Source organism: Equus asinus, chromosome 27 (assembly GCF_041296235.1).
Source record: "Equus asinus isolate D_3611 breed Donkey chromosome 27, EquAss-T2T_v2, whole genome shotgun sequence".
In the NCBI taxonomy this organism is placed as follows: domain Eukaryota; kingdom Metazoa; phylum Chordata; class Mammalia; order Perissodactyla; family Equidae; genus Equus; species Equus asinus.
In genome coordinates, this window is record NC_091816.1 from 20,048,536 (window position 1) to 20,336,893 (window position 288,358).

The following is a 288,358-nucleotide window of genomic DNA, read 5'->3' on the forward strand; positions in this document are numbered from 1 at the left end:
TACAAATTCCACATCCCTAGTAGAGAATCTAATTAGCCCAGTCACCTATGTTTCAATGCACACCTGGACATATGGCACCCACACATCTGGGCTACTCTTTCCCACAGATGATGGATTCCGGGATAGATATTTTTGCCAAACGTGACTACTGGGAGACATTTTGTAAGCAAGGAAGACTCCCAGTATGTACCATTCTCCTACTACCCAATCAGGGAATTCAAAGAATAAAGAAAGGGGGATCCATCCAGTTTAATAGAAAATTGTCTGGTTCAATAAATATGCCTGGCAAGCCTAGTATCTCATCTCCCATGACTACTTTCACCGATGAATCGACCACATTATATGTGCCCTTGTGTTATTATTGTGAGTATATACATATCTATGCATATGTATATTCCAGTCATCTTCTCCTTTATTCGCCTGTTTCAACAATTTCTATGTACCCCCTTGAGTGAAATAAGACTTCCCCGGCCGCCAGCCCCTCCCCTAACCCATCCATCTAGACTTGATGTTCTCCTACACGTCCCTTCTCTTACATCACACATCGTTGTAGTGTGTACTGGAGTGTCTCTCCTCACTACAGGGAGATCAGGGACTTGTTTTCTTATTTCTACGTCCATAGTACCCAGCACATACAGACCATACAATAGGAGCTTAGGAATATTTATTGTTCATGGAACAACAAAATTCCCTATCTGTAATCACATGTAATACAAAGATCAAACTTGATAACTTGATGGGTAACTTACATGAAGTGCTTCCTATAGGTCCTAATACACAGAAGACATGTAATAAATTTTAGTTTCCTTCCATCTTGAAACAAGGTGAGGACTGTTTAATCTGTAGAAAGTGAGGCAACGATATGTATACACAAGTAATGAACAGTTCTATAAAGATATTATTAATTTAGATGGGGAAGGAAGAAAGTGATTTTTATTTTTTTTACACGCGATTTTTTTTTTTTTTTTTTTTAGGAAGATTAGCCCTGAGCTAACATCGGTGCCCAACTTCCTCTACTTTATATGTGGGACACCTGCCACAGCATGGCTTGATAAGCAGTGCATAGGTCTTCACCCAGGATCCAAACCTGCAAACCCTGGGCCACGGAAGTGGAATGTGAGAACTTAATGGCTGTGCCACAAGGCTGGTCCCAGAAAGTGATTTTTAATAATCTGGAATTATTTATGAGATAGGGAAGCAGTGAATATGGGTGGAGACAATACTCTGCTCCTAAAATCATTTTCTAAAGTTTCAAATTCATTCCCACTTTTAGCAGAACAAGAATTTTACATTCCAATAACAAAAAGTAACAGAAACTTCTGCTTTAATCTATAAGGGAAGATTTTGTAGCAGAACAAAATTGCTACCAAGAAAAACTTGAAAAGTTAGACAAAATAAAAAAGACCACCTGTGTGAAAGCATTAGGGAGTTACTAAGGCAGCCAGGGGCCAAGGGGCCAGATTGTGAAGAGAAGAAAGCTACCCACACTCATAATATGGCCAACGCAAACCACTCCTCCTGCCGTTTTTTTTTTTTTTTAGCATAACTGTTCATGAAAGCAAAAAAATACACATAGAAAAGTGCACAAATCATTAGCATATAGTTCAATCAATTTTCTCAAACTGACTTTTTTCTGTAGTGTGAACATGCTGGTGATTGATTTTTTCAGTTTTTGTGTATCTGAAAATATTTTTGCCTTAGTTTCTGAAAGGCGTTTTGCTGCCATATAGCATTCTGGTTACTTCACTGTCTTTTCCTTTTGTTTCTTCTCCCCAAAGCCCCCCAGTATATAGTTGCACATTTTAGTTGTGGGTCCTTCTATTGTGGCACGTGGGCTGCTGCCTCAACATGGCCTGACGAGCGGTGCCATGTCGGCGCCCAAGATCCGAACCGGTGAAACCCTGGGCCACTGAAGCAGAGTGTATGAACTTAACCACTCAGCCACGGGGCCAGCCCTCCACTGTGTTCTTGCTTGCATTGTTTCCAACAAGAAATCTGCTATCATCCTTATCCTTGTTCCTCGGTAGGTAACATATTATTTTTCTCACTTGCTCTTTTTAAAGGAACTAAGTCTGTCCCTTCAAGTTATGTTCTCCAGGAAGCTGACTCTGAGACAGGGTTTTGTGCACAGGAAGTTATGAGGGGGCGGCGTGTGATCAACCCCTGTGGAGTTGGAAGGAAGCAGGATTGGGAAAAGGGAAACCCTTATGTGGAGTTCTGAGCTAAAATGGCCCATCAGAGGTATCCTGCTTTGGGCCAAAATGGCAGGGCCTTACTCCCAGCTTGATTGGTCATGATATGTGGGTTGCCCCAAGAAAGAGAAAGAACTTGGTGGGAGGCAGCTCTCCACAGCTGAGGGGATCCCTAAAAGGGCCGACTAAACATAGCCCACCAAGCAATGGGGCAGCAAACTCTCACTTGAGCGGGAGATCTGGAGATGGTGCACCACCATTTCGACTACATCGGTGGATACAACCACAGGAATTATTCATTCATTTCGTGGAGGAGAGCAGAGACCAGACACCCAAATAGTGTCTATTGCCATAACTTTTTGGTGACACAGTTGAGAAAAACTATTCGTTTCCTTTTAAAATAATTGTGATAAAATATACACAGCACAAAATATACCACTTCAACCATTTTTAGGTGGATAGTTCAGTGGCATTAAGCACAATGACATCATTGTGCAGCCGTCACCACCATCGACCTCTGGGATTTCTTCATCTTCCCAAACCGAAACTCTGTCCCCATTAAACACTAACTCCCATTCTCCCCTCCCCTAGACGTTCGCAGCCACATTCTACTCTCAGTCTTTATGAACTTGACTACTCTAGGTAACTCACATAAGAGGAATCATTCAGTATTCGTCCTTTTGCGTCTGGCTTATTTTACTTAGAACAATGTCTTCAAGGTTCATCCATGTTGTACCATGTATGAGAATTTCCCTCCTTTTGAAGGATGAATAATATTCTATTGTATGTATATACTACATTTTGTTTATCTATTCATCCACTGATGGACATTTGGGTTGTTTCCAACTTTTAGCTATTGTAACACTGCTATGAACGTTGGCGTACAAATACGTCAGTTGCCTTTAAATTGTTTTCAGTGACTAGTAAAGGATAAAAGAGAACAAGAGACCAAAATGTGAGCTATGATCTTCAACAGGTGAGATTCAGAGTCAGACTGAGTGAGAACATGCAAACTAAGTGAGAATTAAAAACCGGTTTGCAAATCAGGTTAATGTCTTAAAACGAATTGTTCGGCTTTCAAAAGAATAAAAGCCCACAAAAAAATCTAAACAATCTCATGTTCTCTCCACCCCAGCCAAACTGGATATATGCCATTTCCCAAACACAGGTTGTGCTTTCTGTTTCTCTGCCTTTGCCCATGTTGTTCCTTCAGCCTGCAGAAAGCTTTTCTCAGAGCATCTGTGATAGTCAACTCTGACCTGCAGGTCAGAACAGAGCAAAATGCCAATAATTATTTTCCTAATCTGAGGCGATTTCATTTAGCATCTTTTTACTCCACTGCTAAAGTCTATTTCGATTTACTCCCATGTTTCTCACTTTTTTCTTTAAATATTACATTATCCATATTACAGCCAAGGATTCTTGCACATTCTAGATTGTAAGGCCCTTATGGTTATTCACTTATCGATGACCAGTCCTGTGTCATCTGCAGTCAATAGGCAGCCCCAGCCAACACCACTGTCTGGCTACCTGATGAGATTTGCAGTTGACATTTGTTATTCTTTGGCCTCCCAGCGTCTACTCCTCCTCTTACGGCATCTCCTTTTATGGCATCTCTATTTGGAGAAGGCGGGGGCTTCTCCAAAACTTTTGGGGAAAATAATTCTGCACCTCCACTGGAGCCAAGGGGGCTAGATGTTTCCTCACTCCACCAGGGACCCCAGTGGACAATGGGCTGAGGAAGTTGGTGCTTTCTCCGGAGAATTTGCACCTGTAAGGGGAGATGCAAGGAAGGTCATTCACCCTAGAAAGAGCAGAGGCAGCAGCGTACTGGACAGATGGTGCAGGCTATGCCACAGATGCGCTGGTCTCCATAGCTCCCTTAATTCCTGTCCATTCTGAAGCCTGATGTCCCAGATGACTTTTGATTCTCTTAGTCCCACATTCTCCAGTAAATTCCAATAAATTCACTTTTACCTAAGTTAGCCAGTCAGAAACCAACCAAGAACTCTGACACATTACTACCTTCTTGCTCCTATTCATCTCTCAAAGTCCTATCCCACCCTGGACTATATCTATTTTTTAAATGTAGATATATACATATATATATAGAGAGAGAGAGAGAGAGAGAGAGAGGAGAGAGAGAGAGATTTTGATATAGACCTATATGTAGATGAAAATGTAGACATAGACATAATCTAACTATTTATCGAATCTTAGAAAATGAAGGATCACATTCAGAAACAATGGAAGTGAAGGACAACAGTACAAGTTAGCAGTTAGCTTCTGCTGCTTTTGCACATCTCTCTTCAGAAGACCCTTATCCTAGACTGCTCACCTGAGGATATAGTACCACGGAGATGGACAAACACACAGAAGCAAAAGCACAACTAGTGTTTCGACAATGGCATGTACCCAGTTTGGCAAAAGGCTGATAAAAGTGGTAAAGTGTGATTTGGCTGAAAAAGCCCAAGAACAGGAATCAGAAAGCCTGGGATAATGTCGTTACTCAAAATCTATTTAAGTTGGGTTCCCCAAGAGCAGAGCCTGAGACAGAGATTTGGATGCCAGTAGTCTGTTCGGGATGTGATGCCAGGAAGCCTAAGCGAGCAAGTAAGAGAGAGAACAGGGAGGAAAGCCAGTAAAGGAGCCCAGTGAGTGGGTTACAGCCCCAGGCAATGGGAGCTCAAACCTGCCAGACCCTCTGAGAGACTCACACCAGAATCTTCTCCTCATGTGGTAAGAGATCTGGGGTGTCTACTTACCAGCTCCAGCTCCCCATTGCTTAAGGTTGCTTCTGCAAGGATTGACTCCTCTTGTTTTAGCCTATTCCTTCCACCAGTGCTCTGAATCCCATCCCCTCCTTTCTTCTCTAGAGTCATGTTTCTTTAATTACTGTCCTCTTTCTCACCTTTTTTTGGAGGAGGGAGAAGATTGGCCCAGAGCTAACATTGGTTGCCAATCTTCCTCTTTTTGCTTGAGGAAGATTAGCCCTGAGCTAACATCTGTGCCAATCTTCTTCTATTTTGTATGTGGGACACCCGCACAGCATGGCTTGACGGGCAGTGTGTAGGTCTGCGCATAGGATCTGAACCTATGAACCCCTGGCCACCAAAGTGGAGGGCACAAACGTAACCACTATACCACCAGGACAGAGCCCTTTCTCACTTTTAATGTCACCCTCTCCTTCCATAATCTTGTCTCCCTTTCATCCTATAAACAAATTCAATTCTTTTAAACCTGAGAAAATGAAAACCTCCTTTATTCCTGCCTCTAGCTATCCTCCGATTTCTCTCTTTCCCTTTCAACCAAGCTTTGTATAAAGGGCAATCTACACTCACTGACTCCACGGGCTCACTTCCTATGAACCCCTCAACCAAAGCCAGGAACTTCTGACCACTTCACTTCACTGCAACTGCTCACAATGAGGTTGCAAGTCTCCCCATAGCAGTTTCTTAGTGATTTCTCAGACTGCTCCTCAAAACTTACTCTTCCATAGGCTTTCATAAAACCCCTTCCTCTTAGGGGCTGGCCCCGTGGCTGAGTGGTTAAATTCGCGCGCTCTGCTGCAGGCAGCCCCCTGTTTCGTTGGTTCGAATCCTGGGCGCGGACATGGCACTGCTCATCAAGCCACACTGAGGCAGCGTTCCACATGCCACAAGTAGAAGGACCCACAACAAAGAATATACAACTATGTACCAGGGGGCTTTGGGGAGAAAAAGGAAAAAATAAAATCTTTTTTTTGAAAAAAACCCCTTCCTCTTAGCTCTCCAGGTGTCCTCCGAGTTTTCCATCTTTCCTTTATGGAGGATCCGTCCTCTGCCGGTTCATTGAATGTTAGTGTGGACCAACTTGCAAATATTTAACTCTAGCTTTCACTTTTCTCTGTAGCTCCAGAAATATTTGTTCAACAGCCTACTAGCCTCAAACTAAACTCATTATAGCCTCTTCTCTTCCTCTTCCCTCCTCCTGGAGGAAAAAGCTTGCCTTGGAGAGAACATAATGAGTTACCAAAACCACTATTTATTCACTTGTCCAGTTCAAAATCTTAGCATGTCAGAGATCATTTCTCTCTCTCATCTTTCATTTCCTTAGTCAATAAGTCATATTGATTCTACCTTCTAAATGCCTAACTCTCTTTATCAGCCCCATTGCCACAACCTCATTGCCACCGTCACCTTAATTTATGTCTTCACTACCTTAGCATAAGTTATTGGTACCTCCTAGTGGATCACTCTACTCCCAGTGTCTTTCCCCTGCAGACCATCTCCTACCTGGTAAAAAAAAAAATGGTTATCTTCATAAAAACAAAGATGACCACATCACTTCTCTACTTAAAAAGGCTTGGTGGCCCTCCATAATCAATAAGATAAAATTCAATTTCTTTCACATGGTGATCTAGCTTCAGTGTCAGTATCCAGAGGTAGTCATGTAGTTCCTACAGCCATCACGACCCAGGGAATCTGGCATGGTGCGAAGGCTTTGAAATCTATGCTAAAATATGAGTGTGGGAATGGATCCCGAAAACTTGGAGGCCCAAGTCAGTATTGGCACAGAGCCTTCTTTGTAAGCTTAATAAGTGTGAACATTTATATATCACTTACTGTGAGCCAGGTACTATCTGAACACTTTCCATGCATTAATTCATTTAATCCTTATAACAGCCCTTTGAGATCTGTATTATTATTTTTATCCCTATTTTGCCAATGAAGGAACTGAAACATAAAGAGGGCAAGCAACTTGCTCAAGATCACATATGCTGGGATTTGACTTGAAGTAGTCTGATTCCAGAAACACGCTCTTATCCCCCTGCTGCAGAGTTTCACTGGCTGTACGTGGACACAGTGGGGTTGCCCAACCTTAGAATGTGATTACAGCCTGTGTAGGGGTTTATGCTAATCAGAGGCAAAGAGTGCAAGCCTGAGCCAGTGGTGGCTGAGGGCAGCCAAAACCTGGAGCATAACATTATGAGGAGAATCCTTGTCGCCACATCTTCCCAGTGCCCTGTAACTCCCCAACCCCATGAAACACACACACACACCCCCACTCCATGAGATGCTCCTGAGAGCCCAGAAGTGGAATCATTGTTTCAGAGGATAATGATGGCCCCAGATCACGTTGGAATGTTTTCAAAAATGACAAGATGAGGACAGCGTAACAAAGCACAACAAAAAAAAATGGGACCTATATAGAAAACTAGACGTAGTCTCCATTGCTCTCTCCACCGTGGGTTTGGACTAAAGACTGGCCCCTAAGAACTAAGCTCACTATCCCCTACTCCATTCTTGAATAGCCTGGGAGGGGATGTCAGGGAAACAGAGATGTTTCTTCTTACAATATCTGCTAAACAGGATAGTTGAGTCTTATGCAATTGATTTTAGCACTCAAATAAGATGGAACTTTCTTAGAGCTCCACGCTGAGGAAATGAGTCATACTAATTAGTGTAGCAGAGAAAGAACATTGTTTATTTTTATAGTGGGTCTGGCTGGGATAGGCTAGAAGTGAGACCAAGGGAACAAAATTGTTCTGTTAGTGAAGAATTAATGAAGAATTTGGAGATTCCATGGGTAACCCAAGAGGAAGAGGGTGGAAAGGGAGGAGTGAATGAGAACGAATGAGGAGGAGAATGTGAAGAAAGCATCCACCAAGACGACAGGGAGTGGGGCAAGAGGCAGCCAGTGACAAGTTCCAGGCTACGGCCAAAGATCTTAAAGAACAGGGTGTTGAATATTCAGTTTTAAGATATTTGCTGCAGCATAAATTCCTCTTTCTTTTCCCCTATCTTCCACTGTTAATGCAGAATTATCAGTTAAAAGCTACTATACAGAGGTGCCTTGTGTCCATGGTATTTTGAGAAAATAAAGGGAAAGAGGTTGTGTTCTGCCTTGGGAATGATGTGGGATGGAGAAAAAGAACAGCCAAAGAGGCTAGACTTGAAAGAAATCAAGAATTCAGCAGAAGTGGAAATAATAGGAAAACATTAGCTGCAAGGATTCCAGAAGATGTCGGCAAGTGAGACTAGGTTTCCTGCTGGACATGTGATGGAGATATGGTTACCCCAACAGCTTTGAGGGCTGGGAACACTCAGGTAGCTGATATTTGAACCACGTAAGTAAAGTGGGTATGTTTCTTTTGTCACAAACTTATATGTGAAAGATAAATGCAACCCTTGTTTCTCTAATTGGATTTCAAGGCTATATTCTATGGGCTTGGTAAACCTTCTCTCACTCGATTCAGTATCACATCACACAATTTAGTGTCTCTCTCCATCCTGGGATTGCATATGACTTCCGGGGCATGCGGTAGGCGAGGTTTGGAAAGTGCTGCTATAACCATCTATTTCTCCTACAGTCCCTGAGCCCTCTAAATTCTCAGTCATCAGTTCACATGGATTGCTGCTGACCCTCCCTCCTCGTCCTTTTCAGAGAGGCAAGGGAAAGCATCAAATTCTTTTGATTTCCCATCAATTCTTCCTCTTTCCGCACAGACAGTTGTGAGGGGGTGGAAACTGCTCTGATTTTAATCTTTTTCTTATGTCTGAAATTTTTAACTTTTGTTTTTGTATTACTAGCTGTGACAATCCTGTATGGAGGCAATGCATGCCTACAGCTAGTCTGAATGGGGGAAAACAAAATATATAAGAAAATGGTACAAATGAATACTTAAAAATATTGTTCTGTTACATTTGCTTTATATTCTCCGTTTCTTATTAGTTCAAAATAAACTTTATAAAATAACCATCCTGCAAAGTAATGAAACTGCATTGTCTTCCATTGCTGATTTCTCCTTTGCTCTCTCATTAATTATCTAAACATGTAAAATCTTCAGTGCTCTTCATCAGAGGTCAGCAAACTACGGCCCATGGGTTAAACTGGGCCCACTGCCTGTTTTAACATTTTTAAATGGTTGAAAAAGGTCAGATGATTAATGTTTTGTGACGTGAAAATTATATAAACTTTAAATTTCAGCATCCAAAAATAATGTATTATTGGAACACAGCCATGATCATTCATTACATATTGTCTGGCTGCTTTCCCTCTACAATCACATAGCCAAGTCGTTGGGACAGAGACCGTATGCCACAATACCTAAGATAGTTAATATCCGGCCTTTGACAGAAAAAGTTTATCAACTCCTGCCTTACAACATTCTGTTGCACCTATTGTCAAGGTTTTACTTTTTTCCTTATCCAGATTTGGATTTTCCATCCTGCCATCATTCCTCCAGGTTTTAACTCTGGAAATTATTTAGTACTCTTCTGGTAAAGAAAGACCATTCTAACCCTTGTTACCTGGTTAATCTGAATTCACACATATTTTGCCAGTTCACCCCGACCATAGAATCTTTCCTATGGAAGGAGAAATGCAGTGTAGGGAGCCTTTTTTACAGTGAAAGAGCAAAAATTACAGCATATACAGCTGTAGTAGCTTCCCTATAGAATGCAGTGAGTTTAATATGGATCAGTGTAGCCCCAGTCACGTGGATACGCCTTCACTAGCCCAGGCTTATTTGCATGCACATACCAAATCTAATCGTCACCTGCAGATCTCCTTATTTATGTGAGAAAAGACACTTCTGTGACTCAGAGTTCATCTTTTGTAAAGTCACTCCAGATTACTCCCTTATAACCATGGCAATCGTTAAGTCCTTATTTCATATAATTTTATTTTCAATAACAGAGTTGGTTTTTTTTTGAGGAAGATTAGTCCTGAGCTAACTGCTGCCAATCCTCCTCTTTTTTTTTGCTGAGGAAGACTGGCCCTGAGCTAACATACGTGCACATCTTCCTCTACTTTATATGTGGGACACCTACCACAGCATGGCTTGACAAGTGGTGCCATGTCTTCACCCAGGATCCCAACCAGTGAACCCCGGGCCGCCAAAGCAGAACGTGCACACTTAACACTGGGCCGGCCCCAATAACAAAGTTTTTAAAGTAAATACTGAGGATTAATTTTCATACTTTTCTAATATTTTTCATATGAATTAGGAAACAAAATAACTATCAGCCCATATTTCTTTATTTTTGCAACTCTCCCACCTAATTACCTGATTTCTCTATGTAATCAACAACCTACATCTAGTTATATTTAATACTTTTCTGCTCTGGGGTGGTGGGAGGCTAGGAAAAAAGATATAGATTATTTTCTTTGTAGTTTTTTTATTGTTATTCACATTCCTTTGTTTAAAGCCCTCCAATTTGCTATGTCCTGGGAAGCAAGCATTCCACACAGGACTCTGCTATTGCAGCTCTGATCAGGTTTACAATGAATAGAGAAGGTGGAGTAAAAACATACAGAACCCCTAAGTATATATCTAAGGGAAATATAGGAAAAAGTGTATAGTAATTACAACTCTATAGAAGTAAAGCCATGTAAAGACTGACGAAATGCAAATATGGATGGAATTGTCAGAATCACAACAGGGTTACATTTATTGAATGAGTGATTTTTGAAAGAAAAGGACATAAATTGGATATGAAGGAAAGGGCACTTCAGACTGGTATAAACATTAACGTTGCATGCTGAGAGCAGCTCTTATGTATTTTGGAATCTAGTAATAAAAAGTCTGAACCAGGCAGTAATGAGAGATGTTATGGTAATTAGATATGGGGAAAATGGAGAAGGTAAGAAGAGCCTTGAAACATTACTTATGCATGTGGATTTGATATAATTAGTTGATACAATTATATAGCAATTAATTGATTTCACTATTTATAATTGATTTATTATTGTTTATAATAATAATTTATTTAAAAGAGGTACATAAGAAAAGTCATAATTAATATGGTTTTCTCAATGCAAAGACTACATCAGAGTCTCTTAATTGGGGGTGATTTTGCCCTCACAGCCTCACCTTACCCCCACTCAGGGGATTTTTGGCAATGTCGGGAGACAGTTTTGGTTGTCACACCTGGGGACGCAGGATGCCACAAGCATCTAATGGGAAGAGGCCAGGGATGCTGCTAAACATCCCGCAACCCACAGGACAGCCCCTCACAACAAAGAATCATCCAGCCCCAAATGTCAACCGTGCCAAGACTGAAACTCTGGTCTGGGTGAAGGCAGGAAAGTGAAGGGCTTAAAGTCAACCAAAAGGTGTAAGGACGAGGTCAGAGGCCCCAGTGAGTCTCTCGTTTGACATGAGCAATCTCTTCTTTCATCAGCTGACCCACAAAGCTAACATGAAGAATGAACATAAAATCAGTTATGTTCGATTGTGGGACTATCCCAAAATTAATTTTACATTCTGCTCTTAATAGACTTCGTGTTTCTACCCATCAGCATGGATGGATTTCAGAAACAATGTTGAGTGAAAAAGCAAGTCAAGCAAGAATATATTCAGTATGATACTATTTATATAAAGTTTGTAAACAACCCAAACGAAACAATACATTATTTATGAATATCTATAGTTATATAATGGAAATGAAGAAATGATAACATCGATATCATTCAGGATAGAGTTTATGTCTGCAAAGAAGTGGAATGAGTTTAAAGAAAAGCATGGGGGTCCTTAAATATATTGATTATACTTTATGTTTTATGTTAGGTAGTGGGTTCTTGAATGTTTCCTTTATTATTGTACTTATAATTTACATAAATGACATATATTCTCTTGGTTGTATCAAAAATCACATAAAAACAATCATAAAATTCAGTTATAATAGTAGTACAGTGGTCACTGAAGATTTTTCCTTTAGGGTCTATCACCACCTGCAGGTTAAAAGTAGGTACTGCAAAAAACTGTTTTTTTCAAAGACCGATTTAATGAACGTCCAAATGAAAGAACTCTACAAGGCATTCAGTATATAAAGAAGCACAAAAAGCAGAGTTTCTGCTCTAGCCAGGCTTAAAGTCCATCTGTGGATAAGGAACACACAGAACACATTAAAGAGATAAACAATATAGCGCAAAACGTTATATTCTAAGTGCCCCCGATCAGTCACACTAAATATCAAATAACAGAAATAAATATTTTACACAGAGTGACAACTGATTTACTTTACCATCAGAATCCAACTCCTTGACTTGATTCTTTCTGCTCCTGCCTTAGGCCAGGCTCAATTACTTCCCGCCGGTCACCACCTGTTCTCCTTCTCTCCCCTCTACTCTCCCTAGTCTGTTCTAAACATTGCCACTAAATCTTAAGAGAACAACCTCATTATTTCATTGCCTCTTCCCAAACCTCAATTGGTTTCACACCAACTACAGAACAAAGCCCAAACTCTTCAGATCAACATTTAAGATTTTGTAGTTTGGCCTCAACTTTCTTCACCATTGCTTTCTTCTCCTGCCTCTCCATCCTCCACCCCATGTGAATCCTATACTTCACCCAGTCTAGTTTCTGTTTTGCCCATTGCTTATTCTGGATGTGTGGTCCTTTTCCCTGAACATCATTCTTCCGTCTACTTAGGCCTCCTCTCTCATCTTTAATACATGCACTAAGTTGTTCTTTAATGTGGAAAACTGAGATGTAGTTTCAATGTGTATCTCTTAGAAGCCATTCCTGTGCCCCAACTACATTCTCACCAGACTATGGTCCCTAAGTTCATCCTACAAAGAAATCCTGGAGTTATTATCTCTGAGGCAATACATCAATACCTTTTCACCAAATTCCTAAAGCACTGTCTGTACCATTTATTTGCATATTCATACACTACTAGTACTAAACTGATTCATTTGCATAAGGTTTGTTTTCCTAACTAGATGTTAAGTTTTTGGAAGTCTGGGATAATTTTATATTTTTTCTGTCCTGTCCTCTGCTAAGATCAGTAATGCATATATTTGAGTTTGAGGACACCCCCCATTTTTTTTTTTTTTTGCTGAGGAAGATTATCCCTGAGCTAACATCTGTTCCAATCTTCCTCCATTTTGTATGTGGGATGCTGCCACAGCATGGCTTGGTGAGTAGTGTGTAGGTCTGTGCTGGTGATCCAAACCCTCAAACCCCAGGCTGCTGAAGCCAAGGGCGTGAACTTAACCACTAAGCCACTGAAGACCCCCTTTTAAGGCAAAAATTTCTCAGACTCCTCCCACCACCAAACAGACATAATAGAATTGACATTTTTGGGGGGGTCTATAAATTCAAAAACCATAATGACGATATTGATTTCAGTAATGCCTTTGAATTCATTTGAATTGTTTTAATGACAATAGTCCTACAAATTTAAAAATAATAACATATATGTATAAAACAAAATGATGATGATGATGCTAATATTTTGGGGCCTTACCATATACTAGCACTTTTTCCCATGCATTTTCTAATTCAATCAAAAAATCCCTCCAAGAAATCAGCAGACTTTAGTTTAAACTTGGAGCTCTCAGAACCTTAGTGATTTATTTAACCTTTCATTTGTAAGATAGAATGGATGCAGGATCACTCTCTTCTGGATAGTTGTGAGAATTAGGAAAATCACAATGGATGAAATGCTTAACCCTGTGCCTTCTACAAAATAAACATTACTTTAAAAAAAAACTCTCCAAGGTAGGCAATATTATTCCCGCTCCCTACGTTTATAGATGGGGCAATTGAGGCTCAAAAAGGTTAAGTAACTTAGCCAAGATCTTAGAGACAGTGAGCGGCGGAATCAGAATGGGGCCTCGGGCGCTCTGCACCACAATAGACACCTAATCGTTGAGTCGCTCTTTGCTCTGAGTTCCCACAGCCCTTTGTTTTCTTACAAAACAGACCTTATTTACATCATAGCCTATTTCTCCATCATTGGCTAAAATATGAGCTCTTCGAGGAAAGGGAGTATGTTTTTGCTACTTTCGTAATTAGCAATGCTAGACACACAGCAAGTCCTAAAAAATGTAAGACGAATAAATAGTGTCAAAGATCGTTGCCCTGGGACTGAACCTGGATACAGTTGCAAATTACAGGAGCAGCAAGAGCTTTATTTATCCGAATTATGTATTGAGATGCAGTTCTATTAATTGGTTTTGTGAACAATTTCTGTTGGTCGTTGAGAGTAACTTGTTGTTGGAACCCAGATGCCCATTCGTCATTCCTCACATCTTTATTTTGGTTAAAATAAACTAACTTATCCCAAAATAAACTGTCTAAAAATAGAATGCCCTTGGACTCAAGTAAAATTGACCTGTTTTAACTTTTCAAAGTAGGTACACTGAAGGCCTTAATTGTCACTTTGCAGCATTTTTTTTGTTTTGTTTTACGAGACAACCTATCAATTTACTAACCTTAAAAAGAGCTGCTACTGAGAAGAGTGTAATCAAAAGGGAATTCACAAACTGCGCTTTTAGAGAAACCTTCTTGGTATTACATTCTGATGAAAATCATCTGGTTTTTTTAAGGCAAAAGTAGGGCATTAATGCAAGGTGGCGTTAATTATTAACATTTATGATTCTCCCACTGACCAGATATACGACGATTAGACAATTAACTCCCGTGGATTTATCCCCTCACGTGTAAAACTAGGACTACATTGTAAAGGCCCTTGTCTTTCCATCTCTGCGTGACCGGGATGTGGGTGGACAGGGACTAGAAGGGTGATCCGGGTCTTTGGTCTTCCCTCCTCCTTCCGGCAGCGTCCGGAGCTGACACTCCCACGGAACACCAGAAAGCACCACCGCTCTTTCCCCGGCTGCCGAGGTGGGGGTCAACCCACTTCCGCGCAGGCCTCGAGCCGGTCCTTCGACAAGCAGCGCCGCAAGCGCACAGCCTGCTGGGATTTGTAGTCATTCCCCCCTTGGTGAACACACAGGCACTTATAACCGGGGGGGGGTCGAGTTTGGCATTCTGGGATATGTAGTCTGTGGTAGTTCGTTTGTGTAATCGGCGCCCGGCTAAAGAGGCAGAAGTGACACCACAGACTCCGGCGGGTCACATGACTCCAGTCTAGCGCGTTGATCGCATTGCGGCTCCCGCCCCAGCGAGTTCTCGCCCCCGCGCGGCCGTTGCCGAGGAGACGGCGCATGTCTCCCCGCGCGGTGCCCCCTCTGCAGTCCCCCCGCCCCGCTTCTCCCACCACAATGAGATCCTAAGATGGCGGTGGCTGCGGCGGTTGGCGCCGAGGAGCTGAGGTAGAAAAGGCGGCCATTGCGCCCTAGGCAGCCAGGGGACTTGTGGACTTTCCCCGCCGCGGGTGGAGGGTCGTGGGGGCCGACCGCTACTCCGCCCTTGGCAGGAGCGGCTGCTTCGTTTACAGGTAATGTCTGCGCGTCCCCAGCCCTTGGCAACAGGGCACCGCGGGCAGGGCGGGAGAGCAACGGCTCTGGGACGCTGGACCTGTAGGGCCTGGCCTCCGGCCCGCGCCTCCCCGTGGCCCCTGGTCCTCTGGCTGCTGCTTCACGTCCCCCAGGCAGTCGGTCCGCCCCCTCCCCCGGGCCGAGCGACGCGACCTCCGGGTGAGCATCTAGGGACGGACGCGTCAGCGACGGGAGACCCCCTTCCTGCCTCCCCGCCCCTCTTTTTCTGGTCCCGGGTGCTCCAGGGATGTCCCCTGGAGGGAGCGGAGCGGGCGCTGTGGTTTGGTTGTCAGGGGCACAGGGTCTGGTTCTCCGTAGCAAGGGGCCTTGTGGCCATGGTCTCCGTCACTGCGCCCCATCCGTCCCTCCCATCCCCTAAATTCCGTTCTGCGAGGCTCTCGAGGTCCGGAATTTTGCGTTGAGAAGGGCGGGCGAGGAGCGACGCGACCCTGGGCTTGGGCTGTGAGCGGCGCGCTGTCTGCGTCTCGGGCGTTCCGGGAGCCGAAGGGCCGGGAGACGTTCCTGACTCGGGCTCAGAGGTGGATTAGACTTGCGGGGGGGATGTTAATTTCACAGCGCTCCCCGCTCCCCGAGTCCCATCCCGTCGCTCCCCTCCTCCATCCCTCGCAGCAGGTCCAGTTCCAGTGGGCCTGGGATGGGGAAAACGAAATGCCAAGTGGGATTCGGGAAACGTTGCTTGCTTTGCAGAAACGGGTGTCTGGGGATTAGGCAGTAGGCCTCGCGAGGGAGGCGGGTCGGCCAAACTTTTCATCCCGCGGCCCACTCCTCGCCAGCTCGCCTGGCCTGAGTTTTGTGTGTGTGTATGAGTGGTCTGAGGTCTGTGCGGGGTGCGCCACGGGTGACGGCTCGTGTTTTGGCGCTGGAAGGAGCGGGCTTTCTGGGCGCCCCTACCGCCCCCGCCCCATAACTGCCTTCCAGACTCCGCCTTCTGCTGTTCTCTGGTTACTGGAGTGGGTGGTGGAGCCTGGTGCACCTGCTCCTTTCTTTCCCTATCACCTTCCTGGGGGGAGCCCCTGGGAACCATCCTAATACTGAGTTTTCGAACTGAGGGTAAATAAACCTTGTGTTTATGCGGTGACGAGGTTATTTTCTTGTGAAGGCGCTACCTTTTAAATAAAGAAACCTTTTTTCATCGTCGGATATACCATGTTCTTGAGTAGTTTGGGTGACAGAAAGTTAATGCCTTGATCAACCTGAAGAGTAAACTTCGGCGTGGATCTTTACCTGATAATTAGGGTTAACCGTTTTCCTTATATTTCAGAGTAGATGTTAAGGTATCACTTTGCTGTTCCGTAGGATCCTACAAGTTTGGAGGATGTGAAACATTTATCTGTATCACACTGTTTTTCAAAAGAATTAAAGTAACTTGAGTTTAAAATATTGATAAATTGGATTTTTGCTCTCCTGTTGACTTTCTAAACATTTTTGGTTATAAATAGAATTTTGTTATTTGTGCTTGATAGCGTAAGGAATTTACTGACGTGATTTTTTTTTTAATCACAAGCAGGCAACCGCTTTGAAGTGTGAAGCAGGAAAGGAGCCTTTTCTAAGTTGCAAAAACTAGTTTCTAAACAGGTAATTTGACATCATTATATATGTTATTGTCCTTCTTATTATAGTTGAAGGCGACTTTCTGATGGAGACTGCTGTCACAATCCCAGAGCACGGTTGAGGGCCCTCTCTGTTTAGTAAATAAATAGTCTTGTATTGCTGCCCTGTCTGCCCTGCTCTTTGGCATATCACTTTGGTCTGCCTTCATGCTTTTGTTGGAAAAGAGCTATGTCATCCCTAATTATTAAATACTGGAATAGTTTATGCATTACCCTTTGAAATGCCTTTGTCTTCACAGAGTTTCTTCAGCCCGTTTGAATCTGAATTTGTTCTGGAACAACTGTTTGGATACCCTCTCTTTCCAAATCCATTTAATCTGAAGTCATCTTCTTCTACAACTTTTCTGTTCATTGGCTGTTTTGATTGGCTGTTATACAATACTATTACTATTTCGTTTTTTTCTTTCAGCTATCTGAAATTACTTTAAACTTTAGTTTCTATGCACAGTGCATTATCAAATGCTGGTGATTTAAAGATAGTTTCTGACCAGCAGAAAAAAGTCAGTGTGAGTTCATTAAGGGAAAGATAAGTAATTGTTTGCCAAGGACAATTTAGAAATTAAATGACTAAAAGATGAGGATTAGAAGAAATTTTTGTTACATGTGTTTTAGAAATAATTGCTCTTTTAAGAAAATCTCAATGAGTCTGAATTTATATTGTTGAGATTTTAAGACAGTTCATTTTCAAAATTTGTTTAGTATATCCTTGCTTTATAGTAAAGCAGACTCATCTTCCACTCCTTTGTGAAATAAGCTGACTCATGAGAAAATACAGATTGGCATTGATTTATATCTTAATTATAATTCTCAGTAGTGTTTTCTTTTTTAATTGGAAGACTATAGCAGAATAGGACAAGAAAAATGAAACTCAAGGGAAAGGTCAAATGTGAATATGTGCATTTGAGTTCTTAACGTTAGAGTGTATAGGAGGCACTTAGTAAAATAAAAAGAATTATAAAATCAGTTATAAAATAAATAATTTTCCTTTTAATACATTAGGGAAGTTGGATAAGATGTAATAAAAATGTAGGGCAATTGAATTAACTCCCATTAGAAGATCTTGGTTTTCTCAATAAGAGATTTGGCCATTTGTGAAAGAGGCAAGTGTATTTGAGATGTAGGAAAAGTAGAAAGGTTTGGAATAATCACACCAGGGAATTCAGTAAGAAGTCAACAGGAGGTACATAGCAATACGTTCATCTTACAAATTTTATTGAGTGTCTATAATGTGCTGCTTAATGACTGTAAAGTACTGGAGATATGGCAGTGAGCAAAACAAATAAAGTGCCTTACCTCATGGAGTAAACCTCCCCTTTAGAAGTTTGTGTGTGTGTGTGTGTACCGTATAGTGTAGTATACCTCAGTAGTGGATGCAGTCAGTGCCATTTTATAACTATTTCCCCACAGTTTGACAGTTTGAGAGTAGAAACAGAGAAAGCAAGTAGTGGGATTTATCCATAATTGATTTGATAGAATGGGCAAATAGGTGAGGAAGTCAAGGCATTTTTGGAATGGCTTATGTGGGTTTGTGTTTGAGGTTAAGTAAGGAAGCAAGGGATTAATGGATTCCTGGAGACAGAAATGATCAAGGGATTGGAAGTATTCAGCAGGGCCAAGAGCAGGAAAGAGCAAGTGAGAGTAGAATGCAAGGACTTAACGATCAGAAAGAGGAATTTCAGAAGTTCAGAATCTTGAACAAATTACCAGTTCAGAGTGAAAACAGTATTGGAATAGAGAAGATGAGGAGGATGTTGGAATTGAGGCCAGAGTCTTAGAAAAATCATGGCAAATGTTCAAGTCATGAAAGCAGGAAAGAAGGTGGAGAATGAAACCACAAGCCAGTTGTTATCAAGAAAAGTACAAGACTGTCTTGGGAAGGACAGTAGCAAATGGTGCCCAAAATAGGGAGAGTGACATTTTTGATGGCGAATTTGTTCAAAAGAGGAAGGTTAAGCATTAGTTAAATAAGAATGGTCTGCAAATAGTATCCTTTCCCCATGAATCTGGGAGACTAGGAAGTGTAGCGTCTTATTTAGAAGGAATTTCCAAGGAAATAATGCTTTTAGAGGGATTTGGGATTTTATTGGAGCTAAAGATAGAGGAAGAATGTTTGGGAACAGGTGGAGGATGTATAGGGAGTTTGTAATGGTGCAGTGGAAGGGGATGATAGGAAGAGCTGTTGTTGCTGAGTATGGGATGAAGTGGTACTAATGATAGGGTTTCCAGGTGGATGGTGGTAGCAGGACCTGCAGATTTGTCTAAGAAGGTATATGTGATCAATGACAAGGAAGTGATAGATTTGAATATAAATTGTAGGGAGGGAGAGGTCTTGGCAAGTAGAATTTAATGGACCTCAGGGTTCTTCCTGCTTTTGTAGAAAGCAAGGATATATTAAATTTTGTTGGTGTGAAAATGGTAAGATAGACCTTATGCAATACTTGGTATGTAGTTAGGTCTAATCAAATTTTTGTTGATTCAAATTGAATGTTAAATTTTGTTGCAGTCTGTTTATCTCCCTCCTTCCGATATCTTAAGAGTTTTCAGTTGTTTAATTTGAAGAAGGTAATTGTAGAAATATCTCAAGTTCTAGAAAATTACTGAAATTTTTAGAAAGTCTCAAAGAGCGAGCCTGAAAGAGCTGTGGAAAGGATCCTGTGTGGTTTTTTTGGTACTTGACCATCTTAAGTACAGAGAAGAAATTGAGAACTTCCTCAAATGAAGCGGACTAAACAACACACATTACCAAATACAAATTTTCTTCTCAGTTACCTTTAAAAATGCTTAGTACAGTTATATACTGTATTAAGACTTTCAAAACAGTGTACTGAGTATTTCCTTTTTATAATTAGTAAAAGAAATACCCCAAATAATGCAACCTTTAGAAAACTTGCACAGATATATAAAATACCAGCTTTGGTTATTTTGTGACTCTAAGTAGAATTTAGGGGGAAAAAATGTACTTTCTACGTTGTTTTATTTGGATGAGTAGTTCTAAAACTTTGATCTATAGCTGTCAGTTAAGAAGTAAGATATTTGCAGAAATGGTTTTGAGTAATTTAATGCCATTTGAGAAATAATATCTGAATTTTAAAGATTTTAGGAAAATAATCTTTTTTGTTTACTTGATTACTTAATTTCTTCTTTACTTTGTATCCTTATTTCAAAGGTAAACCTTAGTATTTCCATGGTAAATACTGTGATATCCTGCTAAGATATATATATAATACTGCTCTATAGAGGGAATCCTGCAACAGGATTTTCTTCAAAAAGATCAGTCACTGAAAGTAGCTTATAAATTACCATAGTATTTTTGCATTTCGTGTCTTTGCAAGATAAGGCAGCCAAATAAAGCTGTCAAAAATAGCTAAATTAAACTTATAAATAAATAATATTTTCAACTTAGTTTGTAGGTTGTAGGGTGGATAGAAGTGCTTGTTTAAAGTAGAAGAATTTTACTTTTATCCCCATTTAGCTTCCTATACTATCCTCCATCACTTACACCAATTGTTTTCCTCTGGCTTAACTTTTCTATCGTATTGTCCTTCTATTAAACCTCCCTGGCAAAGTGCCAGCTTTGGATGGCTTCAGTGGAGTGTTTATACCAAGACTGATGAGCACTGCTGGGGAAAAAAAATTCACACTGCAGATTAGTTATATCCGTGAATGATCTCTGCTCTCACCTGAGTCGTGAGTTTTGCCCACAGTGATTCTCCCTTACTCTTCTCAAATCTCTCACTCACCTCACTCTCATGACAAATTTAACGAACAGTCCTTTCTACTTCACATCACTTATGAACTCCCTCAACTTCCTACCACGAACTCTGCTAACCAGCCTCTATCCAGTTTTATCCTTTGCTTGTTTCCTTTTGTTTCAGTGAAAGAGGTTTCCCTCTGCCTGTCTAAAGCTAATCATTTTCCTTATGTCCTGGAACCCAGTCGCTCCCACTTTTCCAGAGAACCCATGCTATTTGCTTACCTCCTTTCTCTTCTGTGTCTTCGGTATCTCCCTCTACTAGCTCTTTCTCCACAAATTTTAGACGTACTCAAGATACTTCCATTTTAACAAAACTTTCTTCATGACCTTCTCTGCCTGCTTCACTTCATAGACTGGTTCCTTGAAAAAATTGCTTAATGACTCCCTTTATTTTTTTTCCCTTCCTGTTAATAAATGCATTCTAATTGTGGAATTGACCCTCATCACCCTGCTGAAATTGCTCTTATCAAGGTCATTGGTAACCTCCTTGTTGCTAAATCCAAGTGGACACTTCCTAGTACTCTTTTATATGACTAAGTAACATCTCACATTCTGATCGTATCTTCCTCCTTTACACACTTTATTCCTCTTTCTAGCACATTCTTGATTTCCCTCCTGCCTTTCTGTACCTTCTCAGTGTTCTTTTCCTCTGTCTTTCTCCTAAATATCAATGTTCCAGGTCCAGTCTTCTTCTCTTACTCTTTATCTTCTTCCTGAACCTTCCCTTCCACTTCAGGTACTTTTATGAGTGGCAGACTTGCACTTCTCTCTTTAGCCTAGATTTCACTTCCGAGAGATCAGTATTTGTCCACTAGACAAATTTAATTGGGTGTACAATAGGCATCTCAAACCCAACATTTCCAAAACTGAACTCGTCAGTGTCTCTCAACAACAAAAACTCATATCACTTTGAATGCATCATATACCCAGTTGTTCAAGCTGGAAACCTGCAGTTCATCCTTTAACTCCTTCCTCACTGCCTTATCTCCCCCATCATTATAGTCACCAAGCCCTGTTTATTTGCTGTAGAAGTCTTGGTCCTCTTCTTTACATGCCTAGTGTTTTGATTATGGTAAATTTTTCTATGTAAATAATAGTTTATAATAATAAAACAGTATAAATAACAGTTTATAGTAATGTGTCTACAGAATAAAATTTAGAAGGCAGAGATCCTGTATTCTTAATGGTAACTTTGAGGTAGTAAGAGAGGTTGGCATATTTATTGTCTTAGAGAAATCAGCTGGATTTTAACATACTGAGAATCGACATGCAGTTATTTTTTAGTTTTATACTAATATTTTTACTTCTGTAGGGATGTGCCTTTTAACACATTTGGTATCCTAATTATTAAGTTATTAAATATTCCATCTCATCACATATCAATTACAATATAACAGTAGATGAAGTTGTTTATTTTATAAACTTAATAGACTTTATGTAGTAAATGGTCTTTTAAAAAAGATTTAAAAGAATATTTAATCTAGTTTTCCCGAACTAATTTTAATACATAGTTTTTAAATTGTTTTAGAAACTTATTTTGATAGTGCTCAGAGTAATTAGCCTACAAATAGATCCTTAGAAGAAACTTCTCATTTAGGGGGAATTTATCATAATATAAAAATAGAATATAAAACATCTCTCCAAGTATAGTCTAATAAGTTTATCTTAAAGTAAACTTACTTTACTGTTCTACTGATAGAAAGTATTACATACTCTATTTTAAGAAAAAACATTATGTCAGGGTTTTTACTGAAATACTTCAACAATTTTTCATTCTAATTTACATATTAAGACATTTTGCTTATAGTGCTTTTAAATATGGTATCGAGTCTACTGCATATGTATTTTTCTGAGCTCCTATTCTTTAATATTACAAATTATGTTTGTACATCTAGAAAATAGTAGTTGCAAAATGTTTTGTTTAAGTGAGTCATTTCAGTTCACTGGACATACTCTTTATGTGTGTCAATTATTTTGTAAAATTCTTAAATATATTTTTAGTATGAAAAATAAAGTATTTCTGAAAATATATAAGACAGAGAGAAGAGGAATAATTATCACATTCCCACTCCTGTAGCCAACAGTTGTTCTCATTCAAGCAATTTAGTATATTTTCTTAGTTTTTTAAAAATCTATATCCAATTTTGCATATTGCCTTTTTCTTGTTTTGTACTATATGGTAATGTTATAAACACAAGCAGTATTGTTCAGTCTTCATAATTATATGTTTTGAAGGATACCCTTGCCTAATAGCATTCAGCCTATTGTTTGACGTTTAGTTTGTTTTCAGTTTTTTCACAATTATAGCATAATAAACAACTTCCTTCATTATAGTCTCTGCCCCCCATATTTGAGGTTATTTTCTTAGGTTACCTATAGAGGGGTAGGATTACTGGGTCAAAATTCAGTTTTAGTTCTTGATACAGTGTTGTCAAAATGGTCTCCAGAAAGGTTATACCAATTTATGTTCTCACCATAGTGACTGAGAGTTCCAGTTTCCCTTTGCTGTCGTTAGGATTGGGTCATATATATAATTTAGGAAGTTTAATAGTCTTTTATTTTAGTTTGCACCTGGACTTTATTATTAATATTTTTATCATGTTATGTTTACCGATTTCTTTGTAAATTGCGTGTTCATACTTTTATTTTTTTAGTGTTTTTTTTTTTTTTACAAATTCTTTATATAGTAAAGACGTTAACTATATGTCATATTTCTTTCAGATTTTTTTCCCATTTTGTTGTTTACTTTTTATTCTCAGCATACTTAGGATTCACTTTTATGTGAATACAATCTGTTGAACTTTTTCCTTTTTATTTCTGCATTCCAAATTAGTAAGATTTCTATTTTTAAGGTCTGTTCTATTTTCTTGTTTATCTCTTACTTGTTTTTTTTGGTTTTTTTTTTTGGTGAGGAAGATCAACCCTAAGCTAAGATCTTCCTCTTTTTGCTTGAGGAACATTGTCCCTGAGCTAACATCTGTGCCAATCTTCCTCTGTTTTTTGTATGTGGGATGCCACCACAGCATGGCTCGATGAGCAGTGTGTAGATTTGCACCTGGGGTCTGAACCTGTGAACCCTGGGCCGCCAAAGTGGAACTAGTGAACTTAACCACTACACCATGTGGCTGGCCCCTGTTGTTTGATTTTTTAATCTTATTTATCTGTTTTAATCTACTTAGTCTCTTGGTGTTATGGTATAAGACAGTCTTTTTCAATTGGGAGAGAATTAAGCTCTCTTACTGTAAGACATCCATTGTTTACTGTAAATTAATTTCTCTTCTGGGTATGTACCAGCCTTGGGAGAACTGAGAAAATAGTCACTCAAATCATTTTCTGTCTTCTGTGTTTGAGGTGAAGAATCTAGTTTAAAAAGCCTGTTAAAACTCTAAATAAATCTTTTTCAAAGTTGTTAACAAATTGTCCCATCAGTTGACTAATCCTACATTATAGAATTGTTGTGAGGATTAAATGATACAGGGCACATAAAATATTTAGCATGGTGCTTGACATATAGTAAACAAGTGCCAAGGTACACATGTTAGCTATAATTAATTTTTCTCATTATATTTTTCTAATTTGATGTATTCGTGGATTTTCTTTTTGGAGGCTAGTACTTATTTAACTGTATAGGCACTCAATGTGCTTGAGTATCTTGGGACTAATTTTCTACTTTATTGCTACTCTTGCTTTTATTTTTCAGGTATTCGATTTTTTTTTCACTTGTTTATTCTGACTTGTTTTATTCTATTCCAAGAAGAATCCCAGTGGGATTTTTATTGGAATTTTATTAAGCCTATACATTTAGAAAAAATAGCATATTTATAGTATTTGTCTTCCCATTGGGGAAGATAGTTTGTTTTCCTGCTTATTAAAATTTTCTCTTATTTATTGAGTTTAATAGTGCTTTTTCACATAGGGCAAAATTATATTATTCCTAGATATTTTATTTGTTTTTGTCACTTTCATATTTCCTAAATGGTTTTTGGTGATATTTTGAAGTTCTCTAGGTTTTTTAATGCATATTTTTTAAGAATACCACCTTTTCTCTTTTTGATATTAATACGTGTTTCATATTTTTCTGTTTTGTAAAACTTTTAAAACAGTGCTAAATAACTGATGTGACATTCTTGTTTTGGTTTTTATTTTAATAGGGATGTCTTTTATGTCTTATTTTAAGATTGTTGGCTCTTGGTTTAAAATATATATCTTTCAACTCTTTAGAAAATTGTTAAAGTAAAATATACTCATTGAAAAAAACAGAAACAGTATAAAAATACATATAACTGTGAAGAAGTGTATTTCTACTTTTAAAGATATTTTGAAATTGTGTTGAATTTTATAACGTTACTTTTTATTCTGAGATGACAAAATTTAACCTACTATGTAATCTGTTAATATAATATATCATTCTAGTAGATATCCTAGCATTAAAACATCTGTGGGATTAATCCTACTTTGTCATGGATGATAATCCTTTTATTTTTTTATTTTTTTTTTTTTCCTTCTTTTTCTCCCCAAATCCCCCCAGTACAAAGTTGTATGTATTTTAGTTGTGGGTCCTTCTAATTGTGGCAGTAATCCTTTTAATATTATGCTCTAGTGAATGAGATAAGTTAGGATCCTAGAATCAAAGCAATTTGAGTTCATATTCTTTTTTGACATTTTTAGCTGAATGACCTTGGCAAAATTCAACTCCTTTGAATGTTAGTGTTATTGTTTGTAAAATAAGAGACCTATTATAACCCTGATGTCTAATGGCTTTCCCTGCCCCTTGAATTATAGATAGTGTTATCTCACCATCACCTCTTCACTCAGTCCCCCTCCAGCCTGCGCAGTTCCATGCCCAGTGGACATCCACAGTCCTCCAAAGATGAGGGAGAACTCTTATTTTCTCATCATCATCTCTGCTTCTGAACCTTTGCTTCTACCATTGCTCCTTCTGTTTCTCATCTCTTTGACCCAGGTATGAAATTCACTACTTTCCTTGATTTTCAAAAAACCCCCACTTTTTTTTTAGTGGGGAGAATTTGTGACTTTGGTAGACTGTGTCAAGATTTAGGAAAAACCATGAGGTAGCAGCAATACAATTTAAAATAGGGCATAGGCACCAATATTTTAAAAATGTTGTTAGCCACTGTATTCTTGGCTTTTACTGGCCGTTAACCTACCTAGTCCTGCTTCTCTTTCCCTGCTTTCTCCTCATGTTGCTTACCATTAACCTTCCTTCCTATTAAAACCGTACTTTCTGTATGTTTCATGCACAGCAGTTCTACTCTCTTTGACTCTTTGGCACAAAACAAATGCCCAGGTCTCAGGGAGTATTATTTTCTTCTCTGAGAGCCATTTTGGTTCTAGCTATTAATAACTTTTTCCTGTCTTATTTCTGCCTTTTAGGACTCTTGAATAAATTAAGTAAAATAACTCTAAAGCATGCAGGCCAGTACACATTGTGGATGTTCTGAGGTTTTCCTTCCTCTCCCCATCACTCTAGCTACTGAACTCATGTGAATCATAATATGCCTCCTGCAGCTAAATCAATTTGTCTGTGTGTGGTTGACAGTGCCTCATTTTATTTCATGAAATCAACTTTTCCAAGATTCCTTTATATTGCTAAGCTTCATGGAATGATTTAAAAATTAAAGTTTGTTTTTATGTGTTAAAAAAGTTAGTTTTCACTTGCTTTCTAGAAAATTAATTGTTAAAGCCGGTATGGCCACAGGAGGAGGTCCTTTTGAAGAAGGCATGAACGATCAGGATTTACCAAACTGGAGCAATGAAGGCGTTGATGACCGACTCAACAATATGGTATGGTACTTTATTATTGATGGTGTGTTGTTGACTACTACTATTAAAATGCAGCTTTCCCCTGACTTAGCCAAATTGAACTCACTGAAACTCTTTGTAAACACAGTTTTTCTTGCTGGGCAAGGTATTAAAGGACCCTGGGCTGTTACATTAGTTGAAGACATTTTTGTTTGCGGGTAACTTATCAACTTGAGTTAGCTTAAGCCAAAAAGGAGATTTATTATACGGATATAAAGATGTTTTATGGAAAATAAGCTAAGGGAATATAGCCGAGTTTTAGGAAGGGACTAGAAAAAGGAACTAGAATGTTGCTTCTACCATGGGTTTTTCGCTACCCTGACTCTTTCCTTCTGAGTGCCTCTGCATAACACAACTTTCTCTTCACAGACCAGCTTTCTCTCTTCTCTGGTCCATGTGGTGTACTATGGCTGCCCCTTTATTCTAGAGTTTTCAGTATGGCTGGTATTATATACTGATGAGTTATCTCTTAGTTGCAGTTTGAAATTTTAAAAGTATGATTATCTCAATTTGAATTAGATAAACATCTCTTTTCCAGTCACTTGTGGCCAGGATGGGGTGGGGTAAGTAGTACAAGAGGTTGGCAGGAACACCCACACATGGATTGGGGTGGAGGGACAGTTTGTAGAGAAGAGAGTTTCATTATAAGTGAGGAAAATATCCCAAAAGAGTTTACTATAATGAAACTAAAAGATTCTTCCAATATGGATAAGGTGGGAAGTTACAGAACTTTTTGATGAATGAGTTAGGTTATGTGTGTATACCTAAGTAAATAAAAATTTTTTCTAGGTAAAACATTAAGCATTTTTTATCACATCCTATCAGATCTTACCATGTTGCCCATAAAAAATAATAGTTGTATTCATTGCTTATTATGTAGTAGGCACTGTTATATGCTAGACACATGCTTATTATATGCTAGATGTTTTATGTGTGTTATTTTTAATCGTGTTTTAAAGGTGGCACTATTTTAGAGATTAGGAAACTGAGACTATGGGAAGTTAAATAAATTCCCTAGGGTCACACACTGGAGCGTTTCTTCAGAATACAATAATTACTTTAGAACCCAGGTTGATTCCAGATCTGTCTTCTTCTTATCATACATACTGACTTTAAAGGAGGCCAGTAAAGGTATCTTTAATTTATTTTACTATTCAACTTATAAATAATAGAGAACCATGTTTAAAAGTGCCTTTGAAAATACTCAGATTTGACTATAGGGTTGGAATTTGGAGACTTATATTTATTAATGATCTATGATAGGGAAGTAATCTGTTTTCTGAAGGACAGTCTTTGAAATTTAGACTAGATGTAATGGGAGGAAAATGGGTGAGCAGAAGTAAATAATTGTCTCTACAACTATATGTGTATGTGAAAATGTTTTGTCATTTTTAATTTTAAGACTGACCAAAATTTTTTAAGCATACCAAATTATTTTCCCGGTTTGATTGAGGCCAGATTAACTTTTGCCTTTACTTTTTTAAAGGATTGGGGTGGCCAACAGAAGAAGGCAAATAGATCATCAGAAAAGAATAAGAAAAAGTTTGGTGTAGAAAGTGATAAAAGGGTAACTAATGATATTTCTCCGGAGTCATCACCAGGAGTTGGAAGGCGAAGAACAAAGACTCCACATACGTTTCCACACAGTAGATATATGACTCAGATGTCTGTTCCAGAGCAGGCAGAATTAGAGAAACTTAAACAGAGGATAAACTTCAGTGATTTAGATCAGGTTTGTGAATTATTTTGAAAATCACGTTATGACTATGGGAAATATTTGAAATAGATTAAATAATTTGTCTTAAAAATTGAGCTGTTTATTTCCTTTTTCTTAGTTTCTGTGCATATGGAAAGAATTTTAATCAGTGGTGATGGTCTGTATTCTTTGGAGGGCAGCAAAGTCTATTTCTACACTTGCTAAGGACAAGTGTTTTGGGACTTTATTACTATACTCTATGACTAACTTAAATGATTTCATTATGCAGCTGTTTTGCATGTTAGTGACTGAAAAAGGTTGTTATTAAGCAAAAGAAAAGATGCAGTTTAGAATATTTATCATTGGCTAAGTGTGGGATGTGCTGGATTACCTCAGGTTTAGAATAAAACCATGGTTTGTATTTGTAATCATTGAAATAAAGTTTAGAACTAAAAGCAAGTAGAAAAAATAATGAATGCGTAACAGATATTTTACTTTCACATCTGTACTTTACAGAGATAAACAAGTTTCCAGATATGCATAAGGTAGATTCAAGTCTGGTGTGATGATGGTGATGATCATATATCATTTAGTCATCTCTTTACTAATTATTGAACACTCACTGTATGCCAGGCACTGAGCTGAGTACTTTTTCAGGTAGTGCTTCATATGGACACAATGTTCATATTAATTAACATTGATTCATTGGGTCCAAAGCCTATACAAAATTCTGTTAATAAGTATGACTAGTTATATGAGTTATAAATATGGTCTATAGTCCTAGTACTTCAGTTAGACTAATTTTGCTCATATTCATTGGTTGAATTGTCTGACAAAGTGAGGAATAGGATGCGTTAATCAAATTTTGATATTTTAGTAAAACAATTAGATAGATCCGAAGCTGTTTTGAATCTTACTTAGAAAGCTGTTTATACATACCTCCTGAATCAATATCTGATGGTGAAACTGACATTGGAATTTTTTTTTAAATGGAAAGATTAATGTTTGTGGGATTTGGTTTCTTTTTCATATATAGAGAAGCATTGGAAGTGATTCTCAAGGTAGAGCAACAGCTGCCAACAACAAACGTCAGCTTAGTGAAAATCGAAAGCCCTTCAACTTTTTGCCTATGCAGATTAATACTAACAGGAGCAAAGATGCTACTCTAAGTCCTCAAAAGAGAGAAATGATTGGATCAGCACAATGTAAAGAATTATTCGCTTCTGCTTTAAGTAATGACCTTTTGCAAAACTGTCAAGTCTCTGAAGAAAATGGGAGAGGAGAGCCTGCTATGGAGAGCAGCCAGGTGATAAAATTTGTTTCTTTTGCTCTTTGCTTTCATAAGCTTCTAAGTAGAAAAGTTAAGATTAAAAAAAAATTATATTGCATTATGCACATAGGAATTTTTGTTAGGTAGCAGTAAAGTACTTCTGTGACTCTCCTCATTAATCTGTCAGATTTATTCAAAATAGTGTAAGTTTCTTTCTACCCAAAATGATTGTAGAAATGGCATATTCAGGTAAATTAAGGCTTCTGCTTATCTGCCAAATGCCGTATTGCCAATTTTCAGTAAAGACGTTTTGGGAACAATATGACTAATAGATTGTCGTAAGAATTTTTTTAAATGGTGACATAATCCTTTTGAAAAGTACTTTCAAAAGTAGGGGCCGGCCCCATGGCTGAGTGGTTAAGTTTGTGTGCTCCAATTCGGCAGCCCAGGGTTTCATTGGTTCAGATCCTGGGCACGGACCTAGCACCGCTCATGAAGCCATGCTGAGGTGGCGTCCCACCTAGCGGAAGTAGGAGGACCTACAACTAGAATATACAACTATGTACTGGGGGGGATTTGGGGAGAAGAAGAAAAGAAAGAGGAAGATTGGAAACAGATGTTAGGTCAGAGCCAATCTTTAAAAAGAAAAAAAATTCATAATACTTTTAATTTATAAAGAAATATAAACAAAAAATTTATGTAAATAATAGTTTGATAAGCAGTTCTATAAATAAAATTTTTCAGGTAATGTAAATTAAAACTAGTTTTGAAATTTTTAAGTTAACAGTAATTAGAGTTGTGAATATTGTCAATTATGTTTTGATTAAGTTCTAAATTTGATTCAGATCTTTTACATGTATGAATTCACACAGTAAACCTGGAAGTATCTTTGGTTATTGTATTTGAAATAAAAAGTCTGTAAAATTGTTGCTGTTGAGTGAATTATGCTCAGTTTTACATACTATTTACTTTGCTTTCCTTTTTTAAAAAAATATTTTTCCTGTAGATTGTAAGCAGACTTGTTCAGATTCGTGACTATATTACTAAAGCTAGTTCCATGCGGGAAGATCTTGTAGAGAAAAATGAAAGATCTGCTAATGTTGAGCGCCTTACTCATCTAATAGATCACCTTAAAGAACAAGAAAAGTCATACATGAAATTTCTTCAAAAAATCCTGGTAAGTTTTGAACCTTTTAAATAATGTATTGAGTTATTTTTGTAGTGTGTTGGTGTACATATACTGATGACATTCTGATCCTACCCCAGGGGAGTTAATATATTTTCAAAAAATCGTGCCATCCATTATAACATTTTATTGCCATTTTTAATAGTTGTATGATTTATACCACTAAAATATTTCAGGCTAGAGAAAATGAGGAGGAGGATGTTCGGACTATAGATTCAGCTGTGGGATCTGGTTCTGTAGCTGAGAGCACATCGCTAAACATAGATGTGCAGTCTGAGGCTTCAGATACCACGGTAAGCGGCTTTTTGGTAATTAAAGTGCTGGAAATGAAGATTTAAATTTCCCTCCGTTTTTCAAGATGATATTTTTATAGGCATTCCTTAATGAAAAATGTGTTTCAGGGAAGAAACCCTCAAATTGTTAATGCTGTATATATTCTTCTTAAACACGAAAGTTTAAAAGTTTTATTTATTGACATTGAAAATAGTTTTAATGGTTGATTTGAAGATCTAGTAATTTCTGATCTTCAGCTGCAGAAACATGGTTTTTCTAGTTTGTTTTGTTAAGCATAGCTTTAGTAATTTTAAGAATCATTGGGAAAGTTAAAATTCATTGTGGTTATAGAGGCTATAGGTACAGGATATCATTAGTGATTGTTTAGCATATTGTCTGTTGGAAAAGACTCAACTTCATTTGCCACTGAGGACTTATTTTAAGGCTATTAGGATTTTTCATTTCTCAGGCTGGCCTAGAACTATAGCAAAACCAGATCACTGAAAAATTGAGATGAAGACTAGAAAATGACACAGGGTAGCATTTACCTTGTGATTTAGCCACAGTCAGAAAAATTCTATAACTTCTGACTGGGCAAAGTGAAATTTACCAAAATACCATCTTTTGGAAAAATAATCAAGAAGTTACAAAACTTTGAGAAAAGATTTATAAAATAAACTTAGTTCGTAGAAGTTACTGTGCTTCAAAACCAGTATGCTTTTAAAGCATTTTTATTTTAACAGATGCACCTATAACCATGCATTAGTAAACTTGAAAACCTGTTACCAGTAAAGCTTTTCATGTGAAAGGATAACCATGTATGTCTATCTTTTGTATCTGAGATATGTTTCAAAATACCAGTCAGCGTAAGGAATTTGAGGGTTTGTTTCCTTTTAATATTGCCCTGCATAGTTTCTTATCTGCCTCCTTTTCTTCCCTGCCCTTCCTAATTTGAAGAGGAAATCTGAATTTTTTTCTCTACATTATTTTCACCAGGAGATACTCAGAGTGCTTGATCCAAACAGTTATGAAGAATGGATTCTACTGTGGGGAAATTGTTTTTCTGTTTACAGTGGTGCTGGGAATAGTTTCTTCCTCATATTTCATTCCAGCAGAACTGGAAGGGTTGGGGCATATGGGTAAAGGAATTCTGTTGAGGAGGGGTGGAAGATAGTATAGTCGATTATTATAATTTATATGCTAGCATATATAGAGTTCACCATGATGGGCATTTTATTCATAACTTTAAAATCATGACATTATGAAAGTTGATTAATAACATAGCAGGATAAATGTTAAAATATGCTTCAGCAGTTTTATAGCTTGGGAATTTCCTAGGATATGATACTCAGTTACAATAAACAATAGTCTAGTCTACAGAAATTTAAAGTCTTAAGTTTATTATTTATTATTGCCACTTGGGGGAGGGTGGATTGACTTAAAAAGATGGATGGGTAAATTTTTTGTATTTATTTACAAGGCTGGCTTATATGTTAAACAGGAGTTTGTGTTAAGAAATTAATATGCTACACTATTTAATAAAGGAGGCATCTTTTAGTCTGAGAATTCGGCCGTGCATTGAGGACAAACTAGGGAATTCAGCTTCACAAGAACAGGTTTCAGACATTGCCGTTACTACAAGTCCCAAAGGGAAAGGTGACAGACCTCCTCAGAATGACAGGGAACTGAGGCCTAATAGGAAATATAGCCGAAAACGTGGATTTCCTTCAAAGGTATACTTCACAATATTAACTTGGGAAGTCTCTAAATGAGCACCTCTTTTGTTCATATTTCCTCTTCCTTATTTGTTTTTCTGTTGTTGCTATTACTTTTAAATATATGTTATTAACATGGTTGTTATACTGTAATTTGCTTTTGTAAAATTCTGTCCTTTAGTTTTTTATTCTTTTCTACTTTCTTACACTCTTCTCCATGGACTATATGTGGCAGCTGTTTTTAATTTGCATTAACAAAGGATTTGAAAATCCATTTTCATTTTTTTGCTAATGAAAACTCAAAATATAATACATTCTTAAACCTTGACCATTAGTTGCCTTTTGTTTCTGATATCTGTGTTCATGGATTAAGATGGTACTTTTAAGTTTTGTCTTACTTCCTATAGTTATTTATTAAAGAAAAAGAAAACAGAGCAAGTTGTTAGCTGTCTTGTCTTTTTAGAATGAAATATTTTCAGTATTTTTTGGTTTGTATTTTTGTTCCTGTTGGAAATCTCTTCCATTCTTTTTTTTTTCTTTTAGAAAAGTACTTAGTTATCCAGTTGACTTGTTTGCTAATGTTTTTGGTATTTTTTCCCCAATGTTTGCTCTAAATCTTTGTTTTAATTTTTCATGATTTGCATAAAGGCATTCAGGAAAGGTTTAAAGACAACTATTTGTGTAGTTCCACTTAAAACAGCATTTATAAAAGGTCTCACGTCCATTTGGCAAGAGTAAAGTACTTTTTCAGTAATTGAGTACAGATAAGACTAATTCTGTATGTTTTATTAGTAGCTTATTACCTAGGATTAGTCTTTCTTTTCTGTTATGTAGAGTTTTTTGTTTTGTTTTTGTGGCTGTTTAAAAATGACAGAATTTAACCTCTAGGTATTTTGGCAGTTTTTTTTTCTGGCTCCCGCAAGAGTTTGAGGATACAGTTTGAAATCAGCTGTGGTGATCTCACTATAAAGTGTTAAGCAAAAGATGCCCCCATTCAACAGAAGAGTAAATAAAGTAGCTGATTATTTTTAAAACTGGTAGCATTGGAGAAGAGAAAGCACAGTAGATAGCCTTCGGACTTACTGCTCTCTTTAAGTCTTCTGAAGAGTGACAAACAGAACTTGAGTTGACAGTTACTACCACATAGTGTCTGCCTTTTTTACTTTTTTCCTAAAGCATTATATTTACTTTTAAAAACCACTTTTCTGTTTTTAAATTTCTTTGGATAATGTCCTTATGAATGAATATTATTCTTTCTTGATCTTGCTTTTTGGACATTATTCCAATTTGATTCTCTTTAATGTCTTGATTTTTAGTGCCGTCTTTGGGTAGTTCTATCAGTACTTTGTTCATAAAATGATTTTAATTTCTTAGAAAAAATTCCGAACTGCCACCACCTGGCTTTATTCTTTCTCCGCTATGCAGAATCTGTTGTTCTCCCCACCCCGCCTTCATTCCCTTCTTAACATCCTTTCAGAATGTAGCATTCTGTTAGAAGAGAAAACAAAGTCGAGGTCTTAACTGAAATTCAGAGCTTAAAGCAACCTTGTGAGTTGCAGATTGTTATGAAATGATTGATATTCTCAAGCTGCCTATAAGGGCAGAGTCCATTTTATGGAATATTTTATAGACTGGAGTCCATTTTACATAATTTTTAAAAGAAGCCTTCCACAAATACCCGTGCCTTCATTGTTTTCCACTACTCATCTTTCCCCCCACACTTAATCTCAGCTCTTAGAGAATTTATAAGTGTTTTTATACCATCTACCTTTTTATTGCTGTTATTTGCATCATTTCTGATTACTTCATGTGGACCAGCTTTGTCTCCCAAACCAAACTATGCGTCTTCAGAGATTGTGTCTTAGACTTCTGTATTTAGAACTATCTAAGCACATAATTTTGGGGCAGACAGTATGGCATGAAAAATGGTAAACTAGAACCCAGGAATCTGACTGTGATATTGGGTAAATCACAGCTTTATCTTCTCTGGGGTTATAGTTCCTCACCTTTCATGTGAAAAAATTGGAGTATATATTATCTGAAGTATTTTTTAGCTATAAAAATATATTTGGATCCGTGAATAAGTATTGGCGGAACCTCAGTTGAGTAGAAGAAAGGAAGACTTAGGGTTTTCTGAAATTGGACCGTTACCTGTATGCAACTCAGGATTTCGTGCCTAAGTTATTTTTTTAATCTGTAGATTATAAATGTACTTGTTGAAGGTGACTCAAAAAGCTTAAATAAATATATGTGTTTGAAGGGTGGATATAGTCCTGGCTTCCTTTTTTGGATTTCTATTCCGTGCACCACCCTCTTGGCATGTTTTTATCCCTAGGTATTTTTATTTTCATTTTCTCATCTTCCCTTTCTTCATTTTTGATGGTAGTCCCCACTCGCCTCCTTCAGCTTAGCGTTTCTCAGTGTTAGTCTGAAATGTTAGTTATAGGGATGCAGAAGTTATTAATCAGTGATAAAACTCCACTCATTTTGAAAATTCTTGGGAATAATTGTTTGGATTAGTGAAAAATCTGAAAGGAATTGTGTTTAGTTCAGAATTCTTTATAATTAGAGTATCAGAGTTTTGCAAACGTGACTAAAAGATTTTAAAAGGTTTGCTTTTTAAAGGGTAAAAATCCATAATATTAAAATGTTTAGTAAACTCTTTAAAATTAGATAGCTTTAAGGTTACCTTGAGGTCTAAACTATTTTTGAGAGACGGGAGGATTATAAATTAGGTGGAGATAAGCATTCTCAAAGGTTTTCTTTTTTTCTGGATGACTTTTTGCCTCATTTGCATAATGTTTCTTCTCGTAATTACTTACTATTGATACTTTGCTGGAGTATTTGGTTGATATCAACCTGGAGAGATTTCTTTGAGTCATTCCAGTGAGATCTGTTACCTATTTGGGTCTGGTTTTACATTTTACCAATGACTTTGATGAAATTATTTTGAGTCATTCTGAGACGGCTAGCTATTGATAGTTATCCCTTCCCCTTCAAATTGTTTTTCTAAGATGTAAACAGTCTTGAAATAAGCCAGGACTAAGAAGAACTTTGACAGGAATGAAGGTAAATATTTGCAAGGTAATGCCACTTGTATAAGATGGGAGAGAACTGAGTTAACAATATTAATTTAAAATGGGCTTTAGTTTATTGAAAGTTCAAGACAACAGAGAATCTCCAATAAATAGTGGCTTGACCAAGATAGATTATTTCTCTTCCATGTTCATGAAGTCTAGTCAGGTGGTCCAGGAGAGACAGAGCACTGACTGGGCTTCTCTGATATCCACATCACAGGTTCTAACCGTAGTCTTCTACTTCCTATTTGATCTTAATTTCTTCGAGTACTTAATTTTGAGCCATGTAGTTAATGTTCACTTGTTAATCTTATTGACTGCCAAATCAGAGTGTAAAATGCCATCACAGTTATTCATTCTCATTCACGGTACTGGTGAGTTCTACGCGGGGGTGGGTAAAGAGAAGAGGTTTTTGCATTGTATTGGTAAAGGGTGTCACCCAGGAGGGAAATTCTCCATCTGTATAATTTCTCTAGGAGTCTAATGTACATAGGGAAAGTAAATCAGTGCATTTTTACTTTCAAAAGAAATCCTTGAACTTCTTTATTCTCCTTAGTAACTTTGGTGGGTTGGGGAGGAGATCATTCATTTAAAATCTGCATAACCCCAACAAAAATTTGATAGCAAAGCAAATTTAAAATTGACTAAATATTTCTAAGTTAATAGACATATTTTATACAAATATTAAACTTTTGAAGTATAAGATTTCTGAAAAGGCAAATGGATGAAGAATACCATTATGGTGTATATTTTATGCATAATTTGGCTTATAATTTGTTTTTGAATAGTATTTAAATTTGTCTCTTTGCTTAATTGGCTTGTATTTTTTCTTACTGGATTACTTTTGAATAGTCTTAAGATTAACATTTAAAATTTTATAATTTCTTGTAAGTGGCATCTATTTAATCTGTTCCCCTACTTTTAGACAAAATACTAGCTTTTGGGGGGAATTTCAGAGTATTCTATTTTATGTCCTTAGACTCAGCTAAATGAGTATATTTTAAAAGAAAAAATAGTAATGATATCTTTGATGCAAAATCTTGTGCTTTGTTGTATGCTTATATAATATGATGCAAGTAAATTAAAGCCTTTCATGTCAGATTATTAAATAAAAAATGTATTTCTAAAATTTCTGTCCCTGGTTAGGAAATAGTCGGTTTGTTTTTGTTTGGTTTGGTTGTTTTTTTAACGTCATTTCTAGGAGTGGGGCAGAACGTTTTTTCAGTCTGGTCTTGTTCAAGGATACTTTTAGGGCATTAACCTGGTATAATGTCCTCTTTTTCTGTAAGGCCTAGATCCCTCATTTGTGTTTGTGTTTGTGTGTGTGTGTGTGCAAGTGTATGCGTGTTTGTGTATGTATGTATGTGTAGGTCCTTTGGCCTGGATCCCTCATTTTTGTGTGTGTGTGTGTGTACATGTATGTCCTTTTGCTCTCTTGGCCTTCGTATCTTCCTTTTTGTATGCCTTTTTCTTTACTTTCCACTTGTTAATTTCTCTTCATGCTAACGATTGCTTATGGTCTTTTACTGTGAAATTACCTAACTACCTAACTCTTAACACGGCAGGCTTATCTCTGTGTCATCATGTTATTCTTTTTTTTCTTTAAGTCTACTAAAACTGTATCTCGGGTTGTATATTTAATACTAATTTATTATTTAGTATGTATTTTGCCATTGATAGTTGAAACAGGAACATGGATTTTAATAGTCAGATATAAGTGTTGTTCGTTTTATTTTCCAGGCCAGAGATCCTCAGCAGGAGCCTATGGAAGAGATCGAAAATTTGAAGAAGCAGCATGATTTATTGAAAAGGATGTTACAGCAGCAGGAGCAACTGCGAGCTCTACAGGGACGACAGGCTGCTCTTCTTGCTCTGCAACATAAAGCAGAGCAAGCTATTGCTGTGATGGATGATTCTGGTATGCCAAAGTCTTAGAATGTTGTTTTTGTAAGCAGGGCTCAATAAGTAAAGGTGTTGCAGGGTGGATGCTGGTTACTATATAATCAGATCTTGATTGTCAACTAGTTGAGAAACCTGCATATGAAGCTCACCCTGTCCTGTGCTTTTCTCTGGTTATGCAGACAAGGTTGCAGGGGCAGCTCCTGGCCATCCTACTGTACCGTGCAGACAGCCAGCTCACTCTCCTTTTCATCAGAGAGAACCCTTAAGAGGTAAAAGGACAGGCTGTAGTTTGTTTTTGTACCCCTAGCCGATAGGGCTCTTGATGCTTTCATTTCCACCTTTTGTACTTTATTCACCTAGGATTGTCAGACTTTGCTTGCCTACCAAGAGAGGTTTAGAACTGAGTCCGTGAACAAATTTATAGAGCTTCTTTAGCTTCTGAAGTTAGTGGCAGCTCTGTTATTTCAGTTAGGTATCCAGTTGTAGATACTCGTTCCTTTGAACTATATTTATATCCTGTACAGTCTTCCCGAGACTCAGAAATGTTCTTTTCTTTCTTCCTCCTTCCCTCATAGCCATGTATCATTTAGGTGGAAATTGTATTGAATTCTTTAGTATTGAGTCTGATTTTATAGTTTGCCTCATTCAAACCTAAGTGTTTAATTTCTCATTAAGTTGAAAACAAATTGTTACTTACTAAAACTCAGTAAAACTAAGGTATATTTTCTAGTAGTCTGTCGTCCCAATCTAATAATAGTTTATCTCCTGTGGGCTCTCCATTTTAGGTCCTCACTGAGGATAATTGAAGTTACTCAGTTTATCCTGCTGTCTACACCTGGCCCACTGGCTCAGCCCTTTTATCACTGTTATATGTAATTTAATTTTGCGTTTTCATAAGGAACCTTATAATTTGCAAGTAACTTACTCTTTTGTAATAATTTTATAATAATTTTATAATATGTATAGTATATAGTAATAATTATAGATTTCATCCCCATTTTTCCCTTGTAAAATCCAAAGCATCATAGCTTTTACATTTATATTTAAAAAATAGATAATTTAGGTACAAACAAAATATTTTAACAGTGACCAATACTAGTTTGATTAATGACTGACCTTTTAAATATTTTTCAAGCTTGGAGTATCAGAGACTTTCTTGTGATAGAACAGTTAGATTTACATCAGCTTATTTGAACATCACAAAATTGTAGGTTAGTCATCAGACCTTTTTTTCTTATTCTCATTTTATAGAAAATAAACACAGAGTTTGTGAGTTGCCTAGGCTTATGCAGTTTTAGTAGAATCAGATCTCTTGGGTTCCAGGTCAGGGATCTCCTATTTCTGAATATGAACTTCTATTTTTAAGTAAGTAGATGATCTCTTTTTTTTTTTAAAGTGTACTATCAGTGAGGCAGGGACCAAGAGTAGAGTGAACATGAGTTTAAATTTGAATTTATTTTATATACTATTTCAAAAACAATTTTAAGTTAGTAATTTTAAAACAGATTGCCTCTTTTATTTATGAGATTTTGCAGAGGCATACTGATGGAAAACCAGAATTCACATTTTTAATATTCTGGTATATGAGAGAGACTACATAATTGTCATAGGAAAGAATGCTCCTTACCTCATATAACTAGCAAGTTGTGTGTTAGTTTTCTAGACTGTAATTTCTTTCTTTTCAAAACAGATTGGACTAGATATTTCAGATTCCAACCAGCCCTGAAGTTCTAATTTCTCAGTGGAAAAAGCTAGTATTTTCCTTTAAAACAGAGCGATTTATATTCAGTGTCTCTTTTAGAGTTGGAAAGGATAAACATGGAGTGGTTGGGTAGTAGTAACTATTATCAAAATTATCATCAGAATACTACCTTAGAAAGAGAAAAGCTGCGGTCTTTTGGTATGACTTGTATCACAAGCAACTCCTTCAATAAATTATCTGTTTTATTGCAGGGGTCAGCAAACTGGCCAGCTGGATTTGGCCCACTGCCTGAAATAAAGTTTTATGGAACACAGCCATGCCCGTTTGTTTATGTATTGCTTTCACCCTACAATGGCAGAGTTAGGTAGTTAAGACAAAAGCTGTGTTTCCACAAAGCCTAGCATATTTACTACTTGAATCTAAGAAAAGTTTGCCAGCCCCTATACTAGAGCATTGATTCTGTTGGGGGTGATGGGAATTGAGACCTGTCAGAATCATCAGTGCTTTTTGGGGCTAACCACTTTCCCTGCCCCCCCCCCCCGCCCCCCCCATCCCAACCTGATCGACCTGCCACACCCTCACTCCATCAAGTCACTAGTCGTAATTGGGATGTAACATATCTCTCCTTTGAGGCTGGGACAGAAAAAGATGAACCACTATACTAGAGTTTTGTGAGTGTCCCTTTATTTTCAGTTCAGATGGAAACTTCTAATAAAATGATTGGTTGGCAGATAAATCTAAGAGGTTAACTAGTTTCAAATGATGTTGAGATTTTTCCCCCCAAAATTGATTTTTAGCTTCTCAGAAATTGAAAAGGTATTGTACTTATTTATTTGCTTTAATGAATAGTTGTTAATTTTCTTTCCAGTTGTAGCAGAAACTACAGGTAGCCTGTCTGGCGTCAGTATCACGTCTGAACTAAATGAAGAATTGAATGATTTAATTCAGCGTTTTCATAATCAGCTTCGTGATTCTCAGGTAACTTAATTTTTTTAGTATAGTTGAGTTTAGAATCACATCAATAAAAATAGTGTTCTCAAACTTTCTTGAGCACAAATGTCACCTGGCATGGTTGTTTAAAAAGTGTGGATTCCTGGTCAGTGGGATTCCTCCACCTCCAAAATTATAAATCACACATTTGGGGTGGGCTTCTCCCCAATGTGAGTCCAGTTCTGGAAGTTTGGGGACTATAATTTGGGAAACTATTAGACTACAATCTACTTTGAATGAAGTGATTGATGAAATTTTCCCTTTGTATGCTACTAGATGACATTATTTTTTTCTCTAAAACATTGTTAATGATCACAACCTTTAAACTTATGTTTGAGTCTGTGTCCTTGCACTATTTTACTAATAATTTTAAGAAAGTTCTTAAGTTGAATTTAGAGTTAATTGTTATAATTTGATGACCTTTGTAAGTAATGATATAAATGCAAAATTTCAATTCCTGGGCCTTAAGTAAGAAAGATTAAAATTAAGTAAAAATATTAAAAATTAAGTAAGAATTAATACCTCTCCTCTGGAAATGAGTATGATTGAAGACGCAGTGTCTCCTGCCTACTGACCAAGTGAAAATAAAAGAATATGGTCCAACCACTTTGGAGAGTTATTTAGCAATATCCTGTACATTTTTTCTAATGACTCTGCAGTATCCCACCTTAGAGAAATGCTCACATGTTCACAAGGAGATATGTACAAGAACATTCATGGCAGCATTGTGTTAATAGCAAAAAATGAGAAAACCTAAATGTCCATGAATAGGAAAACAGATTAATAAATTATGATATATACATAGAGTGAAATTCTGTGATCAGTTACAGTAAATGAACCAGAACTAATGAATGGAAAATGAGAGTTTAAGAAGGATGCCACTTAGCTTATGTTTAAAAATGTGTAAAGAATGCGTATTTTTAATTGACATGTACATAACTATTACAAAATAAAAACGTATATAAGAATGGTGGATATCTAATTCTAGACTGTGGTTATCTCTGGAGAGGGTAATGGGATTGGGGATTGATATGTATAGAGCTTTAGCTGTATCTGTAATGTTGTGTTTCCCTTAAAAAAGAAAATAATTCATGAAAATGTGGCAAAATGTTGAAATTTGACTAAGCTCAGTGATGGTTATTCATTATGATTCCCTAAGCCTTAAGGTTTTTGAAATGTTTCATAGTTTTTCTTTTTAAGCAGAGGAACATAGGAAAGAAGTGGTAGTAAAAACTGATAGATTAAGAAGTTAAAATTTGGGGCCAGCCCAGTGGCATAGTGGTTAAGTTTGCATGTTCTGCTCCGTAAGCCTTGGATTTGCAGGTTTGGATCCCAGGTGTGGACCTGTGCATGGCTCATCAAACCATTCTGTGGCGGTGTCCCACATACAAAACAGAGGAAGATTGGCACAGATGTTAGCTCAGTGACAATCTTCCTCAAGCAAAAAGAGGAAGATTGGCAATAGATGTTAGCTCAGGGCCAATCTTCCTCACCAAAAAAAAAAAAAAAAAGTTAAAATTTATGGTGATGGTGCTCAAAAGATGGCAAGAGAGAAAATGAGATTTTTAAAGATTTATTCTATATAAAATTTAGCATTTCTAGCACTTAATTTAGATCTAGGTCATAATGTTCAGTGAATCCAAGACCACTGTAGTTATATGTATCTGTAAAACTATATATATATATGTGTTACAATGGCACATCAGGAAACAGTATGCAATTTGGGAATAGGAAAGGCACGTGCTTACCCACCAGCACAACCTAGGCCAATATTTATCTCTTTTTATAAAGAATAGTTATGCATTCTTAATACGAGAATACAACCTTTAATTGCCTCAGTCTTTATTTTTCTTCGTCTTTTTTTTATAAGCCTCCAGCTGTTCCAGATAATAGAAGACAGGCAGAAAGTCTTTCATTAAGTAGGGAGGTTTCCCAGAGCAGGAATCCATCAGTTTCAGAACATTTGCCTGATGAGAAAGTCCAACTTTTTAGCAAAATGCGAGTATTACAGGAAAAGAAACAAAAAATGGACAAACTGCTTGGGGAACTTCATACACTTCGAGATCAGCATCTGAACAATTCATCATGTAAGTAAATCTGGCTCAGTAGTATTAGGTACAGGACACATAGGTATATATGATGGTGCATAATAGTTACTTAATAAATATTTGGTGAATGAATGAACACATAGTTCCCAATGAAAATTATACGTTTTGTGGGGAGGTAGGATTTGCATGGGAAAAGTTTTTAAGTCACAAGGCAATGTGTGATAAAAGACAAGTAGATGATAGATCTGTTCTGTAATTCAGAAATTGGAAAGAATAAACTTGGGCCTTGAAAAACTGGTAGGATTGTAATTAAGGGAAAAGTGGAAGAGAAGGTAACTTTGGTACTTGGACATAATACTGCATTTTTTACCATATTCAAAATATGCCTTTTAAAAAAAAAACTAATCCACATTAGTACTTTGATTTACAAACTATGAAACAGATTTAGAAAGTAATTGTATAAAAAACACAAGGTATGAAAAACATAGTACCTATGGTTTAGTATGAAATGTCCATAACTTACATCCTTTTTGAAAATATGTAAATAGTTATCTAAGGTGGGAATAAGAAAGGCATAGTCATCCTACTTATACTAGTTATATAGGAAAGGCAATAATCATCCTAGTTATACTATAGGAACTGTCTTTTCTACGGATGTTTTACTTGTCTCTGTCTAATTCAGATTTACTTACTAGTCCTCATTTGCTATCCTCATACCTTCTCAAGCCTGGTCCCTGCCTCTTACACAAACAGTTAGTAATAGGAGCTCTGGCATTGGAAACTGGAGTCCGTGGGGTCAACTGCAACTGGTCATTCTTCTTCAGCATTCCAGCTCCTCTCTTATTAAAGAAACGCCAAAGGATACAAACATCATCTCTGGAGTCCCTGTTCTTTGTTCTTCACCCATCTCCTATTTCTCTGTCAACCCAAAAGAACCTTACTGTTTCTCCCCTGAAAGATAGTCCTTTCTTTTCCCTGATCCCTGCTGGTCTCCTCCTCCTCTAGAGCATAAACTAACCCCAATTCTTATCCTTCCTAAACAGGTAAACTCAACTAAGAAAAACTTAAAATTTGCACTCAAGGCTTTAAAGACAGTAGCACTCTGCCTACTGATGACTCTAAAAAATCATTTTCTTTCCAGTTAGGAAACAGTGTGAAAGCAGCAGCAAAAGGTAGAACAGTCAAGGAATAGGATAGAAGGACTACTGGCAATCAGCTATAGCAACTGATAATGTGAGCAACGAATAATGGTGGTCGTGAGAAAGAGATAAAAGACAATAGTTTTAAAGTGGTGGGAGAAAGAGAAGTGCAAAGAAAGTTTCTTAATCTTCATTCATTGCCCTTGAAGGCATAGCATATCTTTGTCTGATCTGTGTGGACAGAAAAGTGATTAAAATATAATTCAAGGACTGTATAGGATTAGCCATCATCTAATTAGAAAATTTTATTGCTGAGTAGTATTTCTTGGATGGATGTACCACAGTCACTTTAGCAATTTTGCTTTAACCTTTGGAACAAGAAAAGTTCCATCTTGGAGACCAGATATCATTCCTTTGAGCTGTGGATTTAGAACACTCTTAGGGAGCTAACCTGCTATGGCTGCCCTGTGAAAGTTTGTAGATGGTATACTGAACATCATACATAGTGGCCCTGCTGAACCTAACCTAGAACCAAGTTTATCAGAGGAGTGCTCTAGTTACTTTTTCAAGATAGAGTTCTTGTCAATTTCCATCTTGTCTTTCCTTATTCTTTCCTGTCTGTTTTAACTCTGTTTGGTTGAAGGACATGTTAATAAACAGGTGGCCTGGATGTTATATCCTTAAGTTTCTAAAATTTAAATCTGCAGAATTTAAGATGTTAATGGTTTTTACTTTTTGTTTTTCTATATCCAAGCAAACTTTGGATAAGTGTTGTTTGATGCCATATTTATTTGTTTATGGTAACTGGTCTTTTTTGTTTGTAGTTGTGCCTTCTTCAGTCTCTCCACAAAGGAGTGTGGATCAGAGAATTACATCTTCAGCTCCGTCTGCTCCTGTAGGCTTAGCACCAGTTGTCAACGGAGAATCCAATAGTCTCACATCATCTGTTCCTTATCCGGCTGCTTCTCTAGTTTCTCAGAATGAGAGTGAAAGTGAAGGCCATCTAAATCCAACTGAAAAACTCCAGTAAAACATTTTTACAAACGTTGTTTACATAGATTAGAATTGAGTAATGGGGATAAATCCTGGGTTTTTTACTTTGATTGTTGAATTTCTGGAAAAGTTGAATTTATTTGATATTCTTAAGTGATAACAGTGGTAGAAGTGTGTCTGTGTAATATGTGCATTCTTTGAGTTGTCCGGGAGAAATGTGACATAACACAGGTCAATTTCTGTAAGCTGATGTTTTCCTGTTTTCCAGATAAAGGATTAGCAGTAGCTGGGGCTACAGTTAAAAGATATCTATATTCAAATGGTTTAGAACCCAGACTCTAGAGTCAGACAGCCCTGCAGTTGTGTCTCACGAGGCTGTGTGACGGTGGTCAAACACCTTACCCTTACTGAGCCTCATTTTCTTCATTTGCAAAATAGGGATGATAATATACCTGTTCACTAACATGTTTTATAGAAGTAAAAAACATTGGCATAGTTCTTGACGTTTAGTAAAAACTGAACAATTATTATTTTTCGTAAATATATTATATACTTTATAGATCTCTATATGTTGTAGACAAATTGGGAACTTCTGTAAATGCTCAGTAAAGCCTGCATACCTGATTTGTCTGAGAGGTAGTGTTTAAATTGAATATTTAGTACTGCACATTTTTGAGAAACCTAGGAATATTTTCAACATTGAGTTTTAAGCTGTTAACATTTATACCTTAATTTTAATACTTGAAACTGGTTTGCTTAAGCTTTTGTCCCTAGCGTAACATAAGAAAATAAAGGAATGAGATTTTGAGTAAGCTGTACGTGCAATTAAATTCATTACTTTACAGTCATATCCCCTGGATATTTGATTAGATCTAAATTTTGTTACTGCTGGCTGCTATTATATGAAAATAATACGTGCTTTGTTTTGCCAAAATTAGTATGAATGTTATATATATGTACCTTTTGTTGTTTATCAGGAAGTTAAATGAAGTTCGAAAGAGATTGAATGAACTAAGAGAGTTAGTTCATTATTATGAACAGACATCAGATATGATGACAGATGCTGTAAATGAAAACACAAAAGATGAAGAGACTGAAGAGTCAGAATATGATTCTGAGCATGAAAATTCTGAACCTGTTACTAACATTCGGTAAAAACTTATTTCTAAGTTTGTTTTTCTAACGTATTCATCTTAACTTAATAGTTTTAATATGGAACAAAAAAGAACCTCATTAGAGTGCTATTTGCCTTTTATTTAACTTTGCTTCTGTAAGTACAATATTTTTGTTGGTATAATCTTACTCGCCCTCTAAAGAAATGCATATAGGGAGGTATTGAATACAGTAGTTTAGTAAATTGGCTGTTTGTTAGATCAAATGCAAGTAAATCATAAGAAGTATCTAACTTAACATTTTCCTACCTCTTTTAGGTGTAATTTTGACTTTTCATATGTTTTTATTCTTAAATTTCCAAATAGCAGAGGTTAATGAAAAGCAAGAGCCAGTTATTCCGAGTTGGGCTCTAAGTGGGGAAATAGCCAGTGATGTTCATAGTTTGGAATTATTTTATCAGCAATCCTAAGACTTTTGATGTAAATTTATTTTTTTTTACCTTAAATAACTTCAGGCTCTTTTCTTTCTTTTAGAAATCCACAAGTAGCTGCCACCTGGAACGAAGTAAATAGTAATTCTAATGCACAGTGTGTTTCTAATAATAGAGATGGGAGATCAGTTAATTCTAATTGTGAAATTAACAACAGATCTGCTGCCAACATAAGGGCTCTAAACATGCCTCCTTCTTTAGGTATGATTGACTATTCACAGATAATTTTGCTGTATTTTACTTGGGAAGTAGATTTTCATTAGTACTTTTCTTAAGTTTATTAAACTAATAATTAATTTAATAAACTTAAGTTTAATAAATTATTGATTTCAATAATATATGTTTTCAGCAGATTGTCGATATAATAGAGAAGGAGAACAGGGGATTCATGTTGCACAAGGTGAAGATGATGAGGAAGAGGAGGAAGAAGCGGAAGATGAGGGAGTCAGTGGAGCTTCATTATCTAGTCATAGGAGCAGTCTGGTTGATGAGGCTCCAGAAGATGCCGAATTTGAACAGAAGATCAGTAGACTTATGGCTGCGAAACAGAAACTTAGACAGTTACAAGATCTTGTTGCTATGGTACAGGTAAATACTGCTAGGTTTTTAAAAAACATTTTGTCAAATAGTCCAGTCTTATTTAGAAGGTAAGATTTATGTATGTGTTTGATAATTCTGTTGGTATAATCATACTAATACACATTTATTGAGTTCTTACTGAGTGCCAGGTTTAAATCTTAGCACTTTACATGCCATGTATCAGAGATCAGCAGACTTTCTCTATTAAGGGTGAGTTAGTAAATATTTTAGGCTCTGTGGGCCATATATTCTCTGTCACAACTACTCAATGCAAAAGCAGCCAAATAGACAATACATAAATATGTGAGCATTGCTATGTTCTAATATAACTTTATTACAAAAACATGTTTGTTTGTTGTTTTGCTGGACACCCCAGTCTTATATCATGTAGAACTCGTGATATCTCAGTGAGGCAGAATTCAGCATGTTAAAGAGATGTTAGCTGACCCAGGTTATAGTGTTGTCAGAGCCAGAATTGAGACTCTCTTATACCAGAGCCTGAGATCTTAAATCACTTGATGTGAAAGGAAAACCGTATGATGTTTTATTCAGCAAGGCCAGATAAGTAAAGTTCAAACTATTAGTCATAAATTTTAAAAAGCCATTTGCACATATGAACATGATATTATGTAACTTAACACTTCTTTATACACACGTACATTTTTGCTTATACATTCAAAGTATATCTGTAGAAGGCTACATAAACTGGTAACATTCGTTACCTGTGGAGAGAGGAATCAGTTGGGGGACAGGGATGAAAAGGAGACTTTCTACATGTCTTTTTTACTTTTTGAACTTTGATCATGTGACTGTACTACCATTTGAAAAAATTAAAACAGCTTCCAAAGCAAATAGTAGTAGGTTGTGCCATCTCAAACATCATTGTACTTGTTTATTACTTTCCCACTTTTTCTTTGATTCCTTTCTTCAGATGTATTGCCAAAAGTGGGAATAATAGATCAGAAATGATGAATGACTTGGTGGCTTACACATGACTCAGCTTATGTTCAGGCCTATAGTGAAGCTCTTTTGCTTCAAGGACTGTTCTAAGATCTGAAATATTTATATGAGAAATGATAAAACTGTAATGCAGAGGGATTAAGGGGCCTCCTACTGAAAGAGAACTGTTAAAAGAAGGACCCAAATCCCCAAGTTTTTTACATCAGTTTAAGGTCGATGAGTTTTATTTATTTTACTAAGGGTAGTTGTCTTTTTTCTTATTTTAACTTTTACTTGTATCCTATTTCCCAAGAGACCTGGGAGAAGGTCTAAACAGTTAGACAGTTACCATGATTATATAAAACTATTACTACTCTTCCTAATTAGATTATTCTGGACGACTTTTTTTTTTTTTTAAAGATTGGCACCTGAGCTAACAACTGTTGCCAATCTTTTTTTTTCCTCCCCAAATCCCCCCAGCACATAGTTGTGTATTTTTAGTTTGTGGCACGTGGGACACCGCCTCAACATGGCCTGGTGAGTGGTGCCGTGTCCGTGCCCAGGATCCGAACCGGTGAAACCCTAGGCCTCAGGAAGTGGAGCGTGCAAACTTAACCACTTGGCCACGGGGCTGGCCCCTCTGGACGACTTTTATGGCCCTTATGAAACCTCTGTATCTTATAAGTCTCCAGATGTCTCTCTCTTAGTTCCTTAGTCTCTGATGCAGTGTGTGTTAAAACAATAATTGTTTAGTCAGTTACTTTCTTAACTTTCTTTTAGTGTTGGAGTTTGTATCATTTCAGTTGTTTAGTCTCTTCCATACTACCATCTGAAACTTGAGGCAGTTTTGTTTTGCATTTTTTTCTCATACGTTAATTTTTCTACTTATTATGTGAAAATGCCTCATGATTTAGCTTTTATATTCTTCATTTCCAACTTGAGTCAGTTTCTTTCTGATCTTCCTATTCATACTAGTAATGAATTAGATTATTTTTCACATTGATGCAAAGACCAAATACTACCATTTCTACAAACTTAAAATTGATTAGACAATTTTATAATTACAGTTTTATTAGAGTGATATGTCCAAAGGTTAAAGTTTCAGTTGAGATCTTCAGAGAACCAAGGGTAAATATAAAATATGTAGAGTTAAATGTTTTTAAGAAAAGGCAGTAGTTCACCCACAACCCCCCATTTTAATAAATACATTGATTTCAACAGAAGATATAGATCTGCTGTTAGGAAGATATGAACTTTAGTTGTTTTTCCAGTAGTCATGACAGATTTGAGATGCTATATTCTCACTATTTTTTGTATTGTGAACATTGGTACTTGTTTGGCAAACTAAAGGCCAAAGTAAGGAAATGGAAAATTTTAATCAGAGCAAGTGACACTGGATATTAATCATTTGAAGTTGTTAATTTAAAATTATACCTTAAGAAAAATTAACTAATATCAAGAGTCCCAGCTCCAATGGTATATTTTTTATCTTCTTCATATCCACTAGATAGTTATTGTTTGGTAGCTTGGTCTCTGGTCAAGATAAGAAAAAGCAACTTAATATTTCTCATGACTGGGTAATTGGCAGCTTAAATTTTAAATATACTGTTTTCAGTTTTAGCACTTCATTTCCTGCCATCGATAAAGGATGAACTTCAGTGTTCTCTAAAAATCTACTGCTTTAATTTTTATGTTATGTGAATTTTATAGACTAGTGGTATTTACTAATTATATGAATTGGATAATCCTTTAGATATGAAGATAATTTTAATATAATGATGGTGTTTTAGGATGATGATGCAGCAGACCAAGGAGTTATGTCTGCCCATACTTCAAATTTGGATGATTTCTACCCAGCAGAAGAAGACACCAAACAAAATGCAAATAACACTAGAGGAAATGCCAGTAAAACACAGAAAGATGCTGGAGTAAATGAAAAGGCAAGGTATGTTAAGCTTATGGCTTTCGTTTAATGAAAATTTAGCACCTGTTACAGAGAAGGTACTCAGATAGGTGTGCTGTATTATTCGTGCTTAATGCTATCATCAGATTTACTGGGGTCCACAAATATGTCAATTTAATTATAGAGAGAAATTTTATGAGGCTAAACTACAGCAGCAACAGAGAGAGCTCAAACAATTGCAGGAGGAAAGAAAGAAACTGATTGAGATTCAAGAGAAAATTCAAGCATTGCAAAAGGCATGTCCTGACCTACAGGTAATTAGGAAATGTTTTTCTTTCCATTTTGTCTGAAAAAAGATGTTTAAAACCTAATGTCAATTGACAGTACTCTTTGTCTTTTTCTAGTACTGATGTGACATTTATATTTATTAATTTTATGATTAATGAAATGGATGAACTAATAAAATGGGTTAGGGTTGTACATTTATACTATGAAAGATAGCACTTAGGAATTGACTCTGTTTCCATTTTTTCACTCATTGGGCTAGCTAGTTATAGGTTCAGAATATGAATATTTATAGCTATTTATTATATTAAAATATTCTCGTTTGAACTTTGCAATTAAGGGACTATCATTTCCATCTTTTACTGGCCCAAAATTACATAATAAAGCTCTTAAGCCATTGTGAGTTACCTAAGGGAATTAAGATATTTTATTTGTAGTTTGAATATTAAATGTATATACCTTTGCTTATTAAATAGCCCCTTGAATATTAAATGTATATACCTTTGCTTATTAAATAGCCCCCTGTGTATGGGTCTTTGAGATTGAACAGAGAATGAGCAATCCTTGACCATGTCAGGTAACCAGGAGTAGGGTTAACATGGGAAGGGAATATCAATTCTTTTTGAGATTTTTCTTAAAATTTATTGGTTAGCTTTATTCTTCAGTTAGGTTTTGTTTTCAAAGAAAGGGAAACACATCAAATGATGTTTCTAATATAAGTTTATTTTCTAGACTCTTAACCTTTTTCAGTTTAATCCTTTTCCCTTGTCTCCAATTTAAATAACATCCAGAGGAATATATGCCAGAGTGGGTTGAGTATATGAAATTTTCCGCAATAACATTTTATCCCTTTTGTCTCTATTGTTGCTGAGGGTTGGTTACTACTCGTTGACTTTAGCCTGTGTTTTCATGTGTCAGGTTTTCTTTGGATCATGATGGCAGTTAAGGTCTGGTAATGACAAATTAGGTATGGTACTAGAGCCCTAGAGAAGTAGTAAAATAACTGCTTTTATGAAATTAACATAACTGCTTTAATTCATAATAGTTTTTACCAACCCTTTTTTAGCTGTCAGCCACTAGTGCCGGTAATTGTCCCACAAAAAAATATATTCCAGCTGTTACTTCAACCCCAACTGTTAATGAAAATGAAACCAGTACAAGCAAATCTGTTTTTGAGCCTGAAGATTCTTCAGTAGTAGATAATGAGGTATTGTACATTGTACCCTGTTGTTCCTGAGTCAAGTCATATCTTAACAAGGAGTATTGATTATCTGCAAAATGTGTTTTTAAATGTAGCCTGTTTTATGTCTTTTAGTTGGGAGAAGAAATAACTTTTTCCAAAAGTAATTAAATTGGGATCTTTTCAGAATAGTCTTGCTCTTTATTAGCAAATATTTGGCAGAATTATAGGTAAAGGATAGCTGCAGCAAATAGTAATCATCTCAATTAGAAAGAATTATCTTTTAGCATTTTGTTTACATGTGATCTGTAGAAAACATTATTCTTCTTTTTCTAGATAGTTGAAATATTTTTGTTTTCATTAAGAATTAATGATTGCCTGATTTTTTTCTTATTTATGGATATTTTAACCTTCATGTAAAAAGGATAGAGTGAGAATAGAAATGTTTGTTGGTATTGACAGGATTAACCTGTTATTCTTTAAGGCTAAAACAAATCCAGATATTTACAGTAACTTGACTTTGATTTTTAAAATAATAGCTATGGTCAGAAATGCGAAGACATGAAATGTTAAGGGAAGAGCTGCGACAGAGAAGAAAGCAACTTGAAGCTCTGATGGCTGAACATCAGAGGAGGCAAGGTCTAGGTGAAACTGCATCTCCAGTGGCTGTTTCTCTGAGAAGTGATGCATCTGAGAACCTGTGTACTCCTCAGCAAAGTAGAACAGAAAAGTAAGAGAATTGTTTGAGTCATTTTTTTTTAACATCACCTACCTAAGGCCTGTGGGATAGGTAGCGTCATTTCCCCTCTACTTCACAGCACAAATCTGTTTCAGTGAGGCTAGTTTAAGCATGACCTTTATGAGTCAGTTTAACTAAATCCAGGTGCTTTCTATTCTAACTTCGCATAGCATCAACCGTCTGTCTTTTTTTAATTACTAACACACTTGATTAAACGGTGATACAGATTTTCCTGAGTATATAAACCTTATTTTCTTAGTTTTCAGCTTATAAAAAGAAAATGCTTGATACTTTGTAGTGCTTTTCTATCAGGCAGAAATAAGCACTTTTTAATTTAAATTGAGCATCTGCTGCTTGTTAAGTTTCCTAAGGATCTTAAAACATTATGTAAAACATTTAGTTTTTAGGATTTAAGTTTGAGATTTCTGCATTTAGAGTATTTCTGGGGGCTGGCCCTGTGACTGAGTGGTTAAGTTTGTGCACTCTGCTTTAGTGGCCTGGGGTTTGCTGGTTTGGATCCTGGACATGGACCTACACACCACTCATCAAGCCGTGCTGTGGCAGCATCCCACGTAGAACAACTAGAATGACTTACAAGTAGGATATACAACTATGTACTGGGGCTTTGAGGAGGAAAAAAAAAAGAGGAAGATTGGCAACAGATGTTAGTTCAGGGCCAATTTTCCTCACCAAAAAAAAAGCATATCTTAAAAAAAAAAGAAGATTTCTAAAAGAGTTGGTTATCTGTAAGATCAGTTAATTACTTATCTATATAGTAGTATTCACATCTAAAATTTTGAAACCCAAATTTGTTGTGACCTCACCTTTTAATATCCTCAGATGGCATTTCTGGAACATTGCACCAAGCCCCTTCTCTTTCTTCCTCTTAGAAGAACTTTTTCTGTTCTGGGAGTCTCAGTATGCTTTTTATTGATCACACTATATCTATAATATTTTATTCTATTTTGAGTACCACAACTATCTGTACTTTAAAAAAGTTTTTAAAAAGTTTTGATAAGCATCTAGGTTTTAGAACCATAGATCTAGAATTCTGCTTTCCAGTATGGCAGCCACTAGATATAGGTGGCTATTTAAATTAAAATTAAATAGAATTAAAAATTCATTTTCTCTGTCACACCAGGCATATTTTAAGTGCTCATTAGTCATGTGTACCTAGTGGTCACTGTATGGACAGCACAGATATAGATCATTACTACCATTGCAGAAAGTTATCTGTTGGACAGCTCTGATCTAGAAAACTGTCACTCAAGGAAAAGTTGAAAGTTGAGGGGGATTTAGTTTAGGAAAAGGGTTCCAGGGGATGTGATTACTATTTTAAGTTATTTGAAGAATTATTTTCTGAAAGGCAGAGTAAATATATTTTGTATAACAGCAGTAGGGAGAGTACCACCCATCTTGTAGTTACTGTGATTAAATGAAATTTTATATATACACATATGTGCATATACATACATGCGTACATGTATATATTTGGTACAATGTCTGGTACATAGTAGATGGTAAAGTATTTAGCTCATCTCCAGAATGATCTCTTGGTTTTTGTCTCTTAATCTCTAGAACAATGGCAACTTGGGGAGGTTCTACCCAGTGTGCACTAGATGAAGAAGGAGATGAAGATGGTTACCTTTCTGAAGGAATTGTTCGGACAGATGAAGAGGAGGAAGAAGAAGAGCAAGATGCTAGTTCCAATGATAACTCTTCCATGTATCCTCCTAACAGTGTGAATCATAACTCTTATAATGTAAAGGAAACTAAAAATAGGTTAGTTTCACTGTTTCAATTTTTTGCTTGATTTGAAGAGTCTTGGGTCTTTCTGACACCAAGCAATTCTCTGATTCTCTGGACCAACTGAGTATCTTACAATTTAATTCAGTTCTGACACTAACTACTTGGAGCTAGGGCAGACCCCACAAGTTAAGGGACTCAGTCACATAAGCCTGCCCCCACTTCAGATGCCAGTTGCAAGTCCCACGTCCCCAGGGTACCCACACTTATGTCTGACTTGGCTACAAATTTTGGGGTTCCACAACCCCTCTTCAGGTTCCATAATTTGCTAAAACAATTCACAGAACTTAGGAAAACACTTGTGTTTACTGGTTTCTTATAAAGGATACAACTCAGCAACAGCCAAATTGAGGAGGTGCATAGGCCAAGGTATGAGTTGGGGAGTGGCACAGAGCTTCTTCCATGCGCCCTCTGGCGGCTGACCACCTTCCCAGAACTTCAGTTGTTCACCAACCCAGAAGGTCTCCTAACTGCCTTGTTTAGGGGTTTTTATGGAGGTTTCATTTCATAGGCACAATTGATTAAATTTACTGGCCACTGGTGATTAAACTCAATCTCTGGCCCCTCCCCTCCCTGGAGGTTAGGACATGGGGCTAAAAGTTCCCACCCTCTAATCACCTGCTTGGTTTTTCTGGCAACCAGCCCCCATCATGAAACTATCTAGGTCTTGCCAAGAGTTGTTAGCATAAACTCAGGTATGGTTGAAAGGGGCTCATTATAAATAACAAAGACACTCCTGTACTTAGGAGATAGAGTTTTAGGAGCTGTGTGCCAGGAACCTAGGACAAAGACCAAATATATTTTTTATTATACCACAAGAGTGTTGCCAAGATACATTCCACCTAGACTGGATCAAGATTCGTAAGCTTTGATCTTCTCCCCTGTTTTGGGGAATTAAGCAAAAATTAAAAATCATAGGATACAAAATTATGTGGACACTTCTGTGTAAAACATAAAGGAAAAAAGACTGGAAGAGAATAAAAAATGATACAAGGCTAGAAATCTGGAACGTTTCCCATCTCTATTTCCATACTTTTTTTTTTAGTGAGGAAGATGTGCCCTGAACTAACATCCATTGCCAATCTGCCTCTTTTTGTTTTGAGGCAGATTAGCCCTGAGCTAAGGTCCATGCCAGTCTTCCTCTATTTTGTGTTTGGGATACCTCTTCAGCATGGCTGATGAGTGGAGTAGGTCCACACCCAGGATCTGAACCCACAAACCCAGGCCGCTGAAGCAGAACGCATGGAACTTTAACCACTCAGCCATGGGGCTGGCCCCAATTTTCCATGCTTTTAAAGTCCTTTGAACTTAAAAAGAGAGGGGCTGACCCCATGGCCAAGTGGTTAAGTTTGTGCACTCTGCTTTGGCGGCCCAGGGTTCGCTGGTTCAAATTCTGGGCATGGACCTGCACACCGTTCATCAAGCCATGCTGTGGTGGCACCCCACACAGAAGAACTAGAAGGACTTACAACTAGGATATACAACCATGTACAGGGACTTTAGGGAGGCCAAAAAAAGGAAGATCGGCAGCAGATGTTAGCTCAGGGCCAATCTTCCTCACGAAAAAGCATTAAAAAAAAAGAATACTGGCCTGTGGGCCAGGGTATCAGGGTTTATTGCTGGATTTTAAAAATCAAATAATTACATATGATGACCTAATGCTTTAAATCTTGTGTTAGGTGGAAGAACAATCGCCCTTTTTCAGCAGATGGAAATTATCGTCCTTTAGCCAAAACAAGACAACAGAATATCAGCATGCAACGGCAGGAAAACCTTCGTTGGGTGTCAGAACTCTCTTACGTAGAAGAGAAAGAACAATGGCAAGAACAAATCAATCAGCTAAAGAAACAGCTTGATTTCAGTGTCAATATTTGTCAGACCTTGATGCAAGACCAGCAGGTAGAGTTTACTATGAAAGTAAAATTTTTTTATCTTGTTTTTGAAGCAATACACATTTTTCTCAAGTCATCAGTAACTATAACAAAATTTTTCTTTCCATAGACTCTGTCTTGTCTGCTACAAACTCTTCTCACGGGTCCTTACAGTGTTATGCCCAGCAATGTTGCGTGTCCTCAAGTCCACCTTATCATGCACCAGTTGAACCAGTGCTATACTCAGCTAACGTGGCAACAGAATAACGTGCAGAGGTAATCTATGTCTTAGAAGCAGTGTGACTGTGTAGTCAGAGCTCACACTGAGCAGGGGTTTCACAGTTACCTCTGGGAGAAAAGGGCAGGAGCCAAATTGCCTATTCAGATATTCTGTGTCACTCAAGAATTTTATAAACAGTGGTTTGCCCAGTGTTCACTTTTAATACTGTGGACTTGACTTTTGTTCTTAAAATTTTATAGTATTCAGCTTTACACTTACCTTTGGTGAATTGTATGGTGTGTATATTATACCTCAGTAAAGCTGTAAACAACAACAAAAATGAGCTTCTTGTGGTTATGCTTACTGTCTGATAGAAGTGCTAAGGGCAGTTAGTTCTTGTTCCAAAGGCTGAGTGTACAGGACAAGCAGATATCTGTTGTAGTAAATATCAGAGCAGTCAGTGTGTTCTGCATACTGTTGAATCATTTGGTATATATATTCTTTCTCAATGTACTTTAAATAGATGCTAATAGAATTGATTTTTAAATTACTGACTTACCAAAATTTTATAGGTTGAAACAAATGCTAAATGAACTTATGCGCCAACAAAATCAGCATCCAGAAAAACCTGGAAGCAAGGAGAGAGGCAGCAGTGCATCACACCCTCCTTCTCCCAGTTTATTTTGTCCTTTCAGCTTTCCAACACAGCCTGTAAATTTGTTTAACCTACCTGGGTTTACGAATTTTTCATCATTTGCACCAGGTAAGTGATTAAAAATGTAAAGGGAAGATAAGTAAATGCAGAGTGTTTGAGAATATCATTAGTCTGCTGCATGGATTTTTATTATTCTCTTTTGGATTGATAGGAAACGTTTAATCATAATATGGTTGCTAATGAAATTAAATGAACTGTGTATTTATGAATGATTACTTAGTCTTATACCTTTGAATTATGCAACAACTATTTAGTAAGGAGAAAAGGAATTAACCTATCCAGTGACTGCTGTATGCCAGGCACTGTGTGAAACATTAGGAGAGTGAGGAGGAATAAGACAAGATAACAGAGTAGCTTCATGTCTTGGTAGGGAGATATACTACTACACTAAAGGTGAGTGCTTAGTTTAGGCTTATCTTTAATTTTACTTAGCTTAGCCTTTTATTTAGCCTTTTTTTCTGCACCCATTACATGCCAGACACTATTTAAATGACTGGGAGTCAGATGAGTAAGACTAATGCTTTAAGGAATTCAGAGTCTAGTGAGGAAGCCAAGAATGTCAGTAAATCCTTAGTGCAGCACCATGAGTGCCATAGCAGTGATGCAAATGAGGTGAGTGACTGACTCTTCCTTGGGGCAAAAGATTGTCAGCAAATATGTTTTTTTCAGAAAAAGTGTTATTTAAGCTAAAGAACAAATAGAATTTATTTCCAGGGGGGTTAGGAGGGAAAGGGCTTTCTAATCAATGAAACTATCTAGATTTACAAAGCAATGAAACAGTGTATCACTTAGGGAATTGGGAGGTCATTAAGTGTGGCTAGGATGTAGGGCCATGGCTGGGGAAGAGTAACTGATGTGGCTGGAGAGCAGTGGAGGCTCTTTGTGCTGTGCACAGAAGCTTAGAATTTCCATTGCAGACTAGAGGGGCCGTTGAAGAATTTTGAGCAGGTGATAGCATGAGATTTATATTTTAGAGAGGTTATACTGGTGATAGTGTTGAGGAGAGATTGGAGAGAAGGAGCTAAGAGTATAGCTGCTGAGTAGAAAATAGAAGGCTGTTGCATACTCTCAGGGACAGAATGATAGCTTGACCTAAGGCATCAGAGGCAGGGGTGAAGAAGAAGGTGGAATTCAAAAGACATTCTGGAGGTAGAAGTTAAGTGACCAGTTAGGTGAGATGAATCATGAAGGAGGAGGAGTTGAAGATGTTTGCCAGGGAATATAGGAGGAGAAAAAGGGTTGGGAGGGCTTTGTGAATATAAATATAAATAAATTAAAATATCACACTGTATTTCCTTAACAGGATTATAAAAACAATGGAATTAAAAAATTTAACAAGCTTGTTAGTTCTTGGTTGTCAATTAATATTGGCAGCAAACGTTTTTTGAGCAGGCTTTTTGTTTTTGCTGAGGAAGATTGGCCCTGAGCTAACATCTTTTGCCAATTTTCCTCTGTTTTCTATGTGAGATGCTACCACAGCATGGCTTGATGAGCGGTGTGTAGGTCTGTGCCCAGGATTCCAACTGGAGAACCCTGGGCCACAGAAGTGGAACACACGAACTTAACTACTACACCATTGGGCAGCCCCATCGAGTAGGGTTTTAAGTAACAAATAATATAAGAAATTGTACGTGCAGTTCCTTGTCACTGTGATATGCTTCATATCAGTGCCAACCCTGTTCAAACTCTTCATTTTTCACAAATGAGGTAAATTTTGTGGAGCCTTCTCTGATACCTTTCTTTCCCAAGTTGTTGGTAGCCCCTTGCAGATTCCTCTGTTACAGCACTATATGGTAAGTATTTAATTGTATTCTGCTTCCTGATTGGAGTGGAAAGAACATAAATAAGCTTAGGAGTCATGCAGACCCAAGATCTAACCTGCTCTTCCATTTACTAGACATTTGATCTCTGAGCCTATTTTCTCACTGGTAAAATGAATACAATGCCTATGTTATAGCCCTGTTTTGAGCATTAAATGAGATAACATGTAAAGTGCCTACAGTAGAGTCTAGCAGCCAGTAATAATTTGATAAATGTCAGGTACTATTACTGTTCCTAACTTTATGCCCATAAGGAAATAGGGATCATTGTTTGTCTTTGTATTACCAATGCCGGAAACAGTGGGCTGAGCTGTAAACCGTGATTAATTAAATGAGTGTTAGTTTATTTTAATAATTTTTTGTTTTGGTGGATTTGAATTGCTGATTTTATTAAAACTGTCTTGTAATTTATATTACAGTTAAAGGCACTTCTTTATTGTTGTCTTACCCATATCTTTTATTTATTAGGTATGAATTTCAGCCCTTTATTTCCTTCTAATTTTGGAGATTTTTCTCAGAATATTTCTGCACCCACTGAACAGCAGCAACCATTAGCCCAGAATTCTTCAGGGAAAACAGAATATATGGCTTTTCCAAAACCTTTTGAAAGCAGTTCTTCTATTGGAGCAGAAAAACAAAGGTATTTGGTTATGAACATAACCCATCATTTGCTTAAATATCACTTTTGTGATTACATCTAATTATATGTACTTTGAAAATGCTGTTAGGGAGCACGTTTGTGATTGTTTGGCTCGATGGTGCTGAGAATATGAAACTCTCACGTCTTAGCAGCCGTCTCAGGCATACACCTGCTGCTAACCCTGGTACAGGAGCCGTTAAGGGTTTGATCAGGGTGTCCTGTGAGATTCCTTTTGGAGGGATAAGACCCAACCCATAGAATGTCTTTTGCCCTTGATTTGATATCTGTCTTTAAGATCACTAATTTAGGACTAGAAACTAATATTAACTACTAGAGGATAGTTGTTGTAAAGTGATGGCTCCTTTATTTGATTCATAGCTCCTCATTAGAATAAGTCCCTAAGGCCTCTCCAAATGTAATTTTGAATACTGTTAGATTATGAAAACAAGTTTAGCCAAGAAGTTTTAGCGAAACAGCACCAGTCATAGTCAGGATTTTTTTCTGTTTCTCAACATTTATTATTTTTTAATATGATAATCTTCCCAAGTAAACTTTTTGACTCAAATTGTTTGGAAGACTAGTTGGATTCAGTCAGGTTAATCATTGTGTAAGCATTTTTATAGGTAGATAAATAATGTTTGTAATGATTGTGTTAATCCAGAAAATGATTTCATGTCCAGCTGGTGAAAATATTAGAGCCTTTTTATTGTTATTGTTATTTACTTCAGAAAAAACTTTTTAGAAGGATTAAAAATTAGAAGTCAGTTGAGCCTAATATTTGTTCTGTCAAAAGTATCTCTATGATTTTTGTCTTTCCTAGCCATTTACAAATATATAATTCACATTGCTTTTCCCTTCAGTTATGTGATTGGGCATGTCTTGGGCTCTTAAATTAGCATTTTGACACTGTTTAATTGTTAAATCATGATTTTTTTTTTTTACATGATTAACCAAAAACTCTTAGAATTCAACTTTGTATTTGCCTCTAGGAAGGCTGTGATTGACCTTCCTGACTTTGTTTTTCTTAGCTGGATGAACCATATTTTCCTGTTAAATCTCATGTTGCTCTATAAAAGTATTCTGTGGTCAGAGCCTAACAGTGTTAGTGCACAGCTGCCATCCAGAAATGATGGTTGATTGAATCTCCATCACAAGCAGTAAACATTTATTCAAAGTGTTAATGAATAACCTTCCTACAGGAACGTCCCTACTTCATTTTTATCTATATTTTTTATAACTGATAACAAAAACATGGATCTGGATACCTAATGTTATTTGAGATATTTGACCTACTTCAGATTAGACCTCATCTCCTCCCAAAAGTCTCAGCTATTATAGATGTCCTTAATTAAATGGCTGGAGATAATAAGAGGTCAGATGAAACATTGTGGTCTTGAGTCAGGGTCTTTCCTATAAAGGGCTAGATAGTTAAGTATTGCAAGCCATACAGTATCTGTCATAACCATTTATCTCTGCCATTCTTGCATGAAAGCAGCCATAAACAGTATATAAACAAATGAGTGCATTCCAATAACACTTTATTTATGGGCACTGAAATTTGAATTTTATATAATTTATGTCACAAACTATTTTTCTTCCTTTGATTTTTTTTTTCCCAACCATGTAAGAATATAAAAATAATTTTAGCTCTCAGGCCATACAGAAACAGTCAGCAGGCTGAATTTGGCCTGCCAACTGTAGGTTTGCTATCCTTTGTCTTAGGGTAAATCCTGTTGATCAGTGTCTCCCAAATTACATTCTTAGGAACACTGTTGTCCATGTCAGGTTCTGTGATAAAAAGCTTTGGACATCTTCCTCACTGTGTTCCCTTCTAAGACATTTGTAAAGCACGCTGGCATATTAAAAGTTCTGAGAAATCCCACAGATCTGTTTAACTTTGTTTTGCCTATTTTTTCCCAAACTTAGATGACCAGTGAATACCTATTAACGTATTAAGGGATGCCAGTGTTTAGCAGATAACATTTGGAAAATGACATTAGACCAATGGAATTAAACTAGACTTAATGTGTGGAGAAAGAAACAACTATGGCCAGTTGTTTTCAGCAAATTCGGGTTCTCTTTGAACTGCTTTAGGTGACACAGATCCGTGAATATTCCCAAACCCTCTACTACAGTTCTTTCTCAACTGTTCTTCCAAGTTTTAGGGGGGTTTTTTTTATATCTGTCTCATCCTCCCTTTATTTTTCTTTCCCTCTCTTTTCCATCATGAATGCTAGATCTTTGGAACTTTTGCCAGTGAAAATGGTTTAGTGAAAGGCTCCAAGATCAAAGTTTAAAGTAATTTAGTACATTTGCCTATGTAATATTTTCATATTTAATGCATATTTTTGTGAAAATATTTTTATAGCCTGTTGACAATTTTATTTTCTTAAATCTAGTATAAATTAAGTTTATCTGGAGTTTTCAGTAAACATAGAAATCTATCAATGTAATCTATGAAAACTTATTTTCATTGGTAAGGAATCAAAAACAGCCCGAAGAAGAAGTGGAAAACAGTAGGACACCATGGTTGCATGACCAAGAAGGTGAAGTAGAAAAACCATTTATCAAGACTGGATTTGCAGTGTCTGTAGAGAAAACTACAAATAGTAATCGCAAAAATCAATTAGATACCAGCAGGAGAAGACGCCAGTTTGATGAAGAGTCATTAGAAAGCTTTAGCAGTATGCCTGATCCAGTAGATCCGGCAACAGTAACTAAAACATTCAAGACAAGAAAAGCATCTGCACAGGCCAGCCTGGCATCTAAAGATAAAACTCCCAAGTCAAAGAGTAAGAAAAGACATTCTACTCAGCTGAAAAGCAGAGTTAAAAATATTGGTAAGTACAGAAATTTGTTGAATATCAATCATTGTGAATGTTGGTAACCTTACTGTGGCATGTTGCATATTTAATTTCAGTATGGCTAGATGGGTAGGCATTGTTCTAGACCTACTTGAACAAAGTCACTTTTAGCTACCTTTATAATTTTTTTGCAAAACTTGTCAAATACATTAAGCAAATACATTGTTTAATGTAGATATTTTAAAACATGGCATTTATTCTTTTTTTGTGATTCTTAAAGCTTCTTATATTTCCTATATATGTGCTTACTATGAGCTCAGAAGATGTTTTCCAAATCTTATAGGTTACTTTAAAATTGCCAAAATGCCCAGTTTTATTATTCACTCTCTTTTAATATTACATCTTGTACTACATCCAGCACTTTAGTCGTGACTAAAGTGTCCTATGTCTAACACTTCAGTCAAAGTTAGATCCTTGATTGATTCATTTAAAGCAATGTGGGCCTTTACATTTCAATTTTTGATTATCATATAGATGAAACTACTTTTAAAACAAGTTTGCTCTTAGCCTTTCAGGAACTGAATCTTAATGAGGTAAAACATTAACCCATATTTTATTGAATCTGCCATTGAGTATCATATCAAAGATCTCTTTATAGTGTTAAGGACAAGCCACTTTTTTAAAAAATAGATTTTCTATGATTTTTGAAGAATTTACTGATGGCTAGCACTAGGTTAAAAATAGTTTTACTAGCTATAATTTGGAATGTTAGCTAAAAGACACTCCTTCAGGTTTGCAAGGGATACTTTTTGGCTACGGCTTTGGGTGGTTCTGGGCTTATGGAGATAGTATTTGGTGCTTAAGAACAAAGTATTCTAGGCTTATAATCAGAAAAGTTTGAAAAATCACTACACACTGCTAACTCCCTCTCTTGGAAGCTCACAATACATATAAGTATAGTAAAGGTTCTGGAAAAATCCTAGTTAAAAAATCTACTTGTAAACTTTGGCAGCAAAAATCTTAACCGTTTTTGGGTAATGGAATTCTTGAAAAATCTAATGAAAACTATGGATTTAAAAAAGAATACATGCACCTTTTTTTTCATTTCATTACTTCATGTATGCTTCAAGTCCTTGGCTCCTATCCGTATCCCCATGTGAAGAATCTGAGTTGATGGGTAAATAAGCAAATTTGAACAGGGATAACATTTTTCTCAGCATATCTATTATCCTTGAAATAGTTTTCCAGTTATATAGTTTGGGAGGAGCTGATTTATTTAATAAATTAGTTAGTGATCTGAAACCATTCAAATGAATGAAAATACAGCTGCTAAGCTTTCTGCAAGATTACTTTTGGTGCCACTAGAAAACGTTCAATGGCATTTTGAGAGAAGCCCTTTGAGTAACTCATTGAACTTTTTATTCCCTGGTATCTTGCCCACACAAAAATGCTTTTTGTCAAACGAATAACTGTAGAAAAACTAACATTTATTATACCAGCATTCTCATTCAGCTAGTTAGTTTGAGTGTACTAGGGCAATACTTCTTAAACTTGAATATTTCATACAAATCTTGAGAATTTTGTTCAAGGGCAGATTGTGATTCAGTCTGTCTGGAGAGGGACCTGAGAGTCTGTGTTTCTGACAGCCTCCTGTGTATTACCATTATTGGTCTGTGGACTACTCTCTGAGTAGCAGGCTTTTAGAGGACCCTTAGTCAACTTATGGCTGTGTCTGCCTAAGCCTAGAAATATCAGTGTATTCATATTTTTGAAACCCCCTTTATTCTGAGGAGTTATGCTTCCATATAGGCAATTCAGCTTTTTTACTTCAGGGCAAACATTGACATTCTGTTTTATGTGCTCTCTTCTCTCATATTTAAATATAAAGCTACCTGCCAAAAACATGCTTTCACATTTGATCAATAGGCATTCAAGACCATCTATCAGTGAGAGCCCCACTTTAAGGCACACACACAAAAATAAAAGACTTGATAGCAGAATCGAATATATGCAGAGTCAAACTAGTGTACCGCAAAGTCAAATTAGTCTGCTAAATCTTTGCAGTTCAAAATGTGAACCATGGACAATCAGCATTGGCATCATCTGGGTGCTTTTTAGAAATGTACACTGTTGGGCCCCATCTTATACCAACTGAATGACTATGCATTGTTCTTCAGTATGCATTTTAGCAAGATTTCAGATGTTTTAATATGAATATATGCACATTAAAATCTGAGAAGCACTGAGTTAGACCACTAATTTATGTTGCTTTTATTCTCTTTATGGGATAGGGGTAGCCAAGATTACTTTGAAAAAAGAATGCTGAGCCAGCCCTGATGGCCTAGTGGTTAAAGTTTGGTGCTCACCACTTTGGCAGTGTGGGTTCACTTCTTGGTTGTGGAACCACGCTACCCGTCTGTCAGCTGCCATGCTGTGGCGGCAGCTCACATAGAACTAGAACACCATATAACTAGGATATACAACCATGCACTGGGGCTTTGGGGAGGGGAAAAAAAGAGGCCAAAAAAAGCATGTTTGCTCTGTCTTAAAGGAAGTGGTAATGAAGGTGAATGGAGAGATTGGAAGGCATTCCAAATTATAGTTACAGTAAGAAAAAATACAGAATCAGGATGAAGCAGGTAGAAAAAACGAGAGGAACTAGGGAAGGAAATAGGATATGACAAATCCTAGTGGTTTTCAAATCTACAGCATGGTGGTTGCTGTCTTGAGGGATACAGTACAGCCAGTTATACTGTCCCCAAATTACTAGACTGAACTGTTTATATCTGTTTTTCGTACTTGTTGATAGTCTTTCAGAAGTGCTATGCTAAATCTTCATTTAACTTTGTTTCCCATGATGGTAATGTATTTAATCTTCAGAAAGTCTTTTTATGTAAAGACACATATTATTGCATGTGAGGTAAGATTTTACAAATTATGTGATAATCTTTTAAACTTTAGTTCAAATTGAGATTTGATGAGCATGATTTCTTGCCTTGCTGCATGTTTCAGTTATGCAAATTATGGAATTTGGCTACACTCTACTGGGCCTGTTCTCTCTCTTGATGTTATTAGAGGGGAGTAGGAGAATATAGTCTAGGTCTTCCTCATTCTTTACTTGGAAAATTGTGTAGAACTGTTAATGTACTGACTTCTGGGGTTCTATCCTGCCCCGAATCTTTTCATTTCTTCTCTCCCTACTTCCTGTTGGCTCACTAATGAAGATTGAGATTAAGTGGATGTCAAGCATTAAGCAAGGCAAGAAGACCTGACATATGTGGCCAGTAAAGATTCAGAGAGCATCAGAGAGTTTGTTATTTACATAGGCAGAGAAAGGAAAAATTTCCAAAGGTGCCAGCTCCCCATGTCCCTTGTTCCATATTCCACAAGGGTGAGCCTGAAACAAAAGAGGACAGATGACAATTGTAACATGAGTGGTGGGACACCTGTTGCTGAGGCACCAGTGCTATGCTGCAGCTAAGCTACTTTATAGAATGGAGGTGTGCCCTCAGAGAGTGAGGCAGAAAGGTCTCATGTTTCATCAGAACCCGGAAGAGACGTGACAGCCTTCTAGGGCAGAGAGGGAAGCGAGTGAAGAGTGGCCACATAGCAGCTTCTCACAAGCCTCCCGTGTTCTCATGTTCTGGGTTCCAGGAGGATCACAAGGCCCTTTGCCAAGACTTAGATTCAGCTGTGGTTCAGTCCGTACCAATGTGGCCTATGTGGATATGTCCAAGGTCTCCAGGGTGCCATGGCTGACCTGTTTCTCTACAATGTAGAGACAACTAGAAGTACTGTTTCTTCTAGATATGTCAGTCACCCATGCTGAGAAAAACAGAATGGGGGTAAGGGAAGGAGTGGTGAAGTGGGATATAGGAGATAAACCCCTCAAAATAATGAACATTATGTATTGTTATTCTTGTTATACTAGCTGGCCTAGCATTGTTATTCCAAAGTGTTATTACCTTCGTTAATTCTCCTACTCTCCCTGGAGAATTAATATTAAAGTGCCCAGGAGAGAGACAGTTCAATCACACAATTATACCTTAACTTTGGAAATCTAGCCCTTGATGTTTTAAATTTGGATTCATATAAAACTATAGCTTTTTCTCTTTTTATAGCATCTTAATAGTTATAGGTTCTCTTCACAGTTTCAGCTGTTTCGGAGGGTGACTATGTCTTTTTGAAGTGCCTACTGGGGCTCCCCAAAGAGAGTTTTGTGTATGCCACATAATGTATATTTTAATTTTGATTAGCATTCATTCAGCACTTTTCACATGATTCAGTAACAGTAGTCAAAATCTTAATTTCATTTATATGTGTTTTTGTTAAAATAACATACTTAAATTATTTTCATTAAGGGTTTGTTTGCTGTTAATTAAATGAGCAACAGTACTACCAGTCATATCATTTTACATATTACTTTTGGCAATCATATCCTATATTGCTGAACCTGTTTTATGTGAAGATCAGAAGTAACCAAGAAGGATCTTTTTCCAGTAAGTTTTGTGCAGAGTGGATGCGGGTGGCCAGACTTTAGTCTGAGAGATCAGTGAAGAAACCAGGAACCTACATATGAGAGGATGAAGTCCTATCTTGAATGGTGGCCTTAGAAATAGGAAGGGAAGGTTGAATCCAGATAGAATATCACAGAGAATAAATTGACAGGATATTGGGAACTGATTTGTTATTAGCAGAGCAGCTGCTGTGATGTGAAGGATATAAGCAACAAGGTTTTAGGTTCTGGCTCTTTCAGAGATTGCCTGGGGTAAAGATCAGAGCTCTGCAGTTCTTGGAGAAAACTTGGTTGGAGGGGCTCCATGCAACCCCTCCTATTATTGGCACCTCCCTCCCTTCCAAGAATAGCAGACTTTTGCCCCTTCAAGATATTGATAGGCAGGGGTGTCATTGAACAGATAGGTGGCATCCTCCCTACCCTGAACCTGGGAGAGCGTTTGCCTTTGCAGCTGAGGAAACTGAGGAATAGAGAGGTTTCTTCTTATAGTATCAATGAGAGACTGACAACCTTCTAGCCAGAACAGTGCTTCCCTCTTGGAGTGAGACTTCCAAATACTGTCAGCATGCTGCCATTAAAGCTACCTAGCAGTTGGGTCACAGCTGTAAGGGTGAGTGAGAATTGTGACTAGGCCAGTGAATTGAACAGTGCATGTAAAAGGGATCCAGCAGCCAGAGAGAGGACATAGAAGCAGAGCATTAGAACATGTGAAATCTAGTAAAAACGGATGTATTGACAAAAATACACGCTACAACAAAATAATAAGAGCACTTCAGCAAAATGAATTATAAATTATTTAAAACTAGAAAAAATGACTTTCACATTTAATAGTTAGATTATTTGAAAAAGAGGATGAATGCTGTTAAGTCTGGAATTATTGGCCTAGAAAATTGAGGGGAAGAATTATGTCATTAACACAGCAAAAAGTACTAAGATATAAAATCAACAGGAAAATGATTAGAGGCTTAAGGACAAATCTTGGACATCTGATATAAAGGAGTTCTAAAGGAGAAACAAAAACATGGTGGAGAGGCAGTAATTAAATACATAATAAAGGAGAATCTTTAATGAAGAAAGACTTGAGACTGTAGATCAAAACAGCTAACTCTTGTCTAGTCAGGAGGGGGAAGTGCACACACACCCACCCCTATGTATATTCTGATAACATTGCTGAATTCAAAGGAAAAAGTAAAAATCTAAGCTTCCAGCCTGAAGGAACAAGTTATGTACAATGAGAAAGAGCCAGACTAACATTAGACAATCCTACTTACAACACAAGAAGTAGATGAAAGTGAAATAACATCCTATACATGGACAAAAAAGGACTGCAACTCAAGAATCCTACACTCACGCAAGAGACCCTTCACCTGTCAGGGGGAAAACAAGATATTGGTGTATCCTGTCTGAGGAGAACTACAGAAACAACAAGAATCAGAATAGAGACCTTTATGGGGGACTGTGAAAGGAGAGGTGACAGTTCAGTGAAAACAGTAGATCATTCTCAGATATTAATAGAAATTCAAAAGTAAGCAAATTTAATCCACCGATATAAAAGTTATTAGGGGGCTGGCCCCGTGGCTGAGTGGTTAAAGTTCTCTGCGCTCTGCTCCTGGGGCCCAGATTGGGATCCCAGGCACAGACCTGCTCTACTCATCAGCCACACTGTGGAGGCGTCCCACGTACAAAACAGAGGAAGACTGGCACTGAGGTTAGCTCAGGGCTAATCTTCCTCACCAAAAAAATAGTTATTAGACAGTCGTCAGTAGGGTTTGTTACAGAAATATAATCATGATTCATTATCAGGAAGTCTGTCAACATAACTTATTATATCAACAAGGACAGAAGGACGTATAATCTGTCCTGAAAGGACTGAAGTCATATAATCAACAGCAGTAGATAAAGTTTGAAGTCATTCCTAATGAAAATTAAGTAAAATACACCTAAGAAGGCAGTGATTTAAAGTGAAGGTTGTTACCTAATGCCAATCTCAAACACCACTGTAGATAAAAATACTCCAAAGAGATCTCCATCAAAATTAGGAATTAAACAGGGATTCCCCTCTGTACCATCATCATTGTTTGGAAAGAATTATGACAAGAAATTAATTAATTTGAATAAATATTAGAAAAGGAGGGAAACAAATTTTATATTTTTTTCTAAGAGAACCCACAGAGACACTGAAGAATAGGTACTAAAGTGAACAAAGTAAACTGGTAAAGTAGCTGGTTATGAAATAAGTGTGCACATATTTTTTTTTATCATAGCAATAATACCCAGTAGAAATGGAAGTGGGGGGAAATCTCTTCTGATAAAGGTATCCAAAGCTATTGGGGAAAAAAAGTCCTTAGGAATAAATTTAACAAGGAAAGTACTAGATCTGTAAAAAACTACAGAATATTTTTGAAGGACATAAAACAAGATTGAATAAATATGAAAACATAACCGTGTTGGTCTTAGATGAGAATGCACAAAATTATTAAATATCAGTTCTCCTCAAATTAATAAATACTTTTAATGTGATTCCATTTTGAATCCTCATGGATTATTTTCAAAATTGGGGAAAAAATTCTCCAAGCATATTTGGAAGGACAGATGTCCAAGAGCAGCCAAGAAAAGAAGCTAGGTAGGACTTGCCTTACCAAATGTTTAAACATATTGTAAAACTTATGTGGCTAAAAGAATGAAAATGGCATTGGAATAGATAAGATAAACAAATAGAATGCCCAGAAATAAAACCTCTAAAATATGGAGATTTAATATATTGACCAAAGTTGCATTTTTAATTCAATGGGAAAAGAGTAGGTATAGCCAACTCTTGTGGAACAAAATAAAGTTGAATTCCTACCTTGTGCCGTATACCAACATAAATGTAAAAAATAAATAAATAACGGAACTTAGAAGGAAAATTTCGTAGACTATGTGTATAACCTGTGGGTAGGTAAGACCTTTTAAACCAAATTATATTACACAATAGGTATAACAAGAAGGCAGATGTATTTGATTATTGAATACCCATTACTCTTCTCTCTATTATGGACATTTTATATAGATAGGATGTAATTCGTTCTAGTATTGCCTAATATTGAAAAATTGTTAACTTAGAGTCTAGTGGTGAATTTGGGTCATATAAGGTCTGCCATATAGTTTGAGTTGGGATGTACTCATTAAGATGAATATCAAAAGGACAATTAAGTGTTCGAATTTGTTACTGTTACCTCATGCTTCCAGAAGTTATTGCAAAGATATCTCCAAGACATATTACATCCTGATTTGTATTCTATTTATACCTAGCCTGCACAGCATTCTAAATTGAGTTACCTGTACTATTTCACTATGGAAATCAATTTCCCTTTCAGTTTAAGTTAGTTGCAACTGATAACAGTTGTCACTTTTTTTACTCAAGGGTATGAAAGTGCCAGTATGTCTAGCACATGTGAACCTTGCAAAAGTAGGAACAGACATTCAGCCCAGACTGAAGAGCCTGTTCAAGCAAAAGTATTCAGCAGAAAGAATCATGAGCAGCTGGATAAAATAATAAAATATAGTAGGTCTACAGAAATATCTTCAGGTATGTTCTTTTTTGGTTTGCTTTAATTTAAGGACTTCTTCATTTTAGATTTGAAAAGCTGTATTAAAAGAAGTATTATAATTGGTCTATCACACTTTTCTATTGTGTCCAAGGTTTTATGGTAGAGATTACAGTACACACTGCTTGATATCAAGAAATGTAAATGAAATATTTTTTATTGTGACACATTTTGATAAAATTCTAAACAAACAAAAAAGTATAGCTGACTTTAATGTGGAACTCCTAATTTGAAATTCTGAAAGTTTTATCTGAATAAGAATTCAATGTAAAATCCTATCGTTCCCCTGCTTAAAACTTTGGCCTTCACCCTGCCGACAGGACAAAGTCCAAATGCCTGTATCTGGCCAGGAGAGATTTGATTCCTTCCAGCCTCTCCAGACTCATTTCTCACCATCCTCTGCCTTGAACTTTACTCTTTCAGTGGCACTGAACTGAAGTTTTCCCATAGCTGTCACACCGTTTCTTTCCTCAGCACTTGTCTTTTCTGCCTCAAGTCCTTTTTGCTCTTTGTAAGCCCATTTCTCTGTTGGACTCTTAAATAAAATCGTAATTCTGCAACTCTGAAATTGCATCCAGATCCAAGCTGAGATAGGTTTCCCTTTCTCCTTTTTGCTTCTGTTGTAGCCTGTGTAAACCTCTTTTGTTGCCATATCACATTATATAGTATTTACCTGTTTAAGTGTCTGTATCGCCTTTTTGAGTCCCTTGGCAGCAGATAATACCTTTGCATATTAGTATCTTAAACGTTAGCATGATACCTGACACATGGTAGGTACTCAGTAAGAGTTTATTGAATGAATGGAGTCCTATGTATTTGCCACCATTTTAGTTTAACTAAGTACTAGTACTTTCCTAATTTATAAGTACATCTCGAAGAAATATGGAGAAGGAGACAGTACATATGTGCTCTCAATTTTCAGTTATCACTAAGTCCCTTGGTGAAAGTGATACTAGCAGCTACTATTTGTATTATACTTTATTGTTTACAAAATAAACAAATTAAATTACTCATCTCATTTGACCCTCATAATCCTGTGAATTGGTTTTATTTCTGTTTTGCAAATGAGCAAACATGGTCGCAGGGGGTACCTGTTTTTTCCCAACACTTTTAAAGGGCCAGAAATATAACTGGTACAATTTTTCTGGAAAGCTTAATAAGTCACGCCCTTAACCCAGTGATTGTACTTGTAGGCATCTATCCTAAGGAAACTCAAGTGAAAAAAAAATATTGGGTTTAGTGTTGTCTAAACAGTATGTCTCCAACTATGTTTAAACAAAAATCTGAATGAAAAAACTGAAACAAAATGCATCAAAATATTAATAGTGGTTTTATCATCTCTAAACTCTTCTATATTTTCTAAACTTTCATGAGTATTTATTACTTTTGTGATCAGAAAAGAAACATCACATTTATTTGTATTTTGACCTTGACTTTCTCAAGGTCATATTTCAAGGAAATGGTACAGCTGAAGTTTTAATCCTGGTCTCCTGTTAAGTCAAGGATCCTTTTGGCAAAAATATCAATTCTATTGTTTCGACCCCAGCGTTTTACCAAAATTTTATAATTTTCATCTTCTTTCACTAACTTTATCAAATAGTGATATCTTCAAAGAGTCCACACTTGGATGGAGCTTGGGGAAGGGCACTAAATTGAAAGACTTAATAAATAATTGATAGTTGGTCATAGTACTTCAGACCTTACTACCATCACTTAGAAAAATACAATGATTGAATTTCAGTGAATTAAAAAAGGTTTGAATAGTATAAATATACCTTTGTGTGTATTTACATAGTCACTTTTTCAAAAGACTTATTTTTAGTTTGAACCATTACTCTGAAATTCTTCATAGCATGTAATAGTAGTTTTTGTCATATGATGGAGTGTGGCGTATCTGACTGCTAGTGGATTATACAGTCTTCTCCCTCAGGAATTGTGGGAGGTTCACCTTGATATGTATGCTTCTAGGAGTGAATGGCAGAAGTTTATTATGGTAGTTGTCATCCCATTAATATAAGTTTATAGCAAATCTTGATATTTTCCCTAATGAGAATATTTTTAAATAGAGCATAAGCCATACCTTGTGGTGACATTTTAGTTGAGGCAAACAATTTTAAGGAAATTTGCTTATTTCTTTTTTTCATTCACTGATTCATATTATGGACCCTGTCTTTACTATTCATACACATTTTATGTTCATCCTTATGTCTGCCCTTTCCTACAGCACATGCTAGGAGAATACTACAGCAGTCTAACAGAAATGCATGCAATGAAGCGCCAGGTAACAATCTGCTTAGTTTTGGTGTCCACTTTTTGTTAATTTTTCCCATTGGTCCTAAAAATCCTTAGTTTTATTGCTCTTATTATTTTTTTAGATTTAGCTTAGTGTATATATGTTATTTGGCTTGTATAAGTGAAAGAATTCATACTGATAAAATTCATACTCATAAGATAATTCTTTATTTGATTGGTAAAATTGGCTGCTTTTCCTGTTTTCATTTTCTGTTAGTGTATATAACATAACCAACACATTCATATGGGTAATAGAAAACCTTTTTATAGTTTAGTGTTTTGTTTGAAGTTATTTATTTTGTATTTCTTAAATGCTTAAGAGCGTTAATATTTTTTTGGAAACAAAAATATAGTTATTTTTATTCCTAGCTCTGATTTATAGTGTTAAGTGTTGTACATGGCTTCTATTGTAGTTGCTTATTTTTCATTACTGGTCAACATCTATTTTAAAAAAACCAAACACACCATTAAACAAAAACAACTATGACATGCAAAGACCTTGATAAATAAAGATCAAGGAGAATTACAAAGATTCCAAGATGCTATTTTTGTCTTTAAACTATGCATTTTCATTAAATATGGTTCTGTGTGATTTAGAATTGTAAATATTCTTTAATGCCTCCTGCACTATACAGAAGTGAAAAATAAAAGCCTGTTTTGAACCAGTAGGAGAATCTAAAGAAGAAAAACAAGGACCTAGCACAAAGTTGAATATATCAGTGGTACTTCCTAAAGAAAAGAACTCTGAAAATGACAGGATGAAAACAAGATAGAATCAGAGAAACCAAATGAGAGCAGGATTTTTCTACCCTAAACTAATGCGTTTTAGTCCAGGAGGAGAAACTGGCAAAAACTTTCCACCTTTATTGCAGGCAGGAGGGTTGAAACATGTGTTTGGCATAATTCATTATTTGGGAATAATTTAATCTTTAATGGGATATAATTTAGAGAGAGAATTCTGTCACATACAGAAGTATGAAAGATGTCATTGAATTTACTTTGTTCTTATATCTTCGAAGTAATAAACATTTTCTAAATTAAACAGCGATGTTCAAACTACAATATAGTGTATAAATTGAAAGTTTGCGTATCAAATCATATCGTATCGGGATTTTTCCTATAGTTAGAGATTTCCTACAGAGATAACTTTGGCTCCTGCTTATAATAAATATCATTTTTGTGGTAATATATATCACATTTGAATGTTTTAAAACTACTAAGAGAACTTTAGTCTATCACTTTATTTTATACTCATACATGTCTGAGGCAAGATAGGAAAGTCGCATAGTTATTATTATTATTATTTTATGTTTGTGGAAATTGAGACCTGAAGATGTTAACTTACTTATTAGCAAATTCGTGGAAAGTTTTTCACTAGACCCCATTGGTTTTGCATTTTCTTATCCCTCTCTTGCAAAAAGTGAATTAAATCTTTATGATCTTGGCATATTTATTTGAAAGCACAATATATTAAAACACTCAACATTTTGAATTCCCTTTCTTAGAAAGTTATCACCAATTTTCACGGAACTTGAATATTCAACTTCTTGTGGTTCTACTATTGCTGCAGAAAGTTTACAGAATTTGATAGTTAGAAGAGCCACTTGGAGATTTTGTTTCCTAGAGAACTCAAAATGGGAATACTTCCTAATTCCTACTCTTAAAAATAAGAATATGACTATATACCATTAAGGTTGATAATTCCGTGTTATCAACAAATACATATAGCAGAGTTGTTGGTAAATAGTAGTGGTGTCTAGATTCTATGAAACGCAAAACTTCAGCTGAGTCACTGCCTGCACCAACTTACCTTGAGTTCATCAGTAAGAAACTATAGTAAAATTGTCCTATTATATCATAGTTACAAATTCAGTTTTTCATCAATAAAGCATGATAGCTGATATTTGAGAATTAGTAGACCTAACTGGATAGACCTAAAACTAGTAGCTTTCATTGGCTGCATTCATTTTATTCTCAATGTTAAGAAAATAAATTTTGTTTTCTGTAACAAAGTTCATATTAGCAAAAAAAAATTATTTACACTTAGCTTATTTCATTCAAGTGCTGAAAAAATTCCACTGATTATTCTCGTGAAACGTATACAGTTTTTTGTTGAGAAATAAGTATGCTGTAAGTAATGCTAAGTAATGCTGTTCATGCATTTAAATATTTCTCTAATGTACAATATGTATCTTGATATTTTCAAGATTATTTTTATCTTGGTAATTTTAAAATTCTTTTTCTACCTTAAAAGCCCTAAAATAGAATTAAGTATGTTCTGATTTTTAAGTAATTTAAAGGTGAGAGTATAATAATACAGGTTAATCAGAAATTATCAGGAACATAGTTCATCAGTATTAACTTCCTGATCTTTTATATCTTCCAGAAACTGGGAGTGATTTTTCCATGTTCGAAGCTTTGCGGGATACAATTTATTCTGAAGTAGCTACATTAATTTCTCAAAACGAATCTCGTCCACATTTTCTTATTGAACTCTTCCATGAGCTTCAGCTACTTAACACAGACTACTTGAGACAGAGAGCTTTATATGCGTTGCAGGTATCTGGTACCTAACATTCTTTTTCCTGCCCTAGCTGTTCGCAATTATATCTCGTTGCTTTCTCAGACTGAAGTATGTTCTTGTTACGTATGTATTTTGATCTATTTTCTATGTGCTTTCTTGCCATTTTATTTAAAACTTCTTGTATAGCTTACGTAGCTTTTAGATAGTCTTTTTCTGAGAAAATTTCAGTGTTTTATCTTTAATGTTATTTTTTCCTCGCATTTAACCTGAGATGAGGAATATTGTATTTGTTCTTCTGTCTGCTTCTGCTTTTAAATTTGTGATTAAATGTATATGTTTTACATAAATAATTATCTTATTTCCTTGTTTAGGACATAGTATCCAGACATATTTCTGAGAACCATGAAAAAGAAGGGGAAAATGTAAAGTCAGTGAACTCTGGTACTTGGATAGCATCAAACTCAGAACTTACTCCCAGTGAAAGCCTTGCTACTACTGATGATGTAAGCTGATAATTTTTAGTGAAATGTAGACATAATTTCAGTATGCAGTAAACAAAAGTTAAATAGGTTGTTATAAATTGTGAGTATACCTAATATGTTTGGGTTTTAGCTTTTTTAAAAAGCTGGGTGTAATGCATTGCTTTATTTTCAGATGAGGTATAAAACTCACTCAAAATATGGCAGCAGTCAAACACCAAAAATTATGTATAAATGGTAGATTATAAGATCTAAAATAGCTGTATTTATATCTCCATTGCCCAGCATAGGAGTTGGCTAATAACAGACATTCAGTAAAATTTGTTGTGTTCATTCAAGACATTCAGTAAACCAGACAGCAATCAGATCACAGTAAGAACCCTTAAATAAATAAGTACAAGACAGAATCAGGTCTTTGGGTTAGAAGAGAAGCCTAGACAAAAGAAAGTCATCCAGGAAAAAAATATAATTTAATGTATTCAAATGGATGAAGAAAATTTTGAATAAAGTAAAAAAGACTTGGAAATAGCAAAGAGTGGTGAAGAAAATGTTATGTTTTCAGTAAACTGTGTCCTCCAGATAGCACCTCCCTAGCACATAGGTGATTGAGTGACTGAACGGCAAACTCCTGGGATACTGAGGAGTGCTAGGTGTTTGGAAATCACCCATTTAAAGGTCCAGACCCTGATTCTGTTGTAGAAAATTATATGTGGTCCTGGGATAGCTAATGCATTCTTCTTTATGCCAACTCGAGCACCTGGATGTTCATGGATAAGAGTGCCATAATGGATTAGCAAATATCTGCTGTAGGTAGAGAGTTGGAAGCATATTACTGTTTTTGCCCATTGTTGATATGTTGAACATTATAATTTTTCTGAAAAGATAGTATTTTCTCAAAGATTATTTTGTGTCTGCTTCACATATATAGTCGTGCACCACATAACAATGTTTGGGTCAGCAATGGACCGCGTATACAATGGTGGTCCCATAAGATTAATACCATATAGCCTAGTGTGTAGTAGCCTATACATTCTAGGTTTGTGTTAAGTATGCTCTATGATGTTCACTCACTGACGGAATTGACTAATGACACATTTCTTAGAACATATCCCCGATGTTAAGTGATACATGACTAGTAATTTCCTTAAAACTATTTAGGACTTTTTCTGAATTTTTGCTTTTTAACTTACACTCATGTTTAAAACAGTACTTCTGCAAGTCGTCTTTTACCCTTAAAACCTTTCTCCACCAGGCCTCAACTCTTATAGTACTGTGAATAGAAACCTGTGTCTAAAAACTACATGGTCTTAACTGACTTTACAATGTCAAATATCAATTGAGTAATTGCTGCTTGAGATTGTTAGAACTAATTGAAAATTGTGTACTCCTTTCTGTGCGAAATGAAAAGTAGTCCAGCTGTATACGTGAAAAATAGGAGGTATTAGGTTATATTAAAGTTTATTAGGCATTGAAATAACTTACTGAGAGAGCATGAAGCATGTCTGTTCTTAGAAATCTTTTTTACCTAATTTTGTATCCTTAATCCCAGTGATTCCCTTTTTATCCAAATTTCATATAAGGCAGCATTACTTCCAATTATTTTAAAAGATTTGAGCACATTGGTTTGCACCATCAATAGCAAATTTTGAAAATTTAGCTACAATTTATGATAAAGTTAACCTGACAAGGTTTTCAAGTTAAATAAAATTTAAAATATACTACTTAATAAGTAAGTGTCTTAGTCAGCTCAAGCTGATAGAACAAAATACTGTAGATGGATGGCTTAAACAACAGCCGTTTATTTCTCACAGTTCTGAAGGCTGGGAAGTCCAAGATCATGGTGCCAGCAGATTCAGTTCTTGGTGAGGGCCCTCTTCCTGGCTTGCAGACAGCAGCTTTCTTCCTGTATCCTCACATTGCAGTCAGAGGAGGCTCTGGTATCTCTTCCTATTCTAAAAAGACACTAATGCTATCATGGGGGCTCCACTCTCATGACCTCGTCTAAACTTCCCAAAGGCCCCAACCTCCTATTATCACATTAGGAATTAAGGCTTGCAGATAGGAATTGGGGGGGAACACAAACATTCAGTCCATAACTATAGGGACTTGACATCAATAACTGTACTTAGTATTACTTTTAAATAACTAAATCAGATCTTTAATTTTTCATCCAAAACATAAATTCAGCATTAATGTCACCATCTTCCCTTTATTAGTGCCATTTAATCAGCAAGAAGAGCACAATGTCCAGTGTTCATACCCATGGATCTAGAGTAATGCTGTCCAGTAGAACTTTCTACAGTGATGGAAGTGTTTTATGTCTGCATTGTCTATTACAGTAGCCATTAGCCACGTCTGGCTGTGGAGCACTTGAAATGTGGCTAGTGGGATTGAGGAACTAAATTTTAAATTTTATTTAGTTTAAATAGCCACATGGCTGCTGGTTACTATATTGGACAGATAGAGTCTCATTCTCCATGCTTCTAGGTCAACGACCTTTGAGCTCCTTTTATGGATATTTTACACACACATTTCAGAGTGTAAAAGAGTCCTTATGCCCAGGAAAGAGAGTCGTAAAAGTAGGCCTCTGGAAATTATAAGTCAAGGACGATGAGGAATTGAGGTTTAGGGAGAGGAAGAAACACTTTTCGTCGTCTTCTCCAGGTGTTATAAAATGGCAAAAGCACATCTATCTTCAAGTCTTACTTGAAGGAGCAACAAAATGGTTTCATTTCCTAAAACGTGTTCCTTAATGCCTGAATCTCCTTTAATCAGGGACAAACCTTTCATTTCATAATCTAAGAGAAAACTTTAAAAGATCAATAGCTAGGAGAAAGAACACTATTGTGAAAATGAGTTTCAGTCAAAATATAAGTGAGACTCCTCCCCCGTCACACTATACAACACAAAAATTAATTTGAAACTACCGTGAGGTCCTGAAAAAGCTAAAACTACAAAACTTCTAAAAGAAAACAAGAAAATCTTCATGATTTTGACATAAGCAAAGATTTCTTAGGACATGGAAAGCATTAACTATAAAAGAAAAAATTGATAAGACTTCATAAAAATAAAATCATCTTGCTTTTCAAAAGATACATTAGGAGAAAATAATCTCAGTACATATATCTGACAAATGACTATATAAAAGACAAATCTAGACTATTTTAAGACCTTTTACAACTCCATGGTAAGACTAACAACTCAGTAAAAAATGGGCAGGAGATTTGAACCATGTGCTTCATGAAAGAAGATAACTATATAATGGCCAGTGTGTAAATTAAAACCACATAAGATACTACCTCACACCCACTAGAAAGGCTGAAATTAAAAAGATTGACAGTAGGAAGCGTTCGTGTGAACATGGAGCAATTGGAACTCTCACACTGCTTGTGGGATTGTAAAATTGTACAACCACTTTGGAAAGCAGTTTGGCAGTTTCTTATAAACAAACTTGGCATGTGACCCAGCAATTTTTCTTTTAGGTATTCATCCAAGAGAGATGAAAACATATGTCCACAAAAGTACTTGTACACTAATGTTCATAGCATCTTTTGTCATGATAGCCTCAAACTGGAACATCAACAGATAAATGGATAAACAAACTGTGCTATTTCCGTACAATGGAATACTATTCAGCCATTAAAAAATAATGAACTTCTGAAATACAACAACATGGATTAATTTCACAAAGATACTGAGTGAAAGAAGCCAGACACCAAAGAATATATACTGAATGGTTCCGTTTATATGAAGTTCTAGAGCCAGCAAAACCAGTCTGCAGTGATAAAAATCATATGAGTGGGCTGTAGTGAAGATTGGCTGCACAGGGGTACGGAGGACCTTTCTGTGCTGATGGAAATAGTCTTTGTCTTTAGGGAAGGTGGTTATGTGGGTGGAGATAGTTTTGGAAACTCATCAAACTGTACACTTAATGGGTGAATTGTTGTATGTAAATTGTATTTCAATAAAATAGATTTAAAAAAATATGGATGATGCTGTCATGTTTTTCTTCTGATTTGAAACAACCAGATATCTTAGTAAGGTACTAGATGCTGTTAGGGTTTGGAGATAGGAGAATTTCCCTGAGGGTGTAGAAATAATTTAAAATGTTAACTTTACCTAGTTAGAATTTAATCCATAGCTGGCTTTGTGTATTTTCATCTATATAATAAGTGTTCTGCAAAGTTACTTAATATTTTAATGTTTTCTGTGACTCTGTATTCAACCTTTTATAACTTAAGGTATATTGCAATTTTAAGTGTATAGTTTTATGCAGATACTGAGTTTCTATGTTATATTTTTAATATTAATCATGAGATTTTTAAAAGAAATATTAGTGATTTTTTATTTGTTTTTTTAAAACTGTAACTTAGGAAACTTTTGAGAAGAACTTTGAGAGAGAGGCACATAAAATAAGTGAGCAAAATGATGCTGATAATGCTAGCGTCATGTCTGTATCTTCAAATTTTGAGCCTTTTGCAACAGATGATCTAGGTAAGCAGAATTTTTTGTAATCTTAGAGCATGACTTTAATACAGTCTTTGAATTGCATTGATGAGGAAACAAAAGTCTAGAAAATCAACGTGGTTGAAAAAACATGGGCTTAAAAGTCTATCCATCAGTCTAAATTCAAGAATATGCTGTTTCACTCTTTGACCTTGGGCAAATTATCTGACCTTTCTGACTCTGTATATACTATGGAAATGGGGATCTTAGTTACTTTGCTATGTTCGTGTGAAAAATATACGGAACTTCTAGCATGTGTAATAGAAGTTCAAAAAATGGTAATTTCCTTTCCCTTAAGGGAAGAGTCATCCTTCAGTGTCTTTCAGTAACTCAATGGGAAGAATTCAGAGGTAACCATGCCTCATCCAATCGTACTTTCAATTAGCAATGTTAACTTCATAATTTGAGGGAAGAGCTAAAATTTCTTAGCATAAATAATCTTTAGTGAGAAACCCAGGTAACTCTCTCAGGCATAGCACACTGCATTTTTTTCATCAGTAGTAAAACAAAAGAAGCTTTACAGGGTTGCATAACTCAAAAAGAAAAAAAAACCCAAGTCCTAAATTTGGAAAGGAGATTAGGGAAAAGAAAAAAGTGTAGGTAGCTGATTTCATTTTCCAGGCTGTAACCTATCAAAATACACCCGAGTATTCAGTCATTCAGACCTCCGGGGCACTTGGTTGATAGAGTAATCTAATGTCTCCGTATTCTCGTGTTCATAGGATGAGAACAAGATTTAGATGATTTCAAAGACATTTTTTCCAGTACAAAGAAAAGGGCCAAGGTTTGTCCTGTCCTTAGGTATCACCTTTTACCAAACCAATAAGTTTTCCTTTTGCCTTATCCTGATTATCAAGGCCTCTAAGCCCTAGCTCCCTTCTGGGTAAATACCTACCAAGTCTGTACTGAGCTCATCCCATTATATAGAAAAATCACTCTGTGGCCCCCCCTTTTCCCCTCAGTTCTCTCCCTTTCTGAGTTACCAAGTGACTTTGAGTCCTACCTGTTTTGTTTAATTTACTGATTTTTTTCTCACAATCCTTCGCCACTAGCTTTGTCTGAAGTGGACAAAGGATAATTGGGAAAGCTCATTCTTAGGCCTTTTCCTTACCTTAAGTGCTTCTGTTAGGTTGGATTATTTGCATCAGCATTTGCAGATTTGGAATTTATTTTTGTTGTCCTGTTTAAGTGAAGCAACATGATGTAGTGAAATAAATACGGACTTCAGAGTCTAAGAGACCTGAGTTCAAATCCCTGCTCCTACATTTAACTGGCTGTGAAACCTTGGGCAGGTTACTTAAGTTTCCTGAAAATGAAGGTACTTTCATCTACTGTATAGGGTTATTTTAAGGATTAAATAAATCACTGTGATAATGTATGCCAAGTACCCAGCTAGTATGGTATCTGGAACTTGTTAAAGCTAGTTTTTCTTCCCTACATTCAGATAGTATTTTTTTGTTAATAACTTTGGAGGAATACATGAAACAATTTGCTTTTGTAACTTCTAGAAATATTTCTGTTCCATATGCAGGTAACACTGTGATTCACCTAGATCAAGCATTAGCCAGAATGAGGGAATATGAGCGTATGAAGACTGAGGCTGAGAGTAACACGAATGTAAGATGCACCTGGATTATTGAAGATGAAGATGGTGCTGCTGCCACAACTACGACTAATAATTTAGAAGGTGTGTTCTTGAATTGATTAAAAGTAAAAATCATATTTCCGTATATAAAAAAAGCCCCACCTAAGGTATAAGAGTGGTTTTTTACTCACTTTCTTTTCATTATTAGGGGTGCTAAAACTACAGACAATTTCTTTATATTATTTTAGCATAAAATCATCAGAATTTAATATTCTTTAGAATTTTGCATAAATGCATTTGCATAATGTCATAGACTTCATTTTGCCAATGTATCATTTTCTTTTTAAAACAGAAACTCCTGTTATTGAAAATCATAGTTCACAACAACCTCTCAGTGAAGCTTCTACTGTCCCATGTCCTAGAATTGACACTCAGCAGCTTGACCGGCAAATTAAAGCAATTATGAAAGAAGTCATTCCTTTTTTGAAGGTAGGCAGAAATGTTTAAAAATAAATAAGCTTTATGTGTTTTGTTTTTTTAATTTGTACAGAAGACTCAATTTTATTAAATTCAGAAAATACAGGTAAACCAAAGAAAAAAGCACCATAATTTTGTTACCTAGAAATAGCCCCGTCAACATTTTGTGAGCCTTTCTGTAATATTCTATACATGTATATGCGCATTCTGCTTTTTTCATATATTATGTCATAAACATCTTTTGCCGTCACTATTTTTCTACTGCATATGTTTAAATGTTTACACAATATTCATTCATTATTCATTCAGAAATATTTGTAGAATGCCTACTTTATGCCAAGTTTTGTGGACATAGCAGTGAACACATCAGGGCCTTTGCTCTCGTGGAGCTTACATGCTGGAATGAGAATATGAGCCCCAAAATAAATATAAAACATATAAGTAAATGTGTTATCAGGTAGTGATGTGTGCCATGTGGAGAGTTAAGATATGCTGATATGATGGTATCTGTTTTAGACTAGATGGTCAGGGAAGGCTTCTGAAGAGGGAACATTTAAACACAGATGTGAATAAGGGACCAGCTTAAACCAAGATCATTCCAGACAGAGTGAAAGGTCTTCATGTGGGAACTAGCTTGGCATGTTGACGGAACTGGAGGAAGGACCTGTGTGCTTGTAGGAAATTTGTGTGAGATGAAGTTGGAGAGGGAAGCAGGGGCTAGTTATGTAGAACATTATAGGCCATGATTAGGAGTTAGGACTGTTTGAAGTTCAAAGGGAAACTCCTAGAAGGTTTTATGCAAAGTCTTGTTTGTGGAGAATTTATTCAGTAGTGCAATGGGTCAGTAGTGCAATGAGATCAGATGAGAAATGACAGTGGTTTAGACAAAGGTGTGGAAAAGTAGACAACTGGAATATATTTTGGAAATCAAGAGGTTCTATTAATGGTAGATAGGGTCACCTCGAGCATGGCACTAGGTAAAAGAAAGGGGCCTAGGACTCGTTCCCAGGACCAGGTGATCCAACATTTAGAGGCTGTGTGAAAGAGGAAGAGCCAGAGTTGACCAAGTAGACTGCTAGTAGTCAGCTATGTTGATTGTTACTGTGAAGGTTGAGTATCCATAGAATAGAATTTTCTATTAGTTATTTTGTCAGTTCCTATTGTTAAACATTTGTATTTATTCTGATTTCTTTTTCACTATTATAGACATACTTATATGATTTAGCTAAATTTAAATATGTATCCCGTTTTTATTTCCTTAGAAATAATTCTTAGACATAGAATTTCTAGCTCTAAGGATATGAGTATTTTAAGGCTTTTGAGACATGCTAAATTGTCCCTCAGGAAAGTTAATCATTTATATTCCTACCAATAGTAAGAGTATGAGACTAATAAGCAGTACTTGAACAGGGCAGAGAAAGAAGTATGCACGCAAATAGAATATAAAGACAGAACCTTTTTCTGAGATGGCACTGTTTCACATTCTAATTTAAAGTGGAAATTCTAAAAATTAGAAATGAAGACTGTTTTCATTCAGATATGGGGAACTACAGAATATGTTATCGTTGGGCTCATTTCTTAAAACCTACTTGAACTTGTCTGTGAAAGACATTGACAACACAAAGTTGTTTCCATACACTTGTATTTCTTCCCTCAGTGGAAGTAATTGCTGTCTTTGGAATATTTTGAGAGAAGAGAGATCTTTGAGAATGTAACTATAGAAACGCTTTCTATGAAGAGGCTTCATAGCCAAGAGGAGAGAGAGGTTCACCTGTCTATGCCCAAATTATTCCATGTAAAAACTGAAAAACTTAGCCTTTTCCTGTGCAACTTGAACAGCTCCTAACTGGTCTTTCTGTCTCTGTTTGCTTCCTTTTCTAATCTTTCAACTCTCTTGCTAGCCTTGCTAGTACTTTTAAGGCCTTGGCACTTGCAGATACTTCTGCCTGGAATGCTCTTCCCTCACATACCTGCGTGTTTAATAAGGTTCCCTTGAACGTTTCAGGTCTTTATTCAAATGTTACCTTTTTTGTGAGCAGATCTCCTACTCCTTACCTGCTTTTCTTTATCTCTATAGTGCTTGTCACCTTCTAATTCAGTTAATATTTGCCTATTTGTTTTATCTGTCTCCCAGTTAAAATGTAAGCTCCATGAAGTCAGAGATGTGAATCTGTGTGGTCACTGTCTTATAGTACCTACATATAGTAGGCCCTCAGTAGACATGTATTGATTGAATTAATAAATGTATGGATCCTTCAAACCTCAGCTGTGGTTTTTCAAACTAATTAAATTTTTTGGCCTCTAAGAAGTATAGTTTGAAAACAACTGGCCCATAGGATCCAGATCACATTCAACATCGCTCATAAAACGTTTTACAGCCTGGTCCCAGCCTCTTGACTATTCCTTCCCACATACCTTTTTTCTTTCTTAAAGTTGATCAAAAAGATAGATTGCCCATGTTATTTCCTTTGCCTAGAATGCCCTTCCACCCTTTCTGTGTCAGTCTTATCCTTCAGGACCCAGCCCAAATATTTTTGCATGTCTCAACAGGCAGAATTCCTCCTTCTCTCCACTGCTCCTGGGATACTTGGTACATGCCTTTATTATAACACTTATGAAAAAGTGTCATAATTATTGGCATGTGCCTCCTTACTTAGAATAATATGTTTTTAAATCTCTTAGTAGTTTCACCCAAGCAGGACTTCAGATAAAGGGAATTTGAGGAGAGAAGACAAATACTTCAGTTTCACCAGTTATTCAATGAATTTATCTCCTGTTATTTGTGAAATATCTATTTGCCTCCCAAAAAAGAATACTTATATTCCTATAAATTATAAGAATATGTATATATTCTTTTTTTTTAAGATTTTATTTTTCCTTTTTCTGCCCAAAGCCCCCTGGTACCATAGTTGTGTATTTTTAGTTGTGGGTCCTACCAGTTGTGGCATGTGGATGCTGCCTCACCATGGCCTGATGAGCAGTGCCATGTTCACGCCCAGGATTTGAACCGGCGAAACCCTGGGCCGCCAAAGCAGAGCATGCAAACCCAACCACTCGGCCATGGGGCTGGCCCCTATGTATGTATTCTTATAGATAGGTAGATATTTATTTAAGAGTTTGAAACCATTCCCTCAAGGGAGTTGATTTAAGCTATATAAGTTATTGCTTGCTTCCATCTTAGGCATAGATAATTACAAAATTTAGCTTTTTTCCTTTGCATTTTTTTTATCATGAGTAATGCAGTAATTACTTTTAAACATGTCTTTTTTGGTTAAATTAGGTATATTGGTAGTAATATCTATTTGATATGTAAGTTATTTTTTAAGGTTTGAAAAATCTAAATGATTTAGCTTTCTGCTTAGGGAAAGCAATTAGGAAATTTTGTTGCATTTACCATTTTGTGTCTGATTTAAGTGATATTCTTTCATAAGGATTCCCTTACTAAATTTAGCATTTCAAAAAGTTTCTGGAGCCAACAAAATGAGAACTAATGATCTGATTTTAACTATTTTATTATGTCTCATTTCACTTAAATCTTGACTTTTGGTAGGATTATAGAACTTCTTTGTTCATGTTGGCATTATACACAGTCATCTAAGCCAGACTTCTTGACCCTGTCTTACTCTCTGTCACCAGTGAGTCAAAATGAATTTTTCCTCTAAGAGCAGTCAGTTTTGCTCCCTTCTCTCCAATAGCATAACCTTACTTCGTGTCCTTATCTTTTGCCTAGACTTCCTGTCACAATAGGCAGGAAGTGAATGTTTATTAAGCCAACTCCTTAGCCTTCAAGAGACTCCACCACTGGATCTGGTGTACTTTCCAACTTCATTTCTCACCACTCTCCATCCAGGTACACTCATTTCAGATACTCAGCATTTCCCGTACCTGCCATTACTTTTTCACATATCAGCCCTTTGTACAAGTTGTCAGTATCGAAAATATAAAATACCTTCACTCTTTTCTGCCTGGCTGAATATCCTTTCTTCAGAGATACATGGTGTTGTCTCTAATATGCTTCCACAGCTTCTTATGTAGCACCAAGTGTGTGCTGCTTTAATGATATTTATTTATTCAGGAAGTAATGAACGTCTCCTGTGAGCTAGCCACTGTGCTAGGTGATGAATAAGAGGCAGTACCTGTAGTTAAAAAGCATCATCTGCTGGCCGGTGCATAGCTTGTAGTGACTGACTATTTCTGTATCTGACTCCTCTACTGGATTGAGATCCCTTGAAGACAGGGGACTATTGTCTTTTTTTTTTTTTAAGTGCCTGCCTTGACACCTGACTTTATAAAAAATGAGCTTAAATCCTTGGATTTAAGGGAACTTAGACATCATCTAGTTTGGCCATCTCATTTTACACATTTGTATAGAGGAAAAAAAAAGCAAAATGCAAACTTACCCTGAGTAAAGGTTAGAGGATCTGCCCAAATGAATTTAGTGGCAGGAGAAGGGATTAGAATCTTGAGGTTACTTGATAGGGATGTTTTATGGGCTCATCTCAGAAAGTTGACCATGAATTGGATTATTGTGTAGTTTCTACATCCTTGCTTGTTAAGAACATTAGGACACCCGTTCTCACTGGGGGTGATTTTCACCCTAAAAACATTTTTTAATGTCTAGATATATTTTTAGTTGTCAGGACTTGGGAGTGGGGAGGGTGCTACTGGCATCTGGTGAGTAGAGGCCAGAGTGCTGCTAACCAACCTGCAATGCACAGGGTGTCAAGAGTGCTGAGAGAGAAAGCCTGAGTCAGAAGATTATAGAGAGGAAATTGTAGAAGGTGAATATGGTTTAAGAGTAGTTAAAATGAACTGAACTGCAAATCAGAAGTTAGGCAATACAGAGACTATGGCATGAGTAGATCTCCTGAAGGGACAGAAAGGAAGTGATGAAAAGTATTTAATCAGCCAGTTTCCTCCACTGGCTATTAGCTGCTATGGTGAGTCAAAATTTGCAAACCTCTTAACGTGTGTTGAGTGGGAGTTTAGCAGTTATTCTTTTGAACGAATATTTCCAAACATACATCTGAAAGTTGAGAAGGAAGAAAAATCAAATCTCATATTATGTGGAGTAATATTTTTTAAGCAATAGATAAGTTTATATCCTAACCAACTAGGGTTTTTCTCAGGAGCACATGGATGAAGTATGCTCTTCTCAACTTCTAACTTCAGTAAGACGCATGGTTTTGACCCTTACCCAGCAAAATGATGAGAGCAAAGAGTTTGTAAAGTTCTTTCATAAACAGCTTGGAAGTATTTTACAGGTAAGAGTGTACTTGGTTGACTTATCAATGTGTACCAGCTGGTTAGGATCTGTTTTTTTCAATTTTCTGGTATCACACAACTTATTCAAGTAGATATTCATTCTAACATCCATTTGAGATGAAATTTTAATACTTTTTTAGGTTATTTCTTTACTTAGTTAAAAAGAACATTGTATTAGGGCCTGTGTCTTCATTTAACTTGATCATCTCCAGAGTCTGTCCCAACTCTGGTAAAATTTTGTTTTTATTTTTCTCCTACCCAGTAAGAACATTTTAAGTTTGAAATATTTAGAAAGTATTCTATGATATTTTCTAAAATAATTTTTTACCAATCTGGGAAATTTTACAAGCCAGAAACCAGCTTTTGATTTTAGAGACTTTTTAGGCTGTAACAGTAACTTTAAATTATGTTAAGGGATGATTTTGCCTCCCAGGAGACATTCCAAACTAGAGAATATATTTTTCTTTTCATCTTAATTAGAAAATTCTCCTATAGAACTTTTCCTTTCTTCCTATTCCTGTGTTTAAATTGGTTTTAGAGACAGTACTATCACTTTGTCTCTTAATGTTTTTAAAACCTTAGGCTAAAGTATAAATTCAGTAATGGGTTCTAAATTGTCCTGGCTGTATTTAATCTAATTCTTAACACATAAGTTGTAAGGAATATAAGACGTGTGTTGTTATGCATTATTTAAAAATGTTAACTTTTAGATAAATGTGTTTTTATACATTTAATTGGCTAGCTTATTCCTACAGAAAGAAAGAACTACATTTTAGAATCAGGCTGAAAGAGAAATTGTTTATAATTTAAATCATTTTGTTTATCAAGATCATGCAGTCCAGGTCTTCCTCAGTTTTGCCTGTTATATAATTGTGGGCAGATTCCAAAATATTAACATGGAAATAATATTTTTTTTCCTAAGTCTAAGAAAATCTGACTGCTTTTTTCCCAAGGGGGCACCTACAGGAAAAATAAAACTTAGTTTACATTAAATCTTGCTCACAGTATTGAAGATTTTCATGAGGTAGAGCTTAAATTACTGTCTTCTACTTTTTTTCTTATGAAACTTTATGAAATGAAATTTTTTCACAAGACACCAGCATTCATACTTCTTTCCATGGTCGTGCTAGATAAGGTAGTTTTTTGGGGGAGAGGAACATCAAACGTCATGGTTGTTGGCCTGTTTTCTAAATAGCATAGTCCAAGTTTTTAGGAAGAAAGAAAAATAAAAGCAGTTTTTATAAAAAATGTGTAGAATATAGCAGACTTGTTCACTTGATGATGCTATATGTCAACTTGAATAGAACTAGAGTTTAGTTTTAGACTGATTCTGAAGAAACAGTTTAAATTAGAAGGACTGGCCGGCTTATATAGTGGGGGAAACTTGACAAATGCTCTAATGGTATCACTTAGACATGGAAGATTGTATTTTCCTCTCTCAGGGCACTTCGACTTCTAGTATATATGTATCCCCAGTACTGTGTGGGAACTCTTTTGGGATTAGGACTCCCCTGTCTTATTCATTTGTGCCCAGAAGTTATGTTAAGTAGGGACTAAATCTATGGACGGCCACATGTTCTTTTCTTCTCCTTCTGTTTACTCTTTAAGCAGGACTAGCAAGATTCCTAGTTAGTAATATTCTTGAGTAATATTAACATTATTAAGAATCTTAGCCAGTAGTTTTAAGTTTTTCACTACTAAAAAGTAAAAAAAAAAGGTTTTTCCTTAGGTGAATATTATAATTTAAACCTGTTAATCGTCTGTATTCTTCTACTCACAGCTGAAGTTTAATATAATCTTGAAGTTATTTGGTTTATCTTTGAATAGGATTCACTGGCAAAATTTGCTGGCAGAAAACTGAAAGACTGTGGAGAAGATCTTCTTGTAGAAATATCTGAAGTGTTGTTTAATGAATTGGCCTTCTTTAAGCTCATGCAAGATTTGGATAATAATAGTATAACTGTTAAACAGAGATGCAAAAGGAAAATAGAAGCAGCTGGAGTGATACAGTCTTATGCCAAAGAGGTAAATAACATTCATTTTGATTTTAGGAGTAATAATTAGCATATAAATATAGTTCCTTGATCATTATTAATAACTAAAATCATACTTGACCTCAGCCAAAGTATTTCTTTTGAGTAATATCAGTTAATCAGTTTATAAATCAGTGTGTGTATTAGCCACATACTGAATCTCAGGAGTAATAGCAGTGGCTAAAAATCAGGAACGCAGACAGGAATTGTCAGATATCCAATTCACATTATTGTCACTTACTCAGGTCTCCTTTAACAGAGGAGGACTGGAATCCAGTCCTTGAGCTGCCTGCCGTGGCTATTGCCAACCTCAGTAGATTCTCCAGGAATATTTATCACCCCAGCCAACACACATGCTTATATGTTAGTTAGGACTTTGATTGCACATCCATGTAGCTTCTTATATCCTGTTAAATTAGTCTTGATCGCATATGAAATTGGGTAGGGTGTTTGCCCCCCAAATTGGGGCACACCAGGAGGCTTTTTCCTAGACATTCTCTAATCATGAGAAGGAAGGCAGGTCAAGATCCAAAACAGAAAAAGATAACCCTTCTTCCTGAAATCTAAAGTAGATAATGTCGAGGCATCTATTTCACACTTTTCACAATGTTTTTATTCTAGACATAAATAAGTTTCATATCATTCCAGCCATTGCTAAGAGCTTAAAGAAAATAGAATACCATAATAAATGATCAGAAGGGCTACTTTAGAGCAGTCTCACGAGGCTGTTTGAGGGGGTGAAATACAAGCTAAAGACTGAAAGACAAGAAGTTGTTTACAGTGAAAGTGAAAGGGAACAGCATTCCAGGCAGAATGGTTAATGTAAAGACTCTAAGGCCGGACTGAGCAGTTTGGAGAATAGAGAGGGCCAGGGAGGCAGGAACCCATTACATGAACTAAGTGAGAGTGTAGGAGATATGGTCACAGAGGTAGATAAGGCCAAATTATGGGGCCTTAGAAACCGTGATAAGGACCTTATATTTTCTTTTGTTCTAAGCGTGATGGAAACCCATGGGAAAGTTTGAAATAGAGGAGCGACATGCTCTCACGCACACTTTAAAAGATTTGTCTACTGAACAGGAGTTGTAGGAGAGTAGAGAGAGAAAACAGAGAGCCCAGTTGTAAGGCTATTGCAAGAGTCCAGGTAGGAAATGATGTGTCTTAGCTTTGAGTGTGCAACCACAGGTACATTTTGATGACTGAGTCAGTAAGGCATTCTAATGGTTTAGATGTGGATAATAAAAGCAAAGCACAGGTTGGTTCCTAGTTTTCTGACTTGTGCATTTGGGTGAATACAAAGGACTGTTTACTGAGATTGAGAAGACTGAAGGAAGACGGGTTTTGGAAGGAAGGGAATCAAGAATTTTGTTTTGAATTTAGTAAGTTTGAGATCCCTCATATATATCCAAGAAGATAACAGGTAGGCAGTGTGGCTTTTTGTTTTGTTAATTTAAAAGATTTAAATAAAAGAGTTGAATTTACATTTCTAAGAAAGCATTTAACTCTTTGGATAATGGTCAAAAAATGTAGCATTTGTCAAAGTTAACTGAATGCCTAAATGTAATGCTGAGAGGTTACCCCTAAATTCTGGTTAATTGATTTGCTTATAGGCCAAAAGGATTCTTGAAGGAGATCATGGCTCACCTGCTGGAGAAATTGATGATGAAGACAAAGTATGTGCTAATTAATTTGTGCCTACAAATAATGCTTTTGAAACAAAAGGTTAAATAATTTTAACAGCTTTAATCTTTGAGAGCAAACTATATCATCAAATGTCCTTCTTCTGACAAACCTTTATTTTCTTTTAAAAGCAAAACTATGGGGCTGGCCCTGTGTGGCGGCATCTCACATAGAAAATGGAGGAAGATGGGTACAGATGTTAGCTCAGTGACAATCTTCCTCAAGCAAAAAGAGGAAGATGGGCAACAGATACTAGTTCAGGGCCAATCCTCCTCGCCAAAAAAATCCCCAAAAAACTAAACTGTCAAAAATGCTTCTTTGTATTTTTTATTAGGTGATGACTATTATTAATTTCTATGATAGACTTACTATATACCTTTTAAAAATGTACTCCAAGGAATTAATTACTCAAATTTATTTGTGGCTAGGACAAGGATGAGACTGAGACAGTTAAGCAGACTCAGACTTCTGAGGTATATGATGGTGATGGTCCCAAAAATGTGAGATCTGATGTTTCTGATCAAGAGGAAGATGAAGAAAGTGAAGAATGTCCAGTGTCTATTAGTAAGTTTAAAGGCTCTCTGCTAGGTTTATACATTAGATCTTTCTATATCACTTATTGAAACAGGTTGGCGGAGTGTAATGCATATAGAATTAGGTGTCACACAACTCTGAATTTACATTCCAGTATGACCCTGACTAAATTACCTGTCTTTTCTGCACCACGGTTTTCTAGTACTTACTGTTTTGAAGATTTCAGATATTGTATGTAAAGCACTTGCACAATGCAGGAATGCAACAAATGGCAACTATTAAGTGCTGAAAATTTATTGAAAATTGTATATTAATCAACTTAGATTTGTCCAAAGCTGAAACTCAGGCTTTGACTAATTATGGAAGTGGAGAAGATGAGAATGAAGATGAAGAAATAGAAGAATTTGAAGAGGGACCTGTAGATGTCCAGACTTCGCTTCAGGCTAACACTGAAACTACAGAAGAAAATGAACATGATGATCAGGTATTCCGGTGTGGACTAACACATCTTCCACCAGTCTTATTTTAACTACTAAAAGTGGATCCTTTTTAAAGATGTCCAAATTTACAGCTTCCCCATTCTCCTTTTCATGAATACAAACCTTTTTAATATCCTTATTGAAATGTGAAACAATAGTTTATTTTTGTGTTGATCAGTGCTTAAATTTAAAGCACTGTAATCTTTTTTTTTTCCTACCAAGTCCTAAAAATTATGCGATTACTTCAGAAGATCTTTAAATTTAATTTATCTTTATATTTTTCCTAGTCATGTATGGAAATAGTATGTAACAAAATAAAATAATTCCCTTTCCTACCTCTATCTCATCCTATCCCAGAGGCAACACTTTGTATGATTTCTTATGCTATTTACTGCCATATTTCTAAATAATATGTAAGTGTGTATTTATTTACTCACTTATGTATTAGACGTTATCTGTGGACTTCCTATTACAGTAGGCTGAAGATTTTTAGGTCACTTAGAACTCCTTCTCATTTAATTATATGTTTTGGTTAAATCTATAATAAATATTACTGACTGCTGAGCTAAGCAAATATTGTTGATTGCTTAGTCTTATACATTTTTTCATCTGAATTTAACAGTCATCTCAATTTTTTATTTACTTAATTTTCTTTGAACATATACCCAGGTCTTTGCTGTGCCCTCCAAGAGCTGTAGAAACCTCCCAGTAAAATTTTGTACATCAACTGGTTTTTTTCATTGTTGTCCTTCCTGAAGCACTCCCCTCTCCTGCTCCATTCTAGGTTTGGCTCTTTGGACCGAGCCTGGGAATCCTCTTTGTCATTCTTAATTAGATCTCTGTGTCTGGAATCCAATCTTTGTCTTCTTGGCTTATTACCTCATTTTTGTGGAGTACATCTTCCAGTAACTTTAAGATTTTGAGACTTTATATGTCTAAGAAAATCTTAATTCTTCCACGTTGAAAATCATTTTCCCTCAGATCTTTGAAAGCACTGTTTCTTTGTCTTGTAGTTTTCAACGTTGCTGTTGAGAAGCTCAATGCCTTTCTTAGTTCTGATCCTTTGTATATATCTTTTTTCTTTCCCACTCCAGAACCTTTCCCCTTGGAGTTCTGAGATTTTACAATGATGCACATTGTTGCGAGTCTTTTTTCATTCACACGTACAGTCATGCACCATATAACTATGTTTTGGTCAATGGCAGACCAGCAGATATGACAGTGGTCTCATAAGATTAGTACCATATAGCCTAGGTATGTAGTAGGCTATACCATCTAGGTTTATGTAAGTACACTCTGTGATGTTTACACAATGACGAAATTGCCTAACGATCCATTTCTCAGAACTAACTTCATCGTGAAGCGACTCCTGACTGTCCTGGGTACTTGAGGTCTTTTCAATCTATATCATGTCCTTCTGTTTGGTAAATTTTCTTTTATTTTCTTTATTTCTTTCCCACCATTTTCTCTTTCCTTTCCTTCTAGAATTAATATTATCAGACATTATTAACCTTCCTGGGTTGATCTTCTAATTTTCTCCTCTGTTTCTCTTATTGTCCCATTGCTCTTTTTGTTTTACTTTCTGGGAGATTTCTTTGACCTTAACACTTAGATGAAATTATTTTTATTTCAGCTGTCATATTTTTAATTTCTAAAGACTTTGTTTTCCTGATCATTACTTTTTTACAGTACCCTATACTTCATGGAAGCATTATCATTTTCTTTTATCCATCTGAAGGCTTTCTTCAAATGTTTGCTCTACCGTCAATGTTTATATTGAACCATATACCAAAAAACGGGTCAGGGTTCTTTTGGGCTTCACTGTAGGGCAATTGGGTAGACAGTTAGCTTTTTGATAGAAATCCCCAAAAATCAGTACCTATTAACTCTTTTCTCTGGAGTGTTTTAGTTTCTCCAAAGAAGGGTCCTTGAGTCTCCTCCTGCCTGAGAGTATGCTTCATTGGTTGCTAGTATTCTGGAATTAAATGTAGGGATGGGGCTGAGGGTCCCATCATTATTACAGTCTTGCACTAAATCCTTCTGTTTTCACTATGACACCTTACCCTGTTCTCTTTTGTGCTTTCCACACCACACCCCTACCCCTAGTGGCCCCTAAACCTGAGACTTACTAATTCACTTTCTCCAAAATATAATCTCCCATTTTTTGTTGAAGTTGGGGGAGGGAATGTAGGTGTCCACATTATATTTAAACAGCTTCAGCCACCACCACCACCACCACCCTCTTTTTCATCACCAGCTCCTACCCCACCACCGTACTCCTTCCATCCTAGAATCTAGCACTTCATAATTCTGAGTGAATCTCAGTTTTTGTTCTTTTCTTCTGCTGAAGGCACTTAGCTTTGTTTATCTTTCTCCCTTCCTGGTCAGTTCCTCTTCCATTCACTTAGTGTCTACATATAAACAGATGTAAGTTTCATTTACGATAGAGTCTGATCTGAAAGAAATAATAAAAAAGAGTGGAATGCATAATATTCCAATTCTCCATATTATTTTGAGGTTATTTAAGAAGAAAAGGAAGGGCCAGCCCCCACAGCTTAGTGGTTAAGTTCCATGCACTCTGCTTTGGCAGCCCAGGTCCTGTTCCTGGACACAGATCTGCACAACTTGTCTGTCAGTGGCCATGCTGTGATGGTGGCTCCATACAAAAAGAGGAAGATTGGGAGTGGATGTTAGCTCAGAGTGAATCTTCCTCAGCAAAAAAAAACAAGAAAAGAAAGAAAAGAAAAAAAGGAAACCTTTTTACTTAGCCATCTTGAAATTGCACACACAGTGTCCTTCTTGAAATACTTTTACAAGATATTTTTAAATTCGCTTGTATGAAGATCTCAGGTTGGACAACAGCCACACACCTAGCAACCATCTCCTATATAGTGACCATATATTTTAGGCCCTGCTGTTAAGACATCTCTTTTTCCTTCTAGGTTCTACAACATGACTTTGAAAAATCAGCAGAAAGCAAAAATGTCCCATCAGAACAAGAACCCTCTACTAGTAAAGGTAAGAAATAGAATAAGTGTTCAACTTGAAGATTATCTAAAGTGCTTTGTATGTGCTTAAAAACTTAAAAAGTCTGAATTCTTAACTAATGTAAGTTTGAAGGTATTTTGGACCTAGTGTATCTCTTTATTCTCCCCCTAAAAACTGTAGAAAACAAGAGGGCGTTGTTTCTGCAAACAGACATTAAAGAAAAGTTGACAAATATTTAAACAGAAAAATTCCACAAGGAAGACATCTTTATAAATGTGGCTTTTTTAAAAAAAAATTTCCATTCCTGGGCCTTATCCTGAAAATGGTGGATTTTAGAAATGTCATTTTTAAAACATCCCCAGATGAATCTGATCAACTAAATTTGGGAACCATTGTAGTTGCCTTTTCCTTTGAGTCTTAAATGTCTTGATTACTTATTTATACACGTTGTCTTCATTTGGTGTAATAGTAAAATTTAACAACTGTTGCATTACACTACTGTTGAAACTTTCTTTTGATGACAGATGACCAAGACAGCACTCCTGTGAAACCCTGTTACCTCAATATCTTGGAAAATGAGCAACCTCCAAATAGCACTGTCCAAAAGGACTTGCTTAATACCACTGACTCATCTAAACAGCCCAATCCTTTGCCATTACCTTTAACTGAAATTGAAACCCTGGTGCCTAGAGTCAAAGAAGTTAAATCTGCTCAGGAAACTCCTGAAAGCTCTCTGGCTGGAAGTCCTGATACTGAATCTCCAGTGTTAGTCAATGACTATGTATGTATCATTTACATTATTAAATATTTTTGCATTTCATCTCTGTGCATATTTCTTCATTTTCAGGTTAACATTTTCAGCACATAAACACAACTCTGCTTTGTGTTTATCTTTAGAAACTGTTGGAACATTTTTATTTCTTATTCAAACTTGAACAGAAAGATGATAGTGAATTAAGACTACCGTCTCAAAGCCTAAAAGCTGTTCTACTTTTTATAATTTTGACAGCCAAGGTGATGAGTTTTAGGTGGCAACCTTGAGACAGTTGATTTCAGTTTCAGATCTGAAGGGATAATGATGCGTGCATCATCATTAATCTCTCACACTACCCACGCTCCACACTCAGCTACGTAGAGCAGTGCATAAATCTTTAATAAACCTGAAGCTTTATACTTGCGATGGGAAATAAAATAATTTGACAGCAGTAGTGTCCTTATCTATACAGTGAATGATCAAAACATATGCTAGCATATCTGAGCTTATGTAAGAAGGTAAGTTTAGTTTTACTCTGGACCTTTTTTTCAATTTAATTTTATAGCGAGTAGGTTATTTTTTGGATCTTTGGGTTGTGTATGTTTTATATACTTTACTTGTAACAATGTACTTAGGCCTAAGGAAAATGTTTCACATATTTTTTTAATTAACATCAATTTTCTTCCTAAAGATATATTTACAATTGTGATTTCATAATTTCTCAGAAAGGGGGCTTATAATGTTTCAAAAACAGTATAAAGAGTAACTTTTTAAATTGTGTTTTGTTTACTTCACTATCTGTAAAATTATGCATTTAAAACTCTGAAAGTTACCTGTTAGATTTATTCTTATTATCATTTGGTGAGTGCTTAGAGTTGTTATGGAGGCATTCAATTGAAATTAACTTGAAGTTAGGTTATAGAGGGTCTTGAATTTTAATTTTAGGCAGGGGACGATACTGAAGGTTTTTGCCCAAGAAAGTGGAATGGTCAAAGTCATGGTTTTTGAAGATGAATCTGATGACTATATAAGATATGTTCTCAAGGAAGCTATGTTAGGAAGCTCCATTATCACATAAATACACAATTTGAGCTGAATGAGAGAGAGATGAGTGGGAAATGTTGCGAGAACATCCACAAAGTTGATGTTGAAAGTCTGTAAATGTTTACTTATATTGTGCTGGATACAGCTTGATGCATTCTGTAAACATATCAAGAAATGAGTTCTAATTATTTTAGCCCTCAGTATAATTACTATTTCTTCCTTTAATCTGTATAAACTGGCTCTTTGTTTTATAAAATGGGAGCAGAAAAGCTCAACAGTATGCCCACAGCTGCAAGTATGTAGCCCTTCCTATGAACTCTAGATTTCTGTTTTATTCATAGAGCCGAATATAGAAGAAAACCAAATTTGGTAGAACTACTGTTGTATACTTATATGTAAGAAACCACTTTCTCTCTTAGTGTGGATGCCTTTGGTTTAAATTAGTGCAGGGGTTTGATTTGGGCAATTGGTTTGGTTTAGGCAATCTAAAGATAGAGTGGATTGCTTTCATTAAATATAATTTGTTTATCTTACAGGAAGCAGAATCTGGTAACATAAGTCAGAAATCTGATGAAGAAGACTTTGTGAAAGTTGAAGATTTACCACTTAAACTGACAATATATTCGGAGGTATTTGGTTCTCCTTAATTAAGCTTGTCTTTATATAACAAATATTAAGATGAAGACTGATTTTGTATTATTTTCATTCCAAAGGCAGATCTAAGGAAGAAAATGGTGGAAGAAGAACAGAGAAACCATTTATCTGGTGAAATATGTGAAATGCAGACTGAAGAGTTAGCTGGGAATTCTCAGACACTAAAAGAACCTGGTAAGAGTTATCAATTTTAATCATATCATACTGAAAAATTGCTGAATCTTGATACTACCATTTTGTTTTTTAAATGCACTACTAGTACTTGGAAGATTTAAGCCAGACATTGGGAAGGAAGCAATTCTGTACAAATTTTAGTTTAGTCGCCTAATTTATAAAATGGTATTATCAGATTTTTTTTTCCATTTTTAAAATCTTCAGTTTTAGCGAAGTACTATATGTACATGGTTTAAGAAAGTTTACAAAAGGTGAGAAAGGTACAAAAGAGTTAATGATAATTAGCAAGAGCCCGTTTCTTTTAATCATTGGTTTTTAGTTCTTTTGGAGGAGACCTTCTCTATCTCTAAATAATGTTCTTATAATTTTCCTTAATTTTAAAAATTCAGATAATATCTCTTATCTCCCCTATGAAAAGTGAGGATTTAGACCTGCCTCTCCTTTTAGCATTCATATTATTTTTGTTTTTTCTGTTTATTACCTTATTTTAAATATATATATTTTCTAGTTCCATCAACTTTGGTCATTACCCAGCTAACTACCACACTCCCCTTTTCCATCTGCCTCTGTGCAGTTTTACTCATATTCTTACATTAAGGTTTTTAAAGTAAACACACATTTTGTTTTTGTAACTATAATAATTAATCTTCTGTACTTTTTCTGAAGATGATCCTCTATAAATATGATTCATCGCAGAGCCAAGTGATAGTCCCAGATTTCTTTCTTTATGGGTCTAATAGCACCCCTGGGCCACTCAGAGGAAAACATTTCTTGTGTCAAGGTCATAGGATTTTCTTTTTGTTCTCTATCAATTCATCAATTGATTAAAATCATTTAAAATTTTTTGTTTATTTTTTTTTTCCTAGAAATGGGGTGAAGAGAAGGGCAGACCAAGTATCAAACCTTCAATTAATTTCCCAGTCTTCATCCCAGTTCTGCTTGTTAGAAACTCAACTGATACCCATCTCCACTGCTGCCTTTCGTAGTGTGTGTAGGCTGCATCTTCCTCCACTCTTTCACTATGCCTCCATCTGCTTTGAGCAGTCTGGGAATTTGTTGATCTCTCTTATGCTCTGTTCTCTTACAACCACTTTTCTTTTGTTGTTCTGGATTTATTCATTTTTGTAGTTCTTATCATTTAGTTCTAGTGGGGTTTTGTGAGAGACAAGAAATATCTGTTTAGTCTGCCATCTTAAATTGAAACCCTCACCTATTCTTTGTAAACTCTTACTGTGTGTTATCAGGGAATTACTGTAGCAAACTGAATTAGTATTTCCTTTGTATTAACTTTATATTAAAAGTAAAACTTTTAATGGAAGAGAACAATATTAAAGTAAATTCTAGTAAGTAATGTCTTAATTCAATAATTAAGTACTTTATAAGGCATTAATTATTATTCTGTTTTTCAGAAACAGTGGGAGCCCAAAGTGTATGAGATGTCTTTCAGAGGCTCATCTGACTCTCTCTTTACGTAGTCAATGCATATATGAAAATGGCACTAGATAAACATCTGTTTTGATCTGTATAAAATGTAAATTAGTTTGACACTGCATTTTTGATAGGTGTGCTAATTTCTGCCCATGGCAGTTTAAAAACATCAGAAACTGAATTCTGGACAGATTCAAGCCTTGATACACTGTGAGGTTTTTTCTTTTCTTTCTTTTGTTTTTTGGTCTTAATATTTTCCCCCATTGTGATGTTTGGTAACGTTAAATTTAAAATGTAGTTTTAAATAAAGTTTGGACTTATCTGTAAAGTATCTCTTTTGGAAATTATGTTGAATTCTATACAGCAAGTCACTGTTCTGTATAATTAGGCTATTGAGAAGAGTCAAGTCTTGAATGGTCAAGAGAGAAATATGCTATTTATTATAACGTCCAGCCATTAGGCCAGGCTTCCAAATAATGCCAGTGTTGCTGCTATTGGGTCTAAAGTCTTTTAGATACCTGCATATCTTACTCCTGTGCAAGAATAGGGCAGGTTATAAAGGTATCCAGGATATCTGTGAAGTTATTATAGAATATATATTAATATTCTATTCAAATTGGATAAGTTTAGAACACATGTCCTTAGTACCTAGAACTTACATAATTATCTATTAGATAAATATTTTCCAGAAGTCAATTCCTGTCTATGTTGCTGCAGTCCAAAAATAAAATAGTAAGTTTTATATAATTAGGGAGTATCCCTGCACAGACAAGTAACATTGTGACTAATTTTAAATGAAAAACCAAACTCTTTCAAGTAGGGATTAATAGAACTAAATTTTATGTACCAGAATGTTAAGGTTCTGTATGTCTCTGGAGAAACTTGCCTTTTGAGCTGATAGTTTAAGACCAAAACATAGCAGTTGCTTCTGTGTGTAGTGAGAGAGGGTATTAAAGAAAATGTATGCAATTTCTTCATCACTAAGTAAATCAGCTCTTAAAGGTGATTTACCTTTAGACCCCAAACTTCTCATATACCCAGTAAGGCTTCACAGAGCTAGTTAACAATTAAGACAACCTTACAGATTTTTTCCTTGAATAAAATATGAAGAATTAGTTTCAAGTAGTTTTTCAAGTTTGTTAACAATTGGCTGAAATACCCCTTAAGAAAAGAATTTGGTTGGTATTCCTTTAAAATCCTTTCTTGCCTGATACTTCAGTGTAAAACTATAATGGCCAATCAGAACATTAATAATTATTAAATGAAGATTTCCCTATGAGGACATTTACTGTATTCCTACTTAATTTAAATTATGTGAAACATATATCTCCAACTTCAATAAAACCTATTCAGAAAACTGTCATTCCAGAATCAGGAATTCTTATCCAGTTGGCCTGACTTCAGAGAAACTGAAATAATAAGTTACATTATATGTATACTCAAGCTCTGTATTTGTTTTCTAGACTCTGAACAGGAAGAGGGGAAAACTTCATTTTGGTATTCAAGCCAAGCCTTACATATTACAACTGTCTCTCTCTCTCTCCCCCCTCCGCATGCTTATTAAAGATCTATACAGTGGAAGAATTGTACTTACGTCTTAGTTATCACTGTAGTACCTATGAACCTTATCAACTTGCTTATTTGACTTGTGTTATAGCTGCTGTAATCTAGTCTGTTGTTTTCTATTTGAGTAGATAATTTAGTTTTAAAATACCTAAAGCTTGAGAGCAGATAACTTTAATATATTTTTCCTTAACTGTTGCTAAAGGGAATTAAATATTCCTGTTTGTCTTAATTTTTAAGTTAAAAATCTGGTTAGAAATAAAAGAGGGAGGAAAGGTCAAAATGAGTGAGAGAGAACCCTACGTAGGTTGAAATAATGCCTAAAATAGTGAGCTCGCCAGACTGTGCAGGTACTCTGTGTTTTGTAACATTCACTTTGGGTAAATGCTTTTTCACTGTTAATAAATGTATATCCTACATTCAACCCTGAATTGCATTTTCATTTAAGTTGACATGCTCATTAAAGCTTTAGAATTTATTCCAGAATTATGGCCTATTTGACCATTTTAAATGTAAAAAAAAAAAATCAAGACATAAAAAATAATGACATGTTGGCTAGCCAGAGAGAAGATTTATTAAACTTGAGACCTTTTTTTTTTTTTTTGCAGTGCAGCTATACTTTTTCTTAGTTACATCTATTTTATATACTATGTGGAGAACATTCTCACATTCACTCAACATTAGACTGGCATGTTTGTTGTTTATTGCCCAACTTTCTTTAACATAAACAGCTCAGTGTGCATCTGTCAAAGAAATAATTCGCTCTGGATTTTACTTATTTCACTGTACAAATATGGTTGCCCAGTGGTCTTGCCTGGATGAGTCAGCATATTGTGTTCTTGCCACACAGCTCTAGTTGTTACCTTAATGTTCACTGTCTTTTTTTTTTTTTTAAAGATTGGCACCTGAGCTAACATCTATTGCCAATTTTTTTGTTGTTGTTTTTTCTTCTTCTTCTCCCCAAAGCCCCCCAGTATATAGTTGTATATTCTAGTTGTGAGTGCCTCTGGTTGTGCTATGTGGGATGCCACCTCAGCACGGCTTGATGAATGGTGCCATGTCTGTGCCCAGGATCCGAACCAGCGAAGCCCTAGGCCGCCGAAGTGCAGCGTGCGAACTTAACCACTCGGCCGTGGGGTCGGCCCCAGTGTTCACTGTCTTTACATGCTGGATTTCTTTCTCAGATCCACTGGTGTTTCTGGCTGGCTCATTTTCCATTAAGGAAGAGAAGGAAATCCTATGCCTATGAAGGCTTTGATTCATATATAAAAAGAGTTTTAATTATCTTATTGGTCTATTTCATCTGCCCAAACTCAGAAATATCCACAACAGAACCACCTTTGGGCTAGCAATTTACAGAAAGTTATTGATTTGGTTATTTTGAAAACTAATCACAGCATAAAGTTTGAGTGCAACAGAGTTCTGTTCTCTCTTGGATATATTTCTTGCATTAAGACTTTTCCTACCTGTAGTTGTCCCCAGTACGTAGGTCTAGCAAATCACGTGATTAATTTAAGACAAATAATATAGTTGTAAATGTTAGGTTATTTTACTAGAAATCCTCACCTTTAATGAACTATATCTCCCACAGTTTAGTTGCTTGCTTAAGACCATTCCAAATGACGTCACGAAAAGGCTTTGAAAAACATAAAGTGCTATACCAATTCTCAGTAGTAATATTCAACATGTGTGTTAAACCTTGGTTTTAGTGAGACTGTGGACACTTACATTTAGGTTTCTCTCTGATCCCCCTCACTCCTTCACCTGTTGCCTAAGAGCTGATACTCAGTATCTTCCCAGAAGAGGAATAGGCATTTGGGTACTCTGTCAGATGAAGCAGCGTTCACGGAAATGCTTTGATGACAAGTGCTATCCAAGTGTAAGGTATCATGTATGTATCCATGTTGGAGTAAAGAAGGACTAAGGTAAGGTTCTCAAACTTCCATGACTCAGTAGGGAGGTTTTTGCTTACTTTTCAGTGCTCCAGCCAACATATCTCTAAATCTGTTTCTTTTAAACACTGACTGTCTACCAGAACCCACAATCACTTCCATGGTTTCTTTGCCTAACGTTCTTTTCTAATGTGTCCTGGGTATATACTCTTTCTCTAATTTTCCCCCTTTAGGTAAGGATGCCAAGTCTAAAGAGGCTTCACTATAATGGAGGTTAGAGGTGGAGTTTTCCCAGTGTCACTCTGACCATTCTAGATATCTTCCTTCTATTTCATTCCTCTCTCTTCTTTCCATTCCCTCATTCTTACTATCCCCACACCCCACCCAAAATTTTTAAGACATGGGTAGAGTAATGGATTTTAAGCTACAAAATGAGTATTCAGATAGCTTTTTGGATTATAATTCTTCTGTTTTATCTTTGATTATATCACATATGATTGCCCCTTTTTCATTTCCCTATCTTTTAATATTCCAACAATTGTCAGATTTAGATTATACAAATATTCAATAGATTAATTTCTACTAACCCTTTTTTTCTGTTAATTATTAAATTCTATTGTATTTGAGTGTAATTTCTGGAATAGCTAGAAAAATAAGGCATATTTCAAGATGTAAATGTTTTCTAACCCAAGAAATATATACATTTTCCATTTCTTACTTAATGGGGGTTCTGAAACTTATTCTCTGGTAGTCTCAGTGGTTAGTTTTAGATTTTCATGTAGAAAATTTCTGTACCCTCCAAGGGATTATCAAGATTCAAAAGCTCAGTTTATATAACATTGTATAGTTCCGCTTTTCTTCTATCAATATTAGCAGTCATTTTAACACATTAGAGCCCTTTTGTTCTTTAGCTTAAAATTCTTTCACAGATAATATTTGCACAGTATTATTATAAAACAATGGATATTATTACTATGACATTTGGAAATATGATGCACGGAAACATACTGATGTATTTAACCTCTTCTGTTCCTCATTTTCCTATCTGCAAAATGAAAGAATTGTCTTGGATCAAAGGATGCTTTTAGTATTGATGTTTTATCAAATGGTAACTGTTCACATCGTTCAAAGGAAGATTTATGAAAAGAATTAAAAATGAAAGTCAATGGATAAGCAATTGTACAAATAATTATCCATTTTTATTAAAGTCACACTGAACAAGAAAGTGTTGAGAACCTATAGTATCTCTTAATTTCATAACAAAATTGGAATTAAATTACAAGGATCCATGTGACCCCAACTTTTGTCAATCATTTCATAATTTGGTAGGCTCTGGCTCATCCCTTGGCATAGTGGCACAACCTGAAAAAAATACGGACTTTCTTATTGTTACTCAACAGAGGTCTGTCTTCCTGTGGCATGTTTCCGAAACCATGCTCCACAGCTCAGGAGAAGGGTGCTACTATAGAGTAACAATTTTTCTTCCTACACCTTCTAGGCTTTGTAGAACCAAAGTCAAACATTATATAGCCCCTTCCCAATTTTAAATGTAAACAGCTAAATAATGTTTTAAATTAGTCTTCTAACCTTGACATTCTAGGATTTCTATATGGTAAGATTTAAGAAATTCATATGGAGGTATGTTGAGATTCTGATAATAGTTAAACGCTGGCATTCCCCAGGACTTAATCTTTAGATCTCTCAATGAAGTACTTCTGTCACCTTGGTGATCTCATCTAACCTCATAACTTGAACTGTCATCTGTAGTCTGCCTAATTCCAAGTTTATATGTCAAGACAACCTCCCATACCCCTCAAACTCCAGGTTCTCCTTTTGCATGTCTAGTAGGTTTCTCGAACTTAATGTGTCCAAAACTGAGATTTGGATTGTCCCAAATCTGATTTTTCTACAGTCTTCTAAAAATTTAATAAATGCTACTTCCATCTTACTTTCTCAAGACAAAAACCTTGTAATTATCTGTAGCTTACCTCTTTCATCCAACCAGTCAGCTCTACCTTTAAAATATAACTAGAATCTAACCAATTCTCACTACCTCTTCTGCCATCTTTATTCAAGCTGCCCTTATCTCTTTCCTGGATTATTATGGTAGCCTCCTAATGGCCCTAACCTCTTCCTTCCTTGGCTTTCTCATCGTATCACAACAGCCAGAGTGATTCTGTTCAGATGACATCATTAGCTTTTCTATTTTACTCCAGGTAAAAGCAAAAAAGTCTTTACAAGGCCCAACAGGTACAGTTCCCTACCTTTCTCTCATTTCTCATTTTCCCCATTGTTCACCCAACTCCAGTCTACTCACAAGAAAACCTGCCTCTCTTGATCCTTTGTTGCTATGAGGATCTTCTCTAAGAATTCATAACCACAGCCTGGCTCTGAAAACATGGTATCTTGGGTCTATAAAACCCTCAAGACAAGAATTTAATTTAGAGTGGCAGTCCCCTCAGGCCCTGGCAGAAGTAAATCAAACCCTCTCTGAAAGAACCCACCTTCAACCCAGTCCTCAAAGGATTTCCGCAGATAAGGTTCCATGACATATATGCTCACTGTCACAAATGAGAAAGAAACATGAAACAAGGCATCACAAACATGAACTAGCAGAAACAGCAGAATCAGATCTGCAAAGGTTTCAGACACTTCACTGATCAAACCCAGAATATAAATATGCTTAATAAGGTAAAAGAAAAAAAGATTTAAAATGTGACTAAAACCAATAGTCTATAAACAAAGTACCAAGATTTGTAAAAGAGTCAAATACTCAATATATTAAAACTGTAATAATTGAAATTAGAAACTGAAAGGCTTTAACAGCAGATTTGCCACAGCAGAATTAAAGTTACTGAACTGGGAGGTAGAGCTAAAGAAATTAGACAGAATGAAAGACACAGATACGTAAAGTATGAAAGATAGGTTATGACTTAGAAGAAGGTGGTTTAACAGGCATCTAATTAGAGTTCCAGAAGGAAAGGAAAAGAGATTGGGTAGAGGCAATATTTGAAGGGAATGGCTGAGAATTCCCAGAATAATGAAAACTAACCATTCAAAGCTCTACACAGCCAACAAATTCTAAATAAGAAAAATAGAAAAAAAATCCAGAAACATATGGAAACTTTAGAACCACAAAGAAAAACCAAAGATCCTAAAAGCAGCCAGAATGAAAAGACACTACCTTCAATGAATCATAATGGGACCAACAGCTTACTTCTCAAGGTGACATTCAAAGATAATAGGTTTAGTCCAGAAACACATGCCCAGCAAAAGTTTCCTTCAGAGAAAAGCCATGGTCAAAAAGAGTCTGAAAATTGTTTTCATCAATGGACTGTCCAAAAATTTTCATTTGGCAGAAGGAAAATGATCCCAGGTGCAAGACTGAGTTGTGAAAAGGAATAATGAGCTAATAATGTAGTAAATATAAGTCTAAATGAACATTCACTATGTGAAACAATATTAATAATGTCTTTTGCAGTTAAGAGAAAACAAAATACAAATAGCATACAATATGACAATAAGTTGGGAGGTAAGTAAATTGAGTTAAAGTATTCTAAGGCCTTTATCTTATGAAATAATAGAGATATTAATTAACTTTGTGCTTTGATAAGGTAAATAGCCATCTTGCAATTTATAGGATAACCACTGTAAATATAAAAATAGTGTGTTTTCCAAACTTATGGAGGGAAACAAACAGAATTTAAAATATATGTTTAAAAGAAAATGAGAATTCACAAAATGGCAGGATAATTAGAAGGCAGTAGAAACAGATCTAAGATAGTAGAAATAGGTGCTGACATATCAGTAATCCTGTAAATGTAAATAAACTAAGTGCTCTAGTAAAAAGGCATAGGTTGTTTGATTTGATATTTTAAAAATACTGCTATGTGCACTTTTAAGAGACATCTAAATTTTAAGGATTCTGTAATGTTAATACTAAAAGGATGTGAAAGGCACACTAGGGAATACTAACTCCCATCCTACTTCCAAAAGCTGGACAGTTAATAATATAAACATATATTTAAATAAATCATAGTGAATAGATATTCACTTCACTATGATGATGTAACAATTATATGTACCTAAAATAAAACCTAAAAAAGAACATAAAGCAAAAATTGACAGTACAACAAGAAGACAGTCACATTCAGGGTGAAAGCTTTATCTAAAAATCACTAAAGATACAGAATATTTGAGCAGTATAATTAACAAATTTATGAAATGGACAAAGACATATAGATTACTAAATCCAACTGCTGTAGCAGGAAACATTTTCATTGGACCAGAAAAATCTCAACCAATTTCAAAGGATTGGTACCGTACAGATCACCTTCCCTAGCTCTCTGCAGATAAGGTAAAACTTAATAACAAAACCGATAAAGCCCCTTGCATTTTGAAATTAAGAAACACTTCTATATCACTGTTAAGCCAAAGGCAAAACACAGCGGATCTGACACGTCCAGCTGCACCCGGGTGTTGGCTGCTACTGAATTACCTGGTACCCTGAGCTACAGTTTAAATCTAGATTCATAAAACTAGAGGAGACCTTAGGGAAGATTAGGGTTAAACTCTCATTTTACAAGAGCAGATATGAAGGTGCCAGGAGGCTAAGTGACTTGTCCCCGGCCACCCAGCGAGGTGGTGAAGGACTCAGAACTAGAACCTCGTCTCCCGGTTCACATTCTACCAGGGCCCTGTGACAGTGCTGTCCAAACCTGACTCATGCCATGGCACACGTAGAAAATGGCGGCGTTTAAGACACGCTGAGGTTAAAAAAAACAAAACTAGAATATACAACTATGTACTGGGGGGATTTGGGGATATGTACTGGGGGGATTTGGGGAGAAAAAAGCAGAAAGAAAGAAAAAAAAGACGTGCTGAGGTAAGCTGGAGGGAACATGCAGACTTCGTGAAAAAGTCATGACATTTTCTTCTATTAAATAATTATGAAATTTGTAAATTATGAACAAAAAATCAGGGAAGATATTAGAGTATTTAAAACTACAAACTACTCCAAACATTTTATATTTGAGATTGTTACACACAATTCTTGATCAAGATCAAATTTTTGAAAATTATTGAGGATGCACTGTATGTATAACTGGGTGATAAATTTAAAGCAACATTTTACAGCCATTCAAGAATTTAAAGCAGTTGAAATTACATTTAAAGGTGAATTGCTGTTTTTCTTTCACTGATTAATACTAAAATATCTTGAGAAATGGATTTTGAATCCCATCAAAATTTTCTTATCAAGTCTTTCAAAATGATGATGCCCTACTTTGCAGAAAGCACAGGCATTGTTAACGCAGTCATGGGCCGCTAACTTGGCTGGATGCCTCCACACTGACCTGTCACCTGCAAATGGACAGAGGAATCAGATGTATGTGAAGTGCAGGTTCTGGCCGCTGCCTGGAGCTGAACCACCAGGGACACTCCCTGCCTCTTGGCCTCCCACCCACCTCTGTAGTGGGGCTGTGTGCTGGGCTCCGTGGTACCTGGAACATAAACTACTCCAGCTGCACTGCAGGCCTCTTGTTGGTCTGGGCACCGGTGACATCAGCACCAGGCCAGGTGCTACGGCACCAGATTGGTCTTGCTCCAACCTACCTAGGGGAGCAACAAGTTCCAAATGTTTTTGCTGTCAGCGTGGACCAGTGCCAATAACACAGGTTTGGGTCCTGGGGGAAAAAAGTGGGAGGGTGCCCCAGTGAGGGCTGAATGGCTATATATCTTTACATGCATTTTAGATTTTATAGGCAAAACCTAATTGGCCCAGGCCCCGTTCTGGTCTGCAGCGCCAGTGATCTTTGCCAACTTGCCCTGGGCTTTGCACACCCACCTCCATCCCGAGCCTGGTGAGTCCAGGGAACAATGCAGTCAAGGTCACTTTGCTCAAGCCTGCCCTGCATGGAGCCCCAGAGGAGGCTGGTGCTGTGAGAGGCAGCTGCCCCACGGGCTGAGGCACACCTGTAAGCCAGGTGCAGCACACTGTCAACAACCGGGGAGGGCCTGAGATTATACCCTGCAAGCTAATGAGTTAGCCTGCCACAGGTGTGTGGATACTAGCCGATGCCTGGGTCACAGGCAAAGGGCTTTATTACTCCTGGCACACCAGGCAGCACGAACTTCAGGTTTACACTGATTCCCCCTGCACCCCGAGTCCCACGGTGGTAACGCAGAACGGCCCAAGCAGGTAGTGCACACACAATGCCTCTGAATCACAGCTGAGAAAGCTAAGCTTAGGAGACCCCGCTGAAGTCAGGGGGCTGCTCTGCTAGGCAGCTAGTCCAGCCTTTGCCCTGCAGGGAGACAGTGGTCTTTATTATCCTAGTCGGGAAACAAATCTGTCTTCTGTCCCAGAGGGAGACCCTGTATCTTCCAAGGCTGTTTGCTAGACAAGCATCCTTGGAAGGACAGTCTGGAACAAAAGCTGTCACCAGATGCCATGGAGATTGCCCAACACATACAAGTTTCTCTGTGGCACCTGGTTGGGAAACACTGATGGGAGAGGGAAGGAGTCCCCTGGAGAGAAAGAAAGGGCTGCTCCCATGGGAGCTGACAGTCCTCCACAAGCTGCCACCACCAGTCTGTGCATGGCTCAGGAGCCCAACCACCCCTCCCCAGGCTTCATGGGGCCAGGGCACAGCAGTGTAGTCTGGGGCTGCTCGGCCACATTTGTCATACACAACGCTAGGCTGGTGAATATTGTGTAAATTTGCATCAGTTAACAAAAACTGTCCCTCATAGTCTGTGGCACCAACTTAAGTAACAACGCTCAAGCCTTTTCATTTCAGATCTGCTTATAGTTCTCATGTAGTGCAGGGTCATAGCCACCAGTAGACTGAAGTTCTTTGACTCCCCACAAGCTGAGCTTAGACTCAGGCTATGAGAAACAGGTGACCTGTTAGATGAATATGTTGTCATCAAGGTGCTAACTCCAAAGGGTTCCCAATCCCTAGGGTGACATAAATGATTTGCAGGGAACTAGTAGAAGGCAGTGTCGAAGTCCAGGCACAGCATGATGGCTGGGGACACTCCAGCTCAAGTGAAGTTCTCCTAGGACAAAACCGTTTCCAGTCCTATCTGCAATGTTAAGAATTAGAGTGTCCTGGTTAAAAGCACAAGATTTGGACAGACTTGGTTCAAATCCTGGCTCAAATGCCTTCTGTTAAAATGACTTGGAGCAAGTTGCTTAACCTTACTTTCACTGTCGGAAAGCAGGATCACCAGTATAACTGGGTTTGTTGAGAAGATGAAGTAAGATGATAATGTAAACACGCATCAAAGCCCTGGTACATAGCAAGTTCTGTATGAGTAGTAGCTATTACTACGCTAAGTTACCGTAGAGCTGCACATGTAGAAATACAGGTCTGACTCAGCCCTCCGCATGAAATCAGACTCCCTAAAACTAGGTGCCGAAACTATAGCCGACGGTTTGGATCTAACCTGTCCCTCAATTTTATCCAATATTTCTAAGAATATAGTCTCATTAATGTCCTCTTCAAATTAAAACAGCACTTAACACCAGGGATAACCATTGTCAACATTTTGGTGAACATCCTCCTACTCATCTTTCTATGCTCCAGATGTACACTAGTTATGCATATGTATAGAGTATTACATAAATACGCTTATACTGTATATCCGATTTTATAAACTGCTTTTTCACCACTAAATAATACTACCTAAAATTTCAACACCAGTTATTTCTTTGAAATTCTTTGGTTTAGTCCAAACTGAGGAATCAGTCTGAAACAATTAGCATCTTACCTCTTTATTATCATGTATATCAAAGGCTACTACTTTAGAAAAAAATACAAGTTTACCTCACTTCATTTTTATAAGATGGACAAAATCTGAAGTAAAGATTTTTTTAATTAATCAAATTGTATTTTAACATAAATCATCTTGTAATTCCTCTTGCTCCACTAAGCTAATACTGGCATCACTATCGTTTTGTGGAAGCACCTCCTGTCTGGGGCCGGGAAGAGGAGGCTTTGGACGCCTATGCACTGGGTTGATGCCACTGGGTTAAGAGGTGGTAAGGATTAGTCATGTAAGATTGTGACCATTTAGTCATAAGTTGAATAACCCACTTACATATCGCTTGCATTTTAATTCAGATGTTATATTCAGCTTGCATCTTTCCATAATAACCCCCACCCTCAAACCAATATAGTTATATATTCAGTCAGCATCCATGACTCTGACACTACTGCCAGTGACTGTTTATTGAATGTCAGGAATACAACCAACATAATACACAAAGGAAGTGGATACGGTCTTGCCCAACTGGCATCCACTTCACAGTTAACTGAAAGTCTGAAAGGTTAACAAGTTCTATTAGCACTTCTCATAAACAGATATCTGAAAAAATCTTTTAGTAACTATACTTAGTTTTAAAAAAATACACATTGATCAGAAGGACAAATCAAGAAATTTATTAAGAGTTTAAAGTAACAGGTTCACCTCTCATTTTCCACAAGTCTTTGACCTGTTTATTTTCTATTAATTCACAGAATCTGGGACTGTTTTTGAAGCTAACTACGTCCTGGGATTACTGGGAGGTAGGGTAGTTATGAAAAGGAGAACACTTCAATTCTATGTATAAAAGACCACCTGGCATACTGATTACTTCATGAACCCCAAAAAGTATTTCAATTCAGAGTCAAAGCCCCATGGATTGCCCATTAAAAGAAATATACAGTGGAATGTCTGTCTCACATCCCCCTCCAATCAAAATTAGTGAAATTTCATTGCTGTCCCAAACAACAAAGACAATGGTGTATCAGTTTATTAAAACTACTATTAAGCAGTTAGAACTAAGAGCAAAAGACTGCTATACAGAAAAAACATACAAATATGTAGAAAAAAGTGAAAAACTGAACACTGTGGACTATTTTAACTATTACTCACACAGACGGACCAGATTCAATGCCCACAGAGAATCCTGCTTTGCCCGCGGAGGTGGGTCCCACAATAGTTGAATCACCCGTCCCCATCCCGAAATGTCAAAGAGAAATGAAACTCGGCAAATTTCAGACGATTGGTGTACTTCACTTAAAGAAGTCTTCTGTAAATAAGATCAACCAACCGTCACGCCAAAAACAGCCTGTGAACTGCAAACCTACCCAGAAGGACAAAACAGCCGCCAAAGAGAACCCGCCCCGAGTGTCAGGGTTCGGAAGGAAGTCACCAGGCAGCACTACTCGGCCGCGTGCGAGTCCCATCTCCAGGTCACAGCGCCTTCTGTAGGCCAGGTGTGCTCACCAACCTATGCAAGGGTCTGGGCAGTCCCGCAGGTAACTTTCAAATCGACCTTTGGTGACATCCATCAAGGTCGTGTATACCGTCAGCTGAAACAGAGGTTATTTTCACTTTAGGGATGTTTTCAATTCTAAGATGTCCTGACTCATATCAGCACTTCTGTACTCGTGGAATTGCTTTCTGAGTTTACTTAATATTAAATAGTTAGTATATAATACTACATATAAAGATATAAAAATAGTTCATAATATAAAGATCCAAATAATTAATAATTAAATAATAAGTTAATAATAATTAAAACAACTGACTTCAATAGAACCATTATTCTAGGTCATGAATAGAAATAGGCTCAGGAGAGAATCTCTTCAGTTCCTTACAAGGTCTTTTTCCTGAGCAGGACACTGCTTCACCACCAATGCATTAAGACTCATTTAACCCTCCTCAATGGAAAACTTGCAGTCATGCAAAGCCCAACAGTGTGCTGTGGAGCATGGACAGTTGAGCTCTGGCTATCCTCATCCTAAAGCATCACTAGTACCGTGGGGGGGCCGTGCAGGAGATCACACAGAGGGAGTGGGCAAAGTGAGAAGCCTCGCGGGGCAGTGGGCTGTAGGAAGGCTTCCTGCAGGAGCCACGTTCCCATCCAAATGCTAACGGGCAGGAAGAATTCCTTCTGGTCAAGGGAGTGGAGGCACAATGATTTTAGGGAGGATTAGGGAAAAGGACCAAGGAAAAGAAGAGAAGAAACAAATGGGAAAGCTGGTGAGTATTTCCAGAATATACAAGAGGGAACTATTAGCAAATTGAATGATGAGGAAGCTTTTTGCATTTTTTAGCTCTAGTGTGGGGAAAAGCTGAAAGGATGCAATAAAGTTTAAAGGAAACTCTAATCTATGAAGACACAAAGCTCTGTCTGAAAATGGACCTCAGACTTTGTTCTCCGGAGTGTAGGTGTTCACTGTAGGGTACAGCATGCGATTTCCAGACAGGGAGAAGTCAAGAGCCAAACGCTAGACTTATTTGCCATGTAAGTAAAACTGGAAACAATACTCTGACCAATTTGGACATCAAACCATAGTGACCAGCTTCTTTGTGACAGCTCAAGAGTTATGGTTTTAGTCACACAAAAAGATTTTAAAAAATCAGCCTTAAGCTGAACATGACCTGGGATTCCAGCTCCAACTGATCCAAGATAACAGGGAAAGACACAACACAGGACCAAATTCTCTCCCTAAAAGCAAATATATATATATATATATTTTAAAAATACCTTGTTGAGGACAGGTTTTGTTGACAGCACATCATATATGGTTGCAAGTGAGATATTCTAAAACACAAAAATAATTTTGTTCAGTAAGTTAAATACAGATGTCAGCAGCCTTACCCACACAGATGGGTCATTAGAAACCAAGACATTCTTCAGCCTCCTCCATCCCCCCTAAAAGAATTTCCCTGGACGTCACTGTTAGAAACAGAGGTAATGGTTCTACTGTATTGCTTTTTCTCTCTCTCTTCCTCCTTTCTTTAATTCTGGCCTGTCTGTCATTGAACTTCACAGAGTGATGTCTGGCATTAGAATAAGAAAGAGAAAGTACAGCAAAATTTTATTCCTTAAGTTAAAAACAAAACAAAACAAAAACTCAGGGGGGATTGTCCAGAGATACCGAATAATAGGAGGTTTATAAATTCTTCAAAGGCCAAAGAAAAATGCCAGAACTAAGCTACTCTTTAGTGGTCACCATTCCTTGTTATGTATGATATTGTCACTGTACCTCTTGGGTTGTCCGGTTTAGACACATCTTAGTGGGCGTCCTGCGATCATCAAGGAAGAAGGGATTTTTCCAACGGTCATAATTTGTTTGTACCACATACCATCTACCCTGCTTGGGGTCGAGTCTAGATGTAAAAAGAGAGATTCCTCTTAGGCCTCATACCTTAAACCTGTACATGTATCAGTCTACACTTCAGTTCCTACTTATTTTGCTTTAACAAATGTACTTACTCATATACATCCAAAGATCGTTTTCTGTCTCGTGTAATCACACAACCCTCCCCAGTCTTGTTGCCTCCCAGGATAAAGTACGCTGGGGCCAATATCTTGGTTTTGGTCAATATATTCTTGGCTTCTTCATAACTACATAGAAACATCAAAAAAAAAAAAAGGAAACATTTTTAGTTGACTTGGAAAGAAAATTTTGTAGCTGTGGAAACTAAGGAAGACAAGTATCTGAGGAACACGTGTTTTAAAAGGATGGTAAGCATGGCTCAGGCAGGAAGAGTCCCTGACTCCTGTGCAGTGAAACAGTGAGATCTGAAATGTTCCCTCTGATCTGAAAGACAGACAAAACGGCCTCAAGTAATTATCTTCCACCCTTATTGTTTATGCCTTTCACTCAACAATAAAACAGAGGGAAATATTAATTACCGTATACAGGGTTTAAGGACTAAAAAGTAAACCTTCCTGAAAATTAGGGCTATAAAAAATTGAAGTAGATTTTCAAAGAAGACTACCAAATCTTATTCCCTGGAAAGCATTAAAAATAAGACTGATGCCCATTTATTCCAGGTTATTTGGATGTAGTGCTGGCTAAGGGCAGTTTTGCTATTATAAGATTTTTGCACCAGTGCAGAATATAACTTCTAGGTTAACAGGTATTAGGATTTAAATGAAGAATTTATTTACCATTTTTTTGTGTATGGGTGATTTTTTTTGGTACACCAAGAAAAATTCATAGGTGCTTTTCACAGTGGCACTATCCTTACCACTTTTTAAATAAGTCAGTTCATTTCCTTGCTATAAACACACAGAGAAAATAGGAAGAATTCCATATGAGTGTTAAAGGTTCACCTAAGAAATTCTAAAATACTTCCTCAATGGAAGATAAGCTGGGAAATATTTTTATATTTAACTATGAGTAATTTAAAATAAACTACAATACATTAAAAGGATCATACACCATGATCAAGTGGGATTTATTCCAGGGATGCAAGGATGGTTCAACATCCACAAATCAGTCAATGTGATACACCATATTGACAAAATGAAGGGTCAAAATCATACGATCATCTCAACAGATGCAGAAAAAGCATTTGACAAAAGTCAACATCCATTTATGATAAAAACTCTCAACAAGGTGGGTATAGACGGAATGTACCTCAGCACAATGAAGGCCATACAGGACAAGCCCACAGTTAAAATCATACTCAATGGTGAAAAGGTGAAAGCTTTTCCTCTAAGATTAGGAACAAGACAAGGATGCCTGCTGTCTGATTTTTATTCAATATAGTATTTGGCAGCACTCGCCAGAGCAGTGTAGGCAAGAAAAAGAAAGAAAAGGGATCCAAATCAGAAAGGAAGAAGTAAAACTGTCACTCTTTGCAGATGACATGATATATATGGAAAACCCTAAGGACTCCACCAAAAAACTGTCAGAAGTAATAAATTCAGTAAAGTTGCAGGATACAAAATCAATATACAAAAATCTGTTGCATTTCTATGCACTAATAATGAACCATCAGAGAAAGCAGGAAAACAATCCCATTTACAATGCAACAAAAACAATAAAATACCTAGGAGTAAATTTAACCAAGGAGGTGAAAAATCTATACACTGAAAACTAAGACACTGATGAAAGAAATGGGAGAAGGCACAAATAAATGGAAAGATACTCTATGTTCATGGATTGGAAGAAGTAATATCGTTAAAATATCCCTACTACCCAAAGCAATCTACAGATTCAATGCAATCTCTATCAAAATTTCAATGGCATTTTTCACAGAAATAGAACAAAAAATCCTAAGATTTGTATGGAACCACAAAAGACCCCAAACAGCCAAAGCAATCTTGAGAAAGAAGAACAAAGCTAGAATTGTCACACTTCCTGATTTACAACTATATTACAAAGCTATAGAAATCAAAACAGCATGGTACTGGCATAAAAACAGACACATAGATCAATGGAACAGAATAGAGAGCTCAGAAACAAACCCACACATATATGGTCAATTAATTTATGACAAAGGAGCCAAGAATACACAATGGGGAAAGGCGAGTCTCTTCAATAAATCGTGCTGGGAAAACCGGACAGTCACATGCAAAAGAATGAAACTGGACCACTATCTTACACCATATACAAAAATCAAAGTGGATTAAGACTGGAATGTAAGAGCCAAAACCATAAACCTCCCTAGAATAAAACATAGGTGATAAACTCCTTAACACTGGTCTTGGTGATGATTTTGTGGATTTGACACCAAAAGCAAAGGCAACAAAAACAAAAATAAACAAATGGAACTACATCAAACTAAAAAGCTTCTGCACAGCAAAGAAAATCATCAACAAAATGAAAAGACAACCTACTGAATGGGAGACACTATTTGCAAATCATAAAACTGATAAGGGGTTAATAGCCAAAATATATAAAGAACTCATACAACTCAATAGCAAAAAAAATCTTATTTTAAAAAGGGCAGAGGATCTAACTGGACATTTTTCCAAAGAAGACATACACATGGAAAACAGGTACATGAAAAGGTGCTCAAAATCACTAATCATTGGGCAAATGCAAACCAAAACCCCCAAAAGAGAGAAGACATCACACCTGTTAGAATGACTGTTAATCAAAAAGAAACGAGACAATAAGCTTCGGTGAGGATGTGAAGAAAAGGGCACCCTGTGCACTGCTGGGGGGAATGTGAATTGGTGCAGCCACTATGGAAAACAGTATGGAGATTTCCTCAAAAATTAAAAATAGAACTACCATACGATCCAGTAATTCCACTTCTGGGTATTTATCTGAAGGAAGCAAAAACACTAACTCGAGGGCCAGCCCCAGCAGCCCAGTGGTTAAGTTCGGCACACTCCGCTTCAGGGGCCTGGGTTTGGTTTCCAGGCACAGACCTACACCACTCCTCTGTCAGAGGCCATGCAAAACACTAAATTGAAAAGATATCTGCACTCCCATAGCAGCATCATTTACAACAGCCAAGACATGGAAGAAACCTAAGTGTCCACTGAAGGATGAATGGACAAAGAAAATGTGCTATATGTCCAACAGAATATTACTTGGCCATAAAAATGGAAATCTTGCCATTTGTGACAACATCCACCTTGAGGGCATTATGCTCAGTGAAATAAGTCAGAGAAAGAGAAATACCATATGATCTCACTTATACGTAGAATCTGAAAAAAAAAAACTCAGAGATAGAGATGGTCCTGAACTGCAATGGTTTGATTTACAATTTTTCAACTTTACAATGGTGGAAAAGCAACAGACATTCAGTAGAAACTATACTTTGAATTCTGAGTTTTGATCTTTTCCCAGGCTAGCCATACACAGTCCCATATTCTCTTGCAATGCTGGGCATTGGCAGCAAACCACAGCCCCCAGTCAGCCCCGCGATCACGAGGGTAAACAACTGATACACTTACAACCCTTCTGTTTTTTGCTTTCAGTATTCAGTAAATTACCTGAGATATTCAACACTTTATTATAAAATAGGCTTTGTGTTACAGGATGTTGCCCAACTGTAGGCTAATGTAAATGCTCTGATCACATTTAAAGTAGGGTAGGCTTAGCTATGATGTTCGGTAGGTTAGTCTATTAAATGCATTTTAGACTTACGATATTTTCAGCTTATGATGGGGTTACATCCCAATAAACCCATTTAAACCCGTTTTTGGGGATGTAACCCCACTGTAAGTCCAGGAAGATCTGTACAGAAAACAGACTGGTGTTGCCAGAGGCAGAGGGTAGGGGTTGGACAAAATGGGTGGAAGAGGTCAAAGGGGACAAACTTCCAGTTATAAAACAAATAAGTTCTGGGGAAGTAATATGCAGCATGGTGACTATAGGTAATAATACTGTATTGTATATTTGAAAGTTGCTAAGAGAACAGATCTTAAAAGTTCTCATCACAAGGAAAAGAAATCTTGTAACTCTGTATGGTGACCCATGTTGACTAGACTTATTGTGGTGATCATCTCAGAATGTATACAAATATCAAAGCGTTTTGTTGTGTACCTTAAACTAACATGTCAATTATATCTCAGCAAAAAAAGTTTAAATAATTTAAAAAATAAAATAATTAAATCTGACAATGAAGCAATCGAACAGATTACCTTGTGCTATTTTCCAGAACTGATCTAAGGATAAATCCTATCCACATGGCATCTTTCTTTCCCAAGATCCATTCTAGGACACCTGGAAGAGATCAAACACAGTGTCAGAGGACCTGGAAGAGGTTAGACTATGAACCAGAAGGCATCATCCAGACCTCCTCTTAAAACATCTATGAAACTCCCATTTCATTTAAGAACCCTCTACTCACCCATATAACCGCCATTTGTACTGAAACGTTCATTTAGCGTAAGACTAAACAGTCCCTGAGAAAAAGACAAAGCAGCGGAATCAGAGACCTCCATCATCCTGTGAGGCCCTCTCACTGTGCTTGATATTGTACCTCAAGGCCTGGATTGGGTGATGGGGAACCAAAAGATCAATCAAAACCATGGTAACATCACCTTCTGTGCACAGAGCTTTAAAGTTCAGAGCCTTTTCACATCTAACGTGTGAGGTAAGTAGGTGGGATGTTACCAGCCACACTTTTCTGACAAGGAAGTGAAGTGCACAGCATTAACGCCTAACTTGCTGCAGTGGCAGACCCAGGACCAGATTCCAGATTTATGTTCCCAGCCCTACACACTCAGCCGCATGCTTTTTCCTCAGAAGAGGCTCAGAAACCTTCACTTCCTTTCTAGTCTTCTCTACTCTGGGAGCTCAGACCTCTGAAGGTGACAAGAAGGACAAAGGGATAATCTGGGGCTTCGTATTCTTTTTAAGTCCTCATTTCCTTAGACTCCACCCTTCACAGGGAGTAACAGCAGGACACACAACCATCTGTAAAATTATGTAACGGGAGACGCCTTACTGGTTTGAATCCTGTTAACATGCCCACATAGCCAGCAAAGCTTGTCGCCTTGAAGACAGTTTTGTTGTTCCTCTGGAAGTCCAGATTCACCGTTAAAGGTTTCAGCTGCTCAGTGATGACCCAGGAATGATTATTTATATTCCACCTACACAAAACAGATTTCAGTGCTATTTAAGGACAAGGATGATGATAATGCTGAATATGACGCTGATGGCCAAGCATTACACTAGGCGCTTTATCTACCTGATCTCTAATGATCAACCCTAACAAGAACTTTGCAATATGGGTGGTTCATCCTCCATCTTCCACAAGATAAAAGTGAGGCTCAGAGAAGTTAACTCCGCCACTGTGAAGCCTGTAAACACCAAACCCCAGATTCAAATGTAAGTCTTTCATTACAAAGCCCTGTTGTAGATAAAGAAAGGTCAGGACGACACATAGAATGCTGTTCTCCCTTCTAAGCAACAAACTAGACATGCATCTAGGGCCTTGAGGCATGCTCCAGATTTTGTTCACTAGGTGCAACCCAGTTACAAACTCTCAAATAAGTGAGTGAGGGTGTGCCCATCTTGTCTCAAAACACAGGACTCCAGTGTCTTCACTTCTGGTCATATTTTGGGCAAGACTTGAGACTTACTGTTCATCAGTGTAATACAATCTACTCTTCTTAAGGACTGATACACACCATCTTCTTTACTTACCCAAGAAATATTCCAAAATCCATGTTTCGCCCATGTAGTACATGACCTAATTCAAAGTAGGCAAAAGAGACCTGTAGTAGCAGTTATGATAGTACCACCGATTCTGAATCAAAGCTGGACACTTAATTTTGGTTGGCTGATATTCACAACTGTTCAAGCCAACAGTAAGAATTAAGCAGCATTCTGATAGCATAAGCCTTAAGATGAAATTGTTGTCCCTGTCACATCAGCCAGATCCCCTCACGATACCTGAGAGCACAGGGTTCCTGGTAAGTTCTGAATATGGGAAAAGGATCAAAGGTCATTCTTTGTCCACTATGACACTCTTCTACGTAGACAGAGCTCTCTCAGCCTCACCTAATGTGACTTACCAACATGCTTCCCTTCAGGGATGGGCACCGAGAGCTGGGCGTCTCAAGGGTTCTGCACAGGCTGGCTTTCTACCCAGGATACAGGTCAAAAATAAGAGGGAATCAGGGAAAATCATCCTGTGCCTTGTACTCTGGGGACTGCCAGGAAAAACATGGGAAAGTGAGGCTGGTCTCCAGAGGGTCCCTTGGCTGGGAAGTGACGGGCAAATGTTTGTCCTGGGCTTAGAGTAAAGGCTGGGTCATTACATATATGAAGATAAGGAATTACCCCTGTGGGTGCTTACATCCAATCATGAGGATGGGCACAAGTAGACTGACGAAGGGTACGAATGTTGATAGTCCTGACACACTTCTTCCAAGTTTTTTGCATGCCTGAATTAAACTTTAATAGGTATTACAGTGGTCTTAAAATAAGGATAGTATTTAATTCACCTATAAGAATTTACCAAGATCTATAAAACTTCATGCAATGTACACAGAATTAGCATGGCAAGCCTGGATTGTACAAGTTCTCATTCCATTTACTTAGAAGATTTTCTTCTACTTCATACTTGGCTCTGCCCGCCCCTGCTCAGCACACATTTACCTTGTTTGTCTTCTGTTATTACTGAAGTACAGATGGTAAAAAACTCATAGAAAACATTGAATGAAATGATCTCTCCTATGAGAAAAGATACGAAATTTTTTGATCAATATACAGAATCATGACATTGTTAGAAAATTCTTTTTTAAGAAAAGGTTTAACTGCCATTGCTGTGTGAAGTTTTTTTTTTGTCAGACCTAAGTGTCTGCAGACCAACCTGAGTGTGCCTGAATAGCTGGCCGGTGGTGGTGGCTCAGCCTGTACTCTGCAGACTCAAGATAAAATAGGTCCTCAAAGGGGCAGCTATGGGGCAAGTTCAACAACTGGACACGCTGGAATTGTACTACAACATACTGTCCAAATTTTTCATCAATATGCTCCATTTTAGTTTTCTTTGGGGGCTCAAATAATGATGATTTAATACATCTGGTTCTTGATTGAATGCTGAAAATGTATTTTGCCCGACTTTTAGAATGTGACTAATTACTTCTAAGGTGAGAAAAGAGATACCGGAATTATTAATAAAATCAGTGCGGAGCTTACAGAAGAAAACTCATTATGAAACATTTTAATTTTTGAATATTTTTCCAAAACTGTATAGTGGTACCACTTAGCCCTTAATTTGAAGGTATACAACATACTTTTTCTGTCTCATTTTATGTTAACATGTTAAGCTTAACATGTTTTTTTCATCCTAATCTAATGTTTATTTTATTTCCATTTGATTTCTATTTTGGTGAAATTCCACTCTTATTTTCTTTTATTACGAATCATCTGTTAATCCTCTTAATCCACCTTTATCTTGAGATATTTATATGTGGCATTCATTTGCTAGAGTTCTTTACATAATAATCAAAGATTTATTTATCATATAGCCTGCAAGTGTATATTTCCAGTATGTTGACTACCTTTTTAAATCATTTTTTTAAAGAAGCAAAGACAAAAAAATCTAGCTACTTTCCTTGATAAATATTATTGATTTTCAGAAATTCTCAATCATCACTCTTAAAAAAACAAAGGTATTACTGGCTACTTAATGACTCTATTGCTTTGGTAGCTCAAAAATAAAACTTTCAGGATGGTGGAAAAAGTCTTTTTCATTAAAGTAAATGCTATAAATTAGAAACTGAAATTTTAAAAATAGCTCCCAAAAATATCAATTCCTAAGGATATGACAAACTGGATATGACAAATATGATAAAGGATGTGATGAGTGAAGTCAGCCCTGGTGGTCTAGTGGTTAAGATTTGGCGTTTTCATGCTTGGGTTCATTTCCCAGTCAGGGAACCACCCCACCCGTCTGTCAGTTGTCATACTGTGGTGGCTGCATGTTACTGTGATGCTGTAAGCTATGTCACCGAATTTCATATACCAGCAGGGGCTCCCATGGTGTACAGCTTTCAATGGAGCTTCCACACTAAGGCAGACTAGCAAGAAGGCCACCAATTTCTGAAAAATTGGCCATGAAAACCCTATGAACAGCAGCAGAGCATCGTCTAATACAGCACCGGAAGGGGAGAGGATGGAGCAAAAGGACTGGGCAGGGTTCCGCTCTGCTGTGCACGGGGCGCTAGGAGTCAGAACCGTCTCAATGCCAGAAATGACGAATGAAAGATATGCAAGACCTCCTCCCTGAAAATAAAAAAATCCTGCTCAGAGAAAGCAATAACCTAAATAAATGTTGAAATGGCATATACCATGGTCATGAATTGAAAAACTCAGTATTACAATTCTATTCAAAATATCAGCACGCTCTTTTGTCAAAGTTGACAGGCTGATTCTAAAATTTATATGGAAATGCAAAGGGTCTAGAATAGCTAAGAGGATTTTGGAAGCTGCAAAGTTGGAAAACTTAACACTACCCTAATTTCAGGCTTTAATTACTGTAAAGCTTTAGTAATTGCGGTAGCAATAGTATTGACATAAGGAAAGACAAATAGATAAACGAAACTTAACAGAAAGTCCCCAAACAGAACCAGATTTATACAATCATCTGATTTATATCAAAGGCACCACTGCAATTTACTGAGGGATGCCTGGTCTTTTTAATAAATGGTGTTTAATCAATTGGATATTCCGTATGAAAAAAAAACTGAACAGTGACCCCTAACTCGTACCACAAACAAAAATTAATTCAAAATAGATCACAGGCCTAAATGTAAAAAGTAAACATAAAATATCTAGAAGAAAACATAAAAGAATGTTTTCATGACCTCGGGGTAGACAAAGATTTCTTAAATGGACACAAAAAGCACTAACCATAAAAAAGACTAAGGAATTAGACTTCATTAAAACTAAGAATTTATCTTCATCAAGAGACACCAATAAGAGAATAAAAATGTAAGCCACAGACTGGGAGAAGATATTTAGAATAATATATCTGACAATGGACTTGTATCCAGAATATATCAGAATTCCTTCAAACCAGCAAAAAATGGGCCTAAGACTTTCACAACGACAAGGAAGGACGGAAAAGGTCAATAAACCGTTCGATCTCATCAGTCATCAGGGAAACGCAAATTAAATAATAATGGGATCCTATCACACACTCAACAAAATGGCTCAACTTAAAAAAGACCGACAATATCAAGTGGAGAAAACTAAAACTCTTGTACTATGTTGACTGTCAACGGATACAATCACTTTGGAAAACTGGCTGGCGGAATCTACAAGGCAAAACATACAGCCACCCTATAACCCAGCACATATCCAAGAGAACGAGTGCTGTGCCCATCCAAAGACATGTAGGAGAATGTTCATAACCACTTTATTCTTAATATCCAAAATCTGGAAACAACCCAAATATGTTCTCTTCATCCAAAAGCATTCTACCTATCACAGTAAGTACAAGAAGCCAGACACAACAGTTCATGCTGTTCGGTTCTGTTCATAAGAAACTCAAGAAGAGGTAAAACTAATCTGTGGTGAAGTCAGAACAGCGGTTACCTGGGGACACAGTATTGTCTGTGAAGGGCAATGATGGAGCATTTTGGATGGCAGGGATTTTCTGTACCTTGCTCAGAGTTGTGATTACAAGCATGTATGCATTTTTAAAACTATTGAGTAGTATACTTAAGATTTGCGCGGTTTACTGCAGGTAGACCATACCTCAAGAGAAAAATTTTCAAGTGCTTTATTAAATTTTTTAACAGCTACAAAGTGAACTTTACCTAAAGGTATGTCAGTAACAGCTGCAATCCCCTTCATTTCCTCCTCAAAAGGACCAGGAAAGTTGCCGAGGAGACCAGGCTGAAAAACAAATAAATTAACCCTCACTGGACCTAAAGGGCTGCTTTGAGGTTTGGTTCTGTTACATAACATTTGTTCTAGATACTGCTGCCCAATAGGTGACAAAAGGTATTTTTTAAAGCACTTTAACATCAGGTATTTCTAAAATATTCTATGTACTCCTCAATACTGAGCCCCAAATTCTTTACCTTTAGCTTTGGTTCCCTTAAGCTCATCTGTTCTCAGGTATTATGCAGAGACCTATGATTGTTTTTTCCTGCCGTAAATTTCACTTTATTATCCAGAGAGAGGGGGAACTGGGAAAATTCCAAGTGGATGACCTAACGTGACCCACAACACAGCAACATCACAACAAGTAGCCCCTTTCTCTCCAAACTCACCCGCTAGCCAAGGGCCTTACACCCCCATTACTATCTCCTTCCCACACTCATCGCAACAAATCTGTACTCTAGTTCTTCACAAAAACCTTCCATCATGGTTAATGGCTGATCTTGGGCTAAGAGGCATTCACTGCATCCTGTTGGCAAACAGTGGACACATGAGCAACTTCAATGGTGGACATCATGCTTTTATTCTCAACTGCAACTGTTCACCAACGATGAGATCACTATTTAAGCTCACAGCCTCTTGCTAAGATGATGTGCTTAAAATTCACAATTTTTCACCAAGTTGGTATTTATATGTAATATGACCTAATTATGCATATTATTTTCTCCCCTAGGAATTCAAGGCATTGCAAAGGGGAATATTCCTGCCAATTTAACAAAGAGAAGTGACTCAGTGAACATTTATTAACCATTTATTACATCCAGGCACTGTGCTTTACGTATAGTCCGTCATTTGGTCCTCACAACCACCATAGGGAACATGTAGCATGGGTAAATCCTCCCTGATGAGAAAACTGAAGTTTCAGAGCTTAAGAAACTTGTCGAAGGACACACAGCTAGGATCTGCCTGATCCAGCCTTAAGTCTAATGTTTAAAGAACAAACGAAAACCCCAGTGCTGTCTGATTGCAAAGCCTGGGCACCTGAACCCTTTCCACACTGCTCTCCCTGCTGCCCCGGTTGCGTGGGCGTGGGGGCCTCCTCTGCAGCGGCTCCCATCAGCATTTTTACTCGGAGGAAGTCTGGTTAGTATAAACATAAAGGATGGCCTTAATCAAAGGCTCTGAGAGCATAAACACGAGGGCTAACAGTTTTCGAGGTTGGCAGATACAAGCGCCATCAGCATGCTATGTCCAGAGCAGCCAGCCTTTGGGGAAATGTTCTCAGCCAGGGGAGTATTGTCCCCCAGAGGAGATGTGACAGTATCAAGAGATATTACTGGTTGTCACAACTGAAAGGGTGCTACTGGCATCCAACGGATAGAGGCCAGGGACTCTGCTAAACACCCTACAATGCATGGACAGTCCCCCACAACAAAATATTATCCAATCCCAAATGTCGTTAGTGCCAAGGTTGAATAATCTGCCCTAGGGCCTCGGTGTCTGCCCCAATTCTTTGCAGCCTGCAGGCCAGTGAGGGCCCTGGAGCAAAGACTGAAAGAGGGTGATGAGGATTTCTCAGGAGGTTCGAGGAGCCGGGCCCTAGACTTTCCACTGGTTCCAACTAAATTCAAAAGAAAACGGTTGAGACACGGAGTCTTCCTGAAGGACCAGGAGGAAAATGAACTGGTTTGGTGAATGCACAGCAATAAGAAATACGCAACCCAAGTGAGTTTCAACGGTCACAGCTGCTGAAGGACTCCCCAAAATAGAGGCCTGGGCTGAGTGTGTCATATCTAGAAAACTCTCTGGGTGTCCTGAGATACTCAGGCAAAATACTTAAGAAAAAACCCAAATTTTCAACAGCGAACTTGCAAACCTAAGGACACATAAGGGGCAGGAAATGCCTTACTCCCAGATGAAATATGCACATTTGTCCATTGCTCTGTAAAAAAGTCCACACTTTTAAAAAAACATTGAAAGAGTAGTTAATTGGCAAAATTTGCTATTTTGCATCTTATTACTCTAATATTACCAAGGCCCAGAATTTCTAGTCCCTCTGAAGTTTTGACAGTGGTTTAGAATAAATATAAATTTGTTCAAGCTCCTCAGAAAAGGCTGTCAAATTATGCCTTTCAATAAATATCAGAGCCTTTTCTGAACTCTGTGTATATGTATATGTGCTTAAAACTTACTGTGGAAAATATTTCTTACCAACTTTTGATCCACTATCTGCATAACTTTTCCACTGGGCACAAACGCATTTACCATATTCTTCAGTGAATTCATTATAAGCTTTAGCTGAAAAATAAGTAATAAAACAATAAGAGACATAAAGAAGTGCTGATATTTAAGATTAATATTGGTATAATGAAAATGGATATAGACCTTTTGACTTATCCATATGTAGCTCAATCAAATAGTACAATTTGAAAACATTTTCAATTAGTATTATAAACACAATACAGACTAATTTTATCTTTAACAGCACACTTGATTCTCAGCTATTTACATGGAGGTAGATGATACAAACAAAGGGAAAGACAACCAAAAAAGTCAAGAAGCTATGGAGGAAGGACACCTTTTCCTCTACTATCATTTATTGTAAAGGGCAGAAAAGTATCAAAAGCCCATTCTTAAAATACTTGGTACATAATTTCATGAAATGTTCCTTTAAAAATACAATTATATTCAGTAAAGTCAGAAGTAGAAAAATTGAAGAATCCTAGCATACCGCTGGTGCCTTGTCAGTCATCAATTCATGCCATCTTTTGTAGGGTGGTAAATCAAGATTTATGGTGTACCACGGAACCGGACCCCTATAGCTGTAATGAGAGGAGTGTCTATCATCTTGAAATGCTGAAAGCAGTTTTTGGATGGGAATTAGACAGTTACATCTACATGGCTATGTTAAAGACACATTCTTCATAGCAATATGAAAGTTGGTATTCAAACCAAAAATAGCAAAAGAGCCCATTTTCCACCCAGGGTTTTTGTTCTACCCTGTATATACAATTATAAATAGTTTCAGAAATCTTGGAATAGAATTATACATTAGGTTAACATGAATCGGTGAAATGTGAAGAACCAATTTTGGCTCAAGAGCTTTATAGAAAAAACCTGAATATCACTGCTAAAAATTATCTTTTTTTTTTTTCCTCCTAAATCTCTGCAAGGATTTAGTCTAGGGTCTGGGCACTTCTCTTTGGTTTCCCAGTCTCAGAATTTCCTCTCAATCTAATGCTACTGCCAAATCAATGTCTCCAATGTTGGCTTCAGTAACGTCACCTTTGAAGCTCCCACAAGAGTGGGCAACATGTGTTAGCTTCCCATGATTGGCCTCAGGAACCTGCACTAGTCACTCAGCCATCCTACCCTTCCCACCACATCTCCTCTCTTCTCATTCCTCTGTAAGTCCAAGCCCCAAGCACTGTTCTATCATGCCCATTCCCCAACTTCCTCCTCCTCAATTTATACACAGCAATTCCTACTATGAGGTTACAGCACCGTCCCCTCCCTTATCGACGGAGCTGGGCCCTATTTCTGGTGGATGAACTCTACAACTATTCTCGGTCGCTACGGAAACTTTATCTTCTGGCACTTGTTACTAAACTAAAATAGCCTCTCAGTGTGTGCCATTCAGTGATTTATCAGCTTAAAACTACGCCGAAAGGTAGCCAGCATTTGCTCCATTATTGCTCTGCTCCAGAGAAGCACAAGGTGCACTCCGGTGTGTGCGACAACGTGACCAGGCTCTTAAATTAAAATGTTATGCAGAGGGACGTCTACAGCAGAGATGGGTTAGTTCCTCAAAGTCATAAATTGCGGTCCTATTTATATTTCTGTTGTCATGAATAATTATCTGATTCTCTAAATAATGCTACTGAGCTTGGGGCCTGGGTGTATGTAGAAGGTTTCATGAAACTGTCAACCAGCAGCCACTCGTGTCTTGATTCAACTAGAAAAGGAAAACACACACAATTTTGGAAGCATATTTAAACAAAATCACAATGAATAAATTTTGTTCTTCTCAAAGCACTTTCAAACCTCCATTTCCTTGGTAGCTGATATCTGTATTAAATACTATAATACTTAAATCCTGGAAAAAAAGCTTCACATAAAAACAAATTAATTCAGGGGGCCAGCCCCATGGCCGAGTGGTTGGGTTCACATGCTCAACTTCAGCGGCCCAGGGTTTCACCAGTTCAGATGCTGGGTGTGGACCTAGCACCGCTCATCAGGCCATGCTGAGGCGGCGTCCCACAGAGCAGAGTCAGAAGGACCTACAACTAGAATATACAACTATGTACTGGGTGGGCTTTGGGGGGAAGAAGAAGGAAAAAAATAAAGATAAAAAAGGAAGATTGGCAACAGATGTTAGCTCAGGTGCCAATCTAAAAAAACACAAATTAATTCAGTTTCTGACTGGTCATAATTTCACATGTAAAATTCTGTTCCACAATTCAATAAGGTATGTCTTGTTCCTCCTATTATGGGCAGGCGCTTCTAACCTCCTCCCTTCCCCGCCAGCATGCATTCAGATTTCCGGGTATAGCAGCAACAATAAATCAGTGGCGCCTGGAGCTGTGCACATCGGCGGCACGGTCATAAGATACTTGTTCCACCTGTGAACACCAATCAGCTGCTCCTCCCCTCATAACATCCGATAAAACCCAAACCATGCCCCTCTATCTACCCTACACTCCTGATTCTTTTTCAGTCCTGGATTCCAAAGAAGAAATGGAGAGGAAATGGAGCTCATTACAGCAGAGGATTATAATTAAGTGGGGATAAGGAGATCCCAGAAACCTCTTTACAATAAAATGCCCACTAATCAGAATTCTTTGAGAGAACGGTTAATCTGATTAACAAAATTATTTTAATAATGAAAGCTTAGCCATAATCCTACATTTCACTTCTCATTTAAAATTTTTATAAAATATCTCAGTATTTAACATGTGCACCTCAATTTCCTAGAGAAATTAACTACCTTATGAGGGCAGTGAGGATTACCTGAAATATGCAAAAAAGACTTAGCAAAATTGGTATTCAACAATAGTAATTACTATGGAATACTTTCCTACTTTACTACAAACAATAAACATCACTAAATTGTCTTTGAGACTCAGCATTCGCTGTGCCCAGGTCATCATAATCAGTATTAAGCATCAGCTGAATCCACCTGGCTACCCAGGTGGCTCAGAAACTAGTCCAAGAGACACAACACACAGACACAAATAAGACAGCAGATGCTAAGCACCAGTGAGCAGTAGAAAAGAAATGCTAATAGATTCAGATGGAGAGAGGGGTGAACTGGCTATCAGTCCCTTATCTCCAGCATTTTGATTTGACTGGTCAGGCTGGATAAACAGGTGTTTCTTTCCTCCCTCACAGTTGCCCATGCATACCTCCAGAATCTATGCACTTGATTGAAAAGGATGACCTTAAAGATACAGGAGGATGTGTTGTCATTCAAAGGTACATGAACACCACACTCCTCTCCCAGATCTCAAGCTCATTTATAGTTCAGAGAAGAAAAGGATCAGAGGAGAGCTGAGGATTTTTATGTAGGGAACAGGCTAGCAATGCAAGAAGGAATCCAGCAGAAATACCAGGGCAAAAATTAGGTAGATGTATAAATATGAGAAAAATGTGTTTACGTGTGTGGGTGTATACATGTGTACACACACACAACAACGTGGAACCAGTTAAATGCCTAAGCAGGAAAGGTCTGCAAGGCAATCAATTCATAGACACACATCTGGTGCAAATAAAAGGGAGTAGGAAAAAAAGCCTTAAACGTGGACGGTACTCATTAAATGTTCAATGAATTGGGACAGCGAGAATAGCCAAGACACACATGCAGTCAATAAGACACTGAAGACCAATATGGTGCCAGTGGGGATAGAAAGGAAGACCTCAAGAGAGCAAGTCATCAGAGACGTGGCTGGAATGAGCCCTGGCTTTAGAATAATAGAAACCGGTTACCTTTCGGCCAAATATTTGCCTCTTTTTACAGAAAGGCGAGTAAATCAAAAGAATTTAGTTTATTATAATCTCACTGTGTCTGAAACAGAGGCTATTTAGAAAACAATTTAGACGAGCACAGTACAATATATATTAATTATACATTAATATATATTAATTAATTTAATTAGTGCTAGGAAAACTGAAAAATGTCATGTTGATGTTAGGGTTAAACTTGTCCTCGGGCTTCCCCAGCCCCAGCAGGCTACTTTCAGTGAGAGGGAAGAGCAGGGCAAAAAAGATCACTTTCCCTAAACCTTTTCCCTCTTTTCCACCCTCTGCATGGGCCGGTGGGCTATTTCTTATGTCATTCTCACAGACCCATGTATCTACAAAGGATCTGAAAAGGCCAAAACCCTGCACTGAACATATTAACGTTAAACACACTAAAACATGCTATTGCCCCTTCCCTTACGTTTTCCAACCCTGTTTTGTCCTCGATAGCTTAGATTATCATGCCAGGGTTTATTTCTTGATTGTTTCACGTAGGAGGCCCTACACTTTAATCTGGTAGTTTATACTCAGGCATCACAGAAAATCACAGATCAGCTCTGCTTAGCGGGTGAGAAAAATGCTTCGCGGTAGATAGAAGAATTTGGTGGAGAATGGAAATCCTTTATTTGATAGACCATGAATGGGCATTTTTGTCATGGGGTATTTTCATATTTGTCCAAGATCTTAGCCAAATGCACAATATACGAACCTGAGAAAAAGAAATTTTGTCTCCGGATAGAAGATGTGACTTAAGTTTTTATTCACTATTGTTATTTTATGAGATTATTACATAGGGAAAACCTCCACAAAGGTCAAAGTGAGTTTTGACCATCTACGTTTACTCACGTCGGTCCAGAAGGAGGATAGGTGGATTTTCTGCAGTCTTCTGTCCACTAAAAAACAAACAAAATTAAAAGTTTCAGGAAACAAATTGAATAGGCCATTTGCAGAAACAGTTAAATCTTGTAAAGGTAAAACCAACTACGATTTGCCCTTTTAGACCATTTCCATGCCTCTTCAAAGGCTTTTCCTCCCAGAGAAACTTCTAAAATCTCAAACTCAAGCGCATTTCCAGTCCTAATTCAGTTTGAACTACTGCTAAGTGTTGGAATTTGGCTTTTATTGTAAACATACTGCAAATATATTGAGAAAAGAAGAAATGTAAGAAAGTAGATGGAGAATGTTTATGTTGGAGAGGCTGATTTGTCAGTAGAAGTAAATTACTTGATAGGATGTGATACGACTTGAATTTATGAGCCAACTCTGTAGCAATAGTGATTTGCATCCCAAACCAGATTTTCAGGGCGCACTGCACAGTGCCCTTCATGATCTGGCCATAACTTACCATCCCAGCCTCTTCTCCGGCCACTCCCCCTGTATGTATAGCCACAGGCAACCATGTCCTGTGACCTCGCCTTCCATGCCTGTGCATGTGCTGTTCCTTCTGTTTAGAATGCCTGTCCTCTACCCGGTGAACTCCTGGCTTTAATTTCTAAGATCTACTTCAAATACTGTCTTTGTTGTGAAGTCTCCATCGACTTCCCGTATGAAAATAGTCATCCCCTCTTCTACACTCCCACTGCATTTGTACACATCTCCATTCCATATTTATGACATTGCATTATAATTATCTGCTTGTCTTTCTCTTCACCACTAGACTCTGAGCTCCTTGAGGTGAGGATGGCCCCTAACACGGAGGCCACGGCAGAGTCAATCAATGAATGAGATGGTTTTAGGGAGAGGTGTTCGAGCTCAGCAGCAGAATAGAATTAGCTCTTCACATAAAAAGAAGAAAAGTCCACATGGACTTATGATTCTTTTATTACAAGTTCAAGACAACAAGGATGTTTATCTCCTTTCCTCTGGAGCCCCTATACTGTAAAAGGAGAATAATTTTTAAAAAGAAGTATAAATAGAGGCTGGGCCAGTGGCGTAGCAGTGGGGTTCATGTGCTCTGCTTTGGTGGCCCGGGGTTCAGCGCCTTGGATCCCAGGAACAGACCAATGCACTGCTTGGCAAGCCATGCTGTAGCAGGTGTCCTACATATAAAGTAGGGGAAGGTGGCACAGATGTTAGCTCAGGGCCAATCTTCCTCAGCAAAAAGAAGAGGATTGGCAGCAGATGTTAGCTCAGGGCCAATCTTCCTCAAAAAAAAAAAGGAAGTAAAGATCCACAATAAGTGGATTCATACTCCACCATAGTAAGTGGTGAGTAGAACCAGAACTGTAGTTTGAGCTCAGAAAATATATCTGAAGCAAATTTGGGTGGGAACGGAGATCTCACATCTTTTTTAAACTTTTGATAGTATGGGAAGTATATAAATTACCTTGACATTACCTACAATTCAAACACTGTTGTCAAAATAACTCTACTACAGTATCAGTTTCTCAGATAAATGCTGTTTTGCCTTGTAATTTTAGGTTGAATTCATTAAAAACAGCATCAAGTAGCAAATTATCAAAAGCTAATTCAATCGTCAGAATTCAAATTCTCTTTCTAAATTAGAATATAAAATATTAGGTATTAAATAATATCAATTTGATAATTCCATTATCAAATCAGCAAAAGCTCATTTCCAAAGCCATTCAGTGTTCAATAACAGTGGTTGAGGGGGACTCTTGTTGTTCAGAAAAATTTCAGCCTCAGCCCTGAGCTCAAAGATCACAGTAGGGGCTGGCCCAGTGGCACAGCGGTTAAGTTCGCACATTCTGCTTCAGTGGCCTGAGGTTCCCCCGGTTCGGATCCCGGGTGCGGACATGGCACCGCTTGGCACGCCATGCTGTGGTAGATGTCCCACATATAAAGTCGAGAAAGATGGGCATGGATGTTAGCTCAGGGCCAGTCTTCCTCAGCAAAAAGAGGAGGATTGGTGGCAGATGTTAGCTCAGGGCTAATCTTCCTCAAAAAAAAAAAAAGAAACAAAAACAGTAAAACTTTATTGCTGCTAACCTAACTGCCGTGTGGTAGGGCAAGTCAGGAGATTCAGCATCTGTTTCTTGCGAAAATTCACAGAAACGATGACAGTTAAGACCAGAAGAGCAAAAGAAGTTCATGGTTGACATTACTGGTTTAACAACACAGGAATAGATTCCATTATTTCCCACAAAGTGCCTGCCAATCAATAATATAATAAGCACAGCTTTAAACACTTTGCATTTTCACAAGTTTTGTACATGTGTCCAACTCAGCCTTTTTCTTTCCACACACAATTTTATCACTGTCAGTTGTTACACAATGTCTTACTCAATTACGAAATTCTCAGCTTCTCTGAAAACATCCTTGCCTGCAACTGTTTCATACAGACTCTTGATAGAGACTAAGTCCTCCGTCCCAAACTTGGCATTGACACTGTAATAAACATCAGTAACTGATCAGTATCAGTAACTTCAAGAGCCAGGGAACACCACTGGGAATTATGTGCCTTGTTCTTTAATTGATACTGATGTTGCTCCCAAAGTCCCAGGCGACTGTTCTCATCTAAAGGCTAATAATGTGAAACAAATTTTCTCAGGACGCGCTTCCACGGCTGCAGTCAGGTGCGATTCCATTACCTCACCACCGGGAAATGGCTTTTCCTGCTTTGCTAACAAATGAGCTACGCGGAGACCTACTCTGGTTGCAGCCTCATGTTACTTTTTTTTTTTTTTTTTAAAGATTGGCACCTGAGCTAACATCTGTTGCCAATATTTTTTTTGCTTCTTCTTCTTCTCCCCAAAGCCCCCCAGGACATAGTTGTATATTCCAGCTGTAGGTCCTTCTGGCTCTTCTAGGTGGGACACTGCCTCATCATGGCTTGATGAGTAGTGCCATGTCTGTCCCCAGGATCCGAACTGGCGAAACCCTGGACCACCGAAGTGGAGCGTGTGAACCTAACCACTCCGCCACGGGCCCAGCCCCTAGGTTACTTTTTTTTTTTTTTTTTAAAGATTTTATTTTTTCCTTTTTCTCCCCAAAGCCCCCCGGTACATAGTTGTGTATTCTTCGTTGTGGGTTCTTCTAGTTGTGGCATGTGGGACGCTGCCTCAGCGTGGTCTGATGAGCAGTGTCATGTCCGCGCCCAGGATTCGAACCAACGAAACACTGGGCCGCCTGCAGCGGAGCGCGGGAACTTAACCACTCGGCCACGGGGCCAGCCCCCCCTAGGTTACTTTTTAAAATTTGTAAATAAATTCTGTTGTGAAGAGATACTCTGCTTTAAATTTTATTTTTCTGATGATTTTTTTCCTGTGAGTTGGGAATACTGTGATGACTGCTTAATCTTGATTTGTTGACATATATCCTATTCTTTTAGCAGAACTCTAGTGTCATCGCATAATAAACAATGCTTTGCCATCTAATTCATTAACAAGATAATCCATACTCCACTTTCCTCAAGAGCACAACATTTGAAGTCCACTTTTCTCTTCTTGTTTTGACATGATAGGTTCACTCCGGGAATTTTTTTAAACATTAAAATAACACAGTACATTGATACATGGGGCATTGAAAATGCTGCTGAGTTATAATGTCTTCACTGGCATTGGAAGTGTGCCAAGGGGCAGTGAAAAGCCACAAGGGAAGCAAGCGCATTGGGGCTGTGCTGTAGAGCCAAAGCAGCCCCAGATTATAAACACACGAGCAGGGGCCGCAGTTCTGACACAACTCTCTTTACGGACATCGACATGTGAATTTCACATCATTTTTACCAAATTTCATATAATGTCACAAAATATGAATCTTCTTTTGATTTCTACCCCAACTGTTTAAAAAGGTACAAGCCCTTCTTAGCTCGCGGGCCTTAAGGAAACAGGTGGCACGCCAGATTTGGTCCATTGGCTGCAGTTTGCCAACCACAGCTCTAGGGCACCAACACCCACACAAGCTGCCTTTGCTCCTGCTACCTTATTTATTCAGCATCTGTAGAGAAAAACACTTTGAGGTGATGTGTATGCGTGGGAAAAAAAGAGAGTAGGCGAGAGAGAGAGCGGTGTGTTTAGTTTTTCTGCCTGGCAACAATGCCGCAGGCAGCTGTGATTGGGTTATTTGGTTTAGCAGCCCCTCAATTAACTCTCCTTTCATCCTCATTCATTATTCTTTGAATCTCCTTTCCTCCCAACAGCTTCTTCCACGTTGCTTCATCAGTCAACACTCCTCCATCTACTACTTAAATGCCAAAAAGTAATCAAGTCTCTCCAGCAGAGAGACTCAAGTAAAATCACTGTTCATGGACTGACATCAGGATTTGGCAGCACTTAGCTGTATTAGTTTCCCACTGCTGCTGTTACAATGTATACAAACTTAGTGGCTTAGAACAACAGAAATTTACTATGTTATGACTCTGAAGGTCCCACGTCTAAACTGGGTCTGCAGGGCTGAGTTCCCTCTGGGGCTCAAAGGTAGAATGTGTTTCTCTGACTCTTCCAGCTTCTGTTTGGGCTCGTGGTCCCTTCCTCCATCTTCAACGTCAGCAGCACAGCATCTTCTCTGGCCTCCTGCCTCCCTCTTAGAAAGACCTCTGTGATAATATCAGGTTCCCCTGGATAATCCAGCATAATGTCCCCATCTCAAGATCCTTTACTAAATCACATCTGTAAAGTCTACTCTGCCATATAAAGTAACATATTCACAGGTTCCTGGGGTTAGAACATGGGTATCTTTGGGAAGCATTATTCATCCTACCATACTATATATACGAAAAGACATTTTTAAAGACGAAACATACAAAATCATTACAGATCAGAAATAACATATAATAAACATTTGCAATCAATTTGGAACACTAACCCTGAATCCCAATAAGCAAAATGCCCATCCTATAAGAATTCAATTCTTCTCATTTGTAAACCTGTATTACAAAAAACATACTCATTTGTTATTAATATCTTTTATTTTTATTTATTTTTGGTGAGGAAGACTGGCCCTGAGCTAACATCTACTGCCAGTCTTCCTCTTTTTGCTTGAGGAAGATTGTCCCTGAGCTAGTATCTGTGCCAATCTTCCTCTATTTTGTATGTGGGTCACCACCACAGCATGGCTTGATGAGTGGTGTGTAGGTCTGCACCTGGGATCAGAACCTGCAAACCCTGGGTTGCCAAAGCGGAGCACGTGAACTTAACCATTACGCCACATGTAATCATAGCACAATGAGTGATAACCAATATTTACAAGTCATGCTTCTTTAAATACTGTTTATTGTTTTCATTTTTTTAAAGGAGACATACAGACAAAAAATGGATGATTCAATTACAGTTACAATTATGTTATCAATGTTGACTAAGCAAGAGTAAAAGAGTATATAACTGAGAAGAAAAGGGAGAAAGGAAGTAGAGGGCTCAAGGATGTCCACTTATACCACCTCACCCGTGCTGGAGCATCTGGCCAGGGCAATTAGGCAAGAAAATGAAATAAAAAGCATCCAAATTGGAAAAGAAGTAAAATTGTCTCATTTTCAGATGACATAATCTTTTTTTTTTTTTTTTTTTTTTTTAAAGATTTTATTTTTCCCTTTTTCTCCCCAAAGCCCCCCGGTACATAGTTGTGTATTCTTCGTTGTGGGTTCTTCTAGTTGTGGCATGTGGGACGGTGCCTCAGCGTGGTCTGATGAGCAGTGCCATGTCCGCACCCAGGATTCGAACTAACGAAACACTGGGCCGCCTGCTGCGGAGTGCGCGAACTTAACCACTCAGCCACGGGGCCAGCCCCCAGATGACATAATCTTATAGAGAAAATCCTAAGGAATCCACTAAAAACTTTAAAAAAAAAAATAAGTGAGTTCAGCAAGGTTTCAGGATACAAGATCAATGTACAAAGATCAATTGTATTTCTATACACTAGCAACGGGCAAGCTGAAAATGAAATTAAGAAGACAATTCCACATATAATAGCATCACAAAAGATTAACACACTAGGAATAAATTTAAGCAAACAAGTACAAGACTTGTATATCAAAAACTGCAAAATATTGTAGAAAGAAATTAAAACCTAAATAAACAGACAGACAGTTTCATGGACTGGAAGAGTTAATACTGTTAAGATGGCAATACTCCATAAATTGATCTACATATTCGACGCAATACCTATTTAAATCCGAGGTGGGGGGCAGGCCCTATGGCCGAGTGGTTAAGTTCATGCGTTCTGCTTCTGCAGCCCAGGGTTTCGCCAGTTTGGATCCTGGGCGCGGACCCAGCACCACTCATCAAGCCATGCTGAGGTGGTGTCCCACACAGCACAAGCAGAAGGACCTACAACTAGAATATACAACTATGTACTGGGGGGCTTTGGGGAGAAGAAGAAAAAATGAAAATAAATCCGAGCTGGCTATCTTTGCAGAAATAGATAAGTAATCCCAAAATTCATATGGAAATTCAAGGGACCTAGAACTGCCAAAACAATCTTGAAAAAGAAAAGGTTGGAGGACTGACACTTTCTGATTTTAAAACTTACTATCAAAGCTACAGTAATCAAGACAGCTCAGTACCAGCATAAAGACAGACAGAAATCAACAGAATAGAACTGAGAGTCCAGAAACAAACCCTCACATTTATGCCAACTGCAAATCATATATCTGATAAGAAATCTGTATCTAGAATATATAAAAATCTTAAAACTCGGTAATAAAAAGACAACTCAATTAAAAATAGGCAAAGGGTCTGAACAGACATTTCTCCAAAGAAGATATAAGTAAATAAGCACATGAAAAGATGCTCAACATCATTTGCCAACAGGGAAATGCAAACTAAAAACACAATGAGATACCACTTCACACCCATTAGGAAGGCAGCAATAATAAATAATAATAAAAAACAAGTGTTCGCGTGGATGTGGAGAAACTGGAACCCTCCTACACTGCTGGTGGGAACGTAAGATAGTGCCGCTGCTTTGGAAAACAGCCTGGCGGTTCCTCCAACAGTTAAACATAGAGTTACCCTGCGACCCAGCAATCTATGCCCAGGTATAAATCTAAGAGAGATGAAAACATGTGTCCCCACAAAAAATCATAGGCAAAGGTTCACAGCAGCATTACTCACAATAACCAAAAGTGGAAACAACCCAAATTAATTAATTAATTAACTGATGAATGGCTGAACAAAATGTAGTGTATCCACACGATGGAATATTATTGTCATAAAAAGGAATAAGGTACTAGTATATGCTACGGTGTAGATGAACCTTAAAATCATTACGCTAAGTGAAAGAAGCCAGTCACAAAGGACCATGTATTGTATGATCCCCTTTATATAAAACGTCCAGAGCAGGCAAATCTATATTAGTGGTTGCTCCGGCTGAAGGGTAGGTTCCAGGGTAAGGGTTGAGGGGTTTCTTTTCCAGGTGATGAAAATGTTCTAAAATTGACTCCAGTGATGGTTCACAACTCTGTAAATATACTGAAGCCATTAATTTGTATACTTTTAGTGGGAGAATTGTATGGTATGTGAATTATATCTTAACAAAACTGTTAAAAAAGAAAAAAGAAAGATGTAGGAAAGACTGTTAAAAGTAAGCTTTTATCCATCACAGTGCAAGAGCAGACAATGCTTAAAGTTGATTCAGACAAACTCAGCATAAACATATTAACAACAGCAATATTCATAAAGATAACCAGCAGAGATTTTGAAAACTTTTAGCGCACATTATGGCCTAGGCACCAATTAATCAAAACAGACTGAGCTGAAACAACTAGTATGACAGCAGAGGTGGGTTCTGGCTGACTATCGCCGGAATACGGTTAAACCTGTCTGCTTCTAGAGGAGGCAGACGGCGGAGAAGGAAGGAGGCAGGAGTCTGTTGCTTTTCATCACAAGCCTGTCTCTATTGCTGGATTTTCTATAACTATGTAACACTTTGATACAAATTTTAAAATAGCAAATTTAAAAACTGCATGATTTCATTTACATTGTGTGGTGGATTTTCAGAGAGTGTTTTTCTCACATTATTTTTAAGTGTTTTTAACTGTCATCATCTAAAATTATTTAAAAATAACATCTAACTGCCATGGAGGGCATGGTACTGTAAAGTCACTAGTCCTTGTTTAGAAAAGTTGGAAATGCACACCAAAAAGTAGCACTCCACTTAAGAAAGTCTAAATTTACAATCATGAATTTTCCAAACACAGCATTTAATAGGAAGGGCAATTATTAACTTTAGAAAGGCGACTCTTACTTCATTCTAACTTATTCACTATAAGGTTCTTCTAAATGGCAGACCTTTTGGTTAGTTTAAAATGTGATTTGATTCACAATACTCCAATTTATGCCGTGTTACTGAATTTCAAATTATCAGGAGCTTCAGGGCCATGCTTTGGATGCAAGGCCCTGCTCCATCAGGGATCAGAGGGTCTCACAGCTGGTGCCAGACCCAGCCTCCAGGGCGCCCGTCCTGGCTCGCCCGCTCTCTCCCATAGCTTCCCACAGAGATAGCAACAAAATCAATGCTTCAATTCTTTTTTTTTTTGAGGAAGATTAGCCATGAGCTAACATCTGCTGCCAATCCTCCTCTTTTTGCTGAGGAAGACTGGCCCTGAGCTAACATCCGTGCCCATCTTCCTCTACTTTCTATGTGGGACGCCTACCACAGCATGGCATGCCAAGCGGTGCCATGTCCACACCCGGGATCTGAACCAGTGAACCCTGGGCCGCCGAGAAGAGGAACGTGCACACTTAACCGCTGCACCACCGGGCCAGGCCCCCTCAATTTAATTCTTAATAGGGGACACTCTGCGCTCCCTTCGGAGCTTTTGACGATCACTAGAATCAACTCAGCTAGTAAGTGAAGTGTAATGACGCTTCTCCGTCCCTACCAATTCTATCTGCATGACCTGGGTTCCAAAGACAATATAAAAATCAAACTACAGGCATATGTCTCTAGAGACAGCTGTGAGAGAAGTTAAAAGTGCTCCGGCAAGTCTTAGGAGAGAACTGAACCCGCCCCAGAGGCGAGAGAGCAACCTTGCCATCATACATGTAGGAGTCTGAGGTTGATAAGACATCTACCATGATAACCCCAGCTGCAGTAAAGAAACAAACATGAAATCAGAGCCATGAAATCTGCAGAGAAGCTGGCTGCAAGAGTAAAGGGTATATATGTCAGAAATTTTTAAAGGCAGCAGCTATAAGAACAGGGTATTTCAGGCTCTCAGAAGGCATTAACACCAAAGACATTTTAAACAAAAAGGTCAGATTTAGGGGGAGAGTGGAGACAGTACATCCTCCCTTTCGAGGGAGACTTCAAGGAAAGAGCGCTTCAAAATTGATGTATAGACTTGAAATAGAATTACAGCGAGCTCATGTGTTATTTAGGTTTCTTACTATCTCCAAATTTAAGTATACATGGTTTTAATTATAGACAACCTTATCAAGGGAGGTAAAAATTTAAATAGATGATAGGGAGAGAGATTATGCACTCTGCTTGGTATCCTGTGCTACTCCATCACAGGGGGAAAAATACAACCGACTTAGAATCTCAATCCATCTCTCTCGAACATACTCTCTCTCTCATCGTTGCTTCCTAAGGCCAGAGGAAGTGGTGAAAATCTGTAAAATGTTTTGTAAACCCTTTCTGGGTCTGCAAATTCTCTAATTATTCTGATTATTTGATAGGAACTTGAACCTCTTTGAAATTAATTAGTCTTATGTACTTCCCACTCATTAAGAAAAACTAATTACAGAGCTACTGGACAGACTGTTTTCAGGAAAGTAACATACAAAGTGAGAATTCTTCACTGAGTGACTCGAATGCTCCATGCCTGAAGGAAGTGATGTGACCCATCCGGCTCCTTAGAATATTTGAGTCCCATAGAAATAGTGAGACCCTCAATGAGATGCGTGCTTCTAAGACCACAGAAAAGTTCAGCGAGTCCTCATCTGCCATTCACCTACTCAGAAAAAGGCAAGGAAAGGGAACTTAAAGAAATTATATAACTTACACCAACGTTCATACCATTCTAGGAAGACAATTTTAATTCGATTCCTTAATTCACCAACAACTATTTTCTAAATAAGATACATTTCTGAAAATGTTCTCCATGTACAACAGAGCAGGCACACACCTATTGAATAAGATCAGTAACCCATGTTTCTTGCATATATAACAAGTCAAACGGGCATGCAAAGCTTTTCATTTGTTTTCTGAACTTCGGTGGGATGGCACCCTATTAAACTAGGGATATTTAGGTAAAAGAAACGTGAATAAACCCTCCATAAGGGGGACCTTTCCATCTTGTTCACCGAGCCCGTCCCAGCTTCTGGAACAGAGTCTGGCACACAGTAGGCATGCAGTATTTGTTGACTAAGTAAACAGATTATACTGTGTGCTCCTTCCTATGGAGCACTGGGGAAAAGCAGATACAGGATAATAAAAGTGGTGAGGCCAGACGGGATTTATTTTTGGAAACTCTGTGAAAATCCTTCCTAAAAGCTGGTTCAGTAGCTAATATCAACAATGTTATTACTCAGCTGAGAAGCTGACGCATAAAAAGCAGTTGGACTCAGCAATTAATTCCTGAGCCACAAGGTTTCATTTTCACACATTTTAGGGATCCGCTCAGATTTATTACTGAGAACACTCTTCTCTCCCCCTCCGATTCCTTTCCTTCCCATCACTCCTCAGCCTACCGCAATCTGTTTTCTGATCCCCACAGGGCTCTTGCAAAGGTGACCAATGACCTCCTGTTGCCAAGCACAATGGACACTTGACATCTCAATGGCATCCAACAGAGGTAACCTGTCGCACTCTCTCCTCGGAGCTTCCTTAACACTCACTCTCCAGAATACTCATTCTGGCTGCTGCTTGAACTTTGCCAGGTCTTCTCTACCTGACACACACACGTGTGGGGCCCTCGGCCTTTGCCTGGGCCTCTTGTTTTCTTCTCTTTCTATATCTTCTATCTGCTCCATGTTCACCTGCTCCCATGGCTTCAAATAATATACCTACAACTCCCAGTCTCTCTCTTCTGAGCTCCAGTCCCAAAGGCCCGTCGGGTATCTCAGCGCCACCTGAAATTCACCATAACCAGAATGAAAATGGTTCATTCTTCCACACCCAAACTTTTCCCTCGCTGTGTTCTTTTGTAGTGATGCCACCATTTACCCAGCTGGGAACTTCAGAAAGGTGCCTGTCCCTGGTCCTCATCCAATCTTCCATTCTGCTCATTCTACCTCCTAACTTTCTCCAGAACCATCCACCTCTTTCCTGCTCCGCAGGCACCACCCTCCTGTAAGTCACCCTGTTTTCTCCTCACATCCACCCATGCTCCCTTCCAATCCAAAATCATCTTTTAAAGTGAAACATTGATCTTGTCATATCATGTTGAAAACTATCTAGTGGCTTCCCATTGTTTTTAGCATAAATTTCAACGTCCTTAACGAGATCTCCATCTCTCTCTCTGGACTCTTCTTGGACCACTCCTGTCACCAGCATCTCTGAATAGACCTCTCAATAGAATCAATAATAAAGAATGACTCTTGGGGCCAGCCCCATGGCCCAGTGGTTAAGTTTGCGTGCTCTGCTTCCGTGGCCCAGGGTTTGCCAGTTCAGATCCTGGGCACGGCCCTACACACCACTCATCAGGCCATTCTGTGGCAGCGTCCTACACAGAAGAACTAAAAGGACTCATAACTAGGATATACAACTATGTACTGGGGCTTTGGGGAGAAAAAAAAAAAAAAGAGGAAGATTGGTAATAGACGTTAGCTCAGGGCCAATCTTCCAAAAAAAAAAAAAGAATGACTCAGACCTTAAAATACGCCATATTCTGAAAAGCTTCAAAAACAAAACAAAACCCACACACAATCCAAATCAAATGATTTTTGTGTAATTTAAAGCCAGTCTTCACTATTCATATTTATCAAAAGTAGTTTCAAAATATCTTTTGTTACTATGTGGCTACAAACAGTTTATCACATAATGATTCAGAGCGAAAAGCTGCTTTTTCTTGTCAGAGAATCAGGTCACTAGACTTCTGTGAAGTTCCAAAGGACCTTTTGGACACTGTGGCTCCCAGAATTTTCCAGATCAGTAAAAAAATTAACAGGGGCCCAGCACAGGGGAGTCCAAATTTTTACTCTCCTCAAGTGGAGATGTTAAAACAAACAAAACAACACCCACACACATCAAGAAAAGAGTATTTTAAAGAACAACAAAAATTGGAAGGCCATAAAATCAGAATAAAAGCTAACATTCTAAATTAATAATTTTAGTTTTATGCCCTCATTTTTCTCATTTCATTAAAGACTCCTGAAAGCAACTTCCCAAACTGACACCAGTGGCTGGACCAGATTTTGACAACCAATGTTCTAGGCAAGAACTATTAAATTCATGGAGGGGCCATTGACTCTTCTTGTTTTAAAAATAGCTTTTAAAATACTTTCGCTTGAAAAAATAAAGTATTGAGAAAGAAAATTAAAAAGGAGCCCTTGACATCCCAAACTGCTCTGAGGTTCTCAATTAGACTTTGTAATATTATCCTAAGCTGCTCTGACACTCACACCAGGCCATTTCTGTTCTCCTGTTGGACATAAGCAATCTCACAGAATACCTACCTCAATTAAGGTTACCCTGAGACATGATAAAGCAAGGCCATTTCATGATTCTGTCTAAGCACAAACAAAAACAAGGGGACTGTGCAACCCACAAAATACCAAACCGCCCCTTCTCTTACCAAATGAATGACTTTTTTCTTTACCCAATCATAGAATTGCCCCACTTTCTAAAAGCATTCAATCTAGAGCCACCCCTGATTTCTTAGACCTACCCCTCAAAGTCCACATTATGAAATAGGTTTTTCTAATGCCCTTTTACTGAGAGCCCCACAGTTGCCCATGGTATGCATTCTCCCTCACTGCAGGGAGTAATAAACCCAATTTGTTTAACTACAGGTGTGTTTCCTGGTGGTCTTTGGCTGAAGGGCATTGACAGTATCAAAATATTAAATTCTTTAAAAATTCCCATAATCCCAACCACTTTAAAGTGAATTAATTCCCTACCCACATTACAGCAAACTTTTATTTTTCCTTATGCCCTTCCAATTCTTGTCCACATGTATATACTGTGTATTTTTCTATTACTGAAACTACTGTACATACCATTTTGTATTCTGCTTTTATTTGCTTAACATTATATCGACTTTTAATGCCTGAATAGTACCGCACCATGATTTCCTTCTTAAAGCATTTGTCGTTAGAGAAATAAAAGAATAAGAAAGGAGAATGCACATCTTGCTCCCACTGTCAAAATCCTACCTAAGCTATTCAAGATCATCCTCATCTAGCCTCAGGTCAGATGCACCCAAGTTCCTATTTATCTCATCTATTGGCAAGAAAAATGCAGTCTCATCGCTTTTAAAGAGGAGAATTACGAAAGAGCACCCGACCGGGCGGTAAGAGACTTGAGTGTAGACACGCTAAACATCAGTGTGACCTCTGGCTAGACATTTTCTCAGTCCGAGTCTACTTCCTCCGCGGTAAATTAAGAGAGTCAGGATCGTCCCTTACTGTCTGTTGCAGTTATCAAGTCTGTGACCCTGTGACTTCCTTGCGAGGAAAGAGCCACGGGACAGGGGTTCACATGACCGGGGGGGTAAAGGCCACAGCAGCCACACCGGGGCCCGCCCAGGCTGCTCCCATCGCTCTCAGGGGGAACGCCTCGGCCTTTGCCAAGGCCCTCAGGATCCTCAGCTCCAACTTTTCTTCCAGCACCTCGTCACCTGGCAGAGAATGCCGGTTATCAGCAGTCTGTCGCTTAACCGAGTTAGAGACATAAGTCGACCGGAACTTTTTCTCTTAGTAGGTCAGGACGCGCGAGGCTGGAACTGGCAGAACAAGTGCAATCATTCAAATTGGGGTTATGCAAATCACAACCATCATTCTGCAGAGAGCAGATTTCACTAGAAGGTTTTCTCGTTCCAGCTTGTACCGAATCAATCCGGGGAGAGGTTCCCCAGCCGGCTCTGCACCACACTGCTGCGCAAGAAACCACAGACCCGGGTGCAGATGCTGCCCGGGACCAGGTGTTCCTCGCGCCCCTCCCTGCCACACCTGCACCTGCACAGCCTTCTCCGCGCCCGCAATCGAGCTCACCCACCGGCGGCGCGTGCTGCGCCACAGCGCAGGTGACGGCCACGGCCAGGACGACGAAGGGAAGGCGACTCCGGCCCAGCATCTTTCCAGCCACCAGCGCCACTCAAAGAGAAACCAGAGGTCGCTGCAGAGGATCCACCTGGGCTTAGAGCAGGCCGCGCCCCTGCCGCTGCGTGCCCGGGCCCGGGATCGTACCACTCGAGGAGGGGGGGAGCGCGGAGGAGGCGGGGCAAGAAGGAGGGGCCGGGGCTTTTCGGTGTCGTGGAGAGGGCGTCAGGAAGAAGGAGCCTTCCCAGATGGAGGAGGGACCCGGGGGCTGGGAGTCAGCCCTCGCCTTAGGACTGTGGCGTGGGTCGGACCCCCTCTCTGAGGGCAGTGGTTGGGCCGAGCCAGAGCCCCGCCCCGGAGGGTGGGGCTGAGGAGTCCTTTCCCCGGCCTGGCCCACCGAGGTCCGCGCCCACCTCCACGCCGGGGGAAGGGCGGGGAGGGGGCCTTCCGGTCACGGCCGCGGGCGGCGTGGAGGCTGGACGTCCTGCTTCCCCTCAGGGCCTGGTGGCACCTGTGCACCGTCCCCAAACCGCCCAGGGCAAGGTCGGCACTCTGGCCACCTGATGCCAAGTGCCCAAGAAATGGACCCGACTCTCGAGATTCTGAAAACGCGGCGTGACACGCGACCCCGACCCATCTTTGCCCCCAGAGGAGAGCAGGCCCGAAGTGAGTGAGGTTCTTATCCTGACCGTGGGGACGCTGGGCAAGCCCAGGTGTCAGGGCCCGGGAGGGAGGATGATCTGACCCCCTGGATACCCCAGGCTGGTAATTACCCACTTAGCCTCTCGCCGCAGAGCTGACAAGTCCCAGAACTTAGGTTTCAGTCACCTGCACTGAGACACAGGTGGAAGGACCAGGTAGAACTGCGAACCTGCCCTCACTGATGGGTCAGCCGTCCAGCAGCTGTGCGTTTTCCCCTAACTCGTGAAAGGCATTAGGTTACAGAGCTGAGCGAAACCTGGGAGGAGGGTAGTATTCCGTGTCTACTTAGCCTGCACCTGAAAAAATAGATTTACAGATGTCTTTCCCTTGGCATTCGTGTCTTCAGTGGACGCAGGCACCCTGGAAGGATGAGTTACTTAAAACTCCAGCAGGAAATCCTACCCTCTGGGTTCCGCTTTCTGGTTGAGTCTCTTTGACATCCCAACGAGCATTTTTTTAATGCTGCAGTAAAATTCAGAATGCTATCACTAAAATCTTCATACATTTCTTTTTTCTTGTGTGTGTGTCTGTGAAATTGCAATTTTACCCATGTATATTTCTTAGGAAAATCGAACATTCTTTTTGTTGGAGGTTGGGAAATAAGAATTTGATGTTTTGGGGATTTTCTAGTTTCCTTTTTTTTTTTTTTTTTTGGTAAAGGACCATGTTCCTCTCTTTGAGGAGGAAGTTTGACTTTTGAAACATATCACATGATTAAATTGATTGCTGATTCAACAGTGAGCAAGCAGGTCATAGAAATGTTCAGTAATTCTGGGGCCGGCCTGGTGGCGCAGCGATTAAGTACGCCCGTTCTGCTTCTCAGTGGCCGGGGGTTCGCTGGCCCGGATGCCGGGTGCGGACATGGCAGTGCTTGGCAAAAGCCATGCTGTGGTAGGCATCCCACATATAAAGTAGAGGAAGATGGGCGTGGATGTTAGTTCGGGGCCAGTCTTCCTCAGCAAAAAGAGGAAGATTGGCAGTAGTTAGCTCAGGGCTAATCTTCCTCAAAAAAATAAATAAAAATAAATAAAACATTTGGTTGAATATATTTCTCATCAATAAATTGAATTAAAAAAATAATAATAATTCAAAAAATATTTACTGTCGACCCTCAAAGTGCCAACCATTTCTCCAGACACTGGGGATAGGCGGGGAACAAAAATGACAGGAAGTTCCTCCCTCGTGAGGTTTACATTCTAGATGAGAAATGGACAATAGACATCACACATAGGAAAATTTATATAGGCGGTGAGAAGGTGAAAAATATAGAGAAAAAGTAGAGTGAGGGGGATCAAGAGTAGGGAGAGTCACGGTGTTAAATAAGATGGCAAGATAGGCGTTATTGAGAAAGTGAAGTTTGAGTGGCGATTTGAAGGAAGTGAGGGAGTTAGCTCTGTGGATGCCTGGGGAAGAGTTTTCTAGGCAGAGGGAGCAGCTGGCACAAAGACTTAAAGGTGAGAATGTGCCTGTCATGTTTGGCTACAGTGAAAAAGTCATTGTGGGTAGAGCAGTAGGAAGAGGGAGTAAAAATAGATGGATTCCGAGAGGTGGGGGGTAGGGCAGATCTTATGGAGCTTTACCAGCCGTTGTAAACGCCTCGGCTTCACTCTGGGCAACTGAGTAATCTGTAAATATGTTGAATTCACTTGCCCCTCAGAATGAGTCTGTCAGAAGTAGAGGATTCCTATCTTTTAGTATATAAATAGCTATTTGGTTTGAAGATCATTCACCTTAAATACTATTGAGGGCACTTTAAGCATATCACCAAACACATTTTTTCCCTGTGAGGGGATATTCATTGGTGGCTAGGTGGTCTGGCCAAATCAGAGCCTTTAAGCATAAAACTTCCGTCAATTGGCATAATATTCTTAGGCACAATTTTCATGTAATTTTGTGTTTAACTTTCAAATATCTATTATATATATATTATTGATTCTATTTTCAGACAAATTAGAAATTTAAATCGACTTCCCTAAAGTTGTACCATTTTATGCCTGTTTTTTCCTTATACACAGAAAATGGTATTGAAATGTACAAATGAATTACTGTCTGTGGGAAGGGTGGTGCACATAGTATCTTCACAGCCAGCATCAAGTTTAAGACCTGGGTAACCTGTTTAGTACAGTGTGCAAGAGTCAGCATCAGTAATCAAATTGTTTATCAGAACAGCTGAAGTTCTTGGCAAGCTATGGGCCTTTTCTAATCTCTTACCTAACATTGCTGGATTCCTGAGATGGAGCCCATGATTTAAAATCATTGCAACCTAACCACCCCACCCTAAATGTAATCTACCGCACATCAAACCACATCACAGGTGTGAACAAGTGTGATTTGATTTAATAAAGCTAGATATTCAAAAATTTGTATTAGAAGATCAAGAAACATGGAGATAATGTCTGTTTGAAAAATAAACATTTTACTAGAAGGATTTACCAATGAGTTGTTTAATTAAAAAAAGTTTAAGTATATTTAAAATGTGATCTGAGTTTCAAAATTTAGATTTTTGTCCTTCTTTTCAGGAAGGAATGTAGAAAATAAAAGTTGAAACAAATGGAAAATCAGAAGTCATGCAAAATTATGTGCTTCTTTTTCTCCAGTAGCTTTATCACACTAAGAATGATGACTTGCTTTCTATTTTACTTTTACATAGAAAAATATGTTAAATCCTTACCTTTGGCTCAACGTATTCCATTAGGCAACAATAAGTTTAGTGCTCTCATTTAACCTAATTGCCCCCCCATATAATGGCAAAATAAAATAGTTATCTTAATTATCCTTCACTTTTCATGTATCTTACTGTTTCTTTGTGAAGCATTTTTTATGTCTTATTGAATCTGTGACACCTCAGCCATGTTAGAGTTTGAAGAGCTACTTAAAAGGAAAACCATTTTGTCTTGTTTCCACTTTCTTTGGTAAGACATGGTCTGACCTGAAAATTGTCAGTTCAGCTCGAATCCAATAATCTCTGTCTTTTTTTTTTTGTCTGCTTTTTCTCCCCACATCTCCCCAGTACGTAGTTGTATATTTTAGTTGCAGGTCCATCTAGTTGTGGCATGTGGGACGCCACCTCAATATGGCCTGACCAGCGGTGCCATGTCCGCACCCAGGATCCGAACCAGCGAAACCCTGGGCTGCGGAAGCAGAGCGCGCGAACTTAACCACTTGGCCATGGGGCCAGCCCAGTCTAAGTCTTTTTGTTGTTCTGACTTCATATTCCTGCATAGTTCCATTTTACATCAGCCATTGCAGTTACCTATTTAATGCTCCAACCAGTTGTTTCTCATAGGTTTCTAGTAAATTCATGCATTCTCTGTTTTTGTTTTTTTTTTTGAGGAAGATTAGCCCTGAGCTCACATCTGCTGCCAATCCTCTTTTTGCTGAGGAAGACTGGCCCTGAGCTAACATCCGTGCCCATCTTCCTCTACTTTATATGTGGGACACCTCCCACAGCATGGCTTGCCAAACGGTGCTGTGTCCGTACCCGGGACTTGAACAGGTGAACCCTGGGCCGCAGAAGCAGAACGTGAGCACTCAACTGCTGCGCCACCCGGCCGGCCCCTCTCAGTCAGTTTTGAGCACTTCCTCTAGGTGCTGGGCAACTAGTGAACACATGATACCTGCCCACCTGGGGCTTTCAGCCTATGGTAGAGAAAAATGAAGATGGAGGGGAAAATGTAAATTGAATGAACATCTTGAAAACTTTCAATATATTCGGCTCATTATTTTATTCTCTAACGACCTCTGGTTTAATGTTGTGGGTGATTGACCAACCTCAATTCCACTCCTCCATTATGGACCCGCCACGTGATCTGGATGAGCCATATCCTTGTCCTTAGCCTTATCTCTGGAGGTGGGCCCTGGTCGACCTGACATTCAAGGTTACCCTACGCCTCATGCCACAGTGCTTGGCTCCTGAAAGCCTTAGTCACTCAGACTCTTGAGTCCACCGGGCCATGGTTTGAAGCTCAAGGCAATGGTCCTTTCTCTTCTAACAGGGAAGAGTAAGCTAGTAGTTCCCGTTGCTGCTGGCATTCATGCTTTAACCTTGAAGGGAGCTGCCTGAGGATGAATAGATACTGTGGACAGCACAGAGGAGAGATTAAAGGAAACCAGGTTGTTAGGGCCTTGTTAAGCTAGGTGAACTAACCGTGGAGCCTGTCCAAGAACTGGACTCTTCATTAATGTGAGCCGCTGCTCTTTATTATTTAAGCCAATTCAGGTTGGTTTGCCTGCAAAGTGAATTATTGCATCTGAGAGTATCCTAACTGATGTACCCATTAAAATAGGTATTTCTGCCTTCTCAAGAGTGGAGGAGGTTGTATTGCAAAGCTGGAGCGCTTAAGTCTCAGGACCTTCGCTTGCTCAGGCCTCTTCCAAGCCTTCTACCTCATTTTATACTTGTAATTTTGTATTCTTTTCATTAAAGAGGACCATCCAAACTGTAGAACCTTCAGGCCTCACAAAAACTGGATCTACCCTCAGACGTTTTTGGGAGAAAACGTCCAGCTTTCTCTCCGATCCCCTCAATTCATGTCTCCCTAGGGGAGGAGTGCCTTACCTAATTGGTAAATGGCTGGAAGGGTCACTGCGCATGTGTGGCCTGGCCTCTCTGGCGCTCTCATTCAGACCTGCCTGCCCGCGGTGGTAAGCTCACTGCAGCAAGCCCTGGACAACAAGCGTGGAAGGGGTCGTAGTTGCTGCCTTCGACCACATCTTCCAGAGTTGGCACCTCTCCAACAAGTCTTTCGAACACTGTGTTAACCTGGTGGCTGTGAAGACCTGAAGAAAGCATCTTGAAAGGCTGGCTCTGGGAGATGGGGAGAGAAGGTAAACAAGGAATGGAGCCTTTTGTAAATACTTGCATCGGCTGCCCCCCAGCCCAGCCTCACCCTGCCCTCAGTTTACTCCCCCTCACCTTAGAGACTGGCTGTGTACCAGGGAAGCAGTGTGCATTTGTGAGGTGACTGAGTGCATCAATTCTTTCCAGAGGAGGTGTTGGGATCCCACCTTGGCCTCAGGTCCAAGCTGTCTTCTCTGTTGCAGCTTATTCAGCAATAAAGCTGATACTGATCTCCAGCTGATGCCTGTATGTATTTCTCAATTGTTTCCCAACTCAGAAAGGTGAGAACGATTATCGCCCTGAAATGATGACAGAAGTCAGCGACAGCAATTATAGTAATATATGTCTAAAAAGCCCTAAATGACCAATTAGTTGGTACTTCCAAGCAGATCACTAGGTGCTATGAAAGGCACACACAGTAAAATACGAATTGCTGATCTCTGGGACTTTACAACTGAAAAGAAAACAGCACTAACATAAATATATATCAACTTATGAAGCCAGCTACAAGTGAAACATGTTTTATATATGTTCAGTTATAATAGGTACAACCATATGAAATTTTCATTTTTGTAGGTGAAAAAAGCAGTTGAATATCAACACTTTCATAGAGCCAAACTAATGTTACCAACACCCAAAACATTCACAGTTATTTGACTTGGAAGCTGGTGCCATCACACTGTAGGTGTCTTTAGACCCCTGGTGGCTCCTGCTTCCCCTCCTCCTTGAAGATTTTTCATATCTGGCTCACTGTCACTCTTCCTAACATGATTCCTGTCAACATTCTTGGTGATTGCAATAGCCGCGAAGACAAATCCTTCCAATATTCTGTTTTCTTGACCTCTTGCAATGCTCTTGGCCTCTATTTTACAGCAAATACCCAATTCCAGGGTCGTATCTTAGACATTGAAACATTTCCTTCATTTTGCCTGTGGATGCCACTCTCTTTTGATTCTTCTCTTCCTTGCTGCCCACATCTTGAATATCCTCTGTTGGTTTCTCCTCACCAACTGACCTCTATATGTAGGGGTGACCCAGAGCTCAGTCTTCAGATGACTTTTTCTTCTATCTGTGTCTCAGCCCTTATGTGATCTCACCCAATCTCATGACATTAATGCCTTCTCTATAGATGACTCAAACATGTCACTAGCTCAAACCTGTCCCCCAAACTCAGACATTTATAACTGTCTTCTCAACATCCTCTACTTTGGAGATCTAATAGGCGTCTTAAACTTATCATGTTGAAAAATGAACTCTTTATTTTCTCTGTCCCAATATACACTGTCCCTTCCTCAATCTTACCCATCTCAGAAAATGGCAATTCCATTTTCTAGTTTATTTAGGCCAAAGATCTTATAGTTACCTTTGACTTTTCTCTTTCTTACCATACACTCAGTGTACCAGCAAATCCTATTGGCTCTGTCTTCAAAATATATGCAGAATCTAATCACTTCTTACCACTTCTACTTACCACGTACAGCTTCCTCTCATCTGGATTATTGCAATAGCCTTGTAATTCTTATCCTTGCGTTTTCCCATCACCTGTCTAATCTCCACATAAATTGAATCACGTCTCACTCCTCTCCCCAAACCCTCCAGTGACTTCCCACCTCACTCAGAATGAAACCAACGTTCTTATCATGGCCTACAAGGCCACTCATGATCTGGCTGGCCTCCTGCTACTTCTCTGATCTCATATGCTACCAGCTTCGCCTTTTCTCAGGATGCTTCGGCCACATTGGTCTGCTTTATGGACTTCAAACATGCCAAGGATGCCCTACCTGAGGAACTTCGTACTGACTGCTTCCTCTGTCTGGAATCTTCTTTCTCAGATATCTCTGTGGCTCACTCAAATGCTCAAATAGCTCCTTATTAGAGAGGCTTTCCTACAGCATTGTATATAATGTAGGACTCCACAGGTACTCCTTATCTGCCTTTCCCCACTTGACCTGATTCGGAACATCATCACCACCTGACATAATATGTATTTTCTTTTTTAATTGTTTAACATCTGTCTCCTGATCAGAATGCAAGCTCCATAAGGACAGGGATTTTGTTTTGTTTACTGCTTATTCGCAACACCTAGATCAGTGTCTGGTATGTAATAGTGCTCAATAACAAATATTTATTGAATAAATTAAATAAAGGAACTGTATTACCATCATATACCAAATAGTGTCTAAAATAATATAAAGAATCACCAAGTTACAAATGGATTGTTTTCAAGAAGTTTTTAAGTTGGATGTTTGGAAATCAACATGCATTTTCCATACAAATATGAAGTAAGTGCTATTGTTGTCCCTGTCTTTTGGGTGAGAAATATGAGACTTAGATGATGTAACTATGCTTAGGTTTTCTGATTCCAAGCCATGTCCTTAATCACCATGCTAAATTCCCAGGCCAGATCACAAGACCTTATGTAAGTCATATAATTCTGATGTAAAGTATTCTATTAAAAGCGAGGCCTACAGTGGAAGACACCTATCTTATACACAAACAGCTTTTCTAGTCTAGATAGACCTCCTAGCTTTCTAGATTGTTCGCTCAATTACACCTGTTCCTTGTTGGGTCTTTCTGCTTGCATGAGCCTATCTGCCTTCTACCTCTCCATCAGCCTCCCTGTTTTCTTGCTATCCTCTTCTCTCCATCTAGATTCCATGGACCATCATTTCAACAATTCACTTGCCAATATGTTGAACATTCTCGATTTTTGTCATTTCATTGCTCATCCTGTAAAACTCCAACCCTGGATGAATACAACTACCTATATCTTCTACATACTTGCACCTGGGCTGCTGAGTTCTGCTCAGTAGATTAGATATTATTATAAATTCACAACCAAAAAATCTACTGGGCCCTCAATACTATGTAGCAAATCTGTGATTCTCATGCTTTTTCTCTCTCCCTTAACAATTCTTTCAAATCCTCTTCTCGAAACTTTGATCATTTACTATTTCTTCAATTACTCTTAGATTATCTTGTCTACATCTTCATGGAGAAAATATAAATTTCAGAAGGGAATTGCCTCAGTTCTCTGCCGCCAAATCTACATACGGATCCACACCCATCCCCATCCATCCTACTCCTCTCCTGTTACAATGGTGATGTTGTCCCTCCTGTTTAAATCCAGTCTTTCCATGTGTCTTCTGGGCTCTCGCCTCTACTCCCTTTCAGGAATACTATGCCATAAATTATGCCTTCTCTCTGCTGCATCTTCAACCTCTTCTTCTCTATTGGCTTCTTCTTGACATTAGCATACTCAAGTCTCTTCCATGTAAAGAAAAAAAAGTCTCCCTTGGTTCCTCTTGCTAACTTCCCTCTCCTCTGTTGGGAGCCAAAGTCCTCAAAAGAGTCCTACTCTTGAAGTTCCCCAACACTCATCCACGGACCAGTTTCCGATCATCAGGAGATTTTGATGCATCTGTGGTAAAAGAAGAAACAGTTAATGTTGTCCGTGTCTGCCCATTTAGCAAGTTAGAGATGTATACGTCAGATGGAGGGTGCCAAGGGTCTTCTCCTGAGGACTGTACTTTATTTTGATATTATATCCTTCCTACTTTTTTTTGGAAATTTAATGCTCTTTTATAAAATTATGGTACTAGTTGGTAGAATTTTAAAAATATTTTTGTTTGGCAAAACAAAAACTTGCTGATGCTGTCTACATAATATAAAAATCTTTTGCATTTATCAGTTCCTTTAAATTAAAAAGTGTGGAACCCAGTTTGTTATATCTATCTCCTCACTGCTCACTCACCCACCAACACTTCCTAGTCTGGATATCGACCCAACCAGTCTACCAAGAATGCTCTTACTGAGGTGCTCAATGAACTCTGGAATGCAAAAGAATTTCATTTCACTACATCTTTCAGTATATTAGATAACACTGACCACTCCCTCTTCCTTAAAAAGTTCCCGTTTTACGGCTTCCGTTATACTACATTCTACTGGCTTTCCGAATCCTTCCTTGATTTCCTCTCCTGTCTTTTGTTGGCTCCTTCTGTACTAACCTACTCTTGTGTTGGAAATCCTAGGTCCATTCTGTCTACTTGTCTTACTCTACACCATCTCCCAAGGTGATCTCATTCCCTCCCATCCGATATCTGATATCTCCCCATGGTGTTTCATCAACACCTCATGACAAGTCAGAACTGGAGCTCGTTAGTTCTTCCTCCAAATCTGCCCTTTCCCCCCATCTCAGTAATTAGTTCTTCCTCCAAATCTGCCCTTTCCCCCCCATCTCAGTAATTGGCTTCCCCACCCACACTCGCGCTCAAGCCGAAAACTTAGGAGTTGCTCTTGACTCCTCTTTTTCCCTATCTCCTGCACGTACTCTTAATTAAGATAGTTAATTATGTTTTAAACAATTCTCAAATCTCAAAAAAATGCAAATTTAATAATCTCACTTCCCTGCTTAATATCTTTCAATGACTTCCCATCACCCTCACAGTCAAGTCCAGAATTCTTAACATGGTCAGAATGCTCTGCTCTGAGGCTGGATTGCTACTAACTGCCTCTCTGGCTTTGTTGCTCATCACTCTCCCTCAGTCATCCCCTTTCAGCCAAAGCAATTCTTCCATCCTCTCTCCTGCCTCAATGTTTCTGCTCACTGGGTTCCTGTGCGTGAAATATTCTCTTCCAGGCACGCTTTCACACATAAAACTCTTACTCATCCTTCAGAGGTCAGCTTAACTTATGTACTCCTTAGAGAAGCCCTCCGTGACCTACGTCCTTCCAAACAGAGTTTGGTCACCCTATTAATCAGTTCTCACATATCCTAGACTTTTCCTTATCAGTACTTTGCACTTAAAATTATTTGATTAAGGGGCTGGCCCCGTGGCCAAGTGGTTAAGTTCACGCACTCCGCTGCAGGCGGCCCAGTGTTTCGTTGGTTCGAATCCTGGGCGCGGACATGGCACTGCTCATCAAACCACGCTGAGGCAGCGTCCCACATGCCACAACTAGAAGGACCCACAACGAAGAATATACAACTATGTACTGGGGGGCTTTGGGGAGAAAAAGGAAAAAAATAAAATCTTTAAAAAAAAATTATTTGATTAATTACTTATTATTTGTTTAAAGTCTGCCTTCCTTAATAATTTGCAAACTTTATCAAGACAGGGGTCTATATTGTTTATCACTATTATCTGCAATATCTAGCACGATGCCTAACATAGTGTTGGTCTGTAATAAGTATATGATTAGTTGATTGATTACTTGTAGAGTCCAGGACCCTAACCTAAGTAACAATGCTCTGAGGGAAAATGCATCGAGTTCTAGCAGGGGTTCTACAAGCCCATCCTTCTTTTCTCCTCTTTTCTCAACCACACTTCTTTCATTTTTCTCTCTCTCTTGCTCCCTTCATACACACAGAAATATTATCCACAGTCTCCAGCCTTCTGTAGAAAGTCTCCAATTTGTGATTGGTGTTGGAAGGAGTGTGAACTTGAAGGAGGACTGGGTCAAGGACCTAGGGTGAGACATCTTGGGGTCAGGCTTTTATCTGAGTATCTCTCAGATAAGAATAGAGATTCTCCAGACTCTGAAGTTTTAGGGGTTTTTTTTTGGTTCTAGCAAAGATACAGGAAGCACAATCAAACCAACCACAATCTTTTTTTTTTTCTTTTGATGAAGATCAGCCCTGAGCTAACATCTGCTGCCAAGCCTCCTCTTTTTGCTGAGGAAGACTGGCCCTGAGCTAACATCCATGCCCATCTTCCTCTACTTTATATGTGGGACGCCTACCACAGCATGGCTTGCCAAGCAGTGCCATGTCCGCACCCAGGATCCAAACTGGCAAACCGGGGGCTGCCGAAACGGAGCATGCAAACTTAACCGCTGCACCACCGGGCCAACCCCCAACCACAATCTTATACTTTATTTTATCAGGATTATGTAGAAAAAGACCAAATCTACTCTCTGCCACTAGTATTGAGTCTGTGTCTTAAATACAAAGGTCTGAAGGAGTGGAATCTGTGAGTTGTAGGATTTGCATAATTTCAGCCAAGGTGATTATTCTGATTTACTGCCACCAGCAGTACATGAGAATTCCTACTGTTTTGTATTCTTGCCAACTCTGGTATTACCTGACTGACATGTTTACCAGTCTGGCGGCTGAGAACGCTGTCTCACGGTAGATTTATCTTGCAGCTCCCTGATTGCTAATGCAGTGGTGTGCTAGAGTTGGTGCCCACAAGCCAGTGACATCACACTGTGACTGCATTCAGTGACATCACATTGGTAGTTTGAATCACCGTGTCATGTTTGCCCCATGGAAATCAGAAAACACTACACATCTGGGCTTTCCCTGCTGGAGAGCACGTTCTCAAAGATTACCAGTACCCCACTGCTGATACGGCTATTTTCTCATGTATTTAGGAGCTTTTGTGTTTCCTTATCTTAGTTGCCTTGGGCTAATGTAACAAACTCCCATAGATAGAAATGTATTTCCCACAGTTCTCGAGGCTGGGAAGTCTAAGCTCAAAGTGCCCGCACATCTGCCGTCTGCTCCGAGCCTGCTTCCTGGTTCATAGACCGCTGTCTTTTCGCTGTAATCTCTCATGGGGGAAAGGGTGAGGGTTCTCTCTGGGGTCCCCCTTACCCAGACGCTAATCCTCATAGTGGAGCCCTCATGACCTAAGCGCCTCCCCAAAGCCTCACCTCCTAATACTGGGAATTAGGTTTCGATGTATGAATTTTGGGGGGACACGAACATTCAGGCTATGTCATACCTGTGTTAACTGACATGAGCAGCTTTACAAGGCAAAAATAAAGTTTTAAGGAAAATGGAGGATGAAAAAAAGAAGAAAAGAAGAAAAAGAAAAAAAAAGAGAGGGGGCCGCCCCGTGGCCGAGTGGTTAAGTTCGCGCACTCCGCTTCGGGGCCCAGGGTTTCCCTGGTTTGGATCCTGGGCACGGACCTAGCGCCACTCATCAGGCCATGCTGAGGCGGCATCCCACATGCCACAACTAGAAGGACCTACAACTAAAATATACAACTATGTACTGGGGGGATTTGGGGAGAAAAAGCAGGAAAAAAAAAAAAAGATTGGCAACAGTTGTAGCTCAGGTGCCAATCTTAAAAAAAAAAAAAAAAAGAGAGAGAAAAGCGAGGCTTTATAAACAGGTTGGCAAACTGCGGAAGTACACCTCAACCTGCTAGTTGATAGATGAGCCCCGCTCCTGGGCTTTCTAGATGTCCTAACTACCGGGAAAAACTACTGCATTGTTCTCTGGCCATCTGGTGACAGTCAAGGTTAAAATGTAATTTACTTCTGTCCATAGCTCAGCCTTCAGGTAGTCATGGTAACTGTCACATCGACTCTGGCCTCGTTCTTTTCTCTTTCTTTTATCACCTGTTTGTGTCTTTTGCCTATTTTTTAAAAATTGGGCTTTTTTTTTTTTAATTCATTCACAGTTGTTCTTTATATATCATAAATACTAACCCTTAATCAGGATTAGTTAAACAAATATCTTCTTCCAGAATGCAGCTTATGTTTTAATTCTCTCATTGTGTGTTTTGATGACTAGATATTCTTCATTTTAATACAGGTGAATTTAGCACTTATTTTGTCTTCTTAAATTAATCCAAGTAATATTTTTTTTTCTATTTTGACTACTAAAATTGTTGTAGTTTTGTCTTTAAGTTTTTGATCTGCTCAGAATTAATGTTTTTTCTGTAAAAATAGTCAGTTGCTCCAGTACCGTTTTTTAATAATCCTTCCTCTCTCCCTCACCCCCTCCTCTGATCTGCAGTGTGCGCTCCACCAAAAATCAAGTTCCGGGCCGGCTGGGTGGCACAGCAGTTAAGTTCGCACCGCGGTTAAGTTTGCACATTCTGCTTCCGCAGCCTGGGGTTCGCCAGTTCAGATCCTGGGTGGGGACATGGCATCAGTCGGCAAGCCATGCTGTGGCAGGCGTCCCACATATAAAGTAGAGGAAGATGACATGGATGTTAGCTCAGGGCCAGTCTTCCTCAGCAAAAAGAGGAGGATTGGCAGCAGATGTTAGCTCAGGGCTGATCTTCCTTGAAAAAAAAAAAAATCAAGTTCCTATGTATAGGTGGGTCTATTTCTGGATGTTTTTTCTGTTGCACTGGTCTATTTCTGTGTCAATACCACATTATCTTAATTACTCTGGCTTATTATGTCATAATATCTAGTAGAGAAGAAAGAACCTCCCTTGTTCTTCATCAGGAATGTATAGGTTACTCTTGGGTATTTGCTCTTCCATATAAATTTAGGTAATGCTTATAGATCTAAGAATTGATATCTTTAACAATGTTGAGTCTTCCTATCTAAGAACACAGTGTATCTCTCCAGTTATTAAGGTCTTCTATAAAGTCTTTCAAAAAAGTTTTATAATTTTCTACATAAAGAGTTTGCATATCTTTGCTACCAAATATTTATTTTGAAATCCTTCATATTTTTGATGCTATTGTAAATTATATCTTTTGAAACATAAAAATGTTAAAAAAATAAAAATATTTTTAAAAATGTTAAAATTTTGCTGGTATACATAGCAATGCAGTTAATGTTTGTATATTTATTTTGTATCTAGTAGCCTTGGTAAATTTTCTGATTAATTTTTAAAAAATTATCTGTAGATTCTTTCATGGTTTCTACATAGACAGTCATGTTATCTGTAAACAATATCTTTGCTTCTTCCTTTTCAAATCTTATACTTTATATTTCATATTACCTTTTTGTATTTTTCAGAATCCGCAGTAAAATGATGAATAGAAGGATGTTAGGGCATCCATGTTTTGTTCTTGCTGTTAAAAGGACTTTCAGTTTCTCATAATTAATTACACTGTTAGTTCTAGGTTTTGTTTTGTTTTTTAAAAAAATCATTAGTGGAGGGGCAGGCCCTGTGGCAAGGTGCTTAAGTTCGCACACTCTGCTTCGGCAGCCCAGGGTTTGGCCTGTTCAGATCCTGGGCACGGACATGGCACCGCTCATCAGCCATGCTGAGGCGGCATCCCACATGCCACAACTAGAAGGACCCACAACTAAAAATACACAACTGTGTTCCTGGGGGGCTTTGGGGAGAAAAAGGAAAAATAAAATCTTAAAAGAAAAAAAATCGTTAGTGGATGTTGAATTTAATTAAGGAATTTTTTCTTTTCTATGGAGGTGATCATATGGTTTGGTTCTTTTAAAGTGTTAATATGATGATATAAATCAATTAATATTAAAATAATATAAATGAAACTTGTACTGTTGGTGTAACCTGAATAGGTCAGGGCTTATTATATTTTTTATACTTTGTGGGATTTGGTTTGCTAATATTTTGTTTAGGAATTTTTTTTTTTTATTAAAGATTGGCACCTGAGCTGACAACTGTTCCCAATCTTTCTTTTTCTTTTCTGCTTTTTCTCCCAAATGCCCCCAGTACGTAGTTGTATATTTTAGTTGTGGGTCCTTCTAGTTGTGGCATGTGGGATGCCGCCTCAGCATGTCCTGATGAGGGGTGCCATGTCTGAGCCCAGGATCTGAACTGGCAAAACCCTGGGCCGCCGAAGCGGAACACATGAGCTTAACCATTCGGCCACGGGGCGGGCCCCTGTTTAGGAATTTTGTGTTTATGTTCATGAGTGAGACTGGCCTGTGATTCTCCTGTCTAGACATTTTATATTTTATCTCTTACTTTGGTTTCAGGGTTATGCCAACATACAATGAATTGAGGAGTGTTTCTTTTTTGTTCTGTTCTTCGAAAGAGTTTGTGTAAGTTTGGGTTTATCTATTCCTTGAATACTGGTAGAACTCGCTTCTCTTGTGGTTTTTTTCTGGAAATGTTTAATTTATTGGTTTAATTTACTGGAATGGTTACAAGACCATCCAGGATTTTAATTTCTTCTTGATTGAGTTTTGATAAAATGTATTTTTTTTTAGAAATTATAGTTTCATCTCCGTTTTCGAAGATCACATCGTTTTTCAGGAAATTCATTGTTATTAATCTCCACGGCATTTGCAGTTATGGCCAACTTTTCATCCCCCCAAAATTGTTTATGCCCTCTCTTTATTTCTTGATTGTTCTCCCCAGAGATTTGTCTACTTTACAGGTCTCCTCAAAGAACCAAATTTTGGCTTTGTTTATCCTGTAAAAAATTTGTTTCTTATTTAAATATTTTCTACTATTTTTTTTTTCTTCTTTTACTTCCTTTGGATTTATTTCGATTTTTCCCCAAGTTTGTAAGTTGGATGTTTAGCTCATTAATTTGGAAGATTTTTTTTTCTACTCTAAGCATAAGGGCTCTGCACTTAATTAGCTTAACTAAGTTAAGCAGAGCATGTGAACGTAACTAAGTCAATTAAATTTATAACTACTGTTTTTGCTACTTCCCTAATGTTTTATATGTAGAATTTTCATTACAATAATTTGTATTATAGATTTCATTTTATTTTTTCTTTGACTTATACTTTTAAAAATGTATGTTTAAACAATTTTCCAAATGTGTAGAACTTAAAATTTTTCTCTTAAAAACACTTCATGTATGCTTGAACTTTCTATCTTCCTTCGCTCTGTATTAATTTCTCTAATATAAATTCCAAGTTTTTGCATTTTTGATGATTTTCTCTACATGCTTTATAGTTCTTCTATGGTAAGTATATCGGAGCATGGTAAGGAAATTAGATCTCTTTCATAAACTTCAAAGGAGGCAACTCTATGTGGATAAGAGGCATTACTCACAAAGTATCAGTTAACTTTTTAAGTTATCTTTTGTCATGGTTTGTAAATAACTCATTGCATTTTGCAGAATATATGGTCTTTGTTGTTCCTTTTTTATTTTTGGAGGCTAACTTTATCACTAAGCATAGAGCCAAGTTTTGTATATGTTCCATGTGCCTGAAAAGAATGTGAATCCTCTTATGTGAAATGTTCTTTACATATCCTTGAGGTCACACTTTATGATTATGCTATTCAGTTCTCTGAGTTTTGTCCGATTTATTAATTGTTGATAGAGGTATGTTACAAATATCCCATGATGGTAGATTTGCCAGTTTCTCCTTGTTGTTCTCAATTTTTGCTTATATATTTTGAGGTGGTTATTAGATGCATAGAAGTTTAGCATTGTTTTATCTTCATAGTGAAATGACTCTTTTATCATTATATGGTAACTTGATTTATTTCCAATAATTCCTTTTGTTTTGAATTTGTAACTAACGTAGCTATAACACTTTTTTAAAAAATATCTTTTTTCCATTCATTGATTTTCTTAATTCTTATGTCTCTTTAAACACTTTTTGCTCAATACTTAAAAATCCAATTAAAAAATTTGGGGGCACTTGGCTTATTTACATTCATTATGATGACTAATATTTTACATTTATTTCTGTCATTATATTATGTGATTCCCCCCTATTTTTTCTTCTTCTGTTTTGCTGTCTTTGGGTTAATATTTTTCCTTCTCCTCGTTGGATGATGTATGCTCTTTGTCTCTTCTTTAAGTGGTTACCCTAAATATTTTAATTTGCCTACTTAACAGAGTCTAAAGTTAACCAACATTTTTTCTCTCCTTGAACAAATTGAAGACCTTGTAATGGTTTAAGTTCAACACCCACCCCCCCCCCAACACCTACCAATTATGTTATTTTTGTTTTAACATCCCTTGTACAAATTAAGCATTATTATTATTCTTTTGTATACAGTCAGTTTTGCCTAGCTTTGCCTATTATTTTCAATATCTTTGCTTAACATTTCTTCTTGCATCTCTGACCTTCCCTCTGGGATCATTTTTCCTCTGCTGAGACTTTATCTTTTATAATTTCTTTTAATGATGATCTATTGGTGATAAACTCTGTCAATTTTTATCTGTCAACAATGTGTTTATTTTGCCTTAGTGCTGTCTTTTTTTTTTTTTTTGGTGAGGAAGATTGGCCCTGGGCTAACACCTGTTGCCAATCTTCCTCTTTTTGCTTGAGGAAGATTGTCACTGGGCTAACATCTGTAGCAATCTTCCTCTATTTTATACGTGGGGTGCTGCCACAGCATGGCTTGATGAGTGGTGTGCAGGTCCACGCCCAGGATCTGAACCTGCAAACCCCGGGCCACCGAAGTGGAGCGTGTGAACTTAAGCACTACGCCACTGGGCTGGCCCCCTTTTATCTTACTCTTGAAAGATAGTTTCACAGAGTACAGTCATGAGTCACTTAACAGTGGGGATACATTATGAGAAATGTGTCATCAGGCAATTTTGTAATTGTGCAAACATCATAGAGTATACTTAACACACTTGGATGGTATAGCCTACTACACACCTAGGCTATATGGTACTAATTTTATGGGACCACCATCATATAGGTGGTCTGTTGTTGACTGAAATGTCATTACGCAGCACATGACTATGTAGCATTCTAGGTTGACAATTGTTTTCTCTCAGCTCATGGAAGATACTCTTTTGGCTTCATAGCTGCTGGTGAGAAGCCAGCAATCAGCTGAATTGCTGTATTTTTGCGTGTAATCACTCTTTCTGGATGCTTTTAAGATGAAACTTTTTCTATGTAGCTCTGCAGTTTCACCATAAGGTGTTTGTGTATATTTTTGCTTATCATACTTGGGATTCGCTGGGATTCCAAGATCTGATGTCTGAACAACTCTCGGTTGTTACCACTATTACCTCTTTCCCACTGTTTTATTATCTCCTTTTTCTACTTCAGTTGGGCATATATTAGACATTCTCATCATGTTCTCTGTGTCTCTTGACCTTTATTTCATCGTATATTCCATCTCCTTGTCTCTGTGAGCTGTGTTTGGGATCATTAATTCAGATATCTTCTAGGTCATTAATTCTTTCTTTGGCTGTGTTTAATCTTATGTTTAATCCATCCATTGAATTTTTAATTGTTATTTTTTGAAGTTCTTATTTTTTCATTAAAATCTGCCTAGTCTTTTTATAATCTCATATTTCCTGTCTATATCCCAGCTTAAGTTTTATTTCTTTAAACATATGAAGTAATTTTAATATTCCACATTTAACATGTTTTATTTTTTATTTCTCCTGGTTCTCACTAGTGGTGCCTTGTTTCTGTGTGTATTTTTAGTTTTGATTATGAGCTGCTTATTACCTTTAAAATTTTTTTGGTAGGATTTATTTTAAGGTCAGAAAAGCAGAACCAATTGAGGCAATTTTAAATTGAATTCTCTCCTTGAGTTTTTTTTATCTTTTTAAATCAGAGGTAATGTGATTTTGGGTCACAAACCCCCTTGAAGGTAGCTTGTGGTTACATCCCAGGGAAGACTTTTTTCCCTTCCCCTCCACTCAGTGCCAAGAAGAAGACAAAACATTTCTTCATTATCCCCTTCTGTGCAATAAGATTTATTTCTCCTTCACTGTTCCCCTGAAGGTATAGCCCTTTGTGGTCATAGTTTCCCCCCTGGCTGAGTCCAGGCTCTTCCCTCCCACACTGGGAACTTGTCAAAACAAAAGCTCAAAGTCTGCAGGATTCAGCAGAAACTTTCAGCCAGCTTTGCTACTCATTTGCCCCTGAGGAGTCCTGCTTTCCCTTTGTTTGGTATCTATAGGTTCCTTTCTTTTGTGTGTAGATGAGTGGTATTTAAAGTTATTTAACCATATTTGATCCAGTGTATTAATTGTTTTAATAAGGCATGCCATTCATGGTATCTAATCTGCCATACCTGGAAGCCCTGGGTTTGTACAATCAAGGTAAAACTGCCCCACTTCTCCTGGGTTTGATATGAGTGAGATGAGAAATCCCGGGAAAGAAGAAAGACAGAAGTCCGTGCATTTAGTACTTACTAGTTTGTGACTCTCTGTAGTTAAATGGTAGGTTTATCAACACCGCCAAGTCCTGCATGTGAGTTGCAAGAAAGGGGGAGGAGCAGAAGGAAGAATAGGAAATGTCTTCTCAGATGTGTAAGATGACTTTTCATCCCTCTTTTCTTATTTACACCATATGGCAAATTGATCAGTAGTTTTGTAATATTAAAGAGAAAACTGAGGATCCTGATTACAGTTGGAACAGGGCAAGATGTGGAATTTCTTAGAGGTAATATATTTGTGATATAAGAAAATATTAGTATTGGATTAAAAAATGACACTGTATTCTATGAACTCGATAACTATAACATAATGTATTAAAAATAAAATAATTTATTAGGCTTAGAAATAACACACTAACTGCAAGAAAATGAAATGTAATAGTAATTGAGAGGGCTCGGAACCGAGGAAGTATGTTTCAAAGCTTTTTAAAAGGAAAGCACACCAGGTAAAGGGAGGAAGTCATGCTCCAAGGGGGTCTTTCGGAGTTCGAGATGAGGGTTTCCAAGCTAGGAAGAAGGTGGAGCAAAGGCGAAATGTCTAAGCTAGCTGGTCTGCAGTTTATTTAAACTGGACTGAACGATGAGCTGAGCTGAGGTGACAGAATTTTTAAGGCAGTTGAATGTAAGACCACAATAGTGTGGATGCTGAAGTCAGTGAAACCAAGGACGGCAGACTCAGTGAAGAGAAAGACGGATGAGCCAGGTTTTGGGCGGGTCAAGGACACTGCAGTGGAGAGCAATGCAGAACTGCAATGGCAATGGGTGTGGATGGTATGTACTTCAAGGCCTGACTGAGTGGATGGGTGGGGAGAATGGGGAGTTTCAAAACTGGTTCTTGGGGCCATGGTATAGGATTCTCTAACTCTGAGTGCATGGAACGAGAGCTGAATTCAGCTTGAAAAAAACAGAAGGTGCATTTTCATGGGAGAGTTGAGAGGAAATTTTTAGCATTCTGCTAAATGCTTAAGTCTTTGCCTGTTTTTCTGCATTGTGGAGGGAGCACACGGGTGTGGAAGGAGGCTATGGAAGTAAAAGGGACATGGATAAAGAAAAGTTGGTGATGATGGGTGGAGAGGTGGAAGAGACTGAAGAGGCAGTGATGGGATACATAGAAAGCCTTCTAGGGAGGACTTTTGGGCTAAAAATGAAGAACAAGGGAACATGCAAGAGAGTTGTTTCTGTAGGCAATTGGGGAAATTATTTGCCTAAACAATAGGAAGGGATACATTCAAACAATTGGGGCTACTGTGCTTTAAGCTGATGTCAGCTAGGATCTACGGGCCACTGGTCATTTCCAAACAAGTCACCACACTTTAGAAAGCCTTTTGCATACGCAGGTGGCATCAGACTGAAGGAGTGCTGGTGGTTGGCTAAACTAGTATCTTAACTTTAAGTTTTCCTGAACCTGGGTATATTCCTGAGTTTTTCCTGGTATCAGGAAAAAAAAAATGCCTTGGGGGAATATATTTAGCAGGAGAATAAGAAAATAGGGAACACTGCTTAGTAATACAAACTTAAGAGATAATAAAAAGAATGAATGAGACATTCGACACTGAAAGTGTTGTCTCCTTTCATTCTTTCTGTGTGGATGACTGCAGCCATCCATGTTCTATGTGTCTGTCAGGTGGCAGTCAGGGAACCAAGCTTGGAAGTCATGACTTGATTCTTACCTTAGAGTTTACTTATATTTAAGTTTCCACCTTTCTAAAGGAATAGGTGCTTTGTTTTCTTGGCTCTCTTCCTTGCAATTCCACTTTGTATCTAAGGACCGGAATTAGGAAACTGCTTGATGAAAAAATAAGTACTCAGGAGTAGTGCTACACCCTTTTTTCTCTACTAGCAGCACTCGGAACAGGATTGCCAAACCTCATTAGATCTGCAAAACACTAAGAAAAATAAACACCCACAGATTTTAATTTAAAAGTCCTCGCTATGCACCCTGAAAAGGAAATCTATTCTTTATGAAATACAAAGGCAGTGTTGAAACACAAGGCTAAATGGAAAGAACGCACGTTGTTTCTCCATCATAGAAAATAAGCTTCAATCATATTAAGAGGAGTCTCCTAGTGGCATAAAATTAACCAGAAATACACCAAATAGTGCCAGGGATTTTCCTGGGGTATAATACACAAGAAATGTCCAAAAGCAAAACCTGCCTTAACACCATCAAGTTCCCTTAATGAAACGTGCACTTATTAAAAAATTGGTAAATAGGTCAGTGAGGAAACGGGAAATAAAGGTATGAAATTATTCTTTTTCTCATTTTGTTTCTACTCTTTTCATGAAATGAAATGGATTTCAACATGTGTGAGCCTGAAAATACTAAGGAGCTTACCTGCAGTAAGGCCCTCAGGCTAATATTATCATGATAATACTGTAAAAGAACAGTATGATGAAGAGGACATTTTCCATGTTTTCCCGTTCCACTCATGAAAGCTATCATCATAATAACTTGGTTAATAAAATATGCTATTTAGCCAGCATATTATAAGATGTTCTTCTGTGTCCTAAGAGTTTAGAATAACTGAGTAAATATAATCCCTGCAATAGTGAGTTGATGCCATGGACGGATCAGCGTCTACACTAGGGCTGACCCAGGAACTCCATACTATTCAGGTGGGTGCTAGGTCATCTGATTCGATGAGCCCATTTTAGGAATTCAGTCCTATTTTGAGATGTATGAATGTACTTATTTTAACGATTTCTTTATTAACTTCTTCCCGTAGGATGTGCAGAGTTTTGTGTCTGTATCTAAGAAAGCCTAGGCAGGTTCTTAATTTGAGGGGGAAAGGGCAAGGGACCAATCAGAGTTTGAACAGGTCATGGTGGAGTAGCTGTACTCGACTAATCCTCTCACACACTGAAAACTAAACTTTGAACAAAATATTAAGAGTTATCTAAAGGCAATGGAGTGTGACCAAAAGCACAGACACCAGAAGGGAGTTAACTCCAGAAAGAAGGGAATTGTATTTCTAACATCTTCTCGATTTAGGGCAGGCCCAGGCAGCACCACTAAGAGTAATTAAAATTCATAAAAAATCCTTAAGTCTCACTAATTGAGGAAGCAGAGTTCAGAGTGACCAAAGAATCTAGAAAGCGAGGGGGAAATCCTGAAAGGAGAGAGCCACAGAGGGCAGCCGCAGGGCCCACATCTCTCACTGATCTCTGAATGGCAGCCCCTTAGGCAGACTTCAAGCAGCCAGCTAAAACAGATTTCAGCTGTGGGGGCCCAGTGCCAGGGAGCCAGAATTTGGAGCTTGAGATCAACCAAGTAAACTGCCTGCTAAACAAAAAATTAAAAATTCTTCAGAGGACCAAAATAAAATCCAGTTTCTATAATGTGTTATTTACAATGGTTAGGATACAATCTAGTATCAGACATATGAAGAAACATACTCAAAAGCAATCAGTGGAGAGCCACCCCAAGGTGACCCAGAGATTGGAATTAGTAGACAAGGATTCTTAAAGTAGCTGTTATAACTCTGCCCCAAAACAAAAACAATGCCCACCCCCCCCAAAAAAAAAACTTGTAATGAATGGATAGGAAATTTCAGCAGAGAAAAAGAAGCTATGACAACAATAATAGGATCAAATGGATTCTGGAAAGTGAAAGTGTCTGAAATTAAAAAATCACCAGATGAGTTTAGCAGCTGGTCAGAGATGGTAAAAGTCAGTGAACTTGAAGATAGAAAAATGGAAATTATCTAATCTGAAAAATGAGTTGTGTGGGGGAAGTTTTTCTTTGGTTAGTGCTTTTACTGTATATAACCTTTTTGATAAGATTACTAGACTCGGAAAATCAGGGGAATCGTTGTCCTCCTTGACTAGCATATATACTCTATGAGGGCAGGCAACGTGTATTTTTAGTCTGTAGGTTCCTAATTGCCAGGACCTGTGATTAGTTCTGCTCTTTGGAATGGGGGCACGAACTGGGGGAACAGGAGGGTGAGCATGGTGACAAGAAATCCAGGAACACTCCATGTTCAGAAATTCAGGCAGGCAGAATGTTTGCTCCACGGCAATCAGTTATCTGGCAGATGGTCTCAGGTACCAAGCAGTGTTGGAGGCAAGAGATCAATCTCTTGAGGGTAGTGTTTCTCAACATGGTTCAGGTCACTTGTGTCAGAATTACCTGGAGTGCTTGTTAAAATGTCAGTTCGGGGGTCCAATTCTAGACTTGCTAAGCCTGCATCTCTGAGGACTGGTCTTGGAAACCTACAGGTATCCTAGGTGATTCTTATGTATATAAATTTGAACTACTGTTTATTTTTAAGGCGTGGGGAGCTGGTAGAAGGAACAGACGAAGTCATAGGGCAGGTTTCCCAACCTTGGCACTATTGGCATTCAGGGCTGGATAATTCTTTGTTGTGGGGGGGGGGGGCTGCTGTCCTGTGCATTGTAGGGTGTCTAGCAGCATCCCTAGTCTCTAACCTTCTAGGTGCCAGTAGCACCCCCTCTCCCAGTTGTGACAACCAAAACTGTCTTGACATTGCGAAATGTCCCCTGGGAGGCAAAATAGCCCCTGGTTGAGAACCACAGCTTTGGAGGCTCACAGTAGGAAGCGTGTTCCTAATCGAAGGATCAGAAGGAGGAGAACTCGAGATGGGGGAATGCCCAGCTATTGGAACTGGGGTGCTAAGTCAGGGCAAGATCTACAGCAGGAGCTCCTTTATTTTTTTTGGTGAGGAAGCTTGGCCCTGAGCTAACATCTGTTGCCAATCTTCCTCTTTTTGCTTGAGGAAGATTGTCCCTGAGCTAACATCCATGCCAATCTTCCTCCACCTTGTATGTGGGATGCTGCCACAGCGTGGCTTGATGAGCAGTGTGTAGGTCCACAGTTGGGATCCAAACCTGCAAAATCTGGGCCACCGAAGTGGATTACGTGAACCTAACTGCTATGCCACTGAGCCGGCCCCCAGGAGCTCCTTTATAAGGTTGATATTGGTAGCTTAGCTGCCTTGCTACAGAGGGGCCATATAACTCTAGAGTGGTGACAGATGGAATAAAGGCTAAGATCTAACAAGCCCTGGCAGCTTAGGCCAGGTTTCAATCCAGGGTCTGCATCAGAATCAATGTGGAACTGTAAAAACATCCAGATGCCTCAGCCAATCTCAGTCCTTCTGAAGTTTGGTGAAGTCCAGGCATCTGATACACAACTTGGATCTGGAACACTCATGGGGTTCGATGACATCTGGAATACTGTGTTCAGGATCTCAGAAAGAGACGGGCTAGGAGTAAAACTGCCTCCGCATCGCCTGGCATCTGACCCTCTTTAACAGCCCCCATCCCATCCCACAAGTGAGGATGAAAGCATTCCACACATCCATTGTTGCTAAACTGTCCTAAGGACTGTCTCCTCTGTTCTGAGCCTGTTTGCTCTTTTGTAATGTTTCCTGTTCCCATCCCACTGCCTAACACCTGATAGTTTTCTCTCTGCCCAGCCCCCTTGTTCTGTTCTCTGTTTGGCTTGTGTGACTCGGGCAATATTTAAGAGAGTCAAAGCCTTGGTGACTGACCTCATTGGGAGTTTCGAAGTTCCTTTTAAAGGGACTGAGTAGCATCTGCTGTATTCATAATGCAAAGTAAGGCTGTAAAGCAACAGGATGGACTCCACAAGGTGCACAACCAACACCAGTTTCGTAGAGGAGCACCTCATGCTTTACGACAGGAAATCCAGAAAAGAAACAAAATGCTGTGAAACTTTGAGTGTGCACTCTAAGTTTCATTAACTAAAAAGTACATCCATGGAGAATCTTGGTTCAACTTGATTAATTTTGGTTAAACCAGCTACTAGTTCAGCAATAATTCCATAACAGCCCAAGAACTCTGGAAAAACACTGCCACTGATTATTTTATTCAGAAAAAAACAAGAGGAAGACAGAAACAGAAGGCCTGGTCATTTGCAGTATCTATCAGCTTTCAATTTGGCTCTCCTGTTTAAACAAAGACAAATAATAAAAATTAATCTATGAAAACACGCCATATAGTCAACTGCTACTAAATATAAACTCATGCTTAAAAATTGTGTTCTCAATTTTGGTTATTATATTACCACACCACTTATATTAAAATAATTAAAATTTTACTGTTTAATTCTATGTTTCACAGTAAATGAGTTCTATTCTTATGAAAATCTTTTCCTAATCTTTAACAAATGTTGCCTAAGGGCTTTTTCAATTCACAATAGCAATTTTAATTACCTCTGAATTTAAGCATGCCCTAAACTTCTATTTAATCGAGCGGCGATATATTTTTGTAGGTGATAAAAGTTACAGGGCATAGACTGTATTCTATTTCTTTTGAGTCTATATCCTGATTATTTTTTATATAGCATTCTTTATTTCTTAGCGCTAGATACACGCTAATTTGCTCAGCTATAAAAAATTCTTAACATCATTTACTGACTTTAGGTAACAACTTGATCAACGGGAAAATCCTAATTAACAAGAAATAAATGATTAAGCATTGTCTTTCTCAAGCAATGTGAAGACAGGTTTTAAGATTAATTTTGCAACACAGGACTTGAATGAGTGACAAGAGTTCACCAAATTCTCTTTCAATCTGGCACTTATTTGATGTACAGCTGTAAACTCATAGCTAAACCTCTCTAACCATTTTTTTCTGTTGTAAATCTAGGAAATTACTTACCTAAATAGGAATAGTAATAAATAAATATTAATAATGTGCTATGTTAAATATCTTGCACACTTCTGAATCTAGCTTAATACAAGTGCTTCAATTTCATTTAACTTTTATATTTCAGTTTTTTTAAACTGGTCTATTTTTATCTCATTTTTAGGAACCTGTACTACTACAATGGAATCCACAGAATTTTGAAATTAGTCAAACTACTACTTTCCAGCCCTCGTTCTAATAGTTACAAAAAGATGATGGTAAGTAAAGTTATGAAGTAGGTTCAGTCAAACCTGAATTTCTTACAACAAAATATATAAGTACTTAGAATCTGGCAATTTTTAGACATTCCTTTCTGGTGATCTTTTCCCAGACTTACGATGTCTTTTTCAGGTAATATTACTACTATGTTCACAAATTAGAAAGAAAGACAAAAATTTGAGAAAACTATAGTAATTTAAAAAGAACACTGGTTTTATCTATGCCATTTCTATTGGCTACTGAAAATAGTTAGAAATAAGTAAAAATATCCCTACCTGTCCAGAAGCGTTTCGTGCAGAAATCCATCTTTCCGGGCCTTTTTAAGAATTTTACTGTCTTCTTTACTTATTTTAAGTTTGTGGTCTTGGAAGCTCTGAAATTTCTTTCTGTTAAGAAAATGTCTTTCTTAAAAAATATCTCAAGCTTTGGTTATACATGTTTACTGATGAACTTACAAATATTTTAAAAGGTTTTCATTTACTTAAAAAAAATCTAATTGTATTTCTTTGAGCCCCACTTCTCCCGGGAACGCTGGCTGGAGCCCGTGTCCTGGCTATGGAACAGCATTTGGTTGGCATCAATGTACTGACAGGTTACAGCCATTCTATTAATGAAGAGGGAGAACTAACCCGAGTGACTTCAGCTTTGAAAGCTAGCAGGAAAATTGGGAAACTGAAGCCCTAAAAAAGAAAAGCATTCAGCTCAGCGCTCTGCCCTAGAGTCTCCATTATGTTGCCTCTCCTTGTCGCTCAGGTTTTTTATTTTAGGTGCCTTGAGGAGCGCTTCACTGACAAATCTGCAGATCTATAAGGAAAAGAATACGTACACATAATTGATTTCACACTGTTTAACATTTCCTTTGTCTTCTTCTGGAATATCATCTTTTTTCTTAGTTTCTCTTTCAGCACAGGATCTAATCTGGGTAGTGGAGATGCGAATCCAACAGGTTACACGTTTATCTTCCCCCTTTCCCACTTAGTACACAAGAACATTCTAGCTGATTTCTTATGCAAAAGAGGAAAACAACATAGCAATGGGATTCAGAAAAAGACAGGTTCTAGATATGTTTTCATTTATATACATATAATTTATGTAAATAACTGCCATTATATGTTTCTCTAGAGCCGTTGCATCAGAAACACTAAAGAGAAAATTATTTGAAAAACATTTTACAGATCAGATCCTGCTGAGCAATTAGGCAATAATTTAACTTTGTCCTCAGAGTAAATACAGTGGGATCAAATTACCCCTGGCAGTGTTTATTTTATAACATTGAAAGTTTAAGATAGCCGCTATTTTACTCTGAATGGGCTACTACCAAATACATTCAAACTTTTAACATAACAGAATTTGTTTTTACCTAATTGGAATCCACCCCTTTCAAATACTCCTAATATCCTCTTTAAGTTTTGACAGATATTTACTATCACACGCCATAAATTAATTGAGAGAGATACAGCAATTAGGATCAGGTGAGTGGGGCAAAGAAGGGGAAAAAATTCAGGCCCGTGGAACTGGCAACCTGCAACCCAAAGGACCCATGTCTCCAAAGTGGTCTCTGTAGCTCCAAGAGCTTAGAAAGTGGTGACCAACAACCAGAGCGCCAAGTGATATGTGTGCAACCATTCTGGTTAGAGGAGTTCTAGAAGACCTGGGGAAATTCCTGGCCAGGGCCTGTGACAGTACACAATACTACTTGTGGCAGGAGGGAAGGTGTTCTAGTAGATGAAGCCAGGCCAGAATGGCGGATGCCTGACATGGACTGGCAGAGCCTGCGATGTAAGAGGCAAAGTGGAAAGAGTGCCGGACCATTACTGCTCAGAACTTCCAGGTGCCTGACTAACACAACAGACCGAGGGAAACGTGCCAGTTACTGCACATAAAAATGGTTGTAATTAATGATAAATAAGCATAGTGGCTTTTTTTCTGTAGAAGTGCAAAGTACTGCATTTGCATGGTTTGTCTTCAATAATCATGCTTTTGTAATGTAATCCAGATGAGAAATAATTAAAACATGATACAATAAAATTAAATATAAATAAATACAACTTAAAATAGGCAAGTCAGAAATCCATCAGCATTTTTCTCATGATCTGTTTCCTGAGAAGCAGCGTGGAGTGGAATGCAAGAGTAGTTTCCAGAGTCACGTCAGCCTGGGGACACATCCTGTCTCTACCATGTCTAGCTGTGTGACTTTCAAGAAGTGACTGATCAAAACAGTGAGGATGTGAGGAGGGTGAAGGCTGTTTCCTGTCTGTAAAGTTAAGCTAACAACAGCTTTCTCACAGCAACATCATGAAGAATAAAGACAACGATGTGGGGGCTGGCCCCGTGGCCTAGTGGTTAAGTTTGGCATGCTCTACTTTGGTGGCCCGGGTTCGGTTCCCGGGCATACAAAATAGAGGAAGACTGGCACAGATGTTTGCTTAGGGTGAATCCTCCTCAGCAAAAAAAAAAAAAGGAAAAGAAAAAAGATGATGATGCATGTGCTGCGTTCAGTACAGCGCCTGCAGCAACTTGCTTTAGTTTACGTAATTGAAAACTATTATGACTAATGCTTTTCAAAATGAAACAAAAGAATATCTAAGTTTTAGACTGAAATTATTTGAGCCTGGCCTTTTGAGAAATCTATGGAAGATATACTGAAATTTCTAATTCCTGTGTTGTCTACAGTATTTCTTTCTCCATCAGTCATTTGCTATTTCCAAATGACGAAATAAAGAGTTACTGGTATATCATTTAAAAAGACTAGCAATATTTTTCAAGGTAAAAAAGAATACTAAGACTGTAAAAACTGAGTATTATGAAAATTGAGAACATTTTAAAAATAAAATCAAACACATGACATGGAATTTAACACAAGGCATGTACAGATACTTGATAGATGTTGTTAAATTATGCTGGTAGCAGAGAAAAATGTAACAGATTTTTATGCTTTATTTTTAAGGATTAAGGCCCCTTTAGAAAAGGCATTTTTCCCCCATTTCTTTGAGCCCTCCACTCTAGCCCTCCCTAATGCATTACACACAGCCAATCTGGATCAGACCAGCCAGCACCTGACTCTCCAACAGAGAAATTAGGTGAGGTTAGTAGAATGGTCCGTACTGGGATGGATGCCAAGAAAAAGAAAAATTATTCATCAAGAAGATGGCAGTTATTCTGTAGACTCATCTTAGCGTATGTTTTCACTAAAGATCAAGTGACTTCTGTAAGCCTAAAAAATTAACCCTTAAAGGCCTTCATCAAATTCCAGTTAAGATACGACCTGATTTATCTACTTGGAAATTTTAATTAGAATTTCACCTTGATATAGAGATGTCTGTACAACTTTCACAACAAAGTGAAACAAAGAATAAGAATAGGGAATTTACCTTGGAATAAGGAATTTTTATTTCCAGCTTAATGACTGATATCAAATTAAAAAACATTTGTTTTATGTGCTTCATGTTTTTCCTCACGTAAAGAAGACTTTTACTTATTCATCAAAAGATCCAGAATTTGAGGGCTAAAGCTCTGAAAGTTCTGCTATTACTTTTATATACTTTATATAGTGACTAGTGACACAGATGCTCAAATATTAAACAAACTCAAAACAACCTAGTAACTTTCTCACACACGCTGGTGGGAGTGTAAGTGAGCACAACCCCTGCGGAGGGCAATCCAGCAGTATCTCAGGGCATGAAAAATGCGCACACCCTTTGGCCCTGTAGTTCTCATTCTGGGGATTTACCCTCAGGTGTGCTTGCATACCTACAAAACGACGCAGATTGAAAGTTGTGTGCTGCAGCACTGTATGTGAGAGCAAAAGACTGGAAATAACCTAAACTTCCATTATAAGGAACTGATTAAATAAATTGTGGCCCATCTCTAAAATGCAATATTATGTAGCTGTTAAAAAAAAGAGAGAGAAACCTTTTTACACAATGATAAGGGAAAATCTTCAAGATGCAATGTTAAGGAAAATAACTGAGGTCTAAAGGAGAGTGTACAGGAGGTTAACCTTAGTGTAAAGGGGTAGAAAATTACAAACATTCATATTTGCATAAAGAAACTCTAGAAGGCAATAGAAAGATGGGAGACATTCTTATATTTATATGCTTATTTTTTAAAAATTCTCAACCATGTGAACATATCATCTATTTAAAAAATTAAATTTTAAAATGCAGGCAAGAAAAAAAGAAAACATCAGCTTAAAAAGCATATAAAACTACTCAGAAAAAGATACTAATACATGGAGATAATAGCAAAGTAGCTCTTAAATGCAGTAATTTCTTTACCACATGGTGCAAACAAGCCCTCAGTTATGGGATTTATAATTAAAAATAAAGCTTACTTGAAGCATAGTATGAAAAGTTTTGAACTAAATCTTTAAAGTGATAGTAAATGATTCAACATTTTAAAGAGATGTAGGCACATCATATGCGTGTCATGTATTAGTCTATAGAAAAATGCCACGATTACCTTTATCATTTCTTCTTCTCCTGCTGTTTTACTTTTTGCTTCTATATCACCGGCTTCATTGCATCTAATAAAGCAGCTATTTGAGGCCAATAAAGCCATTTTCCCCTAAATAAAATAATAGCAACAAAAACAGTTATGAGACTGGCTGCAAAAGAATTCTTAAGTCTTCAGACTAAATTAATTTTCCTCCTGCGTCTAAGTAATAAGGAAAAAGAATCTGGAGAAAACCTGAAAAATAAAAAAACTATAGAAAAGAAAACCAAAATCACCTATAATCTGACTACTCAAAGGTAACCCCAATAAATATTTTTAGTATATTCTGTTTAGTAGGACTATATTCTAACTAGATGAAATAGAATTGTTTCCTTTGGCCTCAAAGTTCTATTGAGGATATAAATGATTTAGTTCAGTGTGAAAAATAATTAGCTTTAAAGACAATAAAAAATTACAATGTGCAATAATTACCCAGTAGTGTTTTAAGTAAAATTTTTCTCCATAATTAGAAAATTTAAAAATATATCATATATAAGTTAGCTTTAGGTACTTTTGAATTTACTGCTCAGAACTCTAAGAATCAATGTCTGAGGGACTTCTGTATGTGGAAAGAAACAGTCATACTCTTTTTAGTTGTTTAATGCTCAGTGTATTATACTGATTCTAATAAACCTTTGAAAACTAATTATTTTGTGTATCTAAATAAAGATTATAGACTTGATTAAATTCTCTTAACAAATATAAGGTTTAATTATAACTTGTACATGGTTGATTCTTCTGGAAAATTCTGAATACCTTAAACATCAGACAATAATATTCACAATCATTACAAGACGTATTCACAACCTTCTATCATATCCAGTTACAAAGGTGCTAATCACATGGATTTGATTGAATTTCTACTTCGAGGTGGCACAGGCTGGGTTTTCTGTCACCTGGACAGCTCTCGGTGAGCCAGATACGGTGTACAGTCCAGGGTGATTTAACCTGTGCTGCTGATCCACGGCTGAGTCCCTTTTCGCAATAAAGTTTTACTTGTTACATCAGGGGCTTTTAAGCCTCTCTTTCACTTAAATTTAAATTTTTTTCTTTTTTTTTTTTTTTGAGGAAGATTAGCCCTGAGCTAACATCTGCCACCGATCCTCCTCTTTTTGCTGAGGAAGACTGGCCCTGAGGTAACGTCAGGCCCATCTTCCTCTATTTTATGTGGTACACATGCCACAGCATGGCTTGACAAGCAGTGCGTGGGTCCGCACCAGGGATCTGAACCAGTGAACCCTGGGCCACCAAAGTGGAACATGTGAACTTAACTGCTGTGCCACTGGGCTGGCCCTAAATTTAAATTTTTAAAACGTAGTGTTTTTCCCCCCAAAATAAAGTGAAATGAACTTCCTAAAGTTGTGTGAGTAGTGGTATCTGACTTATCATCCTGGTCTTATGTTATACTGGCTTTTTCTGTTGATAGAATTTTTATTCTAACTATCTCATCATATTGGTAGGGTCATCTAGAAGGGGTTACAACCCATTAGAGGTTCATAAAATCAATTAGTGGGTACTCACCAGTACTGGGAAAAAAAGACAGAAAAGAGGTAAAATAGAATAGAAAATACCAGAGTGCACAACACACAGATCAGTATTGTTAAGTACAGCTCTTGCTTTGGTTACACATATGTGTGTACTGGGCTGCAACGTAAAAATGTCATTCTCACTGGACTGGGGTCAAAAAAGTTTGAAAGTTATTGACCCAGAGATTTTTATCCTAGGGGATGAAGGAATGAGTGTAAGTAATTCCTCTTTTTGGGGCGATGCTTGGCTAATTTATCATCTTGGAAAACACTGTTGGATCCTATTTTGAATTCGTTATTGTATATGACCACTGACGTGATGCTATGCAACTACTGGACTCCGCTTCCACTGGTGCCTATGGTCCTTCTTTGATAATAGTATCAACTTTGAGGAGATTGTTTAGCTCTCGTATATTTCTGTTCAATCTTATTGCTTACACAAATAGAAAAAGGACTTATGTATTCTGAATAAACAGACATAGACCTAACAAAAGAAATGCCCATATACTGCAAATTGCCTACTTACTAAAATTAACAAAAATCAACATATTATCTTCCTCCTTCTTTTGTAATAAAACTCTTTTTGTACACTATTTGCTGTTCTCTTTGAGTTTCATTATGAACACAAAGACATTTATAGACTATATTGATTTCAATGAACCATTATTATCATTACTTATTATTTTATGTACAAATTGTCACAACCTGGCCAGTGGCCAGCCCCTTAAGCTTGCTCCATTGTCCTCTTACCATAGTCTCTAATGTTTTTGAAAGCATCCATAATTTCTGCTAAGAAAAAGATAATCCTGAACTGTTTTCCTGCCCCAAGAAATAAAATTTGTTACCCTTGGAGGAGTCCTGGTTCTTTAATGGAAAATAAGAGAGACCTAAATCTAAGCACCAAGGGCAGCAGAAGCACTACTGCTGTTTCTGTTGGACTGTTTTTTGAGATCTTTTTAAGGTGATGGGTCCATATTGTTTTTTCCCAATTTAATGCATTATACTGTTACACTTTATACTTTGTTTTTTTAGACTATATACTCTCATTGACTGTTAAAGACTTTCTCTTACATTGACAGAAAGCTTTTATAAACAGTAACAGCACTTACATCTTGAAAGACTGGTTCCCATTGTTCTCTTGGTCCAATTGCATCTGAACGCCCAACAACAAGTCCATCTGAATTTATACCAAGGTATTTTCCATAGCCAGATTTCAGGGCAATTCTTCAGATTAATAAAATAGATAAATGTTAAAAACTGAAAGAAAATTAAATATGGAACATAAAAATAATGTGTATGTGTGTATATGTAAAAATTCAAACTAGTCATAGTCCAAAGGTTCAAAAGCCATGTGTGACTAGTGGCTATGATATTGGACAGTATAGTTTTATATATACAATTTACATTCTGCTTTTTAATACAAGCATTATATATTATATGTAGCAAACATTTTCCAAATTAATTATTCTTCAAATACACCACTTTTAATGGATATACAATATTCTATTACAGATGTATTAAAATTTATTTTTTCTGCTATTATAAATAGTGCTGCTATTATCTTTTCTGTCATAAAATTGCTAATCTATCCTTAGACGATGTTCCTAGAAAGGAAATTATTGGACCAGAGGGTATCAACTTTAAAGCTCCTATTACATAGTGTCAAACCACTTTCCAGAAAACATTTATATCAACTTACATTGTCACCTCAAATTAGGAGAATCTCTTTTTACCACAAATCTGTTAACATTATGCCTTTTTTATAAAAAAAATTAGAAAATCTGATATGGGAAAAGTAGCATCCTATTTAATTTGCACTTTATTATTGAGAATGATATTTGTACTTTTCCTTTTTAGTTTTTAAATTATCTTTTAGTCTGTTTTTCTATTAGGGTTTTACTGTTTTTCTTAGTGTTATGAATCCTGCACATACATGTGAAGAGTAAAAACTCAGTGCCTATTAAGGCTCTTGCAAATATTTTCCTCATTTGCCTACTTATTTTGCTTATAAGGTTTTAAATTTTCAATTGTAAAGAAGTTTTGTGTTTATTGATTTTTCTTCTCCTTTTATTCTCTGAAAGTCTTTCATCATACTTATTGGCTGTTCAAAGAAAGTATAGACATAATCATCTTAATCTGATTAAAAAAATATGATTTCTAATATTTTAGCTTATCAATCCCCATGATGCCAGGGGACTAACTTTATACTCATTTATTGGTTAATGACAATATAATACAAATCATTATCATATTGATGGAGCTAATTACTATAATACTGAAATTCAAGTTCCATGTCTATTACCCAAAGTATCATTCTGTACTTCTGCATTGTGAGAATAAAAACAGTCAGCTTATAAAATGATTGTAAAAATAATAAGTAAAATACTCTTTTGGTCTTTATGACTATTAACATTCTCTGCTGGTTTCAACAATATTCCTTTCTTCTATCCTCCTATTGGTCTCTTGACTTCTGATCAGAGTGTTTATATATCATGGCAACATCAGACCAGGTTTTATCTTATGTTTGTTTTTCATGTAATCTTTCTAATCTACATCTTGTTTGGTCTGTGACATTATTAATCTGCATTTTTTCCAGCATTGTATTATGTATCGTGAGGAATCATAACGTATGCTTCTATCTGGAGCTTTAATTCTCTTTTAAAGACAGTTATTGCAAATGTAACTGAATAATACCGAAATATCTGCTGGTTATATAAATAATGGTATATTTTAAAAATGTCAAAAAATCTCCTTCTCAAAAATTGCTTTGGTTTTTAAATCAAAATTATTCTGTGGGCTGAAGTTAGCTAGATATTAGAATTTTTTAATGAATGAAATTAAATTAAAAAAACAAAAGATTACTAATTGTAGGTCAACTCAAGCTTACCTGGAATCAGACAATTTGACAGCTGTAAATTGCTCTGGAGGACTAGGGCCCTCATCAACTACAGGAGAAAAAACATTTTGAAATAAATTTGACATCTGTTAAAAATAGACACGTAAAGATATTCCTTAGCTTTAAAAAAGTAGCTTCTTTTAAAATTAAATGTAAGAACATTATGATATTATGATATGATTGTAAGACGGTATTCAAAGTATCAAGATCTACTGTATCTTCCTATAACTAGAGCGTTTGTTTTCCATACTTAATAACAAAGGTCAGCTTAATGCTTATTTAGTCACTTCCAAGATATTTTCTCTTCGCGTTTTAAAATGTAGTACATAGACAGATAAACACTTAATATTTAAAAAACTAAACATGCCGTAATTTATTCAAGGGAAGGCCTTCAGGTCACAAGATACTACTTTTTATCTTCTAATTACTTCATATCCCATTAGTGCTTCCTCTGATGGGCTAAAAGGGAATGAGAAAACTTCACACAGTTAACGATGCTCCAGGTTAGTTTTGGCAAATGATCTGAAGAATAAAGGAATTCAAACCTTGGACTCAACCAGGTTTTTTCTTTCCACTTATTATTTCAATTATTCATGTTATTTTTGATTTCCAATAATACTCTTCTAGAACTATACAGAATGTTTTCAAACGCTGTACTGGAAAGAGGGAGCTGCCAATAAGTGGTAAATATTGTGGAAGGGAAAAAGTGGAAGAGTCAAATGCAATGTATTCATTCTTTTGGAATACACTTCTGATTAGTTAGAATCTGGCCGAAGTGAACGAGTATACAAAATGTATACTGTCAGTGGCCTTTTCCCTTCCTTTGCTTCTACCAGACACAAACCTTCTTTATGTGGAGCTCCCAGTGTAAAAAGTCCATTGTCAAGTGCATGTATGTAAGTTCCTTTATCCATTTCAATTGCTATGGTTCCTGAAATTTCACCAAAGTTTGTTACTGTCCACCAGATTCCTAAAAAATAAAATCAGTAATTCATATTTTAGATTTGACACATGGTCTTTACGTGTTGTTGTTGTTGTAACTTACTAAAAACTTTTTATTTTGCAGTTGTAAGAAGTAATACAGAGAGGTCTCATATAGCGTTTACTCACTTTCTCCCAAAGGTAACATCTTGCATAACTTTGATACTGACAGTACAATATCAAAACCAGGACACCGAGATTACAACCCATTAATTTAATAATGCCACAGGCTACAAGGTCAATATACAGAAATCAACCATCTATCTATCTACTAACAACAAACAACTGGAAAATAAAATTTTAAAATTCTATTTACAGTAGTGTAAAAACCCGTTTGGATCCTGGGTGTAGACATGGCACCGCTTGGCAAGCCATGCTGTAGCAGCTGTCCCACATATAAAGTAGAGGAAGATGGGCATGGATGTTAGCTCAGGGCCAGGCTTCCTCAGCAAAAAGAGGAGGACTGGCAGCAGTTGGCTCAGGGCTAATCTGCCTCAAGGAAAAAAAAAAAAAAACAACCCACAAAACTACGAAGCTTCTAAAAGAAAATGTAGAAGAATATCTTTGCGACCTTGGGGTAAGCAAAGATTTCTTAGATTGGAGAAATAAGGTGGTAGCCATAACAGAAAAAAAAGTTAATTGGGCTTTATAAAAATTAAAAACATCTGCTTATCAAAAAAACACCATTAAGAAAATGAAAAGTCAAACCACAGACTGAGAGAAAAGACTGATTACAGACTTTTAATACTTTCTTGGTGGGCGTGTAAAATGATGCAAACATTTTAGAAAATTTCTGGCAGTTTTTTTAATATAGTTAAATATTCACCTATCCTCTGACACAGCAATTCCACACCGAGATATCGCCCCAAGATATTTACCCTAATTTTAGAATTGTTGATTTGCTAGTTCGCAAAAATGCGAGATCATCTAGAATATTAGCTTTATACCATTTCACATAAAATGTAAAGGAGCCATAATTTATGGTTTCAAAATGCAACCTACCAAGTTTTAAAAGAGAAATAAATTGCTTTAAAGTACAGGTGCGGAAAGGACAGAAGGACTAAATGGAAAACAGGCTGGGTAAGTGTGTTTGGGTAAGTTTATTTCTAGTACCACTTACAGGCTACCTTGACATTCTCTTGTGTTTATTTATTTATTTCCCTAAAGACTGGCACCTGAGCTAACATCTGTTGCCAATCCTCTTTTTTTTCCTCTTCTTCTCCCCAAAGCCCCCCTAGTACATAGCTGTATATTCTAGTTGCGAGTGCCTCTGGTTGTACTGTTCTGTTTAGTTAAGATTTTCACTCATTTCACAGTACACAAATTATTCTGTACTGTGAATATATTCAAAAATATATTTTTGCATATATTTCTTTTAGGGATATACAAATCACTGGCTTCTACAATTAAAATGTTCAAAGAAAATAATTTGTAAAATATATTTGGTTACATAATATTTATTTACATCAGGTCTTTAAAATCATGCATCAGCGTCTCTGGGCTATTAAGTATTCTAACGGTGCCTACTAAGTCACGGAACTCTGTTTACCCTCTCCTGTGCTTTGTTCTGACAAGGAAGAAAAGGCATCAGTGACATCTACCGTGCTAGAGAATAAAAGCAATCTACTATTGTCACCAATACTTGAGCATTTTAAGACAAATACAAATAGGTCATAAACTCCTTCTACTGTCTTTTTACCACTTATCTCTAACTAGGAAAATATTTTTAAAGGGATCTCAACCAATGTTAACTTTTCTCAGAATAAAGTATAGAAAACTGACCCACCAACAATATCAAGTTCAGTTTCTTCATCATCTTCTCTTTTTCTCTTCTCTTTGTTCTTTTTCTTCTTGCTACAGGAGGTAATTTGTATAGATGAGTTTAGATATATTGATTTGCATGTTAAATATCACAAGATGGAGTCTCAGAGGAATCTTTTAAGCTGTACGTTCATTGATAAATTATTGATTTACAATGACTTCATTGATGTACCTCTTACTTCTAATATCGAGAAGTTGCTTCTAATCCTGTATGTCCTGTGTTATAGTCAAGAGCATAGACACTGGAGACAGACTGTCTGGTTTTAAAGCCTGATTCTGTCACTTCTTCGCTCTGTGATTTTTGGAAAAGTTACTTCTATCTCTGAGTCAGCTTCCCTACCTACAAAGTAAGGATCATAACTGACACTCAACTCTTAAGGTTATTGTGAGGATTAAGAGTTAACATGGACCTTCATGCATTGCTGGTGAGAATGTAAAATGGTGCAGCTGCTTTGGAAAATAGTTGGGGTGCCTCAAAAAGTTAAAACAAAGTTACCCTATGACCTAACAATTCTACTCCTAGGTATATACTCAAGAGAATTGAAAACATATGTCTATACAAAAACTTGCAAATTAATATACATAGCAGCATTATGTATGATAGTGAAAAGGTAGAAACCCCAATGTCCATCAAGTGATGAAGGGATAAACAAAATGTGTTATATCCATACAATGGAATATTATTCAGCCATAAAAGGAATGAGAACCGATACATGCTACAACACGGCTGAACCTTAAGAATGTCATGCTAAGTAAAAGCAGCCAGATACAAAAGACTGCCTATTCCATTTATAGGAAATATTCGGAAGAGGCAAATTCATAGACACAAAGTAGATTAGTGGTTGCCAGGGACTGGGGCAGGGCGGAATGGAGAGTGGCTGCTTAATGGGGAAGGGGTTTCCTTTTGAGGTGAGGAAAATGTTCAGCAACTAGATAGTGGTGAACCTTGCGAATCTACTAAAAACCACTGAATTGTACTTTAAAAGGGTGAATTTTATGGTATATGAATTATATCTCAGTAATTAAAAAAACTCCAAAGGTGATTAAAAAAAGTTAATATGTCAAGTGCTTCGAACAGTTCTTGGTACATAGAAAGTGCTATATGTGTGTTAATTATGATCCACAGTTACGATAGTTATAAGAAGACACTTGTTTGCATTTTCTTCATAAAGTATGTTTTCAGAAGCTAACTCTTCCTCTCCCCCAGTGAGTTCAGACAGTCAAAGGTTCAGATTTATTCAGGATAAATTCCTCACGACGCCAGGGCCTTACCCGCGCTCTTAAGAGCAGTGACTTCATTTTGCTCCTTGACTCTTTCCAATTCACCTAAAAGGCCTCCAAACTCTGTTTACCACTGAGACCGGGAGGAAATGCTCTACATTTGTATGAAAAATCAACTCCGAGCAAATCTACCAGTTAAAAAAGGGTGGAGATATGAATGGACAGACACCTTGTCCTAAAAATCTAATGATCATAAATCACCAAGACCTCCTCCTTGCACTTGGCTCTACTTATTGACTGTGCAAGTTATCTCACTTAATCCTCATAACAATCCTTTCAGAGTAGCATTACTTCCTCCTAATAAATGAGACAATATGAGCTCAAAGGTATTAACGAACATGCCACAAATTACTAACTGGTGGAGTCCGGATTTCGAGCTTATCCCTATCAAAATGCACATCTGCATATGGCATTAAAAAATTAAGAATTTTTTTTGGGGGGAGACAATGGTGAAAATACTTATCCCCAATAAAGGAAGTTATTGTTATGATCTGGGTCATCAAACTAAAGCAGACCCACCATGGAGGTCTGGAGGGAGGCCTCATCGGGGCACCCAAACTTGTGCTCCCGGGCTCGCTCTCCTGTCTCCTCCCTCTCCAGGGCGCGACAGCTCGGACACGCCCCTGCGGCCTGGCTGCCCAGCTCTGGAGAGGCGCCGGGGGCCGGGGCAGAGGCCGGGCCCAGGGTGGGAGCCGCAGCGCCGGCTCCGCACGGCTCCCGGGAGGAGGCGGCCTGTCAGGAAGGAGGGAAGGGTCTGCGCACGGGCTCCGGGCCTCACCTCTTAGCCTTGGTTCCCTTGAGCACGAGCTTGGTGGACTTCACATACGAGTACTCGGCCATGGTTCCGGGGACACTTCTGTGCAAGAGGCGGGAGCTGGCGCAGGACCAAATACCTCGACCGGAGCAGGGAAGGCGAGGAAGTCACAAAAAGGGAGATCGAATCCGGACTCCCTGAAAGCCCACGCCACGGAATCCCCGGTCTTCTTCACCCGAATGCGGAGGCCCAAATAAAGAAGCCTACTTCCTGTTTACTGTGCGGGACTACGGCCACCGCAGAGGGCCGAAATAGATCAGCAATAGTTTCCGCGGTCTTGACTGTGAGGGCGTCCCTCACGGAGGAAAGGCGGGGTGACGCGCCCTCTGGTGGACGTTGGCGTCTCGAGCCGCTCTTGAGAGAGCTTCCTGCCGGGTCTCCGGAGGGGGCGACCGTTTGATCAGCCAGAGGATGAAGTGACGCCATCAGCCCTGCCGGTGCCATCCTGCAGGACCGCCCGGCGCGGCCGAGTCTGGGCCGGCGGCGGCTGGGAAGCCAGGAGCGTTCTTATCGGGCCTCGGACGACTTTACAAGCTATTTCAATGCCATAAAAGTTTATAGCCCTGCTTTAACTAGGGAGACTACAGTCGTGTACCGGAAACAATTAGGGAATAAAATGAGGGATAATTAAATGCCAAAATTTGGGCCGCAGGTTTCACAAGTGCTGTAGGAATTCGGGTGGAGGTTGACACTGCAAACGCACGTGATCGCAGTCTTTCTGGCTAGGGTGGGTCTTGGGAGAGGTTTTCACAGCCCCAGTCACTTGAATGTTTCTCGTGCCTGCTCCAGTCTCTTCGACAATTTTATAATTCACCTCCCTGATTCCATTTTCTCCCCATTCCAAACCATCTTCTATGGTGCTACCTGAGGGATATTTCTAAAGAAAGAGCTGATCGTTGTTCCCCTACCTAAAATCTGTTAAAGGCAGCCTATTGCTTTCTGGAGGGAAAATCGTAGCATCACTTAATAAGCTATTGATGCTCTGGCCTCTTCTCCCACCAGGGCACCTCTGTCCGCCTAGTTCCAGTCACACGAAATTACTGGAAATGTTCGAGTGCTCTGTGCTTGCTGCTGCTGCCTGGAATGCTTCTCCTCCCTCTTTCCCTCTTCACTTGGCCCCTTTTTTTCCCTTTAAGACAAATTCAGGCATCATTTCCTCCAAAAGCACATCTTTGAATGACTTCCTGTATCGCCCTGAATATCCTGCATTTCTCATTCTATAGCTTAATTGTGTCCTTTTTTAGGGCAGAAACTGTGGCTTATTCATCCTTGTCTCACCTATACCTTGCCCAATGCCTGCTTCAGAATAGACCCTGAGTGAGTGTCTGTTAAAGTGTTAAGATTCTAAGGCCTGAAGTTAAGCTTGGGATAATGAAGAGGGTGACTTTATAGGAGGGGGTTGTGGTAGAAAAACAGAAGGAGAAAAATCGGATGGGTAAGGAATATCATGGAGGCCATTGGAAGTCAGTGCCTTATTTATTTATCAGCTGTCTCTGCAAAGACACCGTGCTTGGTGATAAGAGGGTACAAAGATGCTTTGACTCAGGGCCTGACCTTAAGGGTCTCCATCTAAGTAAACAATGTGCAGTGAGAGGCAGTATAGCATGTAGTTAAGAGTGTGGCTTCTGGGGACAGACTGCTGGGTGGACAAACCTTACTCTCTTTATAAGCTAGGTGACTTTGGGCAAATTATTTAACCTCTATATGTCTATGCTTCTTCAGCTATAAAATAGGATGATACCTCCTTGGGTTATGATGAAGATTAAGAAAGTTAATATAGGAAAACACTTTCTAAAGTTCCTAATAGTAAGTGCATCATAAATATTAGCTATTATTACTAGATATTAAAGTGCCCTGAGAAAGGTGCAAACAAAATGTTGGAGCAGGATATGATGGTGACATGTTGCAGGAATTAGATGCTCCTGTCTTGTTCTAGGGATCAGGAGCAGCTTAATAGTCAAAGTGGCATCTGAGAAGGGTATTGAACAGTGGGCAGGATTTTGACAGATGGATATGGGGGAGGAGAGGCATGTCTGGTGGTGGCCACAGTATGGAAAAAAGCATGGAGACAGAAGAGTACAGGGCTTGTGTAAGGAGCAATGAATGGCCCTGTCGGTTGGAGCACAGGGCGTGTAGAGTGGTGAGAACTAGGATTGGGAAGGCAAGGTGGGGTCATTTTGTAGCTGAAGCATTTGCATGAAATCAGTAAGCAGCTCAGAGGGATTTCATAGCAGGAGGTGAGATGAACACAGGATGATGATTGTGTAGCAGTGGGGATGAGGATTGTGTAAGTGATACCTGGACCCACCCACTCGAGCCATGGCTCTTTACGTAACGTAGAAAACATGCAGACCAGTTTGGCTTTAAGAGCCTTAGGAAATATTATTAAACTCATGATCCCTGGTGGCACCATAGAATTAGGATGAGCCCATCTCAAACCTGACTCAGGAAAGAAAATCAACACAAATAATTTGGTAGATTAGTATTCTTGCCTACTATGATAACATCTTTTCCAATATTTTTGCAATACTGCCCTTTTTCCTATAGCGTAACAATCCACATGTCATGATGAAAAAATCCCAGAGTCACGAACAAAAAAGACAGGACGGGAGGCTGCTCACGTTGGCTTTTTTAGGGACATTTGGAAAACCTCCATTTCCTCATCTCTTAGAATGAGGTTAACAATAGTAGCTGTTAGGATTGTGAGGATTTAGTGGTGTACTTCATGTAGAGGGGTTATGATCCACAGGGTCAGTGCTCAGTAGATGTTAGTTGTCATTATCACCAGCCTCCTCATTATTAGGTGGTCATCACTCCACAGACAGGATGCTGAAAGCAAGGGAATGGATGCATGTTCTGAGAGAATGAATGTAGAGAGACCAGTAGAGCAGAAACGAAACCCTTCAACATGTCTATAGCAAAGGGGTAGAAAGAAAAAGTGAAGACAGGAGGATGAGAAAGAATGAAAGAACAAGGTTAGAGTAAATTTATAGAAATCAAGACTAAAGGGAAACTCCAGGAAGAATGAAGTTATTTAATACTGAAGATGCAGAAAAACAGGATGGAAGGAAGGCCATTGAGTGAACAATTGGATTACCTTTGAGGAAGCTTTTTTAGTAGAGCAGCAGAGAGGAGGTCGGCTTGACGTAGGGAGTAGTTGGAGAAAAAGCAAGAACAGTTTGTTATTGACGGTTTGCTTGCATAGCGATGTAGATAAGGGATGGTACATTCCATGTTTCTGGATTTCATTTCTTCTTGCGCAGCCACTATGTATACACAGAGTTACAACAAAAAGTTACAAAAAATAAAAATCAGACCAGTTTGTAGAACCCAAGACAGTGCATTGTACTGGAATCAAGATAAGTTCATGACTCTTCCTTCTATTGCCTTCCTCAGTTTTGAAGTTAAACAGCTGCTTTTCCCCTTCATTAATTTCATTTTCAACTCAAATATATGAGGGTTTATTTCTAGGCTCTCGATTCTGTACCATTGATCTAAGTGTCTGTGTTTATGCCAGTACAACACTATTTTGATTACTGTAGCTTTGTAATGTAGTTTGAAATCAGGAAGTGTGATGTCTCTAGCTTTGTTCTTCTTTCTCAGGATTTCTTTGGCTATTTGGGGTCTTTTGTGGTTCCATACAAATTTTGGGATTGTTTGTTCTATTTCTGTGAAAAATGCTATTTGAATTTTGGTAGAGATTGCATTGAATCTATAGATGGCTTTGGGATAGTGTGGCCATTTTTGCAATATTAATTCTTTTGATCTGTGAACACAACGTATCTTTCCATTTGTTTGTGCCTTCAATTTCTTTGATCAAAGTCTTATAGTTTTCAATGTATAGATCTTTCACCTGCTTGGTTAAATTTATTTCTAAGTATTTTATTGTTTTTGATGCTGTAATGAATGGTATTGTTTTCTTTCTTTTTTGTATATTTTGTTGTTAGTGTATAGAAATACAACTGATTTCAGTATGTTGCAGCTTTACTGAATTAATTGACTAGTTCTAACAGTTTTTGGTGGAGTCTTTATGATTTCCTATGAATAAGATCATGTCATCTACAGACAAAGACAATTTTGCTTCTTCTTTTCTGATTTGGATGCCTTTTATTTCTTTTTCTTGCCTAATTGCTCTGGCTAGGACTTCTAGTACTGTGTTTAATAGGAGTGGTAAGAGTGGGCACCCTTGTCTTGTTCCTGATCTTAGAGGAAAAGTTTTCAACCTTTGACCATTGAATATGATATTAGCTGTGGGCTTGTCATATATGTCCTTTATTATGGTGAGGTATATTCCTTCTATATCCAGTTTGTTGAGATATTTTATCATGAAAGATGTTATATTTTGTAAAATTATTTTTCTGCTTCTATTGAGACAATTATCTAATTTTTCTCTTTCCTTCTATTAATGTAGTGTATCACATTTATTGATTTGAGTATGTTGAAGCACCCTTGCACCCCAGGGAGATTAATCCCACTAGATCATGGTATATGATCCTTTCAATGTGTAGTTGAATTCAGTTTGATAATATTTTGTTGAGAATTTTTGCATCTGTGTTCATCAGGCATATTGGCTTGTAGTTTTCTTTCCTTGTAGTGTCCTGAAAAAAAATCCTCTTGTGAAAAGTGTTTCCAATCAATTATCTCCATAAATTTATTAAGTGACTTTGTATGTCATTTTAATTTACCATGGGATTGGATAGAATAGTTTTATATTTTCAGGTAATTTTTCCCCCTAAGATAATGCTTTCAGAAAAACAGTATCTCTAGTCCCTTCTCTCGTAAACAGTCTGCTTTCATCGCCATGAAAGCTATTTATTCAAGTTCTCTTTGCTTTTAACATGGCTAGGCATTGTATCATTAAGGTGAAATAATTATTTTCGTTCTTGTTTCTGGAATTACTGTAGCTTTGAAACTAGACGTATTTACCTCAAACCAACTCGACACGTTCCCATGTAGTCTGCTCCCCTGATGGGGTCCCCAGGGGTAAGTGGTGATTCCTTTTCTATCTTTTAAGCAGTTCCAAGAAATATAGCTTCCTCCATAACCACAAGGCTGAGGGCTTCAAGGCAGGATTTGTGTGTTTGAATACAAAGCTAACTTCTGCTGCTTTTTGCTTGATGCTCCGTAGCATCAAGACCCCTCCTTGACTACTGTAGATGCTAATCCACCGTTTTCTTTCCTTCCTTTCTTTTTTTTTCCCCTCACTATTTGGATCAGACTTAAAACATTTAGAACATTTACTGATCTACCTATACCTTGTTTTTGGAAATTCTGTTAGAATAATATCGTAGGACTCCTTTGGTTATAAGTAAAAGAATTCAAACTCAAACTGGCTTATTTCAAAAAATGGTGAAATTATGGTTCATATAACAGAAAAAGCCAGGGTGTAGCTTCAGGATGGCTGCCTGTAGGGGCTCAGTCAGCTCCTCAGCTTTGTTTTCTCCTGAGTTAACTTTATTCTCAGGTAGGTTTCCCCTTTGTGGTCCAATGTGGCCACCCTCACTCATCTCCAGGCTTAAGCTCCACAATCCCACAAGGAAAGCTTTTCCTAATAGTTTTAATAAGAGACAGAAGATTGACTCTGGGACATCTGGCTGGGATTTCATGTCCATCTCTGATCTGACCTGTGGTTACAGTATATTCATTGGCCAGGCCCATGTCATGTGCCCATCCAGGGTTTCTGCTCCTCACACAGTGCCTTTGTAAGAATTAAAAAATGGCTGCCCTTCCTCTAGGTAGATGCAGCCCTGTATTGGGCCACGTGTCCTGGAGAGCAGAGTTGCAGGCTGGATTTCAGCCCTCACTTGTCCCCTCAGCTAGGTTCCTTTGTTGATGCCCTCTGCTTACTCCTGAAGCTGGGGGTTGGGTCAGCCTTGTCCTTCAAACCTCAAGGACATAGAGTGACTTCATCTGGGAACTCAGATAATGGCTAATACCAGAAGAAGGGGACCGTGGGCGGTGTGCAGGCGAAACCAACAGAAAAGAAGACTATCTTGTGTAGCCTTTATCTCAGAAACCATTTGCAGTCATTTTCAATAGAAATACCTAAGTTTCAGGATTGTTAAGAAGGCTATAACGAGCACGTCTTCTAAGGACACAAGTGGGGACATTCCAGACTGTACTCTTTATGGATTTACTACTTCAATATCTAACACTGACTAATGTACACAGAAGATATATCACATAGAGGAGCAAGATGACAGGACTTGAGTTGAGATAGATGACATTGTACCACAGTCTATTGTTATTTTCTCACTTATCAGAAGGCTCAAAGGGTCTTCTGCTTCCTTTTTTTCCATTCACACATTTCTAAGCATGGCCCTATTGTACCCTGAGAAAGAGCATTTACGAAGTATGTCTTAGAGAAAGAGGGAGGGTAGAAAGTCGTTCCAAATTGGCTAATAACATTAAGGAAGCTCTTTATAAAAGATGTCATTAAATAATGCCCACAGTATGAGAATTTCTCCGTATGAAGGAGGCCAGAAGGAGGGAAATTGTTTCTGGATTTTGCAACAAGGGTTGGGTGAGGGGAACGGGAGATGGTTGATCAAATATTGCCTTTAAGAAATGGAGTGGGTGGAAGCTACCTCAGAGAGTATGTGCCTCAGAGCATTAACTCTCAAACTTTTTGGTTTCAGGACTACTTTATACTCTTAAAAATTATTGAAGAGCCCAAAGAGCTTTTGTTTATGTGGATTACATCTATCTATATTTATCATTTAAACAGTAAAACTGAGGGGCTGGCCTCGTGGTGCAGTGGTTAAGTTTACGAGCTCCACTTCAGCAGCCTGAGGTTTGCCAGTTTGGATCCTGGGCATGGACCTATGCACCACTTGTCAAGCCATGCTGTGGCAGGCATCCCATGTGTAAAATAGAGGAAGATGGGCACAGATGTTAGCTCAGGGCCAATCTACCTCAGCAAAAAGAGGAGAATTGGAGGTGGATGTTAGCTCAGGGCTAATCTTCCTCAAACAAAAAAAAGAAGTAAAACTGAGAAATTAAAAATATACATTAGAAATTAGACCTACTATGTGTTAACATAAATAAAATATTTTTAAAAATAATTATTTTCAGGGCTGACCTGGTGGTGTAGTAGTTAAGTTCATGCACTCCTCTTCGGTGGCCCGAGATTTGCAGTCTCAGATCCTGGGCGCAGAGCTAGCTCAGCTAGTCAAGCCATGCTGTGGTGGCATCCCACATAAAACAGAAGAAGATTGGCGCAGATGTTAGCTCAGCGACAATCTTCCTCAAGCAAAAAGAGGAAGATTGGCAACAGATGTTAGCTCAGGGCCAATCTTCCTCACCAAAAGAAAAGAAAATTATTTTTGAAAACAACAAAATTGATGAGAGGAGTGGCATTGTTTTATATTTTTGCATCTATCTTTAATGTCTGGCATACTAGAAGAGAGCTTGGTTCTTCTGTCTGCTTCAACATTCGGCTTCTTGTGATAGCACATGCCAGGTAGCTTCTGGGAAGCTCCAGCATATGCTCCTAAGAGAATGGGAGTGGAAAAGGTCAATAACACCTAAGGATTATTGCAAAAAGAGTTTTGACCTTGCAGTCAAAAAAAAAAAAAAAAGATTTTTTTGGTCTGTCTTCTAAGTTTTGGTACATTCAAAGAAGTCTTCAGTCTCATTTTCCCCTCTCCCCAAATTTGGCATTTAGGAAGTGTCCATCTAGCTATGTTCCTATGATGTGCCTCCATGAATACATGTTGGGATCCCTTATAAATCTCTATAAGCAGTGCTATGCTGTCCTTTAAATGCAAATGTGACACTACTTCTGTTGTAGAAAGGGCTACACAAACCTGAAAAAAGGTACTTTTAAAACAACTGGATTCTTCTTGAGCAAAATGTGTCCATTTGCTTTCTTATTTGTCCACAAGGTGCTGCTGTTTCCCTTCTAATAACAAAGGCAGCGATTCCCAAGAACACAGGGTACTCGAAAAAATCATCGTAATTCCTTTCCATTATTATTACGTTTTCAGAGTGCTATTAGGTTTGTCCAGAGAAGGAATGTGTAGGGTTTTTCTTGCAGAAACACAATTTTTAGCAATGAGTTGGCTCACAATTTGGCATTGTCAGAGTGAAGATTTCCCTTTTCCCCTTATACTTTCATTTATAATAATCATGGTTTTAGTGATAGTAACGGCTTTATAAAAACATCGTTATATTATCCACCCAATGACTGTGAAATCATCTGCCTTGCAGCACAGCGAAATCGTCAATCAGCAAACTGGATCTAAAATGGGGCCATTTTAAGAAAGCTATTTACACTCTAATTTGCAAGTTTTTTTTTTTTTTGAAATTAAAACATTTCTAAAACGCGCTAACTATGATTGTTTAAAAAAAGTAATGGTTCTTTTTATGGTAAAGAAATAAATTGAACCTCTGTGCTGGAAAGTGCAGAAAACAAATCAGCATTCTTTATAAATAGATTTTACTGCTGGCTTAGAAATTACCGTATGTGCCTTTTAGATGATGGAAAAATGAAATCAGCTTCTGTTTGCACTGTGCATGCAGCATATTTGCTGTGTCACTTTCAAGAGGGTTATGGAATGTTGAGAGGTCAGCATTCTCAACATGGAGAATTCTAAGAGGCAAAAAGAGAAAATGAAGATAAAGCAAGCCTAGTTGTTTAATATATAGAGTCATGGAGTTAAGGGGAAATCCTGGATTGGGAGCTGGCAGATTGTGTTGTGACTTTGACTGAGTCATTGGTGGCCACAGCAGGCCTGGCACTCAGTGAAGGCCAAGGCTGACTGGCACTGGAACAGGGAGAGAGGTAATTGGCCAGAAGTGATGGCCAAATGTTCAGTGTTTAGTGCTCAATGCTACGCAAGGCTTTAATGCACATCCTGAGGGCAAAGCTGGCACCAGAATCTGGGCTTTCTGGCTGAATTTGAGACCTCGGTCTGATGGGCAGGACTGAGGAGTCTCAGTGTCCAACAGAATCCACAGAGGGGTGCTCTGCAGATGTTGCTGGCAGACGGCATGGAGACATTTAATTCCATTTAGCACATATTCTTTGATTGTCTGAGTTAGACAGAAGCCCCCCACAGGAGCAGACAAACTCTTCAGATGTGGGCTAGAGGTTTGGCTGGATGGAGCACTAGCCCCAGAGCTGATACCTAAGGAAGGAGGGAGGATGTAGCATCTCAGAATGCGAGGTGACTGCAGATAACTGGATTTCTAAAAAACGAGAATTCTTATGTCTTAGTCTGCTTCAGCTGCTATAACACATAACCACAGACTGGGCGGCTTAAGCAATAAATGTTCATTTCTCATAGTTCTGGAGGCTGGGAAGTCCAAGATCAAGGCAGATCCAGTGACTGGTAAGGACTCACTTTCTGGTTTGCAGACGGCTGTCTTCTCTTAGCCTCATACGGCTGGGAGAGCTTTGGTCTCTCTCTCTTCTTATGGGAACACTAATCCCATTATGAGCTCCCCACTCGCATGACCTCATCCAAACCTAATTACCAAAAAACCTGACCCCCTACCACCATCCCATTGTAGGTTAGGGCTTCAACATAAGGATTTTGGGAGCCTACAAACATGCAGTACATAGCACCTTATCTAATGACAACCAGTTGTCCCTTGAATAAAAATCTAGCCCCTATAAAAAGACTTAAGATACTTGATTCTTGCCCAAACTGTTCAAATTTGTTGAAAGCAAAGCATACTTGACTATTTCCTCTAAAGATTTGTTTATTCTTACTCTATTGTATTTACAGAATTTTTACAGAATTCCATACACAAGGCTTCTCATAGCTTAATCTATTATAGGAGGCTTTATAACATTGTAGGTAAAAGCAAGTGCTTTGAAATCATACAGTAGAATTTATGAACACGTGTTAATGCTAAGCGCTTGATACACATGATTTAATTTAAACCACATGAAACCCTATTGTTGGCTACTCTTACTATTCCAGTTTTGCAGAGGAACTAAATGTGAGAGATTTGCCCGAGGTCGCACAGTTAATAAGTGACATAGCTGGGAGTGGAACCCGAGTCTATCAGATTCCGGGACCATTTATGATCCTCCTACAACACTTTTTAAGTGCCTGAGAATGCTAACATCCTCTTTTTTGAAATCTCACTTCTTTCTAGGTAGCAGCTTTATTAGTCTGTACTGGGGCACCATAATGCAGACAAGAAACACTTTGAAATCTTTAATGCTCCTGGTGAGATGAGGAACAGCTCTGTGGCATTGCCAGCGGGTAAGCATCATTTGAAGGCTCTCTGTGCACCAGCTCTATAAGTAGGAGACGTATCCGTTGGCCTGTAGAGGACAGAAAGCCCACAGCTTCCATGTATGTCTCTCTTTTCACTTCATCTCCAAGGAGATGACTGCTATGGCGGGTCAAACTTAAGGATCTTTTATGAGCCACAGCTAGAGGTGGAAATTTCTTAAGTCAAGGTGAAGATTTATGGGCAAGCTGGAGAGTTAAGGCAGCCTGGCGCTACTCCTTTTGGGAGAAAGTCTAATCACTTCTCTTTTTTGAAATCCCCTTTGTCCCCCATATGCTGGGTCAGACACGTTTGCATTCTGTCCTTTGGCAGCAGAGGATATCCAGTCCTTCCACAAAACATACAACCAAAAACAAGGAAGGAAGAAAAGCCAAAGCCTAGGCAAGCTCACTGACGCCGCTCTCTGGCTGCCTTCCGTGTCCTCCTCTCCAACGGGTGTTCCGGCCCTTTCTCGTGCTGGAGTGGCCAGATCTACGACTTCAGTTTGAACTTGGGGAGAAGTAGGTGGGATCTCTGGCTTGCTTTGGCATGAGACCCAGTTAGTAACAGAGTCCTTCCAGCTTTAAGCTCAGCTCAGTAGACCTCTCTCTGTGTTTGGGGAGACTCTCCAGGTAATAATAAAGGATTATTTTACCGTGCTTTGTGTTCTGTATGTATATATCTTTCTTAGGGACACCGTGGGGACGTTTGTTTCCTGGCCAAATACCACCCTAGTCACTTCCATTATAACAAATTTTATTTCCCTGGTGGAATTGAATTCCAAATGGAGACTCAGGAAACAAGCATAGTGAGAGAATGACTTTATGAGGTAAATCCTTTAGCGTCTTCTTAGGGACATTGATTCTTTTCCCTCTTGTTCTTCACCAAGTTCTAGCCTTGCATAAAAGTGGCATTTTGGTCTGAGGCAAACTTCCTGATTGCTTAGCAGTAAATCAGACCACCACCTATAGGACTCCTGGGAACCATCTCTCATCTCAGAAATCCTCGTATTTGGAGATGTGAGCTGGGAAAGCTGTTAATATTTGTTGAGTACCTGCTTTGTGTTCAGTAGTATGTTAAGTACTGAACATATTAAATAATTCCCAATATCTTCACATTCAGCCCTCACAAAGATACTCTGATATACATGTTATTAGTCCCATTTTAGAGATGGTAAAACTGAGGGTCAGAGAGACTAAGAATCGCATGGCTAGGAAGAGATGATGCTGAGATTTGCAGTAGTTCTGTTGAACTCTGGACTGCTACACTTATGCTGTCTCCTCACTAGAGAGTTCTTTCTTTGGGTCTTCAAAGTCATTAGTCTTCAGGAATCAATCTTCGACTGTAGGTTTCACTGGGAGTTGCTGCCACTTGAAGCTTTGGGGCTGAAAATAGAGATTTGGGGCTTGGAGAGAGGCCCGAGGAGGGTTTTGTTGATAAACTTTATGTAATTCGTGGGATTCTTTTTTTTTTTAAAGATTTTATTTGTTTCCTTTTTTCTCCCCAAAGACCCCTGGTACACAGTTGTACATTCTTCATAGTGGGCCCTTCTAGTTGTGGCATGTGGGACGCTGCCTCAGCATGGCTCGATGAGCAGTGCCATGTCCCCGCCCAGGATTCGAACCGACGAAACACTCGGGTGCCTGCAGCGGAGCACGCGAACTTAACCACTTGGCCACAGGGCCATCCTCTCATGGGATTCTGAAAGACTGTCCCCAAATTCTCTAACTGGCTTTTCCATGTTAGTTCAAATGTCATGTGAATCTCTCTTTTGGGTTAAATTAAGGAAAATTTCTATGAAAAGTTTAAACAAAAAAGGACTGAGAGAGTTATAAAAACCAACTCAGATCTCATTCGTCAGGCTCAGAGTTTTGCTCAACCTAAACAGGTCTTGGTTCCATTTGAGGAGGGCAGAATCGAGTTTGGTAATCTTTAGCAAATCCATCAGTGGGCAATGTTTACTAAACTATGAGTGGAAGTTCACTTAACAGATTTACCGAATTAGTTAATTTGCATAGCCCAAACGAAACAGACATAGGACTGCTTGGTTTCGACAGGGACAAAAGACAAGTCTGGGGACAGTGAGCCTGCGCAGGCCACCATGAAGGGGGCAGGGGCTGGGGGAGGGTGGTGCCTGGAGTCTAGGGAACTGGCCACCTTTGGTTAGGTTGAAGATCACAATAATTAGCTTTCCTTTCTTCAAATGTTGCCCACACCTGCTAGAGTTAAACGGAACTCTGGGTAGGCCAGCCCGGCAGCCGAAGCTTGGGTCCCGGGCTGCCTTCCCTCATCAATATCTTGGCTGGTGGCTATGCGCTTGGGGGCAATTTGCCCAGCTTTCTTGATCCACACCAGAAAACTTGCTTTTGAAGTGGTTTGGACAGCTCCAAGAGATGTGCTTCATGGTATGGTTATTGCAGCCAAAGAGAAAGGATTCTGCTTTCCATCAGCTGTTTTCTTGAGCAGTCTGTATCTCTCTAGCACCTGCTGCCCATGGCCCTGGTTATGCCGACACATAGATAGTGCAGCTGAAGCTGAGAACAGCAAAGGGTCTCCTGGCCCTCGCAATTCCAGGCTGGGCTAGGAACAGGCTTACGGACGTTCTGATGCGCGAACACAGGTAAGCTGGAGATCCGCGGCAGTTCTTTTAACACGAGGCTGGACATTATAGTTTCCCCAGACACAGGAGTTGGCTAGGCTTGAAAGAGAATCACTGGCAGGAAGCTCATTTTCTTTATTGGCACTTCCCCAGCCGTAAAAGTGAAAGCTTTTTACCTAAATCATGATTGCTGTCTCATGAGAGTGGGAGATCATTTCCTTCAGAGTTTTTCCCAATTGGAGTTTAGTCCCAGAGACTCCATAGTTTTAAAAGTCCATTTGAATTCAAAGAGATTTCTAATCGTTGTTTCTCATATGTTCCCCACCCTGCCCAGGGCTTTTGATTTTGTGTCATTTGTGTTTCCCATCTCCCCCCATCAAATGTCAGATTCCTAAAAGTGGCGTCCATTCACTTTGAACTTCATCCTCTTTCACTTAATTAGAACTTCATTCACTTGTTGTCCTAGCTTTCATTCCATCGCTTCAAGATGAGCTTCCTCTAGTATTTGAGTTTTCTATATTTGACCCAGAGTTATTTAACTCTCGCAAATAAGCAGAAGAGGGAACCTCTCCTTGTGTCTGGTGATTTGTGTAACAACACATTTTGAGGTGCTGACCCCCTGATCTGTACTTTGTTAAGGAATACAAATCTTACTAAGAATTTTCTAATTTTCCAGATTTAAAAGTATAATAACTGACAGTGTGTCTAATTCATGCTGCATTTCTGGTGTGAAATAATGTCAGGAACTCTGTGATCTAATGCTGAGAGTGTGACTAACCCTCTGTGTGACCTCAAGCAAACGCTTGGTCTCTCTGCCCCTTCTTTCTTCATATGTAAAATGTAGATAGCCTTGTCTGCCTCACTTAATTTGCAGGGTGACTGTATTAGATCATGTACAATCTATCTTATTGAAAAGCATAAGCTCTGCAATTAGGTACAAAATTTCCTGTCTTTTATAAGCTTTTGCAATCCTGAGGCCGTGGAAGTATCCCGCTTCTGGCAAAAGATCCCTTTGCAGGATCTCTATAGGATCGCTGGATCCCTCCTTTTCCTGGCTTTTCAGGGATTCTGTTTCATCGCTTTTCCATTTCTCCTATGCATCTTCAATCCCTCTCCTTCTTGATGTTTCCTGTCAGCATTTAAATATAAATCTTTCGATACACAGTGGAATACTACTCAGCCATAAGAAATGATGAAATTCGGCCATTTGTGACAACATGGATAGTCCTTGAGAGTATTATGCTGAGTGAAATAAGTCAGAGGGAGAAAGTGAAATACCGTATGATCTCACTCATAAGTAGAAGATAAAAACAATGACAAACAAACACATAGCATTGGAGATTGGATTGGTGGTTACCATAGGGGGAGGGGAGAGGGGGAGGGCAAAAGGGGTGATTGGGCTTATGTGTGAGGGGATGGACTATAATTTTTGGGTGGTGAACATGATGTAATCTACACAGAATTTGAAATATATTATGATGTACATCTGAAAGCTGTATATTGTTATAATACAATGTTACTGCAATTAAAAAAATAAAAAAATATAAATCTTTCATTTAAAAAATGTTATCTTCCATCTTGGAGAGACCTTTCCCTTGACTCTGCATGTCTTTCTAGCTAGCAAGCCATCTATGCTCTCCGTTCATGGCCAAATTTTCCTCTAGAATATTCCACATTTACTATCTCCTCTTCCTCATTTTCCTTTCATTCTTCATCCAGGCCAACTTGGCTTTCTGGCTCCTGGTGCCTTCTAAGTCTGGCAAGTCCATTAAACTACTTTTGCTGAGGTCACTGTATTAGTTTGCTGGGACTGCCATAACAAAATACCATAGACTGGGTGGCCTAAAAACAGAAATTTATTTCCTAACAGTTCTAGAGGCTGGAAGTCCGAGATCAAGGTGTCTGCAGGCTTGGTTTCTCCTGAGGCCTCTATCCTTGGCACACATGGACACCTTCTCACTGTGTCCTCACAGGGTCATCCCTCTGTCAGTGTCCTAACCTCCTCTTATTATAAGGATAGCAGTCATATAGATTAGGGTCTACCTACATGACCTCTTTTAACCTCAGTGGTCTCTTTAAAAGTCCTGTCTCCAAATACAGTCACGTTCTGAGATACTAGGGTTAGGACTTCAACATACGAATCTTGGGGAACCCCGCTGAGCTCGTAATAGTCACCAGTAGACTATTTTTAAGGTAAATGGGATCTCAGGCACATTCAGTAGAGTAGAATGTCTTCTTCTAGCTTGAAACTCTCTTTTTTTATGCCTAATGGCTTTCTCGAAATTTCTCTTTGGATTTTCACAGGCATCCCTAAAACCAGAACTTAGAACTCTTGAGTTCTGTCCCAAATTTATGTCTCTTCCTACATCTTTTCTTTCCTGGTAGTTTATTTCTTCTCTAACTTTCTTATTCTTCATGGAAATCACCTCCATTTACCTACTTGGTTCTGTCAGAAAGGAGGAGTAATCCTTGATGCTTCTTTCTTCTTTCCAGCCCTCTAACAATCAAGTCCTGTTATTCCACCCCAAAAACATGTCCTAAAGTAATGTCTCCTGCCATCCCCATTGACATCTCCCACCTGGTCTGCAAACATAAACTCCTCTTTCCAACTTTGTGCCCCTCCACTTCTCTACAGAGAAATCTCTACATTCTACATTCTCGACAGAGTATTCACAGATTTCTTTAAAGATTTCATTTAGATCATGTCTCTTCTCTGTTTACAAAATCTTTAGTGGGTTCCCACCCACAAGGTAATTCTGCAGAACTATAAGCTCTAAGGATGCAGGCACTAGGTTTGCCTTATTTATTTCTGTTTATCCAGAGCCTGTCCCAGTGCCTTGGACCCAGTAGACACTTAACATTGACCTAGGTCTTGTCTACCTTTTCAGCCTCACCTCTCACGCCAGTACTTATCTGTCTCAGTCATATTTCTCTTTTCTCAGATCCATGAGCTGGCCTAGTCTGGGCTGCCTGGGCCATGATGCACTCACTCTCCCTTTCTTGGCCAGCATTCACCTATCCTTGCCACTCTCAGTGGTGTCCCAGGCCAGCATCATGGGCTTCCCGGGGATGGGCATCCTTCTTAGGATTCAGGCCCCACCCTAGACCTAATGAATCAGAATCTGCACTTTAACGAAGTCCGCAGGTAATTCATGTGCACATTAAAGTTTGAGACGCTCTGCTCTAGACCTCAGCCCCGGTCTTAATTCTTTAGAGAGGCGTTCCCCAACTGGCACATTAGGTCACTTGATGGATTCACTCACAGTATCTGTGACACAAAGAAAGGACAGGAAGTAAAACACAAGGGAGGAAGGCAGAGAGCTGAAGCCTGCCAAGCAGCAGCTATTGACTTTAGAATTTTACCCAAGGCTGACACTTTCAAAAGTTTTGGATTACATAGAGGAGCATGAAATCTGCGAATAGTTTGATTTGAACAAATTGAAAATCGCAAGAAGTTTGCTTTAACAAATTTCTGAGTTCACTCTGAAAACCACTTAATATAGTTTTGTTTTGATTTGCCACATTATGACACCTCAGGGTAAATGCACAGCAGTGAGCCACAATCGGTTTGGGTTTTCCAATATTTCATTGATCCGTGGTTGTAGAGCACATTGTAGAAAGTCTAGCTAAAATACCTATTCTTTAACGTAGTTTGATTCCAGCTTTGTTGCAAGTCAATTGTTCAGTGTTTTATTGCAAACACTTTAGACACTGCACAGTTGACTGATTGGTTTGTGGTTCCTGGGGCCTTCTGTAGATTCTGCCCGAAGCCCGATAATAACATTATTGCAGATCTCCAGCATTTTACAAAGGACATGCAATGAGTGTCCAACCAATGAACTAAACCGTGATTTGTGACCGTGAGATGAAATAAAATACACTAGTGAAAAATAAACACCTTCGTTACTGAACTCTAGAAACATTTCTAAGATGTCATGCATATATGCTTTACTTGTGAAATATTTTGTTGCCTCTATTGCCAAGTATTTCAGGATTTTATGGTACCAAAGTATTCCATTCATTTAACTGGACAACTTGTTTGAGTTATTCAACAGACTAAAAGTGTTGGCAGAGCCGTAATTTTCAAGTATAATCCCCCTGGTTTCTTGAGCATTACAGCTGCTTCTTGTTTGCTTCATAATAGAGCTGATGAGGACTTAGTTCGAGAGGAAAGTTGGGTGCAGTTGTAGTGCTATTTACACACAATGGAGGACACGTTGGACAGCTGTTGCAAGAGCTATAGGTAAAGCAAAATGGAAGTTAAAATCAGCCCTATGTCAAATCTACATGGTTTAAAACTTCACTGAATTTTTCTGGACGTTGAAGGGGGAAGTTCAGTAGAAATTTAAGGGAATGAGAGAGGGACCAACATTCATTGATGTCCCTCTCTGGGCCACTCATTTAATCATCATACTGACCCTTCAAGATAGGTTTTATTTGTTCCATTTTACCCAGATGAGAGATTGAGCCTCAGACTCATGTTTTTTTTCCTGATTACACATTAGAATCACAGGAGTGCCATTAAAAAAAACACACTGTACACTCATTAGGATGGCTATTGTTAAAAAAATGGAAAACAACGTGTTGGCAAGGAAGTGGAGAAATTGGAATCCTTATGTGTGGCTAGTGGGAATATAAATGGTGCAGCCAGTGGGGAAAACAGTGGCAGTTCCTCAAAAACTACATAGAATTACCATGCAATCCAGCAATCCCACTCATAGGTCTACATCCCAAAAAGTGAAAGCAGGGACTCAAACAGATACTTCTATGCCAATGTTCAAAGCAGCATTATTCACAATAGCCAAAAGGTGGAAATAACACAAAAGTCCATTGACAGATAAATTAATAAACAAAAGATGGGACATACCTACAATAGAATATTATTCAGCCATAATAAGGAATGAAATTATGATACTTGCTACAATGTGGATGAACCTTGAAAACACTACGCTAAGTAAGCCAGACACAAAAAAGACAAATATTATTTGAGTCCACTTATGTGAAGTGCCTAGAATAGGCAAATTCAGAGACAGAAAGTAAAATAAAGATTTCTGAGGACTGGGGGGAGGTGGGAAAGGGGAGTTAATTGTTTAATGAGTACAGAGTATCTGTTTGTAATGATGAAAACGTTCTGGAGATGGATGGTGGTGATGGTTGCACAACATTGTGAATGTACTTAATGATGCTGAATTGTGCACTTACAAATGCTTAAAATGGTAAATTTTATGCTATGTGTCTTTACCACAATGAAATAAGATATGTTGCTTGGGCTCCACTATCAGACATGTTGACATGATTGGTTGGGGCTAGGGCCTGGGCCTCAGTGCCCCTCAGGCACCCTCTCCTTTAACACTGTCCTTTTCAGAGCTGTTCCAAAATCTCTCTTGATTTCCAGCTTTGGCCTGATTGCTTCTAAAGAGCTCCATGCAGCAAGCCAGCCCTGCTTCTTCCTCTCTCACTTCAACTCTCTACCCTCAACCTCAGCTGGATGTTAGCAGAAAATCAAGATGACTAAAATTTACAAAGAATCTCAAAGATTACTGGTTATTAACCCTTATAACTCCCTAGAGAGTGGAACTGAAGGATCCCTAAAGTCCTACCACCCAGGCAGGCATTTGTATGTCAAAAGTTTCTTTATCTGTGATAAAGCGAGGGATGGGGAAAGAGAAATGAACAGAGCCAGAAGCTACTCAGACACCTGATAGAAGACCTCTTGGCTCACAACTCCAGGGGCCAGGAGCAGAGAGGGAAATTGATGGCTTCACATTCTTTCTCCATCTCTACTACTCTGTTTTTCTCCTTTGCCCCCTGCAGCTTCCCCTGCAGGAGGTCCTGGGTCCTGAGTCATCCTCAGTTCTAATCATCTACTTTCCAACCCCTTGAATGAAAGAGCATAGTTTAAGTGAGGGTGCTAAGCTGCATTAGGCTACATTAATTCAGGAATCATGATTAGTTCCATCTGGCTTCCCATGCCAGAGAAAGAATGTGGATGCCTTCCACCGTAACAGAAATGTCACTATGTGCTGTCTTGATTGTGTTTTCCTAGGACATAATCTATATATGACGTCTACTCAAGCCATCACTATATCTGAACATACATTTCACCTTCCTTTTGTGTAAAATGTAGTGTTGGACTAAACAATCTCTCAGCTCTCTTGAACTCTGAGATTGTATACTTCTATGACAGAGTTCCTTTTTCTCCTGGTGCCTTCTAAGTCTAGCTTATTTCATTGGCTTCGCTAAGCCGGCCTTCTTTCCTATCCATCTACTTTTTTCCCTCTGATTGACCCAATATATATTTAGGGTTTTTTTTACCCACTATCTCCTTTCATGAAGCTGGTTTCTGATAATGTTTCTGTTGAGAACAATGAAAAATAGACAAGATGGAATATAGTTAAAGTATGTCTTCTATATTTATTTGGTTGGAACACTCTCCCAAGGCAGTCAAAGTGCCTCTTTTTAAATCATCATTTAATCACCAGGCAGAGCAGGTAAAGAGAAATTAGTTTCCATAATCTTGCATCTGTCAAAATCAGGTATCTTCTCATTGATTTTTATTGAGGCCTTTCTTATATATTTTGCCACTAGTTGGCTTCTAAACTGCTTGGTCTGAATGGAATACAGTGTGGAATTGGCAAATAGGGATCATATGTGCAATGCCCTGCTGGGACTGATAATTAAATATTGAGGAATTTTGTGAGTTGGTTGGTAAACTCTTGGTAGTTTGAAATCAACCATGGTGGGGGTATTGACAGCATGGAAATCAGCAAATGCTACAAATACAGCCCCCTCAACCCCCAACAATTGGTTGGTTATCAGCATACCACTTTTATTCTTCTTGTAAATGTTCAGAATTTCCATAAATATTCATAGCTCCTCCTATACTCAGTCTCACTCAGAATAAGCCAAAGTGCTTACAATGGCCATAAGGCCCTAAATGAGCTGACCCACCCCACTGTGTGACCTGACGCCTCCCATTGGCCCCACTCCCAGTTTCTCTCTGCTTCATGCACATGACTAGCAAGCTTCTGCTGAGGGCGTCCACTGGGTTGTTTGCCTTAAAAAGGATCACCCTTCCCCCACACATCTGTAGTGCTGGTTCCCTCAACTCCTTCAAGTCTTTGCTCAAATGTCATCTGCTTAGTGAGATCATCTATATTAGTTTCTTATTACTGCTGTAACCAATTAGCACAAATTCAGTGGCTTAAAAGAACACACATTCTCTCTCAGCAAGAATCCTTTTCCTTACCTTTTCCATCTTCTAGAGGATGCTCACATTCCGTGGCCTCTTTCCAACCAGAATCATACCCCTCCAACCTCTGTCCTCACACCTCCTGCCTTTTACTCTCCTTCTTGCCTCTTTTCCTTGTAAGGACACTTGTGCTTACATTTGGCCCACCTGGATAATTCACAATCATCTCTCTATCTCGTGATCCTTCACTTAATCACATCTGCAAAGCCCCTTTTGTCATTTAAGGACACAGACATGTTTGAGGGGCCATTATTCTACCTGCTACACCTTCCCTGACCATCCTATTTGACTTTGTACCTACTCACTCTCAGCATTCCTTAGCCCTCTTCCCTGCTTAACTTTTCTCTGTACCCTTCATTACCTTCTAGAATATTATATATTTTACATATTTATTTTGTTGATAGTCTGTCTTCACCAACTAGAATGTAATCTGAACAAGGGTAAGTATTTTTATTTTATATCATTGCTGCATTTTCATTGCTTATAACAATGCCTAGCTCATAGTAAGCATTAAATATATATGCATATATAATTATTTGAATGAATTAGGTGGAAGAGTTTGGGAGAAGAAAGTGACATGACATGGAGGGTTCTCCAGTGACGGGAAAAGGCCATGTGGTAGAGCTTCTAGAGGAAGCTGGAAAGCTCCAGAGATCTCCCAAGGCAGAACTATTTTGTCCACATTGAAATATTTGTCCAAGTTCGGGTTTCTCATCTTTTCTCTCATGTGTGTTTGTGCTCTTTCTTTGGAATATACTTGAAATTTTTATATTAGTTTCTGACTCTAGATTATAAACCCCTGAAGCAAAGAAACCATTTCCCCACTCCTAATTCTGTGACTCTTCCACGCTGTTCGCGTAGTGGTAGATATTGAACATGTAGGTGCCAAGTATTTACCCTTCTGATTTCTTACCTTTCATTTCTTAGAAGTCAGTCCAGAGAGAGAAAGGGACCACTGCTCTCAATCTTCTGTGGGTTTTTTGTTTCTGGGAGGGGAACAGTGAGGCCTTTACTCTTAGAAGAAAACTTCTTTGTGAGGGAGGTGTAGCTTTCCTAGTTTGGGCACAGGGATAAGAAAGTCGGAATTTGCAATCTAGAGAAAGACCAGATACCCTCAGAAATGGTCTTTGCATGTGAGACTGCTATGGCTGGTTCTCTGATTAGTGTGAAACAACAGATTAAGATATCTATATCTAAACTCATCAAAGCTGTAAAGCTTCATGCACTGCTACAACTTTTCTGTTAACTCTAGATAAAGGTAAGGTGATGGCACAAGAGATAAATTTTACCTCAAAGATTTCAATTTGTTTAGGTGAAGAGTAGAAGGATCTATTTTCCAATGATTTGTATTTTAAGATGTCAAGAGATTATTCTTGATACTTACTTAATCCATTTGAGCTGCTATAACAAAAATACCATAAACCGGGTGGCTTATAAACAACAAACACTTATTTCTCACAGTTCTGGAGGGTGAGAGGTCCGACATCATGGTGCCAGCAGATTTAGTGTCTGGTGTGGGCCTGCTGCTTCAGAGATGGCCATCTTGTCACTGTAACCCCACATGGTAGAAGAATGAGAGATCTGTCTGGGGTCTCTTTATAAGGGCACTGATTCCATTCATGAGGGCTCCATCTTCATGACCTAATCACCTCCCAAAAGCCCTGCCTCAAAGTACCATCACATTAGGGATTCAGTTTTGAACATATGAATTTTGGGAGGATGCAAACATTCAGACCATAAAAATACTGTTTTATGATTATGGAGAAATAGAATTCTTACTAGGATTCTCAGCTGCAAGTTGAGAACAGATATTTTGATACTTGTCCTGCTGTGGCTTGAGACTTGGGATCATGGATTAAAAGAGGTCTTCCTGTAGTCTACCTACAGGTTAGAGAACACACATAGACATCAACATGAAATCCTCATCGGGCCTTTCTGGTAGTTGTATTTACTTATTCCAGAGCAAAACTAATATATGATATGAAGTAGAATATTCTGTTGCTATCTTGGATATTACAAGAAGAACTTTCCTTAGAAAAGCAAGAGTGAGCTGTGAAGACACTGGGTGCTATAATATCCTTTGCCTTCAAGGCATTGTGAACAACTTGAATCCATCCAGTAACCTTATCAAGCACAACCAAACAGTGAAATGAAAACCATTTATCTGAAACAGCAGGTTGGAAACTTCATGAGTATACTTTAAAGGCGTCTCGCTAACCCTGCCAAAGCTTTGCTCCACCAGAGCAGGGCATGAATTTTTCATTGCCCCAATAATCAAGGTCTTTAGAGTTTCATGGCGTTTTCTCTCTAATATAGCTAATATGTTGAGCATTGTTGACATTCTGCTTATGTTTGCCAAGGATAAAATAAAAAGCTTGCTTTGGATGATATTCTAAAAACGTTGAAAGAAATAACTTTGCTGTAAGAACTGAAGTTGAATTATGTGCTCTATACAAAGACACTTAAGGTGGGAGGGGCCAAACCTTTTAAATTGGTTTTAAATAACAGATACAGACATCTTCATTGAATTTGTCTGGAAAAAAGGAAGGAAAATCCCAACATTATCTGTTCTGGTTCACACATGTAAAGCTTGGGCCTCTTTGTGCCTCCCCTCCTATCCTCTTCAGATCCTTTTTCCTTACTCTGACTCCATGTCCAAAAAAGAAACTCAAATGAGTCTCAAGTTGTAACCCTGGAAATCTATCAACTTATTCGCATGACACTACCATTGATCATAAAGTATTATGTAGATTCTTCTGTTGGATTGGTCTTCAAAGCTGGAGACAACCCCTTGATGATGTTGGTCCTACTGGATTAAGCTGCATTTTAGGGTCACATGTAGTAGAACTAACATGGACTTCAGAGTCCCATGACTGTTTGGAATCCAGGCTCTGCTGTCAATAGAGATGTGAGATTTCAGACAAGTTATTTAAGCTCTGTAAGCCTCAGTTTTCTGGATACAAGACATACTGTGTAGTGTTATTGTGTGGATTAAATGCAGTCATGAGTATAAATCCAGTACAATGTCTTCTTTCCCTCCTTCTCTCTCCCCTGTTTCTGATTCCCTATCAGAGCTTACTCTGAGGTATGACTTCTAAGAGGTTAGACACACAATCAAGCATGATGCTTGCTGGAAGTTGAGGAGCTAGACTTGGTGTTAGGGAACTGGGTGGGGGGCGGGGGGTATCCATGATGCTGGAGGCCCCTGTAAGGCCTGGGAGGAAAGTGAGGCAGATCAGGAGAGTAGCAAGATGCTCTTGAAGGGCACTTAGGCCGTCACTGGGGTCCTGGTCATGGCATTGTTAGTGCTGAGTTATTTGGAGCCTGAGGCAGTGGCAGACATAAGAGATGGATGGCAGTTATTGCCCTGTCAAGAGTCCAGCAACTTCTGTTTCCTGTTAAGCTCAGTTTACTCCCTTCTATCCCTGTCAAATTCATGGGCAGTTAAAGTTCTTCCTACATTTCTGACCAGGTCTCTGCACCATCCCGTCTCATCTTCAAGGGCATCTTCTTCTGGCAAATGGGAAAGTCTTAGTGCACCTGGGGCAGACAGGGACTCGGTCCTCTTTCCTCTTCATTGTCAAAGCTGTATGTTGCCTAAGTCAGGACAGAGCCTGGTCATAGCAGTTTGGAGATCGTAACTCTTATTTTTGAAAAAATATATCCTTATACAGTTTGATTTCTATTTACTTCACTTCTTCACTTGTTCATTCATTCAACACATTTATTTGTGGAGTGGCTGCCCTGGGAAGGAGAAACTATTCTTCAGCACCAAGGGGGAAAGAAGAGGGAATGTATAGAGATACAGACTTGATTTTTATGACGTTTGACAGTTTGTGAAGTAAAATAAGATCAAACCTGAAAGGGCAAGACCTACTATCTCTGGAAATATTAAAAAAATCTAAAAAATCCGTTCCAAAAAAACTTCCAAAATGCATTAAAGAATGATTAGCCATGTTGGAAAGATTATGTAGCATTCTCAGGTTTCAAACTGTTCAACCGACGTTTATTAGTGTCTGCTGTGTGCCTGGCGGAGGACAACTATAGTGGGAGTCACAAAATAAACTGGAAAGTCCCTGACAATAGGCACTCAGTTACTGTCTAAGTGTCAATATCTTGCGGAAAGTACCACGTGTTCTAGGAGAGAGGATGTGGTCAGCAAGTGCATCTGGTGGGAGGATGAGGGAAGATGTCATGGAGGAGGCGCTATTTAAATTAGTCCTGAAGAATGGGTAGGATTTTGTAAGGCAGATATGAGGGGCATTTTGTCAGTTACATGTCCTTCATAAGCATTTGTTGGGAATTTCTATTTCATTCGCTCTTCAGAGATCAGTTCTTGGGAAACTCACATTTTCTATCTCAGGATAAGAAGGGAGGAGTGATTCTTTCTCTGCAGTATTTTTCACAGAATTTCTTGGTGTTTCCAAGCTTACTTGTAGAGCTGAAGCTTGTCAGAGTTCTTATAACAAATGCATGGTCATTGAACCAAATTACAACCTTTCACCTCCAGCGTTGGAGCCCTATGCTATCCCAAAGCTCCAGGGGCGATGACCTGCCTTCTGTGATTTATTTACAGACCAGATAATAAGGAATAACAATTCTCAGGCTTAAACCTGTAACAGGGGTCAGAAATAGTTTTAAACTTTGTGATTTGCACCAACAAAGGCAGTCTTCCAAAACCATTGTTTTCTAACATGCATGAATGTACTGAGCCAGTTGTAGATTTCTCTTAAATGTGGTTAGGCAATGAAAATGTTTTATACGCTGTGAAATTCAAGTATTGTTATTATTATAGATATATTTTATTAAGTATTGGATGATGATTTCAGAAAGTACGGGGATTTTAATTGTACAATTATTCTAAAGCATGCAGAAGAATTTTTTAATAACCTTTCCCTTTAGAACTCCATGGCTGGTTTTTAAATTCTCTTGATTTATACTCTTAGTATATTAGCAATTAGCAGTTGAGTGTATTATAGTCTTTGCGATGTAGTAAGATTTTGTATAAATTTTTAATCTATCAAGGAAGAGGCTGGATAAATAAATAAATAGGATTGCATTTGTCTCATAGTTCATCATTTTGGAGGATGATTTAAGACCTTAGGAAGTACTGACTCACCTTTTCCAAAGAGGCAAGTAATTTTTTTGTGCTTTTAAATCCAAATTCATCCTGCCTACCTTTGATTAATTAAAACAATAGGTTATCACAAACTTTAACAGAAAAATCCCTCTTCTTTTTGAACCAGAAGAGAAACAAATGTTTTGCTTTTTATACCTCGACCTCATAAAACATTCTTGGCACTTCTATGATCTTCAGTTTCAATTTTCTTTTTGCTTAAACAATCAAAATTAATTACCTGAATTTTCTCCTCCTCCTGTCCAAAATGGAACCCAGTTCATCCTCCTACCCTTGTTTCTTTTATTCCTGCAGTCCCTATTATTTCTACCTTGATGTTCAGCTCAGAAAACGGTGAGTCTCCCACCCTCCCCAACCCCCTGCCATGTTCCCCCGTCTAGTTTCTGTTTATTCTGCCCTCTAAAAATCTCTTAAGTCTACTTTATTTTCATTTTCATGGCCACTGCGTAGTTTAGACTTTTATCATTTATTGTAAGAGATTCCTCCTGGTCTGTCTACCCGCTCCTCCCCAGTTTATATTCTTTCTAAAATGTGATGTGATGTCATCAGTCCCTTGCTAAGAAACCTTGCATGGGTCCCCAAGACTTACAAAATCAAGTGCTAACTCTTTAATATAATCTAGAGGGTCCTCCATGGTCTGGCTCCCAATTTTTTTCTCAGTCTCAGAAAAGCACCTCGCTCTCCAAACTAATCAAATATCTTGCCTCCTCCTGTCTCCTGTTGGAGACTTCCATGCTTTTTCCTCCCCCTTGTTTAACCTTTGAAATTGACTGTGGTCTGACTGTTTCATTGAACTGTGGACCTCCCACCTTTCATGATTTCTGGTATTCATACACTCCTGGTTTTTGTCTGTCTTCTGGCTTGATCTGCCACTTGTGCCTCTAGCTTATCTGCCTGATTCTGGGTGACGATGTTACTTGTAAATTCCATATCTACTTGTTCTCTCTATTGTTTTTAAGCCTCCCAAGACCAGGCTCCTTGCCCTGTATCTATAAACTGCTGTTGGCTTGAGAGTGACAGTGTATTTCTAATCAAACTATTTTATTGCAATAGGTCCATGACAACGGTACAGTAGACAAAATGGATCCACTTTTGAGCATATTGCAACATTACTTAGAGATCCATAAATATTTTCTTTATTATTATTTTTTAAAGATTTTATTTTTTTCCTTTTTCTCCCCAAAGCCCCCTGGTACATAGTTGTATATTCTTTGTTGTGGGTCCTTCTAGTTGTGGCATGTGGGATGCTGCCTCAGCGTGGTTTGATGAGCAGTACCATGTCCGCTCCCAGGATTCGAACCAACGAAACACTGGGCCGCCTGCAGCGGAGCGCATGAACTTAACCACTCGGCCACGGGGCCAGCCCCTTTTCTTTATTATTTTTATTGTTATTGTTATTTTCTAATGGGAGGGAAGGCAGAGTCTTGGCCACCAATCTGAGCTTAGGCTTTAACCTTTCTTGGGATATTTGTGGTCCCTGCTAAAATTCTGGAGTTTAAATGTCATTCAGTGAGCTGATAAAATAGGAACTTTGTTTTACTATGAATGAGCAGAGTTTCAGTGTTTGACTATCATGTCATCATTTCTATAGATTCAAAACTCATTCATCTTTTAATGGGAGTACTGCAGGTCTCAGGCCTCAGCCCTCTGACTATCCACCCCCATCGCTGAGGAAGCCCGATGGCATTAAATGTCATCTATATACTGATGATTCACAGATATATATCTCCAGCTCTGACTGTTCCCTTTCCAGACTCATATCTACAACTGCCTGCTAATTATTACCATGTGGAAGTCTGTTAGACAACTCGTACATCGCACGTCCACAAGAGAATTCTTGATCCCCTACTCCCAACCCCAAGCCCTACACCTGCTCTTCCCTCAATCTTACCCATCGCAGTAAATGGTGGCTCAGGTGTACCAGTTGCTAGGCCAGAAAACTAACCCTGACTTCTCCTTGTTTCTTACACTGCAGTCAACAAACGCTGTTGAACTATATTCAGAATCTTACCTCTTCTCACTACATCCATTGAGTTCACTCTGCTTCAGTTCACATCATTGTTTTCCTGGATTATTGAAATTGTCTCTTAACTCATTTCTCATTCATTCACTCTTGCCCCCTGCATTTTATTCTTCACTGAGCAACCAGAGTAACCTTTTTAAGCATAAGAGAAATAATGTTTTTCATCTGCTTAAAATCTTCCAATGGTTTTCCAGACCAAAGTAACATCTTGCCACAGCTAACAAGGCCTTAACTCATCTCATACCTTGACACCTCCCTGATCTCAAGTCCAGTCATGCTCCCTTCTCCCACTGCAGTCCTCAAAGATGTCAGGCAGATATGCTTCTGCCTCAGGGTCTTTGTACTTGTGGTTCCCTTTGCCTGCAATGCTCTTCCAGGAGATAGCACCATGTCTCACTTCCTCTCTTTGTCCAAATGTCTGCTTTTATTACCCTATCATTAGGGGAGTCTTTTCTGATCATTTCATTCAAAATGGCATCCCCGTCATTCTCTATTCCCTTATTTTACTTTGTTTTTCTTCATAGCACCTCTTACTACCTGGCATATTTTATACACACATTTAAAAATTTCTTTCCTTGTTGCTTTCCCTCTCCTGTATGTAAGCTCCATGAGATCAGAGGCTTAATTTTGTTTATTGCTGTATCTCCAGTTTTAAAAATAGTGCTTGTCATATAGTAGGCATGCAGGTAAGTATTGCATGATGAATGGGTAGATTCAAGAGGTACAGTGAAGTTATTTTAAAGGTTGTTTCACTAGGCTAGGTGCTGAAGATTCATTTCTAAAAAAGAAAAACAAACAAACAATAGGGAGCCTAAATCCTTTCTGAAAGCTTTCCCTCAATCTTTGGGCTAGCTTGTAACCCCAAGTCTCTTGGTTTCTTGACTCTTAGTGACTCACTTACTGTGTTTCTGTCCCATTATTTGATGACTGTGTTGTATCTTATATTTGCTATTTTTTATGAACATGTCTACTCTTTCTAAGAAGGCCCCAAATTTCTTGAGAGCAGGGACTGGGTCTTATACTTGTGGTAAGTACAAAAATGATATTTTAACATACAACTTAAACCTGGTTCATTACAATCTATTTTAGTTATATCTCCAGTGCATAAAAGTGATTAAAGATTAGGGCTACATTGCACATTGCGTGACTTTGGGTCAAAAATTTAGGGTAAAACAGAATTTAAAGAAGAAATCTAGAAAGCAGTACCTATACCCATCGCTTCTCTAGTCTGAGTTTTCTTTGTTCTATACGGAAATTCTGTATCTGACTGAGTTACTCCCTGACTTGTTGGAAATTGAATTCAATAACATCAATGCCAACCTTGGTATCAACACTCGAATAGGTCCCAACTGACAAATATTTGGGCGGCAGTGTTGAATATTCCATTTTAAGAGTGTGAATGGAAGTGTAAATATTTTCCACACATTTTCAACACAGGTTGGGTAACACAGGTGTTTAGTACAAGATGAAAGGGTGGAGAAATATGCCTTTAGTTATTTATGAAAAAGGAAGAATCCATAATTTTCTTTTGTACCATAAAATACCCCAAACTCACACACAACGCCAAGACTTTAGATTTAGCCCATGGTGGAGTTTGCTTGATGTCTGTTGAAAGACTATTATCAAATCCAAATAAAGACATTATAATTTTTTTCCCTCAATTTCTTTCTCTCTCTCTATTTTCATATATTTTCTGTAGAATTCTAAGTAATTTTTTTGTTTTTAAAAGTATATGTACTCTATAGACAGCTGTAGATAGTCCTGTCTCTCCAAAATCATTATTTAGGCAAACCACACAGATCTGATCTTTCAAATCTTTCCATGTAAATTATTCCTCAAGTTCTTTAATTCTTATCATTTTCTGCCTCCTGAATTCACTTTATTTTTCTGCATTTTTTTTCTCCCCAAGAGTCCTGAGAAATAAGCATAACACTGTGACACTGATTTACTAGGTCCTTTTTGAGATGGCCATATCACTTCTAAGTGGAACTAGATGCCTGTGTTTATACCACCCACACCTCAGTCACTGTTTTTTTTTTTTCGCCTGTCATCACTCCTAGTAAATCCCGTTTTAGTTTCTTATAACAGTTCTGTGTCTCTTCCACTATTATACTTTACAAGGACCTTCCTTCCATCACAGAGAGGTGTTTTATAACATTCCCCACAGAGATATTAGCTTACTAGGCTGGATCTTATTTTTATTGCTTGCCTCCACTTCTAATCTGACTGTATTACTTGGTTTCATTTCTCAGCTCTGAATGTTAACCATGCTGCCCAGATGGATGTTGTGATTTGCCTGCAGAGGTTATTAAGATGCTATTTGCTTCTCCTCCCAAAAGTCATTAATAAAGATGGGAAATCCAGTTCAAAAGTAATCCCTGTGTTATAGCATTAGAAATTCTCCCCCACCCCCAAACAAATTTAATATGCCATCACTTAACCTTTCCTTGTGTTTTCCTTCATTCAGTTGAATCCCTTTCACTATGCTCATGGCAAGAAAAATGTAGCCCAATTTTGTGAGTTGAATTAGATGAGTCCCTGATCTTTCATCATTGTTAAAGTCAGGATTTAGGACATTTTCTTTTATGAATTAGTATGAACTGCATCGAAAAAGCTTAATGAGATTCACCTGGCATGATTTGTAAGGGGATTATTTTTCAGAATTTACTGAAAAAGAGAAGTCCTTTGAGTTGTTATGCTTTCAAGGAGTAGAAAACAGCAGCTGGAAAAGGATATTGAAAAGGGTCAAAGTGTGTTAAGACATGGTTGAGCTCCTTTGCAACAGATTGGTGGGGAATAATTTTCTGTTCAGGTTATACTGGTGTCAGCAGTCTCAGCCAGACAACACGCAGAAAGAGCAAACAGGGCCTACAGTCATTCATTTAACAATTGACTACCTCCCCAGGTGCTGGGATGGCAATGATGAATAAGATAGATGCATTCTCTGCTCTGCAGACATGGAATACTGGGGTTAGCTGACAAGTGCAAAGACAATTTCAGTGCAGGATGATCAACGCTGTACCCAGGAAGTTCAAGATGCTGTAGGAGCCCACTGGGCGAGCACCTACCCTCTTTGGAACTAACTGATAATGGACACATCTTGTGCTTGGAACCGTTAACAGTTCCAACAGAACTGGTGTGGACTAAAGAAGTTGAGCAAATAAGACTATGGTTAGTTATCATAGACTAATAATTTAGTTGTATTAGTTAGCATCAAACAATTTTGTAAGGGAAAGGAGGAAGGGACAAGGGAAATCTTTAGCATTGCTGTTGAAAACACATCTGGTACGCTATATAATTCTCATAAAAATGTGATAAGAACATGTACAAATGCAATGCAACATGAAGCTGTAGAAAGAATACTATTGACTATTATTCACTGATTACCTTTCACAGCACAATTGTAGTATGTAGTAGGCATTCATCTAATTGGTGAATAGAATCAAGGAGATGCAAAGGCATATAATTAGTTGAAATTGCAATTATGCATTACATTTGGGCAAACTTCATTTAGGTTATTTCTAATGACTGGGAGAGGGGAGCTATCTCAGGATTGCATCCGGTGGGAGGTCTGAGTCAGAGAATCAGTGGCAGGACCATCTACTCCCTTCTGGTACAGGGAAATAGGTATCTCTCTCCCGCGAACTTCAAGAAGTACCGTTTACGTTTGTGTTTTTGATAAATCTCAGGAATACGGTCTATTATGCAATTCTGAAATACTCAAAGACTGCTTTGCCTCCTAGGAAAGGCATCGACTGAGATAAACTGGGTGGTGCAACTGTCCTGACCTGGCCTTGAAATTTGTAGAAATGCCCTTGGTGCAGAGGCAGTGCAGCCCACTCTCTCAACCCAGCTTTGCCCACGACATTGGAGACATCTGCGATGTGTTAGCTTGAGAGTCTTAGATGGAGACTCATTGCTCAACTCCAACACGTGCACATCTTTGTCTACGTTCTTAAGTTGTGTTTTACATACATGTTCAGTTCTGACTTGTTTCCCCCATGTTCTCTGTTTTAAAAGTTGCTGCTGTGCCAGAATCTTCCTTGCTTCATGATGGTGGAATTCCTTGGATGGTCATTGATAACGTTCCCCTCTCACCTTGCTCCTTTTCTTCTGTTCTTTTTGAAGTATCTTCTATCCTCACTCAGTTGCTGATCTTTGCTTCCATTTATTCTGATATTAGGAGTTCAAAATAGAAAATTTTGACTTCTTTTACTTGTCAATATCTCCCTAAAAAATAAGGAAGGATAACGATAAGGATAGAATAACACAGATTATAGAAGTAGAGAGAGGGAGGGAGCAGCAGAGCCAAAAGCAAAGGAATATGTGGACTGTGCTTATCCACTTTGCTGGAGACTCTAAGGTCTGTCTGCCTTGGGACTTTGATGGTTTTTGCCATCTTAAAAATGTGCCTGTTCTCTCTGTTCTGACAATCATGTGCAGCATGTATGGTCTGCTGAAAATAAGACTTGATTTAAAAAATTGCAGTTGTAATCGGAATCCTTCCGAGATGGCAGATATGAAAAATGGAATTGAAAAATAGAGACCTATTGTGAAAAATCGCATTTGGGTGATAACTCGATACATGAAAACCAGGTAACACTTTGGTGTCTTCCAACTACTACTGTGTAGCTGCCTGCCAAATGAAAAATAATAAATTATGGGGGATTCTTATGGTGATGGAACTATTCAGTATCTTGACTGTGGTGGTGGATACATAAACCTACTCTGGTGATAAAATTGTATCAAATTTAATAAACACACACACATACACAATTGAGTACAAGTATAACTGGGGAAATCTGAATAAGATTACTGAATTGTATAATGTCAGTTTCCTGGTTGTGATATTGTATTGTAGTTTTGCAAAATGTTAGCATTGGAACAAACAGGGAAAAGTATACCAAGGATCTCTCTGTACTATTTCTTATAACTGCATGCGAATCTATAATTATGTCAATAAAATTTCAATTAAAAAAAGACTTGCAGTGAAATCTCTGGTATCAGTATTATGTCATGATGACTTTTGCTTCTGAAAAAAATAAATTAGAGCAAATTACTTTAAAAATTAGGATATAAGAATCTAGTTGCAAAGGAAATTATCTGTGGAAATTTAAGCTAACTAATTTGCTTATGGAGGAGAATGATATCTTAATCTAACAGTTTCTTGGAAGGAGGTTTAGTTTAAAAGGGTCAGAGTAATATAAGCAATTTGGAAATAATGCATAAAGATGCACTTTCAGGAAATTTCTAAATGATGTGACATGCGTTTTCATATGTGAGACGTTAAATGAAAACTGTTAAATAGTAGGCACTATCATATAATTACATGATTATTTACAGAGCAGGATCTGTATTCATTATGTTTTAAAATGTATAAAAGATGAGTTCTTTCCCTACATATCGAAAATGTAACCTAAACACATAAAATCGGGTAACAAGTCAAGTAATAAAAACACTAAACTTACCATTCTAGGCCATTGTTTGCCATGAATGTGCGTGTGTGCATGTGTGTGTGTGACATTGGGAGGCCACATACTTATTCCAAATATGGTTCATTAGTTCAAAGCATTTTCCTTCTGAAAATGCCTTTGGACTCTATAACACATTAGTTTGGGTATCATCATGGGAAGGGAGTGTTTGTTTTTTAAGGAGGGTGAAATGGTCAAAATCTATCAAGTTAAGTCTGGTAAATAAAATGGTACATGAGACTGAATCATATTCTATTGTGTCAAGAGCAAGGGGTTACTGCAAAGCAATACATGTACTTTTCTTATTGATTGGTTCTGAGAAAAGTAAGAAATGTTTAGAGCTCAAAGGGGTAAGCATACGTGACGCTCATCTACTTGGTTATGTTTGTCATAAAGCCAGTTTTATGACTCTGTGGGCAAATCTTATGCATAATGTGATTTGATACCCTGGGTATCAATGAATCAATCAAGACATACTTGTTGAATACCTGCTGTATGCCAAATGATGAAGGAATAAAAAAGGAGTACTGGACCTGTCAACCCGATGAGACAGTTCCATTCTGTATGTTTTATTACTCACTGTACTTAATTAGTGATGGACAGACCTGCTACTTTTGACCCAGTTTATTGAGGGATTGGTGATTGCTGCATCCTGGACTCTGCATCCAGAATGAGTGCCTAGCAGTGTGTCTGTGGAGCTGGATCCTTGTGGGCCAGAGTTGCTGAGTGTGAGGAAGCCCTGATGACACTGAGCAGAAGGCATCCAGAGAACTCGTAAGATGAGCTGATAAAGATTTTGGGAGAACTTCTGCTCTGGGCAGTCTGGAGAGATTTCCTTGCTTACAGGAAGGGTTGAGAAGTGCTTCTTGAGTCCTTTGCCATAGGAAGTTTACACTCTCCTATTTCTCCTCTGAGGGCACCCAAGCAAATACTGGGCTTCCTCATAGCTCAGTTGCAGTTCTATGCCAAGGTCAAGAATCAGGGAATTCTCCAAGGTGTTATGTATTGTACTTGAGAATGAACTTGTAGCATCCTCTGGGTAAGCAGGAATTAGATCTTAGTTATGTAGGGGCTTGTGAATTACTCAAAGGCTCCACTCTGGGCCTGCAAATTATGGGTCGTGATCAAGTTACTGAACATCCGTGTTGCTTCTCCAATCCGCCTTGTTTCTGAATGTTGATATCTTTGATCAAGGTTGCAAAGTGATTTTAATCTTCTTGCCTATGTGTTGAAGAATGACTTCTTTGCTATCTCAAGTGAGTGATCTAAAAATTTAATTGAATGACCTATTGGGGTCCACAGACTACAAAAATAAACATTACGTCAACACAAAACATTGCGTGTGTCAAAAAAACATTTGCTAACAGAAATATTTGGGCTACAGTTATCACATAAGGAAGGCTCACTTTTAGAGAAAGAGAGTACTATATAGACAGTTAGTTGCATTAAAAAATAAAGAGGAATCAGAAAAAAGGATAATTGGAATAAATTATAAATCTTAGTTTTCGTGTTTCTTTATCTCCAGGTTTTGCGGGATCCAGTTTCACGACAAAATTTTCCCCATAGTTATTCTCCAGGTGGGCCTTGTAATTAGGAGAAAACTCAAAACTAGTCCTCCCTTGCTATGTTTTGGTTGAATAACCTTATCCTTGGATTCAGTCAGCATGAATATAAGGCTTATATTCAAATAAACCTAATAAAATAAAATATTCTTTCTTTCAAATTTGCCTCTGTAGCCTCCATCCCTCATCAGATGTCAAGATTAATTCAGAGATAGTGGATACAGGGCTTATTCTTTATGTAATAAAGAAAGCATTGTTTTCTTACAAATGAGTGGAAACTGCTGAAAGATGGAGCCCCAGCATCAGGCTTTCATCTTGAGTTCCTGGGGGAGTCAAGGTGCTAAGAGATATTATCCATCCTTCTCCCAGATAGTTTTAAAGATTCCTAGGCCTCCCATGTGCTGGAAGGTGAGAGAGGATTTAAAGTCTTTCTGAGAATGATTCCTTACATTACTGTGGTTTTCTATTACTAATACAATACTTACTTTCCCAACATCTGTGACAAAGTTTTCTTTTTCCTCCAAGGTAATGAACACAGGTAACTCCTCTTAAGAAACAGAATAGTTAAGCATAAGATAAGTACCAGATTGTTTATGCTCAGCTCTAGGCGGTTCAGATTCTTCATCTCTGATATACTTTTTGTTTTTCTAAGCAAATTACTGCTATATGTTTAACAAGACTAAAGAAACTCAGCTTCGCAGAAGGAATGTAACATTTCAGCTGCTCTAGCCTTTGTTATTAGTGATTATTTAAAACCAGGAGCTCGAAGTTTCTCTCCTGGGTCTACCTACTGTAAAGGGTGCAACAGTATCTCTTCGGATGCTGCAGAAGAAGGAATGAATTCCTTTTGGCAGTAGAGGCCTTACAAAATGTGAAATGCAGCCTCAGTGAGGAAAGAGATTTTTGCCTCTTTTGTTTGCTGTCCTATCCTTATACCTAGACTAGTGCTTGGTACACAGCAGACTCTCAGTCAATATTTGTGGAATGAGTGGACGAGTCCTCAAGAAAAACTGTAGGATGTGGGTTTATTGGAGCTTGATCTTCAATGACCTGCACACGGGGAGAAAAAGTTATCTGTGAGTTGCACTGATACCCTTCTATTCCTTTATCCTAAGAGCATGCCTCACCTTCCTCCAGGCACAGTACCTGAGGGAGCAGAACTCTGTGGCCCAGGTTGCCAAACCCTGCAATTCTTCAAGGGGCAATAGTTGAGAATTTGGAAGGCCTTGGAGTGGCTACATTAACCCTACGGAGCAATATCAATCAGCAGAGGGGCCATTCCCAGGGCCACATGTCTGACTGGGCTGGGTGCTAGCCGGGTGTGGGTTACTTCTCAAATGCATGCCTACATAATTTAATTTTTGAATGCCATAGACCTGATTAATAAAGTATAAAACAGCAACCAATGAATATATTTTAGAGTTCTTGTTTCATCACAAAAAACTCAAAGTATGTGAAGATAGGTTGGAATGTGTAAAGAAAAGCTAAGAAAGCAGATTTCTGATAAGACCAGCATGTGTCTTGTTTAAGAACTCTGAATTACAGTCTGAAGAATAAAACGCTGACAGTTCCTTCTTTCTTACCTGTGATTGCTAGGATTTTATTTCCCCCTATATCAGGTCATTTTTGAGCCAACCTTAAGATGAGAAAATACTTCGAAGAATTATGCATGATATGGAGTATATCTCCCTTGTTATCAGTGGGGGTTCCATTGCTTACTGGGTGGATGGAGATGATGCCCACGTCTTCAGACATAATAGCTTTTGACAGATAGACCAAAATAATTCGTTTTTAGCCATGCAGTTGTCTGTAAATCTGCTTAGTTGGTCATTCAAAGTGATGACATTTAAGATATAGTTGATACACTGTTTATCTGAAAGAAACATTTTAAAATTAATTCTTCAGACCCCTGCAATATTTTATCTTTTCAGTTTAATAATATCCAAATGTGCTTTTGGTTGCTTTTGTGAAGCAAAAAACACATGTGGGTTTCTTCATAAATCAGTCAGTTAGCTTTGAAAATATAGTACATTTCAAGCATGTAGTGAAGGGCCTCAAAACACAATTATTAAAGCAGCATGAGGAACTGGGTTTGCTTCAGTTTTAGATTTTTAAGAGACTTTGCTGTTACATAGTGAGGACAGAAATATGCCATCGAAGCCTCTGGTTAACAGCCAAGACTTTTCCTCTCGTATTATTTTAGATCCTATTGTTTCTATCTGATGCTCAGAATGGAACATATGCATCCATACTGTTGGGTAAAATTATTAGAAAATATAATCCCCATAAACCTACTCTTTTGACTCTTTAGGTAAATACGCTGGCACATGAGCTCAAAATTTCAAATTATGACTTTGTATGAAATTTTCATATACCTCCCATGAAGGCATTATTATACTTGTGTTCCTTCTTTGATTTATCATAAAATTATGTGAGACTTTTACCTTTGTGGAAATAAAACATGTAATCTGAAAGTTATTTCAAAGTGCGCATCAAATCCATCACTTTGTTTTTGTCAATTTTATATCTAAATAAGTCTAATATTTCATCTATTTTCATTCCAACTCCTATCAGCCCAGTCCAGATCACCATCATCTCTTTATTATCCGAACTGTTGAAATAGAATCCTTTCCCCAGCGCCCCAGAATAGTTAATGACACAGGGAAACACTTTATGCAAAAAAGCAGAAGTCCAAATTGAATATTCAAATCAATCATGATGGAAATACACCAAAATGTTAACAGTGATAGAATTAGAAGTGCTACTTATTTTTCTCTTTTATATTTTTTAATATTTTCCAAATGTTCTACAATAAGCCTGAATTACTTTTAAAAGATTTTATTAAGGTTCATTTTCATTTTAAAAATTGGAAGCAATACAGAAAGGTTAAGATGAGAACAAATAGCACCTAAAATCCTACTGCGTCGAAATAATCATCATCAAATTAGATCAACATTGTGCCAAGTTTCTCTCTCTCCGCATACATACTCACACACACACACTCACACACACACACACACACACACAGAAGACATAGGACAGCTAGCCAACCAGTTAGGCAAAAAATAAAATTTTATAAATTCAAGATTAAACTATACTTTTTAAAAAATAAAGTATTAAAATTTACATCACTTTAATAATTTGTATTCCTCAGATTAAGCCTAGTTAAAAATGCAAGGTGTCGACTACTGGAACAGAAACATCACATAACAGTAGCTTTTTCATTGTGGATTTGGAGCCACGCGGCATCAAGCTAAGTTCCAGTTCTTCTCACTCCCCTTAGTCCCTACCACCCATCATGTGTATGACTTTGAGAGGAAACACAGCTAACGTACTCAGGCTTTGCAGACAATATGGCTTATTGGGGGGGAGGTGATGGAAAGTGTCCTCCATCTTGGTGATGAGTTCTACAGAGAAACACGTCAGCTACTTTCTTTTCAATTTTCCTGGACAATTTGTATATTCAGTCTCCAGCCAGTGGGCTAGACCGTTTCTTACCAAACACATTGAACTCCTTAGGAAAATCTTTCTGGAAAAAAAAAAAAATTGGACAAAAAAAGAATAAAATCAGAGACTCTTCAAATTATAAGGACCAAACAAAATAAGTGGAGAGAAAACAGGAATTTGCAGTTTAAAGATTTCTGGATTCATTGGCCTGTGGGTTTATAGTCCCACATAAAACAAACCAGGTATGTTATGAACCAGTTAATGAGACAATCGGTAGATGTCTGCTCTCTTTTCTTTTAACTTGTTACTTGAATTTGTGGGACTTGCCCAGTACCACCTCCCTTACTTGAAAGCCAGAAACGCATTATGGCAGTGTGCTGATGTTAGCTAGAGCAAAGTCTTTGCTAATAGAGCAAAAGGGTTTGAAAGTTCTTTTGCTGGAAGTTATATCAAATGCGACTCGGAGTCTCACTTCATCTCATTGCACCCTAGTTCCCCACTCTGTAATATGGAAATAATAAAATCTCCCTTGACATAATTTACTTGAGAATCTGTATTACAGTAGGTACTTGACAAAGGCTTATGCCCTTTCCTACCTTTTATCATCTAATTTAGCGTTTTATAGGGGGAGGGAAATTGTATGTTTCAAACATGTCTTGGAAATAATTTATAGCTGAATTAAAAATCAGATTTAAAATTTTGTTTTTAAATTGGTGATTTTAATCCATTTATATTTTGTATGATTTCTTTTATAGTTGTATTTATTTTCATCTTCTGATTTTTGTGCTTTGTAGTTTTCCTACTTTTACTATGTTTTCCTTTTTTCCCTCTCTTTCTTTTTGACTAAAGTTTGATTAAAACAATTCCTCTTTCCCCCATATTGGTTTGGAAGTTATAAACTCTTTTTCTGTTCCTTGCATTGTTGCTGTTAATCATAAAATCCAAAATTAATCTTTGTTCTCCTCCCTAGAGATGCAGTATTCTAATTCTGATGGATCTTACATGTTTTTGTACGTTATTTAGATTCCATCTTTTTTCTCATATATTTACGTCATTATTATTTTCTATACTCAGTGTTTGTTTATATTTACCAGTTTCTTTGTTTACCATCCCTTCTTTCTTCCCAGACCTTTTCTCTGGAATTATTTTACTTCTTACTGACATATTTCCTTTAGCAATTCCTTCAGTGAGGGTCTGATTATATTAAACAGATTTTTGTTTGCCCAGAATGCATTTATTTTACCCTGACTAGTAAATGATGGTTTGGCTGAGTAAACAACTTGAGATAGACATTATTTTTGTTCTGCAATTTGAGGATAATGTTCCATCGTGTTCTGGATCCATGGTTGCTCTTGAAAAAAATCTGTTTTCCGTATAACTAGCATTCCATTGTAGGTAAACTTTTTTCTGTGGCTATTTTTAAGATCTTTCTTTTTCTTCGGTGTTCTGCAATTTCACTATATGCCTCTATGTGGGTTTTCGTTTTTTAAAAAAATCTGTTGTGCTTGGCAATGTTTGGCTGCCCTTATTTTCTCCATTCTCCCCTTCTGGATCCTACAGCAGACATTCGTTAAACTTTAGCACGTTGCTCTCTGTGTGACTTAACCTCTCTCTCATATTTTGCATTTCACTATGTCTCTGAGTTTCATTCTGGATAATTTCTTTATAAGTCATCATTTCCTCAGCTCTATATAATTGTTTATTTATCTGATCTACTGAATTTTTAACTTTAGTGATTACTCTTTTTATTTGAGAGGTTTTATTTGGTTCTTTTTCAAATTATCTTGATTTTAACAAATAACACTTTGTTCCTAGTTCTTGATTTCAATTTTTTTAATAATTAAAAATACTTATTTTATATGTCATGTTTCTAATATCCGAAGTTCTTGGGTGGTTTAATTCTGCTGTTGACTGTTTCTGCTAACTCTTAAATATAATTTTTTTATATTTTGGATTCAGCTCATGTGTAAATACCTGGGCTTTATGTGTAAGAATCTTGCAAAGTTTTTGTTGAAGATGCGTCCTTCTGCAGAGAATTTGTATTTGTGTTTCTTGGGCATTCCAAGGTATAACCAACCCAGGGTTACTTAAAATAGTTTCTTGTTTGAGTTTTCTTGGACCTACCAGGTTGTATCATTTTAAACTCAAACTTTGGAGTATATAAACCCTGTGTTAGTGTCATGAAAAACTTGTATTTATTTTTTTTGCCCTGAGTCCAGGCCAAGAATGACATTTTTCTTTGTCATCTCTTTTTGTCAGTAGATAGACAGTTTTTTAAATTAACTTTGTAGACCCTGGCTCTATTTGTGATCTTAATTTTAACTCCTTCTTCAGGTTGACGTCATGCCTTGCCTACTACTGTCCACTGTACAGCACATAAACCTCAAGCCTTCAGGCCCACGGTGTGGCACAAATGCCTGATCACACTGCTGCAGGGATAGCTTACCACTCTGGATTTAAGTACTCATTCCATTTTTTGGCCCCTGAAAATTGCTACCCTGCCTTTTATTTTTTTAAAGATTGGTCCTGAGCTAACATCTGTTGCCAATATTCTTTTCTTTCTTCTTCTTCTTCTTCCCCCGACAGCCTCCCAGTATATAGCTGTATATTCTAGTTATAGGTCCTTCTGGTTCTGCTATGTGGGATGCCGCCTCAGCACGGCTCAATGAGTGGTGCCAGGTCCGTACCCAGGATCTGAACTGGTGAAACCCCGGGCCTCTGAAGCGGAGCGTGTGAACCCAATCCCTCAACCATGGGGCTGGCCCATCCTACGCCTTTTAAAGCTAACTATATTATCATTTCTAGCTCAGTTATATATTTCAAATAATTTTTTCTATTTCTTTAGTATTTCTATACATTTTATATGACAAGAATTTTTCAGAAGACTTATTCTACTATTTATAAAAATTGGAACACACAATACCCTCTTAATTGGTCTCCCCTTTCACTTTAGTCTCTTTCCAATCCACTCTCCTCCCAATAGGCAATATGATGATAAATGCAAATGTGATCATGTCACTTCCCTGGTAAAAATCCTTCAATAGCTTCCCAGTTGTGTGTTGAATTGTATCCTTCCTCGTATCTATGATTGTGACCTTGTTTGGAAATAGGGTCTTTGCAGAGGTAATCAAGGTAAAATGAGACCATACTGGATTGGGGTGGGCCCTAACGATGGGTTGGTGCCTTCGTAATCTGAAGGGCTACTTCCTGCCTCTGAGCCGTGCAGCAGGAACCCACCAGGCTATCAACTTGATTTCAGACTTCTGGCTTTCAGAACCGGGAGAGAAGGAATTTCTGTTGCTTTAAGCCACCAAGTTCAAGCATTTGTCATGGTCACCCTAGGACATGAGTACACTGGGAAACAGATGGACCAGTGAAAACTAGTACAGCAGACCAGAGAAAACTGAAAACAAGTGTTTTCATAGGCTGGGCCTGGAAATAAGCCGATTGACACTGCAGAATGAACACTCTTCCTCTTATAATTGGTATAAAATAAAAGATCCTTAGTACAGGCTGTTAGGCCTTTTTTGATCTCTCCCACTTTACGTTTCTAGCTTCACGTTGCTTCTGTTGCTTTCACTGGCCATGTTATGGTTCCTTGAACAAGCTGAGCTTGTGTTTGACTCATGGCTTTTGTATACGATCATCTCTCTACCTGGGAAACTCTTTTGCCCGTGTTTTGCTTGGATAACTGCTACTCATCCTTCATGTCTGGTAAAATGTCGCTCCTCGAAGACCCTTTCCATAATATTTCACCCTTATCAGCCATCTGAGTTAGATCCCTTTGTTATACTTTCTCATGCTCTTTTTACCTCTTCCTAGCATTTATTATGGATTGTGACTAGAATATGTATGTTATTTGTATGATTATTTTTTTAATGTCTGTCTTACCCACTAGACTGCACGCTCTGTTGGGCAGTGACAATGTCTGTTTTACTCTTCTCTATTTCCCTAGCTACCAGCACAGTGATGGGTGTGCAATAAATATTTTTAAGTGAATGAAAGCACATTTTAAGGCTTGTAATTAGATGGATGGACACAAGGAGAAAAATATCAATTTTTCAAACTGTTTTTGTTAGGGCCATGGTATTAGGTGAATTGTTTCAATCATTTTTACGTATGTAGCTGTTCTGACAGATTAATTATAAATGTCATCATATTAAAAGAGCAACTACTCTTGATTCACTCAGAGTTACGTTTTGAAATATATTTGAAATGCCATATATTGGAACAACTAGTATTTTTCACCAGTTGCTTATAATAGGTACTATTTAGATATTTAAAACAAGTTGGTTCAATGCTCAAACTCAGTCCTCTGTTTATACCAAGATAGCAGAAACACTCACTGAAGATACTATAAAACACGTACTTTCTTTAAAACATTAATAGAAACTTGTCATTTTTTGTTTAATTACAGGTAATATTTAAGATGTCTAGGATTTTCTAAATAACAATTCTCAAATTCTTTCTAGAATGTGGCTCCTGTGAGGCCCACATCAGGGAATTCTCCACCTGCCTTGGATTGGCAGAAGGCCAGCTTACTGACCCTAAGAGCAGGCTGTGATCTCACCTTTTAAATGATCTATGTTTCCTGAGTGTTTTCTCTGTGCTTATGCCCTGAGACCATTAAATTATGGCGGGCACAATTCTATAAATCAAAATGGTCACAAATAAGGACCTTGGGCCTACGGAATTCTGAAAGAATACAACTGAAGGAACAACCACAATGTTTAATCCCAGGCACTCTATTAAAGAACAACCCACCCTAGTAAACCTTGTGACAGTGTTGAAGAAAGTAAGCAAACACGTAGAAGCACCACATACGAAAATGCCACTTTGCTAGATGATCCTTTGATCCATTCCTTAAGGAATACTGTGGATGGCCCCTAAACCTGGGGCCATATAGGTCTACCTGTGTCACATGTGGTCCAAATTCTGGAAATGTTATTAAGGCCTAACCTTGCATTGAGCAAAACTGATAACTGCTTTTAATATAGAAATTATGATAGTGGTTTGGGTTGTACCAAGAAAATGTGTTATTGAAAGACCGTAGAGGTGTAGATCTACCTTTAGCTGGTTTATGTCAAAAGGTTACGAATGGAGGTGGTCTCCGTGTATATGGTAGCAGGAAGTACCCATTCAGAAGAACTCCTTCCTGATAGGTAGGTGTGATTTGAGTTGTGTCTTTTTCTTTAGCAATGTCCTGCTTGATGCAGGGGTCAATCGAGATCCAGGAAGATGGACTCCATTGTTGTAAGTCCATATGTGACCTGAACAGGCCTGGATCCCTTCTGCATCTATAGGAACTTTAGGAGGCCAGATGATGTCTGGGATCCTCGGGTGACTTCCACATACAGAATCATAGGCTTTTAGAGCTAGAAGGGATCTTTCCTTATATTTTGTCCATCCCTTTCCCCTCACCTAGTAGATGAGGTCTAAAGAAGTTCCTTGATTTGTCTGAAGCAATGCCTCTAGTTATGGGTGAGTCAGCATTAGAACCTATGATGATCAGTCTCCTGATGACCAGTCAGCTCAATGCTTTTGCACTGAAGTATGCTACATCTGAAAGATGCCTTGTACCCCATGCTCAGTGAAGAATGGCCCGTAGCTTGGAAAAAATTGACCCATTTAAAGGAAAAACACAAACACAAACAAAAGCTTTTTTCTACCTAGAGACAGGTGGGTCCTGTTAGTACAGTTTGGTGTGGGGTACTTTGGGCTTGTCCTGGAAGTCAAGCACATCATCCTCCAACAGGATCAAGACCTCTTGAGAAGTCAGTCTTTAAGGGGCACTGCTGGTCAGATATACCCGGCCTGCCTGCCAGAGCATTACTGCCACTGTCAATTGAGTTCATCTCGTCTAGACGTCCATTAATATGAGTTCTTCTTCCAGATTTTAAAAAGCAATAGGAAGATTAGTTGAGACAGAATGAATGAAACTAAAATATATAAAGAGAACAACATGCACATTTTTTCATACAGGAAACATAAACATAAATTCATAATAAACCAACTAAACATACTTTACATTATGGATGTGCTATTAACTTTGAATCCCTCTTTCTTTGGAATTCATGAAATTAAGAGCCAGAACAGGCAAAGAGAGTTTGTCATCCAGATGAAGTTTTACAGGATGACTTTCTGTCTGTCCTGTGTTGAGCTATATAGGATTGGTTGCTTACGTGTATCCCAGCGTTGAATACCAATTGTAGAGATTTTATGGTTTTCTGAAAGCTCTGAAAGTTTGTATTCAAATAAAGACAGCTTCTTTTATCAACTTAATGGAGATATAATTTATATAGAATAAAAGGCACACATTTTAGAGGTGGAATTTGATGTTTCTTGATAAATGCATGCGACATAACCAAGATGTACAACATTTGTGTCACTCCAGAAAGTTCTCTCTTGCCCCATAACCAAGATGTATAACATTTATTTCACTCCAGAAAGTTCTCTCTTGCCGCTTGCCAGTTAACCTCCCCTCCCTCATCTCCTAGGCCAGGCAACCACTGATTTGCTTTCTGTTAATGTAGATTAGCTTTGCTTGTTCTTGAACTTTATATAAATGGAATCATACAATATGGATTCATTTGTGTCTGGCTTCTTTTGCTCAGCATAAAATATAGCATATTTTATCAAATATTTTCTAAGTAGGGTGATTTCATTGACTGTATCACACCAAATACCGGTTGACCATTTTATCTGGAAAATACCTTGAGCAAGGCTCTCTGCTTGTTCTCCTCGCTAAACGGTCTCTGACCAAGAATGCTGCAGCTCTATTGGTTGTCGATTGGAGTGAGAAGTTCAGAGGTCACAGGCAATTCTGAACTCAAAAAGGATTCCACACCAGAAAATGTTCCAGCACTTCCCATATACGATGATTGAATGCTCCCATAGCTGCCACTGTCTGAACTTTTAATGTTCCCACCATTTCATGGCCACTGGTAATGCTGGAAGCAACCAGGACTCTTTTTCCAACTTGGGTACTTTGGGTCTGCCTAGGGAGAGCAGTAAAAGCTGGTAAAAACTGAAAAGTAGGAGGAATCAGTCTTTGTTGACTTTCCAATAACCTTGCTTATTTACTCTTTTTCCCATGTCATCAGTACTTGCTTATTTACTCTTTTCCCCATGTCATCAGTACCAATCTCTCAGATAGCAGCAATCTCCCGCTGTCATTCCACCGAGGCCTTCTTCTATATCTTTCCCTGCCAACAAAACCTTCCTCTTCAAGACTTTATTTCACCTGGCATTGCTCTCAGCTGGCTCCCATTTCAACAAGATGGGTTGATGAACTATGCCTTAAGTTATGGGATGCAGCTGTGCACCCAGCACTGGGAGGAGCTAAGGGTGAGTAAGACGTGGCCCTTGTTCTCAGTGAGTCTAGAGTGTGGTGAGGGATGTGCACACAACAACTCGAATCCCTAAACTATGTTTTCTCTTCTTCTTCTTTTTTTTTTTTTTGCTGAGGCAGATTAGCCCTGAGCTAACAACTGTGCCAATCTTCCTCTATTTTATATGTGGGATGCTGCTACAGCATGGCTGATGGGTGGTGTAGGTCAGTGCCTGGGATCCAAACCTGTGAACCTGGGTTGCCAAAGCAGAGCACACTGAACTTAACCACTAGGCCATGGGGCTGACCCCTCTTTGCTCTTCTTCTTAAGGGTCCCCATTGTGAGTTTGGGAAAATGAGGAGATTTGTGGGGCACCCTTCCTCAGCTACTTACTTGGCCACCATTTCTCCAAGTCATGTCTTCCCTACAGCATAGCCATGGGCCACGGTTCACTTTGTTGTTGGTTGTGGCCTGGAATTCAAAGATATAAATCCTCTCGCAACCCTTGTGATGCCAGTGCATGAAAGAGGTGTGTCTAGGAGTTATGTATGAATACAGGGCAGATCTCAGTTCTCCTAATGGACCCCAGAGTCCTGTCTCTGTCACCACCAATCAAAGTTAGGTAGAAATATCAAGAAAATTGCAGTGTACCCAGTAAGATTTAAAAACCATCTCCTACCATTCAAGAGAATAGTGTCCAAGAAGTTAAATATGCGTGTGTTGCTCCTATGATTAGTCAAAATAGTCTATTAATAAAATATCTTGCTAAGAGGATGTTCTGAGACCCTGGGGCATTAAATTTCTGAACTAATTGTACTCAAAGTTTGTTTCAAAATCAAAATTTTAAACAATTTTCTCCCAGAAGTAAGTTTTTTAAAGAGTAGTTTTTGGAAACAGTAAAAGATATATTAAAAAAATTTGAAGTATGCCACATTTAGTTCTGGGGCCCCAAAATTAATATAACACTATCATTCTCAACCAAAATAGGAGAGAGCTAAGGGACATGACATGGAGCTACAGTTCAAGTGATCTGAAATTACCTTGATCTGATTTTAAGCTCATGGAATAAGAAGAGATTTGGAACTTAAGAATATACAAGGCTATATTAACCTTTTCTCAGAGGTTATATAGCAGATGAGAAGAGCTCTAAAAATATTTCTGTCTCTAATGCAGTATATTTGGACAACTACCACCCCCCAAAAAGGCATCGGAATGAATAGATTGGCCAGGAAATTAAGGTTGAAAATGAACACTGCTGGAAACGATGAGTTTGGAAAATGAATGTGTTTTCACTGAGATGTGAAGTGGAAGAAAAAGGGAAAGGGAATATGATTTATGAAGATTTTGTGATCTGGTACTAAACAAGGTGGACTAGCAATGGTGGTTCGTTCTCCAGGTAGATACCGTCACATCCTGATTTACAGCCGGAGATCAGGGAGTGGATAAAGGATGCTATTTGCATTGATTGCATGGTCTTATTTCATCAGAATTTAGATCTTTAAAATAAATGGGAGGCATTTGATAACATTTATATAGTAAATTGGCAAGAATTGATTACATGAGATAAAATAAAAAGATGTTGAAAATGAACTAGTGAAAACAGATTAAAAAACTGTAATTGCATGAGAAAGTGAAACTGGTTTATTCAGCACTGGATCCGTGCTCTATTTTCTTATGGTTTGACAGGCAATTTAAACCACAAAATTGAACAGTAAAGGATATGGCTTTAAAAATAAGTGAATTTAAAGAGCCACAATTTTTTTTAAAATCTCAGAAGAAACCCAAACTTATAACATTCTTTGTTGTTCCAGTGTTCCTTTTATTTAGCAAAACTTTTGTTTGCGGGAGTTTATAGTGAATGACCAACATGGATTTGTTGTAAGATTTTTGCCACTGAAGAACAGCATTACTGAAATATTGGAAGATGTTATTTTTGCCCCTGATCTACCATCGCAAAGTTGTTCAACTGATTGCCACTTGCAAAACCTACTTGGGAATGTTTTTCGTATTAATATATTTTATTTGTATTTTTGATAAGTGCTAGCTATTTTTCTTGCCAGAGTCCTCTCTCCCAGAGGCAAACAAAAGATGGGTTTCCAGAGCTTTTTCTCGGTGATCACCCAAAAACATTCCTAGAGCGAAGGGTCAGGAATGTGGTTTTGCCCTAGATATGACAGTCAGGGCCAACTTAGGGGGCATGTGACTTGCACACTTGCACAGGACCCTACGCTTAGAAGGGCCCTGCCCTCAATTTAAAGGTGTGCTGTTGAGGTCTTGAAATTCTTAATAAGTTTTGAACAAGGTGTCCTGCATTTTCATTTTGCGCTGGATCCCATGAATCATGTAGCCGGTCTTGCTGATAGTAACATAATCGCTGACAGTTATTGCATTCTTACTATGTACCAGGCATTGTTTTCAATTTCTGATATAAGTCAGCTCATGTAATATTTCTAACAACCCTCTGAATTAGGTGTTACGGTACCACTTCACAGGGGAGGGACTGAGCACAGAGAGGTTAAACAGGCAAAACTAGTAAACGGTGGAGCAGAGATTCCAGCCCAGATTGCCTGCTTCTAAAGCTGGTGCTCCTACCCGCTAACCCCACCACCTCCGCTCCCCTTACGTTCTTCTCTAGTCCTCATATGAAATTCTCACGGCCTGTGGAGCGCTAAAATGGGCGCCACCTATGGAACACTGTATAAGGTTTGCTCGCTGAGAATACAAATACGTGAGCTGAAGAAGTCAAGCATAATTCCTTAATCTCATCTAAATTAACTAGCTTTACCTTGGGCAGGTTTCTGAGGGAATGAAAGGAAGAAAGGAAATGAGCGAGGGAGAGAGGTTTAAAAAAAAAAGTGAGAGTCTGGGCTGCAGACAGACACGCAGGCCCTGGCAGCCAGCTTGGGAGGAGCAAAGTGGGGCAGGACCTGGCCAGGCTGGCGGACAAAGGAAAACATAAGGAAGTGTAATCTACGTGGCCTATTTAGCAATTTGATTGTGGCCGATGCTGGAAACCAGTGCATAAGGTTTTAAATTGGTTTAGGGGGACTGAGTGAGAACAAGATTTTTCTGATTTGCAGGTGGCTGGGTATATGAGTGCTGGCGGGTGTGTGGCTGGAGGTAGCTAATGGAGGCCAAATGTTGGGAAATACAGTGAGACATTTTTGTGCAGCTGGGGTTGGGCATGGGATTTGCAAGCTAACTGGTTTCAGGCTTCCTGGGGAGGCGTTCTTGCTGCCCCTCAGCTTGTACCACCTAGGATGTGGCCCCTAGAAGGCACTCAGGAATGTGCGGGCAATGACTGGATGGAGCCAGCAGCTGCCACTGTGCTGGTTGAAGGCAGCCTCAATATTGAACAGCTGTTTTTCTGACTGATGGACTGGGTCTATCCAGTGACAGTTTGTCATACTTCTCTGTCCCAGCCCTTACCATAACTGCCAGTGCACAGAGCGGGTCAGTGACCTTGAGCACTTGGTTTGTGTTGGGTGTTTCATTCTCAGTGCCCAGCACCGTGCCTGGCACATGCTTGGGGCTTAAACATTTTCTGTATAAATGATTGAATGTTGTTAATGTGGGATAAAAGTCAGTCAGTCTTTTAGGTCCCAGCTTCCACATTTTCCCTTCTTGGCTAAATATGGTGACCAGGCTCCCTGCAGTTTGACATCCTGGTGCCGGGTGCTCATTACTGATAGTCTCAAATGAAGGCTCCTTGCTTTGAGTTGGCTATCGTGCTAAAGGCTGGGAAACTGCATGGACCAATTTGCTTTGAAGCGGAGTCCGCTAGGAGGAGGATCTGAAGGATCTACCTTCTAGACAATATCCTCCTTGGAAGAGCACTTTTTGTTTTCTTTCTTACCGTCAAATGTAGAACCCAAAGAACTGGCAGCCATGAGGTTGTAGTTAGCCATGTGAGATGCCTGTGCCATGCCTAAAGTTTCTCTCATGCGGCTGGCCTCAGCAAGTCCATCACAGCGCTCTTAAGTCTGTATTTCAACAAGGCAGTCCTAGAAGCATGCCTTCTTTCTGGAGATTTTACCATCTTTCACTTCTTTTTACCAGACCTGTATTTCTGATCAGAGAGGTTAAGGACTGTTGCTCATGTCACCTCTGCTTATTTTCAAGCTGATTTCAGTGATTGTCTATCCCTAGAATATTTAGTGAAATAATATATAAATGGTAGAGTATTTAGGATGCCTCACCACTCATCTCTGGTTAAAGTTTTCTAAATTTCAGGTATTCATCTAAAATGCACGATACACTAAATATAAGGAAGTAACAAGAAAATGTTCTCAAATATTAGTCATTTTTGAATCTGAATTACATAAAAATCAAAGAACCTGTATTGGTTTAATTTGTTTACACATCTGGACAGTCTTGGAATTCAGACATTTAGACTATATGCTCCATGTGAGCAGGGACTCTGACCATCGTACTTACAGCTCGCACCCACTGCCTAGCATCGTGCCTGGCAAATACTAGGAACTCAGCATTTGTTGACTGACTTCTCAGCATTCTGAAATCATTTTTGTATTAAAAAACTTTGATCTAGATTTTTGAAGATAAAAATTAAAAATTGGTAATGAAAAAACTGATATGTTTATTATTATCCACTTCCCCACTGTGTGTACTTGAAAAAGTGATGGATTGTTTCCCAAGACATTAAGAGCAGGGCTGCTGGATGCATTGAGGAAAGGCAAGAGGATAGAACTGAGAAGATAAGTATTGCTATTACCATTGAAATTTTTTTTTATGGTGGTTCAAACACTGTCACCGACTTGAAACCAAGTGACATTTTACTTTCAAAATCCTACCTAAATTTCTATTCCTAAAATTTCAGGTTGATCAGCCTTACCCTAGATTTCTCATTATATAGTCATACTGGGTCTTTAAACACCCCTTATTTTCATAGAGCAATTAATCAGACATGATGAAATTTCTGTATTAATCTTATATAATTTTTTTTTCAAACTTAAACATTGCTTAACTGAGAGGTATATTAATATCACTATAGCCATAAGGCATCTTAAAGGGAAAAAATGGATGTACAACAGCTTTATATACTAGGGTGAAGCCTTAGTTTTAGCCTATGTAGATTTTGTTCCCTTTTCTCTGTTGAATATGGGGCTAGTGGAAGGCCTAGGGAGAGGGAGGGCGTTTTCAAGGGGAATGTGTAGGATGACAGGACACGTATCAATTAGTTGCCCATGTAACTTATCTACCATCTAGTTATTTATCTCCTTCTCTGCCTAAGCATCAGGGGAAAATGTGTTGTCTGAAAGAACATCTTAGGAATGTAACACAAACAAAGGATGTGTATCTGGTCCACATGGGGGTATTCTCTGCTAATTGGTTTGGCAGATGGGAGCGCTTTGGAAAAACAGGATCCTGAGACCTGGGAAATCATTTTCTCTTTCTGCAAGAAAACTTGAGAGGCTGTACACTTATCTACCTGCTAGTCAAGGTATAATTCTAGGTGTCTATTAAAGGTTTAAAAGTAATCAGGTGCAAAATATCCAGGGGTTGTCAGGGCACCAGAGAGCAAAGCATCACAGCCTGTATCTATTCTAACAGTGTCGGCATCTGCCGTCTCTGTAGGCGGCAAAGGCTTTTACAAGGAGTCCTTCACTTTCTCAAGCAAGCTAGAAAGGTAGAAAGAAACTCCAGATTTAGGGTGTTTGAAATTGCATTGTAAGTTGCTTCTGCTAACTCCTTGTTGCCTGTAAGCCACAGACTTTGAAATGAAACACATTTCACAAATTGGGCTTTCCCGTCATTTCTTTCAGGGAAGCAGCTGTCCTACTTCCTCTAATAAGGTAATAAGCCTGAAAATGCAATGTAAGCCTTCAGGGTGTATGATTAGAGAGGCTTGCTCACCACGACTGAATGCCTTGGAGCAATGCAACAACCACCCACCCCCTAATCACCCAGCTCCTTCACTGTGGCAGAGAGGGGGCTTTGGCCAATGCTGTTCTTATATTTATGCTCAGGAGTGTGGGGAATGTTGCCTTCCAAGAGCAGGACCAGACTGCAGGGAACCATTTTAGAATCTGCAGGAATGTCATCCTGAAATACTCATTTCTGACAACACACAGCAAATTCTAGAATGGAATTATAGAAGGAGCTCTATACCTGGAAGCTGGATGGACTCATTGCTCTGTCCATTGGAGTGGGGAAAGGACTGAGCCCAGAGAGCTTCTGAAAAGAGTCAGTATAAGGAAGGAGAAATGGCTCTGAGAGGAACTTGACTTTCTCTGGCCTCCGGACTTTTTCAGATTCAGTGCTCATGCAGAACTGGATATTCTGGAGACTACATGTGACTGCTGGCTCTTCTCTCTTGCACCCAGGCAAACTGGGTTCAGAGATATAACCCAGGGCGGAAGATCTTTTGTGACTATTATTGCCAGGGAGCTTTAACATTGGGCAATGGGTATGGTAAAAACAATTTGCACAATGTGATAAGAATAATAACACTCAATCAGCAAGGGCTGACTGTGCGTCAGGAACGTTCTAAGTGCTTTAAAAACAGGACATACCTCTTTTAGTGCTTACTCTTGCCATATGAGGTGGGTATCACCACTTCCATTTTAAATATGAAAAAGGGGAGGATTAGGGACGTTAAGTATCTGGTCTGGGATCAACCAGCTAGCAAGTGGCAGAGCCATGGTTCAAATTAAGGTCAGTCTAATCCAGAGCTTGTACTTATGATCACAGCCTTTAAGATAAAAATAAAAATGGGAAAGTACTACATAATATTCGTACAGTGGAGTGGTTTCAATCTGAGGGGAAACCTTCCTCAGTGGTTCTAATTCTTCCTTCCCTCTTCCTTGCCATGACCCATTGAGAACTACCGGTATTTCACTTTATAAGGTTATAAAGGGCTTTCATGGACATTTTCTCATTCACACATTGGGACTTTTCCGGCTTTTCTATCCATGACAACTTTCCTATTTTCTTTAATAATGGAGTAAGTTCTAAAATGCAATGCAGGGAGTATAATTGTCAGGGAGTATAAGCAGAGTAAGGTTGCCAGATAAAATACAGGGCACTCAGCTAAATTTAAATTTCAAATAAATAACAAATAACTTTTAAAATTATAAGTATGTACCAAATATTGTATGGGGTATACTTATACTAAAATATTATTCCTTGTGTTTTGAAATTCAGATTTATCTAGGCATCCTGTATTTTCTTTTTTTTTCGTTTTTAAGGAAGATTAACCCTGAGCTAACATCTGCCACAAATCCTCCTCTTTTTGCTGAGGAAGATTGGGCTCGAGCTAACACCTGTGCCTATCTTCCTCTATTTTATATGTGGGACACCTGCCATAGCATGGCTTGACAAGCAGTGTGTATGTCTGCACCCAGGATCGGAACCGGGGAACCCCAGGTGGCCAAAGCGGAACGTGAGAACTTAACTGCTGCACCACCAGACTGGCCCCTAGGCATTCTGTATTTTTATTTGCTTTATCTGGAAGCCATAAATTAAATCAGAGAGGCTCGTTTCCAAAAATGAGCCTTGAGTTTGCGGTTTCACACCACTTCCTCAGCAGCCAGGGAAAACTCAAATGAAATGGGTGAAAGAGAAACCTCGGGGCAACTTAGACTGAGTGCTTACATCTACTCGCCTCCTATAATTAGTCTTTTCATCACATCTTGCTCATATCAAACAATGTTTTCAATCATGGATATTGTTTGTAGTATCAAAATGGCTAGAAGCTTTACAAGAGTTCTGTTACCTTTATCAATAGTTCAGTTGACGCTCTACCGAGGCAAGATCCTCAAGGCAAACCTTGTTTTAATATTTTCATGTTTTTACTTTTTGTCTGAATTTCTGGAGGGCCGTGAGGTCTTCTGGAAAAAAAAAAAAGTCCTTCCGTCAGCAGGAACATGAACCCGTTCAAGTGAGATCAGCATTTCTGCTTCTGAAAGCTGGTACACAGAGAGCTGAGGTTGTCCTGGTGGTTGACCAGACACAGTACCCTCTTCAGTTAACGCCCTAATCACTTTGACTCTGATTCTGAAAAGCTTCCTCTTTTTTTATGGAATGAAACCATCAACGCTTCAGGGATGCCTGGTTTTCTGGGCAAAGGAAGCTTCTTTGGTGACAATATCTTAGCAAGAATCATGGTGGTGGTGGCGAGTGCATGTGTGTGTGTCTGGAGGGGTGGAGGAAATGGGGAAGGTATTTCCTTTGTAGAGTGACTTTGACCAAAAAAACTACTAGGCTCTGGAAATTTACTTGAAGAATATTGTAGAAATATATCTGTTCGTTGAGTACTGCATATTTTAAGCAACAAATCAACCTGTAAAACTGCATTGCAGTGACGTTTATAAAAAAAAAAGTTGCATGTTATAGTATTGAAACATTAGCAGGACTTTGTGAAATGAAAGAAGTAAAAAAAAGCTTTATTTTCTGACAGTATTTATAGGTTTTTAAGACCCTGATTGCCATTGCTTTCTGTTGCCTTCTCTCTGATTGATGATGTGTCCTAGATTTGGTTACTTTTCCCCACATGTTAATTTCAGATGTTTTTCACTGGGTGAATATGGATTGATAATGTACAGGAAAGTAAAAACACACAGGAGAATTTTAATGTATAGTGAAAAGAAATTCCATTGTAAGTGATCTGAGAGCTCAGTTCTTTTACCCACTGTCTGTTTTATTTAACAACTCCCAGTCTATTAAGACTTTGCCTCACTCAACGATTTCATGTTAATCATCTTTTGTTTTATAGCCTCTTATTTTCCTGCTGGAATCAATATCCCATCAACTTCACCGACCATCTACTCTGTGATCTATGAGATGGTGCTAGTACAGGGCTGAATTTATACCAGAGCAATTTGCTTTAAATGTTACCAGCATTTTATCCAAAACATTTCTTCCAGTTTTTTCTCATAATTTTACTACTTCTCGCAAAGTTGCTTCCCTGCTTTTTGAGAATAGGGAGTGACAAGTAAAATGTAAAATGCCTATATAGAGGATATAGAAGTTGGCCTTGAAATCACAAAAGTTAAGTCCATGAAATGATGTAGGTTAAGACGAGAAGTGTTGGCTCTGTTTTCACGCCATGGTGGCAGCAACACAAACTTGATGAATTCATTTCCACCTTGCTGGCAAAACTAGATCATTTCAGCGAGATCATATTTTAAAGCAGTTTTGGATCCTGCTGGTATATTCAGATTGCTTCGAGTCAAGCAAAATCAATCAGTTTTGGCACCGTGTGGATGCATCATACCAGGGACTCCTTTCCTTCTGTGTGCTGCATTCATTTGGCTGTTTAGGGGAGAAAGAACATTTCCTCTACCCTCTGGGTCCTTCTGTCTGGGCTACGAATTAAATTGACATGAGACAGAATAACAGGAGAAAATCAAACAAAGCTTTATAACATGTATACATGGGAGAAACTCAGAAAAACTGAGCAACTCAACAAAATGGCCAAACTGTCAGCTTAAACATCATCTTCAGCTAAAGACAAAGGAGGGCGTTGGGAGTAATGGTTTGAGGCTTCAAGGGGAGGAGGGCAATTCACATGGAGATGGAAAAGCAAATGTTTGGTAGACAGAACTTTGATAAGAATGGGCTTAGCAAGGACCCTCACAGTCTACAGATACCCAGATGTATCTATGGTGATGGCCTGTCCTGGCAACAGGACTTTTATCTTAAATTCTTTTAGGCAGTTAGGGGGAAGGCCAAAGTTTCAGAGTCTTTTGTTGTTAAAAATAATCAAACCAAGGCAAAGAGACACAGTTTGGGGTGGCCAATTCTGACCCCCCACAGTTGGGTGGTAGCTTTCCTTTAGATCATTAGCACGAACCCAAGTTTCACACCACAGGGGGCTCTGAGTTCTTTGTAAAGATTAATTTAGAAATTAGAATTGCATTCTCCACCTCTAGAAATACATTACCCAGATTGTGATGCCAGCATTTTTAATAAAATGAGTGATTAAGTTACCTCACTTAATCTTATCACCAAATGCAATTGTTGGCTTGTTCACTGAGAAGTGGGCAATGAATTCTTTCTTGATGCCTGTTAGGACATTTTATCTCACAAAAGGATTTTAATGGTAATGATGACAACTGGTACTTTTCAATGATTATTATATTCATTTTAAAAGACACTATTTTCTTCATAAATGAAAAAATTTTCTTTCAACATGGGAGGAGGTCTAATTCCAATGTTCACATGAGGCACATATATTTTAATTTGTTCCAAGATGTCTTTTTGTGCTGTGTTTTGAGAGTATAATAAAACATAGTGAAAGAGAAAATTCAGTGTGTGTAAATTCACTTTCTTGCTGAAATTGCTTAGACATGGACCTTTAAGGGTGTCTTCCAACAGAAACTCATTTTAGAGGCCTTATTCTAAGAAAATAATAATCCCTGCCCTGTTATCTTCTTAGGGCTGAATGAGAAAAATGTAAAAATGTTGTATGGAAGGAAGAAATATTCCTCTAATCCTCTAGGTTCTTCTGGCTGGTTTAAGAATTAAACTAACATGAGACAGAATAACACAAGAAAATCAAACAAGTTTAATAACATGTGGACATGGGAGAAACCCAAGAAAATTGAGTAACTCACCAAAATGACTGAAGCCACCACCTTAAATACCATCTAAAGACAAAGGAAATTGTCGCAGGTAGTCGTTTTGGGACTTCAAAGGGGAGGAAGGCAATTCACATGGAGATGGAAAAGTAAATGTTTGGTAAACAAATGTTGACCATGCCTTGCGAAGACAGTGGGACATGGAGAGGACTTTGATCAAATGGATCTTGCTGGTTCCTCCCTGTCTACCACACCTAGTTCATATTAAACTGTAGTTATCTATGGTGATACCTGCTTCCTGCAACAGGCTTTCTATCTTAAATTCTTTTAGGCAGTTAGGGAGAAGGCCACAGTTTCTTCCTGAGTCTTTTGTTCTTAAAAATAATCAAACCGAAGAGTCACATTTTGGGGTGGCAAATTCTGCTCTCCTACGATGATTTAAAAATAAAATTAGTACACAAATCAGACTTATTTTAAAGAGAGTGAGACATACAAGGATTAAACAAGACAGAGTATTGGCATCATACATAATGTCTGTCATATTGTTGAAAATTATAAGACTACATTAATCATACTCTTACTGATGTCTTCTAACTTCAAGCATATATAACTTCTAAGTTATATATATATATATATTTTTTTTTTTTTTCTCCTCTGTAGCTCTTTTTACATTTAGTCTCTATATAGGAAAATCCTTCCTATAGTTGCTATCGCTCTCTTAACTCTAGAATTTTGACCTTTTACAGCTTATTGTGTCTGGTGGTCACAAACAGACATTGCTTAAAGTTGAAGGTGACTCAAATATTTCTCCAAGTACATGAGCACTCTAGGTGACCAGTGTGACCATACTGGGGGATAATCCCCTTCACTGGAAGAGAAGGTTACTTCATAAGAGGGTTTCATTTTTCCTTGGAGCATCCTCTGGAGCTAGACTAGGGCTGGCCTGCAAAGTCCCTGCCACACTATTTCAGTTCTGACCTTGCACCAAGCCATGTCCTCATAGACTCATGCTGAGAACAACTGTAATCTACAAATGAGTCTATTTGCTGAGGGTTTTTCCCTCACTAATAAAAAATGGAGAAAGTTAGAGCTGTTTATTAGGCAGCAATTACTCAAAGGCAGTGCAAGGCATTTATAAGAAAACTCTTGCAAATCTAAAGAAAAGTGATTCACTCACAGTGGGCATAGATTTAACACAGATTAGAAACATCTTTTCCACCTTATCTTTTGTATTTTATAAAACGTTAAGATCAGCTCTGAAGTATTACTAGTGAATGTTTTGTTTTTACTGGCAAAAACTACTTTTAGCCATGTAATGGAATTCCACCATTTACTAATGATGTCTGCCTTCGTAGTGTAACTCTTTCACTGAAGGCTCGCATTATGTCGTGGATGTGATGTTGTGCCATATAAATGTGAGTTTTTGACATGCTAATTTATAGTGACTGGCAGATGAGAGGACCTTAGGGGAAAGATAAGACTGGTATAAGGGTAATCGATTCAAAGATCGGTTTTCAGGAAAGGACTATTTTTACAACACGTATTTAAACGTGAGTAAGTAGACTATGACACTTCTTTAGGGCTTATGGATGCAAAATGCCAGAACTGACAGAAAACGGAGGTGAAGCATCAGGTGATTTGGGCGAGTTTGGACCAAACCTGCTTCCCTTGTGCACCCAGCAAGAATGGACAGAATATCCCAAGAAATGGGTATTAGCAGGGCTGCCAGGTATTGGTTGTACAATGTGATGGCTAATCTCCTAAGATGGTCCACAACATTCCTCATTTCTTTGCATGTGCCTGCTGCTTTTCACATCAAAAGGCAGAACATAGATCCCCTCCGCTTGAATCAAAGCTGGCCTCGCGACAGCTTTGACCTATAGAATTTGGTAAAAACGGCATTCTGGGACTTCTAAGCCCAGGCCTTAGGAGGCTTCCACTTTCTTCCTCTTAGAATGCTTGCTCTTGAAACTCTCACTCTTGGAAACCAGTCACCATGTTGTGAGAAGCCCAAGCCACATGGAGAGGCCATGTGGAAGAGAATCGAAATGCTCTGGCAGATGCCCCACATGAGCTCACAGCCATCACCGGTGCCACCCATATGCGTGATCTGTTTTGGGTATTCCAGCCCTGAGTCCCAGATGATTGTGGTCCCAGCTGCTATCAGACAGAACGGAAAAACTACCCAGCTGAACCCACAAGCTACAGACTTATAAAAGGGGCTGCAGGATTGCTTCTACTCCAAAGGGCACCTTCTTCTGTTCCCAGAAAGGCCCTTATAGGTTGGGCATGGCCTTAAGAGTCAGAGAGGATCAAGTTAGAAGCTGTGGCACCAGATGAGGATTCCGTATTTCAGCAATTTATCTGCCTACAGAGGGCTTCTGCCTCCATAGTCTTCACATGTAGTAAAGTAGATTTTTGCGTTTTAAATGGATGATTGGATTGTGCTGGGCTGATGACAATCCATGGGAGATACAGTGCCAGGAAGGCTCTTGAGAGTGAGGTTGCAAGGTTAGAAAGTCACCGCTTGGAGACAGGCACTTCCACGGTTCTCGGAGTTTGACTTTGGTTGTGAAAGTGACAATGGGTGAACGCTGACTTTTATTTGAGAAAGTCTCATGAGATTCTGTCACAGACTTCTAAAGGAACCTTGATCATTTAAGCAGGGATATATTGCTTTCATGTTCTAATCCATATGGCAGAGAGACGCAAGCTTTGGCCAAGAGCTATGTACACATTTATGCTTTGTATTAGTTTTCTGTTTTACATGTTTACGTTATGTTTTAGCTTTTTTTTCCTGATCAAATCAAAGCTCATGCTTTTATATATGAATCTGTGGTTTGTTTTTCAAATGTTTAATTTCCCCCTTAACTTCAATGTTTTTTTTGGTTTCTTGTTAAAGATGATTTAAAAGCATCGCAAAATTTATCTTATTCATTTATGGAGCAGTCTGACTTTTTTCAGAAAGTGTAGGTCACGATAAAGCCACCAAAATGTACAATACATGTAAGGGAAGGAAAGAAGTTTTAGAAATGATTTGAGAATAGTTTCAAACTTACAGAAACGTTACAAGAATAAGAATAGTGCATACAACATCTGTACATCCTTTATCCGGATTAACCTATTGTTAACATTTTGTTCCATTTACTTTATCATTGGTTTTCTCTCTCTTTTTCCCCTTCTCTATGTGTGTGTGTGTGTGTATGTATTTTAAATCGTTTTTTCCTTTTTTTGTCTTATACTATTTGAGAGTAACCTGCATTCATCATGGCCCCAATATGTTCAAAGGACATTTCAAAAGAATAAGGATATTCTCTTATATAAAGTACAGTTATCAACCTTACTATACTTAATATTGCTACAATAATTTTATCTAATCTCCCATCCATATTTCAATTTTGCCTGTTGACCTGATAATGTCCTTCGTAGCCCTGTTTTCCCCTGCAGGACATGATCCTGTTTAGGAACAGATTGTCATATCTCTTTAGTTTCCTTTAACCTGGAACATTTCCACAGCCTATTTTTTGCCTTTTATGACATTGACGTTTTGAAGAATACAGTCGCCTTTTTAAAAAGAGAATGTTTCTCATTTTGGGTTTGTCCAGTGGCTCCTCATGGTTCCATTCAGGTTACTCATTCCAGGCCACAAGTGATGTGGGTCCTTCTCTAGAGGAACCAGAGTCCATCTGCCCCTCACTATTCATATTAGTTTTGATCACCTGGTCAAGGTGTTCTTTAATTTATTTCTATACTGCCTCCCACTACCCCCTTATCTGAGAAGACCATGCAAATAGTCTGCTGGTCATGAGAATTCCTCCGAGATTTGGCATCTATTGGGGACTCATGCCTGAACGAAAGTTTGATATGATGGCTGTAAAATGATTATTTTCTACATTCACCACTCCTCTCACATTTACCAATTAACACTCAGCATTCTACCCTAAGCAAGAGCCCTCTTTTCCTCCCCACTGATTTGTTTATTGATCTATTATTTCTTAGGACTCATTAACTCTATGTTTCCAATGGTCTATAATTCATTACTGTCCTTAATTGTTTTAGTGTTTAAATGATCCCAGATTAGACCCATGGAAGCATTTTCCAGGTGCTTTCTGTGTCCTTGTGATGCCCCATCATTTTTTTTTAAGAGTTTCTTACTTTCTGGCATAACAAGATGTTCCAGGCTCATCTTGCATCCACTCTACCCCAGTCCTGAAATCAGCCATTTTTTTAAGGAGCCCTTTTCAGGGGGCATGGAATTAGACACAAAAGTCTGGACACTAAATATGCTAGGAGAATAATTTTTGGTGAGGTTAAACTGGATTTAGAATGCCTTTTACTCCAAATTTTATTTAAGAGCTACAGCCAAAATGATGTCTACCTACTTTTACAAACAACTGCTTTACACCAAGATTATTCATAAATTTACGTGTCTGTATCAGAATGTGGTACATATTTGGGGATATCATCTAGATAATTAACCCCCAAATCTGCTCTTGAGGATAAAATTTCAATTTTTTTACAGTCTTTTGTTATTAATATTTGTAGTGAAAAATGTAATATAATTAACAAATTTGCTATATCCTAAGAATACAAATTATATTACTGAGTATAGGTAAGATTTTGACGGTATTCTTTCTTAGCATTTTAGGAATACTGAGGGGTTTGGCTATAAACTCCTGCAATTTTACTTCATGTCAAAATTATTTGCTTGTGCTCATGCTGTTTGTTCAGAAAATTCTGAGAATCAGAGCATTTGGTATATTGTGAAAAAAGAAAGAGAAGAAAACCTTGAGTTCCAACACTAATGGCAACGTAACAGTTCAGTGTTAGAACGTAAAAAATTTAGGACCGTAAGAACTTAGAATTAGAATTGAGTCAGGATTGCGCGTATGTCTCGAGGATGTGTCATGAAATCGGTCATTAGGGACACCATGCCACAACCTAGCCATCAGTGATACAGTGATGTTGGATGGAATACATAACACATTTTCCCCTTCCTGAACAGCAGCTACACAAAGTGGCTGAGAGCAGCTGGGTGAGTGTGTGTGTGTGTGCGAGCGTGTGTAGGTGTGTATCTGTGTATGTGGGATTGTTGTAATAGAGGGCAGGACTTTGCCAGGGTTCTCTGTGTTTGTGTGTGGGGATGAGTCAATTGCCATGTTTTCTTTTGGAATCTTTGACTTCCTACCTGTAACGGGGATAATATTTTGAAACCTATCACTAAACTTTTCTTTTTCATTCGGAGGAATTCATTTGCCTCAGCAAGCATTAAGATTGTTTTAGAAGCAATGTTCTGTTTTTGATATCCACAATAGGATTTCTGAGTCTACCACAAGCTAAAAAACCAGGGGTTTGAAGAGATAGAAATGAGTTTTCTAAATTTCTTCAGTTTCCATTAACGTATCTGTGATCTGATTTGATCACAAAGTTTTCTCGTAAGCCATGGGCCGGAGAGAATCAGAATACGATGTCAGAGAAGTCCCTGTTCTAGAAAATGTGGAGAGCCTGTACCTCATGGCCTGGGAATCCCAGCAGGCGAAGGGAGAGGGAGGCAGGGTAAACAGGGGATGAGGCATGAGCCTCATGGCTTCCCAACTCTTGGGACGAAATCTCCCAGGAGAGTCATTAGCTAGGTTGAGGGGAAAGCCAAAGGCAGAAGGACTTCTCCCTTGCTTACTGTTTTGAACTTTGGTGGGGACACTGAAGTGCAGGGCAACCCCTTAATAACGTGAGGCTGCGATCACAGAGTCAGAGAGGCATGGTTGGCAGAGGGAGCACTCTGGGTCCCTGTTTGCTGTATGGGGAAAGTAGATGATCAGCAGCTCTGTGATAGCCAGAGCCTTGCTTTCAGGGGTCACCATGGTAAGTGTGGGTGGTCGTACTGCAAAGGCCATGGAGCAAACGGTCCTTCAGGAGACAGATGGTGGCCATGGATGAGGCTGAGGGAGCAGGGGAAGAGTCAGCAGCCCAGCCAGGCACTAACCAAGAAAATAGAATGCATCACAACCTCGCCAGGCTTATCTTAGCAGAAACCATGTCAAGGGACCAGGGAACATGGCAGACTGGTGGCTCTTAGCAGAAGTCAGCAAAGACCCAAAGGACCCATGCAGACCCAAAGCCCCTTTCTTACACTGCATGTGCCCCTCTCCACAGGCCACCACTGTGGATACGTGAAAGACTGAACGTTTACCTCAAAAAGACAATCAGTTGCTAAGAGTTGCTATTTGAACTGTAAGAGATTGAGATGCCATTAAATGGCAGGTTGAAAGAGTTTCTCTCCAACTCCCCCTTGGTAACCTAGTATGATGGAGGTTTGAGAGAAAGATTCAATTAGTCATAGAAAATGAGGATGCTACATTTTCTTTGCTTGAGTAGACGTGCATATGACTTTTGATTCCATTATATACACTTTGGCAGAGGGACAGCAGAGATCATTCCAGAATCCTGGCAGGTAGTCTTTCTCACTGGACAACCCCCCTCTGCCCTGCTCTTATGACTGCTCCCACTAATTTCACAAGCCTGAAAATTGGACTGCTATGCCTGTTGCTCACGCTGTGTTATGAGGCTCCGTAGAGAGCCCCATGTATATATTTTGAGTTTTCCTGGGTAAGTTGTCCAGAGTAGTCAGTTATGTGTGAAATAGATTTGGTCCCAAACCATTTGAACTCAGGAGAATTAATTGTAATTGGTTCTGGGAGATAAAATATGTTTCCCCAGGAGTTGATGATTTTGAAAGGGTAGTTTTTCTTCTGAGCCATAGACATGAATCATCAAATAGGTGTACAGTGCGGTATCTTTGTTTCTGACCGTAGAATCCAGATGTAGGCTCTGGCTAGTGGTTCCAGGTTTCTGGTCAGTCTCACCGGGTTAATAATAATTACTAACATTTGGCTGGAGCTTGAAAGTTTTCACAGTACCTTCGCGCGCATTTATCACATTAGGTGGGGCCACTGGTAGTGAGTGATTTGTGTCTTCACTTGCTGACCCTCACACCCTGCCATGGGGTTTTGTCTCTTTCTAAGAATTTCTTCATAAAGTTGATTCAGTTGCTCAAAGCTGTTTTAAAATATGGCCCAAGCGAATAGAGACACTTGGCCCTTCCTGCTCTGGAAGATCCGGGTTCCCTATTTGTGGTTATAGAAGATAAGCTTTAGACGGTATTGGGAGGCATTGTTCCTCTAATTTGACCATCTAACTCTGTTCTTTTCTGTGACATGAAAATAAAAGCAAATATTATTGTCCTGATTAAAGATATAAATATATACAAGGATAAAAGGGGTTAAATGACATATCTGAGGTCACTTTTCAAGAACAAGTGATTAAGACTCTGGGTTCAGCTCACTATTTTGAATTGTTGGTAAGGATTTCTTTGAAAGTCTTGTAATCCACGGATGTTCTAAAAGGGCTGAATCTTAGATGCCGGCCTGTGTTTCTATAGGTGGCTAAAAGTGGTCAGAATTAGAAGGAGTCACAGTAATCAAATCTATTTTTAGAAGTACATTAGCATGTGGTTTTGCAAACTTGCATTTCATTCCTATAAAAACCAGTGAGTGCTGTCATAAAAATGCTATCAAGATTTACTGCTGCTTCATGAGACACAGGACTAAGCCAGAGGGACACCATGCGCCCTAAACCTACTCATAGCCGCTGCCTCTGAAACTCGACTCTGTAATTTGGTAAGTGTTTTAAAGAATTCAACTAAATGACTACCACATGGTGGAAAATTAGCAATCTGGGACTGAAACTTTTGTATGGTATTAAATCCACATATGGAAAAAATTAAATATCATCCTCAATGCCCTCCATGTGTTCCGTTGTATTAAATGAAATGCTTATAAAGTGTGACATTATTTAACTTTTATAAGGTTTGTCACATCTAGTAAAACTTATTACTGTTCTTTTGAAAAGCTTCATCCAGGTGTCTTCTGGGCTCACCTCCATCTGAACATCCTATAATCTACATATAATTTGTTACTGGATATAGCACCAGGCAGTCAACAGAACTCCAACCAGGGCAGCTTAACATAGCGCAGAATGCAGAAACTGGCAATAGGCAATGCTGTGGTAGGTTGGTCCATACTAATCTTTTCTATAGAGAGGATTTTATAAAACATACAGGGTGACGCAGGTACCATAAATTGTTTTCACAAAATTTGACTCTAAAATAAATGACTGCAAATATCTTACATTTCCCTGGATTTAGTGCCATGTGACCTTCATAGTCTGCATCTGCGAATGTGCCTAGGCTGCTCTATAAATATCGTAATCATATTGATACCACTGATAATAAGGATTTTCCAGGAAATTTGTCACCTTGATTTGGTTTACTCTGCTGCAAGGAGATATTTCCTGAGCTTAATGGCTAGTTGCTCCATCTGCTAGAGACTAGTATGTTGGACGCTTAGAACCCAGGTGTTCCCAGGAACCTGCATCTCTATTTCAACAGGTGTGGTTTACAGCCCATCAGCATCAGAATTGCCTGGAGGATTTGTGAAACACAGGAGAACTCGGTTTCCTTCTAGACCAACTGTATCTGCATGCATATCAAACTCTCCAGGTGATTCTTATTCGTTCTAAAGTTCGAGACTCTCCGACAGTCCAAAGCTCTTTGGTTATAGAGAGAAAACCAAGGTTGAGAAGTTTATCAAATGTCCCAACTACACACAGCTGGTAGATGCAGCATATAATGACACATTATTATCCAGCAAACCCTGAGGTTTTCACATGTACAAATGAGATCCACATAGAATTGGATAAGGTGAATTGTTAAGGTATATTGACTAACCTACCATATTGGCAGTTCGTGTTAGAATGAGCCACTTCAGAGCACTCAGAATCTCAGCCTGGCAGACAGTGAACAGGGCAACTATTTTTGTTGAGACTTGATACACAGAGGTCTCAGACTTTCTATAGAATTTATGCAGTGTCCTTACATTTCCACCATTTAGATCCCAGGCCTGGAGAGCTTTAGTTTTTTAAACTGTGAGCCAAAAGAGTTTAACCCGCTCGTATTGGTAATAGATCAAACTCCCAGACAGTTTAAAAGGGGTACTTGGTTTCATACAGAGCAGAGCAAAATTTATCAAATCCAATTCTTCCTTGTAAAGAACACCACTGAAGTCCATTTTATTGCTTCATACTGGGAGACAGCGTCTGCTGGGCGAATGCTCCAGGTTCTGGTTAAACGATCTGACGTCACAAGAAATACCTGGGCTCAAGCCGTACCCTGAGACAAGCCAGAAAGAGTGAGTCAAAGACCATGTCTAAAGAAAAATAAATGAGACGTTTTCAAGAGGATTTTGAGTTTTCCAGGCACGATTATTCCTACCACCCCATGTTGCTGCTCCTCTCAGTGATAATGTCATCGTGGCTTATGTCACAATATCTGGGGCTCTCTCAGTCTAGATTTTCCCATGGAGCAGCCAACTGCTTGAGGCAGCTGCCTTATGATCAGACGTTCAAAGAGCTGCTAAAAATGTAACTACCTGTAAATGTCAGTGTTTTTCAAATAAGCGTTTTTCGCTTTAGTTCCAAATTTTGTGCTGTGCGTTAATGCCACTTGGGAGCTGGCATAATGGTGTCTGATGGGAGCTCTCCTGCGGTTATTGTTCTGTATTTCTATAGGGCTTCTTCAAAAAGCAGTGGCCAAAGCCTGTGAACAGTGTAGTTTTGCCCCATAAGTGCCTCCTTTTTTGTGGCTGTCCAGAATATTCCTTCCTCTTGAGTCATCTACGAGGAGTGGATGTTGACTTCTGCCCTCGAAGTTTCAACAGAATCACCAGAATTGGGAGGTAATCCTTTTCTTTCTAACAATGGTTCAGGCTGTGGTTTGCAGCACAAAAATATTGTTCATCATTTTTTTGCCACTATTGACAAAAATGAACATTTACCCACCAGCAGCAAAGAATCAACCGTTCTCAAAGAGATTAGTAAAACGTGTGATTCCTTTGTTTATTTATATTTCTGGTTGAGAGGACAGATGGATGATTCTTGGATTTTGGAGTCAACTGTATTTTCTAATGAAATATGTGGTTTTATTTGCCAGGAATGGGAGAGTCAACCACCCAGTTTTGAGTGTCACAGTCTGCCCTTGATTGCTTTGAGTCAATGAAGGGGAGATGATGGGGGTTTGGTCCAGTTGGAATGGGCTGTGGCTTCCTTCCCTGCAGCAGGAGTCTGGCATGTGTGGGCCTCGGCTTTCACTTGCCAGGGCAGTGTGAGTATTGAGCAGAGGGGAGCTGTTGTATTAAGCGAAGCTTTGCACCATGGCAAGACTGCCTCCTGCCTGGCTTAGGGCTCCACGGACAGTCTCCTGCCATCTGCCTCCAGTGAGGGCTGAAGAGAGGAGTGCTTCTGCTGCTGAAACCCTCAGTCCGCAGCCCAGATGAGATCTGTGTGGGCCATTGACAGTTTGTGATGCTTAAATGGAAGGGAAGTCAGAAAACGCAGATCTTCTCCTCCACCACTTTGGAAAATGCTAATTAGGAGAATAATAAAATGTTTCAGAAGTATCTCATCTGACAAAGTTAGGATTGGTCATTTGTTGATTAATCAAGACAAAGTCATCTGATATGTAAAATATATGTGGTTGTGTGTGTGTATATCTGTTATCTATATACATATATATATTTATGCATATAAGTACGTGTTATGCACACATCTTATTTGAACTTAAGAAAATACACATATATTTGTTTGCTAGTCATTTGATGTAGGTCTAAGACCTTTTCTTTAGTGGTTGCCTGGCTGATTGGAATCCTGATTGTCTTTCTTCCAGAAAGCACTACTATAGTGCATTTTCCATTTCTTTAAAATGGAATGAGAACTTACCAATATTTGCAGAGCAACCTGAAGGCAGATCCTAATGGAGTTTTACCTAATTTGGTAACTATTTTAAAAAGGTGGCTCATCCCTGTTGAGCTATTCCAAAACAATCACCTCTGTTTTTAAGAGAAACAATAATTCTCTTTTTGCACTTATTTTTCAATTTCAGTAACAATTTCTTAATTTAGGCTGTTATAGTTGCAACTAGCATAGAGGGTTTGGGTATAAACTCAACTGACTCCTGGTAACCAAGCAGCACCTGGGACGGGAGGAGAAGGGAGCAGGCCTACTGGAGTGTCCTGTGGCCAGACGTGGCATTGCTCAGTACGTTGTGCAGAGGAAATGGAGAGCATTGGTTAGTCAAGGGAGCTGGGTTAAAGGACAGTCAGTTAAAAGATGTTCTGTTGTATTTAAGAGGAGGAAGCTGGTATCTATCACCTATCTCTGTGATGGACCCACAATTTAGAAAAGTGCCAACTAAGGACGGGCAGTGTGAATCTATATGCTGTGACCTGTGGTCCTTCTGTGACTTATGCCCCATCAAGGATCTTTCTTAGGGATACAGACAAATGATTCTAGTTATCACTTACTCACAACTGCAGGCCCTGAGTGTGCACCAGCTGCTGCAACTTCTCTGACAGACATAAGCTTGGCCAGATAGGAGAGCACGAGGGTGTGGACTCGGTCAGGCTACCATTCATGGACCTTACTTGTCTTGCCCAAGTATCACTGGGAGAGTAGGCAGTAGTATGCCACTGCCTTTCCATATATGAAAAAAATTGAGACTTGACAGGCATGTCAAAAAAGGATATTAGTTGAAGAACAGAGCTGGAGAACAACATCTGGTTTTGGTAAAGTCTGGCCTTTGTGCCCAATTTTACAGCTAAACTGACTGAAGTACCACAAGGTCATGACTTGTCTTGGGTCAGCTCATCGGTCAATAGCTCACTTGCTATCCGATCCCTAAACTCTGGTAACTTTCAGCCCTATATTTTAACTATTAAGCCACGTGGCCCGCTACAGAATATGCCACAAAACGTCCCAGATGTGTGCTGAGAGAAATCCTTCCGTGACCCAGCTAACATCAAGTCCCCTTAGGACTTTCTGATTATTAAGTGTTCCTGGAGACGTTTCCTACAGTGTAAGCACATTAACCCGAATGCTATGAGGATTTCCCCACATGACAGTGTTATAAGATTTTCTGATGAGGTCACTTCCTAGGCAAGCAGGGATTTAAAAGCTGCCACAACGGGCAATGAAGCGAGCAACATGTGGCTTTGCTTCAGTCTGTCATTTTAAGCAACGAAGAATTTATATGGATAAGATTTCTAATAGAGCTGATGTAGCTTTTTTGTTTGTTTATAGGGTTTGGTTTCACCTTCAGAGCATCCTCTCTGAACATCAGCACTTTATCCCTGAATGGTATATTAACTTCTAACATGTCTGACTGCCAGTCACGAGGATTTCAAAACCGATTGTATATAGCACTGGGGCTTTCCACTTTTAATGGTCCATTCAGAAGGACAGCTTTCCTATTTTCTGTGCTATCCTCATCCTGTTAACTACTATCAGCTCTGAGAAAAACCATCCCTTCTTAAAAAAATGAACCACATACTAAGTTGCATCTTGCCGCCTAAAGAAGGTATTCAGATCACTTAGGCAAACCATACTGAGACAGAATATGTTGGCCGCTGGTGTGTACTTTCCCCCTAAACGTCACTCAAACCAGTCTTTTATCTCCATTGAAGTTGGCTGATGGCTTTTAATTTGGGCCCCAACAGTGAGACTCGATACAGAGCATTTCTTCAGAAATGTCATGGAGCTTTTACGGACATTCTATCATTATTTAAAAAAACCCCACCTAATTTGTTAATTTTTTTCAGCAAAGTTTACAAACTTACTGAGACTTTTAAAAAACAAATTCACTTCCCCACACCTGCCAACTTTGTACATGATTTTCTGAAACAAATTTAACTGTTTATTTAACAAAGGGCCTCTTAAACCATACTCTGCCCTACTTTTTTTTGTTTCCCGCACATATTTGCTAAATCTGTGTAATTTGGTATGTTGTTTCTTCAGAACACACTGCCAGTCTTGTGTAACCAATAAGCAGCAGCTGTAAGCCAGCTGGCACAAGGAGACAAGGGACGCCAAGGGAGAAGGGCAGGAAGCCGGGCTGTCGGATGGAATTGGGCCACCCCGACACGAGACCTCAGAACTGACAGCTCAACCACCTCCTTGCTGATGTTCTTGCCTTTTCTCAAGGTCGTTCTGAGAAAAGTCAGGATGTCACAAACAGCCTCTGTTTCCAAATCTAACAGAGAATTCGTCATGGAGGCCAAGGGGAGCCAAGGTGTGTTTGAGATCATATCTATGAATTCCGTTTCTCACTGCTTCACTCTGAGACTTTGGGAAGCCACTTCAGTTTCTGCTTCTTTCTGGTCCTATGGGTTATATTCTGGAAAAACATGACGTAAGCTGAAATGCTTAGAAGTCAAATCTAAGTTTTTCATAGAAATAGTGAAAGAGGGATTTATGCCCATTTTAATAAGAAACAACACATTTAATCCTTTCTTCCTCCTTCTCATTCTTCATTCTTTCCTCAATATTGAGTATCTGTTATGTGCGAGACATAAAATACAGTGGGAAACAAGACATCAAGTGTCTTATTTCGTGTCATGTATTATAAATCTTTAAATAGTGTACATAAATTAAACAGAGCAACTCAGTCATTAGCACTAATTACATTTAATTAAGTAGCTCATTAAACTATATAATAAAAGTTTGTTTTAAATCTCCATCGGTCATACCTTATTTTGATGGTAATGATTAAGACAGTAAAAGAACACTTTCAAACTCTAGCCCAACTTAACCTTCAAAACATGTTCATTGAATTGAATGATGGCCGTGGGAAGGGCTTCTTTGAAGAGCTTTAAAAGAAAAATATCATTTATGATTTTCCTGATTACAGAGTATTATTCATTTGTTGTAGAATAATTTTAAAATTCTAGAACACGTGAGGAAGAAAATAAAAATCATGCATAATTCTGTTATCCAGAGATAGCTAACACCATTAATATTTTGACATATTTCTTTTGGCCTTTGTATGCGAGTGTGCATATATACAAAGCAAAAAAGAATATTGTTATATATATTTATATAAAACAAAGTTGAGATCACACTGTCTATACTGATTTTAAACTTGTTCTTAAAATTTCATGTATCACAAACATTGCCCTTGGTTAATAAAGTTTTATAAAATATGATTTTTAGTGGACCGCAGAATATTGTATCATATGATTATGCATAAATTGTACATTAAGTTTGTTTAAAAATTTTAACTAGTGTAAATAGCTTCTGATTAAGTATCTTTATATATAAACCTCTGTGTATGTCTTTGATCATTTCTAGGATAAATTCCTAGAAGAATTACTGGAGTTACTGAGCTGAAAGGGGTGATTATTTTTTAAGGCTCCTAATTTCCCTCCACTATATTTCAATTAGCAATGGGTGAGAATAATTGCATCTTGTATATTTTTAATTGTTGGATATCAAATTTTAAAATTACTGTTTTTTGGGAGTATTTAAGCAGAAACTGAATTATATTCAGATTATGGAAATATCAGTAGACATGGTCTAAAAGAATGAGTCTTGAAATATTTTCAGTCAAATTTACATAAGTGTTATTCCCTTTGGTAGTTGCAATGTATAGTTATACAAACTGATCAAACCAGCTAAGTCACTGAGTCACAGAGACTGACTTAAAGATGCCTTAGATTATGTAGGCCAATCTTCTACCAAAATGGGGCCTTTCCTGTATTATTTCCTTCAGAGGGTTATTGAGTTTCTGCCTGAACACTTCCAGGGACTAGGAGTTCACAATTTCACCAGATCATCCTCAAACTTAGTCTTCATTTATGTAGATCAGGTTTGTGTGTGCGTGTCTACCTTTGGGTCCTAGGAGTTGATCCAAACAGACTTCATAGCCAATGTACCATATTGTTGGTTTACATTTCCCATAAGCTGTGTGTGGTGCATATTATCCCCATCCCATATTTTAAAATTTACAAGGAACTAGAGACAATCCTAAAAGAACTCAGCAAAATAATGGCATTAGATGTAGGTCAGTTTCAAGTTACCTAATTATGGCGTTACACATGACTGTGTTGGACTCTAGCTGTGCCTTTACCTCCTGGAATGATGAATTTTCTATTAAGAAGAATGTCTTCTTGGACCATATGCATTCCCTGCAATATAATCCTGCAATATGGACGCTGGGGATTGTATCGTGGAAAGTTTCCTGATACATGGAATTCTTGGAAGAAAGAGTATATTTGTGGGGTTGGCAAACATAATGACTTCTTGTTTATTATTTTGTGTCACCGTGATAGGAGTAACATTGATAGAGTACTTTTCGTTTACAAATTACTGCACAAACATTATCTTCTTGGAATTCCCAAATATTTGCCAAATAATCAGCACCGAAATTCAAGAACAGAACTGCTGATTCTAAATCATGCGCTCCATTCACCTCTTAATTTAATATAGTATTTAGATGGTCCATTGTTTCTTAATGCTTATTGATTTTACTATGAAGTAAAAACCTCAGAGTCCTAGGTAGGTCTTAGATTTCTTTAATCCAAGGATTGCATTCAAACTGCCCTGTGGACTTGGGTCAGATAGAGTCTTATTTTCTCAGAAAAGAAGTCCGCATTTGTGTACCATGTCCACATGACCAAAACCATATCTTTTCGGGTTCGTACAAATTTTATCAGCAGGAGAGAATAAAGGTCAAAACCTCTCTTGTTGGGTTCGGTTGCCTGTCACACTTATCAGGGAGGGCGACTAGAACCAGAGAAGCCTGTGACTGGCAAGTGGCGAGTGTGTGCTGCTGTTGGGCACCCTTGCTGTTGTGAAAGAGAATGGGCCAAGTTGGAGAGGCCAAAGATGACCCCTTTTGTGTCTAATTTGTATTTATTTATATCCATCTGCTGTCCCTTTATAAACAGTGGCATCTATAGGGTGGAATAGAGAATATAGACTGCCTGGGCCAGGTAGGTTCTTTAACTCCTTGAATGAGAGCATCGGTGTGAAGATAAAGGTCATGTTGGAAGTGGAGTTTCAAGACTTTCATTAGTCCATGAATCAGAATTTTATTTCAACCTAACTCTTCATGCTGGCACCCTAGGGTGCAGTAAAACAGAGTTCTAATCAAAACAGCATAATGAAATATAATCTAAAAAGGAATAGGTTCATAGGTTAGCTTTCAAAACAGACAGGTGCTTTGTTATTTTAAGAATAAAATTCTCTAACTGACAAGCTTCTTTGGTAGTTGAATATGATCTGTAAGCTGTCATTTTTAAGCAGAGCTTCAAGCAGTTCCATAGAAAGGCACTTAAAGGTCACAGAAATAGAATGAAAATAGGGCTTGGGAAATCTTTCAAGTTAGAAGCAGTGTGGGGCAGAGTTAATATTAACTTTCCTAGGCACTAATATACATTCTTTTCTATGTGGAGGAACTGATTGAACTCAATTAATTTGTTTATTCATATAATCAGTCAATATTTATTGAGTGCCGACTATGTGTCAAGAACATTATTAGGTCTTGTACCTTACCTAGTTTTTTATTGCAACAAGTGGAAAAGAATAGTTAGCAAGTGAAGGAGTAATTGTGAACTAAAACAGAAATGCATCAGATGATTGCATTAAGCTCTTTGCACAGTACCACATTCTCAGGCCCACTGCCTTCCAGAATATTTTTCAGCTAGGTTTTAGTCGTGGAGACGTAAATCCCTAATTCAAGAATTATAAAGAAATTAGAGATTTGGATCCTATATTTCTCAGTCCTTGCCTATGTTACTCTTAACTTTTGAAAGCAAAGAACTATTAAGAGTTGTAGTCATTGTGTCAGTGGAAATTGTCTATGGAACTAGTGTTTCTATTTTTTAAAATTCTGTGACACCAACATTTATGAGACATATAGCTTTTATAGATTAAAAAATGCATTAAATGTAGATAGTTTTTAAAACAGACAACATCATGTTTATTTATGCAAACTTAATTTGTATCCTGAAGTTTCATTCTAAACCTTTGTCACATTTAGAGTCCTATCTACAGTCATGCATAATATCATGATGACACACAGCTTCCTGTAACCCACATTCCTGATCTGGACTTCCTTTGCCCTAGGAGAGTTACTGGCTACTACACCTTTGAGACACACTGAAGAATACTATGTCTTAATTTGCTATTTCATCTTTTCTTTATTTGATTCATGAATCTCTGAGTTGTAAACAATATGATGCTTCTGATAGGCAGACGTTTGGAACCTGAGAGTTGATCCTTCATAGATTCACAATAACCTTTCCTGGCTCTAAAAATTCTGTCATCTATTCCAAGAGATTTGGCTACGTTTATAGATTCACAAGTGTATAGGCAATAACAAATTGTAACACTAGTTAAAACAGTAACCTGCAGATGGCAAATTTATTTTGACATAGATTGAAAAATCAATCTTTATTTCAGAAATGTTAAAATATGAAAAATATGATCTTACAATGAAGGAAATAAAGCAATTAAAACAGAGGTGCAGAGGTGGCCCTGTTGCTTCCCCGGAAGATGACTGGCTGGGCAAAGGAGCAGGGAAGCCGAGACTGTCCTGCATGATGTCTGATAACCTTTGAGCTACATTTGGTCCCTCTGAGGATGTGGGTGTATATGTTTGTCATTGACGGCTTCGATATATTTCATTTCAATTTCAAAACACCACAAGCTAAGAGCGACTAAATTAATTTTGTCAGTTGTTCACAAGAACTCAGACCCAAATGTGGATCTAGGAAGAGAGTCAGATTTTTAAAGAAATTATTATTTTCTGCTACCATCAATATTTTTTTTAAAAAAAAACAACACTGAAACAAAACCAAAACACAATTCTTTTTCGTAGTAGAAAAATTCAACACTCACGCTCAGAAGTTTAAAAAAACTACAGTGTTTATTAAATTAAAAGTATATTTTAGGGGGCTGGCACCGTGGCCGTGTGGTTAAGTTCATGCTCTCCGCTTTGGCGGCCCAGGGTTTCGCCAGGTGCAATCCTAGGTGCAGACATGGCACTGCTCATCAAGCCACGCTGAGGGGGTGTCCCACATGCCACAACTAGAAGAACCCACAACTAAAAATACACAACTATGTACCAGGGGGCTTTGGGAGAAAAAGGAAAAATAAAATCTTTAGAAAAAAAGTATATTTTATTTTTTTTGCAGCCAGTGATATACTTCAAATATACCAAAAGAAAAAGATAGAAAATAAAAAGGTCTTATTTCTAATACTTAGTACAAATAGCGTGCACATAGAACCAAATGTGGCTGGCTGGTTCTCTAGTAATGATTCATTGTCAGCATCAAGGAAGAATTTATATATAAACACAATTCTTGCTGTTTTTATTCTAAAACTTACAGAAAAGTTACAAGCACAATGCAAAGATCCTTTTTCCTAATCCTTTTGAGAGCAAATTACTGATATGATGCCCTGTCACATTTGAATATTCCATCGCATATTTCCTATAAACAAGGGTTTTTTTTTTATATGTCCTCAATATAACCATCAGAATCAGAAAATTAACATTGATACATTAGTACTATAATTTGCAGACACCGTTCAAGTTTGCTAATTGTCTCAATAGTATTGTTCTTTATAGCAAAAGGATCCAGTTCAGGATCTTGCGTTGTATTTAGTTGTCATATCTTTTCTGTTTCTTTCAATCTGGAAAGTTTCTAATTCTTTCCTTGACCTTCATCATCTTAACACTTTCGAAGATTACAGGCCAGTTATTTTGTAGAATGTCCATCAGTTTGGATTTGCCTGATATTTCCCTATGATTATATTCAAGATATGCATCTTTGGATGAAATATCACACAAGTGACACTGTTCTTCTCATTGCATCATATTGGGTGATGTACAATTTCAATTTGTCCCATTGTTGTAACGTTTAATTTGATCACTTGATTAAGATAGTATCTTCCAATCTTCTCTCCCTAAGTTACTCAGTTTTCCTTTGTAATTAAGAAGTACTTTGTGGGAAGGTATTTTGAGACTAGGAAAAGATCACATTCCTAATCAAACTTTAATTAATTTACGTATTTATATCAGTATGGATTTATGGTTTTCTATTTTATTCAATCAATTATAATTTGTTGCTATCATTTATTTGGTGTTCCATTTTTTATAGCTTTTGCTAGTGGGAAATCCTTTAAGTTGGCTTTTTGTCTTTTAACACATCTCTGCGTGGATGCCCTTCCCACCCAACATGGGATCTGACACCTGCATCAGGTTTTCCTTCTGCCCCACCTCTTGGATACCCTCCTTTGCTTGCTCAGGCTTGGGTATCCTGCTCTGGGCCACTTCAGCTCCATCCTCATCCTCTTTGTCAGTGGCATAGACTTCTTTCTTGCCCAGCTCCATCTAATGACTTTTGGACTGAATTGTTCAGGAAGGGGAGAGGAAGATGAAATTTTCTTCTCAAAGTTGTCCTCCAATCCTTCTTCCAGATCTTCATTAATTCATTCAAAAGGTTTTTTTAAGCAACAGTATTTGGCTGGGTACTATCTTAGTCTAGCAGACACAAAGATGAGTCATACAGTTATCTGCTTTGGGAGCACAAAATCTAGCAGGGAAGCTAAAATGTGGTACAACCATCTGAAATTAATGGTGTTGGTGTTCTAATAGAGGAATAGAGAAGAGACATGACAGGGTCTTTCTGCCCACAGTCATGAGGAAAGCTTCAGGGAAGAGGTCACATTCAAGGTAGTTGAGAACATTCTAGACTAAGAGAACTGTATAGATAGAGGCATGAGAGCCTGAAAGTGCATGAAATCTTTGGGAATAATAAGTGGTCTAAGATATGTGGGAAGAACATGGAAGGAAATAAGACCATGAATATATATTAAGATAAAGGCAGGCAAAAGGAAAATTGGGGCCAGAGTAGAAGGATTTTGAATGTCATGTTAAAGTTTAAACTTTGCATATTAGATGAGATTTGTGTTTCAGAATGGTGACTGTAGCAGCAGTATGGAAAAGAAACTGAAATTACATGAGAGACCAATTTAAGAGGACATTGTCTAATCTATCTTCCAAACTAAGTTAGAAGCTCAGGTATGGTCTATACTAAGGTCTTTCCAGAGACAGGAAAGATGGGGGAATTCTGTGCCTTTAGGTCTGAGACAAAGACAGTGGTATGCTGGTAAACTAGCTCTCCAGAAAAATAAAAAGTTCTGATTTGCTGCGTTTCTGAGGTGTCAATAAATACACCCGCTATGGCCACTTTCAAGCTACTAACAACGCCTTACTGAACAGAGTTTGGAAAAGATTAGCACAGTCTGCTCTCCCCAGGTGGTGCAAGCCAGCTCCAGGACACTGCCGGAAGGTAAGAGGCTTCCTCTAAGGGAAAGAAGCTAGAGTGAGTGTCTTATTCTGTTTGGGCTGCTATAACAAAATACTATGGACTGAGTGGCTTAAACAACATTTCTTTCTCACAGTCATGGAGGCTGGGAAGTCCAAGATCAAGGCGCCAGCATATCCAGGGTCTGGTGAGGGCCTGCTTCCTGGTTCATAGAGGGCTGTCATCTTCCTGCGTCCTCACAGGGCAGAAGGGGTGAGGGATCTCTTTGGGATCTCTATAAGGACATTAATCCCATTCATCAGGGCTCCACCCTCATGCACTAATCATCTCCCAAATGTCCCACCTCCTAATGCCATCACCTCGGGGTTTAGGTTTGCAACATATGAATTTTGAGGGGACACAAACATTTGATCCATGGCCATGGTATTACAGGAAATGAGTCAAAACTGTAGTTTTTTAATGAACAAATCAAAGACCTACTCTGCACCAGAAGTGGCTGAGGCCATCAAGCAACTGAGGGCACAGGGGGACCTGATCCAGGGAGGAGTAGGACAGAGTCTTTGTTCTGGTTGCCTAGAGATGAGATGGCATGAATGACAAGCTATGCCCTTGAGGGTGGGTTCCCTGAGAGCAGGTTGACAAAAATCTGGAGCAGGCAGTGTTGCCCTAGAGGGATGCAGAGCTGCTGTACTGGTTGAGGATAGAGCCATGGGAGGAAGCTGCTCCTGGGAGGGGTTCGATCCCCCCACAAACTAAGCTCTGGAGACTCCCCACTGGGGTGCTGAGATGCTGATCCCCTTGGGGCCCCAGAGTGAAGTTTGTGAACACTTTGGCTTTCTTCTCTGCCATGTATTTCTGAGACAAGGAACAGCCACCACTTTGAATTTGGGGTAAAGGAATAATAACAGCCAATCTTAATGGGTAGAACAGAGCCCCTACTGTCTTACAGACGTTGTTCTAAATACTTTACATGTAGGAACTCTTTCATCATCACTCATTTTACTGATGAGGAAATTCAAGCACAAAGAGCTTAAGTAACTTGTTAAATTCACAGAGCTGGTGAAGGTGCAGCTGTGGAATGAACCACGGCAGTCTGACTCCAGAGCCCAGGTCCAATAAAATACCCACTCTGCTATACTGGGGAAAGGGAAAAACAGAGGGAAGACAAAATCTTGATATCTCAAACTACTATCCACCCGCATAAAGTAGGTCAATCGAAAGCCTGGTGTATAATAGGTAGAATAAATGTTTTTTGAAGAAATAAATGAAAACCTCTCTCACATCACTTAGTCTTTTTGAAATGAGTGTTTTATAGTGTTATACTTCTGTCTTGCTTTTTAATTTTGGGTGTTCAGAATTAAGATGATCTTTGAGTAGTGCATTATATTTTCCCAAACAAGAATTTGAGATATACCAGAAGAATATGCATTTCTTCATTTTTGAAACATTGTGCCAAATCTTTTGCTCCTGGACCATGGAGCTCTTCTTTATCAATAGACTTAATTAGTCCAATTATTCATTTACAACAGCTCTTTCTCTTTTGACTTATTTCGCCCTGAAGAGTTACTTATGCAGCAGGCATGGCTATTACTGCTGAGGGTTTCATGAGGTGACAGTCAATGCTCCAGGAGTCTGCCTTGATCTATGTACAGCGTCCATATATCTTGCCTCAAACAAGTGCTCTGGGATCTGTCTTTATCTTTCTCTGAGTTTATTGTATCAAAAAAGTCTGCTTTTCGGGAGAAGTCAAGAATCCATTGTTCCAGCTCTGTGATGAGAGGCAGATCTCTTACTACAAGAAAAACTGTGCATTTTGAAAGGCTGAACAGGGTGGCACTTAAAAGGGAATTCCAGCTGGTTAATTTAGGGTGCTGAGAAAAAGATCCAGCATCAGAACGCTATCTGGCAGTGGGCCCACAACATTTTCAACTGATTGTGAATTGGAGAGATTTTCATCACATTAGGGACTTTGCTTTTCAGGATTGTGTTCTTCTGACACAGGAAAACAAGTGAGAATACACAGGTTGGCCCTGGTATTCATGAAGATGATCAATGCTGGTTGTATCAGAACCAAAGATGGCCTCATGCTTGCTGACATATTTGAAGTCAAAAACCGAACAAGAACTTAAAAATATTTCCCCTCTTAAGGTTTTATTTTGGATCCTTGCCTCCTAATTTTTTTCCCTTTGTATCTAAGAAGCTGTTCTGAAGATATAGAGGGAGTTTTAGGTAAAAGAAAACTTTAGAAAGTTGTTAATTTCCTGTGTTGGTTGTTTTTTTCCAGTGACTTGACTCACAAAAAATTTATACGAATCTTCTGTGGGAGCGGGCAACTTTCCAGCACAGCTGTTGTCCATGTGATGACTCAGCAATTCATATTGCTTTACTCTTGTTTCTCTACCAACTCCATACCAGACCTCTATGATCTCGGAAGAAAAGAAAGAAAATCTAAAGGGTTGTGTAGAGGCTTTCCATGGCTTCAGCCTGAAAGTGACACATATCACTTCTGCTCCCATTTCATTGGCAAGAAGTTTTCATGTGACCCCGTGTAACTGCTGGGGTCTGGGAAGTATATCCTTCAACTCCGAAGCTTCCATGCACTATTGTAAAGGCATTTGGTGGTGTATAATGCGATTGGCTTCAATACCATTAGCGCACATTTTCTGTGTTCCCCAATCTGGTTGTAGGACGAATCCTTTCTCCCTACACTCCTTAGGGTGACCGGCTACTTAATGTCCAAAAGGAAATGACACATTTAGGGATGATTGGAGCAGGTATTACTACCCATTGATCCAATATTCCTTTATTCCATTTCTAACACTCTTCATGGCTTTGTGTAAATCAAAGCTTTTGTCCGATATCATATTCCTTCTTTCCAGAGAACTCCTTCTAATATTTCTTATAGTGTAGATCTGCTGGCAATGAATCCTCGCAGTTTTTGTTTGTCTGAGAAAGTATTTCTCCTTCATTTTTTGAAAGATAGCTCTACAAGGAATAGAGTCCTGGGTTGACAGTTTTTTCTTTCGGTATTTCAAGATATCACCCCTTTATATTCTGTGTTGCGTGTTTTTTGATAAGAAGTCTACTGTAATCTTACTGCAAAAATCTGTAAAGAGTCCGGGATTTTACTATGCTTGCAAGCTAAAATTTTAGCCTGCTGCAGGTTCATAGAAGCTGATGGAAGACAAGAGTCTCCTGAGAGAAGAAAGAACTTTATTAGTCACGGCACAGAAAGCAGCATGAGGCCCCAAGTCCTACAAGGGCGAAGCTAATGGTCCCTGGTGGATTGCGTTATAGGTGAGAAACCCTGAGTTGAGGAGAACCAAATCTTTTATAAGGAGCAGTAAGCATGTCTGCCCTTTGTTCTGGAGAGAAACACTGTTATCTTCTAAGACTGTAAGCAAACCTACTCTCTGCTCTGGAAAGAGACACTATTTCTATCTTGTAAGGCTGTTTTATACAAACATCCTTATAGAGAGAGTCCGCAATAATGGGCAATCAGTGCCTCACTTTGCTAGATGTTCAGGAATATGAGAGAACCATGGAAAGTTGTCCCCCAACAGAAATGTGTCTCTTTTTTTTTTTTCTGGCTGTCTTCAGAATTTCCTATTTGTGTTTTATTTTCAGCAGTTTGAACCTGAGGTGCCTAGGTGTGCACGTGTTCATGCACATGCGTGTGTGTGTTTTGTTATTTATTACTGCTTAGTGTTCTCTGAGCTACTTGGATCTGAGGTTTCGGGGTCTGTCATTGATTTTGTAACACACTTGGCTATTATTTCTTCAAATAATTTTTCTGTCCTTTTTTCTCTTCTCCTTCTGGGATTCCAATTATATGTATATTAGACCATTTGACATTCTCTCACAGTTCCTAGATGCTCTGTTCTTTTCCCCCTTCATTCTTTTTTTCTTTGTGTTTTGGCCTAGGTGATTTCTACTGACTTGTCTTGAAGATTACGGATTCTTTCCTAGGTTTTGTTGAGTCTATTGATGAGGCTGTAGAACATATTCTTCATCTTTATTACTGTGTTTTTCATTTCTAGGATTTGAGCTTGATTACTGCCTCCCACCAGCTTTACTGAGATCTAATTGATCTAAAACATCGTGTGTGTTTAAGGTGTACAATGTGATGATTTGGCACATGTATATATTGTGAAATAATTACCACAGTAGAGTTAGTTAACACCTCTGTTATCCCTCATAATTACCTTTTTGTGTGTGTGGGTGTAGACAGAACATTTAAGATTGACTCTCTTAGCAACTTTGAAGTGTATAATACACTATTGTTAACTATAGTCACCATGCTGTGCATTAGCTCCCCAGAACTTATTCATCTTATAACTGGAAGTTGGTGCCCTTTGACCAACATCTCCCCATATCCTCCATCCTTCACTCCCTGGTAACCACCATTCTATTCTCTATTTCTATGAGTTTGATTTTTCTAGATTCCACATATAAGTGGTGTTATACGGTTTTTGTCTTTCTCTGTCTGACTTACTTCACTTAGGAAAATGTCCTCAAGGTCCATCCAGGTTTTGCAACACACACACGTATATAACACATATGTCATATATGCATGTACATATTTGTATACACTCAAAAGTTGAGACTTGACCCCACAATCATTTTAAACAATTTCTTTCACTATCCCAGAGATACCATATGTAAATGCATTTATATACAATTGTTGTTAGTGCCATCAAGTTGATTCTGACTCCTAGTGACCCTGTGTACAGTAGAGCAGAATCCTGCATGGGGTCTAAAGGGGAAAGAAGAATTGCCTTTGGCACAATTGTGAAAGAGATGACATTTAACCAAAGAAATGCCCCATCTCTTGGTATCTCCTTGGCTCTGCATCCCCTGTCTTTGGAATGTGGAAGTATTGTTCATCCAGTCACATCATAAGTTGTCTTCTACCTCATTTTATTCTTTCCTGAATTCATTATAGTGTTGGAAAGCCCTACCTAAGATCTATAATGTAATATTACCACAATTTAGTCCTTGCCAACATGCATCATCCTCAGCATCCTGTCTCCCAGAATATATTACAGAGATATTTCACTATCTTAGTTTGTCATTCAGAAATGAATACAAATAGCATCTTGTTTGATCCATGCTCTGCTGCTATTCACACGGTTTTCATGGCTAATTTTTTGGAAGTTGGTGGCCAGGCCCTTCTTCTTATTTGTAAATTGCCTTGGGACCTGTCACTGGTTGAATTGTGTCCCTTAATAATTTATATGTTAAAGTCTTAACCTTCAGTATCTCACATTCTGAGGCAATCAAGTTAAAATGTGATCATTAGGGTGTGCCCTGATCCATTATGGCTAGTGTCCTTATGTAAAGGGAAAATTTGGACACAGACAGGTACAGAGGGAAAATAATGTGAAGCCACAGGAAAAGACAGCCATCTATAAACCAAAGTGAGAGGACGGGAAGAGCCTTCCTTCACAACACTCAGAAGGAACCAACCCTGCTGCCACCTTGATCTTGCATTTCTAAGCCTCCAGAACTGTGAGACAATAAGTTTCTGTTGTTAAAACACCCAGTTGGTGGTACTTTGTTACGTCAGTCCTAGAAAACTAATATAGGGCCTATAGGCATAGACGTCTCTCAGTTAGTATCATTGTATAACAAATTACCCCAAAACTTTGAGGTTTTAAAATAACAATTTTCTTAAGTTCATTGATTCTTTAGGTCAAGCATTCAGACTGGACAGTGAGTATAGCTTGTCTGTACTCCGTGATATCTAAGTCTTCAGCTGGAAAGACTAAAAAGACAGGTGGGTGGAAACATCTGAAGATTCATTCATTTACATGTCCGGTGCCTGGTCTGGGACAGTGCAAAGACTCAAGCTACTGACTGGAGCACCTACAGGTGACCTTTCCATGTGGTTTGGTATCCTTTGATGGCTTTAGGATAGTTGGTCTTCTTTTTTTTTTAAAAGTATGCTTTTTTTGGTGAGGAAGATCGGTCCTGAGCAAACATCTGTTGCCAATCATCCTCTTTTTAATTTTTTTCTCCCCAAAGCCTCAGTACATAGCTGTATATCCCAGTTGTAAGTCATTCTAGTTCTTCTATGTGGGATGCTGCCACAGCATGGCTTGATGAGTGGTGTGTAGGTCTGCGCCCAGGATCCAAATGGGTGAACCCCGGGCCACCGAAGTAGAGTGCACGAACTTAACCGCTCAGCCACGGGGTTGGCCAGGATGGTTCTCCTTCTTATATGGTGGCTCAGCATATTTAAGCAGTTGTAAGCCTGTCCAGACTCAAGGTTGGGCAGGGAGCAGAGCAATGTGGGCAATGTTTTAAAACCTTCACAACTTCCTGAACTTATTTCTTTGGGAGGACAGGCATATTGAGTCCAAAACGTGTTATCCCTTAATACGAGTCTTTACAAGCCTTGGTCCACATGAGGCTGGAGAAATTGAGAAAGGTCAGATTAATTAAGGTCTAAAAGCCAAGTACAGAAAGTTAGACGTGAAAAGGTAAGAAAATAAAGATTGGTTTAGGTTTTTAGAGATGATGTGTGAAGTGCAATGAATGGAAGATTTGATCTCCTTTTTAAGAAGAAGATCAAATACACCAGTCAGAGTTATCCTCTGAAAGTGTTCATGTGGGAGAGCTTTCAGATCAACATGTTAATCAAAGCCTCATGCCTTAATCTAAGTGAGAGTTTGCCTGAGCCAGAAGCTCACTTGACAGACTCAGAAATGCTGAAACTCAAAATGTCAAAAATATGGTTACAACTTGCAGTTTTATATGGAAGTCAGTGCTAGGCAGATGCTGTCTCTTCTCCCTGGGGAGAATGAACACCTGATATACCTAGCATGAAAAAGGAGTCCTGATGTGGCTGTAAATCTGCTGAACTCCTGGGCCAGGTGCTGGGCTAGGTGCTGTGGGAGGTGTACAGCTGGGTTAGGACATGGACCCTCCTTTCAAGGAACTTATAATTTAGTTAGGACAATCGCCATGTCAAGCTGAAGTGTCTGAAGCACAGAGTAGTTAAATATCTTAGGTAATAAAGGCTCCAGCTAGGTTCAGATCATTTTGTTTATTCTAGGCAAGAGCTCTTTCTGTTCTCATCAGTGCCTCTTTAATGAGAAATCAAATGCTACTTTCTATTTTTATTTGAAAAACAGGAATCAATCTGATTAATGGCTTTCAATTCTACAGCTAGGAAGCAGGTAGAAGGAGAAAAAGTTTTCATGGTAGGTGTCTCTCTAAAGCTGGAGGACACCAAGCCTGGTTTTGAGTGAGCATCATGTGCGAGTTTCTGACCTTCAGAAAATGGATTCCAGGGGTGCCTTTGAATATCCATGGGCTCCCTCCCACATCCCAGCTTCCCTTCTGGTTGGTTTGGAGCCATGTCACTTGTACTGGCTGAGGTTGCATGTACAAGCCATTTGTGTGAGTTCTTCTCTGAAGTATCATCTGCATTCTCCAGGTTTGCTCTTCCCTGCCTTGGCAATGGAGCCTCATGCGGAGAGGTGACAGTGTCCATTGCTTGGGTTTTTGAGTAAATAGGCAGAGCAGAGCCCCCACTGACCTATGCTGAATGTGAGTGAGAAATACATTTTCTTTAATTAAGCCCCTGAGATTTGGGGGGGTTAATTTGCTATCATGGGAAAACATAGCTTGTTATGACTAAGTATACCAAAGATTTCTATGAAACGTCTGATAGGCAAAGCTAGGTTTTACAAAAAGTAGAGACCAATAACTATACATATCTATCTCAAACTAAATTTACAAAAATCTTTCATATTATAGTTTATTATAATGTAAAATTCTAAGCAGTTAGCAGTTCATCACTATGATATATACTGCTATTTCAAACAAAGAATTTGTTTTTTATAGAAAAACCTCAGGGAAATGTCTGGTTCTCACGCTTCGGCTCATCTCTGAGATTTTTCTCTCTCTCCCCCATGAGGTGAAGATCTGGGGGCTTTTGCTGTATAACCCAAGGCACAATGACCCACTTGGTGCTAGCCCTCTGAATTGTAGGGACACGCAGAGGAGAGTCTTACCAGCCCACAGAGCATGTCTCGTTATTCAACCTAATTTTTGGGAGGGAAAATTCACAATTTCAGAAAAATATTTCAACATCATTCAGGCAGTTCTGCTCCTTAGAATTTATTTCCCAGACTGTTTCCATATTTCTATTACAAATGAAAGTTTAGTGGGTTTAAAAATAAGTGAAGGGAAAAAGGATGGCTTTCTTTCCTACCCAAGGGTAGTCAACAGTTCATTTCCCCGCCTTTCTATTTTGCCGAGAGGAGACAAGAAACAAGTATATGCCAGTGTTGCAAATTTGCTGCACAGTGAAATTTGATGTTTGAAAGATCTTCCCTGGGATCTATTCCAAGGAGCTGAGTGACTATTTTATTAAAAGGGCCTCCTCTCTGAGGTGGTCCTTTGAATGAATTTCGAGGACAGCGCGGCACTGTGAATCTCTTTTTATAAAAATTCTGGTTTGGCACACCTATACTTTCCTATTTCTAGGGATTAACAGCGGCTTGAAAACAAGTCTTTGTCTAATGCAGGCAAATATACGAATGTGGGTGCCATTAAGTGATAAGCCATGTGGGAGTGTTGCCCGGCTGTTTATGACCTTCTCCGGCAGGACTGACTTCTGGTTTTACAGTTTACGGAGAGATATGCCCAATATATATGTTAACTCAGGTAGATAAAAGGAAAGTTTAGATTTGTGTTTATGTGTTATGCTCTATGGTGGAATATTTCTTTTTTAACATATGTTTGCTTAGTATTTGAAAATGCTGGGTTTGTACAGCGCTATACTGATCAGTCGATACTCCTAAAAAAAGTCATACATTATACTACCATTTGCTCAGAAAGCACATGGACACAAGATGCTACAAAAAATATTGTCAGTATTTGAAAAGCAATTTATCTTCATTCATAATTATATGTGTGTGCATGGATGACACCAAAGACGTACTGTTAATAATTTCTGTTTTCTAATGCAAATGCCTAGTGCTGTTGCAGTGGCATTGGCAAGTAAATAAATCAGCACTAGCAAACCCAAAGTCATTCTCCAGGCAGGGATTCTTCTGAACTAATCACCCAAGAGAACAACACACCACAAAGAATCATGAGGAAACCTGTGACGTCTTGGGGATGTGGGGTGTGCTTGCTGGGAAGCAGAGAAGGAAGCCGAATTGACACATGGTAGGTCACGCATTACTAAACCTGAGAGACAGATCAAAGCTCCATTCCAGCCTAATTAGATCAAACAAGGTGCTATTTGTATTAATTTCTGAACGACAACGAAGTTTATAGTGAAATATCTTTGTAATATATTCTGGGAGACAGGATGCTGAAGATGCTGCATGTTGGCAGAGACTAAATTATGGTTATATTACATTATAGATCTTAGGCAGAGCTTTTTAATACCATAATGAATTCACGAAAGAATAAAATGAGGTAGAAGGCAACTTATGATGTGACTGAATGAACAATACTTCAACCTTCCAAAGATGGGGGATGCAGAGCCAAGGAGATGCCAAGAGATGGGGCATTTCTGTGGTTAAACTTCACTTCTTTCACAGTCGTGCCAAAGGTGATTCTTCTCCCTCCTTCAGACCTTGCGGTTTAATTTATTTAGTTAGTTTACACTAATGTGCTTAGCAGCAGCTTTGGGTAATGTATTCATGTTCTCAACACAAAACATAAATCCTGCAGATTTTTAAAAATGTACTTAAGACTGTAGGCTTATTTCTGCCCAGAAAAAGAACCCCTCTGATGAAACTTGTTTGCAGGAGTTCCCTCACTGCTGGTGCCTCTGATTTTCAACCTGCCTTTTGGGATTTGAGGTGTGGCTGAACCTACCGACCCCACGTTATAACTCAGCTTGTCCAGCAGTGCGTGCTTTAGGAAGCTTCCAGCTAGATTTGGGTCAAAGCAGCATCACTATGTCTTTTGGAGCCCAGTGGGCTGGAGTTCTCGTCTTGGCTCTTTGTTAGGGTGAGTCGACTGGGTCAAGGTTTGTGAATATCTAAAGTAAGGGAATGCAGCTAGGTGTTATTTAGGCTTCTTCCGGCTCCTATAATCATGCTGGGATCATAGAAGTGGCCTCTTGCTTATTTCCCGCTATTTCCTAAGCACATAAAAAAGTTTGCATAATAATGGTTTAAAAAGTACAGCAGTCCCCCTTTATCCTCTGGGGATATATTCCAAGACCCCCAGTGGATGCCTGAAACCATGGATAGTATCAAACCATATATATATACTATGTTTAATTTATAAATTAGGCACAGAAAGAGATTAACAACAATAACTAATAATGAAATAGAACAATTATAATAATATACTGTAATAAAAGTTACCGTAGATCTTAGCAACCTCAGTATACGATTCTTTTTCTTTCCTTATTAAGTGGAGACCTTTCCCTTTTTCACCTACGGAAAGCACTTTATGGCTTCTCTTTAGCCTATCTGAATAGCCAGCATCACTGTGCTTTGGGGCCATTATGAACTAAAATAAGGGTTACTTGGACATAAGCACTGAGATACCATAACAGTCGATCTGATAACCCAGATGGCTACTAAGTGACTATGGGTAGGTAGTGTGTACAGCGTAGATCTGCTGGACAAAGGGATGATTCACATACCAGGAGAGATGGAGTGGGTGTGGGAGGTTTCATCATGCTACTCAGAACAGCATGCAATTTAAAACTTATGAATTGTTTATTTCTGGAATTTTCCATTTATTATTTTTGGACCACAGTTGACCAAAATCATGGAAAGTGAAAGCTTGGATAAAGAGGGACTACTGTACAGGACTGGGAGGGACCCTGAGAAGAATATAGTCCCTTTTCCCACTTGGACTGCAATTCTTCAGATAGATGAAGAACGGAGCACATTTGATGGTAACTAGGGAGATAGAAATGAAAGAACGTTTGTTGAGCATTTACCATGGGAAAGGCTAATGTGATCCTCAGAACAACACTGGAAGAGGGTTGTTACTGTTCTATTTGGCAGCTGGGGAGTTTGAGCTCAGAGTTGTGTAGGGTTGTTTAGCCGGCAGGAGGCAGAGCTGGGGTTTGCACACAGCTCTGTCCACTTCTGGAGTCAGAGCTCTCGGCTCTTAAACAGCCCCTTTAAAAAAGGGACTAATTCAAATAAGGTTTTCTCAGTACCAAGAATCTGCTGGTAAAAACCATTCATTTGAATGCCTATGAAGTGAGGAAGGTCTGTTCCCCTTGTACAGACGCTGACACTGAGGCTTAGAAAAGTTATGATTTATCCCAGATCATGGGTATGTCAGTGGCAGCAACGTGGTAGAGCTCTAGATGTTTTCTCCTCCACTTTCCTTTCTTCATCTGGTGTAGAAGAGCTGTCTTGGGAGAGAGTCTAAGGCGGAGGGGAGATCGTGTCTCTGGAGCCTGGGCTGTGCGGGGTGAATGCTAGCAGCCCCTCTGTATGTGTGTTTTGAGATTGTTCTTTCAGCTGTAGGATGTACACGACAATGTGCACCTCACAGTGTCATTGTGAGGTTACCCGGGGTAATGCTGGGGGCAGAGAAGGGGCTCAGTAAATGTGGTTTCCTTCATCTCCAGATGTACTGGGTTTAGGTGAAAGAAGACATCAGGGGCTTGTCTTTATAGTGACATTATTGTGACCAGACATTGGATACAGTGATTTTTTTCAGGTTTTTTGAATACAGAAAGTCTTCACACAACTGCATTTTGGGTGTCCAGGCTGCTGCCATTGTACAGGCATGATCACAGATATAAAATGATTGTCAAAATAGTGTAATCCCATTGAAATTTATGCATAGAGACAACATTTGAAGAAAGTATTAATTTCAAAAACAAAACCAGTACCAAAATCTGTCAACAACAAACATACATAAGTGTCCTTAATCATATATAATGCTACTGACCTGTGAAATAGAAGTGTTAGCTCTTCTCATGTCAATGCTGATGTCTCCATCTTTTTTTGACATATGGTAATGGTAATTATGTAGTATTATAAACTCAGTCATGAACTGCACAATGACGTTTTGGCCAATGTCAGACTGCATATACGACAGTGGCCCTGTAAGATAACTACTATGTAGCCTAGGTGTGTAGTAGGCTCTACCTTAAATACATGAAATACATTCTGTGATGTTTGCACAATGACGAAATCTCCTAATGACCCCTTTCTCAGAATATATCCCGGACGTTTAGCAATGCATGACTGTAAATGTTAATATGCATCTTTCACATTGAGAAAAATTTTCTCTTAAATATATATGAATTACTTAAAAGGAGCAATTAAAATATTTAAAAAATGACTCCTGGATTTTAATAATAATTCAGTTAGATGTAGCTGATGGGGCCGGCCCCATGGCTGAGTGGTTAAGTTTGCACACTCTGCTTTGGTGGCCCAAGGTTTCCGTGGTTCGGATCCTGGGCGCGGACATGGCACCGCTCATTAGGCAGTGTTGAGGCAGCGTCCCACATACCACAACTAGAAGGACCCACAACTAAAATATACAACTATGTACTGGGGGAATTTGGGGAGAAAAAGCAGGAAAAAAAAGAAAAAGACGTAGCTGAATGTGCACTATACTATTTAGTCTGTCACAAGGGTCATGTATACATGGCACGGATTAAGCATTCTGTACTCAAGATTGCTCGTTTTAAGTAGAATGCCCCCAGCCACATGGTCCTTCTCAAAAATCCTCTAAAGAGAAAGCAGAAATAGTCCTTAGCCTGGGAATCCAGCAGAGGACAGTAACATCCCAGTTTTCTGTTCTGACCGGTTTCCTCTCAGAAGACTGCAGTTCTTTAGCGTTCTGAAGCTCTAGGGTGGCTGACACATAATTGCAGACATTAAACATTTCTGAGGAGAAACATAAAATGTATTGTGAGGTCAATGAAATTCTTTGTGAAGACTTCTCTGCAGATCTGACCCCTTAACATGACAGTGCAGACCTGGAAGATATGCCCAGCACTCAGGCATACACTGAAATTTCACTGGACAAACATTTTTGCTTTATTGTGTTTAAGTAACAACAGCATTCTCTGTGGCTATATTTGAGTGTGATTTTACCTGGCTGCCCCTAAGTGAACTATGTCATTTTCATCTTTTGTCCAGTTGCATTTGAGCTTTCACACTCTCTTGAGCAGCAGTGTTTGGATTCTATAAGATAGAAGGATGCTTATGTTCTTCCTCTCCAGCCCTCCAATACCCTTCTTCCCTCCATATTTTTCTTGGGAGTTGCCTGACAGTTTGGCTTAAGTGGAAAAGAGATCATTTTCTTTTTTCTAAGAGAAATGAATCTTCAAAGGGCAGAAAGGAAAATAGAGAACCATGGTCAGAGTCTTTGGTGAGTTCCCTTGGTGTTTTGGGTGACGCTCCTGGATCAAGGTGGGTGGAAATGCTATATGTTACTTAGCAAAGATGTTGCTGCCTAGTGCAGGACCACAGTGAGCTATCTAAATGGTCAAATTGGAACAAAATGCTATGGGCATAAGTAGCTAAGAACCACTAATTCCTATGATTCTTTGGAGAAAATCATGAAAAATGTTGGGCAATAATAACAGAGCATGATAAACCACATTTTTATTTGTGCTCTCTGCAACCACCCTACTGTTTGTGGTCCATACTGGAGCTGACCAGTGGGCAGTCGCATTACATATCATATCAAAGACCCAGTAAACAAAAGGAGAAACAACTGCAAAGGACAAAATGTATATTCTTAGCTTAGAAAGTCTTAAAATGACCTGTTGTAGATTATGGCTCCAACTCAGTGATCCTGTGTTTCTGTGACGTCAGGAAAGGCCCAGGATTTTGTCCCTCTTGGAGAGTTCCCAGAACAGAAGCTCTTCAAAGCAGGCTCATCTCATGAAAGAAATACCAGCACTTAGCTTATAGTAGGTCTTTAGCATACAACTGTTGGATGAATGAATGAAGTGGATTATTATTGAAAAAAAAATCAGGGCCTAATTATTGAAGATTCTTTTTACTAGACATATGTGATTTATATTTTTCCATTACAAACTAAAAATTTTTCCTATTAAAAATTTTATTTAGTCCTTTTATTAAATGTTTGCATTACTCTTTTAGAAATGATTGAAACCTAATCTTTATGACATGAGTACATTATACCATAAGCTTAGATAAAATACAAATGTCTGTGACAATTACCCTCTATGCTAGGTATAGTGGGGTAAGCAAAGAAACTGGAAGACATATCCTTGCCCTTGAAGTGTACAATATATTTGGGGAGATGAGACCAACACAGATGAAAGTACTAAGAATCGTCTAAGATAGTCTATCATTCAGAGTTAGATTTCTTTATTGCAAATTATGAATATAACATACATTAGGACAAGAGAAAGACCACTGGAGACAGATGTGGTTTAGGGGAACTTCCTGGATGAGGTGGGACTTGAGTCAGATATTGAAAATGGAATGCCATAGGGCAGAGAAGGCGAAGGGCATTCAAGATGTTAACTCTCCTTGGAGCCTGAAATGGGGTTTGCCTACACCCTTGATAGAGCACTCATCATCCTCCGGCAATTATTTACCCGGACGTCCCATCTTCCTTATTAGAGGTGGAAGCTACTGAGGGGCAGGGACTCTGTCTCAAATAGCTGAGAGTCCTCCTCTTTGCCTGGCCTATAGTAGAAAGTTAACAAATATTGGTTGAATAAAGGAGTGGAGGCTGAGAGCTGGAAATGAGCATGGCCTATGTGTGTAGGCATAGAGTGAAGAGAAGAAGATGGGGTCAGGAAGGAAATACCACTGGTTGGAGCAGAGAGTTTGTGTTGAGAGTAGTATAAACAAGTTAGAGGCAGTTGATGCATATTATTATCAAAGAAATCAAGGAGCAATTTCAATGAGATGTGGTCGCAATAGCGAACCTCAGAAGCAGGAAAGTGATGTAAAATTAGTGTCATAGGAAAGTAATCTGGCTGTGACGCACAGACTATCAGCAAAACTGTGAAGGAATAGAACTTGACAATACAAAGGCTTCTAAATCAGCCATTCTTTTTCTCTAACCTGAAATGATGCCCATACATGAATAAGTTATGGGTCACTATAGTTTCACAGAGATGAATTCTTTTTCTTTTCTTTTTCGTTCTTTTTTTTTTTTTTGAGGGAGATTAGCCCTGAACTAACTACTGCCAATCCTCCTCTTTTTGCTGAGGAAGACTGGCCCTGAGCTAACATCCATGTCCATATTCCTCTACTTTATACATGGGACGCCTACCACAGCATGGCTTTTGCCAGCTGGTGCTGTGTCCACACCCGGGACCTGAACAGGCGAACCCTGGGCCGCCGAGAAGTGGAATGTGCGAACTTAACCGCTGCGCCACTGGGCCAGCCCCCTGACTTCTTTTTCTATAAAAGGGAAGAAAAAATTATCCCTAAGAGAACACAATAAAACCAGAAGCGGTATCTTGAAACAATGTGGAACTTATTTCTTTAGCATGTTACAAATAGATTGTTACCACTTTGCTATTGCCAAATTCAGTAATAAATGAGGGAGTAACAAATGACAGCCATTAACAAGTAATGAATAGACCTATGTGGATTATAGGAGAACTTCAGTTTGGAACAAGAGATGGTCATTCTAACTGGGTGATGTTGAAAGTTCAGGAGAAAAGTCCCTTTGACGTAAAAATGGTCTTACTAGGCACAGCTCCTACTGCCTGGAGAACAGTGTTTTTACAGAGGGATGTGTTGTAAACAGGAAGTGTCAGACAATGACATAGCAAATTAATGTTTGACTTGTGACATGTGCACATGCTCTTGCTCAAAATGAGCAAAGCAGCCATGACTATGGGGTCAGGGGGTGAAACACGCCTCCAGCTGGGCTGTACCTGCAGTCAACAGTTGGGGACTTTAGCGGAAAGACATGTGTTTGGTTGGCAAGGGTTTATTGGTTTAGCCTTTTCACCTCATTTGTAAATATGGGAGAAAATTGTCATCCAAAGCATATCTGTGGGCTGTTTATTCAGATATTCCATCCCAGCTGTAGTTTTCTCTCTTCTCCTTTGACTGCCCCTCCTCTGTGTTATTGTAGATTTTATACCAATCTTGTTTATACTGATCACATTGTATTTGCAGCACATTTTAATGGCTATATATTTGTCTCTCTCCTCTGACTAGACTCTGACTTTCTTGAGAGGGGGATCTATATTTCATTGTCATTACTTTTGTATCTTCAGAACAATCATCCTCAGAAGGGTAGGAGGTAACACTTACTGAGGACAGCATGGTGTGGTGGCTGGAGTGTAAGCTTTGGGCTCAGACAGATTTATGTTTGAATGTTCGTCTGGATAAGAGCTGAGAACTTAGGCAAAGTACTTAACAATTCTGAGCCTTGTTTTTCTCCTCTGAAAAATGAGGATAATGATACATACCACACAGGGTTGGAAAAGGATTAGAAGAGAGAACGCGTGCCGCTGTCAAGATTGGGCCACTATTATGATCTTCAAGTGTATCTGAGCCCTCGGTGTTGCCCTGAAATCCTTTGTTTCCTTAGTAGCATCTCTTTTCCATTCACTACAACAGTCTTACATATATATTCACTTATCCACTGGTTATTTACAGTTAGGTGACATATATGCATGTAAAACTCGTGTGTCTAAAATTGAACTCATTGTCCTAAACATATTCTGCTTCTTGTGTCCCCTATCTCAGTAAATGTAATCACCATCCACTCAGTAGGCCAATCGATGGACTTGGAATTTGTTCTTGATTTCTTCCTCCTCTTTGCCCTCCATACCTAATCGACCACTAAGCCTTGTCAATCCATCCACTTCTCTCCTTATCCACTTCCATGACCCCAGCCCATACAGTCAACATTTCTTGCCTTGTTCTCCATAATAATCTGTTAATGGTTATCTTGCCTCCATAATCATGTCTGCCTCTAATAAATTCATACTTATAATGCACAAATGTGAAGACTTCAAGACCATCCATATTGGGGCTGTGTGCATCTGTCTAACCTTGTGTTTTCTTATCACCCTATATTAGGACATGTGTTTGTTTATAATTCTCCCTATCCTGTAAACTCTCTGAAGGAGAGGAATCATGTTTGCCTTGATAGCACTGTAAACAAGGTAGTAGATGGTAGGTATGCCATGGATATTTATTGAAAGAAATAAACAACATCTTTCAAAGGAAGAACGCCATTAGCACAGCTGCTGGAACACAGCAGCTCTTCTCCTTTTCTCGATCGTCCTTATTTTCCTCCTCTTCCTTTTCTTCTCATTCCATCTTTTTCTTTTTCTCTCCTACTTATTATAGTTATTGGTTAAAATTGCCATCATTGTTATTGTCACCATCACCATCATAATTATAATCATTAGTCATCACTAATACCACCTCTACAATAGCAGGGAATTGCTAGCAACAGCTAGAACCCCGATGGAAGGCCAGAAGAAAAGTCTGCAGGGGCATTGGGGAAAGCTATTCAGAAGACTTTAGGGAAAAGAAGGGCGTCCAGGACTCTCCTCAGTCATATCACATATATATATATATATATATATATATATATATATATATATATATTTTTTTTTTTTTTTTTCTAAGTTGCTTTTGGAGGACAGTAGCAAGTGGTCTTCTCAGACTGCTCTCCCTGGGGCATCAGCCTGACTGTTCCCAATGGAAACAGAAATGTTAACTCCATCTCTAGTGGCCTAGCCATTGGGCTCCCTGTGAGGTGCTCACAAGGCCAGGGTTTTGAATGAATTAGATGAACTTCATTCTTCATTGCTTGTACTTTGGTTCTCATTTTTTCTCTGTTGGTGTCTTCTTACCCTCTTTATCCATAGAAACTTAGTACTCTCATGCCTGGAAGTCTTTAAGTTTACCACTCTTATTATATAAAAATTAAGTAAAGATTAGGGAACTTGCTGAAAGTCACATACAACTGGTCATTCACAGAACAGGGACTAGAATTTGGGTTTTCTGAATTGCTGCTCAAGTCTTTTCTACCATATTGGTTTGCCCAGTGGGGACTCACTGGCTGAAATGCATAAATGAGTTTGGAAAGGAGAAATGTGAGATTGTACGAGTGTGAGCATGTGTGTGTGTTCTGGACGTGAGCAAGTGCCTTTTGTTGCTTATTCCCTCCTTACTGCCCTCTGCCACCATCTGTACTCTCTTCACACTCTCCTCTGCCATTTTCCTCTTATCTTCCCTGTTCAATTCTTCCATTCTCTGCCTGTGTTCTTCCTTCCTCATAAATGGCCCTTTTTCTAATGCCCTCTTCACTCCTTCCCAAATCCTTATCCCCTTCATCTTTTGCCTTCTTATTTCTCCTTCTCCTGATTCTGAGAGCCCTGAAGGTTCAATGGGCCCATAAAAAATATAAAATTCTAGATTTTTAAGGGACATTAAAGATATGTAATTTTGATTAATTTACACTACAGCCAGTTTTATAAGGACTATTTGATGTCCAATGAGCCTTTGAAAAGTCTTAAAGTTTTTTCTGGAATGGTAATGTAACATTTTTTGAGTAAAACTAACTCAAACACTTGCAGACCAAATTTTGGCGGGGTTGGGGGGGGGATTTTCTTTGCTGGCAAAAAGGTGTGCATGCCTATCTTTGCAGTTATGGAAGCTGCATTAAATGAATCCTCTGAAAATGGCAAAACAAGAGAAAACTCTATAGTATGTGCCTGTATCCTGTCCTTGAGGGGCAGTGGCAGGTTTGGGAGCGAAAGAGTTTGAGCACAGATTACACTAAGTAGACTATAGTCAAGGTGGGGTCTGGCAAAGGCAGGATTTAGTTGAGAAGAATCTGGAAAGGAGAGATTGTTGGATTGAGGGAAGCTTAAAGCATGGCCCAAGGGTGTGGAACCTTTGTGACCAATGAGCAGAGATCAAGGCTGGTGTAGCTGTGAGGCAGGCTCTGGTGCTGAGGTCCTAGGTCAGCTGAGGGTGAGGCTTCTTTCTCTGCTGGCATACAGGAGCTCTTGCTGCCCCATTAACATGGGCATCTCATGTCTTCCTCCACCTCTCATTCTCCAAGGTGGAGCCTCCTGCAGGGCCAGGCTTGTAAAGGCAGGACTTGAACACCAGTGAAAGTGTTGGAGTCCTTATTTACAGTGGATCACATATTGTCTGTGGTAGATAGCCATACCTCCTAGGAAACTGGTGCTCCTGGTCCTCACGTTCTCTTTTAGCAATCCATCCATCCTGATCATCCAGGTCTTGATGTTCTCTTTTAGCAATTCATTTTCTTCCATGGTTCAACACTTTCTGGGAACCAAGAGAGATGAAGCGGCAGGAAGCTCTTCACTCCCTCTCTAGGTTCCCTCTTGGCGGAAGATTAAGATACTGAGCTTAGTGAGATATGGGCACATCTAACTTAGATGACACACGGTTGTGGGTAAACATCCTAGGTCGGCCTCGTACACCTTCCAGTCTGGACAGTCTAGACTGCAAGTTTTTCTGTGGTTGCTATTTATATAGTATGGAGATTAAGATCACAGATTAAGGAGTCAGATTGCTCCACCGCCTCCTGACTGTGTGACCTTGGACATGTTATTTTACCTCTCTTCTTAGTTTCCTTAACTTTAAAATGGGGATAATAACAGTATTTTTAGTATTGGCTGCTGTATTTGTTGTGTCTATAGCTGTGAGTGTAGTTCTGTGTCCAGGTTGGCACAGAGGAGGAAGTCTTTGCGGAGTAAGACTACGCTGAGAGGGTGTTGGGGGAGTAATGCTTTTAGGTCTGTGTGGTAAATTAGGTAGATTAGATTAATGACCTAATCTGTGGCAAATTAAGGTTGAGCAAAATATATTGGGTATACAGATTTCTACTGCATCTCTTGTACTGCAAAACCCAAAACTATATTTCTCAGACATCTTTCTGCCTGGGGTTTGAGATGCAAATTGGCCTCCCCAAATAGATTCTTTCATATAAGGTTTGGAAGGCAGAAATGAGAAGGAGGTTGTCACTCTGCTGGAAAGCCCAGTGATGGAGAGGGAGCATTTTCATTAGCAGTGTTTGGGAGTCTGGTCATTAGCTATGATGGATATCAAATGGCAGTTGCTTCCTCATTCCCCACCTTCCTGATTGGGCCACTCTCATTGGATGGCCAACTCTGCAGGTGTTCTGGGAGTCCTCCCTGGAGAATCAGCCCAGAGCTCACTCCTCCTTCCAATGTTGTTAGCACCCAATTTCCTATATCATACCCATTTCTGCTGATTGGTTGTGGTTTGTGCTTTCTACAGCTGAGCCTCGACTTTACAGTTTCACAGATGATCATTTTAAGTCTAGAGAAGGCTAAAGGAAGAGGCAATCTTGTCTGGTTTTCCAAGGCTGGAAGAGCACAGCTATTAATTGTATAGTCTCATTTGGTTCTATACCTGCAAGTACTTTCATAAGATTCTTCATTTATCAGCTTGGGCTTTGAGGACTTTATTAGCCCTTGTAAGGTATGTTTAAGGATTTTCCAGCATCTCACCCAAGATATTTTTCTCAAGTTGACAACAAGATGGAGATCTGACTATCAATCATGGTATTGATAAGTAATTATGCGATAGGACCTCAGTGTTATGTAATAAGTCACTTCAATAATGAGAAGATTAAGGTCCAGTTGTTCTTCTGATACCACGCCTTGCATGCTGTCTAATATTTTGGAGTTGCCACATACAGTGAATTGAATGAATTCATAGTGCAGTAAAGGAGGGAGTATTTAGGTCAGGCCCATGTTTTTGTCTTCCTATTTTGATGAGATGTCAACTTTTAGATCTTGAGAGGTGGGGAAAAGGTTCTACCAGAAGGGTTAAATGAATTGATGCCCACAGTTGAAAATCTGGCTGAGGATGAAAAGACTAGATGAAATTTGGAAGGCAACTCCCGCTGTGGGGTAGTGGAACAAGGTGGGCTCAGCTGTGTGATGCCGTGTGGGCTTGGGTGAGATGATCCTTGCTGCCTCTGAGGAGGGTCCTTTCTCCACAGTGTATGTCAGTGGTAGCTTGGAGTAGTTCAAGTGTACCACTTAGGCAATCAGTACATATCTTTGAATCCTCAAAATCTAGGCTCAGCAGAAGTGCTTGCAAAAAATAAGGCCTCCCAAAATGTTAAAAGCTAACTGCTCATTCCAGAGGAGGGGGCGGGTTGAAGGTAGAAAACTGTGGTATGAAATTCCAGGTGCAGCTCCACAAATCAAAGGTGCTGGGGGATTTCCTTGTTGGAGGGTGAATGAGGATTTACAAGTGAGGGGGAGGATTAGGTGCCCAAGAATTTTAGTCATACACACTGGGGCTGAGTGGGGAGTTGCCTGGACCTAGTTTAGCTGTGGGATTTGGACAGACAGAGGGCTGGACATATTTTTGAAAAACTGTGGCTATAGGCTTATTCAGTTAGCAGGAGGGTTTCGGCAGGGTGAGGCCCGCCAGCAGAAGGAACAGTCAGGGCAAGCAGTGAAGGCAGGCTCTGTACGCCAGGGGCTGAGGCAGCTCCGACCCAGATTTCTGCTCTGTGCTCTGCCTTTTCCATTTGAGCCAATTTGATTTCTATTTTTTAACCAAATCTCCCTCCTTTCCTTTTTCTTTCCTTCTCTCCCTTTCTTCTCTTCCTTACTCCCTCTCTTCCTGCCTTCCTCTAGTTTTTATTTTTTGTTTATTTATTTGTTAAAATTACATGTAGCTTGAAGAATCAAATAATTCCGTACAGTCTGGTAGGAAAAATAGTCTGCTCTCCCCCTTTTCCTATTGCCTCTTTCCCAAAGGCAACTGCTTCCAACTTTTCCTGCCCCTTTTTCGTTTTTGGATCTGCCACCATATTGAAAAATAGCATGCTTTTCTTGCGACTATTACTGAGCAAGGGCTTGCTGTCCAACAGAAATAGAAGCCAATACTGTGACATTGGCTTTTGAGAAAAGAAAAGGCTTTATTGCAGGGCAGACCAGCAAGGAGACAGGAGGCAGGGCTCAACTCTGTCTCCCCAATCCATGGTTTGGGGTAAAATTTAAGGGATTAGGGAGGGCAGGCTGTATGTAGAAATGCTAGCAGGACAGATTTTGATTGAAAGGTCTTTAAACAAGGCCATTTATGGTAAAGGATGAAAAAGGTCTTTAATACTGGACTTCCTGGACAACTGACTCCTCACTTCTGAAAAAGTTCCAGCCTTGGAGTTTCAGTTGTGTCCCAGTTCTTTGGTTCTGCGGGTGGGGGAGAATCTTTGGTTCCGGTGTTACTTCAGGTCAAAATTTCCTCCTCTGCACATGTTCAGCAACATGACTTGCAGTTTTGGCTCATTGCCCCTGCAAGATAACTTAGCCATTTTTTATTGATAGAATAGGGCCAGTTTGAACCCATCCTGTGGTTACACAACTTCTCAAATTTTCAATTTTAGGCATTATTTATGAGGGTTAAGGATTTTTCTTTCTTCCCTCCTCCCCTCCCCACCCCCTCACAAGCATCCTTCCCATTTGACTATATTTTTTGTTAGATCAATATTTATTGTTTCGTGATTGTGACTGTGTAACTGCCATTCACTGCTGAATGCATGGCAAATTATAATTGCTTTTATTTTCCTACATGACTTTTTGTCTTTTCTAGATTAATAACCGTTTTTTCATTTGTTTACTTCTCCATGTTTTTATCACTAATTCAACCCGAGACTCCCTGCCAGTTGTCCAAATCTCCTCTCAAAAGTTCCCATCTGTTAGGTACTCTGAGACTTCCATCTTCTGGAGAAATCGTTTCCAGAAGCTTCAGACCTGATCCAGTCCAGGCTCTGCTTTTACACACCAGGCTCAGCTGTATTATCCTGAGATCTCTGCTTACTATCATTGTGGGGATTCCCTGTGCCACTTCGTTTCTCTGTTTCTTGTATCTCAGTCTTCCTCTTATTTCACTCCAGTCCTCCAGGAGCTTACGGATAAAGGATGCTCAGAGATGTTTCAATCAGGATTCAGAAGGGAAACTGAAATTGGAAACTTCAAGGAGTGTTTCATAAAGGGATTGTTTACAAAGGTGTGGGAGGCTGCAGGAGCCTGGGGCAGTAAGAGCAAGGCTCCTTTTCCCCAGGTTGGTCTGCAGGGGCAGGGGAGGAAGCAGCCACTGGGACCCGGAGACAGGAAAGACATCTGCGGGATGCAGTCAGCCCACATTGACACTGGAGAGATTGTCTCTTTTTCTTCTTATTGCAGCTCCTATTAGGAAAACAATGGTCATCTGGACTGGATAATCTTCTCTTCTTTATACTGTATCTTTTAGACACTGAAGGAGTTCAGGACATGATGCTCCAAATATGCTGCTTTGATACAGTGATTATTTTGAGCTGAAGGCAATTGAAAAACAGCAAATGCAGAGAGTGGATTTCTCTGTACTCCCCTTTTGTGGCTAAAGACAGATCCTCCAAAAGGAACTCACTTGTCATTGATCCCCTCCCGAGGAGTGTCACCAGCCAGGGAAGATTAACTCTTGTCACAGGAGAAGAGACTAGAAGTCCACACCACACCCTGACACACTTTGTCACAAACGATCACACCTCTCATCAATTCTGCTAAGGGCCCGTTCATCTTTCCTAAAAATCATTTACTCTTCCTTAAGAGGCCTATATCTCCTCTCTCCTTTTTATATTAAGATGGTATTTAGGCCTAAATTCTAAACCACCTCAGGGAGTACTCATTTTCCCCTGGGTATCTTTCATGTATACGCTCTGTATACGTGTTAATAAACTTCTATTTGTTTTTCTTTTGTTAATCTGTTTTTTATTACAGGTGTCTCAGCCAAAAACTCAGAATGGTAGAGAGAAAATTATTTTTCTTCCCTTACACTACCCTCCAGATGGCATCCTGAAAATCTGCATTTGATCTTCTTCATTTTCCTGCTTGATTGGGGATCTGGACATCTATCTGCTTTTAAATTGGCTTCTAAATGTTCCTCCACCTTTGCCCCACACTCAGAGGCATACGGTTCTCTGAACCTTTGGGGATCTTGTGGTTTCAGTCAAATTGATTATTGGCTTTCCTTGCTACTGGCTGAGGAGTTGTCTTTCTTTGGTTCACTAGTTAATTGCTACATGATTTTCTGCTTTCCAGCTCTGGTTTCTTCTTCCATTCTCCCCATCCTTGTAGGTCTAGGCCCTAAAAAGTTCCTTTCCTGATACGTTAGTGGAATTTAATGAGGGAGTGAAATTAGATGTGTGGAATGCTTGGTCTCCCTCCTAAGGCAGTGTCTCGGTCCTTAGAGGAGGCGGCTTCTTCCTCCCCCACTCAGAAAGGCTGCTTTCTCTCCTGGAGGATGTGGGGTTCATCTGGGGATTTGGCAGCCTGTGGGCCAGTGAAGAATTGGGCTTTTATTCATGGCGGTATTGTTCTCTGAGACTCAGTCTACCTTCTGGAGACAAGACAAAGGACTCAACAACAGGGCCCCCTTGTCCTGAACCTTGGCACTGTCTTCTCTTTTTTCAATATTCCACCCTCCATTTCTGTGACCACATGCAACCCCAGTTGTCCCCTTATCTCAGATGGCCCGAGTTCACTGCACGTCTCCTTGAGGGGGCCAGAGCTCATTTTCTGAAGGCCCTCTCCGTGGCTAGAAGTCCCTGAACTTTTCCTATGCTCCTGTGATATTTTCCATTCCTTTACTGCCCCTCCAGATGATGGGTTAGCTACTTTGCTGAGACTAATAATAGCTTAATGCTTTATACCTTAAAACGTTTTTGCTTTCAAGCAGTAACTCTCTTCTACCTGTAGCTCAAGGAGTGAAAAAGGTGGAATATTCAGGCAGTATTTTTGACTGAGAGGTTTTCCCCTAGAGTCTGTTTATATAAAGCCACCCCAGGGGCAACATCTTTGTGACTTTTTTCTCATTTGGGAGCTCAAGTAGCTAACTTTATTGGGGATGCATCAAGGTAAACCTTAGGAGTACAGAGTTTTTATGGCCAAAAGAGAAGCTGCTGTCTTGAAAATTTGCTTCCCCAGGGTTTCAATGTACCGATATTCCAATCTTGCAGAAATCGACTGGATTTCATGGAATTTGAAGTCAATTGAAAGACAATCTGTTGGAATCATTTCTTGAATTCAAAGCATTCAGAGAAAAAGTGTTTGCTCGGCTACGGCGATGGAGAAATGGAAGGCAGCTAGAGTGATATGTCACGCTTGGTTATGTGCTGCCCCGATGTCAGTTTGGAGTAAAAGCTGAACTTTGTTGTTGAAAGCCTCCGTGGAAAGTGGAAACATTGATTGGGGATTGCTGAGTGGCAGCGTATTATTTACTGATCCAGAAATAGAAGCATCCTTGCCCCAGTGGGTTGGGAAAATAGAATCAATCCTTACTGTTGCAATAGAGCCCTGTTGCCTTCTTTTTTTAATTTCGAAAGAGTAAATATTTAAATAGGTAATACAGAAAAGTTATTGCCCGTTTTCCTCCGTAGGCCATAGCTGGGAATTAAAAGAGAGAGTCAGGCAGAACTCAAAGGTAGAGAAAAAAACCATTCTAGAAATCACATGTAATCCTTTTACAGCAAGGGCATTGGAATTCTTGATTTTCAATTGGCCACATTGAGCAAACTTTTCTCTGAAAAGCCATTTTCAGAGGAAAAAAATTATGAATTTTCTTAAACCCTGTGATTAGAGTGTAATACGTATTTATGGTCCCCCCAGGCGCCACACAATAAAAATGGTTAAAACCTTTAGTCCTTTTAGTAGTTCACAGTTTTATTGCCAAAGTTATTTTGTAGATTTTATGCTTAAAGCAAGGTCAGTGTATTGCACTGTATAAATTATTCTAAGTAATTGCTCAGTTATTTTATAGCTTAGTCACAGGATTTTTTCATTATTAAACGTAGCCTTTCCTTTAAAGTTAGGATGAGAAGGGCAATATAAATCACAGAGCAGCTTGCCATTGGGGGTTTCAGCTTTACCTGTGATAAGGGTTTAATAACAATCCGGCCCAGACACCACCAGTTCCCTCTCAATTACCTTTCCACATGGGCATTAGTTCACACTGTTTATTAAAAACTCCCCTTGTAGTTTTTAAATGGAGTGTTTCAGATTAATGGCCCCCACGGAGTTTAACTTCATTTCACTTCATTAAAGCTAGATTGTGCAAAAGGTTACTTCAATTAAATCCAGAACGCGACCTTAAATCTGTATAGATTTTTTTTCAGAAAATGTGATAAAATTGCTCTGCCAATCCTTTGAGATTAACAAGGCAACATCCATTTCAGTAACCAAAGTGCAAAACTTGTGGGCCTGTTCTGAATTTTCCTATGGTTATACGTTTGGATTTTACGAAATTAGAAGCCGATCCATGGAAAGAGCCTGGAGTTACAAGTGGATCAAGTCACTGGAGAACAGACCCACCGCGTGAGACTAGAGAGTTTGTGAAACCTTTTGTTACATTTGAGTGGATGCTGTAAGTTTGGTACCCTAGAAAAAATGTTTTTGTTTCCCATGTAATAAAAATATTTTTCTAAATAGCTTGGTTTGTGTCTTCCAGCACAGAAAGTGACATAACATTTTCTCTTTTCCTGAGAGGTTTTCTCTCTTGGCTGCTCCAATCTGTAAAGCATAGCTTGTGGCAGTTCCTAACCGTTGTTTCCTCTGAAAATTCAGGATAATTGGAAGCATTAATTACTCATCTAACGCCATGAGAATGTGGCCTCGTTATCTTGAGGCAATGTGTGAATTGATGCTTGTTAACACCATAACTCAATAGGTCAATTTTATCTTTTTGTAGATTTCAAATGACTCAGTGAAACTAGCCCAGATCCATTTTCTCCTCTTTTTGAATGGGCGAGTGTCAAAATTATACATTCTGACAACCAACACTTGTATCTTGCTTATAATGTTAAGAGCTCTCCTATTGTAAATAATTTTTAAAGTGCTATTGATTTTTATTCTTGAAAAACAGTTAAGTTGAAAATTGCTAAGTGTTTAAGGAACTGATGCTATGGTTTTTGTCTCTGTCAGAGGTGCAGCATTTCTTCCTACATCTGAGTTTGTATTTTTGTTGTAGTTCTGCTTTTCTGCTGGTAGGTTTTGCTTTTTGTCTAGCATTTGTCTATTTTTTATGATTGAAAGTGGCACTTACTAAGGAATGCAAAATAATCTAAGCATTTATTCAAATATCTCATATATATACCTGACAATATTCACTGCACACTTGTGCACAAGGTCAGTACTAGGCAAAGAGAGAAGAGGTGATGTAATCGGAGGAAAGCGATGTGAAAGCCCTCCCATTGGATGAGCTCACATATAAGTAGTTTATTTGGGTGAAGGCATTGAAGACTTGAATTTAAATGTGATACTGTATGAAGGATGGCTAAGCCATCGAATGATTATCACCAATTAACAGCTTAGTTCATTAAACCAGCATATTAGCTATTTGGACCCTCAGAGAATAATCCGAGAATAAATATATTTTGATTTAAAGAAATTGGCTAATTGAGAACATATGGTATAACAGAAAGAACAGTGTGACAGTGGGATAAGGATTTCTGGGCAACCAGAAGACAGCATGAGGACCCTGGGTACCAAGTATTTGAAGTACCAATGGTTAGGACTTAGAAGTAAGCTGAAGGCAAACCTTATCTATTTTAGGGTTTGGGTGTGAATTGTCCACACATATTATAGGTTAGCTGTTCCCAAAGTGTGGTCTGGAGAGGACCTGGGAAGTGTTGGAAGTTCCTGAGACCCTTTCTGTCGATCCAAGAAGTCAAAACTATTTTCACAGTAATATCTAAACTTCATTTGCCTTTTCCCCCTCATTCTTTTCCAAGTATACAGTGGAGTGATACTGTAGCAGACTGGACAGGGAGGCACCTAGAAGGATCCAGATGTTTCCTACTATATTAAGGAATGTGAAAATGTGAAAATAATGGACTTCTTTCACTACATTCTTTTTGTTTTGGAAAATAGATGTTTTTCATAAAATCTGTTATTTATGTTAATATGTAATGGATTTATTGTTATAAACTGAATTAATAAATATTTTTAAATTATTAGTTTTAATTTTAATATAGTAAATATCAATAAGTATAAATGAAATAAGCAAAAGCTCTTTGAGGTACTTCATAATTTTTGAGTGTAGTGGGGTTCTGAGGCCAAAATGTCTGGGAGCCTCTGTTCAAGGTGATGAATTGACTCTTCCTCAATATAGTTTGTCATATGTTCGAAAATTTCCTGTCTGGAATGCTGGCACTTGGAATA

At 38.5% G+C, this 288,358-nt stretch overlaps 3 protein-coding genes across 52 annotated transcripts; 1 reads left to right on the forward strand and 2 right to left on the reverse strand.

Annotated features, from left to right (window-relative positions):
- Nucleotides 1-14,955: 14,955 nt before the first annotated feature.
- PCM1 (pericentriolar material 1) lies at nucleotides 14,956-99,037 on the forward strand. Of its 50 annotated transcripts, none has more exons than XM_044760417.2 (44): nucleotides 14,956-15,367; nucleotides 16,933-17,003; nucleotides 25,575-25,755; nucleotides 26,480-26,597; nucleotides 28,102-28,347; nucleotides 29,348-29,617; nucleotides 30,588-30,758; nucleotides 30,944-31,060; nucleotides 32,585-32,773; nucleotides 37,573-37,750; nucleotides 37,914-38,003; nucleotides 40,305-40,414; nucleotides 42,297-42,513; nucleotides 44,438-44,639; nucleotides 45,584-45,757; nucleotides 46,253-46,410; nucleotides 46,559-46,797; nucleotides 49,518-49,672; nucleotides 49,815-49,944; nucleotides 50,982-51,122; nucleotides 51,635-51,825; nucleotides 53,413-53,616; nucleotides 55,320-55,539; nucleotides 55,642-55,787; nucleotides 56,304-56,494; nucleotides 58,735-58,906; nucleotides 61,388-61,746; nucleotides 69,630-69,794; nucleotides 72,038-72,094; nucleotides 74,492-74,664; nucleotides 75,001-75,132; nucleotides 79,482-79,602; nucleotides 81,146-81,301; nucleotides 81,552-81,688; nucleotides 86,806-86,940; nucleotides 88,769-88,966; nucleotides 90,585-90,647; nucleotides 91,083-91,218; nucleotides 91,512-91,672; nucleotides 94,610-94,685; nucleotides 95,180-95,436; nucleotides 96,990-97,082; nucleotides 97,167-97,281; nucleotides 98,691-99,037. In XM_044760417.2, the coding sequence occupies exons 4-44, from the start codon at nucleotides 26,502-26,504 to the stop codon at nucleotides 98,714-98,716; spliced, it is 6,567 nt and encodes a 2,188-aa protein (XP_044616352.2). In that variant the 5' UTR covers nucleotides 14,956-15,367; nucleotides 16,933-17,003; nucleotides 25,575-25,755; nucleotides 26,480-26,501; the 3' UTR covers nucleotides 98,717-99,037. The 50 variants fall into 50 exon arrangements, with proteins under 50 accessions (XP_044616352.2, XP_044616351.2, XP_070355775.1 ...); XM_044760416.2 differs by having other exon boundaries at nucleotides 25,608-25,755; XM_014836469.3 differs by having other exon boundaries at nucleotides 14,961-15,367; nucleotides 16,936-17,003; nucleotides 25,608-25,755.
- An 11,551-nt stretch (nucleotides 99,038-110,588) lies between these two features.
- On the reverse strand, nucleotides 110,589-144,782 carry ASAH1 (N-acylsphingosine amidohydrolase 1). The gene is made up of 14 exons (XM_014836464.3): nucleotides 144,332-144,782; nucleotides 130,124-130,170; nucleotides 125,991-126,081; nucleotides 125,471-125,557; nucleotides 123,193-123,271; nucleotides 120,026-120,100; nucleotides 119,069-119,114; nucleotides 118,368-118,512; nucleotides 117,768-117,822; nucleotides 117,559-117,640; nucleotides 113,440-113,571; nucleotides 113,210-113,333; nucleotides 112,708-112,764; nucleotides 110,589-111,526 (listed from the first exon to the last, which is right to left on the reverse strand). The coding sequence occupies exons 1-14, from the start codon at nucleotides 144,407-144,409 to the stop codon at nucleotides 111,437-111,439; spliced, it is 1,188 nt and encodes a 395-aa protein (XP_014691950.3). The 5' UTR covers nucleotides 144,410-144,782; the 3' UTR covers nucleotides 110,589-111,436.
- A 24,738-nt stretch (nucleotides 144,783-169,520) lies between these two features.
- Nucleotides 169,521-185,032, reverse strand: FRG1 (FSHD region gene 1). The gene is made up of 9 exons (XM_014836466.3): nucleotides 184,367-185,032; nucleotides 182,273-182,340; nucleotides 180,350-180,475; nucleotides 179,497-179,554; nucleotides 177,719-177,833; nucleotides 175,051-175,155; nucleotides 171,416-171,507; nucleotides 170,865-170,975; nucleotides 169,521-169,628 (listed from the first exon to the last, which is right to left on the reverse strand). The coding sequence occupies exons 1-9, from the start codon at nucleotides 184,426-184,428 to the stop codon at nucleotides 169,592-169,594; spliced, it is 774 nt and encodes a 257-aa protein (XP_014691952.1). The 5' UTR covers nucleotides 184,429-185,032; the 3' UTR covers nucleotides 169,521-169,591.
- Between the last annotated feature and the right edge of the window lie 103,326 nt (nucleotides 185,033-288,358).

Coding starts and splice junctions, on each gene's coding strand:
- FRG1 (XM_014836466.3), bottom strand. CDS start 184,428: ATGGCCGAGTACTCGTATGTGAAGTCCACCAAGCTCGTGCTCAAGGGA. Junction 182,341..184,366: donor AAGGGAACCAAGGCTAAGAG/GTGAGGCCCGGA, acceptor TACCTCCTGTAG/CAAGAAGAAAAAGAACAAAG. Junction 180,476..182,272: donor AACTGAACTTGATATTGTTG/GTGGGTCAGTTT, acceptor TTTATTTTTTAG/GAATCTGGTGGACAGTAACA.
- ASAH1 (XM_014836464.3), bottom strand. CDS start 144,409: ATGCTGGGCCGGAGTCGCCTTCCCTTCGTCGTCCTGGCCGTGGCCGTC. Junction 120,101..123,192: donor TGTTACTGACATACCTTTAG/GTAAAGTTCACT, acceptor CTTTTCTCATAG/GAGAGATCATTTCATTCAAT. Junction 118,513..119,068: donor GATTTTGGAATATTTCTTGG/GTAAGTAAAGAA, acceptor TGTTTTGTGTAG/GTGGAATATAAATAATCATT.
- PCM1 (XM_044760417.2), top strand. CDS start 26,502: ATGGCCACAGGAGGAGGTCCTTTTGAAGAAGGCATGAACGATCAGGAT. Junction 53,617..55,319: donor GTAAAGGAAACTAAAAATAG/GTTAGTTTCACT, acceptor ATCTTGTGTTAG/GTGGAAGAACAATCGCCCTT. Junction 58,907..61,387: donor ATTGGAGCAGAAAAACAAAG/GTATTTGGTTAT, acceptor TTCATTGGTAAG/GAATCAAAAACAGCCCGAAG.